At 49.9% G+C, this 283,101-nt stretch overlaps 5 protein-coding genes and 1 long non-coding RNA gene across 32 annotated transcripts; 4 read left to right on the top strand and 2 right to left on the bottom strand.

Moving 5' to 3' along the window:
- Positions 1-44,067: 44,067 nt before the first annotated feature.
- Positions 44,068-174,170, top strand: MYH10 (myosin heavy chain 10). 4 transcript variants are annotated; one of them, XM_078437767.2, is made up of 43 exons: positions 44,068-44,454; positions 50,954-51,329; positions 67,552-67,708; positions 74,331-74,358; positions 89,414-89,516; positions 90,114-90,143; positions 95,902-95,994; positions 106,994-107,057; positions 108,928-109,026; positions 111,471-111,614; positions 111,868-111,963; positions 113,522-113,640; positions 114,265-114,417; positions 117,589-117,762; positions 119,851-120,024; positions 120,264-120,378; positions 124,558-124,620; positions 133,652-133,845; positions 133,938-134,059; positions 136,058-136,127; positions 136,215-136,375; positions 139,678-139,786; positions 139,879-140,010; positions 140,718-140,924; positions 144,316-144,453; positions 145,246-145,369; positions 146,726-146,897; positions 148,178-148,390; positions 151,657-151,801; positions 153,128-153,334; positions 155,991-156,095; positions 157,334-157,486; positions 157,873-158,121; positions 158,379-158,591; positions 160,229-160,441; positions 161,577-161,738; positions 165,656-165,784; positions 168,360-168,448; positions 169,160-169,283; positions 169,367-169,575; positions 170,482-170,590; positions 171,520-171,692; positions 172,493-174,170. In XM_078437767.2, the coding sequence occupies exons 1-43, from the start codon at positions 44,396-44,398 to the stop codon at positions 172,635-172,637; spliced, it is 6,114 nt and encodes a 2,037-aa protein (XP_078293893.1). In that variant the 5' UTR covers positions 44,068-44,395; the 3' UTR covers positions 172,638-174,170. The 4 variants fall into 4 exon arrangements, with proteins under 4 accessions (XP_078293893.1, XP_078293895.1, XP_078293899.1 ...); XM_078437769.2 differs by lacking the exon at positions 90,114-90,143 and having other exon boundaries at positions 44,069-44,454; XM_081791165.1 differs by lacking the exons at positions 44,068-44,454; positions 90,114-90,143 and adding an exon at positions 44,588-44,721.
- NDEL1 (nudE neurodevelopment protein 1 like 1) lies at positions 137,598-227,993 on the bottom strand. 11 transcript variants are annotated; one of them, XM_078437776.2, is made up of 10 exons: positions 227,926-227,993; positions 219,268-219,319; positions 203,860-203,957; positions 201,975-202,128; positions 200,898-201,046; positions 199,017-199,153; positions 197,003-197,176; positions 192,813-192,904; positions 188,823-188,974; positions 137,598-138,154 (listed from the first exon to the last, which is right to left on the bottom strand). In XM_078437776.2, exons 3-10 carry the CDS (start codon positions 203,943-203,945, stop codon positions 137,800-137,802), a joined length of 1,299 nt encoding a protein of 432 aa, XP_078293902.1. In that variant the 5' UTR covers positions 203,946-203,957; positions 219,268-219,319; positions 227,926-227,993; the 3' UTR covers positions 137,598-137,799. The 11 variants fall into 11 exon arrangements, 10 of the variants coding, with proteins under 10 accessions (XP_078293902.1, XP_078293901.1, XP_078293900.1 ...); XM_078437775.2 differs by lacking the exon at positions 227,926-227,993 and adding an exon at positions 224,080-224,654; XR_013552101.2 differs by lacking the exons at positions 137,598-138,154; positions 219,268-219,319; positions 227,926-227,993 and adding exons at positions 146,110-146,729; positions 147,595-149,246; positions 212,436-212,625.
- A 20,942-nt stretch (positions 227,994-248,935) lies between these two features.
- RNF222 (ring finger protein 222) lies at positions 248,936-249,916 on the top strand. Its single transcript, XM_060647324.3, has one exon. The coding sequence runs from the start codon at positions 249,171-249,173 to the stop codon at positions 249,762-249,764; it is 594 nt and encodes a 197-aa protein (XP_060503307.1). The 5' UTR covers positions 248,936-249,170; the 3' UTR covers positions 249,765-249,916.
- An 8,197-nt stretch (positions 249,917-258,113) lies between these two features.
- On the top strand, positions 258,114-264,297 carry RPL26 (ribosomal protein L26). The gene is made up of 4 exons (XM_078437784.1): positions 258,114-258,227; positions 259,172-259,344; positions 260,464-260,604; positions 264,122-264,297. Exons 2-4 carry the CDS (start codon positions 259,177-259,179, stop codon positions 264,248-264,250), a joined length of 438 nt encoding a protein of 145 aa, XP_078293910.1. The 5' UTR covers positions 258,114-258,227; positions 259,172-259,176; the 3' UTR covers positions 264,251-264,297.
- On the bottom strand, positions 262,344-262,982 carry LOC144614380 (uncharacterized). The gene is made up of 2 exons (XR_013552103.2): positions 262,721-262,982; positions 262,344-262,485 (listed from the first exon to the last, which is right to left on the bottom strand). It is a non-coding gene; the product is annotated as an uncharacterized LOC144614380 (long non-coding RNA).
- Positions 264,298-265,431: 1,134 nt separating the features above from the next.
- Positions 265,432-280,284, top strand: KRABD2 (KRAB domain containing 2). Of its 14 annotated transcripts, none has more exons than XM_060647309.3 (4): positions 265,442-265,613; positions 266,247-266,335; positions 267,345-268,155; positions 269,680-280,284. In XM_060647309.3, the coding sequence occupies exons 3-4, from the start codon at positions 268,122-268,124 to the stop codon at positions 270,933-270,935; spliced, it is 1,290 nt and encodes a 429-aa protein (XP_060503292.2). In that variant the 5' UTR covers positions 265,442-265,613; positions 266,247-266,335; positions 267,345-268,121; the 3' UTR covers positions 270,936-280,284. The 14 variants fall into 14 exon arrangements, 13 of the variants coding, with proteins under 13 accessions (XP_060503292.2, XP_060503284.2, XP_060503291.2 ...); XM_060647301.3 differs by having other exon boundaries at positions 266,233-266,335; XM_060647308.3 differs by having other exon boundaries at positions 265,442-265,667.
- The last annotated feature ends 2,817 nt before the right edge of the window (positions 280,285-283,101 follow it).

The following is a 283,101-nucleotide window of genomic DNA, read 5'->3' as shown; positions in this document are numbered from 1 at the left end:
GGCCTCTGTGTTGTAAAATACATCAGTCCTTCACCCTGACATCGTGTTCATACCATTACTGAGTCGTCTCACATCGTATGCTTATCCCACGTTTTGTTTATGTTTCATCAGCTGACGAACATTTGGGTTGTTTACAGTTTGGGGCTATTACAAAAGTCGTTGCCGTGAACTTTTGATACGAGACTTTGTACGAGCACACGCTTTAATTCCTCTGGGGTGTATGACCTCAGAATGGGATTGCCAAGTCATCTGGTGAGTTTGTTAAGACTTTTAGGATCTGGGGTGCCTGAGGTGGCTCAGGCAGTTAAGCGCCCCACTCTTGATTTCGGCTCAGGCCATGAGCCCACGGTTGTGGGATCGAGCCCCACGTCGGCCTCTGTGCTGAGCATGGAGCCTGCTTGAGATTCTCTCTCCCCCTCTCACTGCCTCTCTCCCCCGCTATTACTCTCTCTCTTTCTCAAGATAAATACATAAACATTCAAAGAAGAAAGATGTTTAAGAATCTGCCCAACTGTTTGCACAAGTGACTGTATGGTTGTAATTCTCACAAGCAAGGACTAAGGGTTTCATTTCCTTCACGTCCTTGTCAGCACTTGGTTATCGTCACTCTCTTTCATTACAGCCATTCTGGTGGAATATTTCATTGTTGCTTTAATTTGTATTTTCCTAACGCCTAATAATGTTGAGCACCGTTTCGTATGCGTTATTTGCCATCTACGCATCTTCAGGGAAGCGTCTGTTTAAGTCTTCTGCTCGTTGTTAAAATTGGGTTATCTTCTTATTAAGAATGAGGGGCGCCTGGGTGGCTCAGTCGGTTAAGCGTCTGACTTCGGCTCGGGTCACGATCTCACGGTTTGTGGGTTCAAGCCCCGTGTCGGGCTCTGTGCTGACAGCTCAGAGCCTGGAGCCCGCTTTGGATTCTGTGTCTCCCTCTCTCTCTGCCCCTCCCCTGCTTGCTCTCTGTCTCCCTCTTTCAAAAATAAACAAACATTAAAAAAAAAAAAAAAAAAGAATGACCTGTTGTGGGGCGGAGGAGGGGGGGGGTGCGCCTGGGTGGCTCAGTCGGTTGAACATCAGACTCTTGATTTCGGCTCAGGTCATGATCTTACGGTTTGTGAGATCGAGCCTTGCATCAGGCTCTGCACTGACAGCATGCAGCCTGCTTGGGATTCTCTCTCCCCCCTTCTCTCTGCCCCTCCCCTGTTCATATTCTCTCTCTCTCTCTCTCTCTCTCTCTCTCTCTCTCTCTCAAATGAACATTAAAAAAAAAAGAACGATCTGTTAAAAACATAAATTGTGTCAGGGTGCCTGGGTGACTCAGTTGGTTAAGCATCCACCTTTGGCTCGGGTATGATCTCATGGTTTGTGGGTTCGAGCCCCGCGTCTGGCTCTGTGCTGATAGCTCGGAGCCTAGAACCTGCTTCGGATTCTGTGTCTCCCTGTCTCTCTGCCCCTCCCCCACTCATGCTTGCCTCTCTCTCTCTCTCTCTCTCAAGGATGAATAAACATTAAAAAAAAATTTAAAAAGGTACTTTTAAGGGTGCCTGGGTGGTTCAGTCGGTTAAGCATCTGACTTCAGTTTAGGTCATGATCTCAGTTTGTGGGTTCGAGCCCCGCGTTGGGCTCTGTGCTGACAGCTCAGAGCTTGGAGCCTGCTTCGGATTCTGTGCCTCTCTATCTCTCTCTGCCCCTGCCCCTCCCCTGCTTGCATTCCCTCTCTCTCTCTCTATAAGCATTAAAAAAACATAAATTGGGTCACGTAACCTTCTTTGTGGAAAACCTTTTCAGCGATTCTGTGTTCGCCTCCCTCTCCTACACCCCCCGGCTAACTCCCCATCATCCTTCTTCCCTCCCTTCCGATGTCTCGTCTTCAACCTAAGTCAGGAGACTCTCACATGATACTTTGTCAGGGCACCGGCTACCCTGGTAATGAAATATTGGAATGTGTGGTTTAAATCTTGGCCTCCCGTGCCCTCCAACAGGCCCCATGAAGGGGCCACGGCTACGGGCGCCATCTTGTTGCCCTGCGGCAGCCTCAGCATTTCGCCATCGCCAGGCACACAGAGGGCTTCCCGAACACATTTGCCGAATGAAAAACTGAAACAAAGAGGCCCTGCTTCCCTGAGGAGCGAGGTCCCTGAAAGGCCAAGCTGGTTCCCAGCCAGGGGATGACAGCAGAGTGAACTGGCAGGAGGGTCAGCCATGATGGGAGCCGCAAAGAGGAGCCGTGCAGTGGAAAATCACAGGACGTGTCTGAGAGGAACTCATACACCAGGAAGCGTCTGTACCAAGAGCCTGACCTAGAGACGGGCCTCTGACGGGAGAGAATTTGCACACTAGGCATTCCTTCCTGAGGAATGGTAATTTGGCTCTTGAACTGGGAGTCAATGAGACATCACCACAGATGAGGTACAGAGAAAGCTCTACTGTGGGAGAGGCTGTGGGAAAGGCCTCCGTGACTCAGTCTCAAAAGGAGAAATTCCCTCTGTCCACACCCCAGGTTACGGCACAAGAAGCCAACGGGAAGCCGGTCCTGTCAGGACAGTTGACAGGGCCGCTGGCCTCTGCGGATGTGCCGGAAATTTTCTCTCAACCTTTTTCTCTCTCAGCCCTGTTTCCTTCCTTGTCTCTCTCTTCACTTGGAGTGAAAACTTGTTCGTGGGTGACTCTATCTGTTTCAAGCAACCTAATGTTATTCAACGTTTGGATACGTTGAACTCTTTGAAATATCACACTCAAAAAAAAAAAACACTAAGTGTCCCTCCGTGTCCCCAAATGAGGTTCTTCCATGTTATATGTTTCCCGTGGGCTGGTGGCCTTGAACCGATGAGCTATATTAGCCGGAGTCCCTTTCATTTCTGCAAAGCTGTGTGACTTTGGATGACAGAGGAGAGAAAGAGCGCTAACCAAGAGTGCAGGGTGACTTGGAAAGGGTCAGCTGTGAGCCAGATGTTTCACACGCCACACTGGGAATCCCCAAGGGCCATGGGGATAAGGGACAAGGTACCCAGGACTGGGTCTTGAGCCCTGGCAAAGTTTTAAGACCCTCTAGCAGATTGTGATTCAGAGAACCTGGTAGCAAACAGTGCCTCTTAAACCATGGGCATTGACTTCTTCATTCTTACATGTACAGGAGAGAGAAGATCTCTAGAGAATACACCAGGATATATGGTTACCTACTCTTGGGGAGGGGGAGGGGGTCAGGGATCAGAGGCCACATTTCTACCAGGTAGCTTCAAACAATTGTTTTTATTTTGAAACTATCTCCATTTTATATGAAAGCGGCAGGTATGGTAAAAACGAAAAACAAATGAACAAAAAAACCAAAGCAAGACAAAAAAAATCAAAAAGCAAAAAAACTTTTTTTTTTTTTTCCTGAGCCATTTGAGAATAAGTTGCCGAGGGGCGCCTGGGTGGCTGAGTCGGTTGAGCGTCGACTTCAGCTCAGGTCATGATCTCACGGCTCGCAGGTTTGAGCCCCGCGTCGGGCTCTGCAGTGATAGCTCAGAGCTTGGAGCCTGCTTCGGATTCTGTGTCTCCCTCTCTCTCTGTGTCCCCTTCCTAGCTTGTGCTCTCTCTCTCTCTCTCTCTCAGAAATAAATAAATGAACTTAAAAAGAAAAGAGAATAAGCTGCTGATAGGATGCCTCCATCATTCCTGGTGGATCCCCTACAGCCGGGACCTTCTCTGACATAGCCACAGTACGATCAATAAAAACCAGAAATTAACAATAGACCCGTTTCCGCCATTCACGTTTCGCCAAGGGCCAAACAACGTCCTTCCTAGAAATGAAAGGATCCGGTTCATGATCACGCATGACTGTTTAGTTGTCTTTGGTCTCCTTCGCTCTAGAACAGTCCCCGAGAGCCTAGAACAGTCCTCGAGAGCCTTCTCAGCCCTTGAGGACGTGGAGATTATAGGCCAGTAGCCCTAGAGAAGGTCCTTCAACTTGGGTGCGCCTGACGTTTCCTCACGATCAGATTTGGGTCCTGGAATCTCCGGCAGGGCTGTCACCGAAGTGATCTGTGATCTTCTCACATCTCATCCCGTCAGGTGGCACGTGATTTTGATCTGTCGCATCGCTGATGATGTCATCAACTCTAACGGCTTCATTAAGGTGTTTTCTGCCAACATTCTCCTCCGTAAAATTACTCTTTATCCCTTTGTAATGAACGGGTGTTTTGTGGGGAGGTCCTCTGAGACTGTGTAAAATGTCCTGTGCCATCTCAGATTTTCAACGCATTCGTTTTTTAACGTAGAGACTCGTAGGTCCCTATTTTATTTTCTTTAGCTTCTTAAACTTTACTTTTTTTTCGAACCGTGTGAATGTATTAACTATTTGAAAACTATTTTTTATTTTTATTGTTTTTAAGTAATTTCTTTTTTTTTTTTTTTTTTAATGTTTTTGATTTATTTTTGAGACAGAGAGAGACAGAGTGCAAGTGGGGGAGGGGCAGAGAGAGAGGGAGACACAGAATCCGAAACAGGCTCCAGGCTCTGAGCTGTCAGCACAGAGCCCGACATGGGGCTCGAACCCACGAACCGTGAGATCATGACCTGAGCCGAAGTCGGATGCTTAACCGACTGAGCCACCCAGGCACCCCTCTTTTTTTTTTTTTTTAAATGATGATGTATTTATTTTGAGAGAGAGAGCAAGCAAGGGGGGAGCAGAGAGAGAGAGAGAGAAAGAATCCCAAGCAGGCTCTACACTGGTAGCCCAGAGCCTGACTCAGGGCTCAATCCCACAAACCGAACCACGAGATCATGACCTGAGCTGAAATCAAGAGTCGGATGCTTAACCGACTGAGCCACCCAGGGGCCCCTAAAAGGGAACTTTTTTTTTTTTAATGTTTATTTTTGGGAGAGAGAGGGTGGGTAAGGGAGGGGCAAAGAGAGAGGGAGACGAGGAATCCAAAGCAGGCTCCAGGCTCCCAGCTGTCAGCACAGAGCCCAGTGCGGGCCTCAAATCCATGAACCATAAGATCATGACCTGAGCCAAAGTCAGTTGCTTCACCGACTGAGTCCCCCAGGCGCCCCTAAAAGGGGACATTTAAAAAAAAATTTTTTTTAACGTTTATTTATTTTTGAGACAGAGCATGAATGGGGGAGGGACAGAGAGAGAGGGAGACACAGAATCGGAAGCAGGCTCCAGGCTCTGAGCCATCAGCCCAGAGCCCGACGCGGGGCTCGAACTCACGGACCGCGAGATCGTGACCTGAGCTGAAGTCGGACGCTCAACCGACTGAGCCACCCAGGCAGCCCCCAAAAGGGGACATTTTAAAAGAAAGGACCTGAAGTCTAAAACCGTCACTGATCACACGCCTTCATCGAAGCCATCATTAATCCTTTGACCAGGCTGAGGGTGTGTGCCACCCAAGGTGCCTGGGCATGTGCGTGGGGTTAGGGGCAGGTGTCATCAACCCCAGTGGGACCCAGGGTTGAGAGTGGGAGGGCTGCTTTTCTATATGGAGGTGGGTGGCTGTTACCAAAATCAGGGAGAACAGAAAGTAGTCATGAAAGACAATAGCGGGTGTGGAAACAACAACATACAGACAAGGGGCTGGGACTGGAGGCGGGAAGTAGGGGAAACAGAGGAATAGAACTGAATGCCAGCAAGTCAAGCAACAGGCCCCCAGGGCCGGACGGTGCGGGGGGCCCGGGAGGCCCCTGCTTGCTGGTGTTTCGAGTTGCATGCTGGGTGACTGTCCCTAAAGTAGGGACCCAAGCGGGGCCAGCTGACCCCAGCTGGCTGAGTGGCCTGTTTGGGGGGCCGGGGGATCAGCTCCTGGGAAAGCGAAACACGTCTTCAAAACAAAACAAAACAAAACTGAGCCTCGGTAAAAGACTTCCGCTGACGGGATGACCTGGTGAATCTCCTAGTTGTGCTTCCCAGGGGTGGCCGTGAGCCCAGCGTTTGACCTTGGGACAGATGCCGGTGCGGAGAAAGTCATCGGCCGCTGGGCTCTTTGGGAGACCCCGTTTTGTAAACGCAGGAAGTATCGCCACATTACGCGAATTATGCTTAATGCCGCTTACTGTGTGCCTCTCCCCCACCCCGGCTTTTCTCTCTCCCCACCTCCCAGCCGCAAACCCGTGTAGTCTGCTTATCATTCCTGCGTGCACGGATATTTTAGGAAACTGTTTGCATGTTGGCGGCTGTCCCTAGTCTGACCAGCACACCTCCGCAGACAGACACATTCTGCAGATTTCTAACAAAGCAAATATGTTGGTTTTGGCACAGGTTAGCCCCAACTTATCAGACTATATTGCTTGGTTGACTAGGAGAAAATATCTAGGGAAAACACATTTTATGATTTTAATTGTTATTATAGGTACTCTCAAAAAATAAATCTGTGATCTGCAATATATTTCAGTGAAAGAACTCACATCTGGTTCCAATTAGCTCTGGAGTCTGTTGGCTGACTTAGCACCGGAGTCTTTTCTGGAAGTCAGCTCTGTATCTCAGGGATTTTGTTTTCACCCAGAGAGGCACAGTGGAGACCTTGTTCCAACACAAAGGCATTAACTGTGTGACCCCCTCAAAACATGGCAGTGCTAACCAAAGACCTTACAGCGTCAGAGTCCTGTCCCGGAGGACTGAGACAGGCAAGTCTGAAGGCAAGGGCAGAACGGATGGAGAGTTCCAGAATAGCTCCACAGAGTCTCTGACGTTTGAACCTCCGTTCACAAGGAGGGACCAAGAGCAGCTTTGATCAAGACAGTGGCACCTCTCACCCTTGTTCTGGGTAAGAGGACAGAATCAAAACCCTGTGATATGTTCACTTTTGTCATGAGCAAGATGGCGGGATTAATGGCGGGTTGGAAGAACGAGAGGGATTCAAGTTCCAGTTTCTCCCTCTCAACTCACGTTGGGAGGCTTGCCCATTGGGAGCCATGTGGAAAAAATAGCATCCTGCCCTTCCTCTTGGGACATGAGTGGCTCTTGCTTGGGGTGGCCTCCTTTCTCTCCATCTATGTGGCCTTCAGTCCCCCAGTCACACCCTTCAGAAAGCCTTGGATGAGTTGCCCCATGCAAGTCTCCGGGAGCCACTGAATGACTAGTCACTTTTTGTCACAAGTAGGGAGCTATGTAGATACAGGGATGAATGGGGGCCTCTTGAGATGGAAATGTGTGAATAATAATATTTCAAACAGCCAACAGTTGTGGAGCATTGACTGTGTGCAAGACGCTGCTCCAAGAGCGTCCCAAGGGTTAACTCACTGAATCCTTACCACAGCCCCACGGGGGGGTGGGGGGGGCCACCATGATGATCCCATTTCACAGGCAACAAAACAGTGACAAAGACTTGGCTGAGGTAACTCAGCTGGTTCTACAACAGTCATCGGCGACACTGTAATAATTCGTTTATATTTCACAGGAACATCCCTTGCGATGTTTGCAAATGACACAAAAACACGTAAAAGCATTGAAAATTCCATGAGAGTTCCCGGCTCCTGGTCACAGTTTCGGCTCTGTCCAACCTCAGCGTCCTGATCATTCTAACCGTGCGTCGTCCCTCAACAATGTGCCCTCCTTCCCAAGCCTCAGCCCCCCGCCCTTATTCAGACCTGCCTCTGTCTGCCCCGAAATGTTGTCATGGCCTCTTATCCGGTTCCTGGCTTTCTGTTGCTTCTGTCCTCCAATTCAGGTATCGCTTCAACTTTTCCAGCCTTGTCCGAGTTACGCTCTCTGACGCCCTACAGTCTCTTGAGTGATGACCTTGAGCCCAAGTACTGTGGCAGGTGATGGGAATTCAAAGTGGGAAGGTCACAGTCCTCATCCTCAAATTGTCTTCCATAGTGAGAAGACAGAGTCGTTAACAGATACACAATCGCCATCATAGGAACATAAAAAACACGGCAGTCGGTGAAGGGTCTCCATCTCCCCGTGGGCTTCAGAGAGGGCTTCACAGACAGGGAGCTTTGAGCTGGAAGAATGAGCCGGAGTCCTGAGAGGATCAGGGGAGCAAGTTCCAGGTAGAGGAACAGTGCACAGTGATAGGGAGCCGAGCGAGAGCCTGGGTGCACAAGGGTGAACCGTTATGTCTGGTGAGAGCACAGAGTTTGATGGGAGATGGAGGGAGTTGAGAAAACAGGAGCCAGATAAGGTCACTCTGTGATTGTATGGGCGTAAGTCCAACTGCAAGGGGGCACCTGGTGGCTTAGTCAGTTGAGCATCTGACACTGGCTCAGGTCACGATCTCACGGTTCACGGGTTCGAGCCCCGCGTCAGGCTTGCGCTGACAGCTCAGAGCCTGGAGCCTGCTTCCGAATCTGTGTCTCCCTCTCTCTCTCTCTCTCTCTGCCCTCCCCTGCTCGTGCTCCGTCTCTCTGTCTCTCTTTCAAAAATAAATAAACATTAGGGGCACCTGGGTGGCTCAGTCGGTTGAGCGTCCAACTTTGGCTCAGGTCATGATCTCACAGCTCGTGAGTTCCAGCCCCGTGTTGGGCTCTGTGCTGACAGCTCAGAGCCTGGAGCCTGCTTCCGATTCTGTGTCTCCCTCTCTCTGGGGAGGGAGTCTCTCTGGGTCTCCCTCTCTCCTCCCCCACTCATTCTTTCCCTCTTTCTTTCTCTCTCTCTCTCTCAAACAAAAAAACATTTTAAAAAATTCAGATTACTCATTCTTGGGTCAAATTCCAGGTACCCTTACATCCCCCAAGTTTATTTTACTGGAAAACCCACAAATTAAGATCCCCAATGGCCTGTGTGTGTGTGTGTGTGTGCAGTGAGTTTTTACTTGATGGAATCAATTACTTCCGGATGGTCATTACTTAGGCTCCGTGATGGCCACAGTCTAGCTCCCGTCCCGTCGTACTTGGTGGCATTCCTTGTAGCAAAGGGGAGCCGTGGAAAAGCGAGATGTGTTCCAAGAGCTCAAGGAAATAATCATCGCTGGCGTTTGCTGACATTCAGCAGGGCGCCCAGCACGGGACACACAGCCTCTCGTGTAATACGTCGTGAACCAGATAGCATTATGCCCATTTTCCAGATGGGAACCAGCCCCAGACCGTTGCAGCGCTATCCCCAGGCAGCCCCAAAACCAGGGTTGAAAGCCCGGTCTGTGGCTCCTAGCCATGTCCGTCTACCTGGCAAGGACCCCAGGGCTCCGTGCAGCATTGAGGCCCTTGCGGGGGGGAAGCCCACTCAGGGAAGACCCTGCAGACAGAGCCTGACCCCAGGCTCCCCGGCCCCAATCGGGAGCAGAGCGTCCCCGGCAAAGGCAGGCGGACAGTTCCTAGTTCCACAGCATCGGTGATCTATGGATCTAGATCTCAGCTACGCCGCTCCTGTGACCCGAAATAAAGAGAACTGGTGTAGATGTGCGTGGGGAGGAGCTGGGTTTTAACTCGTTTGAAAAGACTCTAACTTGCTGAGGCTCTCAGAAGAGGAATTTGGGGAACTGAGTGTACTCAGACTTCTCCACCTGCTCTCCGGCGGAGCCCTGCCAAGCGGCCGCGGAATGCAATGCCCTGCGTGTGCCCAGCCTCCCGAGGCTCATCCAGCTCGCTCATCCTGCTGGGGCACAGGTCCTGCAGCCGGGGTGGGTGGGGGTGAGCTCCTCGGGGAGGGAGAGCTCCGGGCTGCCGGCCCCCTCTCGCCGCATAGCTGGAGCCCCAGATAGCCGTGCGCTCAGAAGGAAGTCGGTGGCACAGCTGAGTCAAAGACCGTGTGGCCTCCATCAACACGCAGGAAGCAAGTTGGGTCAGGGCTCCAGGCAGGGTTGGGTCTCCAGCAAGGAAGATGGCGGCCTGGATGTTCCCCGCGGTGGCTGGACCTCCCGAAAGAGCAGGGAAGAGGCAGGGAAGGTAGAGAGAAAGAGGGTCTCCCCCTGGGCCAGGAGGGATGGAACGGGGCCGGTTTGCTGGGAAGGACAGAGGGGAGCGTACAGATGCATTTTTTCTTTAAAGACTAAAAACCCAGGGCGCCTGGGTGGCTTGGTCAGTTAAGCGTCCGACTCCGGCTCGGGTCATGATCTCACAGTTCGGAGGTTCAAGCCCCGCGTCGGGCTCTGTGCCGACAGCTCAGAGCCTGGAGCCTGCTTCCGATTCTGTGTCTCCCTGTCTCTCTGTCCCTCTCCCCTTGCGCTCTGTCCCTCTCTGTCTCTAAAGGAAATAAATACACTTAAAATAAAATCACAAAACCCTAACGAACCCGCATCTTTTTCCTGGAGGAAAGAAGTATTTTGCTTCTGTGTCTGTTTTAAAAGTTAAAAACAGTAGCTGTGTGCATCTGGACGATCATTTCAGCTCTGCTGAGCCTCCTACCTGTGCAATGGGGAACGAAACCAGAGGATATTCTGTTACGATCCCTTTAATGTTTTTAACGTTTATTTATTTGTTTATTTGGGGAGGGAGGGGAGAGGGGCAGAGAGAGAGGGAGAGAGAGCAGCTCTGTTTTGACCCCATTTAGTGTGAAGGTCAGAGATACTCAAACCTTCCCAAGTCCTGCCCCAGACCTACTGAGTCAGAGTCTCCAGGGAATGGGCCTGAGAATCTGTATTGTGTTTTACTAATTAAATATTTTTTTAGAGAGGAGGAGACTGAAGTCTTACTTTTTTTGATTTAACTTTATTTTTTATTTTTTTTTAATTTACATCCAAATTAGTTAGTATATAGTGAAGCAATGATTTCAGTAGATGCCTTAAAGCCTTATTTTTTTAATGTTTATTTTTTATTTATTTTTGAAAGAGAGAGAGAGAGCACACAAGAAGGGGAGGGGCAGAGAGAGAGAGAGGGAGGGAGAGAGAGAATCCCAAGCAGGCTTTGAGCTGTCAGCAGAGCCCGACATGGGGCTCAAACCCATGAACTGCGAGGTCATGACCTGAGCCGAAGTTGGATGCCCAACCGACTGAACCACCCCGGCGCCCCAGCATTTTTTATTTATGTACCCAATTTTATTGAGATATAATTAACGTACAGCACGGTATGAGTTTAAGGGGTACAGCATAATGACTTGATGTGCATATATGTTGCAAAATGATGATTGCAGTGGGTTAATATTAAGCAGTTACCAAAAAATTCTCTTTTCCTTGTGATAAGAAATGTTCGGATCTACTCTCCTAGCGACTTTCTTTCTTTTTTTTTTTACATTTTTAACATTTTTATTTATTTTTGAGAGAGAGAAAGACAGAGCACAGCAGGGGAGGGGCAGAGAGAGAGAGAGAAGAAGACACAGAATCCCAAGCAGGCTCCAAGCTCCGAGCTGTCAGCACAGAGCCCGGTGCGGACCTTGAACTCACAGACTGTGAGATCATGACCTGAGCTGAAGCCGGACACTCACTCGACTGAGCCACCCGGGTGCCCCTCCTGGCAACTTTCAAATATACCATACAGCATGGTTGACCACAGTCACGCAGTATTTATTTACCTTACAGCTGGAAGCTTCTACCTTTCGACACCTTCGCCCGATCCCTCCCACCCCCAACTGTGGCAACCCCAAATCTGATCTCTGTTCCCACGACTTTGCTGAGGTTTCTGGATTCCACTTACGAACGAGATCATGTGCCATTCGTCTTTCCGTGTCTGGCTTAGTTCACCGGCATCTCTGTTTTAGTCGGTACCCTGATGAGTCTTCCCTCAAGAAAATGCAGGAATTGCTGTAGGGGACGGGACCTCCCTAAACTCCCCCTGCCCTATTTTGGAGAAAGGAACAGAGGAGAAGAGCCTGGGAGCACGGGCCTTTCAAGGGCTCTGCATTGTGAGGGACAGGAGCCCGCAATCCTGGGGTCTTTCCGTCACCTGTGGTGTCTTCCACCTGACCTGCCGTTCAGCAGCCCCGGGGTTCAGAGTCTCTTCGGGGGACTTGCTTACACATCCGGGCACCCAGAAGGGGTAGCAGGTGACGAGCAGGGAGCCTGCGGGGCTCTCTCCAGATCCAGGTTTCAGAAACAGGGCTTCTGGCTCGTCTCTGCCGCTGATCTTGAGCCAGGACTTGGCTTCTCTGAGCCCCAGTTTCTTTACTGCTGAAGAAATCAATAGACTGTAATATTTTCGGTAATCGGGGAACATCACCCGGGTCTAACTCTTAGGCTTGCCAACAGCATCCAGCGAGGCATCGATAGAAGGATGTTGAACAGTATAAAACTCTTCACCAGCGGCTCCCGGAGTGTGCACCGTCGTGCGGGCTATTAACAGTCTTCCGTGAAAAGAAAAGCGTCTGTACTCAGTGGAGGAAACGCCTGACTTAAACTGAATTAAACAGCCTTCAATCTAGGACTTCTCTGAGTCCTTTATGAATGCACTGCGCTCCGCCAGGACCAAGGGGGCGTGTGGGGGCTGGAGGGGGTAGGACTCACACGTCCTCAGGCCGGTTTGTTTGGTGACACCCCGAAAATGGTGGAAACGGCTCTTTCTGCGTGTGTGAGGCGAGGCACACGTAAGGCAAAACGCGCTCGCGAGCCTTAAGCGCGCTCACACCCTTGTGTGACGACCATGACCTTCTCTCTCTCCAGGACGGTTTCGCCTTCCTGGCTGGCAACGCTGCTCGTTCAACTCCCGTCCCCCTCCCAGCTGTGTGCATCTGAGTCCTCTAGGGACCTCACGTAAGTGGGATCATACGATATTTGTCCCCTTTCAGTCAGCCTCGTGTCCCTGATGTTCATTGACGTTCGTAACATAGACCCAGAAGCGATGGCTAGAACATCTCTTGGGCTAGGGTTCTGCGGAACATGCTTTGGAAACGATGCTCTTTCTAGATCTGAGGGAGCCCTCTTAAGCGAGAAAATTTGCCAGGGACATTCCTGCCTTAAGTGATTCGGTGGGAAAGCATCCGGGTCAGGAGTCAGTACTCCGGCACCTTCCTGAGGAGGACCCCTGCGGTCCCTACTTTTGGCCATGGTTAATGAAGTGTGATGAACCAGATGAGCTTTTGCCATTTGGGCCTCTCGGACTTAATGTGGCCTCCCTCCCACACGAGGTGATAGCAGCATAGAGAGTGAAGGGAAAAGGAGGGGGCGGGTGGTCTGGGAAAGAGGTCTCAGCAGGCAAGTAGGGGCGATTTAATGCCATTTTCCTTCAATCTCAGTATTTTGATTTTTTAAAGCAGAGATTTCCTTGTATGGGGGGAAATGATATTTAGCTCCTTCCAGACCTTCATGCTTTGGGATCCAAACGCTTCTTGGACAGTTCTCTCTCTCTCAGAATTGTCCCTCAAGTCTCTAGAGCTGGATGGCTCAGTCGGTTGAGCCTCCAACTCTTGACTGCAGCTTGGGTCATGATCCCAGGGTCGTGGGATCGAGCCCTGTGTCAGGCTCTGCACTGAGCGTGGAACCTGCTTAGAATTCTCCCTCTCCCTCTCTCTCTCTCTCTCTGTCTCTCTCTCCCACTGCCCCTTTCCCCTGCTCATGCTCACACTTTCTCTCCCTAAAAATAATTTTAAAAACTCTGTAGACCAGGTATCATAGCTCCAGACTGTCTGCTTTCAGCCTTTCCCACCTCAATCAGCAAACTGCTAACAGGGAAGACAGGGCTGCTGATGTTTCCTCCTCCACGTTCCTACGTTCCTACCGGAGGCGTGGCTTCCCTTCTCTTCCACCATTGCAATTCCACCATCATTCCACCTTTTTTTTTTTCCACAAAGAGAAGAGTAGTCACCTAGTTTATTCTAGGCCACAAAAGATGAGCCTCGGGGACAGCCCTGTTCTATGAGAGAGGAGTGATTTCCTACCTTCTTCTTCAAGAGCCGACTTCTCTCTCCCGTTAGGAATCTCCAGCTGCTGCTTGAATTTTAAATATAATAACCAGGTTTATACACGAGGCAAGCTTTGCCTGGTTCCCTTTGCAACGGCTCTAACTTTTACAGCCTGCTCGGAGCTCGTTCTAAAGGAACTTGTGGATTTCATGAAAATAACATCTCCATGATCCTGAAGGGAAGAAATTTTAACCTTTCAAAAGGATGGAAATCTAAAATTAAGCCACAAGGCAGAAGGAAACCCTTGGAGCCCCTAGAATTACCTTCATAAAGTCTCGCGCTAAAGACCAGAGCTGTATTTGTGAGAAAAGTGTTCAGCCCTGGAAATTCTGTTTACTCTTTTTTAATGCATCCTTCTCAACAAACGGATAACAGGGAGGGGGCTACTAAAGACAGACAGTTAGCAACAGTGCTAAACCATCTGATCGCCTGGGGACAAAGGAGACAGAAAAACTAAAAAAACCATGACGCACTGCGCTGTGACACTTCTGACAGACCCCCAATCAAAACGGCCAGAATAAAGTAAGCGTCCAGTTTTTGTAAAGATGAGCCTCAGTTACCTAGAAAACTTACTGTTTTTGAAGAATCTGATGTCAGCAGAGCTATTTATAATTGAAATGTCAAGCGCCGTTATGTTTTGAATCAAAAAGCCTAGCAAGGCATTCAAAGATAGATTAAAAAATCTATCAGTTGGATGAATCACCACTGGTGTGTTCCCCAAGCAGGGGGAGCAGGGGAAGTCTTGGGTAAGACTAACTCCTAGATTTCCCAAATGTTGGGAAAACCACCATTTCAAATGCAAGGGTGGTCCTCTTGTGTAGGCAGAAGCTGGGATTTTAACCCAACGGCACCTTGCTGCATTCGTTTAAGGAAACCCTCTAAAGGGTTTTTGATTCTGTGAACGTGTCCCCTGCTAGGGAAACGGGGGGCTTTGCTTCTCTGCATGGTAATGTAAACTAGTGTCTTCCCCAAGGGCAGGGCTGTATCAGGGCAGGGCCTCAAATTGTTTCTACTGGGACCACGTGTGACGGATGTGGTCTTGTCCAAGACTGGGGACACTTATCAGAGGGTCCAGGAAAGATGCCTACAGGCTTATCTTCACTGCCAGCTAGCAGAGGTCCCCTAAAGGCAGACAGATAGGTATGACCTGAGTCAATCCTTAAAATTCCCCCAGGCCACATTATTCTAGAACAACCGTGTCATCTAGACTTTTGGAAATGTGCTGATTCCAGAATATTGCTCAGATGCCCTTTGGGGACAAAGAGCAGGACCACATTCTTCTGGGTGTGGGTGGGATTTACCCAAAAAGGAATGGATGTTCCCATAAATGTCACCCTGGGGTCCCCGAAATAGGAACTTGGAAGGCGCCTTAGACTCTCCAAGGGAAAAACCATTTCTCATTCTTGGAGCCTTGTGGTCTGAAAAGCCTAGACTCTAGGGAGGGAGAGTTTCCCCCAGTTACTCCCGCAGTGGGAGATTAAGTTGAAATCTGCACGGGGGGACGTGACAAGGGCCACAGAAAGACACCAGGAGGGGACAGGGTTCCCAGTTCAAATGCCGGACGCTGTGGTACAGTTGCATTCCCGATAAACAACAGATAATATTTTAGCATAAGTACATCCCAAATATTGCATGGTTCCTAATATTGCACAGGAAATACTTACACTGCAAAACCATTTGTTGTTTATTTGAAGTTGAAATTGTGTAGGCTCTTGTGCGCGTCTCTTCTGGAGTTCCGGAAAACTTGCAGAGGAGAACCCAGGAAAAGTCTGTGGTCAGGGAGGCGGTGATGGGGCGGGCGGGGCGGGGGCGCCCTGGGCTATTGGAATTTGGACATCAAAGGGTGAGGTGATCTCCTGACCTGAAGTCTGTCACACTTGGGTTACAATTCCAACATGAGGCATCAGGGTTAAGGACTGAGATACCGTTATGTATAATAAAAATGTATGTTTGGTCTTTGACCCCATTTCTGGCACAGAGCTCTTAAATTTTTTTAATGTTTATTTATTTTTGAGACAGAGACAGGGCTCCAGGGGGGTAGGGGCAGGGGGGGAGGGAGACACACAATCCGAAGCAGGCTGCAGGCTCCGAGCTGTCAGCACCACAGCCCAATGTGGGGCTTGGAACCCATGAACCGTGAGATCATGACCTGAATCAAACTCGGAGGCTTAACGGACTGAGCTACCCAGGTGCCCCTGGCGTGGAGCTTCTTAAACCTCTAGGAATATCCTAAATGAGGAGAGCCATACAAGGTGCCTTTCCTTTTGTTAATGAGGTGACTCTCTCGGGATACACCTGTGGGAGGGGGCCGGTTGCCAGGACAACCAGTCACGTGATTAGGGGGTTGGCACTTTCATCCCACCCCCACCCTCTGGGAAGGGAAAAGGGTTGGAGCTCCAATCCATTGCCAGAGGCCACTAATTTAATCAACCGTGACTCTCATGACTGTGCAAGGAATCCGCTATAAAAACCCAAAAGGACGGCTTCTGAGACCTTCCAGGTTGGTGAACACGCGGAGATGCGGGGGAGGGGCTGGTGCCTGGAGAGGACACAAGCTCTGAGCCCCTTCCCCCGGCATCCTCCCTGTCCCACTTCTTTCCCGCTGGCCCTGAATTACATCCTTTTGTAATAAACCGGTAATCCGGCAAAACAGACGTTTCCCCGAGTTCTGTGAGCCTCTCCAGCAAATTAATGGAGCCCAAGGAGGGGGTCGTTGGAACCTCCCATCTCCAGCAGGTCCGGCAGAAGCCCAGGTGATAACCTGTAGCTGGTGACTGAGTTGAATTGTAGGAAACCCAGCTGGTTGGGGTGGGGGGGTGGGGCCCCCCTCCCCGCTCCCACACACCCGGATGTTGGAATTGGGTGCAGAACCCTCATAGGGGCGTCTCTACACAAGGGCCTCCCTGAGCCTCCGAATTATCACACAGGGTATTGACATGAAACTTACCCTGTTGTCTCTGGTTCAGCCGAGCCGCCCACGCTGAGAACACGGGATGTCAGGTGCCCACGTACCTACTAAAGACAGGCTGGGAACCATCTGTGTGGAACTCCCTAAAGTGATCCAAGAAACTGGTGGGGGACCCTCGGAGCATCAGCCACTGAAGGTTGTGCAAGGGAAACTGAGGCGTGCACAGGAGACTGGATAGGGAAGGCTTTCCCTGAGTCGTCCCGCGATGAGGTGCAAAGGAAGGGAGGGGGTGATCTTCCCTTCCTGGAGCCCCGCGAAAGGGACCTTCAAGTACTTGGAGAGCCTGGCTTCGTCCCAGGGGGTGGCCTCACGCCACAGCCTGCCACACCTGGAAAGTAAAGGGGCTCAGGACAGCGTCAGTTCCACTGAGTGACCGGACACAGGTGCAGGGACCTTCCGGTGGTCCCTGTGCGCCCATGGAAAGTGGCCAGGCTTATGTTATTTAAAAAGGGCCTCCATGAAGAAGCGAAAAAGAATGATGCTGAGCAGACGTGGCCCACTTAGAGCCCACACTGTGTGGTGCCATTTATATGAAATTCTAGAAAGCACCATATTATCTACAGTGCGCTAGAGAGCTGGTCAGGGTTCCCCCGGGGGGTTGGGGAGGGTGGAGAGGAATCGCCAAAGGTCATGAGGAAATTTGGGGGAGTGATGGAATGTTCATTGTCTTGATTTTGGTTTATAGGGCTGCTTCAGAAGTGAAAACTTATTTGGGCGCCTGGGGGGCCGCTCCTTCTGCTCAGCATCTGCCTCTTGATTTCGGCTCAGGTTCTGCCTCTTGATTTCGGCTCAGGTCATGATCTCACGCTGCTTCGGGAGTTCAAGCCTCGCATGGGGCTCTGTGCTGACAGCATAGAGTCTGCTTAGGATTCTCTCTCTCCTTCTCTCTCGGCCCCAACCCCATTCTCTCTCTCTCTCTCAAAAGAAATAAACTTAAAAAATAAAACTTAAAAACTTAAAAAAAAGTCGAAACTTATAATGAACTCTAAATATGTGCAATCTGTTGTATGCCAGCTACACATATCCAGATACAGTTGTTTAACCAAAAAAGGACTCCAGGATGAGAGAACCTTCTGCGGAGAGCCCGTCTACTCCAGCAGAAAGAGGTTGGATACAGAAGCTAGTGGGGAAGAGGGCTGACTTAGCCCTGAGTGGTGAGCCAGGTGGATCATTATCCAGACCACAAAGTAGTGCTGTGGGCTGTCCCCAGTGGGAGGCTCTCTGGGGAAGTCATAAAAGAACCCCTTGTCACAAGGAGCCAGAATCTGACCAGCTGCCACATGCAGAGAGCGTTCAAGCCAAGAAAAACTTGCCCTGCCCCTCATTCCCCATGCTACCCTCAGCCCTAATTCTACAAGAGCCTGAGGCAGTGAAAGTGAGGAGCGAAATCAGGGCCCCCCCCCCCTCACCTCGGTGACCCCTTCGCTGTTGCAAATTTCCAAAGCTGGGGCAGGGGAGATCAGAGAGATCAGATGGCTGAGAGATCAGAGTTCTTTTCTCTCTTTCTTTAAATGTTTATTTAATTTTGAGAGAGAGAAACAGAGCACGAGCAACGGAGGGGCAGAGAGAGAGGCAGACACAGAATCCGAAGCAGGCTCCAGGCTCCCAGCTGTTCGCACAGAGCCTGACGCGGGACTCGAACTCCTGAATCGTGAGCCAAAGTCGGACGCTCAACCCACAGAGCCATCCAGGCACCCTGAGATCGGCGTTCTCATGCAAAATTTGATTTGAGAGTTTCTCAATTCCTGAGAGACTCCGGTGTGGGAAAGACAAAATCATTTCCTGTTTACGTACCAATGAGTCCGGCTCACTCAATAACCAGTTGTGTTTGATCGTGCAGAGTCTGTCTACCTGGTCTATTCTACTCCCGAGGGCCAAACAATCTGCTGATTTTTCTTCATTAACTCCATGGGAGATGAAGAAAAACAGAGCCTACGTGGGGATGTTGTCAGCTAAAGGGGTCTTGCGGGAAAATGACAAGACGTTTTCGGAGGGGACGTGGTGAAGTGGTCCAGAGCATGGACTCTTAAGGCGGGGCCGCCTGGATGGGAATCCTGGTTGTAGGATTTCAGGCGACACCCACCATAAGTGACACCTTAGGCTAAGTTGCATTGTAGTAGAGAACATCTCCGAACACTCAGTGGCTCAGGAAAACAAAGGTTTGTTTCTTGCTCATAGCACATGTGCATTCCGGGGTGACTTTGGGTCTTCCCCCGGGGCCGGGACTGAAGGAATGTTTCTTACCGGGAACATTGCTGGCATCGAGGCAGCCGGGAAAGGGTGGTTAAGGGTGGATCCATTTAATGGCTCTTAAGGCTCGTTCTTGAAAATGGCGTATGTTACTCTCTGCGAACACTTCCTTGGCTAAGCTTGGTGTCAGTGTGGTGGGGGAGACAGAATTCTCCCACAAGGAGTAGAAGGCAGAGACTATTTGAGACGATCCCAGCAATCTGTTGCAATACCTACCTGTGCAAAACGCTTAAAATAGTGCTTGATGGGGCGGTGTAAGTGCTAGGAAAGGACTGTTACCAGCATCTCCTTTTCCTCTTGTCTATCTTGGTGGTTTTCCTAAGGAGGCCGGCTGCTCTCAGACACTCAGTCCGTATGTCAACCGCCCAATTCTGCAAGAACCACCAAAACAGCAGCGCGGAACCCTAACCGAGAGGTTGCTGGAATCCGGGTCCCAGAACCTGATTCGGGGTCCGATGGAAAACAGTCCAGTGAAGAGGCGGAAACCGAGCTGTTCTGCCGGGCCACTGTCTGCAAGTCTTGCCCTGAAAGACAGGCATCAAGGTACCAGGCGATGATTTCTCAGTTATTTCAGGAGGCGTAGGACTCCACAGTGTTATTCTTGTCTCCAGGCAGACACAATGCCTCCAACTGCTGTCAGTGTTTATGCCACGGGGGGGTGGGAGGGAGTGCTGCTGGGGGCCGCACCATCGGGGCTCAGTCACTGGCCCATGGGTTTCCGGAAGCATTGCGGGATCCGCGCCGCTCCATCGGGCAGGCTGGCACAGAAGGCTTCCCGGTGGGCGTCTGATTTGGGGTTTTCAACGGGGTCATCGGAGTCTGGAGCTGGAGGCTGTCACGGAATGGAAGGAAGCGAGGGGATTCTTGCCTGTCTTGGAGCCTCCAGGCTGCTTCGGGTGCGGGACAGGGGCCACTCCTGGGTCTCAAAGACTCTTCTCGGGCCTCAGAGCATTTCAGAACCCTCCCATCTAGAGGGTGCAGGGCAGATACGCTGCCTGTTACAAGTGGGAAACCGAGGCAGGCGAGTTGCCTGCAAAAGAGGGATAGAGGCACTGAACCCACGTCAGTCCTTAGGAGGACGGCTTTACCTTTGTTCCCTTCTGGTGGCTCAAAAACCATCCTGGCATGCTCACGGTACAGCTACCTTCTGTCTCATTTTACCGCGTTTCTGCTTACCGGTTGGCCAAGGGCTTTGGGCCGTACGGACGAGGGTTGAAGTCTTGTCCTGTGGCTTGCGAGCGCCAGGAAGTTCACAATTGCCCATGAGGCAAGGCTGCGAGCTTCTGCAGGTGGATTCCAGCTGGGCTTTGGAGGGTGGCGTCCCCCAAAAAGATTTACGCAAGTCCTAACGCCCGTACCTGCGAATGTGACCTTATGTGAACTTCGGGTCTTTGTAGGTGTGATCGAGTTGGGGGGGGGGGGTGTCATACTGAAGCAGGGTGAGCCCCCATCCAAGGACTGGGAAAAGTCGGACACAGACGCAGGTATGGAGGAAGAACACCATGTGACAACAGAGGCAGAGGTTGGAGTGATGGGTCTACGAGCCAGGGAACTCCCACCATTCCCGGCAGCCACCAGAAGCCAGGAGCGGGCATGCAGGGATCCTCCCGTAGAGCTTTTGGGGCGAGCACAGCCCAGCTGAACCCCTGATTTCAGACGTTGAGCCTCCATAGCCACGAGAGAACAAATCTCTGTCCACGTAAGCCACCCAGCTAGTGGTGGTAATTTATCATCAGCCCCAGGAAACCAGTGTAGATGGGTCGGAGTGGTGCCCTTATGGAATAATTAGTAATTGGATGCGGCTGGAGGCAAGGCGGTAGAACAGAGGGAGCCTGGGATGGTGGGAGATGGGGGAAATACGGGCTGGGGCCTCAAGTGCAAGGTTAAGGAGTTCAGCCTTCATCTTGTATGAGACGGGAAGCCATTAGCATTTTTTATCAGAGTCGAACTGTCCCTAGTGACTTACTTTTGTTAATCAGGGGGTAAGAAATTGCCTTCCCAGTATGGCACTGGATTTTTTTTTTCCCCCGTCCTCCTCACTAGTTTGGGCCGCAGTCATGTCAGACGGTGCTGGGCTTAGTGCCGCAGGAAGGATGACCCAAAGGTAGGGAACAGGGTCTAATCTCCTTTGCATCCTTACCCCACAGAGTAGGTAACACGGATTATTTAGGACGTCGGCAGCAAGTGACGGAAACAGTTTCCTTAGGCAACCCGGCAATGCATTGGTTCGCAAGACAGGGGGAGAAAACGAGGGGGCATGTGATTTTGCTAGCGCTGCTGGGACACTGTGACGTATAATAAGAAATAGACATTTGGTCTTCTTCCCAGTTCCTGGCACAAAGCTCCAAAAACCCTTGGATTTACCTAAGGGATGAGAATCATAAAACGTGTCTTGTTACGGTCAAGAGGCGTCTTCTGGAAAGCTCCTAGGCCACCTCGGGATGGGGACTGGTTGCCAGGACAACCAGTGGTGGGATTAGAGGGTGGGAGCTTTGGGGACGAGGGTGGGGCTGGAGGTTGAATCAATTGCCAGAGACCCGTGATTTCATCAATTGTGACAGCGTAATGTAGCCTCCGTATATACCCCAAAGGAGAGGCTCCGGAGCCCTTGGGCACTTGGGCGGGGGGTGCACTTAGGGCATGGAAGCTTTGAGCCCCTTCTCCATACTCCACCCTCTGGATCCCATCTACCTGCTGTGTTCCTGAGCTAGGTCCTTGTATAACAAACCAGTCATCTAGTAAATAAAAGGTTTCTCCAGTTCCGTGAGCCGCTCTGGCAAATCACTCAAGCCCGAGGGGAGGTCGTCAGAACCTCCGATCTCCAGCAGGCCGTTCGGAAGCACAGGTGACAGCCCGGACTTGGAGTTGGTGCCCGAGGGCACACCTGCGGGACGGAGCCCTTGAGCTTGGGGGGGCTCTGATGTGGACGGTGCCAGAACTGAGCCGAGTCCTACGATGCCCAGTTGGTGCCTGAGAAGTGCTTGGTGGGAGAGAACCCCCCCCCCCCACCGCCGCCCCGCATCTGGAGTCAGAGGTGCGTGAGTGCGGTAGTCGTGAGAGAGTCAAGGAGAAACACAGGAATAGGTTTCCTTCGCAGAGACCCCAACAAATGACCACAAACCAGGTGGCATAGAACCTCAGACACTCCTGTCTCACAGTCCCGAACGTTAGAAGTCTGAAGTCAAGGCGTCAGCAAGGCTAGTTTTTTCCAGAGTCTGTCTCTCTCTCTCTCTCTCTCTCTCTCTCTCTCTCTCTCTCTCTCAAAAACAAATAAACATTTAAAAAACATTTTTTTTTTTAAGGTTCGGGAAATAACAGGTACCTGTACACCTGTAATTAACATGACGTTGGATGTTACCTAGACTTCAATGATCAAAATTTAAAAAAAAAACAAGAAAAAAAGCAGGTGCCCAACATCAGTCTGAAAGAAAATCACTCTTTTTGTGCAAAGCTTGGTATCTCCTTCTAGAACAGGTGGGGTGGAATCTGTTGGTTTCCCTATCCTGCTTTTTTTCTCCTTCCCTTTGGTAACAACACCGTCATATTCCTTTAGGGTAATCCCCCCACTACCTCCGTTCCAGCTCTGGGGGGGCCGGGGTGGTCTCCTGAAAAGCCCGGACTGGCCATCAGCACACTCCGTCATCCCCTTGGCCACGGTGATTGGCACCGAGAAAGGCCTCCGGTGTGTCTGGTGGGTCCTCATTGCTAGACTTTTTCTAGAACTACTGGTACAGAGAAGCGTTCTTTTCCGCGGGGGTTGCTAAACTGGTAGGATGTGAGGCTTCCAGGGACCATCTGTACCCCTGCCTGGGACAGCCTGCCTCCGAAAGGAACCAAGACGGAAGAAAGCAGGGCTGAGACACAGAATCTGCGGCCTGGTGACATATTTGTGGCAAATGGATCTCCCACCAGACTGAGGGAGAGGTTTACAGGGGTGCATCAGAGTGGAGTTGTTTGCTGCTGACCTGTGATAACGGAGGAATGAGACCAGGCCCCGTTCATCCATTTATCCACCTGTCTGTCCAACAAATCCTTATCAAGGATCTACAAAGAGCCAGGCTCTTTGCTAGTTTCAAGAATGAGTTAAAATAAATGCAGTAAGACAGAATCCCCATCTTCAGGGCCTTCCTGGGCAACGAGGAATGCTAAAGGTGTGTTTCCAAATTATAATGTGGAATGGAAGGGCATTCCCAGAGGAGGAACTTCTTGAATAAGGTAAAAACTATAAAGGGACAAGGGGACAGGCCAAAAATTGCACAGTTGTAGAAGATAAGAAGTCTGATGGGGGAATCAGGCAGCCTTGAACGCTGGGTTCACAGGTAGCTGGGTGGTACAGTTGGTTGAGCATCTGACTTTGCCCCTGCGTGTGATCTTGAGGTTCGTGAGTTCGAGCCCCGCGTCAGGCTCCGGGCTGACAGCTCAGAGCCTGGGGCCTGTTTTGGATTCTCTGTCTCCTTTTCTCTCTCTGCCCCTCCCCCACTCATACTCTGTAGATCTCTCAAAAATAAATAAAACCTTAAAAAAATCAAAAAGAAAGAAAGAAAGCTGGGTTCCGAGACAGGTATTGGAAGGCCAATGGAAGCCAGTGGAAGACAATAACTTTTTATTTTATTTATTTATTTATTTATTATTTTAATGTTTACTTATTCTTAGAGAGACAGAGACAAAGCATGAGCAGGGGAGGGACAGAGAGAGAGGGAGACGCAGAATCTGAAGCAGGGTCCAGGCTGTGTGCTGACAGCTCGTGTGGGGCTGGAGCTCACGAACCGTGAGATCTTGACCTGAGCTGAAGTTGGACGCTCAACCGCCTGAGCCACCCAGGTGCCCCATAACTTTTTGATTTTAAAACAGGAGCCCCGCACAGTGTCTCCACGAAAGCAATCACGGTGTAGAACGTGGTTGGAAGGGCAGGAGACAGAATGCGGGAGCGGTTTTCCAGGTAAGACGTGACAAGGTCCCGAGTAGGGGAATGTGCTGGTTATTAATTGCTGCGTTAACAAATGACCCCAAAACTTGATGGCTTAAGAAAAAGAAACAGAACCCGATGGCTAATAACAACAGTTTTATTTATCTTCCAGTTGGAGAGATCAGGAGTTCGGGCTCAGCTACAGGTGCATACGTAGGTCAGCCCAGGGCTCAGCTGGATGGTCCTTCTGTCCCACGTAACACCAGCCCGGGTCACTCGGGGGGATTCAGCTAGTAGGCCTGGAGGGTCCGGAGCATCCGAGATGGCTTCACTCTTGGGTTTGATCTCTTTGGCGGGAAAGGCTGGAAGGCTGATGTCTGTTGGTCCCCTCCCCCTCTTCATGGGGTCCGTCCAGCAGAACACAGCTGTGAGCGTGTGAGTTTTAAGAGACAGGAAGCGAACATGGTCTGCCTCTTAAACCCTGGGTCTGGAGAGTAGCACAGTATCCCTTCTACCCTACTCTGTTGGTTCAAGTGGCACAGAGTGGGGACAGCTCGGAGCCCGGGGCCCGCTTCGGATTCTGTGTCTCCCTCTCTCTCTGCCCCTCCCCTGCTCCCACTCTGTCTCCCTCTGTCTCTCAAAAAATAACAAAAAAAAATGTTTTTAATAAAAAAAAGCGGGGACATGTATTTTGTATCTCAGTGGGAGCGTTGTCTACTCCACTGATACGGAGGCCTCTGATGCACCCACTGACACACTCAGCTTGCACTCAGCTTGCTTCCCGCACGAGTGTTTCCTGGAGAACCTCTCCACTGACCCCTATTTTAAAGAAACAGAGCGGCGCCTGGGCGGCTCAGTCCGTGGAGTGTCCGACTCTTGATTTCAGCTCGAGTCATGATCCCTGGGTCATGGGATTGAGCCTCAAGTCAGGCTCTGCACTGAGTGTGGAGTCTGCTTAGGATCCTCTCTCTCTCTCTCTCTCTCTCTCTCTCTGCGCCCTCTCCCACACTCATGTGCTCCCTCTCTGAAATAAATTTTTGGGGCACCTGGGTGGCTCAGTCGGTTGAGCGTCCAACTTCGGCTCAGGTGGTGATCTCATGGTTCATGGGTTCAAGCCCCCCGTTGGGCTCTCTGCTGATCGTTCAGAGCCTGGAGCCTGCTTCAGATTCTGTCTGCCCCTTCCCTGCTTGCACTCTGTCTCTCTCAAAAATAATTAAACATTAAAAAGTTTTTTAAAATAAAAATAGATAAAGTTTTAAAAGATTTAAAGAAATAGACATTTCTGGCATTAAGAAACCAAGTTTTATTTCAAGGTAGACTCAAATGCTCATGATACATTATTGAGTTAAAAAATAATAATAAAATAAAAGCAGGGGCACCAGGGTGGCTCAGTTGGTTAAGATCTGTCTCTGGAATTCAGCTCAGGTCATGATCTCACGGTTCACGGGACCGAGCCCCGCATCTGGCTCTGTGCTGTAAGTGTGGAGCCTGCTTTGGATTCTCTCTCTCTCTCTCTCTCTCTCTCTCTCTCTCTCTCAAAAAATAAATAAGCATTAAAAACAAAAAACAAACAAAAAGCACATCGAAGAGCAGATTGTATAACATTTGGGGGAAAGTTGTATGTATAAATGCTTTGCAAAAGGTACGGAAGGATACGGTATCCACCAGGACAGGCGAGGCTATGTCTCTGTCTTCACTGTGGGATTCAGCTTTCTGGAACATCACTCCTCTTGTGACAGAAAAGGGAGCCACAAGCCAGTTCTTAAAGAGTCTCCTCAGAAGTGACTCTGGTCACTTCTGCTCACGGTTCATTGGTCAGACAAGTCCATGGCTAAGCCTGACACGTTAGGGTGAGGCATTCCCTGTGGGTAGGAATACAAAATACTCTCACAGAATCTACTGACCCGTAGCGATTACTTCTGAGGTCCTAGTGCAGGGGGGGTGAAAGAGAGGTGAATTTTCACTTTCTATTTCTTTTTTTTTTTTAAAGATTTTTAAAAATGTTTTCTATTTATGTTGAAGGGGGGAGGAAGGGGCAGAGAGAGAGAGGGAGAGAGAGAATCCCAAGCAGGCTCCAGGCTGTCAGCGCAGAGCCCGACTCAGGGCTCGAACTCACAAACCTGGGAGATCACGACCTGAGCTGAAATCAAGAGTCGGACACTTAACCGACTGAGCCATGCACACGCCCCAACTTTCTACACTTGTATATTATTTTAATGTCTTTCAAAAAGCATGTGCTAGTTTTGTAATTAAAAATACCTTTCAGCTACCTTCTTTCTTTTTGACTTTGTATTGTGGAAAAATTCAAACGTAGGCAATAGCAGAGAGGGAATTGTATGATGAACTGCGCCCAGGCCACTATGACCTGTCACCCAGCTTCCAAGGATTCTTAACTCAGAGACAATCTTGCTTCAATAATAACCACCCACTCCTCCCGGGTTATTTTGAATAAGTTGCAACATCGTATTATTGTGTCTTAAATATTTAAGTATGTATCTGTAGGTTGCTTTTACAAATAACCACAGTATGATTATCATGCCTAAAAAATTAGCAATAATTGCTTTCTATCATCAAACATCCAACCAGTGTTCATTTTTTCCCAATTGTTTTATATATATGTGTGTGTGTGTGTGTGTGTGTGTGTGTGTGTGTGTATATATATATATAAAACATAAATATAGGGGCACCTGGGTGGCTCAGTCGGTTAAGCGTCCAACTTCGGCTCAGGTCATGATCTCATGGTTTGTGGGTTCAAGCCCCATGTCAGGCTGTGTGCTGACAGCTCAGAGCCTGGAGCCTGCTTCAGATTCTGTGTCTCCCTCTCTCTCTGTCCCTCCCCTGCTCATGCTCTGTCTCTCTCTGTCAAAAATAAATAAAAATGTTTGAAAAAGTTAAAAAAAGACATATATTTTTAAACATATATATGATATATATACATGTTAACATATGCATATAGTTAACATATATATATATATAACATATGATATACATATGTTATATATATATATTTGCGCAATTTGTTTGACCAAGTTCCAAATAAGGTCCATACGTCAGGTTTGCTGATACATTTCGTCTCTTGATTTTGACCTACAGATCTCTCTTATAACCTCCCTCTCTCCCTTCTTTTTAATATCCTTGCAATTTATTGTTGAAGAAACTGGGTTCCTCGTCCTGTAAAATTTCCTGAACTTTTCAGATTGCTCTCCCCTGGTGATGTTTAACATGTGTGTCTGTTCTCTGGATTTGCCGTCAATCAGCAGTAGGGTCTAGAGGCTTGATTGGATTTAGGTTTGGTTGTGTATGTGTGTATATATTATGTTGGCTTATATACTTCCACCAGGAGACAAAAGTTCATTTGCTTTTCTTCTTGTGACTTAGCAAACGCTTCATGACGATTGCATAGATCCATTATTTTCAGGGGTTATAAAGCTATTCCAATTTCAATTCTATCTTTCCTCTGTCATTTATTCGCTGCAGTAACTTCTGTAGCGAAAGCCCTTCCCTTGTCAATTCTTAGGCTGTCCCCAAGGTGCAGTTCATATAAGGAAAGGCAAGCCTAACACTTAAACTTTTTTTGAAATCTCTATTTGCCTGTTTCCAAAATCATGACATTGCTCTGTTAGTTTCTTCACAGCCAACCCAATAATTCACTTTTTGCTGTTTTTGTTTTAGCCACGGTGAACGCATGTATTTAAACCTATTTACCATGTTTCAATTTATTGTTACTTTTATCAGTGTGCCTGATAAATTAAATGGCACCTTCCTCTTTGGCCAGAGGGAGCTCCTTCCAGCAAGCTTCTGAGAACGTTCCTCACGGCTCAGCCATTGATATTTTGTTTCCAAGTTCATGTCCTATATTCCTGCCGCCCACCTGCGCTGGGCCATTTCTCCAAGGAGCCCTGGTTTGGTTAATGGGAAATAGTATTATTTACCACAATTTGTAGCCCCTAGGGGTACTCATTGTTTCTAGGCCTTTTTAAGTGGGCAGAGCCAGGAAATACAGCTGACCTTTGAAGAATGCCCAGGGTTAGGGGACACCCAACCCCCTCACAGTTGAAAATCCACATGTAACTTTTGACCCCCAAAAAGGTAACTCTGCTGATAGCCTACTGTTGACAGGAAGCCTTACCAATAACAGTCAGCGAACACATACATTGTATGTTCCGTGTATTGTATGCTGTATTCTTGCAATAAAGTAAGCTAGAGAGAAAATGTTAAGATCGTAAAGAAGAGAAAACACATTTAACAGAGCTGTGCTGCATTTATTGAAAAATTCCACCTACAAGCGGATCCGTGCCGTTCAAACGGCATTCATCGTTCAAGGGTCGGCTGTAGTTTTTTTAATGTTTTTATTTTATTTTTAAGACAGAGGGAGCAGGGGCAGGGGGGAGGGTGTTGCAGAAAGAGAGGAGGACCGAGGGTCCGGAGCAGGCTCAGTGCTCACAGCACAGAGCCCGAGGCAGGACTGGAACTCGGGAACCTAACCGTGAGATCATGACCTGAGCCGAAGTGCGATGCTTACCCGACTGAGCCCCCCAGGTGCGCCCCCCGCCCCTGGTCAGCTACGTTTTTTTAATGACAAAATATTATCATCAATTCTTGCCAAAACTTCTGATTCAAAGTCAGTATTACAAAGCTTTTACATAGCCTCATCTGTCTTACACTATGCACCTGCTTTCTCCTACCCAGAAATCCTGGTTCTGGACAATATAACGGAACTGCCCTTTCGCTTCCTCCCACAGCATGCACACAGCAGGATGAATCACCGACACTACCACTGACAGTGGCTCAAGATTCCTTTCCTTTCCTTTCTTTTTTTTTTCTTTCCTTTTTCTCTTTCTTTCTTTTCTTTTCTTTCTCTTCTTTTTTCTCTCTTTCTTTTTTTCTTTCCTTCCTTCCTTCCCTTCCTTCCTTCCTGCTTTGGTTTTTTTTTTCTTTTTCTTTTTTTTTTTTTTTTTTGGCAGTTCTTTCATTTTTAGGCTATCCCGCTAGGAATGTACACTCAAATTTCTATGCTTCCAACTCACTAGGAATAGCTTTTCTCTGTGTGGTTATGTCTCAGTTTGGACAGAGAGTTAGGTTAATTTCTTTTATGTCCTTTAGATTTTTTAGTGATGATCCTTTCTTAAAACTTCAATTTCCGGGGGCACCGGGGTGGCTCAGTCAGTTAAGCGTCAGACTTCAGCTCAGGTCATGATCTCACGGTTCACGAGTTCGAGCCCTGCGTCGGGCTCTGTGCTGACAGCTCGGAGCCTGGAGCCTGCTTCGGATTCTGTGTCTCCCTCTCTCTCTGCCCCTCCCCTGCTCATACTCTGTCTCTCTCTCTCTCTCCCTCTCCCTATCTCAAAAAAATTTTAACTTCTATTTTGCATGGTTATATAAAGTAGTTACCTGGTTCCAAAGTCATATCTACAAAACAAAGTATATTTAGAGAAGTCCAGCTTCTATCCTTTTCTCTCTACCCAAATCCGTCTCTCTCCCTACAGGTATTTAAATATATAGAATGTAACATATATATTATACATATATAAAATATACATACTGTACAAATATATATGTATATAAGGGTATATTTTGCAATTAAAAATTTTTTTAAAGACATACCCTTCTGTTGTGCCTGGGTGGCTCAGTTGGTTGAGCATTTGACTTAGGCTCAGGTCACGATCTTGTGGTTTGTGGGTTCGAGCCCCGTGTTGGGCTCTGTGCTGACAGCTCGGAGCCTGGAGCCTGCTTCAGATTCTGTGTCTCCCTCTCTCTCTGCCCCTCCCCAGCTCATGCCCTGTCTCTCTAAAAAAGGAATAATCATTAAAAAAAAATTTTTTTAAACGACACACCCTTTCTTACAATCTACTTTTTTCTTAAGTTTATTTATTTTGAGAGAGAGAGAGAGTGTGTGAGTGAGGGAGGGGCAGAGAGAGAATCCCAAGCAGGCCCCACCCTGTCAGCGCAGAGCCCCACGCAGGGCTCGAACCCACAAACGGTGAGATCGTGACCTGAACTGAGATCAAGAGTCGGACGCTTAACCAACTGAGCCACCCAGGCGCCCCCACTCTTTGTTCCATTCTAAGCATACTCTCCTCCACCTTGTTCTTTTCATTGGCAGTAACTCCAAGGCAGAATTTTCCTTAGAACCTGGGAAAAGGGGTTCCTACCCTGGGTCCCTGCTGCAGATCCCATGCTTTAGAGGGGACCCTCCCACCTCCATTTCTCAAACACGAGCAACACAGTCACTGAAGAAGCCCGGCCCCCAGTACTCAGCACTGGCACAGTAGAGCGTGATGTGGGGCCCAGAGCACACCGTCTCAAAGCCAACACCGTGCAAGCCCCGGGGAGACGCTTCTCCTGCCTCTCGCTCGGTGGCCTTGAGCAACGGTGACTGTGCCTGACGTCTGGAAGGCCTGTGGGCTGTGCTCCCACCCCAGGTGGGAGGGGGATCGACATAGCTTTGAAGTACGGCAACGGTGTGAGCCAGGCGAATGCTCAGGTTGGAGCAAAGGCAGATAAACGAAGGCCCCAGATCCCCCGAGAACAATCTGACTCCCCCTCGCGCACTGAAATAGACCCGCGCAGCCGTGCCCGGGGGCGCCCGTTTCTCTACGGCTTTGCCGAGACTGTGTTGTCAAACGTTCGGGTTTGGGCCAATCGGATAGGTTGGAAAGAAGATCTGTGTAGTTGGTTATTTTTTATCGTCCTTGTTAGGAACGAGTTTGAGCATTTTTTCACAGCATCGGGGACCATTTCATTTCCTTTTCTGTAACTTACACGTTCATGTCTCTAGCCTGTTTTTCTGTGGTGGGACTGGATATTTCCTTCTCTACTTTCAGAAGCTCCTAGAAGGGATAGTGAACCTTTGTGTCTGCGAGCACCTGCAATCCTTGTCTAGACTGCACTCTGGATTCGATCTGGGGAATTCAACAAAACATAAGGCATCATCCGTGCCCCCAAAGAGCTTAAAAAATTCACTAACAACGCAATACATGAGCAACTCTGTAAAGCAGTAGGGAAAGAGAGATCTCACCAGACGACGGAATTAACTGCCAGATACAATGACCCCAGAAATTCAGAGAGGGGGAGTGATCGGGGTCTGGTGCCCAAAAGGCCTTAAAAGGGGTAGTTGGTTCTCAGTTGGGTCTTCAGGAACAAATTGGAAACATATCAGAGAAAGTTGAAGGTAGAAATCCAGCTCCTAGTGGGGAGGGCGTTGAAAGCTGGGTGGAAAGTGTGGGCTTCTTGTGTAGACCACAGGACCCCAGACCACAGGACCCCAGGAGGAGGAGAAAGACGTGTCCTAAGATAGCAAATGAGAGAATACAGGCCATTGACCCGGAGGCCTGAGACACTTACACCAGCAACCCTCCTCCACATAACCCAGCACCATGGAGGAGGGAGAGAGAGAGAGAGAGAGAGAGAGAGAAAGAGAGAGAGAAGCAGCAGGGCTTGGGGGAGGGCGGTGGTCTGGAAGACGGAACATTACCTAAAAGGACTAATTTTTTTTTAAGATTAAAAAAATTTTTAAGTACAGTCTACCCCTCCACTCCCCCAATGAGGCTCAAACTTACAACTCCAAGATCAAGACTCCCATGGTCTGCTGACTGAGCCAGCCAGGTGCCCTGTGAAAGCACTATCTATCTATCTATTTATTTATTTAAGTGTTTATTTCTTTTTAAGAGAGAGAGAGAGAGAGAGCACGAGCAGAGGAGGGGCAGAGAGAGAGGGAGACACAGAATCCGAAGCAGGCTCCAGGCTCCGAGCTGTCAGCACAGAGCCCAATTCGGGGCTCGAACTCACGAGGCGTGAGATCATGACCTGAGCCGAAGACGGATGCCTAACCGCTTAACTGGCTGAGCCAGCCAGGCGCCTGTGTGAAGGCACTATTTCAATAATCAGATCAGACAGAGGGTTCCCAACGAGGGCTAGCCATCATCATTCGGGGATCATAAGGGCGTGAGCAAAGAACGAATGACCGGCTGGCGACCGTCCTTGGCAGTAATGGTAAAGCTCCAAGGGGCAGGCAAGCCCAGTGCCCTGTGCTCTCCTGCTGAAGGCCATGAGCATCCACTGCCTGGACCCACGCTTTCCCCCAGCAGGAACCGGCCGCCTCTGGTCTGACAAACAGATTCCTTGGCTGTGTTTCTGTGACAGTTATAACTGAGGAATTCGGCTTATTTTGGGTGAAATCCCTGGAAGTCCAAGTTCAGATCTCAGTCTGGGCAATGCAGCCACATTTTCCAATGAGTAACTCCGTCCAATATAACTCCTGGCAGGGCGACCCTATCCGTCGCTGGGAGAATGTGCCGTCATGCGCGGTAAATAGCAAGACCACGGTGTGTGGGGCTTGACTCATCTGTCAGAGAAGGGGTATTTTGAAACCTTGACCTCACTTGCAAACATGTGTTTGCACATACCTTTTGTCAGATGCAGATTTTCTGTTCCCAATTTAGCTCTTCCGAATTTCTCCCACCCCCACCCCCCCGCAATGAAAGATGTGGCTATGAAGAGAGATAGAGAAACTTTTAATAGATCTTGACTCCAGGTATGTTTGGGGGCGGGGGGGGGGGGCTCATCTGTCTCTAGGCCAGCTTCCTGTTGACTCAGGAGCCAGGACTAGGGAGACAAGAGAGCAAAGTACCAGAATGATAACAGCCTGTCATTTACTGAGGGGTTACGTGCATTCCAGACCCCAGGCTCGCGGCTTCGTGTACGGCCGTCCCCGAACCTACGTTGTGACCTGACACGTGGGAAGGAAATGGAGACCCAGAGAGGCTAAGGGACTTGGCTAAGGTGGAGTCACTCCTGACTCCTTCTTTGGGAGAAGAATGGGCATGCCTCTATTTCGGTCTCCCCCAGACTCCCTGTGGTCTTGACGGCCTTTGCCCGCCTGTCCGTACTTCTGTCCAAGCTGAGCACAAGCCCCCCCCCGTTTCCGTGAGTTCTTTCCCACCCCTCCCCGCCCCCCACCCGAACACGTTGGCATCTTTGGAATTCTACGACCCGTCCTGAGATGCTCTGAACTATTTTTCTCCGCACGCAGTAGGAGCTCTGCACACAGTAGGCACGCCACAAGACTGCCGCGGCCAACCGTGCTGATAACACGGACAACCCCGGATGGAGAGTGAGCCGGTGACTTAGGGCAAATCGTGGCTCCGCCTGCCTGCCGTGTGCTCTTGGGCGAGTGTCCGACTCCGTGCGTCATCTGTGAAATGATGACGGGGTGGCTTCTACGGCCCCTTCCGCCTGCACAGGTCGAGATTCTGTGATTTCCCACACGCCTGTCTGAAGGTCAGACGCGGGGTCTGGAGCTCCTTTGTGGAAGCTGGGTTCCTGGGCAGGGCCTCGGCGTTGCCCACCTGCCAGCCAACATTCACATACGTTCTATGGAAAATAGTGCTGTTATCAGTTGGCTCAGAGCCACAGACGTTCTCGATAGAAGGAAATTGGGGAATCTCCTTCTATGAGCGCATCAAAGGGCACCATTTCCTCATATGCCAGAAACTCTGCACAACTGTGAAAACTTGACTTTAAAATAGGGGGGAGCCGGGGCACCTGGGTGGCTCAGTCGGTTGGGCGTCCGACTTCGGCTCGGGTCACGATCTCGCGGTCCGTGAGTTCGAGCCCTGCGTCGGGCTCTGGGCTGATGACTCAGAGCCTGGAGCCTGCTTCCGATTCTGTGTCTCCCTCTCTCTCTCTGCCCCTCCCCCATTCATGCTCTGTCTCTCTCTGTCTCAAAGGTGAATAAACATTAAAAAAGAAAATTAAAAAAAAATAGGGGGGAGTGTAGGCCTTTGCTTGAGCTCCCCCAGTGGTGTTTCTCACACCAGAGAGCTTCCTCAAGGCTCCCTGGGGGACACATTGCACCAGATGGTCCCATCGCTGGCTTCCCAATCCCAACCACTTTTGGCCAGACTTCTTTGAAGACGAAAATGAGCTGGGGAGCCCGGGTGGCTCAGTTGGTTAAGCATCTGACATCGGCTCAGGTCATGATCTCGCGATTTGTGGGTTCGAGCCCCTCGTCGGGCTCTGTGCTGGCAGCTCAGAGCCTGGAGCCCGCTTCGAATTCTGTGTCTGTTCCTCTCGCACTCTCTCTCTCGCTCTCAAAAATAAAATAAATATCAAATTTTTTTTTTTAAAGGAAGAAAATGAGTTAACTTGACTAGAATATTCTTGCTCATCTACCAGTGGGATCCTGGAGAGTTTCTGACAAACGTCTTTCAAACACCAATGATGGATGCCACGTCATATGAGGTGCCATGGGGACCTGAAGTCAGGCAAGATGTAGTTTTCCCCTTAAGATGTTCATAATCTAGAAGAACAAGTCTCGTCTACGGGTCACCTGAGCACCAGAAGAATTATGATCAATGTTATAAGGAAGGGACCCGGGCGGGAATGTAACCTGGTTCCATGAGTGCCCCTCACAAAGTTAACTGGGACATTGTGTGTGTGCACGTGTGCCCTCAGGGCAAGGAGAGAGTGTCCATAGTTTCCATGAGATTGTCAAAGCTTTCGGTGATTTTTTTTTTCCTGTGTAATCCTTCTAGAAATTAAAAGAAAAGAAGAATCACATTTGGTTGGGCTGGAGGAGGGATAGGAAGCAGAGGTGGAGCCTTTTGGAGGAGGGAGGTGCCCGAGACCAGCCTCCAAGCACAGGTAGAATTTCAGTAGGCGCGGATCTGGGGAAGGCCCTGGCAGAGGAAGTGTTGTGACCGAATCGGGGTGGTGGCAAAGCCTGGGGGCGCGTTCAAGGAATTAGGATTAATCCAGTTTGTGGAGTCACCGGGACAGGGACTAGAGGAGAGTGTAAAAGTAGCAGAGGCGGGATTTGGTATCACAAGGTGACCTGATACTTGCCATTGATTACCTATTTGTCAGCGGTCCGGCTCTGTGCCCTGCCTTCAGGGGAGGAGGAACTGTGCCCCGAAGAAGCTCATGTTTTAATTTAGAGGGAGAGGTGTGAACAGGCAGGAAACAAAGTCGGTTTAAGTACAACAGGAACTCAACGTTTTGGCCAGAGTATTGAGTGAAGCTTCAGAAGGAGGTGAGTTGACTCAGCCTGCACATTATGGGGGAACCCGGCCAGGTGGGTGAGTCGAGGAGGGGCCTTCCCATGGGAAACAGCACCAGCAAAGGGGAGAAGATGGCCAGAGAGGCCATTATCGGGAGAAGCCACTGTGTTGAAGGGACAGGAGACAAGCGTTTCCGTGAGTCGGTTGAGACCCCATGAGCATCACGCGAAGGAATTTCTTATTTTCGCTAGGATCTCATTGCCTTTTCCCTAAAATCCAGCCCTCCCGGTAGAAATCCTACCGACAAAAATGATTTTGGGGGGGTGGGGGCACCTGGATGGCTCAGTCGGTGGAGCATACACCCTTGATCTTGGGTTTGTGAGTTCGAGCCCCATGTTGGGTGTAGAGATTACTTAAAAAGATACAATCTTTGGGACACCTGGGTGGCTCAGTCGATCAAACGTCCGACTCTTGATTTTGACTCGGGTCATGATCTCATGGTTTGTTGAGTTTGAGCCCTGCCTCCGGCTCTGTGCTGACATCACGGAGGCTGCTTGGGATTCTCTCTCTCCCTCTGTCTCTCTCTCTCTCTCTCTCTCTCTTTCCCTGCCCCTCCCCCACTCGTCCTTTAAAAAAATCTTAAAAATCTTTAAAAAATGAATGCTCTGTCATGGAATATTTCAAATATTTGCAGAAGTAGAGAGACCAGTTACGCAATGGAATGAATGTTTATGTCCTCCCCCCACCCCCCCCCCCCCACCAAATTTGTATGTTGAAATCATAGCCCCTAATGTGATAGGAAGTGGGCCTTCGGGAGGTGAGTAGGTCATTAGGATGGAGCCCTCATGTGTGGAACTACTGCCCTTATTAAAGAGACATCAGAAAGCTCCCTTGCCTTTCCAATCGTGTGAGCACACAGCCAGAAGATGGGCTTCTACAAACCAGGAAGAAGCCCTCACCAGACACTGACCCTGAAGACACCTTGATCTTGGACTTCTAGCCCCCAGAACTGTGAGAAACGAATTTCTGTTGTTTACCAAGCATCAGTTACTTGGAATTCTTTTATAGCAGCCTGACTGGACTAAGGACAATGATGCCACATCATATGACAACAGTCAGGCTTGATTTTGAACTCGGGCCCTCTGCACCATCACATGATTCTCCAGGCTCCCACCAGGTCCCATCTACCAGGGACCAGCAGACGCTCGGAGACCAACAACCTTGCTTTCGCTTCAGACCATTGACCAGACTCCGGGTTTCTCCATCGGTTTGCCTCCGGGGATCCACCGGAGTCCCCGGAATGATGACAACCTAGGTTCTCCAGTAAACCTTCCGGTGGCTTGTTTCTTGCCCACGTGAACCCCAGCAATGGTTATCCACATTGCTAACATTTTCCTTTCTCCTGTTATCCTTTTCTGCCACCTCTTTCTCTTACTTTTCTGTCCATTTGCTCCTTAAATATTTACTGATTGGCAATTACTCTGGAGGCTTGGGAATCCCCGGATGTATAGGGTATGGCGTTGGCTTTCGACAACCTCCAGGACCACTTCCCACCTTGTTTTCTGCTGCGTGCAGTACATCCTGTAGTCAAATGCTGTTACTTCCCACTGTTTTCTGGTATCACTTTTCCTTGCCTGGGTTTTGGTCTCTTGCACCCAGCCCACCATCCTTTTAAAAAAAAATTTTTTTTTATGTTTATGGGGTGCCTGGTTGGCTCAGTCGGTTAAGCATCCGACTTGAGCTCAGGTCATGATCTCACGGCTTGTGAGTTTGAGCCCTACATCGGGCTCTGTGCTGACAGCTCGGAACCTGGTGCCTGCTTCCCATTCTGTGTCTCCCTCTCTTTGCCCCTCCCCCACTTGTGCTCTGTCTCTCTCTTTTTCAAAATAAAACTTCTAACGTTTATTTATGTTTGAGAAAGAGAGAGACAGAGCACTACCAGGAGAGGGGCAGAGAGAGAGACACACACACACAATCCCAAGCAGGCTCCAGGCTCTGAGCTGTCAGCACAGAGCCTGACGCGGGGCTCGGACTGACAAACCGTGAGATCATGACCTGAGCCAAAGTCGGATGGCCAACCAACTGAGCCACCCAGGCGCCCCTAGCCCACCATCCTTTTCTGCTGCGATCCTGCTCACCTTCTTGGGCTTGGCTAAAATGGCATCTGGAAAGCTAGAAGGGATCTCCTCATCCATCCATCCACCCATCCATCCATCCTTCTACCCAATAGTTCCTGGGCTTCTGTTATGTATGAAGCATGGAGCTAGTTCCTGGGGGTACCAGCTGAACAGACTGGACTTGCCTGCAAGGTGTTGACCGTCTAACTCTGTGCCCTGTGCTCTGTCCTCCATGGTAGCCACCAGCCACGTGTAACTCTTGAGCATTTAAAGCACAACAGGTCTGAAATGAAATGTGCCACAGGTCAAAAACACACTGGATTTTGAACACTTAGCACAAGGACAAGAATGTGTAACATCTTATTAATGATTTTTAACTGATGACGTGTCAACATGTACTATTCTCTCTGCCTTGGGTTAATACGTTGTTAAAATTAATTCCAGGGGCGCCTGGCTGGCTCAGTTGGTTAAGCGTCCGACTCGGTTAAGCGTCCGACTCTTGATCTCGGCTCAGGTCATGACCTCACGGTTTGTGAGATCGAGCCCTGGGTCGGACTCTGCACTGACAGTGCGGAACCTGCTTGGGATTCTCTCTCTCCCTCTCTGCCCCTCCCCTGCTTGCGCTCTTTCACTCTCTCTCTCAAAATAAATAAACATTAAAAAAATTGATTTCGTTGATTTCACTTCACCTTTTCTAAATTTTTTAAAGAAGTTTACTTATTTATTTTGAGAGTGACAGAAAGAGCACAAGTGAGGGAGGGGTAGAGAGAGAGGGAGACAGAATCCCAAGCAGGCTCCACGCTGTCAGCACAGAGCCCGACGCGGGGCTCGAACCCGCAAACCGTGAGATCTTGACCTGAGCGGAAACCAAGAGGCGGATGCTTCACTGGCTGAGCCACCCAAGCTCCCCATCACCATTCACTTCTACGGGATGGCGCTGGTCTTGATCGAGGCAAAAACATGTAAGGAGTTTTAGACAGGCCCTTCTATAAAAATGTGTGCATAGGACTCAATGGGTGATTATTTTTAATTCAGGAGGCCAGGAGACCCAGGAGGAAAGGAATCAGTGTATGTGTTAAGCGTTGTGCTAGGCACTGTAGATATGCTTTTGCGCCATGTAGTATCTTTGTGAGTTGGCTTGCCACAAAATACCTCACTTAATCCTTGCACAAATAATCCCCACATCTCTCCAGCCTGCTGGGACCAGGTGACCAGCATCTCTCAGCTGGACTTTTGCTGCAGCGGTCTCTTAAACAATCTTCCCACACCCCGCTTCAATCCATCCACTACATTATAACCAGTGGGATCCTTCCAAAACGCCACCCCAGGCATGTCAGTCTTCAAATGAAAACTCTCCCGTGGTTCCCTGTTGTCCTCCGGATAAAATCTGAATTCCACCTCGGGGTCTACAGGCACGATCTGGCCCCTGCCTACCTCCTTGGTCCCAGAATTTCGCTGCCCCTCCTTGCTTGTTCTCTCGGCTCTGGCGACTCTGAACTTCTTTCTGTGCTCGGAAAACCCTGCGCCCTCTCTTCTCTGGGCTGTTTTCTCAGAAAGGATTTCCCCCCCTCTCTCTGGTTAACGTCTTACTCTTCAGATTACATTTTCAAAATTACTTTCTCTAAGAAGAGTGTCTGGGACATCCCCCGTCCCCACCCCTGCCACCATTGGAGTTAAGTGTCCCTGTGATGCGTTCCTGACTCTTGCTGTAGTACTGTATTTATCATACTACATTGGATTCCCATAACCTTTTTTGGATCAGGGGACTCTATGAGAATCCGCTAAGACCTGTAGATCTCCTCCCCAGAAAAAAAAAAAAAAAAGAAAGGCACGCAATAAATTTTGCATGCAATTCAAAGGTTTTATAGAATTAAAATTCTTTCTTTTTAAATGTGTATTTATTTAGGGAGAGAGAAATCGAGCAGGGGAGGGGCAGAGAGAGAAGGAAAGAGAGAATCCCAAGCAGGCTCTGTGCTGTCAGCTCAGAGCCCACTGCGGGGCCCGATCTTATGAACTGTGAGATCGTGACCTGAGCCGAAATCGAGCGATGGAAACTTAACCAACGGAGGCACCCAGGTGCCCCTGGCATTAAAATGCTTTAGATTTCCATGGACTCCAGACTCAGATCCCCTGCTCTAAAATTATATAGTTATTTATAATTATAATTATCGGCCTATTTGCTTATATCTCCTGCTAGACGTATGCTTCTATAGGGCCCGATCTGGTCCCTGCCTACCTCCTTGGTCCCAAGGGTAGAGACTATGCCTATGTTGATATAGGCATTTCCTCAGCACCTGGCACAATCTAGACACAAAAAACACTCAATAAGTATTTGCAAAAAAAAAAAGCATTTACAGCAGATGTGACTTGCTCTATATTAGGATGCAGGGACTATCAACTATCATGCCTTAGTGTTTCTAAATCACCTGAAATCTGACTGTAGCCTTATCCTACATAGTTGGCAAGAAGCCTTACATTCGTGCCTTTCAGGAAACTCTTCTCATGGTTCGTTTGTATTTTTTTTTTTTTTTCTTCCCAGAACCCCAGAGCTTAAGAGGCCCAAGAAAATTCTGGAAGGTTTTTTCCTTTCTCAGCTCACTGGAGTCTCTGTTTTTAGCATTACTCCTGCTGATTCAAGATGTCAACAGGTGGGCACTGATCTGTCAGGCTGGTCAAATGTGATTGCCCCTGGCAGGCTGTAAGTTGGTCATTACCGTTGTCTGCGCCCTGGGGTGCCTGGGTGGCTCAGTCACATCTGACTTTTGGCTCAGGTCATGATCTCACAGTCTGTGAGTTCGAGCCCCGTGTTGGGCTCTGTGCTGACGGCTCAGAGCCTGGAGCCTGCTTTGGAAATTTTTAAAAACAATTGTCTGTGCCCCAAGGCCCTCCCAGGAACCATGTTGAAAGGAGGCCCCTCTCTGTACTTGTCACGGACACTCTAAACCTCTGACTCCTTCCCACTGTCAGGGAAACTGTTCTTTTCTTTTCTTTTTCTGTAGTCTCCATGCCCAATGTGGGGCTCGAACTCAAGACCCTGAGATCAAGTCAGTGTTCCATTGACTGAGTCAGCCACGCACCCCAGGGAAGCAGCTCTTCAACTCAAAATTACTACCCTTTTTATCTCTCTTGGATGATCTGGCTTGAAATTCCTCGACAGGCATAACAAGGACAGAAAACTCAAATAAATGGCTAGAAAGACTAGGCAAAGAATGCCAGTGAGGGTGGCTCGGTCAGTTAAGCATCTGACTTGTGATCTCAACCCAGGTCTGGATTTCAGGGTCGTGAGTTCGGTTCTGCGCTGGGCGACAAGCCTACTTAAAAAAAGAAAGAAAGAAAGAGGAAGGAAGGAAGGATGGATGTCAGTGAGTGAAGCAGGTCGGCTCTAAGAGACCACAGGGCTCAGTGGTGACTGAGGCATACTGGGGGACACATGCTTTGTCTAAGAATGAGTGGCAGCTGAAGCATCACCAAATTGCTGTTGAATTTCCAGATCTTCCAATTTTTTTTTTTTTTTTTTTTTTTTTTTTGAGAGAGAGAGAGCACAAGTGAGCAAGGAGCAGAGGGGGAGAGAGAGAGAGGCAAAGAAGGAGGGAGAGAGAGAAGCAGGGCTCGTGCTCACCCAAAGTAGGACTTGAGCTCACCTGACATGGGGCTCGAACTCACGAACCATGACATCATGACCTGAGCCAGAGTCCGATGCTTAACCGACCGAGCCACCCAGGTGCCCCCAGATCATCTAATTTTTCAAGGGAAACCAGAAATCTGGATTTTCATGTGATAGCTCTTTTTAAAAAAAAATTTTTTTTTTAATGTTTTATTTATTTTTGAGACAGAGACAGAGCATGAGCTGGGAAGGGGCAGAGAGAGAAGGAGACACAGAATCCAAAGCCGGCTCCAGGCTCTGAGCTGTCAGCACAGAGCCTGACACAGGGCTCGAACTCACGAACCGCGAGATCATGACCTGAGCCGAAGTTGGACACTTAACCGACTGAGCCACCCAGGCGCCCCTCTCTTTTTTTTAATTATTAAGGTGTATTTTGCAAATCATGTCATTCACAGTATAAAATTCAGTGATTTTTTTTTTTTTTTTTAGTAGATTTATCAAGTTGTGCAACCATCACCATGAATCAGTTTTAGAACATTTCCATCATCCCAATAAGATCTCTCATGTAGGGGCGCCGGGGTGGCTCAGTTGGTTGAGCGTCCAATTTCCGCTCAGGTCATGAGCTCCCGAGTCGGGCTCTGTGCTGACAGCTCGGAACCTGGAGCCTGCTTCAGATTCTGTGTCTCCCTCCCTCTGTGCTCCTTCCCTGTTCATTCATTCTCTCTCTCTCTCTCTCTCTCTCTCAAAAATAAATAAAAACATTTTTAAAGTAAAAAATAAATTAAAAAATAGAAAATAAAATTAAAACAAAAAAGATCCCTCATGTAAATATACCGTTAATCTCTGCGCTGTCCCTCCTCCCCCCACCCTGGCCCTCACCCCAGGCAACCATCATTCTACTTTCTATGTCTGTCGCTCTCCTTTTTATGGATATTTTAGATAAATGGGATCACACAAAATGTGGTCTCTGTGTCTGACTTCTGTCACTGAGTGTAATGTTTTCGAGATTCACCCATGTTGTTGCACATACATACCTATCTGTAGTTTGTTCCTTTTTATTGATGAGTAGTACTCTGTTGTATGGATGTAGACATTTTGTGTATCCATTCGCCAGTTGACGGAATGCCTCTTTTCTTTTCTTTTTTCTTCCCTTTTTTCTCTCTCTTCTCTTTCTTTCTTTGTCCCTTCCTTCCTCCCTTCCTCTTCTCTTTTTCTTGATTCCTTCCTTCCATCCTTCCTTCCTTTGTTCCTTTCTTTCTTTTCTCTCTACTGTTGTGAATATTGTCACTGCTGTGAGCATTTGTGTGCAAGTCTTTGGGTCCATATACGTATTACATTTTTGTTGTTGTCGCTTGGTAGATACCTAAGGGTAGCCTCGTGGATCGCTTTGTGTTGAAGTTTTTAAGCACGTGGCAGATGATTTTTCAGAGTGGGTGCTCCATTTTATATGCCCACTGGAAATGACTGAGCTTTCCTGTTTCTCTACGTCCTCACCAACACTTGCTATTGTCTATCTTTTCGATTCATTCCCGGTGGGTGTGGAGTGGTATCTCATTATGATTTTGATTTCCTTTTCCCTAATGGCTAATGGTGCTGGATAGATTTTTAAATGTTGGAATTCATTCAAGTAAAAAAAAAAAAAATAAAAAATTCTTCGTATCAGCCCTGTGCAGATACAAAACAGGTTCATGGGCCGGAACCACCCTGAGGGAATGAGTTTGGACTTCTGACCTAAACAGTGCAAAACAATGGTCTGTGAACTTTCTCTTCTGGGGGTAAAGCAGCCTGGACTGTCAGCAAAAATTACTATGGAGAAAGAAGGGAAAGATTTCTTTCACTTGTAATGAACTTGTAGACTGAAAAACAATTGTTAATCTACTATATTTCGTGATGCCCCTTTTCCCCCCTGGTACATCATCCTGTTATGTATCCACTGAATGAGTCCTTAAAGTATCTATTTATATCTCCCTTTTATTACTTTTTGAGAGAAAGAGTGCGAGCAGGGGGCTGTGTGCTGACATCGTGGAGCATGCTTGGGATTCTCTCTTTCCCTCTGTCCCTCCCCCACCCCCGCAAAAAAAAATAAATTTAAAAAAAAAACGTGGGGGGCGGGGGCGCCTGGGTGGCTCAGTCAGTTGAGCGTCCGACTTCAGCTCAGGTCATGATCTCACAGTTTGTGGGTTCGAGCCCCGCATCGGGCTCTGGGCTGACAGCTCGGAGCCTGGAGCCTGTTTCAGATTCTGTGTCTCCCTTGCTCGCTGCCCCTCCCCCACTCGTGCTCTGTCTCTGTCTCTGAAAAATAAATAACGTTAAAAAAAATTGTGGGACACTACAGACTTGGTGGCTAACAGGGTTGTCTGTGCATGAATGCTCTAGGCGTGGCACACTGCATTCAGAAATGACCAGTGGACTCTTTGGTCCTCTCTGAACACCCTTAAACACTTCAGAAGAGGAACGTCGTTCGCGCGAATTTTGTACAGTTAACCTGTACTCCCCGTGCAGACTGCATTAAGGGCAGACCTCTTCATGGAGCCAAGTCACAAGTCACCTGGACAAGGAGCTGCTTACCCCAGGGGCCTGGTGGGGGGTGGGGAACCAGATGCACTAGGACAAAGGACACAGGACCTGATTCCGACTTCCCCAGGAAGGACTGCGCTCCGAGGCCTCTTGGAGCCCTCTCTGAATTCCACCAGCCAACCCTTCCTTATCATTTCCTGCCTTGTTTTTTTTTTTTTTTTTTTTGCTTTATTCACTTTTTTTTTTTTAACCAGACTGCAAGTTTCCTAGGCTTACCCACTTCCATCACACGTATTGCAACGCACCATCGCCAAGATTAAATAACTGCATTTTGCTCTAAAAATTTGGGAAAGGGCTTTTGATGATTTGCACTTTTCGGCAGAACAAGCAATTCGTTTCGCTCTTGTGACTTAAACTCTGTTATATGTAATTATGTAAGTCATGTTACAGTTGACTGGATGCTGCAGATATTTCAGATATTAAATATTTATTAGCTTCAATTTTTCCAGTTTCCTTTCCTTATTTTGGAGCCTCCCCCTCCCCCCAACCCGCCCCCTCCAGTTCTCCAAAGTCTTCTGAGGCCTCCGAAGAGCTTACAGGCGCTAGGGGATTGGACGGGGGGCTCCTTGTGATGAATGAATGAAGCAAAGAACGAATGAGTGAGGTGAACGAACGTCCTGTTCCCGAGTCTTCTCTCCTAGGCGGGCTCGCCTCTCGTTCTGGGATCTCAGCCCAGCCAGGAGCCCGGGTAGGGAGCGAGGCCCCTCCCCGCGCAAACACCCCAACTGCGGCAGCGGAGAAGGCCGCCCGGGATCGCGACGGCGGCTGCGGCGCGGCCAGCGGCCCGGGGCCCCCGGCGGCGCCCGCGCGCATGGGCAGAGCCGCCCGGGGCCCCGCCCCCTCCCCCCACTGCAGGTGAGCCGCAGAGCCGCGGCCCCCGCCCCCCGCAGCAGCGCCGGGGGTGACGTAAGGCCTGTGGACCGCGCTCGGGCCCCGCCCCTGCAGGCAGCGCCGGGGGCCCGCGGTTCGGCGGTGGGAGCCGGTGCGGCTGCGGGGCACGCCGGCTGCGGCACGGAGAGGGGGCGGCGAGGCGCCCGAGTGGGCTGCCGCGTCGGCCCGACGCCGGGCGAGGCGCGTCCGGGCGCGGCTCGGGGCTCCCCGCCGCGGCACACCTGCCCCGGCGTCCGCACGGCCCGGGCCCCCGCGGGGTCCGCAGCCGCTGCTCCGCGGGCTCGCGGGCTCCCGGCCGGCCCCGGCTGTCCGTCTCCGCGGGCGCCAGCCAATCGCCCGCGGCTGCCCCGGCCGCACCTCCCGGAATCTGTGACGGGCGTGCGGGACAGCCTATGAGACTGCGGCCCCGGCGGCCTGGGCTGGGAGCGGGAGCCAATGAGCATCATTCCAGGTGGGTGGAGGGAGCGGACCTCGGGAAGGTAGCTTCGTTCGGGTTGCTAACGTCTTCCCTTGGAGATGGGCGCGCAAACGGACCAGTGGGTCTGGGGGCGGCGGTGACGGGCGTGGAGCTGGCCCAATGAGGGTGGGAGTGGGTGGGGCAGCCCCGAGCGGCAGTGCTAAAGGAGCCCGGCGGAGGCAGCGGTGGGTTTGGGACTGAGGGGCCGGATCTGTGGTCTCGGCTGGGGACGTGCGCCGGCGCCACCATCTTCGGCTGAAGGTGAGAGGTGCGGCGGCCCGGGTCCGAACGCGGCGGCCGCGGGCGGGGGCACGGCGGTGGGGGAGGGAAGGGTCCCGGGCCGGGGGGAAGGGTGCGGGGCGCCTGTGGGAGGCAGGAGCACGGAGAAGACCGAGGGGGCGCTGGGTGGAGGGCTGGTGCTGCGGAGCCGGAGATTCGTGCGGGGACCGGCCCTGGCGGGGGGTGCGGAGGGAACCGACCCCGGTGGGTGGAGAGCCCTCTGGAGAGTCGAGGAATAGGGTCCTGGAGCTTCAGACCCCTGCAAGGATCGCGGCCTGGGTGTGCCGGGGGGACGACCCTTTGGGGGGGGGGGCTGGGGATGGCATTCCGGGGGTGGGGATGCAGGGACCTGGTCCTCGGTGTGTGGGATCTGTGGGGCAGGGGGTCGGGAGGCCTAGTGCTCCGGTGGAGGCCCCGGGGGTCCCGCGAGGGGAGGGAGCCGCGGTGCGGGCTGGAAAGCGCGATCCTGGGTGTGGGTGGGGGGCGCCGGACAAGAAGGGCCGGCTCCTGGGTGGGTTCCCGGGCGGATTAGGCCGGCCCGGCAGCCCGGGTGCGGTAGAGGGTTCGCAGGGCTCGGAAGGCCGGCGGCGCTCCCGGCCCCGAGGGGTGGGGGGCCCGGAGGGCAGGGGCCCCTCCGCACGGCCCGGGCAGCGCGCGGCGGGCGAGGGTCCGAGCCGGCCGCCGGCGCGCGGAGGGGGTGGGTGGACTCCGCCGGGGCCGTGGGGCAGGAGCGCGGGCGGGGGGCCGCGGGGGGCCGAGGCCGGACGCGCGGCGAGGCCCGGGGCGGGGTGGGGGGCGAGGCGGGAAATGCGGCGGGGGCGCGCTGCGGCAGGGCGGCCGGGGGGAGGGTCAGCCCTCGCCTCGGGATCCCTTTATTGTGTAAGCGATCCGGGCACGGCTCGCCGCGGACTCTCTGGCTGGCCTTCTGCAGCTGGGGTCACACCCTGAGCCCATGAAATGGGCCTGGAATGGGGTCGGAGGGGAGTGGAAGCCGCCGAGTCGCGGCGTTCGCGGGGGCTTTGTGGGCCTGCGGTGGGCGGGTGCGGCCCGGGGGGACCCGGGAGGCCCCCCGGCCCGGCCGGCGGGCCCGGGAGCCGGGGCCTGGGGAGGGAGGCTGGTCGCTCGGCGGGTCTGGGCTCAGCTGGGTGGCGTGGCCTCTGCCTGTGACCGTTATCTGTTTCTGGGGCCTCTGCGGCTCCGTTCAAGACCACTGCGGTGGATGCAAGGGGGTGGGGTGGCTGGGGTGGGGTGGGGTGGGGTAGGGGAGAGCAGGCGGGGTAGCTCCAGCCTGCGAACGGAACAAAGGCTGCTGTTTTTGCCCAATAATATAATATACTAAATATAATACTTTGGCTTTGCTGAGATTTTTTTTTTTTTTTTTTTTTTTTTTTAACGTTGGGAACTGAAGATTCTCTGAGGCAGGCTTCATTATTCTCGATAGTACCTCACTCTGGAAAACTTTAATCTATTTATTGTTTTATTTCCTTCATCAGTCTCCCCATACCAAGTATTCTCTTAGTCCCATGCTTTTGACGTTGAAGTATGCCCCCGTCTGTCTCGGATTCTGAAAAAGTGGCCATTTTATTTTATGCATCCTTTTACTTCTGTGTCTCAAATTCGGTTCTTCCCTGGCCTTATCTGGAGAAAGCATATGGTGTAATCGGGCGGTGTGCAGCCCGAGCTTTTGCAGCAAAGGGATGTGACCCCAGAGGTTGGCTTTTTATTTGGGCTCCTTGGGGAAATCATCACAATGAAGACAGACAGAATGAAAGGCGAGCTGGAGGAAATTCTGAAGGGCACGTCGTGCGGGGAGGGGGAGACTGTATGCTTCAGCATTTGGTGGACCTTCTCAGCGAACGGGAAGCATTGAAATTCCTGGGGTTGCCTCCACACCCAGCGGGAAGATGTTAGCAGAGAGAAGGTGCGGGCCACAGATAGCGGGTGCCCTTTTGCGTTTGGTTTGGGGGCGTGCTCATTTGGTTCCGCGGCATTTTTGGCGCATTAATAGGTTCCCACGTGCCTGTAAGGTGAAGTCGCCTCAGTGGGGGTGTTAAACCAGGTGGGACAATTCTGTTTTAGTTGATCTGTTCTAGAGGGATGTGCTGTCACGGATAATGTAGCCATCGTTGTTTGGCTTGGCGTGCGTAAGATCTTCACAAAATTGAGTTGTTGTTCCCATCTCTGTGCCTATAGTAGGTGCCCGGAGGCAGCTGAGAAGTTTGCTGGGTGGCATTTCGCTGGAAGTAAAAAATGGCCGTGGGAAGGGGGTGTGTGTGTCTAAATCTAGTCAAGGGGATGGGGCTTTGGCTCAGTAGGGGGTTCCTTCGTCTACAGATCAATGACTTCGCTACAATTAGCCAGTTATTCCCGATGATACCAAACACCTTCCAGTTATCTTTCTGTCTGTTGCAAAGAGCTTCCTCTTTATTCCCTTTTCTCCTAAGTATAAGTGGTTTTTTCTTTTCCTATTAAACGTAAAGCCTTTGCGGGATTGTGCTAGTGTGTTTGCTCATTGCTGAGCCTGCCTTCTTGAAACCGGAATCGATAGGATTTTTATTTAGTGGAGAGGCAGCGTGGAGCATACTTCACGCCCTTCAGAACACCCCCCGGTCACCTGGCTGGGACTCTGAGGTTAACCCCAGCTCTGCTGCTTGTGACATCCGCGACCTCGCACTGGTTATCGGCTTTCTCTCCACCTTAACGTCTTCATCTGTAAAATGGAGATATTGATAGTTGTGAGGATTGAGAGGCGGTAAAGGTAAACCGTGTAGAAAGAATAGTGCCCGGCCGTAATTAACGATAGAGAGCAGTGTTTGCTATTTTTAAACATTGTGCTGTTCTCCCTGCCTGTAGACTAGGCTTTTGGGAGTGGGTTCACCGTTAAATAGCAGGATTCTCAAGATCGGGGACCAAATGTACGAAGGAATGGAGTTAAAGCGAACACAGCCTCCTCGCTGGCCGCGCGAACTCGATCAGACTCAGCAGCCTGAGTCCCTACTACGTGCTCAGCCCTCTGCTAGCGTGCAGGGAGAGCACGGAGAATGCCAGGAGAGCAGTCGAAAATGTGAGGACGAGAAGGATTAAGTTGCCAGGTTGACCTGAGAAAGAACTTCTCAGAGGGCCGCGTTTGGGTCAGGATTGGGAGGAATGGTAGGTTTTGGGTTGTGGAGAAGGTGAAGGTCACGATGAGAGTAGGGACCACGCCTGTGATACTTGGTCAGTGTCCTGTGGCCCCTGGAAGCTGCTAAGTGCTCACCATACAGCCAGGAACAGGAAACGGTCCTGTCCGCTCAGCGTCTAATTACTTGTAGGAAACTCCGGAAAAGTGGAAGTAATTTGTAATCTCACTATCCAGTGAAGATTCAATGTGTATCTGTTCCTATTTATCCACTTATCTGTTTTTAATTCGTTATCTGTTCCCTTTAAAAAAAAAAAAAGAAGTGTGTATGTAAATTTCCCCCACAACCTCAGGAGCATTTTAAAATTAACATTTTTGTGATCTATTGTTTTCCCCCACCTTACATGACAATCATTTCCTCACCTAGAAAAAAATACAGATAAATTTAAAATGTACCAATTTGGGGTGGCACTTGGGTAGCTCAGTCCAATAAGCATCTAACTCTTGATTTTGGCTCAGGTTGTGATCTCACGGTTGATGAGTTTAAGCCCCGAGTTGGTTCTCCCTCTCTGTCTCTGCTCCTGCCCTGCTTGCGCTCTCTCTGTCTCTCTCAAAATAAATAAACCTAAGAAAATAAAATAAAATGTACCAATTCGGCAAACTAATTTTTAAGTATATAATTTACTTTAAAAAAAAAAAAAAAAAAGGTCTGCTGCAGAAATGACCTGTTAAGCTATTCTAATTTATAGCCACCCACTCAACTTAAGCATATAATTACATGCCCAATGTAAAATTACAGAAATTTGTGCATGCACGCGCCTACGAGAAGTGAGACCACTTCCTAGGTGTCATGTGGGATATACAGTTCATACCTCTTAATCATGAGAGTAACTTGTTGCCATATTTTGTTAGGGTGGGATATTTTCTCTTTCAAAAGGCTGCCATTTGTAAAGGTGGGGTGTGTGTCCTCTTGTCCGGGGCCAGATTGACCTTGGATGATTCCCCCCTCAGTGCCATGGCTCCCTTTTTAGCGGTTTGCAAAGTATACGTTGCAAAGACAGAAAGCGTGTTACTGGTCTTACGAAAGCCGGTCCCTGGAGGTGATGATGGGAGTTGGAAACCATTCTTCAGACTGTACATGCTCCCCGCGAAAAGTTTCTGTACTGTATGGCCCGCCTGCACATGAATGCCGAAGAAGGCAAATACAAGTTGAACTCTAAAACATGTTAGCATTTTTGTTTGGAGAAGTCTTAATGCTACATCTTTTGTGATTTTTTTTTTGTTCATTTGTTTCATCTTGTTTTCTGAGTTTTGTTTTACTCAAGTCCATGATTTTCAAAACGGTAGCATATACGTTTTAAATCAGGTTAAGAATTAGTCTAGAACATTGGGTGTCAACCTTTGTTTCTATGCCAGCATACCTGTTAACGCCAGTGGCTCACCATGGCAACCAGAGAACTAAGGAGTGATGGTTCTCAAAGGGGTGGGGGGGGGGGCGGCCAGGACCGGCTGCGTCTGAGAAGTTGTTAGAAATGCAAATTACCAGGCTCCGCCCCGGACCCGCTGAACTGGAGACTCTGGGATGGGGCTCCAGCAAGCCTTTTGCGTGCTGCACCCGCCAAAGTTTGAGAACCAGGCTCTGGGGCGTGCAAGTTTGTGATGCGTGGCCTTAGGACAAATAATTTCTGAAATGTACGTTTTTATACCATTTCAGTGATTTCACGGAGCTTGAAATTTGTGGACCCGAGGTTAAGAGCCTCTTAACAACTTTGGACTGCTTTTCTTTTAAGATTTTATTTTTAAGTGATCTCCATGCGCAGAGTGGGGCTCAGACTCACAACCCTGCGATCAGGAGTCGCACGCTCCACCGACTGAGCCAGCCAGGTGGCCCTGGACTACTCCATGATTGGCCTTGCAGCTTTCTGTCTTTTGCCTACTAAGAACCCCCATCATTTTGTGGGGGAGGCAAAAACTGGGAAGATGTGATAGAGCAAGAGGAGTTACTCAGTTGGCTTCTTGGGTTGATTTGGACAAGGTCACGGAGACCATACTTCTGGGATTTGTAATAACCTGGAATTTGGGGTAATAACAAAAGTGTTTAATGATGGCATCAGATTCCACAAAGATATTGTCAGGCAGGAGTGATGAGTCACATCGGAAAGGTGAGTGATGACTGTAAAATCCCGTCATTTGATCCAGAAAGTCAGGGGCACAAGGATAGGACGAGACGCAGCTGAGAGGGGCACGTATGGAGCCGTGGCCGACGGCTCAGTATGAACCAATGGCAGATGGGTGTTGAGTCAACCAGTTAGGTCTTAAGATACATTAATTGTGAAAATCACGAATGTTCTAGACTAACTCCTAACCTGATTTGAAGAATGTGCTTTTCTCTTTAAAAAAATTTTTTTAACGTTTATTCATTTTTTTTTTTTTTTTTTTTTTTGAGAGACAGAGACAGCACGCGAGCAGGGAAGGGGCAGAGAGAGAGGGGGACACAGAATCCGAAGCAGGCTCTAGGCTCTGAGTGGTCAGTGCACCGCCAGATGCGGGGCTCGAACTCCCCGTGAGATCGTGACCTGAGCCAAAGTCAGACACTTAACCGACTGAGCCGCCCAGGCGCCCCTTGATGGTTTACTGTTTAGCAGCTACTGTGCCTTCTGTAGCTCCGCCCCCGTGGCCACCGTAATTCAGGCACCACCTCCGTGACCTTTCATCAGGAGTCTCTGCTTTCCTTGTCTTCGTTCTCCTTTGCCTTCTTGACTCCCTGTTTAGTTTGTGGCGGGGGCGAGAGAAGAGATGAGGTGGGGCGGGGGGGAGAGTCCCGCAGGAACTCGGCCTCTTCCCCCTGCTTGGTTTTCAGCCCTTGGTAACAGAGGGCATGTCTTGAGGGCTCCTAGTTTGTGGTCACCCCTGACATTTATTTTGGATGCCCGGTTAGCGTGGCCGTGAAGGGGATGACCCCAGCGCCTCTGCTACCGTTGATGCTTCCTGTCGGCCAAAGGTTTTGATTTAAGTTCCTCAGAGGAGTAAAATCTGTGAGTTGTCCAGTATTTGTAAACACCTAACCTTGTCCTCCTCCTCGTCTTCCTCTCCTAGAGGCAATTGCTCTTGGATCCTTCTGTTTACAATGGCCCAGAGAGCCGGACTCGAAGACCCAGAGAGGTACCTCTTTGTGGACAGAGCGGTCATCTACAACCCCGCCACTCAGGCCGACTGGACGGCTAAAAAGCTAGTGTGGATCCCGTCGGAACGCCATGGTTTCGAGGCAGCCAGTATCAAGGAAGAGCGGGGAGACGAGGTCATGGTGGAGTTGGCCGAGAACGGAAAGAAGGCGATGGTCAACAAAGATGACATCCAGAAGATGAACCCACCTAAGTTTTCCAAGGTGGAGGATATGGCGGAATTGACGTGCTTGAACGAAGCTTCTGTGTTACACAACCTGAAGGACCGCTACTATTCAGGACTTATCTACGTGAGTATTTCCGGCCACGTGATCGTGGGAGGTGGTGGCTGGGAATTCAAGTAAATTGCACCTGCCGTCGTGGGAGCCACATGAGAACGTGCAGTACCCGCGCTCTCTGTTTAACGTGACTGTCCGTGTTACAGATAGAAAGGCCGCCTCTTGCTTACCCGAGTCTCCCATTCCTTTGTATCTTAGCGTGTAATTTTACTTTACTATTTTTAATTTATTCTTTAAAATGTTTATTTGTGAAAGAGGGAGCACAACCAGGGGAAGGCTAGAGAGAGAGGGAGACACAGAATCCGAAGCGGGCTCCAGGCTCCGAGCTGTCCGCACAGAGCCCGACACGGGGCTCGAACTCACGGACCGTGAGATCGTGACCTGAGCCGAAGTCGGACGTTTAACTGACTGAGCCACCCAGGCACCCCTTAATGCGTGATTTTAAGTAATCCAACCTGCGATTAAATATACTCACGTGGTAGTTGAAGACTTTCGTAGTGGTTTGCTGGAGTATGATGAGATCAGGAGAGCGTGTGGGAGGAAGACCAGGGCGTTGGATGTGGGGTGAGAATTGCGTTACTAGTAGGATCCAGACCGCAGACCCGCGGGAAGTCCGTGTGTGTCCAGGAGCGTGGAGCACAGAGCCCTGCCAGCGCAGAGGATTCCGTGAGGAGTGAGGGCATCCGAGTTACCAAGGGCAGGCTGGTGGGAAAAATGGAGACTGAGGGGTTTTGTTTTTGTTTTTTGTTTTTTTTTTAATGTTTTATTTATTTTTGAGAGAAAGAGAGAGCACGAGCCGGGGAGGGACAGAGGATCCGAAGCAGGCTCTGTGCTGACAGCAGCAAGCCCGATGCGGGGCTCGAACTCCTGAACCACGAGATCACGACCTGAGCCGGAATCGGACTGAGGTTTTTAAGAGGAAGCCAGGACGAGACTGAGGCCGGGGTTGCCCTGTGGTCAGCAGTTGACCAGTTGACACGTGTGTTGCAGTTACCGACGATGTCACTGACCATGTGGAAAGAGTTACTAAAAATACTAAGGGATAAGGGAAAGCAGCAAAACGGAAGCCAGATACCCGAAAAGCTCTAGAATGACAAAAAAAAAAAGCTTGAGGGGATCGTAGACACAGGGCGGCAGTGGCTTAAAGAAGGCGCTAGAGAGCTTTGATTTAGAATAAAACAAAGCAGAGGGAAAAGTTGATTTCGTAAAGGTCTGAGTTGGGAAGAGAGCGGTTGAGTTTCTTTTCTTTAATGTTTATTTTTAGGGGGGAGAGAGAGCACGGGGGAGGGGCAGAGAGAGAGGGAGACAGGATCTGAAGCAGGCTCTGAGCTGTCAGCACAGAGCCCGATGCGGGGCTCAAACTCACAAACTGCGAGATCACGACCTGAGCCGAAGTCGGATGCTCAACCGACGGAGCCGCCCACGTGCCCCACGAGGGCCGTAGTTTTGTGCGAGGGGTGTGGGTGTGCTCCCGGGGCTCTTGGTCACTCAGAACTAGTTTTCCCAAAGAAATTGGTTTATTTGGTGACTATTTACTGAACACTGTGTTCTAGGTGCTGGGGAGAGGGTGTGGGGACGGGCCGGGTCCCTGCCTTTCTGACACATCCCAGAAGGAAATGAAACCGGACTGGGGATAGAGTAAGTCGGGAGAGTGGCTTTCCGCAGTGGCTCCGTGAAGGGCTCTTCGAGAAGGTCGCGTTAGGGCTGGAACCTTTCTGATAGGAGGGAGCTGCCCAGGGAAGGATCTGAGGAGTGGATGGTTCTCCCACAACCTTTGCCAGAGTAGTACAGTCAAGCCTGACGGCCCCCCATTTCTGTTGTCTCTGTGAGGTAAGGCGCAAAGTGGGGGACGCCCACCACGGTCGGGAAGGCGGCTTGAACTGGAAAAGGTTTGGGGAAGAGAAGTCACCAGTAAGAGCATCACGGGAGAGCAGCATCGAGGATCTGGCCAGGATTGCACAGCAGAATGTGTGAGGCCACCACGTCCTGGCCCGGCTTGTGGTTTTGCCAGGGCGCAGGCCCGTCCCACCCTGGGAAGGCAGGGGACCCGTGGCCATCGTACCCATTGCCCGCACGGTCCCCCTTCCCTTCCTCCCTGGTCCAGTGGGCTGAAGGGGTCTGGGGGGAATAAGGGAGCGAAGGAGGGAGGTGGGTCGCGATGTGAGATGTCAGATGTCACCTGTCAGATCGCCAGCTGACATCTCAGATTTGAGCAGGGGTCAGTGTCGGGTGCTGTCTGGTGCTGGAAACGCGACACCGGGGGTGCGGGGAGCTGCAGTGTGGAAGGGAGCCAGCCGCCTTTCCTGCCAGCCTCTTCACCTTGATTCCCCGCCTCCGACCTCCTCGAGCTTCCTACAAGTGGGAGAGAGGAGGGACATTCAAAGGGGAAGAAGATTCTGGGTAAAAGAGAAGGAATCGAAGAAAGGACACCTGAGTTCCTCTGTAGTCCTTCCTCGCCGTGATTCTAAGAGTTTGCAAGTGTCTTTTATCAAGTAAGTTTGATTTTTTTTTTTTTTTTTTTTTTCCCAGCTAAACTCAGGGACAACCTGAGCGAGGTCTGGATTTCTTTTCCAAGCGTGGCCCCCCCTTGGTCTTTAGAGAAGGACAAGCTGAGTTCATCTCGAAGCAGTGAGGTCCCAGCGGAGCTCAGAATTTGGGACAGTCGTGTCTGCGGTTAGTGGGGTGGAGGAAGGGCCCCCGCCAGTGACAAGCTGGAGCACTTGACCTTCAAGAATCCTAGTAAGAGGGGCGCCTGGGCGGCTCAGCCGGCTAAGCGTCTGGCTTTAGCTCCGGTCATGATCTCCTGGCTCGTGAGTTTGAGCCCCGTGTCGTGGAGCCTGCTTGGGATCCTCTGTCTCCCTCTCTCTCTGCCCCTCCCCGTTCTCTCTCTCTCTCAAAATAAATGCATAAACTTAAAGGATCCAGTAAGAAAGTGGGGCTGCAGGTATCCACAAGGGTGAGGAAGGTGTCCTTGGCGTTGGGATTCACCAGTGGGTGGGGATTGAGCCGCTGAGGTGCAGACACTGTAGGGAGTTGGGAGCGACCTTTTGGACGCATTTCTGGAGACCGGCGGTAACGCACATTCACGTGAGTGAGTTACGTTGCCAACAGGCTTAGTTAAGTCATTTCCTTGTATCTTCGTCGAATGTACCCTCCCCGGCCTCCCGCCTCCTCAGGTCACATATCTTCGTCCTCTCTCCTAGTAAAACCATCTGAAACCTGTAAATGCCTCCTCTGCTGCTGGTTTAGCTCACCTCACACGCACCTTTTGATGCGTGGTATTTTTATTCACCAGCCCTAGATATTTTCTGTTTTCCGTTACGATTTCTTGTCCAACCTGTGAACCACCTAAAAGGAGACTTTAAAAATTTCGCAAGGTGGGGTTTTTAAGTTGTCTTTTTATTACTGATTTTTAAACTGCGTGCATTGGAAAGAATACGGTTCACATAATACCGTTCCTTGTTTTTTGTGGAGACTGGCTGTGTGCCTTGTGTATCATCAGTTTCGATGAGCGTTGTCTGGGCCTGGCGAGAGCGTTAATTCTGTTATTGTTCGGTGGGGGGTTCTGTGTGTGGCCCTTGGACCAAGCTTTTTAATTCTGTCTAAATCTTCCTTACTAGTTTTTGTCTGCTTTGTCTGTTAATTCCTGAGAAGTGTCTTAAGATCCCCCGGTGTGTTTTATCAACCAAGCCTACATCCCCAACCAATATAGTGTAGTTTTTGCTCTTTACGAACTTGTACCTGAACGAATCCCATGGGAGATGGTCTTTGTGTCTGTTTCTTCACTCAGCATCACATTTTTAAGGTTCATCTGTATTGCTTTGTGTTGGTGTAATCCAGAAGTTCTCAAAGCACGGCCTGTGGACCCTCAGGGTCTCCCTAAGACTGTTCCAGTGGATGAGTTACAATGGCTCTCGTGATTATTTGAAGACGTTACTTGCCCCTTTCGCTGTCAGTGTTGGTACTGAAGGTACAGAAGCGATGGTGGGGGAAGGCAGTGACCCCAGACTGTGCTAGCAGTCCTTATAATCCAGTGTCACGTGAGGCTGCCCTTGAGAAAGCAGGAGAAATCATTGATTTTATGAAATGTCAACCCTGGAGTCTTTTGAATATACCACGCGATGGGGTGGTAAAGCGTGCATAAAACACTTCCATACTGAACCACGGGTAAAGGCAGGGGCGTAGTTCTATGGGTTGCAAACTGAACTCGCTATTTTTTTTTTTTTTTAAGAGTGCACAATTTTTATCTGATAGAGTGACTGTGACTCACAGATAAGCCACCGTTACTCAAACTGGGGTGTTCGGCAGACACATTTAGAGAAATGAACAAAGCGGCCCCGTCCCTTCAGACGGAACAATTGATCGTCTTTGTTGCCAATGCCAAAATCTGAGTTTTCACATGAAAATTCGGATTTGGGGAAACTCCCGTTTACCCCTGTGGACGGCCTGTCAGCACTTGCAACCCTTTCCGATGAGACAGAGGGCGATATTAATGACAGATTTTTTTTTCCAATGGCATACGATGAAATGGCATCGTCTGGAAGGCCATCATAACTCACTGAGCCAGCGTTTTCCAAATGATGTGTACATAGTTACAAAATCACGGATGGGTTAAAGATTCTTTCAACAGGCAAGATAAGCTGTTGGATTTTGACGTAAGGAACAGGATGCAAGTTCGTCGATAGGGATACGTGTGCCACGTTGCGTCTGATCTTGAAGAAATTCTCACTTGTCGAGTCTCGGGGTAGCATCCAGGGGGAGTCTCCACGGTAACTGGGAAAGGCAGTTAAACTCCGGCTCTCTTTCCCAAACCAACTATGTGTGTGAGGCTAATTTTCTTCATTTGCTCCAACCGACACAACATAGCACCACAGATTGAATGCGAAAACAGATTTGAAAACCGAGCCACTTTCTCTGGAGCCAGACAATCAGAAGATTGGCAAAAATAGAAAGCAGCACCACCTTCTCACTTTCGTTGTGGAAAACGTAAGGTTATTTTCATAAGAGATGTTGTTGATGTTAACAAGTATCGTTATTTTAAAACGAAGAGATTTATTTTAAAATGGGTATTTTGAAATGAACAGGTATATGTTTATAAAAGCTTGGTTATATAAAATGAAAGGTCTCTGGGGTCTTTAATCATTTCAAAGAGTGTAAAGGGGCCCTGAAATGAAAAAGGTTGGGATATTTCGTTCATCCTGTTGTAGCGTTATAGCATAACGTTCCACGGTAAGATTTCTGGCCCACTTTATCCACTCAGCTACTTTTGGACATGGGTGTTTGCCAGTTTGGGGCCAGTACCTGGGGCCCACAGGCGTGCCTTTCTGTACGGTGTGTGAGGAGTGGGAATCCCGGGTGGTCGCGTACACAGATCTGTAACTCCTACATGCAGTGTTTCTAGATAAAGCCTGATTTCGGCAGATTCCAGCAGGAGACAGAAGGCCCCGGTCTGCGAGGGGAATGTAATGGTGTATTTCACGGGGTTGGCCTCGGCCCCATTTGGAGTCGGATTCTGTGTGTGGTGTGAGATGGCTGTCCAGTTGACCCAGTGCTCCAAAGTGCCACCTTGTCACATATCAGGTGCTCCTAAGTGGGCTCTTAATTGTGTCGGGGGACTGTGTGCCCCTCTTCCGGCTAAGATCACATTGTCTTTAGACTAAGTGTTGGTATTGGGTGTGGTAGGTGCCGTCATTTTTGTTATTCTTTAGGGTGGTTTTGGCTGTGACATCTTTTGCATTTCAGTATAATTTTAGAACCGTATGTCAGTTTTACATACGCACATGCACACACATGCACCCTCGCTGGAATTTTCTTTGGGATTTTGTTGATTCTGTAGATCAGCTGAGGAGAGAAGTACGATCTTGGCAATATGTGATCTTCTAGTTCATGGCTGTATCTGTTTACGTAGTTCTTCAACTTCCATGATCTGTTTTACGGCTGTCTGTGGAGGCCAGGATGGCTCTTCTTACATTTATTTTGGGGTATTTGATTTTTTTTTGGATGCTACTTAAATGGTGGTTTTAGCATTTTCTGATGGATGCCATGATGTAGAAATACAGTTGTCGTGGTTTTTTAAAAATTTTTTTTAATGTTTGTTTATTTTTGAGAGAGAGAGAGACAGAGCATGGGCAGGGGAGGGGCAGAGAGAGAGGGAGACACAGAATCCGAAGCAGGCTCCAGGCTCCAAGCTGTCGGCACAGAACCCGACATGGGACTCGAACTCACGAACCGCGAGATCATGACCTGAGCTGAAGTCGGATGCTTAACCGACTGAGCCACCCAGGTGCCCCTGTCATATTTCTTACAAATAAAATCTTACTAAGATTGTTTATTGGTCATGACAGTTTAGCTGGTGATTCTTTTGGATTTTCTACGTTTTTTTCTACTTTTCTATGGATATTCCTTTTTTGTTTGTTTACCTATTTATTTTAAAAGAGAGAGAGAGTACACAGGTGGGGAAAGGGCAGAGAGCAAGGGAGAGAGAGAGAATCCCAAGCAGGCTCCACACCATCAGCACAGAGCCCAACGTGGGGCTCGAACTCATGAACCGTGAGATCATGACCTGAGCCAAAACCGAGAGTCGGACTCTTAACTGACTGAGCCACCCAGGCGTCCTCTATGGATATTTCTATTGGATTTTCTATATGTCTACAAATAGTGACAGTTTTGTTTTTTCCTTTCTAATTCTTGCACATTTCTTTTATTTGCTTTATTGTGTTTCCTAGGACCCTCAGTAAATATTCGTTAAACAGCAGTGGAGATCATCGGTGTCTGTCATTCCTGATCTCAGAAGTGTCATCATTTCACCATTAAGAATGATGGTTGCTTTGGGGTGCCTGGGCGTCTCCGTCAGTGGAGCACAGGACTCTTGACTTCAGGGTTATGAGTTCAAGCCCCATGTTGGGTGTAGAGATGACTAAAAAAAATAAACTTAAAAAAAATGATGGTTTGCTTCCATTTTGTTTTGTTTTTAATATTCTTTATCAGATTAAGGGAATTCTTCTATTCTTAGTTTTTATCCTCAATAGATGAATTTTTAAAATCCTGTTTGGATGTCACTTGTCAAATGTTTTTTCCAGCATCGAGTGAAATGATAGTGTGATTTTTCTGGCTATTTTGTTATGGTGGTGAATTACACGTATTTTTGAGTGTTAAATTAACCTGGCAAGGACTAAGTATTCTTTTTATATACTGGATTCTGCTTGCTAATATTTTGTGTAGGATGTTTGCATCTATATTCATGAGTGAGATTGGCTTAAATTTTTCCTTGTTTTGTAATATCCTTGTCGTATTCTGCTCTCAAGTGATGCTGGTTTTATGAAATGAATCAGGGAATATCTCACCTTTGTGTGTTCTCAGATATTGCTTGGAGAGGGTTTGTGTTACTGCTTTTTAAAATAACTATAGTTTTCTTTGTAGGCAAGTTTTTCTTTAATAGATGTAGAACTTTTCAGGGGCGCCTGGGTGGCTCAGTTGGTTGAACGTCCGACTTGGGCTCAGGTCATGATCTCATGGTTCGTGGGTTGCAGCCCCGCGTGGGGCTCTGTGCTGACAGCTTGGAGCCTGGAGCCTGGAGCCTGCTTCGGATTCTGTGACTCCCTCTCTCTCTCTGCCCCTCCCCTGCTCGCACTCTTGTCTATCTCTCTCTCTCAAAGATAAACCTAAAAAAAATTTTTAAAAAGCCAGATGTAGAACTTCTCAGATCTCTAGTTTCTTCTGTTCGTTTTGATAATTGTGTTTTTCTAGGAATTTCTCTGTTTCATCTCAATTTTCAAATTTATTGGCATAAAGTTGTGCATCATACACTCTTATTTTCTGTAGAATTTGTAGTGACACTCTCTTTAATTCCTGATCTGCTACCCTTTTTTTAAAAGAAGTCTAGGGGTGCCTGGGTGGCTCAGTCAGTTGAGCATCCAACTCTCGATTTCGACTCAGGTCACGAACAGGGTCGTGGGATCAAGCCCTCAGAGCATTGGGCTCTGTGCTGATCCTGGAGCCTGCTTAACATTTTCTCTCCCTGTGGGGATGAGCACTGGGTGTTGTATATAAGTGATGAATCGCTGGGTTCTACCCCTGAACCTAATACTACGCTGTACGTTAACTAACGTGAACTTAAATAAATCATACACTCTAAATTTTTTTTTTACATTTATTTATTTTTGATAGAGACAGAGCACAAGTGGGGGAGGGGCAGAGAGAGAGAGGGAGACACAGAATCCGAAGCAGGCTCCAGGCTCCGAGCTGTCAGCGCAGAGCCCGACGCGGGGCTCGAACTCACGAACCGTGAGATCATGACCTGAACTAGAGTCGGACGCTTAAACGACTGAGCCACCCCAGCGCCTCATAAATTATACACTCTTAAAAAAAAAAAGATTCTCTTTCCTTCTCCCTCTGTCCCCCTCCCCCGCTTTCACACTCCTTTTCTCTCTCTCTCTCTCTCTCTCTCTCTCTCAAGTAGAAAAATAAAAAATAACTAAATAAGGAGTCTCCGCAGAGGTGTAAGTGATAGGTGTTTAGCTGTATTCTGCAAGTCTCAGTATGTTGTATTCTCATTACTGTTCAGTTCAGAATACTGAGGGTGTCTCCATGGACATTGCAAGTTATTTAGAAGTAGGTTGATTAATTTCTAGACATCAGGGGGTTTTCAGGGGCGCCTGGGTGGCTCAGTGAGTTGAGCGTCCGACTTCGGCTCATGTCATGATCTCGCGGTTCATGAGTTCGAGCCCCGCATCATGGTCTGTGCTGACAGCTCGGAGCCTGGAGCCTGCTTCAGATTCTGTGTCTCTCTTTCACTGTGCCCCTCTCCTGCTCACACTCTCTCTCTCTCTCTCTGCCTCTCAAAAATACATAAACATTAAAAAAAATTTGTTTCAAACATCAGGGGGGTTTCAGGTTGATTTTGTTGTTTCTAATAATCCCTTTGGTCAGAGAACAACATACCCTGAATGATTTCAGTCCTTTGAAGTTTGTTGGACTTGTTTTATGGTCCATCATGTGCTCGAGCTGGGTAAGAGGTCAGCACGCTCTTGAAAAACACACACATCCGCTGTGATTGGATGCAGGGTCCCTCTTGTGCAGTGTATATCCTCATGGTTTTCGAGTTTTATTTGCTGTTCTCTATCGGTCACCATTAATCTGTTCCTCTTTTCAGTCCTGTCATTTTTGCTGTATATGTGTTGGAGCTATGTTGTCACATGTATCCAAAGGTAGGATTTTTAGATCTTTCTGGTGGATCCTCGTGAAATGGTCTCTTTTTTAATAGTAAACACTTCTCGGGGCGCCTGGGTGGCTCAGTTAGTTAAGTGGCTGACTTCTGCTCAGGACATGATCTCATGGTTCGTGAGTTCAAGCCCCGCGTCAGGCTCTGCGCTGACAGCTCAGAGCCTGGAGTCTGCTTCGGATTCTGTGTCTCCCTCTCCCTCTCCCTCTGCCCCTCCCCCACTCGTGCTCTGTCTGTCTCTCTCTCTCTCAAAAAGAAAATTTAACAATAAATAAATAGAAGTAAATACTTCTCTTGGAAAGTATTAGCTTTTTTCCCCTTTTGCTTAGTGTTTGCACGGCTTGTTGTCTTCCAGACTTTTACGTTCAGCCTTCCTGTGGTTTTCTACGGAAGAGGGTAGGTGGACAGCCTGTAGTTGTTATTTTTGGCCCTAATCTGACAGTATTAATATTTTAACCAGAGTATTTAGCTGATGTACGGGTACAGTAGTAACTGAAAAATTTCACTTGAACTCGGCCATCTGACCCCTTGCTCCCTCTTGGTCCCCCCGTTCTGTGCTTTTCCTTTTTTCTCCCTCCTTTTTTGATGAGGTAACGTTTATTGTTACCATTGTACCTTTTCACCTCTCACCCTGTGATGGGTATTTTTGCTCTCGTCTTCGTCATTCCTTTAGCGGTCACCTGCTCTCCAGCGCAGCCTTGACCGACCGAGACGGACCGCCACTGCTGCTCTTTACCCGCAGTGGACGCAGAGCGGCCCCAGAGCACTTGAACTCTGTGCCCGCTGCCTCCCGGCCCGCACGCTGCTGCTCAGTATGTTGACGTGGATTTCTGTGTCTAGATTTAAAAAAAATTTTTTTAATGTTTATTTTTGAGAGAGAGAGAGAGAGAGCAAGCATGAGTGGGGGAGGGACAGAGAGAGGGAGGCACAGAATCCCAAGCAGGCTCCAGGCTCCGAGCTGTCAGCACAGAGCCCGACGCGGGGCTCGAACTCACGGACCGCGAGATCGTGACCTGAGCTGAAGTCGGACGCTCAACCGACTGAGCCACCCAGGCGCTCCTCAATTTTTTTTTAAGTAAGCTCCACGCCCAGCATGGGGCCCGAACTCACAACCCCGAGATCAAGAGTCACATGCTCCATTGGCCTGGCCAGCCAGGTGCCCCTCCTCCTTCATTTCTCAAGTTTCTTCCCCGCCCCCCCCCCCCCCCCCCCCCCCCCCCCCATTTAGAGTCCAGAGCTGGTGGCGATTTTCCCACTGCGGTTTCGCTCTCGTACCTTTGACGCTAATCTGTGCTTCTTTGCACTGGCGGTTCCTAAAATGTTCTCTTTGTCTTTGGTTTCCAGCACACTCACTCCGAGGTGCTTAGGTGAAGTTTGCGTCTCTGTATCAGGCGTTGAGCTTGGAGCATTTTCGTCTGTGCCTTGATGGCTTTGGTTGGTTTTGGAAAATTCTCAGCCATTGCCCCTTCCAAGACCACTTCTGCCCCGCGGTCCCTTTCCTCCTGCTAGCACTCTTGTGCCACTGAGTCCAACCTTGTCACCGCGCCCCATGCAGCCTTCCCATCCTTCTGTATTTTAATCCCCATCCCCCGCCCCGCACTCCCGTGCTTAGCTCAGATATTTGCTTCTGCTAAAGTGTGGAAGAACTAATTCTTTCTTCATCTGTATCTAAATTGCCTTTAAACACACCCGGTGAATTGCTAATTTCCATTACTTTATGTTGCATTTTTCATTTGGGTTTTCTTTTTATGATTTTTTAAAGGCTTTTTATGTTTGTTTTTTTATGGTTTTTTCTTTTTTTATGCCTTTTCTTTTAATGGTTCCCGAATCTCTGGCAGAATTCTCGATCACGTTTTTTAATCACTGGAACATGCCACTGTCCAAGGTAACAATACGAGGCGATGCAAACAGACTCACAGGGGTGCAGATGTTATCCTGGATTGTAGGTGTCTCATGTGCCCGTGATTGTACGGAAAGAAGCGCAGAGGCAATGACATTGAGCTGTGTCTAGAGTCCTGCTCTGGGCAGGCAGGTAGGCGAACGGGTCTAGCACGCGTAGCTCATCATGGATCAGGGGCTCAGGTGAAAGCCTGGGACGCTTCCCCTCCTCCCAGAGGGCAGGCTCCTAGTTCTGTGCTCCTGACCTTGCATGCTGCTCAAGATTTCACTCTGCTCAGCCTTCTGGTCCTCAGCCACCGATTTTGGGATTTGTAACTACCGTCTGCGTGAGCAGGACTTAATAATTCTGTGTCATCATTCGCTCACGTTCACACTGCCCTTAGGTCTCATAAATGTTTATTGCAGCTGGTCTAGTCACTTCAGGGTCCAGAGACGGTCACTATATGCTAAGTAGTTGTTCTGTCTCTCCTGATCTGTCCGTCTCCCCTCTTTTAGTTGAAGAAACAGAGTCCGTTCTGTAGAACCTCCCATAGTCTGGATTTTGTTGATTGCATTTGCGTCCAGAGGCTTGATCAGATGTGGATTCAGGACACGCTTAATGCCCGCTCGTCTCTATCTGTGGTGTTGAGATTGACAAGTGAGTCAGCCCGGGGTCTGGGGTTTTGTTCGGTGGACGTGTGTATGGGGAGTGTCCTTGTCTGCCATTCACCTAAGGGTTTAGCAACCAGTTTGTTTTCGATGATTGTCCTTTTTTACAGAATTTTGGCCTTTCTTCCCCCAAAGAAGCAATAATGATTATTCTAGTGTTTTCACCCTTGTGCCTTCTTTTGTTATTGTACCTCTTGTCCTGTTCTCTAAGAGGGAAGCGCTCTCAGAATAGATGTGCCCACTGGATCGCTTATTTCCTGATATCCGTTCTGCTCTTTATTTTCTCCACTGTGGGGTTTTGGGCTTTCGTGTCAGAGGACTGCTTACAGCCGTTGCTTGCCGGCTGACTTGTCCAGCTCTCCCTGGGCGCTCTCCCGGGCGCGCCTGCCGTAGCACATCCCCATTCAGCATCGCCCAAGCTCCGAACGCTCAGAGGGGATTCATGATCTCCCCCACATATCAGACTGTTCTTCCTGTATGTACATCGGTTGAACACTGGGGCTGTTAGCTCGCATCTTTGGTGGTCTTTATGTGCAGACCTGTTGAGCGCCATGGAGTCTCCCTCCCCCCAGCTCTCTCGTGACCCACCTCTTCCCTCTCATCTGAGCCCCGGCACTGTGCTGGGACTGGGGCAGTAGCAGTCTCCGCTCCCCGCTCCTCATCTCTTGCCTTCCGGTCTCTTTTCCGTGGGGCTACCCGATCGATCCTTTTACAAACACGCTCCTTCCCTTCCGTCGCTCTTCTCCCCTGAACCTCTGGTACCTGATCGCCTGTGCGGGCAGAATCTAAGCGGTTGAGTCCGCCCTTCTGAGCTCCCACCGTGCACGTTCCGTGCTCGGCGAGGCCGAGCTGTTCACTGTGCCTTGCCTGTATCCTGCCACTAAGTTTCATGCACTTTAAGTCTATTTATTTATTTTGAGAGAGGGGAGAGAGAGCAAGTGGGGGAGGGGCAGAGAGAGGAAGAGAGAGAGTCCCAAGCAGGCTCCTCGCCATCAGCACAGAGCCTGACGCAGGGCTCAGTCTCTCCAATCGTGAGATCATGACCTGGCTGAGCCACCTGGGCGCCCGGCTCCCCCTATTTTCATGGCAACTTCTTTATCCCTCCTTTTGCCCTTTAACTAGTTTTTAAAAGGACATCAGAGACCATCTAGTCTGAATTTTGTACCTCGTTTTGCAGTTTCTGACCAGATGACCTTGACTTTCGGGGCCTGGGGTTGGTTGCGTGTGCGGCTGCAGAGTTTCTGTCCCATTTATAATCGCGTTCATCTTTCTCCTCCTCTTTTCTTACCGCTCTCTTTTTAGTGTCTCACGTGTGTGTTTAGTCTGTTGTCTTCCTACCTGGAGGTGTGTGTTTCTTGAAGGCGTAAAATGTCTCGTGTGCCTATTCACACACTGAATGAGGTCTAATTGGAACTTTGGAGTCAGAGAGACAGGATTATAACAGCATATTGCCCTCCTGCCACGTGTCCCGCGGAAGATAAAAGTAACACAGCATCGCTTCCGTTATCATTTCTACAGGAGCCCGGAATTGGAGCTCATTTCCAGAGAGTTCAAAGTCAGCTCTTCAAGCACTTAAATTGAATGATGTTCCCACATAAACATTTTTTTTTACTCCCCCTCTCTGGCAAGCACAGGGTACTGATGATTATTTAACCTTGTTTTTAGATGACGTACTCATACTTGTGAGACTGAGTCATTTTGTGATCCTGAGTCCTCAGAAAAGCACCCACCGCATGGGAGACACATATGTGGGAATTATTTCTGAGTTAAATGTCGCTGTTAGGATCTTGTTACCACGCCATACGTGGTTATGGGATGTTAACCTGAATTTCCGTGTTTTAACTTTCTTGCGTTTATTTGTTTTGTTTTCTTTGTGGTCGGTCTATAATTTACCTCTTATAAAAGTGAAGTGTAGAATCCGTAGCTTCATGATAGACTCCGATCTAATTTTTGAATGGAAAAGTGGGGTGTATATAAAAATTCATCGAGGGGCGCCCGGCTGGCTCAGTCAGAAGAGTGTCCGTGACTTTTGACTTGATCTCGGCGTCATGAGTTCAAGCGCCAGGATGGGTGTAGAGATTACTTAAATAAATAAACATTTTTAAAATAATCATTGAGATGTATAGTTAGGATTTGTTCACCTGTCTGTATACGGGAGCCAGCCAGGCTTGTCTGGGACCTGAGCTGCCCGGACGAGAGAGGCGACAGTCAGAAGGCCCGAGTGGCCAGCGAGGGAGGGGGCAGGCGCCTTCTCTGGCCTCAGGCAGACAGGGGCGATGTCCCTCTGGCCAGCTCAGAAGTAAGGCCAACAGCTCCTAGCCGTGAACTTGGGGCAGAGCCTTTCGCCTCTGCCTCCTCTCTGCCCACACCCGCACCTCCGGTTGTGACTTAGGGAAGCTGTGGGGGGCACAGCCTGAGATGAGGTTCTGACCTGACCACTGCCCTCCTTCCAGCAGGCTCCTGTCCCCGCCTTAGCACTGGTCACTCCAGTGTGCGCCTAGAGCCGTCTCGAGGGTGCCTTCTGGCGGCAGCTGCCAAGGTTTCCGCCTTCACAGACACAGCTGTTGCTGAGACACCCTTTAGGGTCCCTGGGGAGCGGGCCACGCAGCTGAACGCCATCAGCCCCGGCCTTTGTAGTGTCCTCTTGCCTGTGGACTCAGTCCCCCAGATCACCTTCATTAAAAGGCCTGCGGGGCGCTTGGGTGGCTCAGTCGGTTAAACATCTGACTTCCGGCTCAGGTCGTGAACTCGTGGTTTGCAGGTTCGAGCCCCGCGTCGGGCCCTGTGCTGACGGCTCGGAGCCTGGAGCCTGCTTCGGGTTCTGTGTCTCCCTCTCTCTCTGTCCCTCCCCCGCTCCTGCTCTGTCCGTCTTTCTCTCTCTCAAAACTAAATAAACATCAAACATACTAAAAAACAAAAAAGGCCTGCATCACAGTGCCACGGACTGCCACTTCCACATGCCTCGGTCCTCGGAGGACTGGGGCGCCTGGCAGCAGCCTGGCGGTTCTGTTCTTCCCTGACCCCCACGGTCAGTTTTGTACACTCTTCTTAGAAATCATTCTTAGCGAATTAAGAAAACCCCCAAATCAAAAGTGTTCCTAGTATCGGTTCTAATAATGGTGACTGTGCTGCCCAAGAAGGGTTCATGTCTTCTAGACTAATGGCTCTTAAAAATTGTTGAGGACCCACGGGGCGCCTGGCTGGCGCAGGGGGTGAAGCATGTGACTCTTGGTCTTGGGGTCATAAGTTCGAGCCCCATGCTGGGTGTAGATATGATTTAAAAACAAAGCCTTTGAAAAAAAAATTGAGGGGGCGCCCGGGTGGCTCAGTCGGTTAAGCGTTGGACTTCTGCTCAGGTCATGATCTCACGGCTCGTGAGTTTTTGAGCCCTGCGTCGGGCTCTGTGCTGATGGCTTGGAGCCTGGACCCTGCTTCACATCCTCTGTCCCCCTCTGTCTCTGCCCCTCCCCTGCTTGCACACTGTCTCATAAATAAATAAAAACATTAAGAAAAATAAAATAAATTGAGGACCCTTTGTGTCCTTTTGTGTTTGTGTAGTTTATATTTATCGGTACTTACTGTATTTGAAATTAAAATAAATTTTAAAAATATGTATCAATTCACTTAAAAATAGTAAGCCATGTATTTATTTAAATAAATTCATTTAAAATAAGTGTACAACAGGCATGCCTGGGGGGCTCAGTCGGTTGAGTGTCCGACTTCAGCTCAGGTCATGATCTCACGGCTTGTGAGTTCGAGCCCCGCGTCGGGCTCTGTGCTGACAGCTCGGAGCCTGGAGCCTGCTTCGGATTCTGTGTCTCCCTCTCTCTACCCCTCCCCCACTCATGCTCTCGCTCTCAAAAATGGATAAACATTAAAAAAAAAATAAGTGTACAACAAGTTAACATAAATAATCTTTCACAAAACAAACGCTGTTTTCCACAGCAAAATACTTAGAGGAGTTTTATGTTTTTGCAAATCTCTGTAACAACCACGTTTTCAGGTAATTGTGGGTATTCTTCTTTGATTCTACATGCAAACTTAACACATGGCATTTTCTAAAGGATTAGCTGCAGTGTGGAATCTGGAACTAGATTACTGACTTTTCGTACCGTGCACGCTCGGAAAATAGCCCCGAAAACATGAATCACGGGCTGCTTGAGCCTTTCGCTGGTAGCCCTGTGAGGTTGGGAAGCATATGTTGTTATGGCCATTTTACAGATGAAGGAATTGAGTCCAGAAGAGTGCCCCTTAACAAATGATCTGTGGGAGAACTGCCTGTGGCTTGGAATCGTATATCCTCGGCTAGATTTAATTAGGAGAAGAGATTAATTACTCTAGGGATGAAGGCTCCTGTTCAGATTACTGTATGGTCTCTGGCTGTGTGATATATTCAGGGATTGTTTTTTTTTTTTTTTTTTTTTTTTTTGGTTTTTTTTTTAACGCTGTATTTTATTTTTCTTCTAGACTTATTCTGGACTCTTCTGTGTAGTCATAAACCCCTACAAGAATCTTCCAATCTACTCTGAGAATATCATTGAAATGTACAGAGGGAAGAAACGCCACGAGATGCCTCCACACATCTACGCTATCTCTGAATCTGCTTATAGATGCATGCTTCAAGGTAACTGGGAGGGTTAGAGTACTAAATACTCAGTTTCTTACATGTGAGTTAGTGGTTTTGTTTGTGTCTCAAAGGGCTTTAAGCTTAAACAATCTTGAAACGTAGTTAAGTGTTTATTGTGGAGGAATTATGAAGTCTTTTTTTTTTTTTCTAATATGTTTATTTTGAGAGAGAGCACGGGGAGGGGCAGAGAGAGAGGGAGAGACAGAATCCCAAGCGGGCTCCACACTGTCCGCGCAGAGCCTGACGTGGGGCTCGATCCCACAAACTAAGATCACGACCCGAGCTAAAGAGTCAGATGCTCAACCGACTGAGCCACCAAGCACCCGTAAAATTTTTTTTTAATTAATTGATTTATTTTGAGAGAGTGAGAGAGAAAGAGCATGAACGGAGGGGAGGGGCAGAGAGAATCCCAAGCAGGCTCTGCAGTGTCAGCACAGAGCCGGACGTGGGTCTCGATCTCGTGAACTGTGAGATCATGACCTGAGCTGAAATCAAGAGTAGGATGCTTAACCGACTGAGCCACCCAGGCGCCCCTGAATTCGGAATTTTTAAGATGGCAATGGGCAGTGTGGCCCTTTTCTAGAAGAAGTAGGTAAGTATGACCGTTGCTTCATAATTAGTTCACATTAATTTTTTTCGTTAAAAAGCATCTAGTTTTTATATACGTTTGCTGTCCATCACAAACCGGGATAACCAGAACTCTCTTGGACTGGGTTTTAGCACCCACAGGAAGAGCCACAGGAGGGATGATGGAAAAGGTAGAGGCTTCATTGGGGAGCAAAAGGTCATATAATATTTCTGTCGTAAATACGTAGAAGAGGGGACAACAGAAGTTAGAAAGCACTGGGCCGGTTGGTGGATCGCAGTGGCTTCCTTTTGGGCTTAGGATGAAGTATAAATTTGAAGAGTCATCCCTTTGAATCCTGGCTTTAGACACAACGGTGTACGGAGGGACATTTTCCTGAAAACCAGAACGTGGCCATTTTGAACGCATTTCCCTCTTATTGCTCAAAAAGACAGCATTGAACACGGGACCTCCTAGTGCTCTGTGAGCTCTCCTGTAATAACGCTCCCTCTCGTTTCATCTTTCACAAAATAAACTCGGCAAAGTACGATAAACTCTATCGGCTCTTATAAAATAGTTCTGTGGGGCGCCTGGGTGGCTCAGTCAGTTGAGTGTCCAACTTCGGCTCAGGTCACGATCTCACGGTTCGTGGGTTCGAGCCCCGCGTCGGGCTCTGTGCTCACAGCTTGGAGCCTGGAGCCTGCTTCGGCTTCTGGTGTCTCCCTCTCTCTCTACCTCATCCCCATTCATGCTCTGTCTCTCTGTGTCTTAAAAATAAATAAAACATTTAAAAAAAATTGAAAAAAAAAAAAAGTAGTTCCGTGATCTTCAGGAACCGGGGTGTGATCTGTCCACCTGTCACTGCATTGCAGGCCTTGGGGGCTGGGTCTGAAGGGTAGCGGGAAGGCGTTCGTCAAGTATAGCGCCCAGCCCCCGCTTTCACGTTTCGTTGGGACGCTTATGTACCAGGTCCCTGGAGGCAAACAGGAAGGACTTCAGAGCTAGAAGAGTGACTCTCCAGAATCCGTTTAGGCCGAGAAAAGATGAGATTTAATATTAGTTCTTAGTTTCAGAGCCAGAGGATACTAAGAAAATGGCTACCGCTGGGGGGGCTTGCAGACCGCGAAGAGACAATGGCCAGCTTCTTTGGTTTTGGTTCTGTGTCTCTACGAAGAAGAATCTTTATATGCAGAAAAGCGTTTGTATGAGTGAGCACGCTCTGCCTCATATGGGAGAAGCCATTGGAGACAGGACACTCCTTCTCCAGTTGAATCCATATTTCCGCATCCAGACAAGTACGTTCTCACAGTTGACGTGGCTGACCCTCTGGTCTCTGAAGTATCATCTAGAAAAGGGGGGTTTCCGGAGGGCAGTTCCAACTCTGAAAAAGGGGCAGAGGCTTCAGACCTCTGAGCTTCACGTACCTGCCAGGGAGGGTTCTAGAATCTACTGTTGACAGTCTAGGAACAACGTGGCAATACACGCCACATACCTTTCGCTTAGCGGGAAGGAAAAGCACAGCGGACGGTGTTAACGAGCATCAGGACCGCCACACGGCGTTCCAGAGTGTCACAAACGTGACGTCCCCAGGGCTGTTCGTGGCAAAGGTGCCCGTGGGGTGCTGGTGACTAGCTGAGGTTGTCCAGGTTTGTCCGGGTGTGCACTAAAGGCCATTTAAAAATGTTGCAACATTCTTTTTTTTTTTTTTTTTTTTAAATTTTTTTTTTTTTTTTTTAACGTTAATTTATTTTTGAGACAGAGAGAGACAGAGCATGAACGGGGGAGGGGCAGAGAGAGAGGGAGACACAGAATCGGAAGCAGGCTCCAGGCTCTGAGCCATCAGCCCAGAGCCCGACGCGGGGCTCGAACTCACGGACTCACAGACCGTGAGATCGTGACCTGAGCTGAAGTCGGACGCTTAACCGACTGAGCCACCCAGGCGCCCCTAAAATGTTGCAACATTCTTATCAGCATGCAGGACGCATGCCCGTGAAATTTGTAGATGACGTGAAACTTTGCAGGGAAAATAAATACATTTGACGAATGCAAAACCTCCAAATAACCACGGGGGCCCATGAAGAGATTGGTAATCATAATTACCGGTCAGAGTTTGTGTCTTTAATGCAAAGAACCAGAGGAGAGCTTACCTTTCTTCCTAAGTTTGGATTCTAGGGGACACTGTACCAATAAAATGCAGAGTGGGTCTGGCACAGAGTAGTTGCTCAAGAAACACTGGCTGAATGAATGAATGAATGAATGGCAGAGTTCTTGGACATAAACTTGATTTCAAAAATCTCAACTTCCCGTTCTTGTCAGATTTGTATCTAAGTAAAACACAGACCGCAACGTAAGTGCTTCATGCTTTCTAGTGTTAAAGGGAACTGAAAATTTAAACGTTTCCAATCGCACGCTGTTGATGTAAGAGATATTTTTTTAAATACATGTATTGACGTATTTTGCAACATTGTAAAACTCACTTCTTCTGGAAGGTATTTTTGGTAGATTCTTTGGGATTTTTCTGTGTAGACCAGCATGTCTTCTGCAGATAGAGACATTGCTGTGTCCTCCTTCATATCTTAGGCTTTGGGTTTATTTTCTTGCCTTGTAATAATGTTCAGTAGGTGTGGCGACAACAGACATCCTTGCCTTGTTCCTGGTCTCGGGCACACCTTTCACCTTTTCACCATGAAGGATGGTGTTCATGTACACATTTTTTGTTCATGAAATTCTTTTGTATTCCTAGTTTGCTCGGTTTTTTTTTCTTCTTCTTTTAACACGAGTGAATGTTGAGTTTTGTCAAATGCATTTTCTACATCTATTCAGATATTCTGTGGTCTGTAGATAAGGTGAGTTAGATCATCGGCCTTTGGGTGCTGAACTAACCCTGCGTGGCCAGGATGAAGGTCACCTGCTTCTCATGTGTGTACCCCCTTTGTCTGTGTCGTCGGATTTGATCTGCTCACGTGTTGTTGACAATTTCTGTGCCCTTGCTGATGACAGAGATTTGTGTGTCATTTTCTTGTATTGTAATGTCTCTGTAGCTGTAGCGTCAGAGTCGGGCTTGTCTCTGAGAATGGATTGGGAGGGAGAGGTTTCTTCCTCTTGAATTTTCTGAAAAGTTTGGTATGGTTATTTTTCCCCTTAAATGTTGTGTAGAATTCACTAGTGAAATACGTTTTCTTTGCAGGAAGGCTTTTAATTACACATTCAATTTATTTTTACCTGAGGTGTAATTGACATGTAACGTTAATATTAGTTCCACAAGATCAAGTTCTTTAACAGATATGGGGCCAATCAGGTTATTCGTTCTTCTGAAATGAGCTTTAGTGGTTTACGTCTTTTTAAAAAGTTGCCTTTTTTATCTTAGTTCTCAGACTGTGTCTGTGGGATCCTAGGTGGCTGTTCTCTGTCTTATTCTAGACTTTGGCAATTTGTGTCTTTTTCCTGATCAGTTTGGCTGGAAGTTTATCAACTGTATGATTTTTTTCAAATAACCAGAATTTGGTTACATTTTTTTTCTTCTTTTTCCTGTTCCCCATTTCATTGATTTCTGTTCTTTCTCATTTCCGTTCTTCTTTCTAATTTGAATTTGATTTGCTCTCGTCTAGTTTTTTAAGGTAGGAGCTGAGGTCATTGATCGGAAACCACTTCTGCTGTTGTATTGTGATTTAACTCAGTATGGATTCACCGAGTACCTCCATGTGTGATTCTTGGGAGGTGCTTTGGGAAACACTGAGCTAGGAAAGGACTCCATAGTCTTTAGGAGGCTGGATGCATTTTTGAAAGCGAAATGGTTTCCCTCAAATATCAGTTCAGGCTCTGGTTACATTTACAGGTTCTTAGAGATCGAGGTCGTCATACGTTGTTACAGTTCTTTAGTCGGCAGGGTGAGGAGGATTCAGTGAGGCAGAAGGGAGGCGTGGTCAGATCACGGCTGGCGAGCATCTTAGAGGCGATCAAGCCCAACCCCTTACTGCACGGATGGGGAAACTGAGGCGCAGAGCCAGCACAAGACCAGACAGACGAACATCGAGGACAGAGAAGTCTGGCGAGCAGAGCTGGCTCGGGCTGCGGCGGTGAGAAGCACAGGAAATGAAGTACGGGGCAGATTGGAACAGTAGGTGGTGGTTGTGAGGGTCTCCGGTTTCGAACAACGATAGCAAGTGTGTACAGATGCCCGAAGGGAGCCGTCCTGAATTAATTCGGAGGCAGTTGAGTTTTGGTTAGTTTTTGTATGTGTGCACTGCTTCAGAAAAGCCGTAAGAAACTTGGTGTGGTGGGGTTCTCTGGAAGTTGCTCAGACCTGGAGAATTTAGGGCTCTGAGGGTTCCTATTTACAGTGAATAAATTCGGATTTGTTAAAAACCTAGCCGCATGGGTGAAGAACGCGGGAAGAGCAGGGCATCAGTGGCGCATTTATAGATGCGGAGTCAGTTCGCGGCAGAGTGGGAACCAGGGCACAAGCTTGCAGAGCCCAGGGCGGCACTGGGCACTGACTTTGAGCCACCGAAGGTGCTGGCGTAGGGAAGCGAGCCGGATCTCACGCAGCACCGCCTCGTGGGCAGGCACTGGCGGTATCGTGTGTCGAACTCCAGAATATGGCCGGTGGAAAGGAGGACGCATCGAGGAACCAGAGGGGCCCCAACTGAGCTGAGCACGGAAGGACACGTGGGGACACACGGTGGCCGTGGGCCTGGGGCAGCGCGTGGAAGGAAGGTCATGTCATGACCCCTGCGAGAGCAGACCAGTAAAGGAGGCAGGGGTCAGCCTCGTCCTGTGAACGTGGCCTGCGCAGCCGGAGGGAGGGATAGGGCGGTGGTCAGGGGCCGTTCCCAGTTCAGTGAGACTTGAGGCACTGGGCAGTAACACGCTCTTTGTAGAACTCAGTTTATACACAGAGTGTACGAATGGGTTAGTTTATTTTAATAATACCGTGACATTTCTCTTTGACAAAAGCTACTTATGCCGGCGGGGGGGTGCCTGGGGGGGCTTGTGGGTTAAGCAGCTGACTCTTGATGTTAGCTCAGGTCTTGGTCTCAGGGTCGTGAGTTCAAGCCCCACGCTGGGCGTGAAGACTACCTTAAAAAAAAAAAAAAATGCTGTCTGTGCCTGACCTACTGTGAGACCCTTATTGGGTCCTGATGTAGCCACCCAAGGGCAAGCAGCCTCTGCATAGGAGTGACGAAAGATCTACCTGGGCCGGTCCCTGCAAGCACAGGCCCGGGTCGTCACCCCTCAGCGGCTGCGGGACCTGGGTGGATTACCTGACCCCCTCCAGGAGCATTTTCTCACCTGCAAAAATGGATATCCACGCACATAAATGATTAGAAATCATACATCCCACGCTGGGGGGCCGGGAGGGGGCCTGTCCGTGGGCTCGCTGTGGGTTTGAATGTCACCTTCTCATTCGAAAAGATTTAGGTCGTTCGTCACTTTAATGTCATGTGCGATTCTGCTTCTGCTGTACGTTGTTTTGTTATTTTTGGTGCCTCTACCATCGCGACCTGAGACGCTGGTTACGCTTCATTTAGATGTCTGTCCACCTTCAGCCTTCCCCACTCAGGGTTTGATTTTTTTCTCTCTCTTTTTCTAATAACGATTTCTCCCTAGTTGTGAGTGTTCTCGAAGCCTTTCTGAAACCTCACCCTGCCATCGGAGTCACCTGGGCAACTTACTGAAACAGGGAATTTCAATCCCAACCCCCTGAAAATGATCCCGTGAGGGAGGGGCCCTGGGGGACACGTTTTTTATAAGGTTCCCCAGGTGAAGCCGTTATGCACACGGCTTGAGCGTCAAGGTTGATTAGGCACATAAAGCCTCCGAAGCCAGGCTGTTATTCCCACCCTCCCCACTCCTCCCCCCAAAGATCTGGCCTTGTAAGGCAAAACAAGGGTGACTGGATTTAGGGCCCTGTAAGGGTTGGGGAAGCAGCAGGGCAGGAGCGGAGTTACTAATACTCTGTGGGCCGTTACTGCAACGTTATTGTATCAAGTGTTTAAAACACCAGGCAAATGGTCACTTTCTTTTTTTTGTTTGTTTTGTTTTGTTTTCTAGATCGTGAGGACCAGTCAATTCTTTGCACGTAAGTAAATTTCAAACGTTCGGACTTGTTTTCGATTCTGTTGGAAACTAAAGCAATTGGGGGAGGGGGTGGGGGGTGCAGAGTAGTAATTTTAAGAATTTGACGTAAACCTTGGCAGTTACCATTTTAAGACTAAGATGATGTGAGTTGTGTAAATTGGGGGTTCACTGTTTGGCCGTCAAACCAGGCCTTTCCCACGTTTCTCAGCGTTGATCTGTGACACTTCGGGCTTGAGTTTATATGTGCGCCTGTTGGGCTACTGGACATTTTACCCGGTGAACATTACCGACGGTCGTGGGCCTTGTGTGCTGAGTGCTAGAGAGTCGGAATTGGACGAAGCCGTATCCACAGCAGGACACCATTAGATCTGCTTAGAAAAGGATTGTTAGGAAGACCGGACTGGCTGCGGTGTGGATGGCAGATGGACTGGAAGACCGGTGGGGAGGCTGTTGGGAGTTGCAGGCGAGAGGCAGTGACCTCAGGCAGAGGTGTGACCGCATCCGGAGCCGAGCAAGGAGCTGAGCAAGGAGACCCGCTCAGTGAGGAGGGGGAGTTAGTGAAAGGGTCCTCACAGCCTCAGTGGGGTCATTTGCTGTGCTGCGCGCCTGAATGTGGAGCTCAGGAGAGGGCTGCTCCAGGCGCCGAGACCTGACCCATCCGCGCAGCCCTGTAAAAGGAGGGGAGCGAAGGCCAGGTGTGGAGCCTTGAGGAAAAAGTACATTCAGGGGTCGGGCGGAGGTCAGCGAGGCTGAGGGGGCAGAGTGAGCCCCACGGAGACAGGTGCATCGGGTGTGACCAGGGCCAAGAGAGAGGCCGGGCCAGGTGCACTTGAATGATGGGGAAGTGGAAAAGTTAAAACCGAAAGCCTCCGGTGTAGGCCTGCTCTCCGAAACAGAGTGAAGGCTGGTGGGCAGGTCAGCGGTGGAGAGTTCTCTGTGCGAGAGAGTAAATGCTGATGAGAGACCCGGGGGGCTGGAAATCCAGGAGGTTCTCCTCGGACGGCTTCTCTTCTATGAAGCGGCAAGTCCGGGATCTAATGCGGGGACAGCGGTCGGAGCAGCTGACACGGGTCTGTGGGTCGCATACGTTTTCTCCCGGCGGGGCTTAGCCTTTGGGTTCTACAAGTTAGCTTTTCCTGAACAGCAAACCACCCTGAAACTTGACGGCTTAAAATACCCTTCCCAGCAACTGGGTCGGGCTCCTCCGGGTGGATCTGGGTCAAGCCGAGCAGCCCAGCTGGGCTGGCCCTGCACCTGTGCAGATGGGGGGGGGGGGGAGGGGGGCGCTTGTGGCCGAGTGCTCTGCTCTCACCTCTGCATCCCCTCTCATTCTCCAGCGGGCCGACCCGGGCTTTTCACGGGGCGGCAAGGTTCCGGGAGTAGCAGATGGGCGCATTGTTCAAGTGCCTGCTTGCGTCCTGTGTGCTGCCTTCCCACTCCCATGTGAGACATGCGGCCCAGGCCAGAGTCAGGGTGGGAGACGACAGGGAGCAGAGAGAACGAGGCGCGAGACAGTCGGGGCCCTTGTTGTGGACCATCTACCAGCAGAGCGCCGGACTCGAACCAGGTCCAGTCCGTCAAAAGGGGAGCGATGGCCGGTTCGGCCAGTGGGGACCAGTGGAGCCAGAGAATCGAGAATATTGGCAGGAGAAGCTACCGCCGTGGACAGTGGGACGGCGGCACAGGGGAGGGGGTGGCTGGGAGGAAGCAGAGCGGTCGGGCGCGAGTGCTGGGGTCCGGAGGGATCGAAGATTAACGTTCGGGATACTGGTGTGTGCACAGGAAGGGCGGATGGTGTGGCCACAGGTGTGAGTAGCTGGGGAGGGAGGAGGGGTCCCAGGGGCCGGGACGTGGGATGTCACACGCACACATCACGGAGCGTGTAGCGCCAGCCGTTCATAACGCGGCATGATTTCACCTAGAGGTGTCCTTCGTCCCGAGATCGTCTCCCTCCCAGTTTTTTGGGAATAAAAAGTGCTTTCTTTTTTGAAACAAGACTGGAGGTTTTTGTTTTTAATGACCTTCCTGGGGGAGATAAATCCGATGCTGCGACCTCAGAGAGGAGGGGTGGGGCAGGGCGGGGGCTTTGTCTGGAAACAGCATCATGGTAAGTGAGGAGGATGCCACTGACTTTCTTCCAGACGTGGGTCTGGGGCAGGGTTGGGGGGGGCGGGGAGACCAGGGTGGTCCTCCCCTGAGAGTGCTGCCTGGGAGTGGTTGGGGACGGCGGGGGGGAACTAGGGCATTCAGCAAACCAGCCAGAGGAGGGAGCAGAGCACTCGAGGAAGAGGTGGGCAGTGTGGGTGACTTGCTTCCTCTGGAGTGGGGGTCCCAGAGTGTGCAGAGGAAAGGGGGGAGCAGAAAATAAGGGGGTTTGGGAGCAGGAGAAAGCGCGAGCAGACCTAAGTGACCAGAGGAGCCAACGTCTTGGGCGTGAACGCAGACGAGGATGGCAGGGCTGTGAGCCTGAGGGACCCCTAGACTCCGTCTCTCGGGGGCGGGCGGCGGGGTGGCGGAAGGGGGAGGGGACTTGGGTCTCTGCAGGCGGCGCCCGCGGCTGGTACGTACTGGCTTCCGGTGGATTCTTAGCTCAGGTGGGCAGGTGCCCACCGGGTTAGTTTCTAGACCCTGTTCCTTCTCACGATCCCTGGCGGCTTCTTGAAGAAGCCCGGTGCCGGCTGCACCAGGGTGGTCCAGCGCAGCCTCCAGGTGTGGAGGAAGGCAGGTGAGAAATGCACCAGGCAGTTTCCAAGGATTTGGTGTTACCGGAGCGTATGGTGTGAAGCAGAGAACCAACCGATGGCAGCTTGAACTCAACATACTGCAAAACTGACCTTCGTGCCTGTGTGGACGGGATGCGTCGCCCAGCGTCCTTACTTGTCTCATCAGCTTTTAGGACTCTAGGCCCCAAGAGCTTACAGTGTCCCCCCCTTCTCTCAGGCCCCCGTTTCTAGTCACGTTGTTGGACATTTCTGTCTTGTCCTAGCCGGTCCCACACCTACTATCTGGCCCATTTTAGTGGATCCTGGCTGACTTCTGTGCCTTCCCTCCAGAGAGCAAATATGCCCAAATTGGGGCACTTGAGTGGCTCAGACGGTTATTTCAGCTCTGGTCATGATCTTACGGTTCATGGGTTCGAGCCCCTGAGTCTGGCTCTGCACTGACAGCACAGATTCTCTCTCTCTCTTTCTCTCTCTCTTTCTCTCTCTCTTTCTGCCCCTCCCCTGCTCTCGCTTTCTGTCTCTCAAATAAATAAAAAAAGAACTTAAAAAAAAAAAGAAGGAACATGCCAAAATTGGAACCCCCCTACACAGTAAGGTCCAACCCACATTGATTTTTCTCTCATCGGGCCCTTTTTTTTGTATATACTGCAGTTCTTGTCTACTTATTTCTGTCCTGTGTATCTTGTTTTGCAATTTATTAAGGTAGGAACCCTGACTTACCGTGACTGCTTTTTAATAATCCCTGAGAACCTGGCATGGTGTTCTGAACATAGTATCTACTTAGGAAATAGATAAAATTTCAAACAAAAGAATGAAATCTCTTAATGAAGGAGGAACCAAGACAACGGACTAAAGAACAGATTAAGAACTTTGAGGAACTGGTGATCCTATGTGTTTTCAAAGGAAAAAACCTTTCTGGCATCATTTTTAAGAGGCATTTTACTTTGAAACTTAAAACTCATATGGATGCAGAATGGTGTATTGCCCCCGTGAACCCATCACCCAGCTTCAGTGATCTTAATTTTTTTTTTTTTTAATGTTTATTTTTGAGAGACAGAGCGTAAGTGAGGAGGGGCAGACAGAGAGGGAGACACAGAATCGGAAGCAGGCTCCAGGCTCCGAGCTGTCAGCACAGGGCCCGATGCGGGGCTCGAACCCACAGACCGTGAGATCATGACCTGAGCTGAGGTCGGAAGCTTAGCTGACTGAGCCACCCAGGCGCCCCTCAATGATTTTAAAATGTTTACCACATTTCCTTCATTTTTTCCCTTTTTTAAACTTTTGCTGATGCATTTCTGCCAGTTTTTGTGTTTAAAAAATTCAAACCTATAAAGTGGAAAGAACGATGCCTTAAATGGCTATATACCTTTCACTCTGAATTCTCTGCGCCCACAAACAACTTTTATGAGTAACCATTTTATGAGTCAGTTGCAGACCTCCTGACACCTTGAGATACCTCAGCAGGTGTCTCCCAAGGACGAGGGTGTTCCCACGGGACCGCAGACCGCTAGCTCGCTTAGACCAACGTCGGTTCCATCCTGTCTACTGCAGAGTCTGTGTTTGATTTTCTGTGCTATTTCTCAACCTGTTTTTTGTAACTTTTAAAATCGATGATCCTGTCGAGGCTCACTCCTTGCGTTAGTTAGGTCTCTTCAATTCGGTATTTTGGAATAGTCTCACTTTTCTTGCTTTTTTTTTTTCCTCCATTGGCTTGTATTCTCCAAAAAAAACAGTTACTTAGAACCTGATCTGCAAGCGTCTTTTAAAGATTATCCATTGCAGGGGCCCCTGGGTGCCTCAGTCGATTAAGCAGCCAACTCTGTGATTCTCACAGTGAGACTGAGCCCCACGTCAGGCTCTGCGCTGACCGCACAGAGCCTGCTTGGGATTCTCTCTCTGCCTCTTTCTCTCTCTCTCTCTCTCTCAAAATAAATAAATACACTTAAAAAAAAATCTTTAGGGGCACCTGGGTGAGTGTCCGACTCTTAATTTCAGCTCAGAAATTCCGCACGGTTTGTGAGTTTGAGCCCCACATCAGGTTCCATGCTGACAGCTCAGAGTCTGCATGGGATTCTCTCTCTCTGCCCCTCCCCTGCTCGTGTGCGCGCGCGCGCTCTCTCTCTCTCTCTCTCTCTCTCAAAATAAATAAACTTAAAACTTTAAAAAAAGAACACGGTTATCCATCGCAATGCAATTTTGACACGGATTACCCAGGGTGCACTCCCCCACACAGGGCCCTCACTGCAGACCCCAGCCTTAGGGGGTCCCAGGCTACCTGTACCTCTGACCAGCTGGCTATACATTTGGGGGTTGCTACCCCCTTGGATTTGACACTTCACTAGGATGACAAATCAGAGCCAACCAAGAGAAGAGACCGCGAGGGTGAAGTCTTGGAAGGTCCCCAATGTAAAGCTTCGTCTCCTCTGGCTCTTCCCCTCCCCCCCCAGGATGTTGGGCTGGTTTCACATGGCTCACATGCCCAAAGTTATAACCATTTGCTTGGTCTTCCAATTATGGCCAGTGCCCGTCCTGGAACACCGTGAGTCGCCTCATTAGCACAAGCTCTCTGGGCCCACCGTGAATGACAGAGACTTTCCAAGGACTCACCAGGAGACAGAGACCAGGCTGATTGTCGATTGTGCAGCGTCTGTTAATAGTCACACAGGAATCTAGGCATCGGAACCCCACCAGATGTGTAGGAGAGGTGAGCTACAGCCTGCTTGTGGGCCAGCGAAGAAGAGAATCCGTGTGTCGTCTGTCCGCAGTGCCGGGACGGCAACCCCACGAACAGTAAGCAGGGAGCCAGGTGCGAGACCTCTCCTCCTTGACTGGGTGGTTTGGGAGCTTGGATGACCATGCTCGACGAGGCTCTGTGTAGTGTCTGGAAGCAGGAGACACTCGGGATGACCGCTGTGGACTTAATGAAAGCTTAGCGAACGCTAATTGACTTTTGTCACCCAGAGTGCCCTCTGTGGGCACTTGTAATTAGTATCATTTTAGACTCGTTTGTCATCAATTAATAGGTTTGGATTTAGGAGCTGAGGCTCCTAGTCTGGTTTTCTCTTCTCGAGCACAGAGTAGCCATCAGCAAGTACCTTCTCTTTTCTTCTAACTTTTCCAAGCATCTTACTGTGGATATTTCCAAACCTAAAGCAAAATGGGAAGAATTTTGAATCCAGGATCCTAGACCTACCACCTAGATTCTACCAGTAATATTTTACTGTATTCTGTGATACACTGACCTGCTCAGCCTTCTGTCCATGCATCAATCCATTTTCTTGTTTGTGTTGAGAGGAGATTTTTCCTTTCCCACCTCGCGTCCAGCACCCGGGGATTGCAACTTAATTGGCCGTAGAGTAACAGGAGAAAAGACTTCTATATTCTGTACTAAACTTGACGGAAAAGGAGGACAAGGGCTTCAAGGAGAGAGCATGAAGGATTCTGTCGGGCTTCATGATGCTAACGGCTGAATTTGCACTTCCTGGTCTGTCTGAATTTGCACTTCTTGGTCTGTCTTTTTCCAATCCAGAGACTCCCTGGGATGATGGTCAGTGGCAGGTGTATTTTCAGGAGGCTCTGCTTAAGGTTAGATCCTGTTTCCTTCTGTGGCTGCTGATTAGAAATAAAGCAATTTTTATGCCACTTTGATGGGCTATCAGTCCCTTCCTTTGATTTATCTCAAGTTCAAGTGTAGATATCCGCACACTTCCCCTGAAACACTGCAGTGTAGGTAACGCTAACTAAAGCCCAATATTTATATCTTTATCTCTGGAGACATGATTTGCACGTGATGAAATACACGAGGCTTAAATCTGCTTCTGCTGAGTTACTCGTATCGTCTGAACCTCTGTCAAGATGGAGAACGTTACCGTCGCCCTGGAAGAAAGTTCCCTGGCAAATCCCCACCCCCACCTCTTTCAGCCTCTTTCAGGCTTTCTTTGTTCTTGGATACCACTGGTTGTGATATTTAATAACCCGTTTCTTGTTCATATCTACTATAAGCTACATTGTGACTTGAGAAATATAAAAATGGGAAACAATGTATCTCAGATCTGAGAGGCTAGGAGATGTTCCGTAGCATGTTCTGTGGTGCCTTTGAGTGTCCACCACGTAAAGAAGTCCAAGGGCGTGTAACTGGCATCCTTTCAAATTTAGCACCCAGCCAAGCTGGTTAAGTTTCCTACGTGAGATTAACTAGTCAATTTTACGTAATAGTTATTCTATGTTGAGTCCTTCTGTGTACGTAGTAGCCCAGAGAAAAACACAGGTGGAAGCAACATTTTTTTTTTTTTATCTACTACCTAGGTGGTTTGATAGCCACTCTTTAGCCTTTACTGCTTTAATCATTTACTCTGAACTTACTTTTCCACCAAAAGGATGAACATCTTAACTTCCCCTCTGGCCTCATCTGCCTACAACCACCTGGCCAGCCTTTTTCTGTGCGGACTCAGGCCGGGCATTGTGGGCTCCCAGTTAAGCGTCTACCCCCCGTGTGCTCATTGTTCTCACGTCCTGCCATGTTCCGTAGTAAAGACACTCAGGGTCTCCTTTATCCTGAGAAAGCCATGCACTTGGATCCCACGTAATTGGAGGTGAGATCCTATCAAGAGTGTTTCGTCAACGTGACTCTCTTCTCATTAGAATTAAAATTCACACTGCAGCCACGTGGGTGAGGAAATGATTCTGCCCTCTAAGCTCCGTTTTTAGAGAGTAATTTGTTTACATTTATGACTTCCTAACTGCTGGTTAACTCAAGTTTTTCTCCTTTTACGTGTATTTGGCAACGTAACCATTATAAAACCGTGGTTGCCCCACACTAGCCTTCCATCAGGATGTGATGAGACTTTTTTCTTTTTTTTTTTTCCTAAAGACTTTTTTTTTTTATAACTTTTTTTAACATTTATTTCTTTTAGAGAGAGAGACACACACACACCCACTGAGAGCAGGGGAGGGGCAGAGAGAGAGGGAGACACAGAATCCGAAGCAGGCTCCAGGCTCTGAGTTGTCAGCACAGAGCCCGACGTGGGGCTCGAACCCACAGACTGTGAGATCATGACCTGAGCCGAAGTCGAACGCTTAACCGACTGAGCCACCCGGGCGCCCTGACTTTTTTCTTACTGTTAAGGAATTTCATGTGTCCTATACAAATACACTAGGTGGTGCTGACCGAGCCCGCCTAGATTTAAAACAATTAGTTCTTGCCTAGGAGTAACCTGTGTTAAGAATTTAAGATCAGCAAATTGGTAGAATTGATTAAATAGCTAAAACCCCAAAATTCAGTCAACTGATCTTTGACAGAGGCTCGCAGGTAACATCATGGGGCAGAGAGAGGCCCTTTAATAAACGGTGCTGGACAACTGGACAGCCACATGTGAAAAAAAAAATGTAGACACAGGCTTTACACCCTTCGCAGAATGAACTAGAAAACGGATCATAGACCTAAACGTAAAACCCAAACTATAAAACTCGTATACGACCGGAGGAAATGTGGAGGCCCCTGGCTCTGGTGATGCTTTTTCTGATATTTAAAGACGTGACCCATGTCTAGTCCTTCAGACTAAAGACATGACCCGTGAAAGAAACAATAAGCTGGACTTCATTAATATTAAAGAAGCTTCTGCTCTCGAAAGGACAACGTCAAGAGAATGAAAACGTGAGCTAAAGACTGGGAGAAAATATTTTCAAAAGGCACGTCGGGTAAAGGACTGTTACCCAAGATGTACCAGAAATATGTAAAATAAGAAAACAAACAACCTCATTAAAAAATGGTGCAGAGACCTCAGCACATGACGTGGATGGCGAAGGAGTGCACGAAAAGATGCCCCACGTCACGTACTAGCCGCACACACCCGCTAGAACGGCCAGAGTCTGCGGCGGCGACAACGCCAAATGCTGGCGAGGGCGTGGAGTGACAGGAACGGTCATTCGTCTCTGGTGGGAAAGCGAAACGGCGCAGCTTTGGAAGGCAGTGTGGTGGTTTCTTGCAAGGCCAGGCGATCCACCGGGCACACGCCTTAGCGTTTCCCCATCGGAATAAAACTTAGGTCTGCACGAAAACCTGCTTCGTACACAATCACCCGAACTAGGACACGACCAGGATGCCCTCCAGCAGGTGAATGGATAAAGTGGTCCATCCAGACACTGGAATGTGATCCAGCACTAAAAAAGAAATGAGCTCTCAAGCCACAAAAAGACACCGAGGAACCCCAGATGCGTATTAGTAAGTGAAAGCAGCCACTCCGAGAAGTTCCAACTATATGACATTCTGGAAAAGGCAAAAGCATGGAGACAGTGAGTAGATGAGCGGGTGCCGGGGGTGTGGGAAGGGAGGGGCGATGACTACAGGCAGAGCACAGAGGAACTTGATCGTCCTTTGCATGATATTCTAGTAGTAGGTACGAGTCATCACGTGTTTGTCCAAACCCATAGAATGTACCACAAACACCTGGAGTGGAGTGAACCTTCACGTAAACTATGAACTTTGGGTGATTACGATGTCCCGTTTCAGTGATGTTGATAACAGAGGGGACTATGCGTGTGTGGGCACAGGGGTATATGGGAAATTTCTGCCTTTCTCGATTTTGTTGTAAGTCTAAAACTGATTTAAAAACAAAAATTAAAAAACCCCCACACATCTAAGGCGACAGTGCGGTATACACTTGAAAAGCCATTGTGTTGTCAGTGGAAGTCTGGTATTCTTTCTTGTCTCCCGTGAACTAGCTCCACGACCCCACAGCCAGCTTCTCTGGACCACAGTGTGCTCTTTGTGCCCTCTTTAGAAGATCCTTTGTCTTAGAAATGCTCAAGTCTTAAAACTGTGGGAAGTTTTGGATTATTGTAGGTGCATCTCAATGGGAGCTAAATTATGGGGAAAAGAAGTATGCAAATCAGCTTGTGAATGGAAGTTTAAAATGTTCTTGGCAAATACGCCAGGAAAGGGCACTAGCCTCTTTGCAAGTGTTAGCGCCATTAATCTTTGCAGTAGCCCCGTTAGCCCCAATTACGTGTCCCGTTATCCTCGGCTGACCCTGCCTGGTGTTAGCGCGATGGAGGACCTGAACTCAAGCCCTTCTTTTTTTTCTTTAAAGTATATTTATTTTGAGAAAGAGAGAGAGAATCCCATGCAGACTCTGAGCTGTCAGCACGGAGCCTGATGTGGGGCTCGAACTCATGAACCATGAGATCATGACCTGAGCCGAAAGCAAGAGTCAGATGGTTAACCAACTGAGCCACCCAGGGACCCCGAACCCAAGCCCTTCTTGACCATAAAACCTCTGCTCTTGCTAATAAGCTGCTTTCTAACAGAACAGAGCTTTGGAACTACAGGAAAACATCAGCTAGTGTGTGGGCGGCGGGGGGGTGGGGGGGAGGTACATGTGTTGTTGGTTTTCAGACGGAGGTCATCTGAAGCAAGAATTTCAGGCAGAGGGTGTTTTTGAAACTAGATTGGATTTGATGTCACAAACATCCAGAGAGAATAAACACAGAAGCAGTTAAGATCTGGGGGAGGAGTCTCTCGCTGGAGAAATGTACCCGTGGTCCAGAAGGAACTCCAAGAAAGAGCCCACAATGGATCACGTGTTCGTGGTCCATCCCCCTGCTTCTCAGTACTGTTGGTTTTGACATTTTGTTTTGGATGGCACGCCTCTTTGAGAAGCCAGTGAAAGCCACAGACCTCTCTAGAACACTCGAACACCTCCAGCCTAGAGGCACCCCGGGTCTTATGTGTCCCGATGTCCTGCGCAGGACACAGGGCCCCCCCCACCCCCAGCAGGCTCCTGGCTGTGCCGCGTGTGTCGTTGGCCTCGTACTTGCACCCCGTGGGCCGGCAGCGAAGCCTGTGGCATCTCCAGGGTAGGGCTGCTTCGTCGGTACATACCGTTCGTGGGCGGAAATGAGGTCAGATCCTCGTGTCTGTCCTCCTCGCTCTTCGAGGTCGTGTTCTGTGCTCTCCTCCCTGAGGACTCTCCTGACCCCTCTGAGTTCCGTCACATCTTCACATGTGTTCAAGCCGCTTTTATTCCTCCGCTTCTGGCCGGGACAAAGGTGCTGCTCGTTCCCCTTTATAAAAAGTTGTTTCCAAGAATTCTGTGCCGTGGATCCTGCCTCCTCTTTCACACACACATTCGGGTTGCTTTTTTTCTCTTTTTCATACTTCTGTGGATACCCTTGTCTTCATCGTTGCTGTTAGCACTCTTGCCACTGAGGGAGACCCCTTTCGGCCGGGGCAGCGCTAGGCTCCTTCCGTGCACTTAACCGGAGCTAGAAAGGGGTAGACAGGATTTGAACGTAGGGTAGGTCATTTTCATACCGTAAGCCACATTCTTAACCATTACGCTAGCGTTATAGAGTCATAAAATAATTCGGAGTCCAGAAACTCAAGGTACTTCGTGAACGGTGGGTGAAGGGTGCACAGTAATGGGTGATGTTCACGGGATACAAGTTATGTGCCTTAGATGAACTGTATTTTTTCTTCACAGCAAGTCTTCCATGTGAGAAGCTACCGTCCACATTTGAAAATTTTTTAATTCTATTTATTTTGAGAGAGAGAGACAGCAGGGGAGGGGCAGAGAGAGGGAGAGAAAGAATGAGGAAGAATCCCAAGCAGGCTCCGCACTGTCAGCGTGGAGCCCGACGCGGGGCTTGAACTCGTGAACCGCAAGATCGTGACCTGAGCTGAAAGCAAGAGTCCAGTGCTTACCCGAGTGAGCCTCCCAGGCGCCCCGCTACTGTCCACATTTTAAGACAGGGAATAGAAGGTTCCCCACCTCCCCTCTTGGGACCTCAGTAGTGAGGTATTGGAATACATTCGTCTTTGCAGTGATAGTTTCTATGTCAGAGTTACCTTAGACCCGAAGTAGAAAAAATGTGGCAGAGTTTATATAAGCAGTTGAGAGGCACAGCCCGGGGAGTGTGACCGGGAAGGAACAAAATGCTTTAAGGACACACCGAAGCCTGTCCAATAGAGAGGAGTTTGTGGAGAAACCACAGAGGCAAGACTTAGCTGAAAAGGAACAATCATAAGTATTTTCGAGACAAGTAATGATCACTCTAAACGAGAGGCTCATTTCTGGGCGTAAGGGAAAAGTTATTTGTTTGAAAACAGCCGCCAGCATCATGATTAGCCTTGAAGCACTAAGTATTTTAAACAAAGTTAACCAAACAGAGAAAACCACTATCCTAGCTATTGAGCAATTATGCTTGAATAAAATCCAGATTCTTTGCCGTGACTTGGGGCACCCCCCCGACCCCCGTCCCTGCTGCATCCGGAGCCCCCGCGGTTCTCTGCCTCGCTGGTTGCCTCAGCTCCTACACCAGCCCCGTTCCTGGCAAAGATACTCCTTTGTGTTTGGGTCTCCATCCCCCCGCCCCAAACATGGCGCCCCCGGATTTCACTGGTCTGTTCTCCCCCATTTTGGAGGCTCCCCCAACCATCGAGTCTCCAGGAAAGTGTCCTCTGCTCCTCTCTGCCTCCTCCCCAACCCCAGCTGCCTCCTTGTTGCCCTCATGGCGTCCCTCATGTCTTATGCTTCCCTTATTTGTTTTTTGTGGTTTATTTTATGTCTTTGCCCCTGAACTTGAGCTCCCCGAGGACGCAGACTTTGTTCACCGCTCTAGCTCTTGCCCTTAGAAGAATGCCTAGCCTGGGTGGCTCAGTCGGTTAAGCGTCCGACTTCGGCTCAGGTCATGATCTTGAGGTTTGTGAGTTCGAGCCCCGTGTCGGGCTCTGTGCTGACAGCTTGGAGCCTGGAGCCTGTTTCAGATTCTGTGTCTCCCTCTCTCTCTCCTCCTCCCCCACTTGTGCTCTGTCTCTCCATCAAAATTAAATTAAAAATGTAAAAAAAAAAAAACAACAATTAAAAAAAAAAGAAGAAGAATGCCCAGTACACAGGGGTTGATTTGTATTTATTGAATGAGTGAATTAAAATGTATTACCTTATCCAGGTGCCAGCGGTAGCCAGGTAGAAGGTAAAGGATGTTAATAGCAGGAATAAAAAATATAAAAGGGAGCCTAGGAATAAACTTAAAACATGTGCAGGACCTGTATTCATTTATTCATTGGTATTTACGGAGGCCCTACTGTGCTGGGCACCAGGATTTCAAAGATGTAGAAGACCAACACAGTCCTTGATAGTTGCGAGCATAGAAAACACAAAATTTACCCGAGAGACAGAACACCTTTTCCCATTAAAAAAAAAAAAGTATGTTAATGTTACTTAATTCAAAATTCTGTCTCTTGTTTTTTTATTTATTGGGCAAGAAATGAGTGAGGCGTGACAAAACAATTATCTGAAGTTTATCTGAAAGAATAAACTTCAGAGACAACTTGATTTTTTTTTTTAAGTGTATTTATTTTGAGAGAGATAAGTGAGAGCAGGGGAAGGACAGAGAGAGAGAATCCCAAGCAGACTCCACACTATCAGCACAGAGCCCGACGTGGGGCTCGAACCTACAAACTGTGAGATTGTGACCCAAGCCTAAGTTGGGGCGTTTAACCAACCGAGACCCCCCGGTGCTCCCAGTTCCTCCACTTTACAAATGGTGGCATGGAGGCCCGGAGGAGACCGTTTCCTTCCTCAAAGCCATACAACTAGTTGGTCAGTGGGGCTCCCTTTACCCATTGCCTCTTCAGTTGAGATTGTAGGTGTCTGGGTGCAGAGAAAATAATGCAGCCAGTAAACCCACTGACATACTTAAGTTGTGGACAAAAATAGTGCAATTCAGAGCACACTTTCCAGAAAGGGTCGGAGCTTGTTAGAAAAATTAGACTTCCAAGGCTTGGGTTGGGTACAACGGGTTTAGAGGATTATTAGTCGGCCATGTGTGTATTAACATTTTGGGGTTTCAGGAGGGTTTTTTTTAAGTTTGTTTATTTTGAGAGAGAGCAGGGAAGGGCAGAGAGAGGGAGAGAGAAGAGAGAGAAAGGATCCCAAGCAGGTTCCACGCTGTCAGCTCAAAGCCCAGTGTGGGGCTCAAATTCATCAACCGTGAGATCATGACCTGAGCTGAAACCACAAGTCAGATACTTAACCGACTGAGCCCCCCAGGCGCCCTGGTTTTTTCTTTTTTTGTTTTTTTCCCCCCTGAGGCTTTTTTTTTTTTACATCTAATTAGATAATGAAATTTTTTATTTATCTTTTTATACAGTTTACCAGTGATTTAAGAATCACTGGGGCTTTTTGGGGTGTGTGTGTGTGTTTAGAGTTTAATTTTTTTATTTTGAGAGAGAGAGAGAAAGAACATGAGCAGGGGAAGGCCAGAGAGAGGGAGTGAGAAAATCCCAAGCAGGCTCCACACTGTCAGTGGAGAACCCAACATGGGTCTCGAACTCACAAACCGTGAAATCATGACCTGAGCTGATATCAAGAGTAGGGATGCTTAACCAACCTAGCCACCAGGCGCCCCCAAAATTTCTACTTCAATCCAAATTGAGATTTTTATCGATTGTGAAGATAGGTTTACTTTGATCCGATCTTAGGGACCCTTTGATATTTGAACAGAAAGTCCAGAACTCAGGTAGCACTGTGTGTCCAGAAGCTTCCCTGAATTTCAAGATCGGTACTTGAGTAGAAATCAAAAGCAGCCTTTGAAACGTGCCAGCCTTGTTTTAAAATGTAAAGCATACAAAGTGGTGGCATCTGTCCCGGTTCATCACAAAATTAATTCACGGTGTTCGTTCACTGTCTCTACACCTTGCATAGTGGCTGTGGGTCAGCACTGCACGAGGTCCCGTGGATTAAAAAAAACTAACACGAATAAACACAAATGCACAGTAAACAGACGCACATGCACGGGGTCCTGCCCTTTGCCCCAGGAGCCCAGGATGCGAGGCCGGCAGGTGGCTGAGGAGATGTGACAAAATATGTACAAGGTGCTGTGGCTGTAGGAACACTCGTGCGCTCCTTTGGGGGAAGAGCGAGAAAACCTTGCCTGGACCTGAGCAGCAAGGGGCAGCCCAGAGGTCTTCAGCTCCTTCAGATTAAATCCCCAGCGGTGGATGGGTTTCTGGTGCTGAGGAATGTTTTCATGACCTCTTACGATAAATGCTGCTTCTCTGGTGGAACCCCCAAACTCCTTGAAAAAAAAACACACAGCACTCTGAACATTTCCCTGTGTCTCAATGGCATCTCCAGGGGGTGGAAAAAGTGTGTGGTAATTTAATACCATTTAAAAATAATAACAATTTTCTGACTTCTGCCGATCGGTTTTATCCTACATCCCCTTTATTTCCTACCAATTCTTGTTCCAACTCCGTTTAATTTTGTTAATTACAACTTTGGAAGGTGGACGCCCTGCTTTCTTTAAGACAGCCCGTGTTACTGTTTCTTTCAGGGGTGAATCAGGTGCTGGGAAGACAGAAAATACTAAGAAAGTCATTCAGTACCTTGCTCATGTCGCTTCTTCGCACAAAGGACGGAAGGACCATAATATTCCTGTAAGTTTTCGTTCCGTTGTTCATTTAATGCCTCGGTTTATTCTTTTACGATTGCAGAAACCAGAATAAGGAAGCACAGCTACTCAGTGTCCTGCTGGAACTGACCGCCCCCTTGTCTCCACGGCTCCCACCCAGAAACTTCCTCCGCTCAGGAGGGAATTGTAGTACCTAGGTTTTCTAACAGGCCAACCAGAATTACGATTCCGGCTTGAAGCCTGATTTCTTGCAAAGCTTTGGGAGGAATGGTTAACGATCGAAGAGCAGTGTTTTGAAGATTGCCTATTTCCACCAAAAGATGGTCCTCAAGGGTCTTTAGCTGTCTTTTCTGAGCATGGACACAGGCTGTTGCCACTGGCCATAGAAGCTTGAGACGAGGATGGAAATTTGGGGGCAGTCGATGATAGAAAAGGGGTACAAATAAAAGGGGGTCAGTGATCCTGAATCTGCCCAAGTGGCAGCTGATCCCTGAGGAACGCCAGCCAGATCCGCTGTCACAGCTCTGAGATGGACGGTCATGTGGTGCTTTAGATGTGGCTCACCGCTTAGGGAAAGGCCCAGACTCGCTAACGTTTGCGTTTATCTGTTTGTAACAAACAGCAGGAATCGCCAAAGCCAGTGAAGCATCAGGCAAGTGCTTTTGTTTATGCTTCTTAGTCTTGAATGTTTGCGCTAATTTCTGTCTCTAGATCGAGTCTCTATTAGAAACAAATACCGGGAGTTGTGAGTGAAATTTACCGCAAAAAAGAAAATTTGATTTTGAAAATGTGTTGCTTAGAGACATCATCTTTTGCGAGCAGCAGCATGCCCTTTGGCTTTAAATGTGTTTTCGAGACGAGTTTGAATATTTCTCTACCCTTTTTATCATGACATTGAATCACCTGCTGATGAAGCCTTGAACCCTCAGGGTTTCGTGTGTCAAATGCCAGATGGAACGATTTCAATTTTTCTTTAAATACACAGAAGCCTCGCTTTGGGCCGTACGTTAAATTTTTGAGTTTGGGGCTGCAACTCTAAAGTTGTACCTTTTTGGATTTACACATTTCTAATAAAGTTTTTTATGGCCCGTATGTATTTTAAGCTGAGGGCCTTGTTGATATAATATGTAAAGTTATCCTTTGTTTATCCAGGGCAAGTGGTGGAGGAGTGTTATTCTTACTGTTATCGAATGCTCCCCCCTTCAGGCTCCACAGAGCACAGCCATAGACAGAGCCTTTCCTGCTACCCTGGAGGAGAGGGACATCTGTCCTGGACTTGACCCTTTCCCTGGCACTGGATGGCTTCAGTCTGGCTGTCTGCCACAAGACAATGAAACAGAGCTAATACGAAGCAGGAAAGGATAATGTTCTAGAAATGACTTACTAATATAAAGAAATTCTTAAGTGTCTATAGGAATAGTCCTATAGACAAGATTTTCAGAAACCCTCCTTAAAATTCTCAAGATGTTCTCAGACAGCAAAGCTGTGCTGACTAAGGCCCTATGACGTTCTGTCTTCTCCTTCAGCTGTAGAGAGCAGATCATTCATACAAATAGGAAGGGTTCACGGAATCACTGTTGTCCTAGAGGACATTTAAAGGCTCTTTTGCCGACTGCAGAAGGAACCTCTAGACCAGAAATTAGCTTTTCTCTGTGTCTTTGAGGTACTCGCTAAAATGACCTGTTAATGTGCACTTGGGTCACTAGTGAATTAGCATTAAATAACTACTGTACAGATCGGGGTTTTCCAAATTCCACCACGGAATCCGTACACCATTACTGTTAACGTTTTGTTTCGATGTCATTTTAAACCACAGAATGGATCGCTGTTGTGTGAGTAGCATGCCTACCCCTGGACTGTACTTTGGGTCGGCTCCGTCGACAGGGGGCACGTTTTCCCAAAGACGGGCAGCGACAGCTTCTCTGGCCATGCCTCCCTCCCTCCGTCATTGATTTGCATGTCCTGCTGCATGAACTCACTCTGCACAGATCTCTGGGGCTGCTTTTCCCATGTTTATTGTAATAGTAGTCTAGTCCGGTGGGGGCTGTGCTTGTGTTTCTAGAAGACTGAGAAGAACACTGGTCCTCGGTTTTTCCTCCCAGCCCACTTGAGGACTAGGAGATGCTTGTGGGCGGCAGTGACCCTGCAGAGGGTCCCGTCGAGAAATGACTTCTTTGCCCACAGTCGCTCCCCCTTCCCGGGCACCCCCTCACCCCATTTTGAGAATGACTGCCAGCAAGCAGTCTGTACTTTGCAAGGTGTTTCATTTGGTTTGACATCCCTGGTTTGTGAATTTACATTGAACGTTACAGGCAAAACTTAGGCACCCAGGAACCATTTGTATACATTTCTAGCCTTTTGTCACTAGACACAGTATGTGTTGTAAGAACAAGGGAGGGGAAGGCGTTTCGAGGCTCCTGATTTGGGGAGTCCTTTATTTGTCTCTCTCTCTGCTCATTCCTTGTTTTTTTTAACAGCTTCATCAAAATTTAATTCACACGCCATAAACTTCACACATTCATACAGTTCGGCGTTGTTGTTTTCACTGCACTGAGTTACACAGTTATCCCTGCAGTCAACTTGAGCGCGTTTTCATCCCCCCAAAAAGAAAGCCATTTGGAATCACCTTCCATTTCCTCCCAGTCCCCAGAAATCATCAACATACTTTCTGTCTCTGCGAATCTGTCTGTCGTGCATAGGATACATGAACGGAATCCTGGCATTCTTTCCCTTTGCGTGATGTTTGCACGGTTTATCCGTGTCGTACTCCATCCCTCTCCTTGGCCGAACAGTATTCCCTTACGGTAGGTAGGTCCCACTGTGTTTATCCATCCATCTGTTGGCAGACATTTTGGATTGTTTCCACTTGGGGGCCATCTTGGACAATGCCCCAGGAACATTTGTGCGTAGTGTTTGTGTGGACCTGTGTTTCCCATTCTCTTGGCCAGGCACCTGGGTGTGGGCCAGCTGGGTTACCGTAGTATTCGGTTTAACGCTTGAAGGAACCGCCCTCCATTCCCACCAGCAGTGCATGAGGGTGCCCCCATCTCCTTGCCAGCACACGTCCATGTCTCTTTTAGCCATCCGGGCAGGCTTTTGTGCTTACCTTTAAAACTTAATCATTATTGTGGAAATAGGAATAGAAACCACTTTTTAGAATTCGGGCCACAGTGGTTAAGCAGTAAACGTGAAGTGTTTACCTGCAAACTTTGGATACACTTTTTATGACCAAGTTCAAATCCTACTTGGCTTTGTGCCCAGCCAGCTGGAGGCAGTCTGTGTGCTGGGCTCCCTCACCATAGGTCGCTGTTACAGACCCTCAAGAGTCTGGCACAGCGTTCAGTGCTACGCCAGAGCCTGTATCTAGGGCAGAGTTAAACACCAGTCAGTGATTTCTAAAACCTAACCGTCCCCGAAGAAGGACTCCTCCAGGCCAGCCCGCCTGCCCCTCCAACTAGCGAGTCCCCCACCTCTGGATGGCAGCTTCCAGATGACTTCCTGTCTGCTGCTCTGAACGGCCTCAAACTGAGAGGATGGTGACAGCAGGCCCAAGTGCAGAAAGTCAAGCCTGCCAGTTGAGACAAAGTCTGGTTCTCAGCGTGACGTCGAGCTGTTGCCACCCACGTTCAGCCCTCTTGTGGGCCCTGGGACACCTACATCTGTACCCAGTCATGCCCGCAAAGCCCAGCACAACCCCAGCCTTGCTGGCTCAACTAGAGTTTTCAAAGGGCTCTCTATTTTTTTTTTTTTTTTTTTTTTTTACCAACTTCAAACTCCTCCTCTATCATATCATAGGTAGGTATTAATATACCATATAATAAACGGAAGGGTATAGTTTTCATCATGATTGGTAGACCTTTAAAGCATCATAGAATTAATTCTAAATACTTAAAACTGTAAAAACAATTTCAGTAGCTAATGCTGATTAGTTTCCCCTACATTCCCAAAGACCTTTCTCGTTATCATATAGAATAATCGAAACCAGGGCCACTGCTCCTCCAATTCTGGTGGAAGGGTTAGCACTTAGTCACTGTCCCCTGATGGTTTATAACCGGCTTCATAATTTGGTTGAGAGAGGTTAGCGCCATTTAATCAAAATGTGAAATTGCACAGCACAGAAATGATCAAATTCAGCGGTAATTTCTTAATTTAAGACCCTTTTTGTGTGCTTTACGATGACAGTTTTGTGTTCAAGCTTTTTGTGATTCATTGAGGAGTTACTGAGAGCTTTGCTTGGTCCCATTGATGTCACCAGCCCATTAGGAGAAAACCCTGCTAATAACATAGTGACCCCAACAGCAGAGACACAGAAGCAGCCCAGTCGGCAGGTTCTATGGAGACAGTGCGGACCCTTCACCCGATTCTTCCTGCCAACTTTGGCTCAGCACCATCCCCTCCCGAATGCTGCTAGAATATTTCAGGACCTCTGCTGCCACAATCATTCAGCAAACACTCCCGGAGCATCCTTTTGACCTGACACTGAGCTAGGTTCAGGGGATACAGCCAGTTTATTAAAAGCCAGCAGGAGAAAGGATGGAATCCGTAAATCACACACATGAGCACACCCACATGCACTCACACACAGAGAAAAGACTCCTTGTAGCCACATCTAGGGAGTATTAAAATGGGATATGCAATACTTTACCTCCAAGTTAGGAAAACATTTGAAAGGTGAAATGTCACTGAAATTATTTTTATTAGGATTTGGCGGGATGATAGTGTGTAATTCTAAGGAATCTATATTCTGTCTAGTTCCTAGATCTAAGTAGCAATAGATCTTCAGTGCAAAGGTAGTGCCCCACTTAGGAAAATTCAGTGTTTTTCTGACGGTTTCTACATTCTGATCACAGGCTGAGTGAGGCAAGAAGCATTCTAGAGCCTGATTTTTGCAGAGCTCGTACACCCAGGGCTTTGCAAGATGCCAGCCGTGGGCACAGTGATGTGGGCGACTGCTGACCAGGGGAAGGGCACTTGTTAGATTACAGAACGATGCCCCTTAATGATGCCTCTCAGTTGTTAAAAATGGTTGCCGGGATACCACGTTTAAGAACCCTGGGAAGCCTATAATGTTTAGGAAGCTTTACAGCAGAAATGTGAAGTCCATAACCTGGGAGACTAACGCTACAGGGAGCATATTATCAAATGCCAGGAAAGGAAGTTCATCCCGCAGGTCTTAACGGGACTGGTTCCTGCCTGGTTTCAGTTGAACACCATTGCAGACTGCACTCAACACCTGTGAAGATCTGGGCAGTTCAGATCAGTGCTGGAGGGCAGACCTGTGGGGGGAGCGTATCTCACTGGGTCCTGTGCCTCCGGAGTACTTTCCCACCCTCGTAACGGAGCGAAGGAGTCCAATTCCAGAGTTAAACGCCAACTCCATGTATGGTGTTATATTTGTTCTTTTTGGATCTCATCATGCAACGCTCACATAGCAACTGGCCGGTAGTTAAGATCCTTGCAGGAGGATCCTTTTCTCCCTCTGCTCAGAGAATCACATTTGCTAGTGGTTTGACATCCCGTCTTTAGGTCTAGAATACTGACTGTGGTATTTTAAAATACAGGGGTAAGCTTTGTGTTTGGAAAAAGCAGATGTATCGAAGTTCCTATGATACACTCTAAAATTACGTTCCAGGAACACACCACCACTTTGTAGTGCTTTCCGTGGCCAGAAATAGCATCTTGCTTTCTCATGCAGCTTCTTACTGTGTGTCATGATTAAAGCACATATTAATATACTTACATCTTTTGTTTGTGGAACCTGTTTCCTAGCCGAATTTGCACATAAGTAAAGACACTGCATAAAGCCTATATTCTATCACATACTCTATAGTAAGCGTTGTTAAATTTGAGCAAAAGTCAGCAGCATCCCCATCTCCATCCTCCCTGAAAGTGTCAGTGAGGACATCATCCTGTCGGCATCATTAGGGTATCATGTGCAACCCTTGGAAAAATGACACATCCACCACTAGGATAGTGGTTATTAGAATTGTCTGCCTTCAGTCATTGGAGCAAGGCAGTATAAAAATAAACAGAAGTGTAAGTATTAATATGTCCTTAATTGAAGTGTCAAGCTGAATTTCATTTCATGAAAACCAGTTTGTTTTCTTTTCAAAATTCTCTGCCTAATTTACATGCCCTGCCCTCAAATTGATCTGCTGTTTAATGTGACTTTTTCTTCCCCTTCCGATCACTTTATACATGCTGTTTTTCCCTTTAGCAGAGCCTAATATGACTGAGAATAAAGCCACAAAGGTTACGAGATGGCAAACAGAATGAAAACACTGAGGAAGAGAGGAAGTTTATTGTTTTGTCCACTCCACCCCCACCCCAGGATTGGAGTCAAGATGTTAGATTAACCTAATCTGCTTTTATTTGTGTGTGTGTGTGTGCATACGTGTAATGTCTTTTAGGGGGAACTCGAACGGCAGCTCTTACAAGCGAATCCAATCCTGGAATCATTCGGAAACGCGAAGACCGTGAAAAATGATAACTCATCTCGTTTTGTAAGTATAAAAGCACCCGAAACTTATAATTTCTCAGATTTTTAGTGAAATGTCTACTGTGATCCAACAAAGAGAGTACTTGTCTTCCTAGATTTTAGGGAGAGGCTAATAAAGGATGTGGTACAGAATGATACAGTCCTGTAGAAATGTGATTAGTCACATGTAATTTGCAATCTTCTAGTAGTTTTGCATTTTAAAAAGGAAAAAACGTGAAAGTAACTGTAATCCTGTATTTGCATATGTAATTGTGTATTGTACGGGTAGATGATCAGGTAGCCTCTCGGAACTTCTTCGTCTTTGGGGATGGTCTACAATACGAGCTGCCGAGTGGGCACAGAGCTTACATGAGGATGCATGTGGAGTACTTAGCACAGTACCGGGAACGTAAACGCTCCACAAACCAAGTTGGCATTCAGTGTAGTCAGCTGTCCTTTTCATACTTGTTGTTTCTCCGGGGATATGGATGTCAGAAGAATGCGACAATACGATTACTTCTCTCTCAAAATTACTTCTCTATAAAAATACTCCTCTATGAAAATAGGGCTTTCTTAATTCCTGGAAAGCTCTCCCCTCTTCCTCCGTTTGACCAGCTGTGACCGTTTGCATGAGGCTGTTCTCCTAAGCGGTATGTCCCCTGTCCAGCTACGCCCTATTGACGTGTCAGTGCCAAATCTTCTCTAAAATCATATCCAGCAAAATGGGCGTGCCTGCTGTAAACTCCTTGCCTTGAATTATAGTCCTCAAGATTCAGTTAACCATTTTCCACAGATTGGAGAGGGTCTTCAATTACAGTTATTTCTACTTAAATCATTAGAGTTAATTCTATGTTTTTCCTCCCTCCTCCCATCCTAGAAGTATTTGTACAATTCAAGGCCGCATCAAAAGAGACTTTACTAATGACTCCTTCATGGATAATCTGGGGGAATCTAGTATCACGGTGACATACTGTTTTACTCTGAGTATAATGTGAAGTCCTGGCGTTCATGTTGATTTTCTGATGGCCTGGGTTGTGTGATTAGTGGAAGCAGCCAGATATGGAATCACAGAGGACCCATTGAGCCCGAAGGTAGCTAGCTAACCCTCTGTATGAGTTGGTAGGACTGCCTTGATTTTCTTTGAGAGGCTGGAGGTCCAGGGTTAAGGTGTGGCAAGGTTGGTTTCTTCTGGGGTCCCTCTCTGTGGCTTATAGATGGCTATCTCCCGGTGTCCACGTGGTCCGTCTTCTGTGTGCATCTGTGTCCTGTTCTTTTCTTGTGAGGACACCAGTCGTGTGGGACTAGGGCCCCAGTGACCTCATTTTAACTTAATTATCTTTGTAAAAACCCTCTCTCCAAATATAGTCCTGTTCTGAGGCAGTGGGGGGCACCTGGGTGGCTCATTCAGTTAAGCATCCAACTTTGGCTCAGGTCACGATCTCGCAGTTCTTGGGTTTGAACCCCACGTCGGGCTCTGTACTTACAGCTCAGAGCCTGGAACCTGCTTCAAATTCTGTCTTTCCCTTTCTCTCTGCCCCTCCCCCGTTCATCCTCTGTCTCTCTCAAAAATAAATAAACATTAAAAAAAAATTTTTTTTTAAAGAATCTGAGATGGGACACGACTCAGCCCATGGCACCCAAAGAGGTAGTTCGAGTGCGAGAGGCTTTCCACATTATGGAGGAAACAGGAACCTATTTGTTTGGAGTATTGTTTATTCCTAGTAAGATAATCGCTTCATCCAAGTTCATTAGGTCATTATTTTAGCTTTTTATGGACAGAGTGGAGTAACAAATACGCCTGTGTCAGGAGAAAGCATAGCTGTGACTTTGGGGTTTGTAAAAGATCTGGGGAAGCTGAGGTTCACTTATAGGGTTTTATCATCCCCTGGGCCATCAGCACTGAGCCTGAGCCACATTTAAATCTTCAATTCTTCCTCCCGAAAGCCCTGCGTTTAGTGGCTGTATCACGGGATAGAAGACACAGTGAGCTACCAGCTTTGGTATGTGGATCTCCATGCAGATTTACAAGGATTTCTTAGTGGAAAATGCTTTATTTTACTACATAAATCAAGTTACCAGTCTTTTCTGATTTCCCCTGCCCCAAGCCACACTTTAAATTCAGGAGAAACTGTTTTGTGCCTGTTTGTCTCATCTTTGCCTGGAAAAGAAATTATTGGGGCACCAGGGTGACTCACTTGGTTGAGCATCTGACGTGATCTCGGCTCAGGCCATGATCTTGTGGTTCATGAGTTCAAGCACCACGTCGGGCTCTGCACTGATGGCATGGAGCCTGCTTGGGATTCTCTCTCTCCCTCCCCCCCCCCCCCCGCCCCTTCCCTGCTTTGTCTCGCACTCTCTCTCTCTCTCTCTCTCAAATCCATAAAAACCTAAAAAAAAAAAAAAGATAAATTGCTGCCATCCGGTCCTTTGGTAAAGACTATAGTGAGTGCGTTACTAAGCAGTAAGGACCCATGTGCCTGCCAGCGTTTGTACGTTTGGGACATGTGGAAATATGATTCCGTATTAGTTACCTGTTGCTGCGTAACAACTTACCCTAACCCTGGTGACTTGAAACCTGGATCATCTCCGCTTCCATGTGATGGGTGGTTCTGACTCGGCATCTCTCGTGAAGGTGCCACGAAGGTGCTGTTGTTGAGGGCTGCGGTCACGTGAAGCTTGATGAGGCCGGAGGCTCTTCTTCCAGACTTACCCGGGTAGCTTTTGGCAAGAGGCCTTAGTTCCTCCAAGGCATTCCTCACCTCAAAGACCTCTCTATAGGGATGTGTGCTCATGACATGGCAGCTGGTGGTCCCCAAGAGCAGATGATCCAAGAGAGCAAGACAGAAGCCACACAGTGTTCTTTCCCATCTTAGAAGTCATGGGCCAACGCTCTGATGTAGTTTGCTGGCCACAGAGACCAACCCTGATACAGCATGGGAGGGGACTGCGCAATGACAGCGGTACTGGAGGTTGGGGGTTACTGAGGCCATCTCAGAGGTTGGCTGCCGCACATACATCATTAGAGAGATTTCCGTATTGACAAAGGCAGGTTATAATCTGTAATTTGCAATACTCTGGATTAGTGGTTCTCAATTGGAGACCCTCAGGGGACATTTGGTAGTGCCTGGAGGCATTTTTGGTTGTTTGGTTTCGGTGATGGGTAGAGGCCAGGGATGCTGCTAAGCATCCAACAGTGTACAGGATGGACCCCACGACAAAGAATTATCCAGCCCCAAATGTCCATTATGTCGAGGTTGAAAAATCCTGCTCCAGCTTGTTTCTTGAAATTAGAGTCTGAATCAGGGCGCTTGGGTGGCTCAGTCGGTTAAGCATCCAACTTCGGCTCAGGTCATGATCTCACGGTTCATGAGTTCGAGCCCTGAATCAAGCTCTGTGACAGCTTGGAGCCTGGACCCTGGTTTTGGATTCTGTATCTCCCACTCTCTCTCTGCCCCTCCCCTGCTTGTCCTCTGTCTCTCTCTCAGAAATAAATATACCTTAAAAATGTTTTTTTAATTAGAGTCTGAATCAAAGTAATTGCTTGTCAAAATTTATTTGCAAAGTAATTACTATACACAAGTCTCCTTAAAGCTTATTATTTATGCATCCTGTTCCGAAAGTGCATGTAAATAATTCTGGTAGGAACTTGTTTTACATCCTACTGGCAGGAAGAACTTCTTAGGTTGTTTTCTAGCAAGATCCTGCCAGCAAGAATACCTACCCAGTCTAAATCCTCAATAAACCCTGTTTGAGCTAGAGTTCCACCTCCCAAAGGTCTTATTCTGCCTATTCTATTAAAAGTTAATCTCTTGGGGCACCTGGGTGGCTCAGTTAAGTATCCAGTTCTCGGTTTCAGGTCATGATCTCATGGTTTGTGAGTTCGAGCCCTGTATGGGGCCCTGTGCTGCGGGTGCAGAGCCTGCTTCAGATTCTCTGTGTCAAAAATAAACTTAAAAAAAATTTTTTTTAAAGCTTATCTTTTAAAATATTTTTCATTAAGGCAGTGTTCCTACACATAGCTAGTTCAGCTGAGAAACAAAAATGTCTTTAAATTGTTGACTTGGTTGAGTGTCTGATTTCGGCTCAGGTCATGATCTCCCGATTTGTCGGTTGGAGCCCCACTTTGGGCTCTGCTGACGGCACAGGGTGCGCTTCAGATCCTCTGTCTCCCTCTTTCTGCACCTCCCCACTCATGCGCTATTTCAGTAAACATTTAAAAAAATAAAAATAAAATAGTTGACTTTGGGCTGTAATTCTTAGGAAGTCAACTTCATATTGATATTTATAGGATTTTTCAGAGAAATAGCATAGCTAGCTACTAAACTATCCAAAGGCGTTAACCGCACCAAGCTACAAAAGTAGTTGATTTTAGTGGTTCCATAAAAAAATAGCGGAGTGAGTGGCCGCACGGGCTGTCGGGAGCTCAGCTAAGTCGAAGCCTCCCTGTGAAGGTTTCTGTGGGTGCTGCCGCCACCAATGCTTTGCTTCTCGCGGCGTCAGCGGACGGCCCCGTGTAGGCCCGTTTTTTAATCACATGTTCCGGAATTTCCATCTCGTGCACTTCGGCTCATTACTGAGCTCCTGCCCTTTGCCAGGCCCTGTGGTGCCGCCTCGTTCTTGCCGTTTGGCGGTCTTCGTGGTTTTCGCAGCTTTAACGTGTTCCAAATGGAACCTTTTCTATTCAGAATGTGCTCCTTCCGTCTTCTGTCACTCTACGGTGCCATCAAACCTCCCGGCTGCGGGGGCGTGAAACGCAACGACGAAAATCCTCCCGGACTCCGCCTTGACTCGTAGCCGGTGTCCAGACTGGAGTGAGCCCTGTGGGTCGCTCTTCCAGAACGTACTCCCGGTCTGTCCACAGTTGCCCATCGGTGTGTCTCCTGAGCACCTCGGGTTGTTCGGCCATCGCTGCCACACAGCGTCCTCGCCACCTGCCTCACCTCGCTCCTCGGCGTCTGTGGGCGGCCGCTGTGTGTCGTGCGGGAGCGCGCGGAGTCTCGCGGGAGCGCGCGGAGTCTCGCGGGAGCGCGCGGAGTCTCGCGGGAGCGCGCGGAGTCTCGCGGAAGGACGTCGGCCTGTTCTCGCGATCCTTCGTTCCTGGCACGGCGCCTCGCACGTGCGCGTACGTAGTGGGCGTCTCGTAGTTACGGAATGGGCTCGGTTAGGCTGCGGCGGCCTACTAGGTGCCGCCCGCTCTTCCAGGCCCCGGGGGCGTATCCGAGCCCCTGGCTTCCTCAGGCTCCGCTGCATCCGGGCCTTCAACCTCCGGGCACTGGTGACCACGTGCGCCGGGCCCTCTGGGAACACGCGGGCCCCGAGGCTGGACGCGTGGGCCGTCTGAGATCCATGAAGGGACGGCTGTGTGGCCAGGACAGGCGGGGGCGGCGCCACGCGTCCCGCCGGAGGAGCGACAAGTCGCGGAAACGGCGGGTGGACAGGGGAATTGCGCCGAGTCGTTATTTGCGGTGAAAATGCTTGAAACTACAAACTCCCATCAGCTTTTAGAGTCCATTTGTTTCCATCTCTTTGATCTGATAGAGACGAATCATTTCCGGAAGATGATCTTTTTCTTTCCAAGTTGCGAGCACATGGTCCGTATTAAAGGGGATTCTTTGAGGAGAGCATTACCCTTAGGAAAATAATCGTTCACGGTTAGCCCCGGTCTGTTTGTGGAGAAGTCAGATGCATTCCAGATGGAGGCGGTTTGTGTGAGATGAGTCTCTCGTAACGGAACTTTTAAAACGGGGACTTCACTTTCTGCCTTGTATCCACAGATACATCTTGCATCTAGCAGGAAGCCCTCTGTATTTGTGCAAAAATCTTTTTTTCTCCCCCAAACGGAATTAAGCCATTTTGGCAGTCCCCAGTTTCATGTGCCTTTTTGGTAGATAATGAGCCTCAGTAGCGAGAGCCCGGTAAAGGCCCCGGTGCCCTGCCTACCGCTGGGTTACCAGATGACCGTGAAAGCCAGCCAGGGTTCTGCACCCCCACGTGTGCTTCTAAGCAAGCAGACACTAAAAACAGTTTGTAAGTAAATTGAATGCACTCACTGCTGTCTCTTTAGTACTCCCAGTCCTTCCCTAAAGATTCCCCGGGGGCAGATGTGACCATGTCAGCGACAGAGGACAGTTTGCAGTGGGAAACCAATCTGGCATCGAGCCCAAGGCAGCCTTCTCGACAGACACGGCAGCTTCCGGGCCTTTCTGGAGTCTTAGCACCTTGTTCGCACCAGACCGGGGGGTGTCTATTTCCAGTCAGTCCACGTTACCCCCGGAATCTTTATATCCGTTACATACTATGCAACAAGACCCCTTAGTTCACGTGAAGACCCATCTTGTTAATTAACGAGCTTCTGGCATAGTTCGGGGGTCACCGTAGCTGAAGCCGTGGACACCGCCATCTGGCCTCTGGATTAAATCTCGCTCGTTACTCTAGATCAGGCACTAAGGGAACCTGTCGTCAGGGGAGCATAAAGGGGCCTGCAGGTGCCACTTTGAATAGCTGCTAGCCCAGAATGCCGTGTCTCTGGAAAACAGTGGAACCGTTTCCCTTGTAGCCAGGAGGTCAGGATCCAGTTGTGGTGTGTCAAGGACCAGTGTTGTTCGTGGTAGTTTTACTCCAGAGAGCTTGCAGATAAACCAGCACGGAGCCTCCCTTTAATTACCCTGTGGCTTCAAGCAAACTAACATACTTAGAAACTGTAAGATTACTCGGCTCCAGTGGTACTCCTGCGAAGCTTTCTCTGTCCTAATCGTGTGACGCTGTTCTCTGTGTCCCCATAGCCCCTCTCTGTCCTTTGGAGGGGCCCTGCCACCGTGTCCCTCAGGTGTCGAAAGAGCACAGCCTCATGATTCTGCTTCTACTCAGGGCCATTAGGTCAGCATCTCTCAGTGCCATGGTCGTACGATGTGTGCAAAATGGTCATTTGTATAAAAGTAGTACTCGTGTAACCTTACAAGAGCCTGTCTCAAAAGAAGACAAGTTTTCTCCTGTTAAAAAAAAAAAATCTACGCAAAACTTCCTGTCCCCACTCCCCCCCCACCCATAACAGAACCCACCACCCAAGTGAGCAACTTGTCATTTTTGTTTTGTGACTCTGAGTAGCAGAAAAATGCTAAGTGTTCTCTAGCAAGCCCTAAAAGATGGATTTGCGTTGTGGTTTTATTTATTTATTTATTTACTTACTTACTTATTTATTTATTTTAAATGTTTATTTTTGAGAGAGGGAGAGAGAGAGACAGAATGCAAGCAGGGGAGGGGCAGAGAGAGAGAGAGGGAGACATAGAATCGGAAGCCGGTCCAGGCTCTGAGGTGGCAGCACAGGGCCCGACGCAGAGCTTTGAACTCACCAACGGTGAGATCATGACCTGAGCCAAAGTTGGACGCTTAACCGGCTGAGCCACCTGGGTGCCCCTGCGTTGCGGTTTTAGATGGAACGGAAAGTGTTGTTAACCTCACAAAGTTCGGTGATTTAACATCAGCTTTTAGGCCAGTGGGCGTTGTGGGTGCCAGTGACAGACGCCATCTTGATTTCCTAGAAACCTGTTTTCACGTGTTCTGTTCTGTTGCCCACATACGCCCAGTCATAACTGTCAGACTTGTGGTTTAGCCTGTGTTGGAACGGTTTCTCGTGTAGTCAGAGGCATTTTCTACATGGCCCTGCTCTTGGTCACAAAAGGCCTTTGCATCCTACAGGAATCGTGCTTCTCCCCTCCCTCCTAAACACTCTGGGCGTTAAGAGCATCTGAAGCAGACCCTTCATGGAATGTCCATTGTGGTGGGTGACATGGCACCCCTGGTGTTACTGAACCAGCCGTGCATTCCCAGGCAGAACAGGGCTTTCAGATAACGTGAGGCAGGATACTTCCATGGTGGTGGGAGTGGAAGACCCAGGAGGAGGGCGCAGGGGCTCGAGGTAGAATTTACTTGCCTCCCCCATCATTTGTTGGTCCTCCAGCAGGAAATAGCATTAGATTTCCCCACGTGCATTCTCTTTTTCACCTTGTTTTCCTCACTTGGTTTGCAATTTTTTTAATTGGAAAATTGGGTGAGTTCTCTGTGAATACGCATGATATTGAACAAAAAAAAATAATGGGGACACTTGGGTGGCTCAGCAGTTAAGCATCCAACTCTTGATCTTGGCTCAGGTCATGGTCTTGCAGTTCTTGGGATCGAGCCCTGCGTTGAGCTCTATGCTGACAGCTCGGAGCCTGCTTGGGATTCTCTCTCTTCCTCTGTTTGCCCGTCCCCTGCTCTCTTGTTCTTTCTCTTGAAATAAAGAAATAGACATTTAAAAATGAAGTATGATTTTAGTGAATTATCCTCTTGTTTTCAATTGCAAAAGTCAATATTACTGAGGTATAATTTGCACATAATATAGTTCAAATTTTTCTGCGGTAGCATCCCAATACTTAAGTACTCGTTTTTTGTACATAGAGCAAATATTTATGTGATAAATGTAGGCCTAACATGGGAAAGGTGAGAAGGGTCCTGGTGGGTAGGAGCATGGGTGGGTGGACTGGACACCCGGCAGAAGGGTGTGGGCCAACGTGTAATCTATTTGTAGTAAATAGAAGGAACTAATTATGTTTTTTAAATTTTAAATTTTAAAATTATCTACAGGATCCTAAGATATCTTCCTTGGTGATTTATAAAAATTAAGCTGAGTTTTGCATCAAATAAAATTCAGCCTTTTTAGGTGTACAGTTGGACAGGGTTAGACAAATGTGTATTGTAGGGAGCCCAACACTGTAGCCCAGAGAGAGTATTTCCTTCCCTTGGGAAAGCTTCCGTTTGCCTTTGTGTAGTCTGTGTAGCCCGGCCCTGGGAACCACTGATCTCTTTTGTTTCCATGGTCTGTTTTCTTCAGAATGTCCGGTGAATGGGCTCCTACAGTATGTAGTGTGTTACGTCTTGCTTCTTTTGTACAACGTCCGTCCACGTTGTTGGGTATTTCACTGGTTTGTTTCTTTTTATCACCCAGTAATATTCCACTGTGTGAATGGACCACGATGTCCTTGACCATTCTCCACTTGGTGGGCATTTGGGTTGTTTCCATTTGAGGGCTGTTGAGAGTCAAGTGGCTTTGGACATTCATGCGCAAGTCTTACATTTCTCCCGGGTCACTGGGATTGGGATCGCTGGCACATACGGTGACTTAGGTTTCACTTTATACGAAACTGGCAGACTTTTCCAAAGTGGCTGTACCATTTTGTATTCTTGCCAGGGTGATAGGAGCGTTCTGGTTCTGTCTCCTTGCTGGTCTTGCTTCAAAATGTCATCCATTTTAGTAGGTGTGTGCTGGTATCTCTTTGTGCTCATTTTATTTTGCTTTTCTCGAATAACCGACAACGTTGAGCATCTTCTCATAGACTACTGACCATTTACGTATCTTCTTTGACGAAATAACTGTATAAATATTTTCCCCAGTGTTTTCCTTGGGCTATTTGTCTTGTTAACTGAGTTGTAAGAGCTTTTTAGTTATCGTGTGAACAAGTCTTTTATCAGGTAGGTGTTTTGCAAATATTCTCTGCCAGTGTGTGGTATCACTCTTCATTTTCTTTACAGTGACTTTTGAAGAAGTTTTAGATTCTGATGAAACCCAGTTTATCTGTTTTTAATTGATAAGCCCTAAAGGTTCATGCTCTTTGCATTCTTTCTAGGACGTCTTTTTCTGCTAAGGTCATAAATGATGGTCTCTTATTTTTGTTTTGGAAGCTTTACAGTTTTAGTCCGTCCTTTTAGGTTTGTGATCTCTTTTGTGTTAACTTTTTTACATGGTATGAAGTGTCTAGGTTCTTTTGGTTTCATTTTACACATTTCTCAAGCACTGTTTGTTGAATGGATTGGCTTTCTCTATTAAATTATCTCGGCGCCTTTTGTTGAAGGTGAGTTGACCGTTCCCATGTGGTCTATTTGTGGACTCTCTTCTGATCCCTTGATCTGTATCTCTAGCCTCCCACCAATACCAATCTATCCTAATAAACACAGCTTTCTGAATTCTAGTAATGTGAGTCCCTGAGCTCTGGTCCTCTTTCTCAACATGGTTGTGATTTTTTTTGTCCTTTCCGTTTCCCTGTAAATCTTGGAATCAGCTTGTCCATTTCCCCCCAAGGAAAGCCCTCCAGTCCCTTGACCATTTATTTGGGTGATGAGCGAGTGTATAGTGTTTACATCATTGTCATTGTTAAGTTTCTTTGTTTTGCAAAGGGTTTAATTTGGCCTTTATATCTGTATTTATAGGGGAGATACTTGCTTTTATTTTTGCTTTCTTGTTTTTATGACAGCTTTACCGTTTGGGGTATTCCATATTACAGGAACTTTATGAAATGAGTTACAAAACAATCCGTTTTCCATTTCCGTAAAACAGTTCTGTGTGTCGTGGGGAGACCAAGTATTCCTTAGGGATTTGCAAAACTGTTACACCAGACCAATCCATCATTTTTTCAAGAAGTAATTCTATTAGGGCCGAATGCAGTGTTCCTTTAATGCTGTCAAATGTCTTTTATCTCAGATTATGTGGAAGAGCTTCTTAAAAGTTCTAAATGATTAGGGTCTCGGGGCGCCTGGGTGGCTCGGTCGGTTAAGCGTCCGACTTCGGCTCAGGTCATGATCTCATAGTCCGTGAGTTCGAGCCCCGCGTCGGGCTCTGTGCTGACCGCTCAGAGCCTGGAGCCTGTTTCGGATTCTGTGTCTCCCTCTCTCTCTGCCCCTCCCCTGTTCATGCTGTGTCTCTCTCTGTCTCAAAAATAAATAAACGTTAAAAACAAAAAAGGAAATTTTTAAATGATTAGGGTCTCATTTTTACTATGTCACAGTCCAGGAAGGTAGCCTATCTGATTGCTGCTTTTTTGGGAACTTATCCAGGCTTTTTCCTTGTCTTTCTATTCGAGGCAGTAATTAAGACCCATGTTTGCAACCAACTGATGGATACTTACCGGGAGGCACTGGCTTGTTACTTTCCTACGGTGTTCACACCCTCTGTGTCCTTACTTACTTTCAGTTTTCTCCTGATTTACTTTCAGGGCAAGTTCATCCGCATCAACTTTGATGTAACCGGCTACATCGTTGGGGCCAACATTGAAACATGTATCCTTTTCCATAACTGCATAATCCAAACCGGAGAGGCGGTTGATCTTCCTCCGGCCCAGGGCAGCCCCGTGTGGCATCACCCCCACTCCCCAGGTGATCAGACTGAAGCCCAGAGGGAGCACGACGTGGTCAGACACTTCCAGCTACTGAATGTTAATGCCAGAGTGTGGTGGTGGTCGTGGTGGTGGTGGTTTTTCATGCCAGTCCGCACCGTGTTCACACAGCCGGGGTAGAGGAGAGTCCCACTGAGGGGAGAATCACCTGCACTTGAACCCAGGAAACGTTGGCGCGGTAGGAGACCCTTGAGGTGAGCACCTCCTATTGAACTGCTCCTGAGTCCATGTTGGGTTAGCCCTTGTTTACCGTCTGCTCACGGTATTAGTGGGATGGGCATATACCCTCCCCCCCAACAAGCCTTCTGCAAGGGCACAGTTCCAGTAGTTTCAGTTAGCGTTACGCAGAATGTAAGTAGAGGAGAAACAAATGTCAAATACAAAGAGTAGTCCTAGAAGTTGTCATCTGCGTAGAAGGGCCTTAAGAAAAGAGAAGTCTGTGTAGAATTACTTCGATTAAAGAGGTAAGGGGCACCTGGGTGGCTCAGTCGGTTAAGTATCTGACTTCAGCTCAGGTCATGATCTCCTGGTTCGGGAGTTCGAGCCCCGCGTCGGGTTCTGTCTCTCAAAAATAAATAAACGTTTAAAAAAATTAAAACGGAGGTAATAAAATGGAAAGGATTCCAAATGATAGTGTCCCAATTAGGAAGGATACAGGTGACAGTTCTCTGCTACCTCTGACAAGTATCAGGGACCCTGTGATAGAAGTACAACCTTTCGATCCCTCGGGTAAGGGATAATTCAGAATTGTATTTTACATCTCCAGATACACTCAGAGCCAGAAAGTACAAGAAACACTTGGAAATGACCGGGGAATAAATCTCGAGTTTCTTCACCTTGGTCCTGCCATGGCAGCTTTCCTGTAAACGTATTTTCCACCAAACGTGGACGATGTGTTTGGGATAATCTAATTTACAGAACGGATTCACTTTGGTGAAGTGAAGGGAGAGCTGACTTCAGAAGAGGTGGTCATCTTCCAGAGCAGAGAAACGGAGATTGTGTGACAGCCCAGGGTGACTGTCGACCGGAGACCCCACACGGGTCCCAGAGATGCACCCCAAACGCACAGGCGGGTGTGCTGTGGTCTGAAGTGCAGAAGCAGGTTGGGGGCGAGCCGCTGGCGTGTGGGAAGCCTGGGCAGAGGGGTTGTGGCCGGCTCTGGACAACCAGCATAGGGGGCCGGTGGTCAGTCTGGTCAGGGCCATCTCGGGGTATTTGGAAAGTGGATGTAGAGGGACCGGAGCCACTTGTACGAGGCTGTGTGTGCCAAGCTCTTGGGGACCACGGTGGCCAAGCACACGTCCTGAGGTCCACCTGAGCCCTGAATTCTGTCCCTGCACTCATGAGCTATGTTATTTTGAGCAATTTCCTTTGTGCCTTGGCTTCTTTGTTCATAAAGTTGTGATAAACTCCCAGAAGGCTTTTTCAGCCTTCAAAGGCTTGAGCTCATTTTCTATAGCTTCTTAGAGTTCCTTGTTTAGTGCTGTGTTCTTTGACTATAACCCAGATGAGGGGTGGGGGGGGGGGGGGGTTGACATGAACACCCTCTCGGTCCATGATTCCCGAAGATTAGTGAGGAACGTGAGTGCATATATTTTCTTTCCTTTTTCACTTATAGGTTTTAATCATTCAGAACGGTTCATCGCAGGAGTGTTAGTATATATCAGAGAAAGAAAACGTTTTACAGATTAAATTCGTACAGTCACGGAGAGAGGGCCACCTTTTCAATTCGATCCTTAACCATCTTCGCTCAGACCTTCTGGAAAAATCTCGTGCTGTCCGTCAAGCAAAAGATGAGCGTACTTTTCATATCTTTTACCAGTTGTTATCCGGAGCAGGAGAACACCTGAAGTGTAAGTTCACAAAGTTTCCTACTATTTTGTATTTATTTGACTGTCTTTTCAGTATTATGTTTTTTGTTGTGTTTTTTTTGAAAGAGAACATTTTGGGGAAACAGTACAGTTGACCCTTGAACAAAATGGGGGTTGGAGGCCTAACCCACCCCCCAACTTGTGAGTCCCCAGAACTGAACGACTGATCGTTGGCTGCTGCCTGGGAGCCTCACCGATAACCAGTTTGTTACACGTACTTTGTAGGTTGTATACACCATATACTGCGTTCTTACAACAAAGTAAACTATAGGAAGACACACTAAGAAAATCACAAGGAAGAGAGAATACATTTATAGAACTGAACTGTCCCCCCAAAAAAAAAACCTGTGTGTAAGTGGACCCGTGTGGCTCCTCCCTGCGATGTCCGGGGTCGACCGTAGTTTCGTACACACCAAAATGAAAATGAAATAGAACTTCCGTGCCACGGGTAAATACTTTTTAAGTGGCGGTTCTATAGATGGTGTTACGTCATCTTCTGTACGTTTGTTTCTTTTCTTTAAAACACTTTTAAATTAGGGGTGCCTGGGGGGCTCAGCTGGTGGAGCATCCCAGCTCCTGATTTCAGCTCAGGTCGTGATCTTGCAGTACACGGTGGCAAGCCCTGTGTCTGGCTCTCGGCGACAGCACCGAGTCTGCTTGGGATTCTTTGTCCGTCTCTCTCTCTGTTTCTTTCTTTCTGTGCTCCTCCCTGGCTCTTGTGCGCACACTCTCTCTCTCTCGAGATGAATGAAATAAGCTTTATAAAGAAAATAACATAAAAAACGAAGAAGTTTTAAATTAGAAGATACGCATTTTTATACAAGTTCGGTTTCAACATTTATGAATATAAAAAGTAAAAAAGAATAAATTGATAAAATCGAGTAAATATTCTTATTCCCGGGTTTATAACCAACATATACGTTTATGCTTCCACTCATACTAGGTGGAGCTTATGGTGGACTTTTATGCATTTATTTTGTCGTGAATCCTAAGGGCTGGAAGCATAGGACTGGCTGGGGTAAAGTTCCGAGTCAGAGGTATCTGAGGGAGAAGGAAGGACGTCCGGCTTCCTGGTCTCCTCTGAAATCGGCACTGAAAATTCGGCGCTCCTCCTGTGCGAGAGCAGACACCTGCGTCGTATCCCCTTTGTCGCCTGGGCTGTAGGCTTTTGCTCACGCAGACATCTGTGGAAGCGTTGAGCCCAGAAGTGAGAGAAAGGACCCGTAAGGGGAAAAAAACATCAGCAACAAATAAAGAGAGTAATTGCACTGAGAAATTAAACATCCGAGACGATACGGTCCGTAATGCCGAAGAAGAGAACTCTCGGGCTTTCAGACCGGCAGTAACTTCAGTCGCAATGAACCAAAAAAGTAAGATCAAAGTGTTAAGAGAAGGAGAGAGGAAAAGAGAGCAAGCGGTACCCAGTAGAGGTTAAATGTGAGGTAGGTGAGAATTCAGTGACAGGACAGAAACTCTCGGCAGAAACTCCTGGCAGGAGAGCACATAACATCGAGTGTGAAGATAAACAGCTGTATCTATTCTGACCCCTCCTGAGAAACCTCCTTCTGGTCTCCACACCTTTGGCAAAAGGATGCGTTAAGTTTAACTCAGGGCCCCTAAAGTACAGGTAGTCGATGGGGGCGGCTGCTTTGATACTCTGTCATAAATATGGGTTGCACATCACTCTGAGAAGCAGATTTACCACCAGACAAACGGGCTCAGAGGGTTTCGGGGCACTGGCCTGGCTCAGGACCTGCCTATTCCACATTCTGTACCTTCTACATCTGGATCTTTACGTTCGTGTCGTCTTCCTATTGACCCCGTAACATCTGCTGTAAACTACTTCGCTAAGATAAAATTACAGATTATAGGGCTTAAAAACTTTCCCTCAAAAGATGGCTACGCTATTTAAATGTGAAAACGGTAAGGCCTAGTTATCTGGAAAATGTGCATCATTTCCCGGCTACCGATTTCATTTCTTTTTTTTTTTTTTAATGTTTATTTTTGAGAGAGCAGGAGGGGCAGAGAGAGGGAGACAAAGGGTCCAAAGCAGGCTCCACGCTGACAACACAGAGCCTCATGTGGGGCTCGAACTCACAAATCGCGACATCGTGACCTGATCTGAAGTCGGGCGCTCAACCAACTGAGCCACCCAAGTGCCCCGGGCTATTGATTTCAAATATCCTATAAGCCACTGTCCCAGAAACTGCAGTTGGAATGTTTGCCGTTTCCACCCTCGTTTTCCCTCCTTGATAGGATGGAAAACTGTATGCTTTTGAAATGAGCCTATGAAGAAAAAGTGTGACAGGAAGAAGTGGAGGGTGTGGGCCATGTCTCCCGTGATCGGCCCAGCCCAGCGTGAAGGTGGGGGTGCTTCGTCTGTTGATGGTTATTTATTAAACCGTATCCGTTATGTTTTCTCCTAGCTGACCTGCTCCTTGAAGGATTTAATAACTACAGATTTCTCTCCAATGGCTACATTCCCATTCCGGGACAGCAAGACAAAGATAACTTTCAGGAGACCATGGAAGCAATGCACATAATGGGCTTCTCTCACGAGGAAATTCTCTGTACGTGGGTTTTCCCCCAATTCTGCTACTCGCTTAAATAAGACTTTAGCACAGCCAGCGGGGCGGGGGGAAGAGCGTAAACTAGGAAATGACAGAGAATCATGAGAATCACCCATAATTGTACAAATTCCTGAGACCTGTGTTACTGAAGAGCTCTTTACAGCTAATTTTTAGCATAAAATAAATGAGAATACGTCTCTGCTGCAATTTGATGCAATAATTTTATTTTATTTTTCTCTGTATCCATGTAAAGCAATGCTTAAAGTGGTATCTTCAGTGCTGCAGTTTGGAAACATTTCTTTCAAAAAGGAGCGAAATACTGACCAAGCGTCCATGCCAGAAAATACAGGTAAGCTGACCAATATGGTTTTATTTGTTTACGCGGTTCGTTGTTGTGCCACGGCCACAGTTGTGTCGTGCGGTTTGTCGTCATGTTCCCAAGCACAAGTTGCCAACTCTCCGTAACGTAAAGAAGTTCTCTGTTGTGTCTGTTTAAACATCCGGCCGCATTTCTTCACAACAACATCATAAAGCTCAAGTTGTACTTCTCACGCGCCAGGTGACCAGTAGATTTTCTCTTTCCTAGGCTGTGTTTCATTTTACTTCTGGAACTTTTTGATTGAGCCTGGCCCTTTGAAGTAGATAGAGTCTCAGAAAAGGGAGTAAGACAGACAAAACACACATCATGCAAAAAGATGTGTTTGTCAGCATTTTAATGGGGAGTGGGGAACCCAGGAACTACTTTGAAATATCCAATCAAATGAAGTAAACCAAGATCTAACCCCACCATCAGGTATATTCTTTTAGGCTCTGAAATGTCATGTATCATTTTAGCAAAGGGGTGTGGTCCGTTGGCTTTTTGTGCTGCTTTGTGTTTTTCAACTTCCCGTCCAGTACATACACGCGTGCATTCGTACACACGTTAACTAAAAGGGGCCAGGACCTAGAGGTCGAACCAAAGCAGTTGGTAAGAGCCAGTGGCAAGAGCCACAGACCGAAGGAAGAAATGCCCTCTGCGGCACGGCCTGTCCTGCCCACACAGGACTACTGTCCAGTTGCTGACAACACGTGTGGATTGGTGGGGAGGGGGGGTTCAGGTCTTTGCCAGTAAGAACTTGGGTAAGTTCTATTCCCGGTGTAACTTAAAATGTGCTTTATCCTTATAGAATTTTCTTATTTTAACACTTCATCAAAAATTAGAGGGGTGCCTGTGTGGCTCAGTCAGTTAACCGTCTGACTTCGGCTCAGGTCATGACCTCGAGGTTTGTGAGCTCAAGCCCCACGCCAGGCTCTGTGCCGACACAGTGGAGCTCGCTTGGGATTCTCTCTCTCCCTCTCTCTCTCTCTCTCTCTCTCTCTCTCTCTCTCTCTCTCTCTCTGCCCTTCCCCCACTTGCACTCTCTCAAAATAAATAAACCTAAAAAAATGAGAATAATTTTCACACTTGTTAGAACTTGGCGGTGTCCCCAGTGAGCGCGTGAGGAGGTACGTGCCCGGCTGCCGAGAACAGTAGTAACTGAATGAGCTGTTTATTGAGTGCTCGCTGTTGGCCATGCAAATTTTTAAAAACCTTTAGGTTTCTTGCCTACTAAATATTATTGGGATCATTATGCACGACCAGTTATCCTGGTAACATGATTTAAATTAGCATAAATGCTATTTTTCTCATTCTGTGCATCATCCATGGGTTCTAAGACTCCGTAACTTACGCTGAATTACCCAGAGTAAGTAACTGCTGCCTGTTCCTTCTTACCTAAGGATGAGTGGTATTCATTAGAAAGGATGAAGACCTGAAACCTGTCCTTTTTTAAGACTTATTCAGTTTATTTCTGGAGGTTTCTTATCGAACGTGTTGTGACTAGCTCGTAGGTAGAAGCCTAGTACTTAGGAAACGTTTTATGCTCTAGTTGCACAGAAACTCTGCCATCTTCTGGGGATGAATGTGATGGAGTTCACTCGGGCTATCCTCACCCCCCGGATCAAGGTCGGCCGAGACTACGTGCAGAAAGCCCAGACCAAAGAACAAGTGAGTTTCATATTGTTACTGCACATTTGTTTGAATGACAAGCTATCATCAGAAGACCTTCCTATTGGCAGGTAACAGACCTTAACAGAAACTCTGTAACAGGTGTTTCTTGGTACTGTGTGTTGTTTTTTCTCTTGTATGGTTTTCTCCAGAAAAAATTTTGAAGTGTTTTTTTTTTCTAAAGTAAATTTGAAATATCACCTCAGGTTTTCCGCAGGTAGGTAGATCATCCAGCAGGACAAAGCTATATAACTTCGGAAGCCCGCTCAGCCGTAGGGCGCGCTGCTCCCGGGTCCCTGTGTGGGTGGCCCAGCACCAAGAATGTGGGCGTCGGATCCACCCGTTTCGTGGCAGACTCCTTTAAGGCTGGGCAGACGGGCTGCACAGAGCCCCAAGGGCCCAGGAAAGAGTCTATTTTTCCTAGGCATCTTCTCCCTTCTCGTCAGTAGATCATCTCCAGTTTGTTTACCTGTACCTTTAACTGCCGCTGTGTCAAATGGAGACAACGTTAAGTAGCAAAAGCTATTTGAGTTCTGGGAACATTATAGAGCATTAAACTCCAGATAACCGCTAGTCATGCTTTGTAGGCGGTTTCCAGAATAAAAGGTTGTCGTCTAATTACAGGCAGATTTTGCAGTGGAAGCACTGGCGAAAGCTACCTATGAGCGGCTCTTTCGCTGGCTCGTCCACCGCATCAACAAAGCTCTGGACAGGACCAAGCGTCAGGGCGCGTCTTTCATCGGAATCCTGGATATTGCTGGATTCGAAATATTTGAGGTAGGTCTTTCTCTCTCCTGCTCTTCTGTTTATTCTTTTAATAAACACGAAGGCTCGCTCTGTACCGGGTGCACTGCAGGCACCGGGGCTATAATGGCAGATGAGCAGATGCGGCCAAATTAGGGTGCCGTGAGGAGGAAGTGGGGGGCCCAGTCACAGAAGGTGTCTCGGGAGCTACAGGTAAGCATACCTGAGGAGGAGAAGCCCCCGGCCTCTGCGAGTTTTCCTACGTGATGGGAGTAAGTCAGTGATCTTGTATGGGAGAGAATTTGTCAAGTGTTAGAAAGTGCTAGAAAGCCGGCATGGCTACACCTAGCTGACCGGAGAGTGAGGGCTAGCAGACACAGACGGAGATGGTGCTCTGTGTCCCGAAGATGCATCACGGGGTCTGATGATAGATTTTGGCGTATTTTGCTGTTGCTGCGACTGGCTTTCTCCACGCCCTCTGCATCCATCCCGTCTCTGGTTTGTGGTCACAAGTCTGCTGTGGTTGTGCCAAAACATTGATACAATTTCAGTCTCCTAAAAATTTACATCTTTATGTCTCCTTTGATGGACTGACTCCACGGTGAGGCACAAATACTAAATTAAATACTCGTGGGACCAGTGTGATATCCTGGCCACCACGGGGTATGGAATTGCCTTAGCTTTAAAATGGACAACTCAGACGATCAGTCTGGCCTGAGCAGATCTGAGATATGTCACTGGGGGGCGCAGTCTTAGCCACTGAGCTGCCGCTGTCGCTGTAGGAGATTGCTTGAATATGTACTGATCTGTGGAAAACTTGAGAAATCATGAGAGGTGGCTGGGCATGTGTCGCATTAAAAAAAAAAAAATTTGTCGCCTTCTTCTACGTAATCAGAAGGTACAATGAAAGAAAAGATCCCTGATTCCAGCCGCAACAAAAACGGATGAGAGACTGAAGAATAAATTTAAGAAGAAACAGCATAGTTTACCGAAGGCAACCTCCCAGTGCTACTGTGAGAAACAGAACCACCTAGAAAACGTACCATGTTCTCAGGGAATTTCCACCTCATAAAGCAGCAGCTCTTCCCCAAGTTACTTCTCAAGCAAACATGTCCGTTCAAAACCTACCGATGGGAATTTTAAGGGTGGGGGGAGACTAGGCAACCTTCTTCTAAAACTAATTTGAAAGTTGAATTAATGGAAAATAAAGAACAGATCGTAAAATTCTGAAAAAGGAATGAAAAGGATATTAAAAGAAGTGAAACATTATGTAAAGTTAAACTGTACTTCAAGAAGTATGGTCTTGACCTATGAATATATGGACCATAGAAAAATGGAGAAGGTAAAAATGCAGGGTTGTGGTAGCAAGTGTTATTTGTGCTGGGGAAAGAATGGAAAAAACCTAAATGTCCACCATTAGGAAATTGGTTCAGGGAATTACAGTATATCCATACACTGGATATATTGGGTCCTGTACACCCAGTATGAAGAAGGAGCTGGCTTTATATCCTCCTGTGGAAAGACTCCAGGACAGATCAAGTTAAAAAAAAAAAAAATCAAGGTAACACACACATGTGAGCGCACAGAACATCTCTGGAAGGATCACGAGAAGCAGGGGACAGTGGCTAACCATAGAACAAGTAGGTGACGTGAGTGAGACTTCTCATGTGGCTCTTTGCCCATTTTTTTAATTTATTTACCTTGAGAGAGAGAGAGAGAGAGCAGGGGAGGGGCAGAGAGAGGGAGTCCCAAGCAGGCTCCACACCATCAGTGCGGAGCCCAACACGGGGCTTGAACCCAGGAACTGTGAAATCGTGACCTGAGCTGAAATGAAGAGTCAGAGGCTTACCCAACTGAGCCCCCCAGGCTCCCCTCTTCGTCCACTTTTAATTGTACACCACGCATTACCATTTTAAGTACTGATTATATGAAAACGTAGTTGTAGTTTAAATGTGGAAGACAAGTTAGGAACTCAATTTTTAAAAAAAAAAAATGCCATCCCACATAGTTGCCCAAGCTGCATAAAGCAGTAGGGTCTCCTCATCCCACGGTAGAACAAAATCCGTTTACCTAAACGCGAATACGCACAACCGGGCAGTCTGCAAACATTCCTGGGAAATAACGGTGCTGAGCAGGACGAACACCGCGTCCCTGCCCTCCAAGTGTGACCGCATTCTCAAGCAGTAGAACACCCCCACGGGGAGAGGATTGGAACAGCTTTTTCAGACTATAAATCTCCTTGGAGATGGAGTACACGTTCCCTAATTGAAGATCACTTTTCATAATGAGAGCAGTTATTTATGGACACGTGCTTCTCGCGAACAGCATGGAGGCTCAGGGGAAAAAGGTTGAGAACTTCTAGCACCTAAGGTGATTGTGCTTAAAAATTCTTCCTATCCACCCATCCATCCGTCCTTCCCCTCGGCAGCATCATAGACAAACCGGCGAGTTCCCGAAGAAGGAAACAGCGGTGTCTGGAACGTGTGAGAAGACGACCCAGTTCCCGTCCTGACATCTAATGAACACGCGAGGTGGCGTCCCCGTCGGCTGTGCGGCTGTTGATTCGACGGTTCTGTGCGCTCCGTGCTCGCCACGAGGAGCGTGGTCCCCCTCCGTCACCACTGTGTTGACACTGGCAGAGGGCAGACCCTTGTTTAAGAGGAGGGAACGCGCCACCAGGCGGCTGGAGCCTCCCGCTCCCCGAGCACCCTCATCGGGCCTGGCCAGGGTCTCGTCCACCACCCCCCGAAGCCAAGAGGACCTAAGTTGCTCCAGAGCCTATGGCTGAAGAGAAGAGCGGGAACAGGAGTCCGTCCACAAGGCTTCCGGACACTCGGCCCCGTGGCCTCTGACCTTCCCACGCCTCTTTGATTTTCTGCCTTTTCTCTTTCTCCCTGTCTCGCTTATCCCTTCGCTTCTGTTTGGTAACCATTCAGAATGGCACGGAGGTGTTTCCCACGTAGATGACGCGCTGAGCGCACAGAGTTTAGTGTTTCCCTGCTCTGCGCATTCCGGGAAGGTCCCCCGCGGCTGGTGCGGTGAGAGGCCGAGGCCCCTCCACTCAGGGCCCCTCCTCACACACAGCCCATGCTGCAGCTGGTCCCTGAGAACTTCCCGTGGCGGGTGTCGGTAGCGGCTGATCGGTGATTCCCGTTCTCTCTCTCCCCCCCTCCCTCCCCACGTCCCACATCCCGCCCCGTGCAGCTGAACTCCTTCGAGCAGCTCTGCATCAACTACACCAACGAGAAGCTGCAGCAGCTCTTTAACCACACGATGTTCGTGCTGGAGCAGGAAGAGTACCAGCGGGAGGGCATCGAGTGGAGCTTCATCGACTTTGGCCTTGACCTGCAGCCCTGCATCGACCTCATCGAGAGACCCGTAAGGGCGCGCTCCGGCAGCGCGGCGGTCGTTCCCACAGCGTCGTCCCCGAGGGCACCTAGCCCACCTAAGGGGTCTTTTCTTAAGTAGGCTCCACGCCCAGTGTGGAGCTCGAATTTGCGACCCTGACATCAAGAGTCGCGTGCTCCACCGGCTGAGCTGGCCGGGCGCCCTCAGCCTAATTAGCTTTAAGATAATTTTCTCACATAAACGTCGTAGAAAAGAGATGCTTTGATGAAATACCTGTTTGAAAAGTAAGTAAGCAGCCAGGGAAGGCCCTTCCTCCGCCCTCTCGTGTGTGAGCCTGCCGCTTGCAGACCCCCCTCCACCGTGCCCTCACCCCCTGCCCGGGCCACAGAGGGCTGCCCAGGTCATCCGGGAGCAAGTCACAGCATTTAGACCCCTTGTTCCCATAACTAAAGCTCATCCTTGTGAGCACAAGGATGTTCTTATTTGGGCAGGGTTTTTCCTGATTTGACTCTTCCAGGGGTTTGGGGGTAGATGTACTTTTAATAGCAGTCCTAGCACATAGCAGAGGTCCTTTTCTTCTGGTTTAGTGTTCCCGCAGAAATACACAAGACCACACGTAACTCGTGCGCTTATGATCTCCAACAGATGTCCGTGACTCGGCTGTGTGTTCTGTGTTTTCCCTGGCAGTCCGAAAGCTGTCTCCCAGACTTCCGGCTCTTTAGAAACCCCCGACCTAAAGGAGCAGTGATAACACAGAACTTGACATTGAGGGATGAAGTAGCAGAAGTAAAAAGGAGCCATAATCGTGGATATTCATAGTCGTGCTGTCACTGAGCCATTTAGAAAAGGTTAAATTACATTGGGGATCCTGTTTCAGAATTTAGCAGTGTTTTCACTGAAAGGGATTGAAACGTAAGAACTAGAGTACAAAGATGGATGTGTCCTCATTAGTATTAATGCGGAACCTCAGAGTCGCCTGGTGAGTGGGGTACGTTCAGTCACCTACGGCTCTGAACCTTTGCTTCTGGAAGATTACCTGATCCTGCTTGCCTTCGATTCCAGTGTTCCTTTAGCTGCTCCAAACCCTCCGAGAGCCGCAAACTAGTGAGCCCTTGGTCGGGGCCCATTACAGGGTTCTCCCAGCTTCTACCTGCTGGCACTTTGTCCGGCCACCTTCCTCTGACCATGTGGTTACATGTTTCCCGTATGCTTTAATCTCTGTCACTTTTTAAGCAGTATTTGTACAGAGCCAGCTTTCCCGATAAACGTAGGAAAGCTGCTCCTGGATATGGATTCCCAAGGCTGATCACGTAGGCTCGCCCTAGACTTGCCGCATTCAGTCTCATGTCACTGACGTGTACTTGCGGTGTGGTGTGGCAGTGCGGGATGACCCAGCAGCGGCGACCTAGACCAGCACGTTTGGAGTGTCTCATGTCCCTTTCCTGGGCCCTCCGCCTTCCTCCAGAAGGGAAGTCCGTGCACCGACTCTGGGCACTTTTTCTTGATTGAGACCTTCTCACGTGCCCTGAAATCCACCGTTTTGTGGGATACGGCTCAGTGGGTTTCGATGCTCACAGCATCGTACATCATCTCCACTGCCTGACTCCAACGCTGTCATCGTCCCAGAGACCCCAGGCCTCCCACAGTCCACTATCTGCCTTTGTTTCTGGGCCTTTCTTCAGTGAACCAGTTGAGTGAAATAAAGTAGCGACTCTTGCGTTGGTCAAATACATAAAGTAACTGATAAATTATTTGTCCCCCTTTGATATTTTCCGCTTAATGCTTACTAGTCTTGCCGTTTGACCGGGTGCTAAGTGATACGTTTTATTTAACCGTCCCTTAAAGAGGAACTTAAATCAGTTAGGATGTGAGATGTCGGAAGCATTCCATCCAGTTGAGGTTCACTTTCGTTCTGTTTCTCTTCAGTTTTTTGTTTTTTTTTTTTTTTTTTTTTTTTTTTGAGACGGAGAGAATCCCTCCGCTACCTTCTGTCCTAGCAGTTTGGTTTCCATAGCTTCAGAAAAGTCTTCCTCATCCTGGAAACTAACCTGCCAAGTGCAGAGGGGCATCCTGGTGTTGAAAGTGAGTGACGGTGAACTTGTCTGTTCTCATTATCAGGCCAACCCCCCCGGCGTGCTGGCCCTTCTGGACGAAGAGTGCTGGTTCCCGAAGGCCACGGATAAGACCTTTGTCGAAAAACTAGTTCAAGAGCAAGGCTCCCACTCCAAGTTTCAGAAACCCCGGCAACTGAAAGACAAAGCAGACTTCTGCATCATCCATTACGCGGGGAAGGTACGGGCTGTGTAACGGTTAACGGTAGCTTGAGATTTCGCTGCATCTGATGGCGCTGGTGACAAACGTGCGGGTAGACGTTCGCAGACCCTAAACACCGTGTGCGTCACCACTGCGTGGCCCTCGAGACAACCTACCTTTCAGATTGTCCCCGAGAACGTTCTGGGTTAAGGCTGAAAGCGTTTCTTGTTTTGTGTGTGTGTCCGCGTTTCCCCCCTCGTGTGGCCCGCCACGGCCAGGTGGACTACAAGGCAGACGAGTGGCTGATGAAGAACATGGACCCGCTGAACGACAACGTGGCCACCCTCCTGCATCAGTCGTCGGACAGATTCGTGGCAGAGCTTTGGAAGGACGGTAAGAACACGCTTCCGCCTGGAGTTCAGCTTGTCCCGAAACTTTTCCAGGGAAGGCTCCTATATGGTCCTTTTACATTAGATCCGTGTACGTATGTTTTACTTTAAAACTTGCTTTCCCTAGAGCAGGGCTGCCGCTACATCGGAATTTACCCTGGGAAACAGAACGTCTGCCTTCCTGGTCAGATGCTGTGGGAAGTGTGGAACATTCTAGGCACAGGGCCGGAAAGAACTGCACACGTGCCTCAGGCCACCCAGGGCCCAGTGTGGTTCCTATCCAGGGGTACTGGGGACGCAAAACCAGAAAGGCCCTGTACACTCGCTCTGGGTCGCATACAGGTCCGTGAGCTGCGCCCCCCCCCCCCCCCCAACACACACGCAGTAGCTGGTGAACAGTTCAAATGCCCTGCATAGAGAGTAGTTGTTTTTATTTCCGTCAGCCCTCCGAGATCTTGTATTTACATGAGCCTCGGGTGTCTCGTCATAGACTAGAAGGTGCTACGAGTACCAGGGAAACGAAACGTCCGCGTGTCCGTGCGCAGGGGGGGCCGGTGCTTTCCAGAGCTTTGCTCTCGCTGCTGCCTACATCCTGATTGTACCCCACGTCTTCACTCGGCCCCAGGCCCCGCGGGCCCTTCACCCTGGAACTGGCCCGAGGCCAGCCTCCTCAGGAGCCTGGCTCACCCCCACCTTCTCTGGAGTATCTCCAGACCTTGTCATCCAGCCCCCTCCTCGGAGATAGAAAGAAACCCAGGAAGCAAAAAAGAAGGGGCGAGGAGTATTGAGGCAGAAGGAACAGGAGAACGTGAGGAGGGAAGGGTAGGAGCTCCGGTCCCGAGCGATCACGTCCGGCAGCTGCAGTGAGCGTGAGGGCCCCGCCGGCGTGGGCTGCTGCTCGGCACACGTGGGTCCCGGGAGAGATCGTGCACCCGAGACCGGGCGAAAGGAGGGGCTTGGGGGGAGGTTAGGTGGTCTTGGTGCCTGTGGGGGAGAGTCTTGCACCAGATGCTGAGTGCTCCCGGTTAGCGCAGCGGCCTGGGCGGTCGAGGCCGCACCGAACAGACGAGGGGGGCCCGGGCCTGTCGCGAGGAGACGGTAGCACAGGACACGAGACTCCAGAGCCGGAGTGGACGGACCCCCTCCGAGCTCTGGTTGTCACGAGGCCCGCGAAGGCCCGCACTCGCAGGGGGTGATGTGCGAGGGACGCATCCCAGAGAGACGAGAGGAGTCGGGCCACCCGTCCCCTCGGCGGAGACTGACCCGGGCACCGCGGCTGGGGGAGCAGAGCCACTGTGCCCTCCTGGCGCCCCCGTAAGAGCTCTGAGCACAGGAAACAGAGACAGATGCACCCAGACCACAGCTGTGACGGATGCCACGCGAATGGTAGGGAAGGAGCCTCTGGGCACGTTCGGTACAGGGAAGGGGTCCCTTTGGCATGTGCTGAGGCAGATTGTCACGGAGGAGTTGTCCTCGTCCTTGGAAGGGAACAGCGTGTTGAGTCACAAAAGCTGACACGAAGGGAGGCTCATGGCTGCAACCGGGCCACAGAGAAGCCTGACCTCCAGTCTCAGGAGGACTTGACTCCATTGGAGAAGTGGCTTCCATAGGTTTGTGAGCCAGGGGTGACAGCGTGGGGGTGAAAGCACGGAGGTGAAGAGGCAAATTGGCAGTGGTCTGTGGGTTGGGATGAAGGACCCTGGGGGCAGGGAGCTGAGTGTGAGGAGAAGAGCACAGAGGAAACCAGCATTTCTACCATTGAAGCCTCAAAAACTGATTTTCTCCATTTTGAATGAAGAGAGAAGGTGTTTAGGGAATAATGACCGTATAACAAAAGAAATTAGGTCCTGGGCGAACGTACTGGTCCTGATGTTGCAAACCACTTTTGACTCTTTATTTACTTCTTTATTGTAAACAATTTTAAAATTTATTTTAACATCTATTTATTTTTGGGAGAGAGAGAGGGAGACACAGAATCTGAAGCAGCTCCAGGCTCTGAGCCGTCAGCACAGAGCCCAGCGTGGGGCTCGAACCCACGAACTGCGAGAGCATGACCCGAGTTGAGTTGGATGCTTAACCAACTGAGCCACCCAGGCGCCCCCTTGACTCTCTTATTTTTTTAAATTTCTTCTTTTCATTATTATTTTTTGAGACACTGAGAATGAGTGGGGAAGGGCGGAGAGAGAATATCCCAAGCAGGCTCCACTGTCAGTGCAGAGCCCAGTGCAGAGCTCGATCCCACAACCCTAGGATCGTGACCTGAGCCAAAGCCCAGAGTTGAATGTTCAACATACTGAACCACCCAGGCGCCCCATTATTTAATTTCTTAACCAGAAATGATATCGTGGGAAACACCTGGCCCATTCATACAGGACTCCCTCCCACCACATGCTTACCGTGGTTGTCCGTGAGGTCCGTGTGGAGACGATGAGGGACATGTCCCTGCCTCCAGAGCTTGTGACCTCATGGGAGAGTCAGGATACGCACAGATGCGGTAACAGGATGCGCGAGCCTCTGTCTTGGCTCCAGCTTCCTCCTGGGCTTCCTCCATCCATCTTTCTCCTTTAGCTCTGCGCCTCGCCGTCCCCAGGTGGGGGAGCGTCAGGCAGTTGTGGGTCAGCGGTGTTAGGAGGGTAAGATCTGGCAGGGCCTGGACTGCAGGCGTCCACGCGTGTTCCGTAGCCCAGGTGGTGTGTCCGACAGGTAGGACCGTGTCTGGAGGGTCCTTACCTGCCTCTGTGTTCTCTGTCCATGGAGAAGTTAGGGTATTTAATTCCAGAAACGCCAGCAGCCTTGCAGACTCTTCTGGCCCCGGCCCGAACCCTGTCCATCCGCACTCGGTCCGTGGCTCGGAACCCCCGGGAAGGTCAGGTGTGCCCCAAGCTTGATCTGGCCATGCTAGCATCTGCTCTGGAATAATCCCACGTGTTTGGTGTCCTGATGATGCTGCTGTTAGCATAAGTCGTGTTGTCCATCAGCTTAGATGGACGGCGATGTACTTTAATCTGAGCGACGGGATCGCAGAAGTCTCTCGCTGTCGGTGGTGAAGGGGAGCCGATCTTCCGGGTGAAGGTCAGGCAGGACGGCGGAACCGTGTTTGTCCGGTTCCGAGGTTTGCGTGTTTCGTACAAAAAGTCAGCACCAGGCACAGCGTTTGACGGGGGTTCTAGGGCAGAAAATTCACCAGTGCTCACTGTGGGTGTAGGGATCTCGGGAGAGGGGAGCTTTTCTGTAGGAAAAGAAAATAGCCCTGGAAAAAAACAAGTCCTTGTTTTTTCTCTTTTCGTAGCCACGTTAATGCAAAAGCAGACAATGAGCAGCCGACCATGAAAGCAAGATGTATGAGTCGAGCTTGCCTGTGAAGGCACAGTCCCTAGAGTATAGAATATTTTGGTTAAAATAGGCTTTTAGGCTTTTATGGAGTTCACTCAAGGCCAAACCAGGAGCAGTGTAAGATTTCTGACGGCAGCCCTGCCCTAGAGATTCCTAGCGCCCTCCTTTTTGCTAAAAGATGTTTCGGGATTTCTGTACCAGCTGCACGCGACTTCTTGCCACTCCTTGGGGCTTGTATCCAGAAATTTAAAAAGCTAATGATTGCATTTTCATGTAAATGTGCCTCCTGGGGTATTTTCCGTGAGTAATGGGTATGATCCAGAAGTATCACCTTATGATTTGAAGTTCTTTTAACGTTTTGCTACAACAGAACTTGAATTTTGTTTTCCTTAGTAACTATTGCTAATTTGTATTTGAAGCCAATATGTTTCCAAAATCTGCATTGGAAGTCAAATTACGCGGCGGTGTGCATCTTTGACTGTAAAAGCCGCTTAACGTGTACACTTAGCACAGTGCTCGAACTTCCGCAGTCTCGTCCCTATTTGCTAATTGCAAGATAATTTTATGAACAATTCCAGTACTGCCTTGTTTCTTTTAAATTTCATCCCGCGTTTACATAATCCCGTAATGCTGATACGATCTGTTGCTGACCCTCGGGCGTGGGGACGTTTGGAAGATTACTTAGTAGAGAACTTTGTCCAGAAGTGCAAATTCTCTGGGCAGTAATGTCACAGGGGCCGTGTTGTAGCCCGATTTCAAAGTTGACTTGTGATGTCAAATGTCTCTCACACTAACTGAAGTATTTGTGTATCTGCTCTTCTGTTCTGTTTTTGCTGTTTCTCTGCTTTAGAGATTCAGAATATTCAGAGAGCTTCTTTCTATGACAGTGTTTCTGGTCTTCATGAGCCACCAGGTGAATGTATAAAGCCTGTAGGTCTTCTCAACAGAAGGGTTTTAAGTCCACAGGAAGAACTCTCGGGGGTGGGGGGGGCCTGGTGGGGGGGAGCGGGGAGGGCAGGGTAGACGTGGGCGTGGGGCTGGTTTCTGGGTTTCTGTTTCTGTTTTGCTCATAGACCTGCATGAACCTTTCATTTCATGCTCATTTTTATTATACTTCAAGGCAGCTGTTTGAGTGCACAAACGATACAATTGCTACCGCATACACATTGCTTCTGACTTTACGCATAGCACTTCCAGCCCTGCACAGTAAAAGGTACGTCCCTACCTTTTCCAGTAGTGCCGTTTTGATACACAGTCCTCCAAGGGAATGCTGGGAGCCAGCAGTGTCTCCCCCGTCTCTGAGCCACCTCTGCACCTGGGATTCCAGAAAGGGATTGTTTCTCTTCCTAAGCCACCAACTTCCGGAGAACAGATAATTACACCTTCCTCCCACGTGCTGGTCTCAGCATTATACCTTCTGTTTGGAATTTATGTACATGTATAGTTGCCTGGCTTTTCTGTTGGAACTGGAGACCGTGGAACCATCCACGAGGCCCGACGGCGCAACTGAGACCAAGATGGAGTGCGGTGTTGGGTCGAATTTGCACCTGGAACCCAAAATTGAGCTCCAGACAGCTGAGCCTTGTGGTCTGAACCCTCGGCCCTGGTTTCAAATACAGCCTAGCCACGGCTGGAGGCCCTCCAAAAGCCCTGCCCGGAAGGAGTATCCCCAGCCTGGTGATCACACAGTGAAATTGTCAAGTAGTGAAATCCCAAGATAGTCAGGTTCATCTCGCACAGTTTCCGTTAGTGATTCTTGAAGCGTGTTAATGCTGAGACCTGCATGCATGTCGAAAGTTTTTTAAAACTCAGTTCAAGGAGCATGCCCATCTTTACCCAGGTCACGATCCGCACCATCAGCTCTGGGTCGCATCCGGTGAAGGAAGTGTGTGGGGAGCGCTGGGTGCCGGGGTGGGGGCCGGACTGTACCCGAGCCGGAATGCGCCCTCCACCGGAGAGTCCAGAGGAAGACACCGTCTGATGCAGTCCCCCTTGGCCTCGGGGAGTCCTGCCCGAGTCCAGGACATGGGGCGAGGGAGACAGAAGTGGGAGGTAGTTTTGAGCTAACGGGCTGAAAGGTTAGTGCTTGATCTTTCGGACTTTGCCCCAGCATCGAGGGCCCTCTTGAAATTCCTCCCCACCAACTCTTCTGGATTCTTGATCGCTTTAGAGAGTTCCAGACTGAGCTCTTTGAGAGCAGGGACCGTGCTGGTCCGCACATGGTCAGTAAGTTGTGGGGTGAGCGACTGAAAGGGGACGGGGCGGGTCTCCCCTCGCTGGCAGCACAGATGATCTTCTTGTAGGACCCTGGTCTTCATGATGTGCGGACCAGGTGCGTTTCCGTGCCAGCAGCGCCCCGTACAGAGCCACCCCTAGGTGACCTCACACTGGCAGGGAGCGAGCTCGTTCACCTCCCCGTGGTTGGGTTAGTCGGCAGAACCAAGGGTCAGGGTTCTCCATCTCTCCCTGTCCTTACAGGGCCTTCCGTCCGTGCACCGTGGCTAACTCTGGTCTCGGCAGCTGTGCGTGGTGTTTCTGCAGCAAAATGTCTTTCTCCCCGATAAGTGTTACGGGTTCCAACCCCAAGGAGGTTTTGAGTGAAAACGTGGGGCTTTAGTGTTTCCAGTGACTTCTCAGAAGAACGGATGCAGCAGTTTCTAGGCTTCCAGGTGTCTCTGGCGTGCTAACACACAGCGCGTACCCTCATGGTGAGAGAACACAGAGCTAGGGAGGACGTGCGCATCCAAGGGCCCCGGAGTGTTAGGGAAGCAGCACGGAGAATCCATGCAGGTTCTGGGGTTCAAGGGGAGAGGCTGGGGTAGAGAAGGGCTTCCAGAAGCATCAGAGGAGGAGCAGAGTTCCCAGAGGCTGAATAGAGAGGTCATACAAGTTTCTACTGTAATCCAGAGGACAGTTTTCTTCCAAATCTGCTTTGACAGTCTTGACCTTGTGAGATACACCAGCAGCGAGCCAGCTACGGGGGACTGTAACCTCAAGTTCTAGGCAGCGTGTCTGGACTCCCAGGGGGTGGACGGCAGGCTGTGTGTCTGCCGAAGGGCGGTGCGTGGCCCCCCCCCGCCCATGACCCCGGCTCTGTGCCTTCCGTGTCCTTCTGACCACCATGAGCACCAGGTGGCCACTGACAGCTCTGGAAGGCAGGGCTCCACCAGAGAAGTGCAAGGAGCAAGTTCTAACTGTTGCTAGAGGACCCTCCCTCTACGCGCCCCCCCCCCCCCCCCCCCCCCCCGCCCAGTCCTGTCTTCATAGAAGCCCGCTTGAACTCGGTGGCCACCGTTGGCTTGGACAGATTCACCCAGGGGAGGCTGGCCAGTGCTGCGGGAGGGCTTCGGGTCCGTCACAGGCCCGTGGGGGTCTCCCTCCATCTTCTCAGAGCCACCGAAATCTTCCTTCCTTCTTGTTGTAACTGAGGGGGAAACTTTTCCCTTAGCCAGGCCTCCAACGGAGATGACGATGTTCTGGCTTCAGAAACGCTGAATGGGTTTTGCTTTGGTCCCGGAAATTCCATGTGGACGCGAGCATCGTGTCTGGTAGATGGTAGTTGTTTAATCTTCTTGTAACTTTTATCCACCAGTCATAATCTCTGTGTTTAGTGCTGTTTTAGGACCTGTGGGTTGGGGCCTGTGGGTCGTGGAGGGAGGTGTTTTGTTGTGCAAAATAGTCTTGTCCTGTTTTGTTTTGTTTTTATCTTGAGTCTTTTTTTTTTTTTTTTTTTTAAGTTTATTTATTTGGAGAGAAAGAGAAAGTGCAAGCAGGGGAGGGGCAGGGAGAGAGGGAAAGAGAATTCCTAGCAGGCTCCAAACTGTCAGCACAGAGCCCAATGCGGGGCTCAAACCCACCAACCATGAGATCATGACCTGAGGGCGCCCCTTGTCTTGAGTCCTCACAAGAGCTGGGAGCTCCAGGAGAAGCCGCTTGTGACCCTTGGCTCTACCAGGGTTATCGCGAGTGTCACGCGTGAGGGTCTGTGAGCCTGCATCTGTGCCGCACCCGTGTTGCTGCCGCTGTAATTACGAAACCCGGAAGATCAGTATATGTCTAGGTCCTCGGCAGTTACCTAACGCACGTCCCCTTTCTTCACCGAGCACCAGGGCCCAGCCGAGGGCAGGGGGACCGTGCGCCCAGCGAGCCCGTCAAGGTGAGAGGGGAGCAGGCGTGCGGGAGAGGCTGTAGACAGGAGGGGGTCCCCATCTGCCCAGACCACTCCAGGCCCTGCCGGGGCAGTGAGCCGCAGTCCCCTGGAGGAGGAAGACCCAAGGATCGCATGCTCCCTGTCCACCTGTGGACTTCCTGGAATTTTTCTAAAAATCTCCAGACGCTCTAGAACAATGAGCAGATTGGTTCCACCACCCAGTAGCGGAACCAGCACTAATGTGTCGTTACCACGTGATGGAGGTACGTGGAGACACCTTTCGATGTTAAAGATTGTTTCTGGGAATTCACGGCTGTTGAATATTTGTTTCCGAGCCTGCTCTTAACTGTCGGCAACGTTTTAGTGCGCGTTAGAGTAGGATTGTCTTGATTTGTTCCGATGAGTGTTGGGACCGTGCCGCATGCCTAATACGGGGCTGGGTCTCCGACACCTTTCGTAGGTACACTGGATACAGTTCTCATTCATCGTCTGGCTACCGATGTGAACGTTAAAACAAGTTCCTCCCCCCGTTTTGGTTCCTGCAAGTGCGTTTCCAAAGAACTGACTCAAATACAGAAGTTAAATTTAGTAGCACCCGTATTTTGCCCCACGCAGATGCGAGGGATGTGAGAATCTCTTAGACTTCTCGTGTCCTGAGATCATCCCCTGGAAGAGCGGGTCAAGCATTCTGGCACCAAATGGTACAGTTGTTACTTTTCAAAAAAAACTGCCGATGGCAGTTTTAAGAGATCGATGATTATAAATTCCATTTTTGTGCTTTCAGATTCTAAGTGTGCCCTCACGGACGGTGGGGCTGCAGGCACCCCCTGACTTCTCACCGTCCACATACGTTTGTATGGACGAACAAATTAAACATTAGGGTAAAATAGTTCGAGGTCCTTTCAGGGTCGTGGGCGACCAGATACTGTGAGACGCCCACCAGCGAGCGGCCCCACGCTCTGCCGACACCGCGGACCGAGGCCGGTGGCAGGGATCAGCAGCCATAACGGGCCTCGTCTCAAGTTGCTGAGAAGCTCATGTGTGCATTTTCTGCCTTTCTCTGGTGCCTGCCTTTACCGTTTTAGACGAGAACATAGTCTTTTTATTTTTATTTTTTTACTTTTTTTTTTTTAACGTTTATTTATTTTTTTTGAGACAGAGAGAGACAGAGCATGAACGGGGGAGGGTCAGAGAGAGAGGGAGACACAGAATGTGAAACAGGCTCCAGGCTCTGAGCAGTCAGCACAGAGCCCGACGCGGGGCTCGAACCCACAGACCGTGAGATCGTGACCTGAGCCAAAGTCGGACGCCCAACCGACTGAGCCACGCAGGCGCCCCCAACATAGTCTTTTTAAATAGAGGTCTTTCTAGGCCTTGATTTGGAAGTGAAACCCTGTGTTACTAGTGTGGCCCTGACCATTGAATGAAGTTCCCCAAGTGTCTCTTGTCCCCTCGAGATCATTTTGCTCACTTAAAACCTGACTCTCAGTTTAAGTTTTTGAATTAAAAGACAGGTAAACTGAAAGTCCAAAGCATCAACGTTTTAAAAATTCTGAACGTTTAGCTTTGGGTTACCTTTACTAATACCAAATTTGAAAACTCAGGTTCATGAAAATGATGTTGTTTGTTTTTAGTTTAAAAAGCAGCCCCCACCCAGAACTGCGCGCTTAGACACCAGCATGACATCGTGTTGAACAGCTGCCCTTACAGGTCAGAGAACTGGCGGGACCGGTGTGGCCGAATCCCCGCAAAGTATTGCTCACACTTGGCTCGCCGCCTCTTTCGTTGTGGGCTTGTGGGCGTGACCCGTCCTTGCGGGTAACTGTATCACTCACTGAGGGGGTGTTTGCTACATAGTTTATTACACAGTTGCCAAGCACCGTTTTCAGGCCAACACGGTTCGGAGCGATGGGGGGGGGGGAGGGGGAGCAGAGGAAATCGTCTGAGCTGGTGGTCACAGGGTCCAGAGACACCAGGCAGTGGCTCTGAGGGTCCTGCACGTGTGCCAGATGCTGGGGAGATGTGCCCAGGGGCGCTCTGCACTCTGGGAAGAGACCCAGAATAGAGGTAACATTGTCCCAGGATCTGGCCTAGACGATCTGAAGCCTAGAGGAGGGGCTGGCCCACCGAGTGTGGAGGCAGGGTGGACACCGGGACCTAAGAAGAGGTAGTTAGGTGAAGAAGTGAGGACTTATTTTTTTAACGTTTTATTTGCTTCTGAGAGACAGCCAGAGTACGAGCAGGTGGGACAGAGAGAGGGGAACAGGGGATCTGAAGCAGGCCCCAGGTTCCGAGCTGACAGCACAGAGCCCGATATGAGGCTTGTGAGGCTTGAACTCACAAGATCATGACCTGAGCCCAAGTCGGATGCTTAACCGAATGAGCCACCCAGACGCCCCAGGAGTGAGGATTTTAAACGCCAAGAGGTGTTTGCCAGGATGGCTGGAAGAGGGCCGGCTTTCCGGGCGGACAGGAAAGGGCAGGGACCTGAGGGCCTTGTGTCTTTGACGAGGTGCACCTGTTCTGTAGTTGGAGCTTCAGTGGGAGGGAGGGCCAGAGGCCCCTTCATTGGCGCTGGAATGTTCTCCAGGCACCTCCTGCTTCTCTGAGGTCGGTCACGTCTACAGGGGAGGCAGCCGAGACTTGCAGCAGTCAGGGGAGTGGACTCCGTCCGGGTCACACAGCTCGCGAGTGGCAGGAGTTTCCGACTCGGGCCTGAGTTCTGCGTCACCAGCTATACTCCTGGGCTGAGGGATCTGGACCACGGCCTATAAGCTGCAGGAGAAATGGAACAGTCTGAAGTATAGGAACAAGGAACTTGTTGAGTAGGGTCTTTCAGAAACACCCATTAACCCCCACCCCGGGACCACGGGCCAGTGTGGGAGGAACACTGGGGGTGGGGGGTGGGTGGCAGAGGGAGGCCGCAACCGGCAGGAGGTTACTGCAGAATCCAGGTGAGGGCGCCCTGGGTGCCCAAACTGAGCCACGGAGCGGGGGGCCACGCGGAAGACGTGTCCACATTTGGCTTGACCGGTTTCGGTGAGCGGCTGGTGTGAGGACAGTCGAGGTGACTCCTGGTCTCTGGCCTCGGTAGCTGGCGGTCCCTTCTGCACGGGAGGCACAGGAGGAGGGATGGGGGTAGATGGAGGGCGTGGCCAAGAACCTGCTCCACTGTGGGATTTTGATTCCTCCCACTTCTGGCTTCTTCTCATCTTCCTGTCTGGTTCTTCCTGTCTCCCCATCTTGGCCCCAGGCCCTCGTCCTGGGCATTCGCCCTGGGGTGGCCCATCCGGTCCCGTAACCGCTCCCATTTCCCTCTGTCTAGCACAGACCGCCATGGCCGGGTGTCCGCTGGCGTCTCGTCTCGGGTGCCCCAGGGTTACGGAGTTCGGAGCCTGTGCCCCCACTCACAAAAACCCCTTCTCCCCATCCTCCAGGGGCACCATCAGCCCCTCGGCTGCTCAAGCCAAAGTCCCAGGACTTGTTCTTCCGGTCTCTCTGCCATACTTTCCACATCGGCTTGATGGTTAGAGCAAGTCAGTTCTGCCACCAGAACGTCTCGAGTCTCCCTTCTCGCTCCCTCCCCTCTGTAATCGCTGGTTCAGCTGCCATCATCCTGCTCGGGACCTGGACGGGCACCGTGTCACCTCTGGTGACCCCTCCCCAGCCCCTTCTGTGTGTGGCCACCGGCAGGGGGCGCCCCAAATCTCTCTGCCCGTAACGCTTCCTTGGCACGAGCTTCTTTCACACCTGCTGCCCCTGGGCCCTCACACATGCTGTTCCCACTGCCTGGAACCGTCTGCTCTCCACTGGCTCATTCTTACCCTCCGGGCACGAACTAGAACTGCTTCTGAGAGATCTCTAACCACCCGTCTCCCTTATAGCACCTTGCTCTTTCTTTTCAATGCTTTTCTCACTGGTGGTAACTGTAAATGTACTTAACCTTTGCTTCATCTAGTCGCTAACCTATGCGTCAAGCCTGCGACAGGCCAGACTTCTGCTAGGTATGAGGGATGCGGTGTTAACGAGAGCGTGTGGGAGGCAGAGGCACCTCTGTGACTTTCGAGTGGAGAGGAGTGACACATGTTTGGTGACTGGTGCCGGGTAGTCAGGTAAAGCTAGTTCAAGTCGCAAGGGAGGTCACCCAGGACGAGAGCGTGCCTTGAGAAAAGCAGGTGGAGCAGTGTGTGCCTCTGTTTGTAGACCGCCTTGTTCTGAAAGGGTGTCCGAGGTGAGTGGAGTTTGGGCCCCAGTGGGTGCCGTGGCACTCAGGACGAGAAAAGAAGTCAGCGGGACCGGAGTAGCCGTAGAGGTAGGTGGAGGCCCGGAGGAGGTGGTGTGCAGAGAAGCCGGGGTGGAGAGGGCCGTCACAGGCCGCCGTGATGGCCCCCGGCAGATGGACCAAGGTCAAGGGCAGGTAGACGCTGCTGGCGGTTGGCCCGTTGTTGCCCGAGCAGCGTCGGGCAGGGGAGGCGGGTGGGCCGGAAGCCAGCCCGGTGCCCAGGGAGCGGGCGGTTGGTGGAGAGCACGACGTGAGGTGTGGCCGGCGTGAACTACTCTAGAAAGAAGCGTGGCTCTGAGGAGACAGGTGGGTGGACACGACGGGGTCAGAGGAAGTTCACGGTTCCGTGGCGCGTGCCGGGCTGGGGCTGGGCACCGTTTTCCGCTGGAACAAGTGAGGAGGGACAGGTTGGAGGCACAGGAAAGAGAGGGGGAGGTGGACAGACTTTGGGGCACAGGCGGGCGTGGCTTTGATCCCAGCCTCCGAGTGTGGTGGCTCTGCTTTGAAGACATCGTAGGGCAGTGCGCACGTAGGCTGCAGGTGAATCGGGTTTTGTCCGGCCTTTACCAGCTGCGGTTGAAGGCCTGCATGGTAGGAACCTTACCTCCCGGGTCACGGTGTCCTGGCCGTAAAAGCCTCACTGGACGCGGGGCCTCGAGTGGGGTCTTGCTCACAAAGCCCCCTCCCTGAGCACCAGGTCTGGGGAGCAACCAGCAGGAGCGGAGGGGCCGTCAGGAATGAAAGGGCATTCCTGGGGGGCTCGGTGGGTGTTGTCCATGCTCTTAAGACATTCCAGAAACACGTCTGACTTACTTAACAGTTGCTTTAAACGAGAGCACTTCACGTGCCGGAAGTTCTGGCAGCCGCCAGAGCAAACCTTCTGGAAGTTTCACCATCGCTGCCCTCAGCTGAGGCTCTGCTTCCTGTCCGGCTCCTTCCCGCCCAGCCTTCTCCTCCCTTTTCAAAAGCACGCTTGTGCCTGGAGGACAGAGCTGGAGCTCACTCACTCCTGACCCCCCGGGTTGACGTAACCCGGCCAACCACTTCAGTGATTTTGACTGAGAAGCGGGACTCTGGTCCCCGACCCTGGGCGCCACCGTCACCGATGTGCTCTGAGCCCGGGTACATCTTCGTAAGCCGCTTCCCAGTAGACACGTCACAGCATCGGCTTGTGTATCAATAATGCCAGCAGCGATCTCGCATTTCCCAAGCGATGGTGGGTGTGACAGGCAAGATGTCCCACAGACCGCGCATTCCTGACGCCAGCGCAGCGGGAGGCATCTGCTGGGATGTGGTACGGGGCTGTCCGAGCACTGAGTTCCCTGCCATGGGAGTGTGTGGCTGTTAGTTCCACGGCTTGTGCGGTGTCTAAATACGCTGACTGCCTTACCTCTCCGGCATCTCCTCATCTGTCCCCACAAAGCTTGTGCTGCTGCACTATCACTGTGTCTTTTCTCGCCCCGCGAAAGAGGTCGCCGGGCTCATTTTCCTCTTCTCTTTTCTCTTCACCAGTGGACCGCATTGTGGGTCTGGATCAAGTTACTGGCATGACGGAGACCGCTTTTGGCTCTGCCTACAAAACCAAGAAGGGCATGTTCCGTACCGTGGGGCAGCTCTACAAGGAGTCCCTCACCAAGCTGATGGCGACGCTCCGAAACACCAACCCCAACTTTGTCCGCTGCATCATCCCGAATCACGAGAAGCGGGTGCGTGTTACGCGGAAGACGGGCCGGGGTTCAGAATCGCCCTGGGTCAGGTTACGGAGATGGAAGGGTGAACGTCTCGTTTGCTTGATTAGGCTGGAAAACTGGATCCGCATCTGGTGCTGGACCAGCTTCGCTGCAACGGAGTCCTGGAGGGAATCCGGATCTGTCGCCAGGGCTTCCCCAACCGGATAGTTTTCCAGGAGTTCAGACAGAGGTACGGCAATACCTTTTTCCCAGGACGTATCACGGTGCATCTTGATGTGCTTTGGAACACTGATAGCACAAAAAACATTTCCCGGTCTCTCGTGTAGTTTCAGTTTGATTTTCATACAGGAAAGGGATAATCCATTATTACCTTTATTATTGCCCGAGAACGTTGAGTGCCTTCTCTGTAGCGCTGACATGCCGGCAGGTGCCACGGGTGCTCGGAAGGCTAGTTCCTGGCCGTGCGAGAGAAATATCCGAGGCTGGGGATTGACCTTGCACTTGTACACATAGCTCTGCCCAAGACGTACACATAATTCCTTTTTAACTGGGTTTTTAAAATACGTGAGTGAGGAGCGCCTGGGTGGCTCAGTCATTTGAGCGTCTGACATTAACTCAGGCCATGATCTCATGGTTCATGGGTTCAAGCCCTGCATCGGGCTCCATGCTGACAGCTCAGAGCCTGGAGCCTGCTTCGGAGTCTGTGTCTCCCTCTCTCTCTGCCCCTCCCCTGCTCACACTCTGTCTCTCTCTCAGAAATAAACATTTAAAAAAAATATATAGAATAAAAAAATAAATAAACGAGTAACGTATATTCCTTTTAGGAAAACTTGAAAATACAAGAGAACTAAAAAGGTAAATAAAAATCACCCAGGAGTGACTCTTGAAAACATTTTGGGATATTTCTTTCCATCTTCTCTCGGTGACTATATCCGCACAGGCGTGTTTATGTGTAAACGTATGTGTATTTTTTCCACCAGGTACTCACATGTAGACTTAGTCTTTTTATCGGTAATGTGGAGTAGGGAATAGGATAGATTAGAAAAGGATTACAAACAACAAAAGGCAGGAGATAACAGAAGTGGATGCAGTCGAAACGAATGAAAACGTGAGAAATAGTTAAATTGTGGACTTAGGTCATTGGCTTTTTCCAGGAGAAAACCTGGAAGTCGGAGTTTCGATTATGGCAGCCTTGGCCGTTCCATAACCGACGAGTCTGCAGGTCAAAGAAGGGCGCTTTCTGCTGCCATTGCAGATGGAATCCAGCTGAGAAACTATTCTAACCTTTATGGGTTTGGGGGAGACCTTTCTGTGGCCCCAGCTGTATGATAAACACTGGGTAGAATTTTACTTCTTGTTGACAGAAGAAAGTGCCACACTGGCATCCAGAATACAAAGCTGATGGAGATAGCCAGGATTCGTCCTTTGATACGAGCAACGTCTTTTTGGTAAAATTCACTTTTATTGAGGTATATAGTCTGCATAAAGTGCACAGATCTTAAAAGTACAGCCCAGTGAACATATGTCCCCCCAGACCAGTGCTATGTTGAATGTCACCCTGGTCCTTGCTAAGCAGAGCCCTCTGGGTAGTGCTCTTGCAGCCTTTTCTGTTACATAATAAATGCCTACAAGTCACCCGCAGGGAGCCAGAGTCGTCTTGTGTTTTAGGCCTGAAAACACGTTGTGGGGGGGGGGGGGGGGGGCGCGCATGAAAAAAGACTTTTTCAAACACTATGCTTTTACTTTTCTCTGGCACAGCTGCTTAAACCTAGTGTTTGTCCTTGGAGGATTAACCTCGTGTTCAGTTTGCCTCCTGTTTCAAGAAACAGGGTAGATGTGCAGAAAATCTCAGATTACCCCCTGGTTGTTTCTTTATTGTTACTTTGACACGATTCTTGCCTCTTAGAGAAACGGAACTCGAAGTTTCTTTTTCTTTTTTTTAGTATTTGTTTATCTTAGAGAGAGAGAGAGAGAGAAAGAGTGCGAGTGGGGTGGGATGGGTGGGCAGAGAAAGAAGGAGACACAGAATCCGAAGCAGGCTCCAGGCTCTGAGCTGTCAGCACAGAGCCTGACATGGGGGCTTGAACCCACGAACCGCAAGATCATGACCTGAGCGGAAGGTGGAAGCTCAACCGACTGAGCCACCCAGGCGCCCCGGAACTCACAGTTAGTAGGCAGACATGTCCACTGATGTTAACAGGAGATCTTTGGGCTGCTTTTCTTACAGATACGAGATCCTGACTCCAAATGCTATTCCCAAGGGTTTCATGGATGGCAAACAGGCTTGTGAGCGAATGGTAAGCTTCCCTCGACCTCTCTGGTTTGCAGACTATCGATACGGTGTGTCCCATAACAAGCTGTGAACGGACTCTTCCCTCTTTCAGATCAGGGCTTTAGAATTGGACCCAAACTTGTACAGAATCGGACAGAGCAAGATATTTTTCAGAGCTGGCGTTTTGGCGCACTTAGAGGAAGAAAGAGATTTAAAAATTACCGACATCATCATCTTCTTCCAGGCCGTTTGCAGAGGTTACCTGGCCAGAAAGTAAGTGGATAATCGCGAATCCGACACTCGTGGAGCGTGGGCGGGTGCCGAGCGCTGTTCTATGCTGTAGGTGCAAGGGCACCTTGGCCGTGAGGAAACGGGCCAAGACAGAAAATAAAGGGCTTGGGGGTCTTGCTTCGGCGTGGGTTTCTCCGAGGCTCTGAGATCCGCAGGATGGGGAAGGTGCCGGCCCTGGGCAGGGGGGCTGGGAGGAGAGCAGCTTTCCAGTAGGAGCAGCACAGAAGCAGTTCTAGAAGGCGTGCCCGGAGCCTGGCGGGTGAGGGAAGCAGGGAAAGAGAAGCAGGAAGGACGCTGAGGGGTGAGCTGAAGACCGTGGGTCTTGAGAGTCACCCGGCTACCGCGACAGGACAGGCTGGGGCCAGAGAGCAATCGGGAGCGCCGTGGTGGGAGACCCTGGAATGGAAGACGGCCGTCCCCGGCCCGCGGTGGTGACAGAGACAGACCGGTTGCCGGATCCGGATCCGGTTGCTTAGGACCGGAGTGGAGCCAGACGCAGTGATGGTGTTTCCTTCACCTCCTCCCGCAGGAGCCCAGGGCCTCGGAGGGGAGGGTGGGCCTGCTCCGGAGGCTTCGGTCCGCAGCCCGACGCTCCCCGTCGGCCTGGCAGGAGGGCAGCTCCGGGCGACGGGCAGTGTGCCGCCCGATGCTGTCCTGAGGGATTTCAGCCCAGTGAGGTGGAGGCGGGATCTGTGAGTCTTGGCCCACACGTGACAGAGTCTCGAGTAGAAGAGGCGGCTCGGGAAAGTCCAAGAACGCGTGACGTCCTCAACGATTCACACCCAGGCAACGATGCGCAAGGACAGAAGGCTTGGTTTTTCCGTGCCCTCGCCTGCCGCGTGTCACCGTATCTGCCGCAGCACAAGACGCCTGACAGAACAGGAGTAGACACAGGCGGGTGCCTTCCTCATGGCTGCCAGAAGCCTACAGCTGTCAGGAACGCGGGACGTTAACTATATAAATTGTGCAAGCACGTGCCGCTTCCTCCCTGAACTCTGAACCCTGCAAAATTATCACCAAGATCCATAATCAGAAAGATTTCTTTTTTTTAATTTTTTATAATGTTTATTCAGTTTTTGAAAGAGACCGAGCACAAGTGGGGGAGTGGCAGAGAGAGAGAGGGAGAGAGAAATAGAATCCGAAGCAAATTCCAGGCTCCGAGCTGTCAGCACAGACCCCGACGCGGGTCTGGAACCCACGAATCGTGAGATCATGACCTGGGCCAAAGTCAGACGCTTAAACCAGCTGAGCCACCCAGGCGCCCAAGATCTCCTCTTAAAGACTAACAGCTAACACAAGCGTGTGACCGCTACATAACGCACTGTGCCTGTCATTTGCAGCTCCAAAATTAGGCCTTCGAAAGAGCCAGACTAGAATTCGGAAAGAGGCAGAGCAGTGCGTACAGGTCAGACACACAGACATGGACAGAAGCCCGTGAGCTGGCAGCCGGAGCACCCTAGAGGCCACTGGCACCGGTGGACAAAGAGGGAAGAAACAGGGCTGTGGCACGTCGGCCTCCTGACACCGGGACACCAGATGACGTACTTCAGAGGCGGGTCCCGGAGCCCCCGGCAGAGAGCGCGGTGCGCCCGGCAGACAGGTTCAGCTGAAGGCAGTGGCGGGTGGGGGGAGCCAGCTGCCTCGTTCAGACAGAGTAGCCGGCATGTTCTTGACTCATCTTCTCCCAGAGGCCACGGGGACATCAGGGCGACGGTCCTCAGTAAGGAGGTTGAGGGATTTTTATGGCAGCCTTGAAGGAGCCTGCAAGAATGGGAAGGCAGATGCTGTTTTACGGTGCTAAAAACTGCATTTGAAACTGTTGTTTTTGCAGCAGAAACTATTAAAATTAAGGCTTGGCCAAACTGGCTCAGCTGGTAGGAATAAGAAGGAAGAAGATTTGGTAGGAGCGACACTCAGGGCAGGTACACGGCCACAGCCGGAGGACATTTAAGCGGCGAGTTGGCGACACAGAAGTTCCGGGGTCCTGCGAGGGAATGGGACCCGCAGGGCAGCAGAAGGGGCAAGAGGAGCCGTCCGTGCTCCTGAACCGCGACCGTCTAGTCTTGAGGCCGTCCCGCGTGAATCCAGTGGATACTGGTCGTTGCTGGAGTGAACGCATAATTCTAGACTTTTCTTACTGTCTTTTCCGTTTCCTTCAAGTGCGTCTCTTGCCCCGGAGAACCCTGTAACCGGTCTTACAAAGAGTTATGGAAAGGCTGCCGGAGGAATGATCACAGATCTAGGGGCGCCCGATGGTTCTTTTGTTCACCCGGCACATATTTTGAGGGGCCCTGAGTACGTGTCTCCCTGGGTCGGATGCTGGAGCACAGGAGTGACTGGGCCGTGCTCTCTGCTCCCGAGGAGCCGAGCCTGGTTGGGAAGGGGGCCGCGTTTGTGGACAGGGTGCAGCCAGCCTGGGGCTGCGACAAGGTGAAGGAGGCCACGAGGTCACCTTCGTGACCTAGTTTTCCGTAGTAGGTGGTCCGTAGGGGCGTGCAGCAGACAAGGCCATACAGACCTGCCTGAGGGAGAGGCTCAGAGCGCAGGAAGCCCTTCGACAGTTCAGGAGGTGATGGGGGCGGAGCCAGAGTGCTGGGCCACAGGGGGCGCAGGGTAGGGCCTGGGGAGCCTGTGGGTCCTGAAAGTGTCATCGTCAGTAGAAAGGTAAGTCACCTACTAGGAGGAGGGGCAGCACAGTGACCTGGGTTGGGGGTTGGGGTTTGTTTAGGCCAGAGAGGGGGGTTGGGGCTTCAGAAAGGGGGCTCCGATCCTGAAGGCGAGGGAGAAACTGAACATACTGCGAAGGATGACCAGTAAGTGGGTCTGGGATCATCGGCCACTGAAGGCAGCACAGGGGAGTGGGAAAGCCCAGACTTGGTGACGAGGAGACTGGGGCTCGAGAGGTGTCTGCGTGTCCCGGAGGGACGTGGCCTGGCCGATGAACGTCTGTCTGTCTGTGAACAAGAGGCATCAGCTCGACCGTCCGCGGGTCCTTCCGGCTCCGGGATGCTGCAGGGCGGAGGAAGGGCGGGCAAGATGAGGCTGGAAGGGGACGATGCCGTGTCCGTGCCAGGTTGGAAGAGGAAGTAGTTAGCGATCAGGGGCACCAGCCAGGGGAGCGTGAGGAACCTGGGGAGCAGGGGGTCTCTTCGTGCCCGGGAACGTGCGGACACGGGCACACGGCAGGGGACGAGGGACGCTCGGGGCAGCGTCTGCGAAGAAAGCGGCCGGCCGCCATCAGGACGCGTTTTCTCTGCGCACTAACCGTCCTCCCGGTTGTCCAGGGCCTTCGCCAAGAAGCAGCAGCAGCTGAGCGCCCTGAAGGTCCTGCAGCGGAACTGCGCCGCCTACCTGAAGCTCCGTCACTGGCAGTGGTGGCGCGTCTTCACCAAGGTGGGCTTCGCGGCGTGGGGGGAGGGGGAGCCTGGACGAGGCCGCGGTCCCCGCCCGGGCACTGGGTGACCTGCGATTTGATCCCGTCGCAGGTGAAGCCGCTCCTCCAAGTGACCCGCCAGGAGGAGGAGCTTCAGGCCAAGGACGAGGAGCTGCTGAAGGTGAAGGAGAAGCAGACGAAGGTGGAGGGCGAGCTGGAGGAGATGGAACGCAAGCACCAGCAGGTGCGCCCGGGTGCCGCTCACGGGGACCCACCTGCCGGCGGCCGCACCCGCCACAGTTGGGTTCACGTAAACCACAGTCCGCCTCCCCTCACGCGGTTCCGCCTCGGCCCTTCGTGGACACGTAGGTGTCCCATTTGCCGCCAGGCACGCGTTCCTGACACCTGCTGCCCGTGGGACTCCCACCGTGTCCCCTGCCTGGGATGGCTCCCGAGGGCCTCGAAAGTAAAGACGAGACCACGCCGGGCCACCCGAGTCCTGGGTCAGCGTCCTTCGCCGGTGGGGATGCTTCACAGACCAGGCAGGGGCTCGGGAAGCGTGTGTAGACGACCGGGTTCAGGGTTCAGGGCCTGAGAGACTAACGATGAAGGCCAGGGGTATCCCTTGATCCCAGACGGCCGTAGCTGGCCCCCTGAACACACTCGAATAAGGTTTTCCCTCTGCCTCTGTCAGTTACCTTAATGGAAGAGCAGGAGCTCCTAAAGTCGCGGGAACTTAGTGTTGTTCAGGATGACCTGAGACAGAAACCAGCGGAAACGTTCTCTAGCTCGCTTTGCCGTAAAGAATATCGGAAAGTTTTGCCAGTGACGTTACCGATACGTAAGCCTCCATTTCTCCGGTGATGAGCACGGCCGCTGAAATCCGAGTGACCGTCTGCGGCGGGGGGAGGCGGGGGCAGCGACCGCACTGACGCTCGGTTGTGGTTGCAGCTTCTGGAGGAGAAGAACATCCTGGCGGAGCAGCTGCAGGCAGAGACGGAGCTCTTTGCCGAAGCGGAAGAGATGAGGGCGAGGCTCGCCGCCAAGAAGCAGGAGCTGGAGGAGATCCTCCACGACCTGGAATCCAGGGTTGAGGAGGAAGAAGAAAGAAACCAAATCCTCCAGAACGAAAAGAAGAAGATGCAAGCGCACATTCAGGTACGTAGGACGGTCTCCGTCCAGAGCCGGGTTGGGTTTTCCGAGCGGCCCTGCCGAAGAAACGAATGGAAGCTGTGGGTTCGCGTTGTGTCCCCTGAGGGGCGACAGGAGTCCACGTTCCAGGTCCTGCCCTTCAAAGATGGCCGGCGATGGGAGCGCCCGGTGGCTCCGTCGGTTAAGCGTCCGACTCTTGGTCTCAGCTCGGGTTGTGACCTCACAGGTCGTGAGTCCGAGCCCTCCATCGGGCTCTGCACTGACAGTATGGAGCCCGCTTGGGATTCTCTCTCTGCTCCTCCCCTGCTCGCTCGCACGTAGCGCGTTCCCTCTCTCTCTCTCTCTCTCTCAAAATAAATAAACTTAAAAAAATTAAGACGTCCAGCACTAAAAGCACACACATAACAGACTGTCTTCGAGCGTCTTCCAGAGTGCAGAGTGATTCAGAGTAGGAGCATCGCAGGGTCCGGAACACTTTGTAGGGGACCCCGTTTGTCCTTTGTGTTGTCACTAATGATGGCACTGCTCGCTCCGTTCACTAGATAGATAGGCCTCTGTTCGGGAGTTTGGTTCATAAGAAGGGCTCAGCTCCAACACAGGAGGCGGCCAGGAATCAGAATAAAACACTTAGCCCTTCCCAGGAGTTACCATGTTACGGAGACACAGGCTGCCCTCCCGCGTCGTGCAGATACACGGTTCAGACGGTGCTAACTCTGCCCACGGCCTAGGACACTCCCTTCTCTTTTTCTCCTTGTCTCCCACACCCAGCCTCCCGAATATGTCCTTGAGTGTCACGGTGTCTGTGTCTCAGCCACCGTTGCTTCGTGGGTCCAGCACCAGACTTTCGTCCAGGTCTCTTCTTGAATTTTCTCTCCCCTGATAACTTACCTTGGCAAAGCTCAGACAATTCGGACGATTCTCAAAACCGCAGAAGATCTCACGTTATTTCCTTGGTAAAGACCGCGTGCAGTAACTCATCTGGACACTTTCCATCCTTCAAGGCACTCAGCTTCCCGGTGCCTCCTGATAGGTTAGCAGAAGATCACGAGACCTGTAAAAAGTGCGCTTTCATTCAGCAATTCCAGTTCTGGGACTTTATTCTAAGCGTAAATCGATCAAGCCATCTGATGATGTGCCAGTCGGGAGTGTTAAGCCACGGCAGTTCCGTGCAGTTACAGGTAAAAAGAGGTTTATCGTCACGGGGATCCCTAGTGCATTACTAAGGAGTGTGCGGGAAGATCGACGTCAAAATACGTTGCTGCAACTTATGAGTGTAAACGTGTGCTTTTATGTGGGACCATACAGGGACCTAGAGTTTCTGCCGGCAATAGTGGGCTCTCCTTGGTGGTGGTGTTACCCATAGTAGGGACTTTCTTTTTAAGAGCACGTGCTCGTTTGGGAAATAACGTGTATTCGTGTGGGGGAAGGGTGCCCAGAGTCCCTCCCCTCCAGTGTCCCCAGGCCTGGTTTTGTACTCTCCAGCTGTTAACACCCTCGTGTGAAATGCCTGTGTTTCTTTAGCGTGTGCAGAAAAACAGCCCTGTGCTGGGGGAGCAGAGTTAGTGTTGTATTTTGCTTGTTCTGTACTTCCTATCCTCCCCTTCCCTACTAGATTCCTTTGGGGCTTCTCGGGTTTTGGCACTGTTCTCTGAATTTATTATCTCATTGTGTGACATCTAAGTTCATTCAAACACATTCTAAAAATATTGATGGTAATAGGTTTTGTTTTCTGTTTTTTGTTTTCTTTTTTTTCCCCATTTTCCTCCATCTGAGGAAATCCTATCCAGAAGTCAGAATATCAGAGGTCCTACGGTCCCCACATGGCCCCTGGGAAAACTCAACCTCGTCGGTCCCTCCTCTGTTCCTTTCTGACCTGTGAGCCTTTGAGGGATTTCTTATGTGTACCTTTTTCAACCAAACAACTGGAGCTGTTTTTGGTTTGATTTTAAGATGAATTTCCTAATTACGGTATCAAATAAACGCTTATTGTAGAAAACCTAGGGAACACCGCACCTCTGGTCTCCTCCCTCCCATCACCCCCGTTACCGACATTATTTCTGCTTGCCTGTATTTCTAACCAGATATACAGATATAGTTGAAATTATACTGAACGTACTGCTCTGTTCACTGCTTTTGTGAATTTAGGACTGTGCGGTACAGGGATGCACCTGACCAAAACCAGACTGTGGGAAAGAAACCTTATGACAAATGACCTGTTTTATTCTGTTTCAAAAACAAATAAGTGGCAAGGAAGGGAGGCAGAGATCCACGGGAGCCTAGAGAACAAGGAGTCTCTAGAGGCTTTGGAGTCACAGTGTGTGAACCCTACTTGGATTCCAGTTCAAACAAACAAATGTATTTTTTTTTAAGTTTATTTATTTTGAGAGAGAGGATCCCAAGCAGGGTCCATGCTGTCAGTGCAGAGTCCAACGTGGGGCCGGAACCCACGAACTGCGAGATCGTGACCTGACCCGAGATCAAGAGTCAGACGCTTAACAGATTGAGCCACCCAGGCGCCCCAAAAATGTCTTTTTAAGCAGTCTTTATCTTTTAGAGGTACAGCCTGAAGGTTTTACAGTAACACGTGAGGTTTGGCATTTGCCGCAAAATAACCCAAGAGGCGAAGGGGGACCGCGGAGGTAGAGAGGGGAGGACACTGGCCGTGAGTCCGACGCTTGTCAAAGCTGGGCTGACGGGTGCGCCCTTCCGGCTCGTTCTGCTGCTGTGTTTGAAGTTTTCCACGAGAAAATGACCATCTCTTGCATGGGTTTCATTCCCGAGTCAACCACGACAGGTTTTGTAAACAGACCGTTCGTGGATGTGTCCGTACAGCCCTGGTCCATAACGTACATGTGTACTGCGTATGATGAGGCAGGGCAGGACACGGAAGTGTGTCTTACCTTAGAAACCTGCACACGCCAGAATCCCACCCACTTGGGGATGGGCTCACGCGGTGAGCTTGGCTTGAGCCGAGACCACCCCTCTCTCAAATACGAATTTTAATTCCTATGTTATTCCCCTTCACAAATACACCCTCTACTCAGCAAGAGATCTTGTGGCACGCTCACCGTCCTTCGATACTATAAATGACCTTTTTACGTACATCGCACCTGTGGCTATGTCCCGAAATTGCCGGCGTGAAAGGAATGCTGGTTTTCGGAGCTTGCTGTCCTCTGCCACATCGGCTTCCAGAAGGATAGACCCGGGCTGGGCTGCAGCCTGCAGTGGCTGCAAACGTCTGCTTCTCTTCCCTGTGCTTCACGTCTGTAAAAACACCCCTGCCGTTCGGCGTTTCCCCACGCCTCAGCGTTTCACTTCCCTGCGCCGTCATGGAGGGGCGCGTGGTGGCGTCCTGTGGAGGGCGGGGGGCGGCTGACTGTGTGCTCTGCTTCCCCAGGACTTGGAGGAGCAGCTGGACGAGGAGGAAGGGGCTCGCCAGAAACTCCAGCTGGAGAAGGTGACGGCAGAGGCGAAGACCAAGAAGATGGAGGAGGAGATCCTGCTTCTCGAGGACCAAAACTCCAAATTTATCAAAGTAAGAGACTGCTTCTGAGCTGGTTGGGGGTGCCTGGCTGGACCGGTGGGTAGAGCCTGAGATCGTGAGTTCAAGCCCCATGTTGGGCGTGGAGCCTCCTTAAAAAGTGGATTTTTAAGGGGCGCCCGGGTGGCTCAGTCGGTTGAGCGTCCGGCTTCGGCTCGGGTCACGATCTCACGGTCAGTGGGTTCGAGCCCCACGTCGGGCTCTGGGCTGACGGCTCGGAGCCTGGAGCCTGCTTCGGATTCTGCGTCTCCCTCTTTCTCTGCACCTCCCCTGCTCGTGCTCTATCTCACTCTCTCTCTCAAAAATACATAAACATTAAAAAAATTTTTAAAAAGTGGATTTTAGAATGTGGGAAATCCGTATGTTGACAGACTCGCTGAAAGGGGCTTCCTTCAAGAAATTCTCAAGAGTTCAGGTTCATTTACTTACTTTTTCTAACACTCAACTTCTATAGATTTGTAAAGGTAGAAAGTCTTCAGTTGTTTAGATCTTGGGACCAAATAGCCTCCTGATCCTTCAGATGTGTAACATGCACGTTCTGTGTGCATCGGTCCCCCCTCGATGACCAGGTCCTGCCCGTGCACACGCAGCTTCGCTCCATGCGGGCTGCGGGACCCGGGGGGCGGGGGGGGCGGCGCAGGGGGGGCCTACGCGAGTGACCCTCCCACCTCTCGGGAGCGATCGGAGCCACGGGGGGACGTGGTGCCACAAGCCCGTTTCCTGAGTGACACCACACCCCACGCGTGGTTGTGCGTGCCTTCGCTGAAACGGTGGCTTTCTACTCAGGAAAAGAAACTCTTGGAGGATCGCATCGCGGAGTGCTCCTCTCAGCTGGCTGAAGAGGAAGAAAAGGCCAAAAATTTGGCCAAAATCCGAAATAAGCAAGAAGTGATGATCTCCGATTTAGAAGGTTAGTATTTGGGGTCAGAGAAACGTGGGACTGGGCTTGTGAGTGTTTAGATTTTACTTAAATCAGAACATGTGGTAATGGAAAATGGGCGTGCCGATTACTAATCAGTTTGCATTCAATTACATGGGCGTATTTTGAGTTGTTATCTGCTGCCTAGTCTCCAAGTGTTTATGATGGGGTAGCGCTAACCTAAACTTTGATTTTATGAAGTTAGATCCCATGGTGAAACGCCTTGCCCCCTTGATGGACGCAGCGGGGCTCTAAGTTTGAGTCGTAGAAGCCAGTGGACTTTGTGTTTAATCTGACAGCTGCGTGAGGGCGTGTAGGATTCACTTCACAAAGAGACTGATGGCTACTGCCACGGAAAGTGTTGGGGACAGAGAACCCGCTGAGGGGAATCGCGTCGCACGGAGACGGCAGAAGCTGTGTTGGGAAATCCCAGGGTGTCTACAGAGCGGACCCTGGCTTTCTACACAAGAACCCGGGAAAGAGGGTGGAAGCTGGGGAGGCATCCACGCATCTGCCGTGTCAGCGGCTCGACCCTGTGTCTGTATCAGAGCAGCACACGGCGCTCAACGCCCGGCTGTCACGTGTCCCTACAGCACCTGCGTGGCCGTGACTGCACTCTCCCAGCGCACTGCTTTCGCAGTAGGGAGAAAACGAGAGGGTTTGTCAAAACCTATCTCAGGTTTTGTTGTCTCGCGGTTGCTTAGCACAGACGAGAGAGGATGGCAGCGGGAGAGATTTTCATAAACCATTTTTGCCAGCGCGTGGCTCTTCCGCTCAGGGGAGCACAGAGCGCACACGTGCCTGCTCTGTCTCGGCCGTGTGATCAGCCCGCGGTGCCCAGTCTCCACCTTCCCACACGCTGGCTCTGCTGGAGGACAGTCCTGGGAAGGGAAGGAGCGCCGGCGTAGTTGAAGGATCATCGCGGGACTGTGACACCTGCCCCCACTCTGTCCTCTGCCTCAGTGCCAGGAGGCACTGTAGTCCTGTAGTCCTGGGTCCTGCCAGGAACTCCCAGGGAAGGGGGATGGGGCTCCGGGCACACTGCCCTCGCCTCTGCTGAGCCCCTCTGCAAACCTGGGCCCAGCGATGGCTGTGGGCTCCCTTCCCACGAAGTGACAGAATCCACCCAGTTTCTTCCTGAAAATACCATCCTCCCACCGACCGCTCTTGCCTGCAGCTTGATCTCCGCGGGTTTCTGACGGCTGAGCTGTAGGCACGGTGGGGTCAAGGCGGTGGCCGCTTTTCAGTGAAATGGCGTATTTTCAGCTCGGGTCGGTTTCTCTCTCGAATTCGTTCATGTGGCCTGTCACTTGTCGGCTAAAGAGCTTCTTGGCCCTTGCCTTTCAGAACGCTTAAAGAAGGAAGAAAAGACCCGTCAGGAGCTGGAAAAGGCCAAGAGAAAACTCGACGGAGAGACCACCGACCTGCAGGACCAGATCGCGGAGCTGCAGGCGCAGATCGACGAGCTCAAGGTCCAGCTGGCCAAGAAGGAGGAGGAGCTGCAGGGCGCGCTGGCCAGGTCCGCCCCCCGCGCGGGGCCGTTGCCGCGGGCTGTGCGTCTGCCGCGGGCAGAGCGTCTGGGGCTGGGCGCCGACGAAAACCCCGAGACGGGGACACGTAGTCTCCTTGCGGGTGTGGCACAGGAGGCTGAAAGAGCCGGGAGTCCACGGCTCGTGTCAGGGCAGCAAGAAGCACTCGTGAACCACCACCGGTGTCCGCGCCTAGCGATTGCTGGTCACCGAGGTCCCTGGAAACTCCCCCCAGAAGTCCTGTTACCGCACCCAGCGTTTGGTTTCCGTGTGTTAGAGAGTAATTCCACAGCGTGTTTTAGAAGTTGAGGGGAAACCCCTTTTCAGAAATGATCCCCTGCCAGGGGCACCCGGGCCGCTCTCGATTGCGGCTCAGGTCATGATCTCACGGTTCGTGAGTTCAAGCCCCACATCGGGCTCTGTGCTGACAGCGTGGACCCTGCTTGGGGTTCTCTGTCTCCTTCCCTCCTCTCTCACCCTCTCTCTCAGTAAATAAACATAAAGAAAAAAATGAATCCCCCTCGCTCATGGCATGATTTCCTATTGAGTTTTAAATCATTTTAGAACGGAAATCGTGCCTAGTAAATATATTTATATCTGATGTTTCTAAAGAAGAATTACTTGGTTACACGGTCATAGAACTTAAACTTTACCATTTATCATAAGCGAGTAAATCTCGTAACAGACCTCTTTTTCTGCCCTCTATCACCGTTGGTCTCATTTTGGCCAGACGTTCTGCTTTTCCTCTTAGAGGCGAGAGCTGGAATTCTGGATTCCTGTCTCTCACCCCAAGTATCCCAGCTCCTCCAGTCAGAAACTCTGCCAGCACTGAGCTAACATGCACAGCAGGTGTGAAGGCAGCAGGCCTCCTACTGACTTGCAAGAACTTCGGGTTTGCTGCTTCACCGTAGGCTGGACTGGACTGCCGCCCTGAGCAGTGTTCTCTTAACCTTTTACTCTGGAGCGATTTTTTTAATATTCTGATCATTAAAATGAGCTTGTCTGTCCTTTTAATGGAAAACCCGCAGCTCTCTGGCAAGGGGGCGGGGTTCCATTCCGGTTCTGACGCTGCCAATTCTGGTTCTGGCTCTGGGGCCTTCAGGTCGTCGACCCCCGTGCCTCCTCCCCCTGCCCAGCAGGCCCAGCCCCGGCCACGGGCAGAGGGACGTGTGACTGGGGTCCGCTCGCAGAGGGGCACGGCGGGGGTGGGATCCCCCCGGGATGCCGGCGGCCGCCGGCTGAGCCCTTCTCGTGCTGGGCGATTTCGCAGGGGCGACGACGAGACGCTCCACAAGAACAACGCGCTCAAGGTGGTGCGCGAGCTGCAAGCCCAGATCGCCGAGCTGCAGGAGGACTTCGAATCGGAGAAGGCTTCGCGGAACAAGGCGGAGAAGCAGAAGCGGGACTTGAGTGAGGAGCTGGAGGCCCTGAAAACGGAGCTGGAGGACACCCTGGACACCACCGCGGCTCAGCAGGAACTTCGGTGAGTGGCGCGTAGGTGGGCACCCCCTGGCGTCTGGCAGAAATGCTTCGGGCGCGGTGGCCTCCTTGGGGACACGGGGCTTTTCCTTTCGTTGCTGTTCTGAGTATTTCTTTCCCTCCGGGAAGTAATGACCAAGGGAACAGGGACGGGAAATAATGGCCAAGGAACGGGGACGAGATAGCTGTGGTTAGAAACAAACCCGTGTCCGGTGGGGGAGGGGCGGCTGGTGGGGAAGGACCGGCAGACTGAGGTGTGCGGGCTGGGATGGGATCGGGAAAAGCCACACTCCGCGACGGACGTCTCCAGGCAGGCCCCGGGGCAGGTGCACAGAGAGTTGGGCGGAGGCTCGTACCAGACCCGGAAGCCCGGAGGGGCAGGTGGGTCAGACGGGATGGGCGGGGCTGTGGGCGTGGTTAGCAGAGAAGGGAGGTTCACGTTTACCAAACGGAAAAGAAGGCAGGGCAGAGGCACGTGCCGGGTGACAGGCAAGGCCACAGCCCAGCGGGAAGAGTCAGGGGCGTGTGGAAGCCTCGGCTGCCGCCCCCAGAGGGTCGCGGAGAGCTGGAGCAGCGAGCGGGAGGCGGCCCAGTGGAGGGGCCGACTGGGGCTCCTGCCGGCACTCGGTCGTGTCCTCACGTCAGCCGCTGGGTTGTGACCTCCCAGACTGCTGCCCCGGCCTCTTCCCGGCCGTCTGTTCGCTCCTCAAGACTCCAGCTTCCCCGGGCGTGAGGGGCTGGTAGCTGCGGCCGGCTGCGTGCAAACAGAGGCATGCACACACGCACCCACGTGCGCACACACGGCCCTCTGCTCGCTGCTCCGGGGTGTCCTCGCTCTCACGTGGCAGCTGAGCTAAGGCCTGGAATGAAACACAAAGGGCGGGAGGGGAGTCACCTGTGAAGACAGGTGTGGTCAGGGAGGTAGGGAAGGACCAGCGTGTGTTCACCCGGCGGGGTCGGGGGGTGGGGGGAATCTGGAGCGGGGGGCGTCACCGGGTCTGCGGAGAAGGCCGCTCTGAGGGCGAGGTGGCCGTCAGATGGTGTCGGCGAGGGAGTGGTCAGTGACGGAGGAGCCTCGCGATGTGTCTGTGGGGCTTTGCCCATGAACACGTAAGACCGCGGCAGGGACGACAGGTCACGTCCCCGGAGAGAGCCGGAGCCCACGTGAGCCAGGCCGGCCCAGGCCTCCTCCCCCTCTTCAGAACAGCCCTGCTGTCAGCCGGGTTAAGTCCCGGCCTTCCCAGTAGGAGGTCTGCTTTTAAAAATCTGGCAATGGGGGTGCCTGGGTGGCTCCGCCAGTTAAGCGTCCAACTTTGGCTAAAGTCGTGGTTTCACGGTCCGGAGTTCAAGCCCCAAGTCAGGCTCTGTGCTGTCACAAAAGCTCAGAGCCTGGAGCCTGCTTCTGATTCTGTGTCTCCCTCTCTCTGCCCCTTCCCCGCTTGCACGGTCTCTCTCTCAAAAACCAACGTCAAAGAAAAGTTCTTTTTTAATCTGGAAGCCACTGAACTAGACCTTACTGAATTGTCAATTCTCAATTCTCAGCTGGTTTTTTGACCACGATAGAAAAAAAGGCTCCGGTCCTTTTCTCCCACTCCCCTCTTGAAAATAAGTCCATACACGCGCACATTTATTAAAACCACGGACAGGCTCAAACGTAGTGCTCGTGGGTGCCGTTTTGTGAAGACTTCCGGTTGCCCGCAGCTCCGGGGTCTTGGTGCTGGCCTGAGCCGCTGCGGCCAAGGACCCCCCCCTGCCTCCCCACCGGCTCCTCCCCGTGCGTGTTTCCCCGGGTCGGTGTGAAAGTAACCAAACTTGGCACAAACTCTCCGGAGGACTTCCCGTGAAAGACGAAAAACAGTTGGGCGGCTCAGCCTGGAGGGGGGGCCGTGCAAGACTCCTGGTTTCATGTAGGAATTCGTACCCGGAGGGCTGTGCCCCGCTAGCGGGAGAAAGGCCGTTGCCGTGTGACGGCCGACAGCACGGATCATTCACGGGGCCAGAGTGGCCGGATGCGGTGTCCGGCCTGGCCGGGCTGACGCTTACGTCCGGCGACCTCCCCCTCCCCCCCCCCCCCCCCACCAAGTCCTTCCCCTCGAGGAGACTCAGGGACAGGCCCCCACCCCCCGGGTCGAGCCCAGTGAGACCACATTGAATCTTCTGATCCCTTCTGTCCGGCTGCCTGTGAGCACCGGTCAAGGGAGGAGAACGTGCCCCGAGTCGGCACCCGAGTCCCCGTCCTGACTGCTGACGCGCTCGAACCTCGGCGCGAGTTTGCCGGAGTTCTTCAGGCCGGTCGTAAAGCCCCAGCCACTTTGACCCCTGATGTCTGCAGCTTGCGCGGGGCTGGGATCTGCCGTGCTTCAGCAAGGGTTTCGGGCTTCGTCAAGCTCTACGCTTCTGGTAAAGGTGGCGCTGGGACGGACGGCCCTGTGAAGGCTTCCTCCAGGTAGCGAGGTCACCACCCTACACCTGTCACAGCAAATGGCAAAAACGCTGGAAAACCACGTAAACATATTTAATATTAACATGATCTTCGTTCCCTAAACGCAGGTTAGAGCAGACCTCGATTTATCTCAGGATCCTGAGTACAGCTATGTCACAGGGACGGGTAGAGTCCTGCCTCCGTCGGGACGGGCCGTCCTGTGATGCGGCCTGCCCCACCCTTAGCTCTGGAAAGCCACTTGGGGACCCACCTTTTCCGGATGCAGTGAGACGTCCGCTGGGGTTGTGGCAGGCAGCTGGCCATCTGGCCTTAACCAGCTCCTGCCCCCCCCCGCCACCGTCTGGTGACCGTGGGGACGAGCACTGTGTCTGACCGTACGTCAGACGGAGGAGTTGAGGGGAGCTGAACTCTCTCTGGAGGGATCCCCGGGGTCACAGCGGACACACGGCTTTCCGGGACCTACCCGACCAGATAGTTATCAAAGGAACCGAGGGGATATCTTTCACGTGACGATGGCAACACCCCAGATATAGTGAGGGCTGTTCTAGGCCAGGGCCTATGCCCGGTACTTCCCCCGTGTGACCCTCACAGCCTCGTGAGGCCAGGGTTCGGTCGTGACCCTCGTGCTGGGGGTGCAGAAGCCGAGGTTGAGGGTTAATGTCGTGCGGGGTCGCGGAGTTGGGAAGCATCACACCGTGTCCGTCGCCTCGGGGGGAAACTGATGTCCTGCGTGAAACAAAACCACAGCTTCGCCGTGTGCTTGATCGTGTTCTAAGTCGGTCCGTCGGTTAATTCTGAGCCGCTTTCTCTACGATGTGTCCGTCTAGCACCAAACGTGAACAAGAGGTGGCAGAGTTGAAGAAGGCTCTGGAGGAAGAGACGAGGAACCACGAAGCCCAAATCCAGGACATGCGACAGAGACACGCCACAGCCCTGGAGGAGCTCTCGGAGCAGCTGGAACAGGCCAAGAGGGTGAGAGGGGCAGGCACGTGGGCCCGTGTCCTGCAGGAGATCGGCCATCGGGCGCACATCCGTCCAGTCGGTGCCGAGCCCGGCCTCGGCACGGCCGTGGGGGCTGACACGGCCAGCAGCTCGCAGGGCGCTGCATACCCGAGGGGTCACGGGCCCTTGACTTTTTGTTGTTTTTTTCAATAACCGGGGGGGCCCGGTGGCCGTCTCCAATCCTGTTCCTCCCAGGGCCGCCCTCCACCAGCGCCCCCCCCCGCCCCCCGAAGGCCACGCTCAAAACCCTTGAGCGCCCTGTGCCTGTCCCCATCTGCGGCCAGCCAGTCCCCAGGCCCCGCGGCCATTTCACGTGGCCCTCACGCTCTCCTCCTTCCTCCCGCCTCTGGCAGTCTGAAGCCACCACACGCGGTGTCGCCCTCCTTTCGCTGCCATCCCCGCCCCGAGTCTCACACAGGCTTCCGTCCTGACAACACAGTAGCTCGTCCCCCCGCTGACCCCGGGGCAGACGGGCGTCCTTCCCCATTACGCCCCGTCGCCCTTCCTTCGTGCCTTCTGCTCCCGCTCCGGGGCCCCCTTCTGTCCTCCGCGGGTCCACACGTGCGCTCTCGGTATTAACGTTGACTGGACGTGGACATTTGCACGTGTCTGTCACCATGCTCAGTACGCCGCGTGCATTGCCTTTAACCGTCACCACAACCTTGTGCGGTAGACTCTCGACTGTCATTTCCGTTCAGAGGATGAGGAGACTGAGGCCGGCAGGGTCAGGAAACTAATCGAGGGTCACACAGCCAGAACGTGGAATGGCAGAGTGAAGCCGGGCACTCAGGCCCCAGAAGCCCCCACGTGACCCCCAGCTGCACCACCTCAAAAGCCCATCCCCAGGCCCAGGTCCCCCACGAGGCGATCCCTGCAGCCGTGCGACCTGTTGTGGTCACCCCTGCGCTGACACCCCTGTGTTAGTCTTACCCCAGCAACAGGGGTCTCAGCTCCTCACTGAGAATAATTTTCTCGACGGAACACGTTTTCTAGAAAGGATAACCCGAGTGGATGATTACATGACGGGACGTACCCCGAATCGCCCCCACGCTGACCAGGATGAATTCCGTGGTGTACTGAGCCCCCACACGTCTGGCTCTCCTACCCCGGGCAGGGAGTACAGGGCGTTTCCTCCACAGAGATCTCCGTGCTCAGGGGAGAACGGAGGTTTTCATTCGCTCACTCCGATGCCGAGTGCAGCCCGGGTATCGGGCACCATCCTGCTGATACAAAAAGCAGTGCCTTGTATGGAGTGTTCTAAAAATACTGGCAAATTTCTCTTCCCTCCCCTCCTAGTTCAAGGCAAATTTGGAGAAGAACAAGCAGGGCCTGGAGACTGACAACAAAGAGCTGGCGTGTGAGGTCAAGGTGCTGCAGCAGGTCAAGGCCGAGTCTGAGCACAAGAGGAAGAAACTGGACGCGCAGGTGCAGGAGCTCCACGCCAAGGTCTCGGAAGGAGACAGACTCCGGGTGGAGCTGGCCGAGAAAGCAAACAAGTTACAGGTGAGCCCGGAAAACCCAACTCGGGACGCACCCGCGGCGGCTCGTCCGCGACCGTCGAGCCCCTTGGGGACCGCTGCCGTCAGGGGTGCGTGGTGTGTTTAGGTTCAGTCCTACTAGGTATCTCAAGGACGGGCAGCACGAGTTGGCCTTAATTGTAGTAGATCCCACACTGAACAGTGGGTATAGCTTTGGGCTTTAAACACAACTTCAGCTGCTCCATTAGACCAGTCAGTAAGACAAGTGGGGCAGTGGGCACAGAAACGGGTGCCTAGTGTCGGTGCTAACTTGCGAAAACTGGATTTTTTATACGCTGCTGGTCCAAGTATAAATTGAGACGACGTTTTCTAAAGAACAGGTCAGCAGTTTTGCTGTCACAGGCCTTAAAAATATGAATACCCTGGGGTGCCTGGCTGGCTCAGTGGGTAGAGTGTGCGACTCTTGATGTCAGGGTTGTGAGTTCAAGCCCCACACTGGGTGTAGATATTACTTCAAAGTAAAATCTTAGGAGTGCCTGGCTGGCTCAGTCAGTTAGGCATCTGGCTGTTGGTTTCGGCTCAGGTCGTGATCTCATGGTTTGTGAGTTTGAGCCCCTCTTTAGCCCTACGCTGATGGTGCAGAGCCTCTCCCTCCCTCCCTCTCTGCCCCTCCCCCACTCGGTCTCTCTCTCCCTCTCCCCCACCCCCACGCTCTCTCTCAAATATTTACAAAATTAAAATCCTGAAAAAGAGAAGACAGTACGTATACATACAAAAGACAAAGACACACGTATGTATAGGATACCCTACAGTCCAATAAAGGGACGTCTAGTAACGTAACCCAGGGAGATAAGGATCACACACAGACTCTGCTGCTGAGAATGCTCATTGCAGAAATACGTACGAAAGAGCGTAACTGGAATAACTTTCATGTCCAAGTATGGACTCCTACGCCACCAATAAAAACGAGACGATAGATGAATGTCTGTGGGCGAGAGAAGACGCACGTCCCGTGGTGCTGCACTAGAAACGGCTTCCAGAGCCGAGCTATGCCAGACGCCCAAGACCACCGGGCGGACTCCCAGGACTCCGCACGCGGGCCTGCTCACGGCCATGTTTATTACAGTGAAAGGATACAGAGCAATCAGTAAAGGGCAAAGGTGGGAGGCCCTGAGGAAACCAGGTGCGAGCTCCCAGCAGGCCCCTTGGGGGCAGGGAGCTGGGCCAGCACGTGGGCCGTCCTTTCCACGGCCCGCTTGGAAAGGCTGGTCCCTTTGGGGGCTGGTCCCGACGGCCCCACTGCCTGACTCCCAGAAGGAAGGCACGCGTTCGGCATACAGCACGGTGTTTACACAAACCGCTTTGTGTAAACGGCACGGGGAGCCATTCTGTTTTAGGGAATGGCAGGCGCTCTCGCGAAATCCAGCCGAGGGCCGGGCGGCCTTGCCAACAGGCCTTTCTAAGGGGAGCGGTCTCGGGCCTCCCCTGTTAACTCTTGCCCGTCCGGGGAGGTGTTCTCCAGAGAGAGGCCGTTAAACAGTGTTACTAACGTCATCATACCATTACCATCCGGGTGGCAAGGAGGCGAGGCAAGTGACCCTCGTGGGCGCCTGTGGCCGCTCTCTCCTTCCGTCCTTACGTCACCCCCTGGGCGCGTCGGGCTGATGAGGAACGTGAAGCTAAAGTGAGGAGCTGGCGGCCCTCTGGCCGCTCCCCTGCGGGTGACGGAGCCCGAGCTGAAGGCCGGAGGTCTGTCTCTGTTGAGTCCAGAGCCTTCCGCTACCACACTGTCACCAAGACTGTTGGCACGTGCCCTCTCCAGAGGATGTTGCTAAAACGAGCAAAAACAGGAATGTCGTTGGCTCGCCTTACGTGTACGGAGACGCCCTCTGCGCACCTTCCCTTCGCTAACGCGACCGAGGGTCAAACCGGAGTGAAGGGCCACCTGTCGTCCCCACCCTTCTCCCCACTACCTGCTCCGCTCACAAAGAATTACAAAAGGTCTCCTACCGTGGGGATTTGGTGGGGGAGGAGCAGGTTAGAGCCGTCAGGAAGGAGGAAAAGGCAACAATGTTTTTACCACGTCGTTCATGAAATCTGGCCTTAAGACTATAGCTAAACATTCCTGATAAATCTGTACCACCAGATTTTTAAGCTTAAAAAGAACTTTCGATGGGGTACGAGAACTTTCGCTCCTTTAAATCTCTGTAACTCTAGAAGACTAGGAATTTACTTGCACCCCTAACACAGGGTTAATGCATCTCAGTGTGAAAAAGGATTAAATAACAGTGCCTGCTGATCCGGGAGCCTCCTCACATAGCGGAGGAGCCACAGAGAGAATTTAGTGCAATCTTTGTTTCTTCATGATAAAAAACAAGACGGTGAGCAGGAATGCGGAGAACCGCGCTCCGTGCACGGGCTCTGCCGTTACGTTCCTCCCTGTCCTTCCAGCAGGGACTCTGACGTGGTCTGCGGCGGCTGGCACGGTGCCTGCCTCTGTGGGCACTGTTGGGAGGCAGCGCCTGTGATGGAAGTGCTCCTTGGGTTTGGGGGTTTCAGGATCCCTCCTCCTCCCCCGGAAACACTGCTGTATTTGTGTGCGTTGAAGAGTGGTGAGGCCGGACCTTTCTGTCTGCTTCCTGTCGCATCACGCTGAATCTTGTATTCCTTCCTCCTCGCAGAATGAATTGGATAACGTCTCCACGCTTCTGGAAGAAGCCGAGAAGAAGGGTATTAAATTTGCCAAGGACGCAGCCAGTCTGGAATCTCAACTACAGGACACACAGGTATTCTGGGGGGTGAAGGCCCTGGGTCATAGCTCCGCCGGTTCTGTAACCTACAAGTCCGTGAAACAGGCCAGCCCCACAACTGCTTTCTTACCATCTCTGATTTTGTGCTCAACTTTTATTTGGAACCATCTTGCATCGTAACGGGCCTTGACGCTCAGGAAGTCTCTGAGGCTCAGTTATCTGGACGCAGAGCCCTCAGCGTCTGGCAGGCTTGTGGGCACCAGCGGGCACCGCCTGGAACATGGTTCACTGAGCAGCGGTCCTACTGCGCACACAAGTATTGCCGGCTGTTTTAAATGAGATTGTTTTTTTGTGGTTGAAATTATATTACACTGACCTACTAGTCCATTTCGTAAAAAGGTAGGTTGAGGCCTTCTTGTCAAAACATGTTAGGGATGTCTTCACGCCAGACAGAAGTTAGGATGACAACTTTGACATGAAAATAACACAGCACTTTCTTCTTGGAGTTTTACATCTTCTTTTTATTAAATTTGCTAACTTTATAAGAATGTTGATTTGCTAGGTGCTGGGGATACAGGGGTAAACATCTCTTGGAGCTTCCACTATGACAGGACATGTCCTGGTCAGTGAGACTATGGGAGACTAGGGGCGGGTCACGGGAATCAGTCTGGCAGGAAGTTTGTAAAGGACAGACAGCTGACGGGTTGCCCGATACTGGAGGTAAGCATAGTGAGAAATGCCAAGTGCCTCAACTAAGGGACAGAGGAGCGGGGAGACAGGTCTGCCAGAAGTACGGAGATGCTGGAGACGGAGGCGTCTCGGGCCACTGAGCTCCTGGCCTGGGTGCCTGCGGTGAACGACACTGCCGTTCCTCAAGGACACGTTGAAAGCGGTATTTTGGGGGCGCCTGGGGGGTTCAGTTAAGTGCCTGACTCTTGCTTTGGGCTCAGGTCGTGATCTTGCAGTTCATGAATTTGAGCCCCACGTAGGCGCCTGCCTGGGATGCTCTCTCCCTCTGCCCTCCCCGGTCGCTCACCGTCTCTCTCAAAACAAATAAACATTTAAAACAAGATTTTTAAAAAGCAATATTTCTGTTAAGATCGTCTGTAAAATTATCAGGCGTGTTTTTAAATCATTTCTGTTTCTTAAGATCACGGGGTAGTTGTGACCCACTGAGGCGCTGTGTTTTTTGTGCCGTGACTTTGTTTTTAAGAAAGGTGTTTCTGCTCAGTGATCGATGTAACTCCGGTATCGACCTCTTGTGAAATAAACAGGAGCTTCTTCAGGAGGAGACGCGGCAAAAGCTGAACCTGAGCAGTCGCATCCGGCAGCTGGAGGAGGAGAAGAACGGCCTCCAGGAGCAGCAGGAGGAGGAAGAGGAGGCCAGGAAGAACCTGGAGAAACAAGTGCTGGCCCTGCAGTCTCAGGTGCGCGTGTGCCCGCGGAGGCCGCGGAGCCCTGGATGTGTGCGCTTAGCGACTGACGTCCTCTCCACTTGGCACAGTTAACTAGGTTGTACGAAACTAAGCCCCGTGAGCGTGTGCTCTGACCCAGCCAAGCGCCGGTACTCCGGTGAGGGTGTGGGGAGCCTCAACAGTGACCTCGGACTGGGTCCGCCGTGTAAGGACTCAGACCAGCCGTCCTCATGACGATGATTAGCTAAGACGTCGTTACAGTCTGAGCCTCGTTTGCTCGCAGTCACGTATTGATTTATACGTCTTTTCTCCAAATATGGAAAACGAGCTTTCTCTGTTCCTCACCTGTAAAAGTCACTGGGGTTGTTTAACGTGGGTCTCTCTTCCCGTACAACCAGCTGACGGATACCAAGAAGAAAGTAGACGATGACTTAGGAACAATTGAAAGTTTGGAAGAAGCCAGAAAGAAGCTCCTGAAGGACGCGGAGGCGCTGGGCCAGCGCCTGGAGGAGAAGGCTTCGGCCTACGACAAGCTGGAGAAGACCAAAAACCGCCTGCAGCAGGAGCTCGACGACCTGACGGTGGACCTGGACCAACAGCGCCAGATCGCCTCCAACCTGGAGAAGAAGCAGAAGAAGTTCGACCAGGTGGGCCCTGCGTCCCTGCGTCCCAGGGCCCGTGCCACACGCTGCCGTCTCCTGGCAGACGCTCTTGTTGTCGTGGTCTAAAATAATCTTCGTGTTTATACGTATTTGTAGAAAATTGGAAAGGGAGAAAAGCAGAAAGAAATAGCACCCATGAACCACAGTAGGGGGCTCAGCAGGAAGTCAGACACACAGCGAATGAGAAGCGTGTTTGTCGCTTTCGCGTTGTCTCTAACGTGTCCCGACACCGTTCCGTGCAGCTCTTAGCAGAAGAGAAGAACATCTCTGCTCGCTATGCAGAGGAGCGAGACCGCGCGGAGGCAGAGGCCAGGGAGAAGGAAACCAAAGCCCTGTCCCTGGCGCGGGCCCTCGAGGAGGCCCTGGAGGCCAAGGAGGAGTACGAGAGGCAGAACAAGCAGCTTCGAGCGGACATGGAAGACCTGATGAGCTCCAAGGACGACGTGGGGAAGAACGTGAGTATCCCAGGGACCCGGCCCCCTGCGGGGGAGGATCTGGGAAGGTGTCTCCCGACAGCGCAGGAGCATGGCGGCGTCCTGGCCTGTGCACGGATGGGGACTGAGGTCTCCCGGGACAAGCTGTCGGACCCTGCGGTCTGTGCTCGGTTCTCGGTGCCTGAGCCATGAGTTCTCCTAGTGGCCCTGACCGATGGTGACGCTTGGTTTATTCCTGTCACCTTCACGCGCCCCCCCCCCCCCCCCCCCCACGTCCTGGCAGGAATGTCACTGTTCCCGAGTCACAGGGAGTTCCCAAGCACAGGTACCACGAGGTCCCCTCCGGGCCAAGGACAGCGGCCCCTGTCCTTCCTGGCCCGGGCCTTCCCAGCTGAGACTCTTGGTTTTCCCTGAAGGCTTCAAGTGCTTTGGGGACTCGTTGACAGTCTGGAAGTTTCTGTGATGCTGTCCTTTACTGCATACACGCTCTACAAGAGCCGGGGTGATGTTAATTTGTCCCACACCCCTCAGGTGTATGAGGTGTGGAGGATTGTGAGGCCGGGCTGGGGCCGGAAGCAGTCCGTTCTCCCCAGGAGGAGCCACTTAACCTCCTGATCTGTATCGTCTGCCAGACAATGTTGCACTTGCCCTGTCTCGGGAAGCTGTGACATAGGGGCTCTCTGGCCACATCATAAAGGAGGGAAGACTCTCCCTTCCTGTTGGGTCTCCTAACAGGAGGTGCCTGGAGGGTCAGCCCCATGGACAAGAGGCTGCCTAGACTAGAAGTGGCCATGATCGCATAGTCGTACGCAGACAACTCCACAATGACTTTGTTTTTTTTCTTTTCTTTATTAAGTAACCTTCTATGCCCAATGTGGGGCTCAAACTCACAACTCCACAATCAAGAGGTTCACGCTCCACCGACTAAGCCAGCCAGGCACCCAGTTTTCTCGTTCCTTTTAGTTTTCACTAGAATAATGGACATGTTCATTCTACAGACCTCACTTTTGTGCCCTAAGCAGCAGCAGGGGCTGCGGGGCCTCCCCTGCCACGTCTCCTGCTGCCCCTGGGAGAGGTGGCGTGGCCGCCTGAGAGGTGTCTCGGGGACGGATCAGAGGGGACGCGGGGCAGACGCGCTCGGCGCCGAGAACTAGGTGGGGGTGTGGGGTGGCGAAGGTCAGGCCGCTTCTCACGCGTCCCCCGCTCCACAGGCCTGACGCACCTAAGTAGCTACAAGTTCCCACATGCATCTGCAGCACAGGTGAGGTTTTCACGGCAAGACGGGATCTCCCACAGCACCTTTCACACGCAGACAGCAGGCAGATGGCCGGTCCACAGATGGGCTCCTCGGACACCGTGCTCTGTTCATCGTTCTTGGGCTTTTAAAGACGTCTCCACTTCAAGGTCACCGGAGAAGACCTTACTGATGATAGAGCACGAGTGATCCATCAGGAGCTCCGTGCTGCCGTCTGAATAGCGTGCTCCAAAACGGGGGACGGCAGGGCCGTAGCAGGAGCGGGGCCGGGAAGCTGGCCCAGGAGGGACCGGAGCGGCCTTCGTGCCCTGCGGGGGCCTGTAACCGATGAGGACACAGACCACTGTCCTCGTCCGTGCCTCTGCCAAGGCTCAGGCCTGTGCCGCTGCTTCCTGTGGTTTAGGTGCACGAACTTGAGAAGTCCAAACGGGCGCTAGAGCAGCAGGTGGAGGAGATGAGGACCCAGCTGGAGGAGCTGGAAGATGAACTTCAGGCCACGGAGGACGCCAAGCTGCGCCTAGAGGTCAACATGCAGGCCATGAAGGCCCAGTTTGAGAGGGACCTGCAGACCAGAGATGAGCAGAACGAGGAGAAGAAGCGGCTGCTGGTTAAACAGGTAAGCGGAAGGACGCAGGGCCCCCGGGGACGAGCCTGTCTGGTCTCCAAGTCCGGTTGTGGGTCCATATGCTGCTGGTTCGTGTCGGCCCACGTCAGCTGGAGCTAAATCCATCTATGTCCTCGTTTGATTAGCTTATTCTCTGAAATCTAATGTAATTATTTTTGGTTTCCTGTTTCTCAGACAACAGCACTGCTGTTGACAAACCAGGAGACTTACCGATGACTCAATAGGCCTCGTGTGGTGGGATGTCCAAGAACGTGTGGTTGGGTGCAAATTCCGTGACTGTCAAAACGTGCGGGCGAAGGAAAGAACCCGGACGCCCCTTGCAAGGGGAAGTTTGCCTCACATCCCTTGTTGGGAAAAGGAAAACCGGATGCTTACGTTTTTTGGTTTTAAAAAGTTGCTGGGCATTTAGAATTTTGTATAGTTTTCCGAACATATGTCAAACTTCTAATTTTAAAAGTTTAGTTTAAAATCTAATTGTGGATATTTTGACAGTCCCTTGGAGTTCGTGGTATCGGGTCTTGGATCTGGAATACATTGGTCTTACTTTGTTATTTTCACTGCACCGGCATTGAGCACACTAGTCACTTCTTGCCAGATAATTAGTCACCTCCCGCTCGGTGACTTCAAAGAGCACGTATTTTGCTCCCAGTTTCTGTGGGTCAGGAATTCTGAACCGACGGGGCCGGGTGCATCATCCGAAGGCCAGGCCTGGGCTCGGGGACCCACGTCCGAGCTGGCTCCCCTCGGGTATTGGGGCCAGAGACCTCGGCACCTGGCCGCCTGGGCGTCCCCGGATGAAACCACCCCAAGAAAGTGTCTCCTGGCTTTCCACTGTGTGGAAAGCTCCGTGCCACCTCAGCCGGGAGCTGGAGATTGGAGGGGAAGGGCTCTGCCTCCTGTGTGCCATCACGTGGCGGGGGGGGGGGGGGGGGGGGGGGGGGGCGGGGGGGCAGGGTGCGTACAGGGTTTTCGGCTTAAAGCCCTCTTTGAACAAACTGCAGCTCCTGGGCTTTGCTCTTATTGACGACGGCTGCTCCGGAGCAGAGAGCACCTACGATGACAGGCTGCCGATCCCCGTGCGGGGACACCTGGGTCTGGCCAGACATAACCCCGGTGCCTCCGTTAGGTGCGGGAGCTGGAGGCGGAGCTGGAGGACGAGCGGAAGCAGCGGGCGCTGGCGGTCGCGTCCAAGAAGAAACTGGAAATAGACCTGAAGGACCTGGAAGCTCAGATGGAGGCCGCGAACAAAGCCAGGGACGAGGTGGTCAAGCAGCTCCGCAAGCTTCAGGTGCGTGCGGCCGGCGGGCTCTGACGGAGCACGCGGTGGCCGGGTTGCGGCCCACAGAGGCGGCACGCGTGCGTCTCGTGTCTGCGGGCCGCGCGTGGCCCCTCAGCAAGTCCGGGACACGGCCCCTGGAGACGCTGAGCTATGCGCAAGCCACCCAACAGGAAGGTGGTGCTTCCCCCCCCCCCCACTGCCGCGGGCTCTCGTCCTCTTTCCAGTCGTGGCTTAGCACTTCGGCCGCTCGAGTGATGTGCCAGTTTTCACTGTCGCGGTGACCGATTTCCAGAATATCTCCCGCTATTGTGGGCTATAACGGACCCTCTCTCGTAATAGGCCCTTTTCCGAGGGGCTCAACGGTTATGACAAGCTTGAGAAAATTTCCATTTCTCTGACCGTGGTGATTCCACATCTTAAGAATGTCTTCTAGGGGCGCCAGATGGCTCAGGTCACGATCTCCGCAGTTCGTGGGATCGCGTGCCCCATGTCGGGCTCTGTGCGGGTAACGTGGAATCTGCTTGGAATTCTGTCTCCCCCTCCCCCGCTCGCGTGCACTCCTTCTCTCGCTCTCCAAATAAACTTAAGATGAATGTGTTCTAACAAAATCTGAGAAGAAACATCTGTGAACAAAGATCACAGCTGAAGTGGTATTTGTGACAGCAACAAAGGGAAACCACCTAAATGTAAGTGGACTGCCAGCCATTTACATGGTGGGGCTATGGATGCAAGGAAGGGGCTCAAGTCCATAAAGGAAGACAGAGCGCAGGCGGCTTCTTTCACAGCCACACACGCAGAAAGGTGTTCGTGGACAGACATAAACATAGAACATTTAAAAGGAAAAGCCAACTCTGGGTAATAAGTTTAAAAGCAACTTAACTGCTTCCTTATATTTTTTTTAAAAAGCCAAGCACAAAGCTCTCATTCTGACGAGCTTATTACAAAGATTATTGAGCATATTACAGAGACTATACGTAACCGTGATTTTGTTTACACAACAGCTGTAGGGAGTTTTAATTCACAGACCATACAACTTACCTGCTTATTTTCAGTATATTTCAGTACATTCACAGGGCTCTGCGAACATTACCACTATGCAATTCTGGCCATTCAGATCCCTCGAAAAGAAACCCCGCAGCCGGCAGCCGTCCCTGCACACCATCTGCCACGTGTGGCGCTGATCGACCATTCGTCTGCTTTCTGTGTGTCGAGATTTGCGTACGCTGGACATTTCCTATAAACGGAATCGTAAAATAGGTGGCTTCTGTGCCTGGCTTCTTTCCCTTAGCGTGTTTTCAGGGTTCATCCGTGGCGTGGCATCCATTAGGACTTCATCCTTTTTGTTACCGTATGACGTTCCGTTGTATGCATTGCCCACAGGGCATTAGTCCAACAGTTGATGAATATTTGGGTGGACTTTCCGGCCGCTCTGAATACTGCTGCTATGAACATCCGTGAACGTTTGTGTAGACGTGTGCTTTCAAGTTCTCTTCGGTAGATACATACCTAGGAGTGGAATTGTTAGGTTATGTGGGAGTTCTGTTTAACTGCCTGCCCCGCCTCTCCACAGCGATGGTCCCATTTTACATTTCCTACCAGCTGTGTGTGGGGATTCGAGCTTTACTACGTCCTCACCAATATCTGCTATTCGTTTTTTATAGTCATCCCAGTGGGTATGAAGTGGTATTTCATTGTGGTTTTTGATGTGCATTTCCCTAATGACTAATGAACATCTTTTCACTTGCTTATTGGCCATTATCTTATTTGCGAAAAATCTCTCTTAATCCTCTGCTCATCTTCCTAATTGAGTTGTCTTTAATAACTGAGTTTTGTAACATTTCTGTATATATTCTAGATGCTTCTTGTGAGATCTATGATTTCCATATGTTTTCTTCCATTCCCTAGACTGGTCTGTTCACTCAGTGGTGCTGTGTACAGTACAAATTGTTTCTTGTGCTTTTGTTATCCCATCTGTGAAACTACTGCATATGCCCAGATCATAAAGACTTATTCCTATGTTTTCTCCTAAGAGTTTTACACTTTCAGATTTTTTTTTAACCCGTTGAATTAGTTTTTTTTGTTTTTTTTTTTAAGTTTTTTTCACATGAGCAGAGAAGAGGGAGAGGGAGGGAGAGAATCCCAAGCAGGTTCCATACTTGGGTGGGGGCTCAAACCCACAAACCATGAGATCATGATCTGAGCCAAGGTCAAGAGTCAGATGCTTAACTGACTGAGCCACCCAGGCGCCCCAGAAGACTCTTCCTTCCCCCATTGAATTATCTTGGCTCTTGACACTCCTGTCAAAAATCTGGCCATTGATTTACATGTTTATTTCCGGACTCAGCTCTCTTCCGTTGATCTATATATCTTTTCTTATGCCAGTGTGACAGAGTCTTGATTGCTGCGGCTTCGTAAGTTTTCCAATTGGGAAGCGTAACATCTCTCGCTTTGCTGTTCTTTGTTTAGCTTTTCTGGTTTCTTACAATTCCCTACAGATTTTATGATCAACTTACCAATTTCTGCAAGCGGCAGGTGGGCCAGCTTGAGTTTCGATAATTTGTTGACTGGGTAGATTGATCTGGAGAGGACTTACCATCCTAATGATACTGTCTTCCAGTGTTTGTTCCAGTGTATGAACATGATTATCTTTCCATTTATTTAGCATTTCTTTTTTCAGTGATGATCTTATTTTATAGTTTTGGTGTACGAGTCATATATTTTAGCTAAATTGATACCTAAGTACTTTTGAGAAAGAGCGCGCGCACACAATTGAGCAAGGGGCAGAGAGAGAGGGAGGGAAGCAGGACTCACCCAGGGCTCAAGCTCACCAGATGCGGAACTTGAACTCACAGACCGTGATCTCGTGACGTGAGCCAAACAAAGTCAGATGCTTAACCAACTGAGCTACCCAGGCACCCATATTTTTTTCATTTTTGAGGCTTAGACGTGTGATTGCTTTCCTGATTTTTGGAATGTTTATAGTATATGGAAATACAGTTGATTTTTGTATATTGATCTTGTAACCTTGCTGAACTGGCTTCTTCTAATGGTTTTTTGGTGGATTCCTTAAGATATTCAGTATGCAAGATCACATCAGCAAATCAAGCTAGGTTTTTTGCTTCCTTTCTAATCTGGATATCTTTTCTGGTTTTTGTCGTGGCCTAACTGCTTTGACTAGAACTGTTACAGGGTTAAACAGAAGTGGCAAAGTCAGACATCCCTGCTTCGATGCTAATCGTAGGGGAAAGGCACTCAGTCTTTTCACCATTCAGTATGTTAGCTGTTAGTTGTTCACTGCTACCCTTTATCAGAGTTGAGGGACGTCTCCTTCTATTCATTTTACTGAGTTGTTTTTATAATGAAAGGGTGTTAGATTTTGTCACAGGCTTCTTCTGCATTTATTGAGATGATCCTACGGCTGTATTAATTGATTTGGGGTGTCAAATTAATCCTCAGATAAATCCCACTTGGATGCTGGGATATAATGGTGTATAATTCTTTTGGATTATACAAACTGATGGATTCGGTCCGCCACTATTTTGTTGATTTTTCCGTCTATTTTCATAAGGGATATTGTTCTAAATGTTTTCTTGCGATACCTTTGTCACTGGCATGTACTTTATTTTTTGAGCTTGCACGTGCACACACCAGCGGGGGAGGGGCAAAGGGAGAAAGAAAAGAACCTCAAGCAGGCTCCGTGCTGCTTGAGGAACCCAGCTTGGGGCTCGATCCCCCAAGGATCCCCGTAGGATCATGACCTGAGCTGAAATCAAGAGTCGGACGCTTAGCCGAATGAGCCCCCCCAGGCGCCCCGCCATATACTTTCATATTTACAGTGACTGTACTTGGACTTTTATGATCCAGAAACAATATGTTTAAAAACAGAGCAGAAAGTCCTCTAACACCTTCTTCCTACTTAATCTTAGGCTCAGATGAAGGATTACCAACGTGAATTAGAAGAAGCTCGTGCATCCCGGGACGAGATTTTTGCTCAATCCAAAGAGAGTGAAAAGAAACTCAAGAGTCTAGAAGCCGAAATCCTTCAATTGCAAGAGGTTTGTTTACTTACTTCCTCATCCATTTGTTCAAAAAATGTTCACCCTGTATATTCCTCTACCTGGCTCACGGCCAAGGGACTGGTTAGTCACCTTTCGAGCGACTTACCAGGCCGTGCTCCGTGTGTTATAAAAGGCAGTGGTGTTGATTTAGTGTTGGGAAGCATCGGGATGGTTGAACTCTAAGTGTTCTAAGACCGCCCTGGTTTACACAGAAGCACTATTCCTGTGATACTTAAAAGGGAAGCTGCAGGTTTCATTGACTCCCCGAGCGATTCATCTTCTGATCATTTCTTTCATTTATCTGTTTTGGAAGTTCTCCTGAAGAGGGACTGACGGGGGCTTACGTGTGCTATGGGGTCACGTCCGTGGTAGACACACCTGACTGTGCAGGTTTATTTTAACAGCTTTATGGAGATGTGAGTGACGTACAAAGAACTGCACACACGCGATGTGTGTGTCCACACATCGCTGTGTGAACGGTGAGCACAAGTATTCCAACCTAGGAAAGGGAAGAGCAACTTGAGTTGAAATGTTCTTATCCGTTAATACGAAAACACGCCCACACAAACACCTAGCAATGATGGATCCGTTGTCACCAAAGACCCTGAATGTAGAGCAGACTTTGCAAGAAAGAAGGGTGTCGGGGATGGAGGAGGGACTAAAAACCAAGTGAGTCGACACTGAGCGGACCCCAAGGTCGCTGGGAGAGGCAGCTTTTGGTTTGGATCCCTCTTTGTTTTGTTTCCTTGATTTTTGCTCTGATCCTTACTTCCTTTGGGTTTTTCTTTTTCTGCTTTCTTGAATCGCACACGTTAATTTTCCATTTTTTCTCTTGTCCGGTTCTGCTCCTAGAACACTGCACATTCCCCTCCAAGTCCTGTCTTCACTGTGTCCTAAAAAATCTATGCTCTCGTCACCATTTAATTCCAGTTTTTTCTCATTTCAGTAATGGTTTCCTTTTTTCCACGAACAACTTAAAAGTGTGGTTTAAATTTCCGAATGTGTGGATTTTTGTTCTTGTTGATTTCTGTTTTCTTGCACTGTGGCTAGAGAATAGAGACCAGAGCAGCTGTAGGGTCTAGAACGTGACCAGTCTTTAAAAATGCTCCACGTCTGCTTAAAAGAACACCTGCTCCTCCGTGAAGCAAATGTTCAAGATCTGTGTGGTTCATCGTGGAGCTGACGGGGACACGCTCAGGGGAGGGGGCTCTGGGAGCCTGCCTCCCGGAGGCCCCCAGGGCGCGAGCTGCGTACCCAAGCACACTCCCAGCCTTTTCAGAAAGTGTTTGTTTCAGACTTTGGATAAGGGAGAAGAGACCCCCTGGAAAGCTAGCCCTGCCCTTCTGTTTCTTTTTCCTTCCCTCAGGCTCCTCCCCTTTCTCCCACGGGTTCCCCGGTGGGTGTCCACGGCACGCCCGGCCAGTGGGCAAGGGACGGAGCGCCAGAGGCCAGGTGGTAGAGCTGATGCCCAGTGTTTGTTGATCAGAGGCCCTGGGGTCGGGCCCAGAGCATCGTGGCTGCTGCCTCCCAGCTGGGCTCGCTCCACCCCACGGGTCAGGACGGCATGTGCCGGAACCCGGGCCTTTGGCCTACGTCCCGTGCGCTAACGTAAGAGGTGAACGCGCGTGCCAAGCACACGGGCGAACTCTTTATGCGGCCCTGCCCCACAGGCATCTTTAAAGCTGTGCTTTTGCCAAATCCGGCATTTTCAGGAAGCGCCAGCCGGTGGCAAGAGGCCCAGACGGGGAGAGTCAGAACCCCGAGTTTCTGCCGCCCACCAGTCTTGGCACTTGGCGGATCGCGTCATCCGTTAGGCCTCCGTTTCCTCACCCGTGCAGTAAGGGAAACGGTGCGGCTCTCAAATCCCGAGAACAGGATTTCAGTCTTGACCCACGTGGGCTAAGAAACGCACCCTGGCTGCCTCCGGTGGCGAACCCTCTTCCGAAGAAATTTGTGGAAAAGCCCCACCAGGCAGTTCTTCCTCCAGAGGACGGGCCCGGCCCGCGGTTCACAGAGAGCCCCGCACCGCCTCAGAGCCTGCCTCCCACCTCCTTCGGGAGCCAGGCCCTGCTTACTGCACAAGCCTGAGGGCTCACCCTCGCCCACACTCCCCACGGGAGCTGTGGTCCTCACTTCCCCGCACAACTACCGTGTTTCCTGGGACCTTGATGTTCACTGGTCAGTCCCGTGGACCTGACCTCCAAACTGCACTACTGTGTATGTGACAGGTCCTTCAAGACCGTGAGCCGGTATAGGTGCGGGCTTGCAGGAGGTCTATGCCGAGTTTAGGATTAAGAAACACCCGCTTTCTAGGGAGGGTGGGAACAGAGCTGCCTCTTCCGTTGGAAACGGCAGCAGAGCCCTCCCGTGGACCAGGAGTCCCTCTGGGGACAGTTGTGCGGAAGGACGTGGACAGTAGCACGTCACCCGGCTTGTCTTCAGCCAGGCTGTGGCTTAATCTCTCAGGCCCGGCAGCAGCAAGGGGGCCGGAGCCAGGGTGGCCGCGGCCGGCACGCTTCACATCCGAGGAACCCGTTACCCGGGGCTTAAATCCCGCTCCGACCTTCCTTAGGAACTCGCCTCCTCTGAGCGAGCCCGCCGCCACGCCGAGCAGGAGAGGGACGAGCTGGCCGACGAGATCGCCAACAGCGCCTCTGGCAAGTGAGTCTCCTGGCAGCGGGCGGGAAGAATGGGCTAGAAACCGGCGACGGTGCGACCCTCCCCGCTCAGGCGCCTGCAGCCCATCCCCCGGGGGCACACCTGTCACACCGGGAAGGCCGGGTCGTCTGGCATCTAGAAGTCCGTAGTTGCCGAGCGTCCAGACTGCCTTGGCGCCGGTCGGCCGCACAACCCAGGCAGGCCCCACCCCCTCACCAGCCATTCCCACCGCAGGACTGAAGGAGGCACAGTCGGAGCTATAGCCCGACTGGCGCAGGCCGTGCGGCCCGGCCGCGCAGGTCTTCACGCCCAGACTCGCGAGGTTTGGCAAGCAGATGCCTTAAGACTTTGAACGCGATTCTCGCGAAGTCCTAGTTTTTTCCAGTGAAGACTCTTTCTCCATTTAATTACTGCCCTGAGGATTCATCACGGTCCTCTTCTAGCACAGTCCAGGGTAGAGGGTGCCAGGATCACGCTGGAGGTGGACCCGGGCCGTGGAGGACAGAGGGAGGTGCGGCAGGGAGAAGGGACGGGGCCCGGGCTGGGGTGGCGGGTTCGGAGGCGTCCTGGCCGGGGCTTGTGGACAGACTGGGGGGCGGGGAGGGGTGCGGGGGAGAGACGAAAGCCCAGAAAGCTCCAGCGGCGGGGAGGTGAGCTCCCCGGGGTCGTGCCGCGGCCCCCGCTCTGACCGCTGTCCCCTCCCCGCCCGGCCAGGTCTGCGCTGCTGGATGAGAAGCGGCGTCTGGAGGCGCGCATCGCGCAGCTGGAGGAGGAGCTGGAGGAGGAGCAGAGCAACACGGAGCTGCTCAACGACCGCTTCCGCAAGACCACGCTGCAGGTGGCCCGCGCCGCGGCCCGGCGCCCGGGAAGGGCTGCGCCGCCCCCGTGGCGCGAGCGACTGAACCCGGCTCTCCTCTCCAGGTGGACACGCTGAACGCAGAGCTGGCGGCCGAGCGCAGCGCCGCCCAGAAGAGTGACAACGCGCGCCAGCAGCTGGAGCGGCAGAACAAGGAGCTCAAGGCCAAGCTGCAGGAACTGGAGGGCACCGTCAAGTCCAAGTTCAAGGCCACCATCTCGGCCCTGGAAGCCAAGATCGGGCAGCTGGAGGAGCAGCTGGAGCAGGAAGCCAAGTAAGAGGGTGCGGCCGCCCTCACCCCCAGACCTCCCTGCGTCTCCACTGCGGGCCGGGTCCGGGCCGAGCCCGGGACTCGCAGCCCAGACCGCCACGCGCCCCTGGCCCTCTGGTGGCGCGGGGACACCTGTCACCCGAGTGGGAGACAGAAGGTGGTGTCAGCCCGTGCCGGGGACTTCCTGGTGCCAGACGGACCCCGGGCTTCCCGCTGTCCAGACTCCACTGCATCTGGATAAAAGGGCTTGTTGGCGGCCGCCGTAATGAACGTGACTTGCCCTTTCCAGCTAACTCCCTGGCTGTCCATTTTTGCATCACGTCTGCGAAGGAACAAAAGAACATTCCCTGTTCTCGGTGCAGTTCTCCATGTGGCCTATCAGGGCCTGTGTGGGCCCGTCTAGAAGCCTGCTGATTAGCTTGGCTCCAACAAGAGTCACTGTTAGAGCCGCACTAGCCCCTAGCGTCTCGGTAGGCAGTCCGTCAATTTTAAATTGAAACCGTCAGTTAATAGAGTGGGTCTTGGTTTGCTTGGTTTTTAGGCTAAGAAGTTAGGTAATTAGAGTAACCAAAGTTTTGTCCTCAAAAAGTCTGAATTCAGTTTATGGGACAGGTAGCTTTGCCCTTGAGAAGATCACTGAATAAAGCGACCGACAGCTGTGTGTCAAGCCCCGACACATGCACGTTTTCCGCCCGGCGCCGTTAGGATACGTGAGAGGGAACCCGTACGTTAAGCAGAGGGGAAACCAAGGTTTCCGGGCCACAGTAATTACACCATCATTCTGGTCAGAGGTCCTGGAAAAAGTCAAGCTTGTGTCCTCTCCCGGACAAAAAGGACCTTAAAAACACTGTCCTCGTTCAGCTATCGTTTCTAGAGCTGCAAACACTAACGCGTTGGTCACTTGAACAGGGAACGGGCAGCCGCCAACAAGCTAGTCCGCCGCACGGAGAAGAAGCTGAAGGAGATCTTCATGCAGGTGGAAGACGAGCGTCGCCATGCGGATCAGTACAAAGAACAGGTAAGGGAAGAAGGCGGGCCCGGCGTTCCCGACTGACTGGCGAGGATAAGAAAGTGTCACAAACGTGTGCCGTCCTCCCCCTGAAGGCCCAGAGCAGCTCCTGGGCACTGGCTGGACTCAGGCTGGACACGGACAAAAGAAACGTGCCGTGTGCGGGACCTGCGGGGTCTTCTCGCCTGCACCCAGGCACCTCTGTCTCCGCATCGAGGGGAAGCGCTAACGGGACCGGTTGCCGCGGCCACGCCCGCTCGGTCTGCTGCCTGGGGAGCCCTGCTCTCCCTCTGGCTCTCCTCTGCCGTGATGAGACTCGTCACCGCAGACACGGGGAGGGAAGGCGGGCTCCGCTCGGGCTCTCCCTCCATCCCCCGCCTTCAGGACCTAGCGACACCCAGGGCAGTTCCGGGAGGGTGAGACCCGCGAGGCACTGGCGCGTGTCTGCGTCACAGAGTTCCGGTGTCCGCTCTCCGGACGGCTCTGCACTTGAATCCAAACGTACCCTCCAAGACACCCGCATTGAACGGACTGTAGAAACTGCCACCTGCTAGGGCTGGAGACCGTCCACATCGTTGGCTGTCATACTCTGCAGGAAGAGGGATCCCTCCTCATGATCCCACGGGGCACTCCCGTGAAGACCCTAAACTGTCGTTTCTGCGGAAAACTCAAGGGGGGGGGGGGTAGGATCTTACGTGTTTTAAGACTCCTTTAGTATATGGTTTGCTTGGTAGACACTGGCTTTGCTGAGAGTGGCAGGCTGACCGAGAGGCTCAGCCCATCCCCCGTGTGTGTGTGTGTGTGTGTGTGTACACGGACGTACATGTGTGCGCTCACGTGGCTCTCGGGGTGGTGAGCTGTGCTAAATGCTCGGGATGTGGCCGTGCTGACTCTGATCTCCCCGCTGTGGTCCGACTTGGTCCCGCGACCTCCCCAAGATGGAGAAGGCCAACGCCAGGATGAAGCAGCTGAAACGGCAGCTGGAGGAAGCAGAAGAGGAAGCCACGCGTGCCAACGCGTCTCGGCGTAAACTCCAGCGGGAACTGGATGATGCCACGGAGGCCAACGAGGGCCTGAGCCGCGAGGTCAGCACTCTGAAGAACCGGCTGAGGTGAGCGACCCCGGGGGCTTCCGGGACAGGCGCCGGGTGTCGGGAGTCCGCGGCGGGAGCGTGGCCAGCAGCCGCGTCTGTGGGCCTAGCGCCCGGGGCCGGAGGCCCCCTTAGGTTCGCGTGCGGTTACTCGTTCTCGCCCCCGAATCACTTTGCGTTCACCCCCTCGGGATTCCCGACCTTCAGCGGTCCCGCGCCCCTGACTAGCGGACGACACGAATCCCCGGCACGAAGCCGGAGGGCCAGGCCGGGTGTCCGTCCTTGTCCGGCCGTCCGCAGCAAGGGGGCCCCGGTGCCGTCGCCCTCCTCCCCACACGGACCCTGACCTGCGCCAGAGCCTAACGCTCCCCCTCAGAACGTGCCAGCACGGGCGTCAGCGAACAGGCCGTGCGCTGCTTTGTGCACAGCAAGCTAAGGACGTTTTTACATACGAAGGGTTCTAAAAAAAAAGCCAAAACGAGAACGTGCCCCGGAGACCTTCCTGGCCCCCAAAGCCTCAATAAAACACGGCCTGTCCGGCCGCTGTAGAAATGCTGCTGCTGCTTGGTCGGCAGGTAGGACCCTGCCTCTGTCCGTCTTCCTTCCCGTCTCTGTCACAACAGCTGGCTCGGGCGTCGCAGACCGGGGCCCTCCCGCTGGGTGCACCCCGTGCTGGCGGGGGTGCAGGAGAGGCAGCCGCGGAGCCTTTCCTGACCCCGCCCGCCCACCCCACGCGGCGTCCTGAGGAAGGGCGCCCGGCTCGAGCCCGGAGATGGCGGAACCACCGCCCAGCCCCGTCGTCTGCTCTGTGTCCTCTCCAGGCGGGGCGGCCCCATCAGCTTCTCCTCCAGCCGGTCTGGCCGGCGTCAGCTGCACATCGAAGGGGCCTCGCTGGAGCTGTCGGACGACGACACGGAGAGTAAGACCAGTGACGTCAACGAGACGCAGCCGCCCCAGTCCGAGTAGAGCCCCGGGAAGCCAGCGGAGGCGGTACGGAGGGACAGTGGGGACTCGGCCGGCGCCAGCCTGCCTCGGGGCCTCCCACACGTTGAGGAAACTGGCGAGCTCTGGGATTCCTTCCCGAAAGATCAACTGTGTCTTAAGGCTTTCCGGCCTCCACATACTGTATCCTGCTTCAGATTTAAGTACAGTTGCTCCCCGTTTTATCTATATACGTCCACAAAACCTACACCTATTAAACAGACTGTCTAATCCTTGCATCTATTTTCCATATATCCACCAAGAGACCATTTTATAATCCATGTTAAGAAGAGAAATCGTTTTCCAGACAAACTCCAGACCCTCGTTGCCAGTCGCTGGGTTATCGGCGGGGGGGCAGCCCTCCCCTTCTTCCCCACACACACACACACCCCCCCCCCCCCCCGTGGCTGCCCAGTCGCTCTGCATGCTCTCTGTCGACAGACAGGTAACTTAGTTCTGTGTTCATGTGGCCCCTGACTCCTCAGCCACATCCAGTCTCTTAGAACATTGTGGAACGTAAGCTGCACTCGTATCTCCTTGTATTTCCTCCGAATAACGATCGACACTATTTCAGTGAGCAAACTGTGAAGGGGGCTTCGGAAAGACCAGGAGGGTGGGTCGCGTTGGGGGGGAAAGCGGCATCCGTTCGGGGTCACCACGAGTTGGCGACGTTGCCACATCTCTCCCTGTGATCGGTCCCCGGCCAGGGCCGGTCCGTGCGGCCGCGGGGGGCGGTCCCACGCGGACCCTGAGCCCCGCAGGCCCTGCCCGTGCGCTCGCTAGTCCTGGTCCAGGCGCAGGCGCAGCCCCGGGCAGAGGGTGGCCCAAAGCCCCCCCCCTCCCCCCGCCCCCCCCCTCCCCAGCCAGGCTCGCATGCCGACCTTTGCAAATTCAGCCGCTGCTTTGAGCCCAAAATGGAAACAGTAGTTTTGTGTCCCAGACTCACTCCAAGTTTGTCGAGGAGGTTTTACCGAACCTCGGGAACCGATGCCATCTGCCTGAATGTTGACATGCCCGTGGACGCGAATCTTTCTTCATTTCTCCTCCTCCCTGCCCCCCCGGACAGTGTTACAGTGAACATTTAGCATTCTGTTTTTGGTTGATAGTTAAGCAAACTGACATTACAGAAAGTGCCTTAGACACTACAGTACTAAGACAACGTTAAATACATTATTTGCCTCTGTAACAACTTACTGTATAAGTTCTGACTTTGCTTCATATCATGTACCTCTCTAGTCAAAGTGGTATTATAAACATTCAGTGACAATGAATCAGTGTTAATTATAAATCCTTGATCCTCTGCAACGTGCTTGAAAACACCAACCTTTTGGGTTAAAAGCTTTAACATCTGTTAGGAAGAATTTGTCATGTGGGTTTGGAACCTTTGGTTTCCCCCCCTTTACGAATTGTACTGGCTGTTGACCACCAGACACCCGACTGCAAAGAATCTTTTTTCTTGTATTCCCATATTTCTAGACAATGATTTTTGTAAGACAATAAATTTATTCATTATAGATATTTACGCCTGCTCTGTTTACTTGGAGGAAAAAGCACCCGTTGAGAATAAACAGACCTCAATAAACGACAATAATCGTGTAAACGTGGAATCTGTTTTCATCTTCTGTTCTCAACGTCCCACCCGGGCTCTGACTGGAGGCTGGGAACTCCAGACTCTAAACGCGGCCGGCCAGGCCGCCGTTTCCGAGGGCGCTGTGCTCCCAGAAGCTGAGGGGTGACGGACTAGCTCTCTGGGCAGGCTTGGCTAGGAGTCCTGCTCACACAGTGGCCCCGGCGAGTGGACACGTGGTGGGGGGGGAAGGGCCGCTGGGGCTGGAGACCCAACGGTTAGTGGAAAAGGGCGCACTTCAGGGCTGCGAGATGAAGCCTTCAGGAGGGTTTCGGGCACCAACCAGTGCTCGTTACCGGATTCCGCGTTTCTAGCGGTTTCAGACCATGGCTTCGGGCGGGACGTCCGCACATGCTTCGGGTAGAGGCGCCCGGGTGGCTCGGCGAAGTGTCCAACTTCGGCTCGGGTCACGATCTCCCAGCTTGTGGGTTCAAGCCCCACTTCGGGCTCTGTGTTGACAGCTCGGAGCCCGCTTTAGATTCTGCACCTCCTGCTCGCTCTGCCCTCCCCAAATCCTGCTCACGCTCTCAAAAATAAAAAAACAAAAAAGGGGGGGGGGGCGCCTGGGTAGCTCAAGTCGGTTAAGCGTCCAACTTCAGCTTAGGTCGTGATCTTGCAGTTTGCAGGTTTGAGCCCCGCGTGGGCTCTGTGCTGACAGCTCAGAGCCTGGAGCCTGATTCGGATTCTGTGCCTCCCCTCTCTCTGCCGCTCCCCTGCTCACGCGCTTTCTCTCTCTCTCTCAAAAATAAACGTTAAAAAAATTTTTCTTAAAATGCTTTGGGGAGGATTCAGGGGTGAGATCCAAGGGCAGCCTCCCTAGTGTGGGCCAATGAGGAGAGGCTGAAATGAAACACAAGGGAACACACAACCCCCTAGAGAATGTGGATTTTTTTTTTTTTTTCTATTCCGTGACAGTCTCCGGTCAGGCCGGTTCTGGTTGGCCAGGCTGCCTGGCTGTGGTGGGGATGTAATAAAAAAAAAAAAGGCAAAAGCGCTCCCTCTGTCCTGTGTCACTACCACACAAGAGGAGGAGTGCAGTACATGTTTCACGCGTGTCCTCACCCTCACGTTCAACATCCTACCCAGGCGTCTGTGGACTTGGAGCTTTTCGCAAAAAGCAGGAACCCTTGCCTGGCGGCCGGCTTAACTGGTGTCACGTCGACAGTGGTAACGGTGTCTCCCACACCGCTCGGCCGTCCCGCGCCAGCACAATCAGGAGACACGTCACCTGCGTGGACCGGTCCCATTCCAGATTCCACAAAGACGTTCGCCAGAAGGAACCTCTCCTAACAAGCCACCGCTTTGTAGTCCAAGGAGAGGCAGCCCAAGGAAGAGGGTGTGCGGGAGCGGGGCTCCGAGCGGGTCAGAGACTCAAGCCAGCCAGCTGCCACCCAGCAGGGGCCTGGCACGTCGTGCGGAAGATTTCAGGCCGGACCGGGGAGAAGCCCTGTCCTTTGCCGAGATGAGGTTGAGACGCAGTCGGGCTCTGCTGGGGTTTTACCTCCGAGCTGTCATGCAGAACACTTCCTTTTTTAATGCAGATGGCCCAGAGATTATTTTAATTTGCTTTAGTGGGGATAACAGACCTGTCCCTAGCCTGGCTGGCTTGAGAGTATACTTTCTTTTTTTAATGTTTTTATTTTATTTTTGAGACCGAGAAAGACAGAGCATGAGCAGGGGAGGGGCAGAGAGAGAGAGAGGGAGACACAGAATCCGAAGCAGGTTCCATGCTCTGAGCTGTCAGCACGGAGGCGGACGCGGGGATCGAACTCACAGACCGTGAGCCCATGACCGGAGCTGAAATCGGGCGCGTAACCGACTGAGCCGCCCAGGAGCCCCGAGAGTATACTCCCGAAACCCCGCCATCAGAGAGACCAGCCCTGTCACATTTCCGTACTGCCACCGATCTTCCCCATCCCTGGAAACCCCAACATCGGTGAAGTATGGGCCAGAGCACCAAACTTGCTCCCAGCCAGCCCTCCCTATGGCTCTGGGTCCGACCGACCTGTGGCCCCTTCCTCCTGAAGCCAGTGTGGTCGGGACACAGAGGTGGCTGTTGTCAAGGCTGGGGAAGAAAAGTGCCCACAGTTGTCACACTCCAGGAAACACCACACCCTGTCAGGTGGAACGTGACCACCTCAAAAAAAGAAGAAAAAAAAAAAGAAAGAACCCATAGTGGAACAGGCCGTGGGCTGGAAAGTTTAGGAAGTGAGACGGTGGCTTCTCTCCCCTGGTTCCAGGACAGGGCGTGAAGCTGCAGCTGAGACCAGAGCCAAGTCCCAATCCGCAGAGGCTTCCAGTCACTCTGGGAGGGATACGTCTGTACCGACAGCTTTCCCGCATCCCAGACGTTGGCTAAGACGCCGTGTCCTGTGCCAGCTGGGAGGACCAGCCGAGGACCCTGCACGCCCGGCTGCCATTGGGGAATCTAGCAAATCGCGTGAAGGGGTCTCGTGCAATTCTTGCCAGAAATCAAACGCGAAACTCTCTAACAAGGATGCGGAACCAGAAATTCACATCTGAGTAAGTCAGCGAGGTCTGTTTATTTTTTGAGTAGCCTAATGGCTCCCTCCCTGCTGCCCGGATGTCATGAAACCTTATTTAATGATGTCACGTGACACAATCAAGACCGTGAAACACTGGCTCTGACAGAGCCCTCCCTCGAAGTGCTGTGCTGCACAGATTCTGAGGTGCCCATGTTCTCACATATGGGCATCATCTCCCACGATCGCCATCAACAAGGGGCAACTGTGAACTTGTCATCGCCAGGCTCCTCCTGGTCAGGTCGGGAAAGCCCGACATCAGACCTTGCAGAGTAAGTATCAGCAACTTAGAAGAAACTTCTGGAGCCAAGAGCAAAATAAAGCTCTTCGGTAGTGCTGAGCGTCACCAACGCCCACCATGGCCCAGAGGACGACGTCGTTTGGGGAAACACAACAGAACTCTGGGCGGTGACAGTTCAGAGCGCCGGAACCACAGTGCAAAATTTCAAGAACACCTCTTCTGTTTTACTTTTTATTTACGAACCGTGATATGGAAACGTGCCTAACGTGGTCAGAAAGAGCTCTTTCAATAAATATAAAAAGTCTAAACGAGCATTTCCCTTGGCGCAGTTTTCTTAATGGGTCACAAAATAAAGGTGTATCTTACGGGTGCTGGGTTTGAGATTCTAGGAGATTCTGGGGAGCCTGAGGGGTATGTGTATTTTTAACTTGCCCGACAGGGACGGCCAGTCGGCCGGCAGAGGTCAGGGAGCCCCTGCTTTGTGCTCCCGGCCCGAATTCTCAGCACAGAGGTCTCCGGGCCAACTTGGCCCAGGAAAGAAAATCTGTTTGGTCGCTTCCATTTTGAAAAATGAATTTGGGCAACTTCACAGGAAACTGTAGAACAAACTATTTGCATCTTTTTCTTTTCTTTTTTTTTTTTAAATAAAGCTGCAGACAACACGCTCATCCGTGTCCATTTCCCAGTGGCTACTCCCATCCCCGTGTGTTAGCACGTCCGCACGCCCACATCTCAACGGCTCCGTGGTATCCCGTTCGGCTACGGAGTCCTCCTGACCACTCCCCGGCCATCAGACATTCACGTTAATGCCGCTGAGACTGTTTTATTCGTCCTTACTGCTATGGGCGATTTTCCCAAAAGGAGAAAAAGAGTTTTCCTAGCAGATCCCACTGCTACACTGATCAAAAACTTAGAGAGTAACTTAGTGACACCAGTAATGCAAAAGTGTACCTATTCTCCTAAATCCTAGGTGACAACGGAACTTGATTTCTTTTCCTCCCTGGCTAAAGCAATCACTATCTTTGGAGACAAAAAAAAACCGTGTCTCTTGACTCCACCGACTACCTACAGGGAGCAACGGGGCTCTGAGCTCATTCAGGCCTCCCTCTCCTGACCGTGAATCCAAGCGCGTGCCAGAGAACCTACTGCCCAGGCCTGCCAGCCGAGCGCCCTCCTCCCTCGCCTCCCACCGACGGATCGTGACAGATCGTGACGGGGGTATCAGAAAACACCCCACAGACGGACAGATCTGGGTTCCGCGTGCCTCGTTTCCCTCGGGGAGGCTTCAGAGCGGACAGGAAACCCTAGCAGAAGACCTGTGGGGGCAAGCGTGACTCTGAATGGCCAACCCCACGTGGTCGCCCGGCCCCAGCACCTGCAAGCTGTGTTCTCGTTTCAAATTTGCCTCTTGACGCGCGCTAGCTAATAAAGGAAGTCCGCCACGTTAATCCTTACAAAAGGGATACCGCGCTCCCCCGTGTATCATGTTTTTAACTGCCACGGGACCAGTTTTCAGGTAAGACGCGTGAAGTCACAGGGAAGTGACTCACAAACACGCCTCCTCACCCGGCCCCCATTTTTAGGACTCAAGCAACAAGCCTCCGTTTTTAAGGTCCAGCTCATGTTCTCAATTTGCTTCAAACTTTGGGGCAAATATAGACAGGAACACAGTCGATGAAGTGAAGCTGGAATGATGAAAAGGCTCATCTTAGCGTCCTCTAACCTCACTGCTGGGACCCATCCCCGGGCTGGCCTCGTTCCCACCAGCAGCCAGCAGCCAGGCAGGATGGCTCTCTGGCCCCGGACACCTCCCCTTTCCCAGAGGTGCCAGTGTCCACGTTGGCCCTCGGAAGGGCCGGCTGGGAGCAGCAGAGTCGGTACCCGACCGGCACAGGCCTGGGAGACCAAGCTTGTGTGAGCCCCCACGGCTCGTCGTTTCCAAGCAGCCAAAACCGGCTCATCTCCTGAGACATGAAACAGAGTCGAGGCCAGCCAGCGAGGCCCCAAGCCTGGAAAAGTGGAGCATACAGCAGAAAAGACCCAAGCTGGTTTCCAGTCCCGGCTTTTCTGTGACCTTGCTGTGTGAGCTCAGGCCCGGAACGGAAACTCTGCGCCCCCTTCCCATCTGAAAGCTGGGCTGAGCCAGCTCTTCCTGCTCTCAGGCCACCTGTATCTCGTTCTCCCGTCCTCTCCTGAGCTCAGCATTACACCTCCAGCTTCTGCCCTTAACTGAGTTGATGGGGTGCAGTTTCTGGCTATTCTGGGCTGGAAGGAAGCAGAACACTGACCCCTGCTCGCCTGTGGGAAGGCGTCTGGGGGGCAAGGGGTGGGCACGGGCAGTGAAGCTGCGTGTCACTACCTGGGGGGACCGGCGCAGGGAGGGCTCGCTCCTCAAGGGTTCGTGAGAGCCGGGCTAAGCAGGGCATCAGGAGTCCTGGCGAGAGAGCACACTGAGACGGGCGGCTGACGGCTGGATGGGCAAACAGTCCGGGGTCGGGGCGCCTGGGGGGCTCAGTCGGTTAAGAGTCCGACTTCAGCTCAGGTCACGATCGCATGGGTACGTGGGTTCGAGCCACGCGTCGGGCTCTGTGCAGACAACTCAGAGCCTGGAGCCTGCTTCGGATTCTGTGTCTCCCTCTCTCTCTGCTCCTCCCCTGCTCACACACTCTCTCAAGAATAAATATTTTTTAAAAAGTCCGTGGTAACTTTCATGCCTGGTGACATAACGTACTATCTGGGCAAGTACAAAGTAGCCTCTTCAGCCAAATGATCCAAACGGAAGGCGGAGGACAAGACCAAGAAGTCGGCCGGCTTCCTCAGGGGCTCCTGTGCCAGGGGCCGCTGCAGCTACAAAAACACCCAGAAATACAGGAGGGTCTCCTCCTGAAGCCTGCAGCTTACACGGCCCTTTCACGGACCTGGCCCGTGCTCTCCTGGACCCAGAGGTGGCAACACGTGGTAAATGACAGACACATGGGTTCCTGCAGCCAGCGCCCCCCCACCCCCCAGTCATCACTGACCAACAGTCTGCAGGGGATGATCCCAGGGGCGTCTAGCTGGAAGGGAAATCATCTGGGAGCCAGGGGCCAGGATTCAGGGCTCAGGGACTCATCCGTGCCTTAACTGCATTAGTTCTACTTCTGTTTTCCATCTGAGGCTCCTGCATGAACACAGAGACCTGCTAGGTCCTTCAACCTCTGATCGGATCCAATCCTTGCACAGATGGTTGGGAAAGAAGCTGGGAGCAGAGACGAGTTCTCTCCGCAACTGCTCGGCCAGCGCACCCAGGCCCGGCACACCCAGCACCCCGAGGGTCTCTCGGTGAGTCCGCTTACAACACAATCTCCGAACCGACTAACAGGGTATTTCTGCCCCGTACTAACAGAAGAAATTTTTACAAAGGTATCGGACTTATTCGTGTTTCTTACTTGCTTACAAATTGGATTCGCTTTTCATTCACTTACAGTTTTAAGACTACAGACCATCTGGTTTATTTTCACTCATCATTACAAGCGTTAGGGTTCAGAACCGGACCCACTCGTACAGCCGCCCCAGTCTCCCCGTCCCTCAAATCCAGTCACTTTGCGTCTTTGCTCCCAAACACCCGGCATCTTCCCTCACTTGCCAACATCAACCTGAGGGATGAGGACAGAAGCCCAGAGCCAAGTGACATCCAGCCCCAGAACACGGACACATGTCCTAAAAGCAACACATCCAGAGGGCCGGCTCCTGGATCCACCACCCTGTCCCTCCCTCCTCCCTCTTCCCAGACCACCACGTGCAGCCCCAGGCCTTCCTGGAAACTCCTGGAAATCACAGCTACGAGCAGAGACCGGCACCAAGAACCAGCATGAGAACACCTGCATCAGACACCTCCTCGGGAGACCGCCCAGCTCTTCTTTGCACCGCCCCCCCCCCCCCCCCCAACACACACACAGCTGCCATCTGTCTGCACACCTCGAGTCAGAACCCAAGGGACATTTCTGAACCGGGCTTTGCAACTCTGGTCTTCTCTCCCAGGCTGGCAGAAACCCAATAAAGCAACCTCAATCCGTTTCGTTTTGGTTTTTTCTGTGAAATTTATTGTTTCCACATTAAAAGATTTTTTTGAGGGGAAATATTTTCTTTTAACCACATGATGATCCTATGCCGCTGCCCAGAGTAGGACACCATCGTAAGTCATTAACATGCCGTGTGAGTTCCGAATAAATAAAAGCTACAAAGCCCAAGTTATATACAAATATCTTAGGCGATAATGTTTACAAACCTATGTACAATAAAACAAATGTAAACAGTAAATGCAGCATGAGAGTAATCAAGATGATCGGGAGCAACCACCTACGGCCAGTCTGCCCACCAGAAGCCCCCTGGATGGGGCCGCTCGACGCTTCCTAACACAAGTGGACAGGCCCTCAGAGGACAAAACAAAACGCCCTGAAAGATGTCGCTTAACTGAAGGACCAGAGAGCTGGCAAGGAGGCTGCTGCCCCCGCCCCTCACCCCGAGTCTGAGGCACACGGATGAGGAGCAGATGGTGCCCCGGCCCCAGAGGCTCCCGCTAGCTGGGGTCCAGACGGGCATTTCGCTGCTCTGGGAGGCAAGTCTATGGAATGATAACCGCTAAAGTAAAATCAGAAGGTGCAGAAAATGTTCCCTAATTCAGTGACCTTCCCGACCCCCGACCAGCAGCAGGTCACACGGTGGGGAGTGGAGCTGGCGAACACGCGATCATGAGCGCTGAAGAAGCGTGGGCGGGAGCGGGCGGGAGCCGGCGGGAGCTGGGGGGGAGGGGCGGGGGCACGCGTTGACCTGATCTGGGGGAGACCTTCTAGAAGGTCGGCAATGTCTTAAACACAACTAAACCCTATCCGTACAGCTGGGTGGGAGCTATGGGGCAGGCGTGATGATGATGGGTACTTCTGCATCCAGTGACCAAGGAGTACACGGACGTGCCACCTTGTGACCCACAAAAGTGCAATCATGTGAGACCAACGGCACCACGGCGAGAAGAGGAAATAGCCAGTATTGATATCGCGCAGAGTCCTGGGGCCAGGCAGGGCCCAGCAGCCGCCGCCGCATGCAGCCTGCCCTCTGCCAGCCGTGGGGAGGCAGACGCAGGGGCCCAGGCCGGGCCCAGGCACCGAGGGACGAGGCGTGGGTGTCCTGGGCTGTTGGAGGAGGACAGGCGCCCCCACCCGGAGGCCGGGCACTCACACACTGAGAGGCAGCATACCCGGTGCTGACGACGGGCGCGAGGAGCCCAGACCAGGAGGAGGAGGCGCTGGGTCAAAGCCGTTTACTGCCCTGTGGGGGTGACCAGAGCACAGAGGGGAAGGGAAGGGAGGGGAGGGGGGAGAGAGAGACACTGTCATTTAAAATCACTCGACACCCGACAAGAAATGCACGTGCCCTCTACGGGCGCTCCCCTTCCGGCCCACAGCAGGATCGCGGGGCCCAGGGAGAGAGGCTGCCGGGAAGGCGCCAGCCGGTCAGAGCCTCGAGAACTCGGCGGTGCCGGAGCGAGATTACATGCTCCCCGCTCGGCAACTCCGTCCTGCCAGCCACAGCCCTGACCTCTCCCGTGCGGAGCTGGGCTGAGTGTCTGCCAACGGGGAAGTCGCTAAATAAATGATGGTGCAACTCAACAATGAATTCTATACGGCCATTAAAAACACATGCCACAGCCTTCTTTAATAGCACGGGGAAGTACTCAGAACGTAATTAACACTAGGTAGAATGAGCAGTTACCGACCTGTATGTGTTCAACGACGTGAAGGAAAAAAGTAGTTAGGTGCTAGATTCTAAACTGCAACCTCTTATATAAATGGATGTTACTTCTAGGCAGCTACATCTAGAATGTGCTAGAATGTGCGGGGAGGGGGACGCTACACATATATGTATATAAAATCATATATGTTACGGAAAGAAAATTTAACGAGTTACTTTTCCTCCATCTGGGTAGCGGGTAAATTTTAATACTTTATACTTTTTCTTTGTTTTCCCAATCTCCTACACTACACGTGAATATCTTCACAAGACGGAGGAAGAAGTAACTGTTAAACTGTTTCCCAAGCAGAGCCAGACAGGGGAGGCTTCTCTGCAGAGGCCTGAGTGCCGTGCCATGCCCAGCCCAGCCCAGCCCAGCCCCCAGAGCCTGCAGCCAGCACCCGGCACCCAGGCCCAGAAGGCACAGAGTGCCCCAGCCCCGCCCAGCGGCCCCCACAGCCACAGGAAGCAGCCGGCGAAGGAGCACAGGGCTGGGACCTCTCTCAGGAAGCCACGCAGCCCTTCCATACTGAACACACTCCCGGGGAATCCGCCCCACTCGCGACCTGAAAGGCACAGCCAAGCGCGGGGCCTGCACCGTGCCGCGTGTGCCATCGCTGTCCCCCCGCCACCACCTGCTCATCACAGGGGTCCGGGGAGTTGAACACGGGCTCAAGGAGAGAGGTTCTCTTCAAAGGAACGAGAACAGACACACACACCCTACAGGTTCATCATTTCACACACTGAAGAAGCAACTCGGAGAAACGGGCATGCACAGAGATGACAAATGACCCTGACCACTCTGAAGAAAGAGTTAACATCTGAACTCTGAAGTAACCAAGCTCAGAGCAGAGATGCTGCCTTTGGAATCAAGCCGGGTACACTCAGACCAAGAGCAAGAGGAGGGGCTCTGGGAGGCGTGACCCCCCCCCCAACTCCCTCCCCCAGCGAGCACACCCAGGAGCTCCCCTTTCCTTTCTGGGCTCGGGGAGGGCGGACATCCAGGCTTCATCACCTGTGAAAACTTCAGATCACCCTCTCCATTCTGCCTGTGACTCTCCTCAGGGCAGGGCCGCACCCCGCCTGCCACTGCAGCCTCCACGGGACAAGCCCCGGCTGTCATTCAACCAGCCAGTCCCAGGGCCCCAGGACCCACTTCCTACTCCTAGACGCTCAGCAACAACAAGGCGGGCCTCCGCTTTAAACATGTGACCACCAGACTCCAGTCCCAGAGCATGGCACAGGCCCGCTGGGCACCAAGCAGCGGCCGGCACCTGTTCCCCCAGGGACGTGCAAAAACCCCGGGAGAATGGCCCCACATGCAGGTTTAGGGCTGGGGTTCCTGCATTTTCAAGCTAGATAGACCTTAAAAAACGCCAAGTTCATCCCTATCGTTCTATTACTAAAGAGACCAAAGCAAGCCCAAGCCCAGCCTAGGCTCACCCCGTGAGCTTGTCAACGGGGGCGCAGGCCACATTATCTCTTCCCTGTCTGCGCCTGGTCAGAGGGCACCTGACAGCCCTCGGCAACAACTCCGGTGCTCCCGATGCCGCCCAGCTCTAACGGGGAAAGCAGCAGTGCAATCCGGAATATAAGAGGAAAACAAGTAGGTGGGCGATTCCTCTGTGTGGGCAGAAATGCGAATTCTTGATTTGAAGGCAGGATGATGCACAGAGAGAGTAACAATCTGCCAGGGCCTCTCTGGGCACCTGAGTCAAGGTGTGGGAAGTAAAAGGCCGGGTGGGGGTGGGTGGGGGGTGAGGGGGGAGAGAAGAAGAAAGAGGAAGGAAGGGAGGGAAGGAACGAAGGGGAAGAGAGAGAGAGAAAGAGAAACAAACCAAAGGAAGGGAAAAAGGAAGGGGGAGGAGGAGGGGAGGAGGAAGGGAGGAGGAGCAGAAGGAGGAGGCTGTCTGCCGAGGTCCTCTGGGGAACAGAAAGCTGTGCAGTGGGGAAAAGGCTCCAAGAGAAGCAACACCCCCCTGCCCCCCACATCTGATTTCAGGAGCAGCAAAAGAGCCAAAGGGACATGTCCCAGTGGAGAGGGAATGGGCAGGGATGGAGAACCAGATCTGGGAATCACCTACACCAAAAAGGTTCCAGAAGCTATGAAATGTCATGGTCTTACCACCATAGTCTGGTTTGAGAGTCTGAAAAACGGAGAATCTAGCTAAGGGCAGATACCAAGGTCAGCTGTAAAATGGCAACAGAAGAAGTAAGAAGGCGGACAGAGCTAGTCGGGAGGGCAAGAAATCTCTCGTGACAGAGACAAAGCACGGAGACGGAACCCTTCCGAGCAGCAAGGACAGGACGAGAGAAGGCCGGAGGTGCCGCGTGAGTGCCAGCTCCCGGATGAACGGATGCTCACACAAGCCCCAGCAGCTCTGCGAACTGAAAGGTGCATTCCTAACAGGACAGATCGTACACACACAAGTCCGTCTAGAACATTCCGGCATACTTGGGGATACACGAGTGAGTGTGGAGGAGAGAGCCCCCACCAGCACTGGCGCCTGCCTTGAGAAAACAGAGGGCTCCAGGTAGCAGGAAGAACCCTAGTCCCATCAAGTCGAATCAGATGTGATCCCCGGGCCTGACAGGGACACTCCACCCCCTCGCCCAGACTTCCAGCGTCATCACCGCAGCCCCTGACCCTACGTCACAGGGGTCACAGGCCTGCTGGCCACAAGGGCCCCAGGACCGCCACCACCAACTGTCTTGTCCTGCGCGGCCGAACCAGTATGAAGGGGGACAGTCGGCCCAACGGGAACCTGACAGGCCACTCGCGGGCTGTAAGTTGGTTAAAGCAGAGTCAGCCCCATGCAGTTAGTAACACCACTCTGTTAATGCGTCTTCCACCATATACCATGACTGCGAAAGAAGGAAAGGAGCACAGCAAACAAATTCAGTTACCCATGAACAACGTGGGAAATATGACTTTTTCTTGCCTAATAAAAAAAAAAAAAAGGAAAAAACATTACACAGTAATACAAGTACGATCTTCACAGCGTGTCCTCGAAGTGGTCTAGTCTACACCCACCTACACACACCCCAAACGACACGAGCCGGCTTACAGACCAGGGTACATGCTACCACAGAGACGAAGTGAAAGCGGATGAAGAAAACACAACGTTTTCGAGAGAAGTCCGGTGGCTGTGCTACACGTGAGGTTTCGACACAGAGGGCCACCAGTGGCTGAGGACACGGAGCCATGCCGGGGAAGGAGGTCCAGCGAGCCACAGTCTAGAAACCGGCAGAAGCGACCAGACTAGATAAAACCCTGTTTCTGGGAAGCCCTCAGATCGCCAGAACTTACAGGATATTTTCAAATCACATGCACTACTATCTGGGGAGAGGGCGGTATCGTGTGGTTCCATGTGGTCAGGCCTCACTGCATCTCAGGATTCTGAGGGAAGGGGAGGGGCGGGGCGGGCACACGCTCGCACCTCCTCTACTGAAGCCCCTCCCTCACCGTGGGGCACTGGTAAGCTCAGTGACAGAGCCACAGGCACACTCCTCCGGAGCGGGACGCAGGACAGGCAGGTTCCAGAGCCAAAGGCTTTTTAAAATGAAGTTTTTCCTGCTGCTAAAAGTCCAACTACACACTTCTACGCTTCTGTAAGAAATGGTGTTTTTTCTTTTAACCCGCCAGACTGAAAAGTGGAACTGGGAGGTGGGCTATTCCCCCCCCTTCCTTCTGCATCGTTAGATTTTATCTAGTCACTGCGGCAGCAGGAAGAAAAGCAGAGTTTAGAGCCAGGCAGGCCAGAAGGAAGCCAGAATCCAAGCAAAGGGGCAAGGAAGGACAAACACAGCAAAAGCACCAGAGTGAGCCTCGGGGATATGGCAACTAGACAAACCTAATTCCAGAAAGAGGTTAATATCGGGGTGTGTATGTACAATCCACATAAACTAAGCACTTGGGAAAAGGCAGGCCCACAATAAGCACATTTAATTCTTACCATAAATAGTTCTATTAAAAATGTGTACTATTTAAGCCAAAACTAAATATCATCTGTAACTGTTTCTCTCGGGAGGCACGCCTCCAGGTTCGGTTCCGAAAATAAAGCCTACACGTGCATCCAGGATGTTCCTCAGGGGACAGGGGCTCCGCGACAGTGCCCAAAGCCCACGCCTGGTTCCAGGTTACTCCAAATCCTCCACAACTACCTTAGACTGGGTCCATCTCTGGGCATCCCTGCCCCGGGGCTCTGCACCGGCGCTCAGGAAGAAGCCAGGAGCAGTGACCCTGAACTGACCATGTTACCCCTCCTTCGTCGTGACTGTTCTAAGGACCCTCTACATACAAAGGCATCCCTCCAACCAGTCCATTTCTGGTTCACACCTGTTCTCACGTCACAGGGCATCCGAGGCAAGAAGTATGATGCCAGATAAAGACTAATAACTACTCTATTGCAGGTTAATTACAAGTTGCAAAAATCACAAGTTGGAAAAAAAAATTAGGTACTGTTTTCATCGCTCAGGAAAACTACCCCTAAACTCCCCCTGTGAACGGCAACTTTCATGTAAAGTATCTATTTATTCCGCTTGCCATTACGGTATGAAAACAGGCACTCCTCAAGATTGCCTGAAACCCCTAAACCTGAGGAAAATTAATTTTATACTTACGCTCCCTGAGGAATCCCAACGGTCAGAATGGAGCTCTGATTCATATACTGCTATTCTAGAATGTGCTCCTTACTGAAATGTGTATACTTGAAGGAAGAACTCCCGTAAGGGAGAGAGAGAACCCAGAACACTCCGCAAGGGTGGACAAAAGGCGCTGTTCAGAGCAGACTGTGTGCCACATCCAGTCCTCCCTAAATGCGCCATAGTGAGGAGAGCTCCTTTAAGAAACTGAAGTTTCTAGAGGCGCCTGGGCGGCTCAATTAGTTGAGCATCTGACTCTTGATTTCAGCTCGGGTCATGATCCCAAGGTCATGGGATCAAGTCCAGCGTTGGGCCCTGTGCTGAACATGGAGCCTGCTTGGGATTCTCCCTCTCACTCACTCTCTCTCTCTCTCTCTCTGCCCCTCCCCCAGTTCTTGTTCTGTCTCTCTTAAAAAAAAAAAAAAAAAAAAAAAAAAGGCTGAAAATCTCTAGACTTGCATCTGTATCGCTTTCATAGAACAAGAACAGCCTCTACGACTCAAAAAACAAGCAAGGGCTCACGGTGCCTCAGCCGCTGTTCCGGGAACAGCTACGTGAGGTGACGCGGTCAGGCTACCCAGACCACGGTCCTAACCGGTTGTAGCCAAATCAAGGCACATCCAAAGGATAACCGTGCAGCGTCGGTCTCTTTCACTCGAGGTACGACAATATGTGCTGACACGGAAAGATCTCAAAAGCCTAAGTCGTGTAGGGGGCAGCAGAGCAATATTTAAGGTACAGCCCCACAGACTCTCAAAAGCATGCGGCAGACGCAGAAAAACAGGACCCTATGTGCCTAGGAATAGGCGTAAGGATGTTTACTCTTTACGCACCTGTACCAGCTGTAACCTGCTGCACTGAGGGCGCGCCACTGCTTCCAACTTACGCCAGTTTTTTTTTTTAACTCTCAACTCCCCAAAACCACCTTCTCATCATACTGAACCGGTGCCTCCTGAACTGTATTTGATCCAGAGGGTTCATATTTTTCTAAAACGCAGAGTCCGCACGGTCACGACCACAGTGCCCTCGTCCACCCTTACCACAAACTGGCCGAGAACGTCTCCCAGCACCCTGACCACAAGGACAGTACCACGGCCATCCTGAATACCCAGAGCCTACCACTGCTGCCTGGCAAGAGTCTGCCTCCCGAGACGGAAGCCTCAGAGCTCCCAGGGCAACAGACTCCATGGGGACCTGAAGACAACAGATTTCGGGTCCCCTGAGATCTGGGTGACACCATCTCAGGTAGGCTTACCGGACAGAGTTTACCTTTCCGAAGTTCAATAAGCTCGCTTAATAACGTGCTACGTCACTGCTCCAAACTATCATTTAAAAGGTCCAAGACTTACCCTTTGTCAAAGAAAGACGTGTGTCCTGATCGAGGGAACTTTGTGCTGTCGCTGTTCATCAGCCCACAGTTAACATTCCCTGAAAGATAGGATTTTCGTGATGCCTGGTCCTTTGCAAAATTCCTGCAAGCCGCTAATTTGGATTCTAAAGCCTACGGAAAGAAGGAGGAATGATCTGGTTGTCAAAACAGTAGCTGTACATAAAAATCTGCATTTTAAGACACTTCTATTTCAAGACTAAAATTGTACTTTCTCAGTGGATAATGGTAGCCATTTAAGCCACAATCACCTCACTAATAGAAAGAGGGGATATTTATGCTGACTCCAACATCATGAGCTCAGAACAAGTTATTCCCCTCAGTGTTACCAAGGATTACAGCTATAATCCTGACCTTCACTAAGAAAAATGTGGCACAAGTAGACAGAGACAGATGCCAGGTTCCTTTCTGAGTTGTGGACTATTAGAGAGCCATTCATTTCCTACATGCAAGACACTCATTCATTCAAATACTTGCTGAGTGAACACCGTCCTACAGCACGACCTGTGTCTGAGGGATCAGTAGTACAGACCTGCAGTCTGACACTCGGGAGAAGAGGGGTCTAGAAATGAAGATTGAGAAGATATTCACGCCAGGGAGTAGACAAGGTCATGGCTGTGAATGAGATCAGGAATTCAAGGACAGAACTCTGAGTAAAATCAACACTGAAAGGGCACGCATATGAAGACCCACCAAGATGACAAAGAGAACGAGCAGGAAGGCAGGAAGCAGACCTGACACAGGATCAGAGAAGCAAAGAAGGCATCACGTGCACATGCTCGCTCTCTCTCAAAGAAAGAAAAAAGGGGGGAAGTGCCTGGGTGTCCGGTTGAGCTGAGTCTTAATTTCGGCTCAGGTCACGATCCCACTAGTGAGATCGAGCCCCCATGTCAAGCTCCCGCAGAGCACGGAGCCTGCTTGAGATTCATTCTCTCTCCTTCTCACCTGCTCGCACTCTCGCTCTCTAAAATAAAACTTAAAAAAAAAAAAAAAAAAAAAAAAGGGCATTTAAAAAAAAGTCAGTGTTGAGTGTTTCAAGAAGAAGTAGGACAGAACAAAGAGCATCCATTGGGTTTGGCGGTGCTAAGATCATCAATGAGCAGGGGACAGAGCCCAGACTGGGCTGTCTGGGGAGCATGAACGCGGTAAAAAATGCTAACAATAAATGAAGACACACTTTCAAAAAGCCTTGCTGTGAAGGGAAGGGAGAAAGAGGGTAACCGTTAAAGAGAGATATAGGGTAAAAGGAAAGAACGGATGCTTTTACTTGGATTAAACACTGTAGGATTTGTAATACACAAACATCACATACAAAGTATGTACATGACACATAACGTGTAACCCGTAAAGATGACATACAAATATTACAACACAGTAAAACGCTAAAAATATAGGAGACACCGACAAGAGGGCTAGAAGACCTGGGATCCAAGGCACAGAGGGACAAAATCAGCCATGGGAAGAACATGATACTTTGACCACGGAGATAAAAAGGGAGAATGGCTACAAACACAGGCGATGAGAGGAGAGTAACAAAAGAAGGTAAGAGGGGAAACGAAGAAGTTGAAATCAGATGGCCTTGATTTCTCAGTGGAAGAGGATGCAGGAGTGGGGATGGAGCTTCCAGTTCAAGTCAGCGGACAAAGGAGGACAAAGAAGTGGAAAATGAAACATCCCTAAGAGCACGCAGGGCTGGCAAATAACCGCAGACCAAAAGCTCTGGTGACGTCTGGGAGGTAGGCTGTCAACTCCATGGATAAACCACACAGGGACTCCCAAGGTCACCATTCGGGCACCATTTCTGAATAAATCACTTAACGTAATAAGCAAAGCAAACAAGGAACAAAGAAAGTTGCGGACAGGAAGTCCAGGAACACGCAGAGCCAACCCAGGGGCGAAGGGCAGAGAACCGCAGCAGAGAAGCCACGAGCCTATCCAAGCGCAGGCGGGAAGGGACCGTGAGAAGCTGAGAGACACGAGACCTGGCAAAGAAAGGCCTGGCTTCTTCCACCCACCAGAAGAAGGTGGTAATTGAGAGCGCCAGGAAAAGGAAAAGGAAAAAGGAAAAAGGAAAAAGGAAAAAGGTAATTGAGAGCGCCAGGAAAAGGAAAAAGGATACAAATAGGAAAAAACTGGGCATATTTTGAGTAAACCATAAAAAAACAAATGCTTGACACACGGTTGAGTCAAGAGCCCAGCTCCTGCTCTACGATGGACAGTACACGGGGTGGGGCAGAACACTGTAGACGCTATAAGTTTTCAGTTTTTACAACCAACCAGTGGAGAGTGCAAGATGGGACAGAGAACTCACAAACACAACAAGGAGCTGAGAGTGTAATAAATTGAGAAACAGAGGTTTAAGCATGTCATTTAAAGTTATAAAAATAACCAAGAGACCAAAAAATAAAAAAACTGGGGGGATGTGAGTTAACTTCATCTTTTTGCTTAAAGCTGAGAAGTCAAGACACCAAAAAATAAGCACATTATTTGAGTTATGGAGCTAAATACCATAATTCTTGTAACAAATGGGATTTTAAAAATGGTTAGGAGAAAACATTATGTACTGTATGAAATAATTTTTATTGTTTTTTATACTAGGCTAAAATGCAGATTTAGAATTACTCTGATGGTCAGAAAATCACTGTATCGGCCAGAAAAGGCAGACACGGGACCCTGTACCGTGGCCTCCCATTTCTTCATTATGTGACGCATAATGCAATTTCTGCTTTTTTCAGAAAATATCTCTCACAAAAAAGTATGTGAAGGGGCAGTGGATAGCAGGCAGTTTCAGGGGCAGATCACTGAGAAGGGAGGTAGAAGTCGCCGAGGGAAACAGGAAAGGGAACCAAAGCAGGAGACGCTAACTTCACAGTGGCATAAATCCACACAGCTACGTAACTGCTTCCTGAGATCCAGGTTCAGGGAAGGAGAGGTCCAACTGCTTGACTGATCCAGACGGCAGGTCTCGTCCATGGCCAAAAAGATGACGAGTCAGCAGTGACAGAGTAAGCCATCTGTGGGATCACGGATGAGCACAAGAAATGAAAGCAAGAGATGGCTAAAAGGCCAAGAGGCTCCCACCACTGTAAGGTCAGAGAGTAGGTATTCTAGAAGGAAAAAACTGAATAAGCAGTAAAACGAGTTTAATATTTCAAAAGCCCAACTGTTCTGGAATACCGGGTTAGAGCCAAGGAGACAGCACAGAAGCTCAAGTGGCCAAGGAGCAGTAAGACAGACGTGACTAAGACGAGGAAGGCCCGTCATGAGCCAGTGCTGAGTCCTGCAGAGACAGCTGAGGGGGTGGTCGGGGCGGGGGCGGGGGGGGGGGGAGACTACAGCAGGAACAGGATTCAGGAGCGGCACAGAACACATAGCAGGCCACAGAGCAATCAGTGTAGAAAAAGATGGAGGGACCACGATGGGGAAACAGCCATGGGGACACACAGAACGCCCCCGGGGGTTGGGGGGCCAAGAGCTCAGCGCGCAGGGCCGTCTGCAGAAGTACTAGCAGGCCCGAGCCCCAACACTGTTCCCCGGAGCAGTCTCGGCTCATCACCAGATGCTTCCGTCTCTCTGCTTAATCAAGGCCTTCAGCACAAGAAGGTCCCCTTTTTTTCTTCCCTCCCTCCGAATTAAGAATTCAACACCTTGGGGGGCGCCTGGGTGGCGCAGTCGGTTGGGCGTCCGACTTCAGCCAGGTCACGATCTCGCGGTCCATGAGTTCGAGCCCCGCGTCAGGCTCTGGGCTGATGGCTCAGAGCCTGGAGCCTGTTTCCGATTCTGTGTCTCCCTCTCTCTCTGCCCCTCCCCCGTTCATGCTCTGTCTCTCTCTGTCCCAAAAATAAATAAATGTTGAAAAAAAAAAAAATTAAAAAAAAAAAAAATAAATAAAAAAAAAGAATTCAACACCTTGGCAGCTGAAATACGCGGGGGTAAATAATTGAATGCTTACCCCTACTTTCCGTAAGAGATCCCCCACGATGTTTAGTGCTGATATCCTAGCAGAAGGAGTTAGTGGACTGGTACCAAAACCGTTTGGTATAGCTAGAGAAAAAGAAGAGAGGAGTGGTTACACTTGTTGTTCCCTCTACATCTTGTTGCCGGTTTTGTTGTTGCCGTTACAAAGCAGAACACGCGCAATGGAAAAGAATTCCAAAGTGTGGACAGGAAGTACAAAGTGGGACACCCTCAATATGTTGAACTGTCTCCTTCAACTGACTGATATTTAGACTACACCTAATTTTACATTACAAATAATGCTAAAAGGACATATATCCTTCAAACATCTAGACAAGGATTTCTGGAGAAGCGATTCCTAAAAATAGAACTGCTGGGTCACAGGATATGCCCATGTCGTCCACCTTAGGAGATACTGCCAAAATGCTCTCTGAGAAGGTTGTGCCAAGGTCAGCAATCTGTATGGTAACGCCATCAACGATATGAGACATTATCTTTTTTTCTTTTTTTTTTTTTTTTTTTTTTTGCCAATTTGATAGCCATTCTGTTGTGTTTTTGTTTCCTTGCTAACTAGATATGTGAATCTCTTCTTCTGGAAATCATCTGTTTATCCTCCACACTTCATCTACTGGGTGGTCTTTCCTTTAATCAACGTGCAAGGGCCCTATCGACTGTAGACGTTCACCCTCTCTCTTCTAGGTCTTACACTTCTCAGTGTGACATTCATCTTCCAAGCTTTTTGTTTTGGTGGGGAAGCCTGGGCTTCCTCACCTTGGTATCATAAATATGTTCCTCCTTAGGTTTTCCTAATTTTTTTTTTAACATTTACATCAGTTGATCCATCAAATATCGAAGCTTTTTTCAAACGGATAGCCAAATGTCCTAATACCGTAACATGAAGACGACTCGTCTCATCTGAAATGGCACTTTTCATACACTGAATTCCCTATGTATTTTAGTTCCATTGACTTATTAGTCTATTGCACCAGAAATAGGCTGCTTTCATTAAAACATGCTCTGCTGTCTTGAAGGGAAAAGCCTGTTGTTATTAGCCTATTTCAAGTTTTTCTTGGCACACTTACTCTTCTAGAGTAACTTTAAAATCAACTTGCCAATTTAAAAGACCCTCTTGGGATTTTCATTAGCAATTTAAATTACTCGTTGATTTGGGGAGAACGGATGCTCCCGCAGTCTCCCCACTCGGAATGGGGTCATTTCGTGTGACATTTACTCACACCTTCTTGCACGCCCTCAGCAGCCGTTTTCAGTCATGCACGTTTCTTCCGTTTACTTTTGAGATGGTGTCTACCAGTTACGAGCTCTTGGGCTAAACTGCTACATACGAATCCACCTCTGCCACTGAGTAACTGTGTGAGCTTTAGTAAGCCGCCCACATGTAGAAGAGGGCTAATAAGAACACTTCAAAGTCGTTGTGAAGTTTAAGTTAGCTAATACACTCTCGAAACACCTGCCCATAGGAAGCACTCAACACTACGGAGCACTGATCAGTACGTAAACGCTTTGTTGCTGCCGTTCACTGTCCTTGTCCTCCAGAATACAATCTAACTGAAGGTGGGGACGCGGTCCCATTCACCACTAGACTCCCAGCATCTAGAATAATGCACGGCACAGGACAGGGGCTCACCAGGGTATAAACAAACTGCTGTACTTTTCTCGGCAGGTATTTCCAGACCTCGTTTTTCCCTATTATCCTCAAACTATTAAATCTGTGCTTTTATGGAAAGCTGTCTTAGATGCTTTTTGGAAACCGGCAGTGTTACTTCTAAAATACAATTAAAGACAGACCACTTCATAGAGGACGGCCCTTCAGGCTTGTACTGATTTCACTAATCTCCGGCTTCTCGTCAGGTCTGTGCTGACTCATCTGTCACACAAGTGCGGTGATCTGGCACGCAGCAGCTTTCAGGTTGGTTAAAGTGCACACTCTCAGTCCCAGTCTGCAAACGTCCCAGCCTACTTGGACAAACAGCACTGCCTCAGGGTTGACAATCTTAATCCTGTGCCAGAGCAAGCAAGCTCTGTGTCCCACTGACCTTGCCCTGCTCACCGCAGCCAAGTCCCTGAATTAAAACTCTAATGAGCTATGACAGGACGCGCACCTGTCTGGGTCTTACCTCAACTGAGCTCCCGATTCTTCTGATTAGGGCTCAACTGAAGAATTTTCAGAACTTAGCCACACAGTTCTATCGGTACCAGAAAGCAAACCTTTGTTCATTTTCAAATGTTAGGAATTCTGAGATCCTCAAATACACAAGCAGCCATTCTCCAAAATGGACAGTGAGAGTTTTTGACGCCTGCGACCATGTGCACCCCGCCTGCTCTATGTCCTCGGCAGCAACCCCAGCACAAGCGCAAATAACACCACCCTAACGACTCTATGGCATTTTCCCGTTCCTGAGCCAATTTCACTTTATAACTAAGTGAAGGTAGGAGAAGTTCTCTACGGAAGGGCTACTGAGCACTTGAAATGTGGCTACTGCAACTGGGAAACTGAATTTTAAATGTTAATTCACTGTAATAAAAACTTAAATGTGAACGGTCACACGTGGGCTAGCGGCTACTGTACTGGGCAGGACAGATAGAGCGAGCTTACTTCGCTAACTGTCTGAAGAGAAAATCTTCTCCTATCACTCTGAAAGAGAAGATCCTTTATTTAAAAAAGGGATGGGAAGAAAGAGCTCCAGTCTGGGAAGAAAAAAGAATGGAGGAGTGGGAGTGGCCAAGTATCTGCAAGCTGCAAAAATGAAACAAATCTGAATGAAGCCCTGTGGGGGCTCCATTCTAAGGTTCTACGTAGTGGCCACTAAGTGGTGTTTCTGCTTAGCTGGATATAAAAAACCATACTGGCTGACAGCAAAAGGAACATTCTCACGTACTGCTCGTGGATTACTCCGAATGTCACCTCTGAAAACGGCAGCCACCGAGGCACGTAACAGAAAGCCCACGCCCACCTGAGCCGAATGGTAACTCAGGGAGTCTCTCTGTACACGCCGTGTGTAAAAGCCTCTAGTCTTCGGTGATATGTGAAGCGGCCCAAGAAATAAAACTGTATTTAAATACAATCCCCAAGCTTATGTGTAACAAGGTGTGGCACAAGCAAACACAAACACACAGCGGAAAAAATTCCGCATTAACAATAGCTGCCCTCGGGAATGCAAGCTGGTGCAGCCACTCTGGAAAACAGCATGGAGGTTCCTCAAAAAACTAAAAGCAGAACTACCCTACGACCCGGCAATTGCACCACTAGGCATTTATCCATGGGATACAGGTGTGCTGTTTCGAAGGGACACATGCACCCCCATGTTTACAGCAGAACTATCGACAATAGCCAAAGTGTGGAAAGAGCCCAAATGTCCACGGATGGATGAATGGATAAAGAAGATGTGGTGTGTGCGTGTGTGTGTGTGTATATATATACACACACACACACATGCACACACGCACACACACACATACACAATGGAGTATTATTCGGCAATCAAAAAGAATGAAATCTTGCCATTTGCAACTACGTGGATGGAACTGGAGGGTATTATGCCAGGTGAAATTAGAGAAAGACAAAAATCATAGGACTTCACTCATATGGGGACTTTAAGACACAGAACAGATGAACACAGGGAAGGGAAGCAAAAATAATATAAAAACAGGGAGGGGACAAAACAGAAGAGACTCATAAATATGGAGAACAAACTGAGGGTTACTGGAGGGTGTGGGAAGGGGGATGGGCTAAATGGGGGAGGGGCATCAAGCAATCTACTCCTGAAATCATTGTTGCACCATATGCTAACTTGGATGTAAATTAAAAAAAATAAAATTATGTTGAAAAAAAAAAAAAAACCAATAGCTGCCTTGCAGCGGTTAGACTGCAGTGGGTCTTTTTTTTTCAACTTTTCAACATGAAGCTGTACTCCTGCTACCATCAAAAAATCAACGTTGCTTTGAAAAACCTGCAACTTCTTAAAGACTCGATGCATTAAGCTGCTCTTACTGTACACGCAGGCACCACTGCCCTGTGCAGGAGCCGCCTGGGAAACCAACCTCTTCCTCTGCTCCACAGAGTGCTTGATTTCACCAACTTCTAAAGTGAAATCACTGCTCACCCCACGGCAGACCCCCTTCCGTCGCTAATCCACCACAGGTGCAGAAAGAGAAGACAGCACAAACCTTTGGGTGAAGGAAAACTGTTCTCCGTCCCTTTGCCAACGGGAGTAGCTGGCAAAGAAAGCGATGCCTGCACGGCGGAGTCCATCTTTTCACAGTCCAGGGTCGGAGAGCTGGGCGCCGACTTTCTGGTGACTTCCTGCTGTCTCTCCCGGACTGCCAGTTCTTGTCTTAAATCTGCAGAATGTTGCACAGGGAATAACACTCACTCGAGGAAGCAGACACACCCAGCAAAGTCACATCTGAAAAGCCGTAAAGACGTTCCCCCTAAATGACTATTTCCCAAAAACGAGTTTCCTATTTAATGCTTTTTATTTCTTGGGGTATAAAAATGACAACCCTACCGTCTAAATGATCTTTTAGAACTAAAACACTTGGGAGGGCGCTTGGGAGGGCTCAGTCGGTTGAGAGTCCGACTGTGGCTCAGGTCGTGATCTCGAGCCGATCAGTTCATGAGTTCGAGCCCCACGTCGGGCTCTGTGCTGACAGCTCGGAGCCTGGCGCCTGCTTCGGATTCTGTGTCTCCCTCTCTGCTCCTCTCCCACTCATACTGTCTCTCTCTCTCTCTCTCAAAAATAAACATTTTTTCTTAATTTTTCTTAATGTTTATTTATTTTTGAGAGGGAAAGAGAGAGACTGAGTGCAAGCAAAGGAGGGGCAGAGAGAGACGGAGATACAGAATCCGAAGCGGGCTCCAGGCTCTGAGGTGTCAGCACAGAGCCCGATGCAGGGCTCGAACTCACGAACCGTGAGATCATGACCTGAGCCGAAGTCGGATGCTCAACTGACTGAGCCACCCAAGTGCCACTCAAAAATAAACATTTAAAAAAAAGAAAAAGGAAAAAAAAAGCCAATACAAATGCTATAATCTAAGAGGACAGCGAACTATGCTCACGTGCAAAAAGAAACAGGATGGAGGCCAAACCAAAACTCACACTGAACCTACAGGACACAAAAATAAATGCTCTTTTCAACTCATTTGCTTTTATTCTGTTCTTTTGGGATTACTGCAAAATCAATGAAGTACACTTTTAGAATTTTAAGTGGGTTGGTATGGTTTATTAATTATCAAAATGCAGTATTTTGTTATAGAAAGGAAGCATTCAAAACAGTCGCAATTTTTTTCTTGCTTTCAAATCTAGAATTTTTAAGCCCAAATTAACATTTCCTTTTCCAGTTATTCAACTGACCTACAGAACACTGACGTTAAAAAAAAAAAAAAAAAAAAAAAGTATACAAAGTTATCCCATTCCTGGGTATATACCCAAATGTCTATCCGTGGATAAATGGATAGACAAAATGTGATCTGTGCATGTAACAGGGTCTTATGCAGACTTAAAACGGAAGGAAATTCTGACACGTGCCACTACAGGGATGAGCCTTGAGGACGATATGCGGAATGGAAACAAGCCAGTCACAAAAGGACAAATACCGTACGGCCCCACCTCTGTGAGGTTCCTAGAAGAGTCAGATTCACAGACACAGAAGGAAGAACGGCGTTGCCAGGGCCTGGGGGCAGGGGGCCGGGGAGTTACACTGCTGTACAAGCATATAGTGAATACATACTTTCCTTTTAAAATTCTCCCTCCCTCCGTCTTTTGTTTAATACTTGGTAGAATGCAGACTACAAAGAAAGCAGTCTCTTCTTTACCATATGTGCACACACGCAGTGTCATTATGTGCGTAACACAGGAGAAGACCCAAAGAAACCAAGCAGGACGCGCACAGTGGTAGCAGTTAAGGTTCTGGAAAACAGACCAGGGTTTGCATCCCCACTGAAAAGCTCTAAGACTTTGGACACAACTCCACCTCTCTCTGCTCAGTTTTCTGACCTGTAAAAGGGGGATAACACTACCTACTTCTTCGAGTTGATGATGTAGGTGCTGAGAGACTAAAAGCAGCACAGTGCCTGACAAAAGGATCGTGCACACGGCCTTCAACCTTGCTCCTGGAGCTGGCTTAGAACCAGGGCTTAGGGACAGTGGGGTAGAGGGTGTTCTTCAAGTTTTAGGTTTACCTCTGGCTTCATCCTTTAACCGCTGTACAGAGACTAACAAAGATTCCTTTTCATCAAGTTCACTTTCTAAAAATGCATTTCGTTCAATGGCCTGATTTAGCCTTTGTTCAAAGTCTTCCAGTGACACTATTGTTGCTCTAAAAAGAAGAAAAAAAAAAATTGGGAGTCCATGAATTAAATAAATAGCGTGCAAACAGCTAATACAAAAGGAAACTGTCCGTTTAGCTCATGCCATTTCCTGACCTAGAAAGCCTGGCGCAGTTGAAAGAGAATGGTCTCCACCCCCTTGTGACCTCTGGTGGCACTTAGTGTCTCTGTGGCTAGTTTGGGCCATTCAATGTATTCTCTTAAATGCCCACCGAAAATCCTTACGGTTCCTTAAAGGCAGGCCACCTATTACACACTTTGTCTCCCCCCCCCGGATTGTAAACACAACAACCAAGTTGACACATTTCCAAGAAGACTTTCCAACAATTTTAGAGCACATTAAGAATTAAAAATGCGTTTAAAACACCAAGTCCCAGGTCCCGCTCCATTTACTCCATCTCTTCTTCCTGCATTTCTCGTCGTGCTCATTTATTCAACAGACATTAACACGCACCTACTACGTGCCCCCTGCCCACTGCGTGCAGCCTGCTACAGAAATAAAATTCCCTAACCTCAAGTTCGAACTCTTAATGCCTGTGGCCAATTTTACCAAGTCCTATCGGCTGTCAAAATGTCTCTCAACTCCACTCGCTCTCCCCCAACTTTCTGCCCCTGGCTCAATTCCTCATCCATCACCTGGATTACTCCTCAAGGGTCTTCCTCCCTACTGCCAGTTCCTCAGTCCTATCCCATCAAAGTCTGGTGTCCCTCCTCTGTTTAAAAAATTCTTCACGAGGCCCTCATTGCCTCTAGAACGGCTTTCAAACAGCACACAAGGTTCTTCCCAATCTGGCCCCAACCACTTTCAATCTCATGTTGTGCAGCCACACGGTCTCCACACGTCAATCGAAGTGAGATATTCCCACCTCCTGAGCCTTCCTGCCTCTCTGCCTTTACAGCTCTCTCTTCCCCTGGCTGGCCTCTTCCCTCCTCGAAGACTGCAGCTTCAGTGCCAGCGAAGGCTTCCCCAGCTCCCCCACGGTACGCCAGCAGCCGCCGCCTCTGTGCCCTGGAGCCGCTTGGACACTCTCTTCGCTCGAGTACTGACCGTGTCAAAGGTCCACGTTGGTCCCACCCGAGGGCAGCGGCTAGCTCACCTCTGTCATCCTCAGCTCTAGCATCAAGCCAGGCATGTAGGAGTCACTCAGACATTAAGGAAAGAACTACCAGACGGTAATTGTAAAGTAACAGGAATCAAGTTTGGAATGGTTCAGAAACAACTCATTACAGACTGCAGAAAAGCTCAGCAACAGTAACAACAGCAAGCCACTCTAGGCCGTGCGACAGAATCGTGACGAAAGCAGTATTCTGAGAAAATCCATAGGTTAGCATTTAAACTGAAGAGAAGGAGAAGGAGTAAAGATGTAGAGACAGATCAGTGAGGAAGTCACTACACAATCCAAGCAGAAGATGCGGGGCCTGCCACAAGTGTGGCAGCACTAAGAACACAGAGGGAAAGACAGAGGAGAAAAGGAGAGGTGTTTAAAAAACAAAACAAAACACCAACAGGACCAACAATGGTAATGAAGGACAGAAGAAGGACAAACAGGGAGAAAACCCTGGAAGGGCATTATCTGGAGAGAGAAGGATCGATTTAGCACCAATGCGATGAAATACCAGAAGGCAACGTTCTGGGACCAAGATCTAGGTGACAGGCTGAGCTGAGAGCTGACAGATCTTCAACCCTGATCGCCAAGTCTGCTTGTTGCAACCGAGTGCACAGCATCCATTTACCTCTTTGCTCGCTCCAGATCATCGTTGGCCTGCTCCAGCTCTCTCACATACTTATGCAACTGCTCCTTGATGGCCCGGGTCTGACTTAAGTCGTCTTCTAATACCGACACCTGCTTGTAGCTCTGTGCATACTGATGTTCTAGTTTCTCCTGAAGGCAATGGGTATAGGAAGGAAAGTGTGTGTGATTAATACAGAGTTGTCCTTAATGAAGGAAGCCACTCAAACCATGAGGGCAGGGATCCAAGGAAATTACCCGCAATCTGAGGTGATGGTACTCCTCTCCTCCTTACATTAAAAAAAAAAAAGACATGCATTCCAAGCACCTTAACTCATAAATTTAGAGAGTCAACCATTCTCCCCTCAGAAAGAAATCTAATAATGACCTCTCTGAAAAGAGGTTATTTCCCTATTTTGTGAAACTAGTGCCTCAACCCCACACTCGGGGAGGGGGGTGAACTCTGGGTTCTCAGGCTAAACGCGGCCCGGGTGAGCACAGAGAGGGAGACCACCACCCAGAGCCCCACTGCCCTAGCTCTCACCTGTGTCCCCCCCCCCTTCTCCAAACCATAACCCCACCCCACGCCCAGGGGCACAGAAACCCTCAAGCCCTTGGCTAAGGCAGGCAATGGACAGCAACAAAGGGGGTTAATCCTTTAACTCCTAGAAATCCCTTTTTAAAAAGGGATTTTTTTTTTTTAACCCCAAATGAACTTCAAAAGTAAAGAGGCTATGAATAATGGAATAAATGTGTATTTCATACAAAATAATTTTAAAGTGCCACCAAATGAGGCAATCTTGAGCAAATCAGGCAGCTTTGGAAAATGACAGAATGGCCACGTGTCATGAGAACATGATCGCTAAAAACCGGACGGCTACAGGGTTTCTAAGCGAACTCCTAAACCCCAAACCACCTTCCCCTTGGTTCCATGAAAGAAAAGTTTATTCCGAAAACTCACTTTAAGGCTTTTTTTTTTTTTTTCTGCCTGCTGCTCTTAAGCTCCACCCAAAAACCGTTATGTCTCATGTGAACACAGCCCAGCGCATTCGACAGCAGCTTGTAAAGCTGCCACAGTTACCTTTAGTGCTTCGACTTCATACTTCAGTCTCTGGTTATCGGCCTGCAAGTCTCTGTTCCTCTGTTCAGCCTGTACTAACTGTGCCTCCAGCTCTGCTTCTAATTCTCGGCTTCCCTCCTGGAATTCAACTAGCTCATCCCGAGCTTCCTGGAAGCTGATCACAGACAGAGTGGGAAAGAGGAGTCACAGGAGGAGTCCCAGGGTCCGCGGGAAGACGACTGCAGGTCAGGTCAATGACTGTGCCCGAACGCTGGTGCTACCACAAAATATACTACACAATAAAGACAGTCTGTCTTACATCACTTATTCTAGGCTCAGGGTTCAGTGAAAGTGACTTAAAAGGTCCAAAAGGACTCACATTTTACACACTCACCCCTAAATCTTTTTTTTTTTTAAATGTTTATTTATTTTTGAGAGAGAAAAAGAGAGCATGAGCAGGGGAGGGACAGAGAGACTGGGGAACAGGGGATCCACAGTGGGCTCTACATTGACAGCAGACGGCCTGATGCGGGGCTCGAAGTCATGAACCCTGAGATCATGACCTCAGCCGAAGTCAGATGTTTAACCTGAATGAGCCACCCAGGTGCCCCACCCCTAGATCTTTCTTATTTAAGGTATTAATAAAGAAACACACATTACTATGCCACAAAGTACTGTTAAGTGTTTTTCGATACAACTGGTTTCCTTTGTAATTTTATTATTTAATTGTATGCACTGAAAAACATTATTTTGGGGCGCCTGGGTGACTCTGTCAGTTAAGCATCTGACTTTTAATTTCAGCTCAGGTCATGATCTCGTGGTTCGTGGGATTGAGCCCCGCATCAGATCTGTGCTGAAGCAGGGAGCCTGCTTGTGATTCACTCCCTCTCTCTCAAAATAAATAAATATTTAAAACAAAACAAACAAAAACACGTTATTCTGAGAAGGGGTCCACAGGTTTCCCCAGCCAATTAAGGCATCTATGACACAAAAAAAGATTCAGAGCCCCTGCCATGAACAGACGCCTCCTATATCCATCAGCATAATTTACTTGGCTTCGCTGAAATAGCAATGAAAGGTTTGATAAGGCTTAACAAGCTTTATGTACCAAAGTAGGAAAGAGTGTGTGTGTGTGTGTGTGTGTGTGTGTGTGTGTTAAGTTGCATTTTAAAAAGAAATCTAAGGGGCACTTGGGTGGCTCCATCAGTTGAGTATCCGACTCTTATTTTTCAGCTCAGGTCACGATCCCAAGGTCATGGGATCAAGTCCTGCATCGACCTCCTCACTAAGCATGGAGCCTGCTTAAGAGTCTCTCCCTCTCCCTCTCTGCCCCTCTCCCCCACCTGCACTCACTGCTCTCTCTCTCTAAAAATAAAAGGTAAAGAACCAGAAAGAAATCTAAAGACAAATTTGGTGCTTAAAAGGTTATTAATATAAAAGGCTTCCTCAACTAATTAGACTAATTGAGATTTCCATTAAAACACTCCATTTCTATTAAAGCTCTCCTCCCCTCTCCAAAGCTTCGCTAGCTCCAAACACTGATAGCACTTGCCTGAAGAGAACTAGCGTCTGCTGGATGAAGCCCTAGACAGCTTATCAGAATCTCCCAAAGACCAAAGGATGAGACAGAATCAGCACACACACACAGCAGGCCAAATGTAAAAGGAGGTCAGCTACCAGAAGAAATCACAAACGTGAAGTTTTCTTACTGTTTTAATAATTTGAATAAAATTTTATGGCATTTTTATACTATTTAAATACAAGCCATGCTCTATTTCCAGAATCCCAAACCCAACCCCGAAACTCTAAATTTAGCTTTATGTTAAAGATACACATATCTGCACACGCTGGCACTGGTATTCCAAACGCCTTCCCCTAGTTTCAGGATGCTTTTCAATATTATTACCTTTGTTTATACTTCAAGGAAAGTTCCTTCCAATAAGCAGTTTCCTCCTTTAAACTTGAAAAATTTGGTATATCTTCACCATCCATGATCAAGAAAGCCTGTGAAATATTAAAGACAAACTTTTAATGTTTATTTTTTTTGAGAGCAGGGGAGGGGCAGAGAGAGAGGAAGACACAGAATCCGAAACAAGCTCCAGGCTCCAAGCTGTCAGCACAGAGCCCAATGTGGGGCTTGAGCTCACGAACCGTGAGATCATGACCTGAGCCATAGTCTGAAGCTTAACACACTGAGCCACCCAGGCGCCCCTAAAGACAAACTTTTAAACAGAGAACGGGGCACCTGGCTGGCTCAGTGGGTGGAGCGTGCAACTCGATCTCGGGTCATGAGTTCGAGCCCCACACTAGGCAGAGAGCATACAATAAATTGATAGATAACTGACAGCTATTTTTTTTTTAATTTTTTAAAACAATAGAGAACATAGGAATCTAAATAAAAGTAAAAAATCTGGGACAACATGAAATCTACAGCATTTTGGAGGGAGTTAAACATGACAGACCCTGAGGGTGATTAACTATTAGAACTCAGACACACAAATCACCTTACTGCCCAACCTCAGGGACCCCCAATGTTCTGGATAAAGTCAGGAGAGGATATCAACAACGTGCTCTGGTATAGAGGCACACGAGGCACTTTGGGTCAAAGCCCTAGGCTACACAGGAACTGGCCCCGCGGAATCGTCCAGCACACCGGGCTCCGGCAGCTGCATTCCAGCCAGCTGATCTTCTGGGAATCGAGCGACAGAACCACGTTTACTGCCCGAGCTGAGGCTACTATATAGCATGTCCCCCTCTGGGGTACAATTGCTTCAAAAGACCTATCTGGGACATGTCATGCCAGGTGACCATACTAGGAAATCGGGTACCACATTCTCAATAATTTACTATTATTACACTTCTTTTAAGTCCAAAGCTTCCTCCATAAGCTCACTAATCCCCCAACTTGAATGTTCTCTCATCTTGGTTGCTCACCCAAAGCATGGGGGGGAGGGGGGGAGGAGGAGATCTATTCAGTTAACTTTGCATGTGGACTATCTAAAAACTCCAACTGGCCAGAAAATGAAATACCAAGGTCATTGGGCTCACTCTACATTCATAACTAGAGTGTCTTACCTCCTACAACCCCCTCCCAAGTATCCCATTTTATATTCCAGCAATACTGTTCAAAACTGTCTTAACATGACACTCTGTTTCAGATCTGGATGCTTCCTCTACCTGGAATGGCTCTCCCATCCTTGTGCATTTGGAAAGGGTCTACTTGTCCTTTCAAACCTCACTGCCATCCCTTCCGGAAAGCCTTTCCTATCCTCACCCAGACAGCACTAAAATCCCCTACACTCCTGTCTACCATTATACCCCACACTTGCTTTCCTGAATATACTTACCACCCAGTAATGCATTTGCTTAAACCATCAGGCTGCGCACTGTTCTTATTTCTACCCCAACACAATGCCTGCACAATAGCAAGATACTCCATAATGTTAACTAAATTAAACCAAAACTGGATCAACCTAATCCATTACTGGGCAGCAAGAACTAAAGACCAGCTTTAGAAGTAAACGAACAGAAACTTGGGGTTGCAGAGAACTTGGGAGTTCACGGAGCACGATCCACTCATAAAGGCTGAGCAAGAAGTCACCAACAGGAAACTCCAACTTCAGGGTGGGTATACCAGACAGGTAGGTACAAGAGTGATTTCTCATGGAATAATAGTAACACATAACTTCACACACTTGGTTGGAGGCCAACTGCAGTGTTCTGTTTCAGTCCAACCTCTCCTAACCACACCAGCCAGTATTACTTTCGACATGTTAGTCAATCTCCCGATTACCTGAAATCACCAATCAGCCTAAGAGTTCTTTGAAAACAGATGGATTCCTGACACACTCCGCCTCTCTCATGGCACCAAGCACAACACTTTGCTCAGAGAAAGTACTTAGGGCTTTCTAGCGTTTCCTGAGCAACTGCTACGTGTCAGACATTGTTGAGCACTGGAGAAGCATTGAGTGCACCAAGTGCCCCCTCCTCTAATGCGATCACTCCTCCACGGCACACTTCTGCCTGCGTTACCCTGCTCTTGGAGATGCCCTTATGGCCCAACAGCACATTAAAATGTAGGCTGCACGGAGTGGGGAGTCCTGCTGAGACCGGCTTCCAGGGCTCCAATTCTGCCATTAAACTCCTTAAGCGATATGCTTACCCTCTTAACCGTTTTTTTTCATCTAATTAGAGTTTGGACTAGCTGACTTAAGGTTTCTTCAAGTAGGTGTACCGACTAGTAAACATTACTGATTAATTTTACAATCCTATCCCTTCATCAAAGCTCCCCATCCCCACTCCATTTTCCCAGTTGTAGGGGCAATCTTATTTGTAGCTACAATATGCAGTGAGGTGTGAATGATGAGGCCAGTCCAGACGTATCTGTATCCCAAAAGAGTATCTGAAGCCCCTGAAGGCATCACCATGTGCTATCAATAACTCTCGAGAGTTCCTGCCTAAGTCACTGAGGGAAGGGACCTATTTCATATTAACAAGCCAGATGAAGCTATAACTTCAGCACACGAGAGCGAGCATCCAAACAAGAGGCAACAATCGCTGTGTCCTCTGAATGCTCTACGTAAGGTCTTTCCCCAAAACGCCCCAAAAAATGTGGATTACATTTGAAATCTATGAATTCAGCCCTACAGAAGCTCACAGGCACGGGGCTTCAATTTTGGATAGATGCACTGGTCACTACTTAAACAATGGCAACCACATACCAATGTGCAATTCAAATATTCAGTTTTTTAATACACAATCCAATAAATTGAGGTTTTGCAAAACGTTATGAAGATCAGAGGAACACAAGAAGCAAAGTTTGCTGCTACCTGCTCTAGCTCAGATAAACATCTGTAGAAAAAGGAAAGGTTCCCAGCTAGTTCCTTGAGGGCAGGACCAGTGTCTCATTTATAAATCCCTCCTCCACACCAGAAACATGCGACACAGTAGAAATTCAACAAATATTCACACTGATTTATAACCTTTCTTTCGTTATTCCCTCTTTACTTTCCAAAGTACTGCTTTCCTTTATTACTATCTAAATTCCTATTCCAGGAATGGCATAAGTAAAAAGATTTGTGAGGAGTTTATTTCTACCATGTATTAAATGGGGATCATAAAACCTATCGTTCTTGGCTAGACAGAATAATCCGTCCGATGCATGCCAAGCCATGTTCGTAGTCACTTAAAAGCCTCCAAACAGGCTCCACATCGAAGAATATGGAGCTTATGGGATGTACAGGGGACAGCTTTGGAGACACCACCACAAGCTTGCCATCTAAAATGATCACTATCCAGGGGCGCCCGGGTGGCCCAGTCAGTTGAGCGTCCGGCTTCGGCTCGGGTCATGATCTCACCGCTTGTGAGTTCAAGCCCCGCGTCGGGCTCTGTGCTGACAGCTGGGAGCCTGGAGCCTGCTTGGGATTCTGTGTCTCCCTCTCTCTCGGCCCCACTCCTGCTTGTGCTCTCTGTCTTTCAAAAATGAATAAACATTTAAAAAAAAATTTTTTTAATAAAAAAATAAAAAATAAATAAAATGATCACCATCCAGCCCTTTGGTCTTAAATATAAATGGACAACCAAGAACCACCAGACAAATGAGAAAACCCAGCGGTGTGAATAAGAAAACCCCAGGACCTACTGAACACAGAGGAAACAGGTAAATTCAGACAATGAGAGAATTTTTTTCTCACATAAGAACTCAGGGGGGTCACTTCCCACACACTTCCTGAGACAGTTCCAGGGGAGAGAGAACCAAGACCTAGGCTGGACAGCAAAGGATACAAGAAACGGTGGCTCCAACGTGGGACTGCAAAGAGAGGTCCCCAGATGAAGCCTAGTCCATCAGGCCAAAGGAGTAACTCAGCCAGATGGACGGCTCCAGAAAAAATGAGGAATCCCAGGTAACAGACCATCTGAGTGGGAAGCTGGAAAAACGTAAGGTTGTGATGAACACACATCACTCCTATGTCTATAAGAAAAAAAGTAGGAGCACTGGCTGGCTCAGCCAAGGGAGCACGTGACTCTCAGATCTCAGGGTTGTGAGTTCAAGCCCCATGTTGGGGATAGATATTACTTAACATCTTTTTTAAAAAAGAAAAAAAGTAAAAACTTCCGAGAAGGGAAACACACAGTTAGAAAGTCCTAAGCTTTATATACGTTTTAAAAGATTTCAAGTCTACAATGTTTAATTTGTTGATTTACATTATTTTATGCAAATGAGACAAGTTCCATATTTTATAGCCATCAGTGAAATTCCTATTTTTGCCCTTAAATTTGCCATAACTTTAGGGGCGCCTGGGTGGCTCAGTCGGTTGAGTGTTCAACTTCAGCTCAAGTCATGACCTCACAGTTTGTGGATTTGAGCCCCACATAGGGCTCTGTGCTTGACACAGCTCAGAGCCTGGAGTCTGCATCAGACTGTGTCTCCCTCTCTCTCTCTCCCTCAAAAATAAACAAACATTAAAAAAATTTTTTTTGTTTTAATTGCCATAACTTCTGTGTGTTGCTCCCTTGTAAGGTTCTAGGATTTGGTGAACAAGTTCGTATTATTTTTTAAGCCTTAATTTTGTAGACTTTGAGGATAATACTTCTTCTCAAAGTATTTCTTGTCTTTGTAGCTAATATTCACTTGGCAGCCATCTTGGTCCCTTCAAAATTCACTGTCATGCTTTGGACCTTCTCTAGATTACATATATGCCTTTCTGAAATTGAGTGATGGGTGCCCCCTCAGAATTTCAACATGTTTTTAACATTTCAGTACTCTCTCTGCTACGGGACAGCAATTGCTATGGGTCGACTGTGTGGTCCACGGGCCGGAGTCCTTACAGAAGTTCATATGACCATCAGATGCTGTCCTGGGCAACTGACATTTCTTTGAATGTGTTTTAATGTGGAGTCAATCCTTCTACAGTTGTTTTTAATCTAAAACTGTTACCATTCACATGCCAAATCTGAAACTTCTCTGGGGGAGGCTGTTCTGTTGTTCCCAGCCCATTTACACGGGTCTTAAGACCCAAATGCGGTTATGACCTTGCAGGGCACTTAGTAGTGTTCCCTGAGGAATCTCACTATTTACACTTGGGAGTGTGCTATAAAGTACCCATTTGTCCCTGATTTTTGGTTCTTAAATAGGGCCATATTCTTCACAAAACTACCAACGTTTCCATCAGTATTCTCTGGTGACTCAGGTTTTAAATAGACTTTCCTGAGAAACTTCTTGAACGTCTAGCTCTATTTCTTGTGTCCTCCTTGTCCAACTACTTAGTTCAGTGTCAAATAACACTAGCAAAATTAATATGCGTTTTTACTTCACACATACGTCTCTTATTCTCTTGATTCTTATTTGAACTGAATGTTGACTACGATTTTTGCAATTAAAGCTGCTTTTACAACGTGCTTATTGGCCCCTGAAACAGTATCATCTACACCTGAAACCTTTTACTAAAGTGACCATCATCTCTTTCGGAACAAACCAATTAAAAACATTTAACCCAGGAACATGGGGTAGAAACAACACAGCATAGTAGCTGAAAGCCCAGATCCTGGAGCCAAACTGCCTGGGTTTGAATCAGACTCCTCTATTCACTCACTGGGTGACTTTGAGCAAGTTACTCAACCACAGTCCCCCAGTTCCTCACCCGTACGATGGGGATCATAACTAAAATAAGGTTGTTATGAAAATTAAGTGAATTAATATGTGTAAAGTACTTAATACTGGGCCTGGCACATAGTAAATGTAGCATAAATTTTGTTAAATTGTAAAAAAAAAAAAAAAAAAAAAAAATTGTTCAGTAGTGGACCTTTGAAATACGACCACAAAATAAATGTGCTTCAGAATTTATAACATACAAATGATTCCTTAAAAGCTAATCTCTTCCAGAAGGTATACACACAGTCTGGGGATACCACCATTACTGAAAACATTTTTAAAACTTCTTTTGGAACAGCCTTGAAGACCCAGATTAGAAACTAAAAAAACAAAACAGTTACTTCTTTGTGGTCACACCTCATTCTTACTGCTTCCTGATTGGTATTATCCAGTTTTATCATTCTGGTTTTATTCATGAGAAATAATCTTTTCCAGAAATCAGAATTTTTACAAATGACAAACACTTGCTACCACTGCCGATATTCAAAAGATCTTCTCAGGGGCTGTAAAGAGGAAGTCTGTTCAGTTTGCCTCAGGTTACAGTGGGAGGATGTGTTTACTGTGTTACTTGAAACTATGTAACTGGAGATACTAAGGCTATACAGAGTTAGCCAATATGGAAAACTACACTGCTAAAAAAAAAAAAACAAAACAATTTAAAGCTATTAATGACACGTCAATAATCTCAGGAAGCTGCAATCAAAGCTGAAAAATTTGTCCTCTCCCCTGCTACCCAAATCTTCCCTCAATGCCGTGTCTCACACAGATGGGGTCCAGATCTCAAAAGTATGACAACTTTTACATGGGGGCAACATCATACTGTATGTGACCTTTGGATATCTAGTAACTGACAAATCAGCTCATCTGGGTATGAAACAGCCTGTCCAAAATGCTGCACTTACAGAGAACCTACTTTTTGTGCAATGGAATAAGAAAATTCATTTCATGTGATGTTGTCATCTTAATAGTTGTATTAGGGACTTAATGAGATTGAGAGAGTTCTTTTGGAATTCACTATAGGTAATGTGCATGCATTTTAACCAAAATCTTGTACTTCTCCCAAAGGTGACATTTACAGTTTTTGGTTTTTGTTTGTTTGTTTTTTACTTTTCAAAGCTTATCATAAACATGCTCTCCCTTTCAGTCCTGTCAAATTTCTTCTCCTACCTCACGAAGTGGTCAGGAACTTCTGCCAGAAGTAATTTTAAGCGTCAGGAACTGCATTTATGTCAGCGCGATTTAAAATGAGAATAAAAATAAGTTTTGCAGATGTCGTGAAAGCAAGATCTAAGTTTTTACCGAGGTTCCTACTTACTCTGAATGTCCCTTATCCAACTTCCATTTATTTAACCAAAACAGAACCAAAAAAGAACAGCTTCGGAAGAGTCAGCCACTGCCACCTGGACCGGGCCAACCTCTAACCAAGGCCAACCCAACTTTCCTCTTGTTACTTATAATCTCTCAGTCGTAGATGTGAATTTTAGTAAAAGTTCGGAAGAGAGATCTTGCTCAGCTCCCCATTGGTTCTCTTCAACCCACGAACTTAAGGCTGCATTTTACCACACTTCGTGATTGAGCGAAGCCACTAATTACTCTGGTTCACAGGTGGAGGATACAAAACGATTAGCCAGCACAACCCATGAACGTTCCAGACAGAGTTAGAATCTTCTCTATGACTGTGCAGCAAGCAGGTAAACGTGCTCAAAAAAAAAAACAAAAAACAAAGAACAAGTGAATGCACCTTCTCCTAGCTGTCGGCACAGTTTAGACAAGCCAGATTTTCTGCTCTGCTTTCTAGTTGAGAAGGGTATAAAAATCACACACACAAATGTGATTCCGAGCCCAGAGACGTGTCTACGGCCATACCACCCTGAACACGCTGTGTGATCTGGGAAGCTAAGCAGGGTCGGGCCTGGTTAGTACTTGGAAGGGAGACCGAGCCCAGAGACGTAAATTCTGATCCACACGAAGCCTTTCACCACTTGTAGACTCCAAAGCCCAGGAGAAATCACTTACCACCTACCGCCCTCCACCCCACCTGGGCTCAATGACCCCCCTCGGTCGGCGGGGGTGCTCTCTGTTATCCGGCAAGAACAGAATCAGGCACAACAACGACTGGGCGATGAGGTTCCAAACAGGCAGCAACGAGGGTTCTGAAATGCGTCAGGGCGCTACAGAACTGGGATTTAATCACCAGCGCTCAAAGAACCCTCACTTCCTTGGCAAAACTTAAAAGGTTACTTTGTTGCTAACCACCAAAAAAAAAAGGGGGGGGGGGGGAGAGCGAGCACAAGCAACCCAGACACTTTTCCCAACTCCGGGAGGGGCGAGGAGTCACGGCAGTGTCACCCGAGCCCGACGTGGGCTGCTTCTGCTGTCGCCCCCAGCGGGGAGAGGCCACGCGAGCTGGGAATCCGAGCGCACAGCCCTCCAGGACGAAGGGACCTGGGGGGGCGGGAGGGGGGGCGCGGTGAGGGGAGACTGGGCGCGCCGCTGCCACCTCCGACCCGACCACTCCTAGCGCCACCAGCGCCCCGGCCCCGGTGCCACGTCCCGGCCTGCGTCCGCGCACCCCTCACCCCAGCCCCACAGGCCGCCCTCGGGGGGCCGCACCTCGGACCAGGGCGGGCAGGGGGCAGTTGGAGCGGTTGGAACAGTTGCCCCGGACTGGCCGCCCCCAGAGCCCGGGCCCGGCCCGGCGGGGCCTCACAGCCGGCCCGTGGGCCGGGCAGGCTTCCCCCCCCACACCCCCACCCCAGGGGACAGGCCTCGGCGCCGCCGCCGCCACCCGGCCCGGCCCCCTCGGGAGCGGCCCCGCACCGCCGGCTCACCTCCAATGTGTCAAAAGCGCATGTTCGCCGCCGCTCGACCGACGTCTCCGCTCCGCTGGCCTGGCCAGGCCCGCCCAGCCGCTCAGCTCCGCTCCCCTCCGCAGCCCAGAGCTCCACTCCGCGCACCTCGGCGCCCGGCTCCTCCCCGACACGTCAGGGGCCGCCCGGCGGGCCGAGGCCATTCTGTGACGCACGGGGCGGGGCCCGGAGCATGCGCGCCAGGGCGCGGACGACCGGGGCGGGGCTGCGGCGGGGACGGCGTCACGAGGAGGGGGCGGGCCGGGCCGCGCGCGCTGACGTCAGGCTGGTGGGGGCGGGGGAAAGAGGGCCTCCGCGCAGGTGACCCCGCGGCGCCGCGGTTCCCCCGAGAACACGGTGAGGTTCGGGGAAGTGACGCCCGCAGGGGTGAGACCTTCCTGCCTCCCGGCCTTTCAGCTACCAAGGTCCTTCAAGTGTCTTGTAGAGCGCTCATTTGTAAGATGCCTCTCGGCTCAGATTTCACCACCGACCCCACCCGCCGACCGCCGACCACCTAGCAGATTAACAGGGGTATTCCCGTCCCCCTCGTCCTTCCCACTAAGACCTGTGTAGCTTTTACGGCACTCCCCCCCCCCCCACCCACACCGAAATTGTACACCCGTGCTTGTCTTCCTCCGGCAGATTGTGAAGTTCCAGGAGAGCTAGACCCTCCTGTCTTTCTCATCCCAACAGGTGGCTTGGTCCCAGACAGAGTGGGCACTCAAATATACTTGCTGAATAAATGAATGGATTCTTTGAGGGGAATACAAATACATCCACATATATTTTACGTATCTAAGCGTCGTTTTGTTTGTGTGTTTATGCCTCTGGAGCCCCCGAAGAATGGAATCCTAGGGGACTCGCGAGGGAAGAAGGTTGAGGGGGGCACTCGGCTCAGAAAGGGGAGAAATGAGGATGAGCAACCGCTTGGGGAGTGGAAACTTGAACAGAGCTGTTTCGAAAACAACTCTAGGAACCTTTACTGTATAATGTGCAGTGTAATTATCTCTCTGATGTCAGTACTGCTGGGATAGGATCCTTGGGCTTTTTGGGACACAATAATGATGTGAAAGGCCTCGAGGCAAAGGCAAGGTGAGTCTGGGAAGTCCAGCTGTGTTTGGGGGGGGGGGGGGGGAAATGGACATAAACTGGAACAATGCAAAATGGATTGTAAGAGGTGTCCAAATAATAAATATTGGAGAAGAGATTAATGGGCTAAGGATAGTACCTTGAGCTAGGCTCGGAAAGCTTCAGGGTTGAAAGATCATGATATTGGCTGTAAGAGTCATTCACCTTCATTGTGCCATGTGTGTATACTGATAATTATGCAAAATGTTGATTTGCATACTCCTCCCAATGACCCTGCGACATAGGTACTGTTAGTATTCCCACTTTACAAATGAGGAAACAGAGACTCAGCAAAAGCAAAGTTGCCCAAGGTCAGTCAACTAGGAAAAAAAAAAAAAAAAGAGGACTCGAGATCCAAACCCAACTGATCTGGATTGTTTAATTCCAGAAACCACACTGTTACCCCCGATTACACTGCCACTCAACTAGGGGGTCTATTAATAATAACTGCTGTTTATTGGGCTGAAGCACTGTGCTAAGTGCTTTACATCAATTCCCTCCCTCCGTCCACCCAAGCAGCTTGTGAGGCTGGAATTATTACCTTGAGTGTATATGCTGCAAAACTGAGGGTTTAAAGTAGAGTTTAAACCCACGCAGGTCTTTGTCCAAGCCCAGTGACCTGGGACACTGCGGAAGCTCTCTCAGGGTCTGGGGCTCTGCTTCCCTGGCTGAAGCTGTGCTCTGACCGATGAGGTCACAGGCAAAGAGCTAATTAAGCAGGCAGACCTTCCTGTGGACCTAGTGCCAAGACAGAGCAGTCCCAGCCCAAGAGGAAAAAATAAAGTCTGCAACTCTTGGCCCCGCCTCCTGGCTGAAGTCCTAGGAAATACACTGAGTCACCTAATGGCAGGCCAGGCCCTACCGAAAATGTTGGCGTCATCTTGCAGGCCACCATCCCATCCTACCCGGTCTGGATCCTGCACTGGTGTTTGTCAGGACTCGTGCATGGGCCCCATCTTAATGAATGGGCTTTGCCTGGCCGGGCTCTGGGTAATATCAAAGCCCTTTACTGATCTCCTTCCTCTGTGCTGTTCAGCTTTCTCTCAGGTAGCAGTCAACGACTTTTGCCCCACTCCCTGCTTCCAGTATGCCCATCCAGAGAAAATAAAGAAGTGACCACCGAAAGCAGCCTCTAAAAGCAAACGAAGTTACAAAATCAGCTTTGTGAAGGTAAAAAAGATGAGCGAAGTTGTTCCGGTCTCTACCTTCATAAACTATCAAGTAGGGGGATGCTGAAGCATGGGTCCCCGTACAAGGTCCCTCTGGGATCGAGCTAAAGGGGTCAATATCACAGTCCTTGAGAGGATGCACAAACACCCCCACCTTCCCTGCCACCCACACACTCAGAGACTCGGGAAACAGAGGCTGATTTCCACTGTGGGGTAGTGGGGGTTGACCAGTTGCCTCAGGAGAGCTTTGGACACAAATGTCAACTCTAGCTAATGAGAGTGCTGGACTCCAGCCACATCACACACAAAGGTGACGCGGTGCACACAGGCCTGCCTTGAAAACTCTGGGAAGATGGGGTATATGCAGCCCTTTGTTGAGTCAGGTGAGCGGACACCTCAAAATCAAAGGTTTGATTCAGGTGAATCCCTCCATATTTTTGTGGCCGGTATTTTCCGTACCCAGGCTGGGCAAGGGACTCCCGATGGCTAGCTGGTTACTAATGGCCTGCTGGACACATCCACCAGATGTCCCACCACCTCCTCTACCTCCTGCCTACACCCCCAAAACACATCCTCCTTTGGCCCTAGCTGAAATTTTCAAAATGAGTTTCAGGTTTCTGCCAATGACATCCTCACTTTCCTGGTTACTAAGATACAAAGGCCTCCTCAAATCACCCTTAATTATCCCCTTCCCCGGCTTCCATTTTACTCTCGAGGGCACCAAACCCAAAAGACTCCCTCAAATCCATTTTCCCAGTATTTTCTCCCTGGATCTCCCCAGTGCAGAGTCTCCTGTGTCTCTGCCCCCTCCCTTCCCAGACTTCTCTCCCTTGAATTTCGTCTTGTTCCAGCCCATCAGAATCATCTTTCTAAAATCCCTCCGTGTACAGAGCACCACTGCCTCCAAAGCTTGTTTCAGCATCCTGTTGCCTTTGTGGTCAAGTACAAAGCCTAGCATTCAAGGCCTTCCCAAAGCAACTCCAACCCACTTCTACTGTCTACTTCCTACAGTTCACCTAGACCCTCCACTACGTCCCCCAAACAGCCCCCTGCCTCTCTGAGCCTTTTTTTTTTTTTAATGTTTATTTATTTTGAGAGAGAGAGAGAGAGAGAAAGAGAAGCAGAGGGAGGAGAGAGAATCCCAAACAGGCTCCACACCATCAGCACAGAGTGTGACACGGGGCTTGATCCCACAAACCGCGACTCCATGACCCGAGCCGAAATCAAGAGTCAGATGCTCGGGCGCCTGGGTGGCGCAGTCGGTTAAGCGTCCGACTTCAGCCAGGTCACGATCTCACGGTCCGTGAGTTCGAGCCCCGCGTCAGGCTCTGGGCTGATGGCTCAGAGCCTGGAGCCTGTTTCCGATTCTGTGTCTCCCTCTCTCTCTGTCCCTCCCCCGTTCATGCTCTGTCTCTCTCTGTCCCAAAAATAAAAATAAAATAAATAAATAAAAAAAAAAAAAAAAAAAAAAAAGAGTCAGATGCTCAACTGACTGAGCCACCCGGGCACCCCTCTCTGGGCTTTTACTGACTTCCACTGCCCTGCATGTGACTGATGCTCTCTAGACTTGGCCAGCCCACCTTCCTCTCTGCCTTTTGAAGTCTCATTCATATGCCACCTCCTCCAAGAAGCCTTCCCTGAATACCTAAAGCCCCAAAATGAATGCTCCTTCCTCTGAGTTCAAGTAAAACCTCACATAGTTCACAGGGGACTTACTGAACACAGCTTTTTGGTCATAGAGGTGTCTGAGCTCCCCACAAAGAACCAAAGCTCACCGACCACAGCGACAACATTGATTGTCCTACTATCCCCCAGCAACAGGCATTTAGCAAACACTCAATTCAATGTGCTTTAATTAAAAGTGAAAGAATGAATCAATAGTTTGGTGGCTATAACTCCAAATGCAAGACCGACAGCACATTCTGGAAAATGCCCCAAATTCTGAGAAGAAAATACATTATACAAAGCTTCACTAATGTATAAAAGGCTCAACTTAGGTGATGTCAGGTTACAAAGGAATTGGACTCCAAGTTGTGGGCAATTATGGCTTTTCTGTAGCCCAAATCTTCTTTTTAACTTTTTAATGTTTATTTATATTTGAGAGAGAGAGACACACACACACACACACAGAGCATGAGCAGGGGAGGGGCAGAGAGAGAGAGGGAGACACAGAATCGGAAGCAGGCTCCAGGCTCTGAGCTGTCAGCACAGAGCCCGACACGGGGCTCAAACTCAGAAATGGCGAGATCATGACCTGAGCCAAAGTTGGAGGCTTAACCGACTGAGCCCCCCACATGCCCCTGTAGCCCAAATCTTAAACCCAGCCTATAGTACCTACAATCCCCTTAATATGGTTATTAAGAATAACCATAATAATAATAGGGGATTTTATTTAAAAATTATACTCTTGGATGTACTCCTCACCTTGAGGTGAGGAGTAGCTTTCTAGAAGGTGGCAAGTCTTTCATTCATCAGCTCTGAGTGTAGTGCTTGCTCTATTCTAGGCCTTGGGGATTCAACCACATCACTCTAAAAAGCACCCCCACCCCCACCCCCACGGAGTTTCTATTCTAATGGGGAAGACAGACAATAAGCAAGCAGACAAATTTATTTCTGTCAGATCACGACAGGTGCTGTGAAGAAACATACCCAGGGTGGGAGGACGCGGTGTGGCAGGGGCTGGTCCCTGAGTGAATATAGGGTTTGATGTCACAGCATTGATTGCCTTCCTCCATAAAATTGTCAAGGCCCTTAAGATAAAGGGCTGCTATATAAAATGCAACAGAGATATGAAAATAAAAACATCATAATATATGCAAATGCCTTGAATAGAGAAGTTTATCTTACTTTCTGGCCTAAAGTGGGGCATTCAATAAATATTGGTTGGAGGGGCGCCTGGGTGGTTCAGTTGGTTGGTCCAACTCTTCATTTCGGCTCAGGTCATGATCTCACGGTTGGTGAGTTTGAGCCCCGCCTCTGTGCTTGGGATTTTTGCGCCCCTCCCCCCTTCAAAATAAACTTAATTTTTTTTTTTTTTTTTGAGACAGAGAGAGACAGAGCATGAACGGGGGAGGGGCAGAGACAGAGGGAGACACAGAATCGGAAGCAGGCTCCAGGCTCTGAGCCGTCAGCCCAGAGCCTGACGCGGGGCTCGAACTCACGGACCGCGAGATCGTGACCTGAGCTGAAGTCGGACGCTCAACCAACTGAGCCACCCAGGAGCCCCCTAAACTTAATTTTTAAAAATGTTTTACATAAATAAAAATTGGTTGGATGCATGACTGCTAAGGGGTCTGCAGAATGCCCAGCCTTCAACTAGATAAGTTCCCCCAAGATAAGGGATGGTAACCAATTCACGTTTGATTCAAAAATGCTCCCTTCTGGTTGGTCCTTGACCCTGGAGCCCGAACAGCCGAGCCCGAGGTAATCCTGTACCACCTTGAAGACAAGAGGAAATTCCTTTGTTGCCTTTCTTGCATCCTCAGTAGCTTCTAGAACACACAGTGCTCGCCAACCACACAAAGCCACTGGGCCTTCCAAACCTCAGCTCTGCTGTCTGAATCTCTGTCCCCTAAATTCCAAACTCCAGGCGTCTGTGAGTCCACGGAAAGACAGGGATTGGGTATGATGACTTTGCTATGGTTTAGGTTCCAAACTCCCTTGCTGCTCCTTCCCTTTCCACTGTGTCTAAGAATGCCGCCTGCTTCCGGCCGGAGGACCACATGTCTCCAGGGCCCCCCACCCTCCGCAGGCCTCCGGGCTGGCTTGCTAAGAAGTGGCCCCGTGCAGGTGAGAAAGAGGACAATTCAGGTTGAGGTTGAAACAGGCCTTCCTGTCAGAGTCCAGCTCTGGTGCCTGGAGGGAAAGGGCCCTCGTCCTTATCCGGGGTGGGGTAAACTGAGGCTTGAAGAGTCTTTGCTTAGCCTCCCTCACCCTCCCCCCCCCCCCATTAATAGAACCTGATATCCTGCCACACTCCCATGAATCTCTTGGAACTGCCCCAATTTCTTCCCCAGCAACCTACCTGAATGGCGGACTTCCTCCCATTCTGGAACCATCTAGAGCCTCCTGGTTTTCCTGGCTTCAGAGCCTCCCCCCGCCATCCAAGCCTCTGTCTTCACTGTCAGCCCCGGCTCCCACCCAGCCCTTTGTGTCACTACCCACACCCCAGAGCGCCAGCTGCCTACACAGAGAAGGATAGTACCACACTCTTAATTGCTAGCTTGGGTAACACCTGGCAACCCCAAGGGCTGTTGACATCACACCTACATAAACAGTGTGACTGTCCCCAGACAGAAGCAATAGCTGCTCACATACCTTTACAGAGGCAAAGTGGCGCTGGTTTTGCTCACTCCCAAACCATTCTAATGAAACGACAGGACTTTAAGGAAATGGGAGTGTTTCTTACCAACCTGTGCTGATTGTACCAGGCAATTTCAGCCAAAACCCATTCCCAGGGAAGCCAGTGAGTCAAAGTTACCCAGACGGGATGGAATGGCCGTTCAATAAATACTTACCGAGTGCCTGTCCTGTTCTGGGCTCCAGGAATAGAGCAGGTCATGAAACAAGCTTACAGAAAAGAAAGGAAACAGAAAAGAGACATTAGCATGTCGGGGTAGTGAGAGATACTGAGAAGAAACGAATAGGCTAGAACTTTTCAGTGTTTTCATATTTAGGGTGGCATTTAGGGCGACACCTGGCACGGAGCAGGCACTCAACATTTGCTGAATGGAGAAATAACCTTGCAACGAATGTTCTTAAGTTCTAACATATTTTCATTGCTCTCTGCTGCTGAGCACTTCCCCTTTTTTCTTCCTTTTTGTCGAAGCAGTTTTGCCATTTAGAACTCCGATAAAGAACTCTACCATAAAAAAAAAAAAGAGAGTAACAAGCAGCAGTTGACAAAATTTTAAAATTCAGGCAGCTAACACACATATCGTATTTCCACCTTGCTCCTAATCAAACACATTCCAAGTAGAACAGCGTGTGTACAAGCAGGGGAGGGGCAGAGAGAGCAGGGGACAGAGGATCCACAGAGGGCTCTGTGCTGACAGCCCCACGCGGGGCTCAAACTCACCAACTGTGAGATCATGACCTGAGCTGAAGTCGGACACTTAACGGACTGAACCACCCAGACACTTTTCGGTACTTTTGAACCAAAAGTAATTAAATGTATATTTTTTATTAAAAAAAAAAAAAAGAATGCATCCAAACTCAAAGCAAGATAATTTCCTCGAAATTCCTTGCAAATGATTTTCTTAAGTCTGTGGCTTTTAGGACCTTTTTAAACTCCAGCCTTGAAGCCAAGCCACTCTCTCAGATACAAGAGTCAACGTGGAGTAAGTTTCAACAGGAAGGCTCCCACTTGCGTGGCACAGATCACAAGAATTAATTTCTTCTGCTAGGGCTCCCTAATTAGCCCCATCTGATGGGGTTCCCTCCCGTAAACATAAGTTCTGCAGAAGTCTAGTTTCCACCCTACAATCTTTTCTTGAACAAAAATTTTTAATATTTATTTATTTTTGAGAAAGAAAGAGACAGAGCATGAGCAGGGGAGGGGCGGAGAGAGAGGGAGGCACAGAATCCAAAGCAGGCTCCAGGCTCTGAGATGTCAGCTTAGAGCCTGACGCAGGGCTTGAACCCACCAACCACGAGATCATGACCTGAGCCAAAGTCAGATGCTTAACCCACTGAGCTCCCCAGGCGCCCCTCAACCCTACAATCTTTTCAGCTTCATGTCTTCGAAACACCTGTTAACTGACAACGTAATAATATTTGGGATTTTGAATGGTAGAACTATCTTGGAGGTCAACTATCGCTAACTTGGAATATCAGGGTTGCTTTTCTGCAGCTCACGTATCTGGAGGCCACTGTCTCAATAAAGGGGAACAATACCCTGACCGTTGACGGTTATACCCTAACCTGAGTCCATGGGATCTCGGAGGACATTTCACACTAGCCTTTGTCGATTCCTACTCAGTATAATACGGGAACAGGTCCCCATGTCCACTTTGAAAATTACAAAAGGGGGGTTTGGGGGGTTTTGTGGGTTTTGAGGCGCTGTGACAGCAAGAGGCCCAGACAAATGCAAAAGGTGGTCAAAGGGTGGCAGGACCCACCCCCCACCCCCAGCCAGAGGGGAGGCCCCGCCCCTCCTCAGGGCTCCCCACCCTGGTGTGAGAGCCCAGTCAGCCTCTGCCTGGAGCCCTTCCCAACCACCGCCTTAGGAATTCAGGAACGTATTCCTCTTGGCCAAATCAGCCCCATCACATTTGATTTTGCTCATTACTTCCCTTCTCGGAGCCTCAGTTTCTTCCTCTGTAAAACGAGCAGGTTGAACCCGATGATACTTGCTGTCAGTGCCTGAGAGTCAGGATGGAGGTCCCAACCACCCTCTCTGGGGGACCTGAGGTCTCTGCCTCTCCTTGGCCAGTCTGCTCTACAGTCATTCCTAGGTCAGTGGGGGCAGGTCGTATTCTTGTCACGCTCCTTTGCGATGCCCTGGGGAGTCCCTGAACTTGCCGAAAGAACTATCTAAAGTCTGGTGTTTTCGTCTCCTGTGGCCGCTGCCACTAATTACCACAAGCCTTCTGTGGCTTAAAACAACACAAGTGCGTGTGCTCTCCTACAGTTCTTGCCCAAAATGGGACCTACAGGAGGCAATCAACGTGTCAACGTGTCGGCAGGGGCTGGTTCCTGCTGGAGGCTCCAGGGGAGCATGGGTTCTGGCCACTCCCAGCTTCTAGAGACCTCAGGGCTTCTGAGCTCTTGACCGTCTCCTCCAGCAGCTGTTTCTGGTGTCACATTGTCTGATTTTGCCACACACACACACACACACACACACACACACACACGGCTTGCTCTCCTGAGGACTCTTTCCATTCCGTGTGACCCACCCAGATATCCCAGAATAATCTCCCTTTTCAAAAGCCTTACCCACATCTGCAAGGCCCTTTTCGCCCTAGAAGGTAACACAGTCACGGGCTCTGGAGGTTAAGGATGTGGACAGCTTTGGGGCACTGTTTTTCTAGCTGCCACAAACCATGTTCTCTGACTTCGGCTCGGGTCATGATCTCACGGTTCATGAGTTCGAGCCCCGCGGCGGGCTCTGTGCTGACAGCTCAGAGCCTGGAGCCTGCTTCCAATTCTGTGTCTCCCTCTCCCTCTCTGCCCCTCCCCTGCTTGTGCTCTCTCTCTCTTTCTCTCTCTCCCTCAAAAATAAACATTAAAAAAATTAAAAATAAAAAAATAAGATAAAATACCAAGTGTCTGTGTCTGTACCATATAACATCACTTTGCAGGCCACCAGTCGTACAAAGCCCACCCGTCAGGGGACAAAAATAGAATCCGGCCTGCTGGCTTTACAGAAGAGGGTGATTTGTCCAAGAGCGCACAGCAGCAAAGAGCAAAATTTCAGCAACACCCACAACCTCTCTCCCCCGTCTCCGTGCTCATTAATCGCAACTTGAAAGCATGTCAACGTTTTCTGAATAGCACTCCCACATTGGTGATTCATATCGTCTAATACTCAGGTCCCCTTCGGTTACACTCCTGGGTATTTTATATTTAGAAAGTGGAGCGTCCTATGGCTTCCCCTGTCGACCAACATTCCTGGCATCCTATTCATCTGTGTTAAACAGCTGCGTGTTAACTTGGTGCACATTTGGACAGCACCCAAGCGCCGAGGAAGAATGAGCTGAAAACGGAGGTCAGTGGCCAGTGGTGACCTTGGACTGCGCTCCCTGGAGTCTGTCCCAGCTGCAGGCTGGACCTCAAAAACCACTTTAGAGAAGACAGCATTGCTTTCCATACGCACAGCGTGGGATGATATAATTACTCTCCTCTTACATAACAATCGGCGTGCAAGAAACAATAAAAATAGCTTTCATTTATTGGATACTCAGTATGGGACAGGCCCTGTGATAAGTACCCGCCAAACATCCATTCACAGCAACTCTGTGAAGTAGCTCTTCGTGTCCCCACTTTACAGATGAGAAAACCAAGTCTCAGAGAAGTTAAGCAACTTGTCCGGATCACAGGGCAGGCATGACAAAGTCTGTATTCATAGAGCCTCTGAAGACACGAGAGAACGAAGAAATCCACCTGAGATGAGGAGGAAGAGTGGAGAACCAAAAAGGCTGGGCAACCTGCCCGAGGACACACAGCTAACAGGGAACCTGCTTAGGATTCCCTCTCTCTCTCCCCCACTCAATGCGCACTCTGTCTCTAAAATAAAATGAAATGAAATGAAATGAAATGAAATGAAATGAAATGAAATGAAATGAAATAAAATAAAATAAAATAAAATAAAATAAAATAAAATTCCTCCCAAAATAAAATAAAAATATATCCACACAATGGAATATCATGTTACCACTAACGATGACGTCATGGAACAACTATCATAATATGAGGACAAATTAGGATTAGTAAGTCAAAAGCATGACTACAAATTAAGATGACTCTGCTTTTATTTTTGTAAGTACATGGCTATAGAAAAATTGATTTATATTTTCTTTTTTGTGCATACCTGTAATTTCCAAATTTTCTACAGCAAATACAGATTACTTTCTTAATCCAAGGAAGGGGAAAATACCATTAAAAATTAGAATAACAATGAGATATAACTTTCTGCTAATCAGATTAGAAAACTGTAAAAGAAATGATAATGTGGGAGCCCGGGTGGCTCAGTCTGTGAAGCATCCAACTTCGGCTCAGGTCATGATCTCACAGTTTGTGGGTTCGAGCCCCGTGTCAGGTTCTGTGCTGACAGCTCGGAGCCCGGAGCCTGCTTCGGATTCTGTGTCTCCCTCTCTCTCTGCCCCTCCCCAACTTGTACTCGCTCACTCTCTCAAAAATAAAATAAACTTTAAAAAAATGTTTAAAAAAATAATAATAAGATAAAATAAATGATAATACTCAGTGCTGCTAACAGTATGAGAAAGCCAGGGTGCCTGAGTGGGCTCAGTCAGTTGAGTGTCTAGCTCTTGATTTCAGCTCAGGTCATGATCCCAGTGTCGTGGGATCAAGCCCCACATGGGGCTAAGATTCTTTCTCTCTGTCTCCCTCTTCCCCTCACCCCCACTCATGTGTGCTGTCTCTCAAATAAAAAAAAAAAAAAAAGTATGAGAAAGCCAATGCTCTTGCACAACACTGGTCAGAGTGCAAATATAACTATCACAGTTACCAGGATGGATTGAATACTTGTATCTTTACTTCCTCTTGAAACACCACAACAAAGACAGGACAAGAATCCTAAAAGGCAGAAATCCACCAGGACAGCAGGACAGTGCACAGAAGAGAAGACAACGGTGGACACAAGATGTTACCAGAATCTGGGGAGATGGAAGGTAGATTGGTGAGTGGTAGCCGTTGGAGTGGATCAGAGAAGTCTGGAAACTGAATGCCAACCAGAAGCAAGCAGTGTTGTGCCTCTGTCCTACCGACAGGCTCAAGAATTGGAGGTGACAGCTTATGTCAGAAGGTGGTGTGGGGTGGGGCTAAAAACAGGAAGATCTGTTGAAAGTACAGCGTGTTTACAAAACACTCAGAGGCTGATTTCACAGCCCAGGCAATTGATAAGCCAAGGTGTTTATCTTTCCCACCCTAGCAGGAGGAGGACATTTATTCTCTGGAGAAACTAAACCAGAGAAGCTCCAGACCAGAGGGCAAGGCTTAGTCACCATACCACAAAGAGAAGGGAGATAGAGGGAGGGCAGATCCTTCAAAGGCTGCATATTGAATGATGAGATCCCAGCTTCCTTCCCCTGACAGCCCCCCAAGAATGCCTACAGCCTAGCTTGTATCCTCCAGGCAGGAGATCAGAGACTCTCTCTCAACAGAACCCAACTGGCTCCAGAGAGGTCTCCCAACCACAGCACCTGGTCTGCCCACCAGATTGCCTCAGGGAGAGGCCCAACAGCCAACGGGATCCTCCACCCAATCCCTCCCCCCACACCCACACGGAGCCTCCAATCAGCTTCTAGTTCCTTGATCATAAAAATGAACATTTAGCAAGGAGCCCGCAAACATTTGAAAAAGCCTCCAATATAAAAGATAGAACAAAATCACACAAAGGAAACAGGAGTAGTAGATACAATGGAGGGAGCAGAGCTAAAACAGAAAAAGAAAATTTATCCTTACCTTTAATGTTTACTTATTTTTGAGAGAGAGAGAGAGAGAGAGGCAGAGAGAGAGAGAGGGAGAGACAGAATTCAAAGCAGGTTCCAGGCTCTGAGCTGTCAGCACAGAGCCCAATGTGGGGCTTGAACCCACCAACTGTGAGATCATGACCTGAGCCAAAGTTGGATGCTTAACTGACGGAGACACCCCAGAACCCCAAAAAAGAAAGACTTTAATATCTTCAGAGAAATAAAGATATCATCACATCCATAAAACAAGAACATGGTGCTACAAAAAAGGAGCAAGACAAGAACCTTTTTTTTTAAATGAGGGTTGAAACTAAAATATGCAGTTTAAAAAAAGATGGCAACAGAGATGATCTGATGTGTCTGTTCCTAATGAGAAAATGTAAAAGCCCTGTTGGAGGGGAATCAGTGATACATACGTAAAAACTAAGAAAACAAAAAACTGAAGCAACCGTCAACTCCAGGGGAGAGAAATTAAACAAAAGGAAGGAAATAGTAACAATAAACTAGATAGCTCTGAGAACAATACTTACAGAGTTATAGCATAACATACTTCTATAATGTAAACTGAACACTGACTTAACCAAAATTTGTGATATAACCATACCAGGAAGATGTGGGAGCAATGATATAGATAGGGTGATGTATCCTTACCTTTCGTAATAAATAAATAATGACTACAGTAGAAAAAAAGAACAGCCATACAAGCACTTTAGAAACAACAAAAATAATTGCTAGTGTTTATGTCTGGTAGGGAGAACTTGGGAGTGGGAAGATGAGACAGGGAAATGCTATTTTTTTTTTTTATTGTGCGGCTTTAATAAAAAAAATTTAAATAAATAAAAAGTATGACATTTATTAGAGGAATTTGGATGAATGAATTAAGACTAAATATATGCATAACCTTTCATCCAGCAGTCAATTTGTAAGAATTTATACTAAGGAAATAATAGGGCTAATATGCAAAGATGTATGCTCAATGGTGGTTACTGGAGAATTATTTCTTATTATACCAATAAAGAGGAAATAGCCTAAACATCCATTGGTAGAGACTGAGTTAATAAATTATGGTATGTCCACACACTGGAATACTACACGGCTGTTAAGAAAGACAAGCTAGAGGGGCGCCCGGGTGGCTCAGGTGGTTAAGTGTCTGACTCCTGATTTCGGCTCAGGTCATGGGTTCCTGGGATAGAGCCATGCATCAGTCTCTGTGCTGACAGCACAGAACCTACTTGGGATTCTCTCTCTCCCTCATTATCTCTCCCTCCCCACATACACACTCTGTCTTCCTCGTTCAAAATAATTAAATAAACATTAAAAAAAGACAGACAAGATAGATATTTATAAACTAACATGAGGGGTACCTGGGTGGCTCAGTCGGTTGAGCATCCGAATTTGGCTCAAGTCATGATCTCGTGGCTTGTGGGTTCGAGCCCAGAATCAGGCTCTGTGCTGACAGCTCAGAGCCTGGAGCCTGTTTCAGATTCTGTGTCTCCCAGTCCCTCTCTGCCCCTCCCTGACTCTAGTGCTCTGTCTTTCAAAACTAAATAAATGTTAAAAAAAATTTTTTTTTAAACTAACATGAGATGATACTCAAGTGATATTATTAAAGGAGAAAAGGTTAAAGGATAGTAAGTAGAGTTGGACATAAGAAATATTTATTGTAGAAGTCTAGTTAATTTCCAGAATATAGAATATAAGAACTCCTATAACTGAACAACAACAACAACAACAACAAAAACAAAAACTCAATTGAGAACTGTGTGAAAGGGGTGCCTGGGTGGCTCAGTTGGTTGAGTGTCCAACTTCAGCTCAGGTCATGGGTTTGTGGGTTTGAGCCCTTGCATCAGGCTCTGTACTGACAGCTCACAGCCTGAAGCCAGCTTTGGATTCTTTGTCTCCCTCTCTCTCTGCCCCTCCCCTGCTTGCATTCTCTTCTCTCAAGAATAAACATTAAAATTGTTTTTTAATTTTTTTTAGTCTAGAAATCTATACGCCAAAAATGTCCATAGTCATCTTTGGGGATGGAATCATGCAAAAACTTTCACTTTCTCTGTATTATTGGGGTTTATAGCAACTATCATACCAGTTTAAAAAAAAAAAAAAGGTCTAGCTCCATTTAGAAAATGAAATAAAAGTAGGGGCATCTCGGTGGCTCAGTCAGTAAAGTGTCTGCCTTGTGATTTCTGCTCAGGTCATGATCCCATGATTTGTGGGTTTGAGCCCCAAGTCGGGCTCTGTGCTGTGCTGACAACATGTAGCCTGCTTGGGATTCCCTCTCTCTCTCTCTCTCTCTCTCTCTCTCTCTCTCTCCCTCTCTCTCTCTCTCTCACTTTCCCCTGCTTGCACTCTCTTTCATAATAAATAAACTTTAAAATTAAAAAAAAAAAAAAAAAAAAACGACCTAAAAGTAACCTCATGTCCTGAAAGATATCATCTTACAGTTTACAAAACACTTTCGTCATCATCGTCCTGCTTCAGCATCACAGAAATCCCACAAAATAGAGACACCGTGTCATTCCGTAGACGAGAAAACAGGCTCATGGGCTCGGAGAAATCTACCCATGAGTGAGACAAGGAGCCAGGATTCGTGGCAATCTCCTAACTTGGTCAGCTCAGTGTGATTTTTAAGCATCACAGGGACCGTGTCTCAGTCAGTCCCAGATAAACCTGTCTGAACCCCGGAAACTCTCTCTGCACCCCAGGAAGAAGCTACCCGGGCAGCCCAGGAAATAGAAAAACAAATCAAGGGATCTTGGGGAGACATGGACAGGCAGTGTGGTTTCAGGAAGCCACCCAAGCAAAACTCTCGCGTCACGGCCAGAGAAATAACCAGCTTCACATACTGACCTCAGCCTTTGACAGCTCCCCGCCCCCCAAACATGGACAAAGAGGGTCCTCAGACCATCAGGACCCCTTGGCCCCGGTGTCTCTCGGGTCCACCCTCGCCTGGCCCAGAACTTCTCCCATCACACTCTCCCACCCCGCCTCGCGCGCCCTACCCTCCCAGTAGCAGGATGGTACCTGGTCCTGTGTCCCAGGGCTCACCGATCAGACCAAGAGCAGCACGCTGCGGGGGGGGGGGGGGGGGGGGGGGGCGGCTGGACCCGCTGAAACAAAGCGGAAGTCAACAGGAAGCGTGAGAATCACCTTTTGACAGAGGCACACGGGCACAGGAAGTGGGTTGTGGCCTGAAGGCTGGGGCCTGGCGTCTGGAAGTGAGGCGACCCTTCCACCTTCCCTGGCCTCTGAGGAAGGGGAGAGAGAGATCAAGCCTCACTTACCTCCCCGGCCACACTTTTTCACGGCTCCCCATTTTCACTACACACGCATGCACGCCCCCGTCCCCGTGTTTGGACGGGACCGGAAGGGCAGGGGAAAGGCTGGCACTCACGAAGGACGGGAGACGTACAGAACACGGGAGAGGGTGAAGTCAGACTTGGGGGTCCGAGTCTCACTTTCCCCATCTACGAAATGCGGGTGATTCCAGGGCTGGCCTCACAGGTCATGTGTGCAGCGGGCTTCACGTATGTCCCCCTGGAGTCCCTTCAGTGGGTGCTGGTGTCCTTCCTCCTCTCTGCCTCTCCAGACCTGCCCCCACTCCTCAATCAGGACCAGATCAGACCACCCCTGGTCTGGGGACTCACCCTGAATGCTGCCTGCAGGCCTCACGTATCATTTAGTCGCACCATATGGGAGAAGCACTTTTTTTTTTTAATTGTTTATGTATTTGTTTTGAGACAGAGAGAGAGAGAGAGCAGGGGAGGGGCAGAGAGACAGAGCATCCCAAGCGGGCTCTGTGCTGTCAGCGCAGAGCCCAACACGGGGCTCAGTCTCGCAAACCGTGGTATCATGACCTGAGCCAAAATCAAGAATCGGATGCTCAACCGAATGAGCCACCCAGATGCCCCTCTGCATCATTTTTAAGAATCGCTACTGAGGCCCTACACTGACCATTCCTTTCCCGGGGTGATGTGTGACCTCCCCGGGGTCACCCAGTGAGCGTAGAGGCTGCACAGATCTGTCTCTGTATCCCCAGGAACATTCAGCAGAACGCTAGAAGTTAATCCATAAATGTCGCGAATCTTCCAGATGCTATGGAAACAACACCGTGTTTAAAGTGCGCAGGCAAACTCAGGAGCCTGGGCTGAGGACCCCACACCAGTGGGCAGGAGGCTGTGGCAAAGCCCTACATGAGGGCAGGACCAGGGTAAGCCTTGGCTCCTCTTAGCGCCTCTCTCACAACCCCCGAAAGCCCTAAAGATGTGAAATGGGGCAATAAACCAAAGCTTGATGTGCCAGGAAGTCTAGCTCCTACCCACCCTATCCATTTCCAGAAGGATCCCTGCTGAGCCCGAAGTAATGCTCAAATCCCCCTCAAAAGCAATTCTTAGGCTTGTCACCAGATCAGGAGACCAGCCCTCCTCCCAGCTCTCTGTCCCCACCTCCCAAAACTCCTTCTTTTCAGATGATGACACCTTCTTCAAGATTACCCCCTCCCATGTACCACTCCCCAGGGTGCCCACCTAGCTTATTCTTTTTTTTAAATTTATTTATCTTTGAGAGGGAAAGAGAGACAAAGCAGGAGCAGGGGAGGGGCAGAGAGATAAGGAGACACAGAATCTAAAGAAGGCTCCAGGCTCAGAGCAAGTGTTCAGCACAGAGCCCGACGTGGGGCTCGAACCCACGAACCGTGAGATCATGACCTGAGCCAAAGTCGGTCACTTAACCAACTGAGCCACCCAGGTGCCCCTCTTCCCATTTTTTTAAGTTGCTATTTTTAAATAATCTCTCCGCCCAACATGGGACTTGAACTTCCAACCTTGAGATCAAGAGTTGCATGCTCTTCCGGCTGAGCCAGCCAAGCACCCCTCTTCCCATTGTACAGACGAGGAAACTGAGACCCAAAGAGGCCACACAGCTTGCCTAAGGTCACACAGTAAGTGGACTCACACTCAAACTTGCGTTGCAGACATTTCAATGACATTTCATTCTAGGAGGCTGTAAACTCTGAGGACAGAGCCAAGGTTTGCTCCTCTCCCACCTCCCACGTGGCACAGAAATGGGACCTTGCAGGCAGTGTGTTCAAAACGTTAAAACTACTGAACATGAGTCATCGCCAGGGAGCTGGTTAGAAATGCAGGACCTCGGGTCCCGGGCCAGCCCTACTGAATCAAAACTCATGGGGTGCCTGGCTGACTCAGTTACTAGAGCATGAAACTCTCTTCAGGGTGTAAGTTTGAGCCCCACTTTGGGTGTAGAGATTACTTAAAAATAAAATCTTAGGGGGCGCCTGGGTGGCTCCGTTGGTTGGGCATCCGACTTCGGCTCAGGTCACGATCTCGTGGTTCGTGAGTTCGAGGCCCCCATCAGGCACTGTGCTGACAGCTCAGAGCCTGGAGCCTGCTTCAGAGTCTGTGTCTCTCTCTCTCTCTCTCTCTCTCTCTCTCTCAAAAATAAACATTTAAAAAAATAAAAATATTTTGGGATGAGCACTGGGTGCTGTATGGAAACCAATTTGATGATAAATTTGATATTTAAAAGATAATAAAATAAAATAAATTTTTTTAAGAAAAAATAAATAAAAATAAAACAAATAAAATCTTAAATTAAAAAAAAAAAAAACTTGTATTTTCACAAGGGAACCAGTTAGTTGGTTTATCAAAGTTTTCAACCCACAGCACTCTAAATTGAATTGAACAGGTGGCACTATACAGCCACAGAGAAAGCAAACATATGGGGAGGGGGGGGGGAAACAACACCCTTACGGGGCTCTTGATCTTGGGGGATTCACCGCTGGAGGAAGCACAGAGCCAAAACGTTAGGGCTCAAGGCTCCCCCTGCCTCAGTTTCCACTTCCTAGGTGCTCAAGCAAGATCTTGGCCCTCCAAGTCTGGATGGCAACAACACATCTTTAGAGTGCCACCTGCTGGTTGTGTTTAGCTTTTCATGATACGTTTCATCCCCCTCCAGAGAGCCGCAGCTCAGGGTCTGCTGCGGGTTGAGCTGTCTCTGGGATTCTCATCGTCCTTGCCAGCCTGGTTTATTCCTGCTCCTTCTCTGGCCTTCAGCATCCACCATTCACTATTTCTGTTACTGGTCCAGATAACCTGTTCTTCTATAAACGATAATGTGGTACCCCACGCTTGAGTAGTTCCTTGACCTCAATTCAGTTCAGCTCAATAGGCATTTCTTGAGCTCCTATTGGGAGAAAAGTGTATGACTTCAACCAAACATTCCTTATCTCATTAACATTAAAGCAAAGGGTCAAACCAGGCACTTAGTGTTCCAACCAAGGCATAAAGATTTAAAATGGATCCCTACCAGGGGTGCCTGGGTGGCTCAGTCGGTTGGGTGTCCAACTTCAGCTCAGGTCATGATGTCACGGTTCGTGGGTTCAAGCCCCACGTGAGGCTCTGTGCTGACAGCTCAGAGCCTGGAGCCTGCTTTGGATTCTGTGTCTCCATCTCTCTGCTCATGCTCTGTGTATGTGCGTATGTGTGTATGTGTGTATGTGTGTATGTGTATGTGTGTATGTGTATGTGTGTGTCTCAAAAATAAGTAAACATTAAAAATTTAAAAAAAAAACTGATCCCTATCAGAAAGTATTTGCAACATCCACATGGACATATGTCTATTTACGTATACTTACATCCATCTAAAACAAATAAGAAAAGGAAAGCATCCAACTAGAAACCAGCAAAAGGTATAGATAAGTTCATAGCAGAAGAAATACAAATAGGCAAGGGCATTTTTAAGAAACATCTCTACTTCTATTCTTTTAAATTTGATTTTAAAAATTATTCTATTTTCCCCATTAGCTTCATAATTACACATTCTTTTACCATTCCTTTAATGGTTATCAAGAGATTATGTGGGGGAGCCTGGATGGCTCAGTTGGTTGAGCATCCAACTTCCGTTCAGGTCATGATCTCGCGGTCCGTGAGTTCGAGCCCCGCGTCGGGCTCTGTGCTGACAGCTCAGAGCCTGGAGCCTGCTTCGGATTCTGTGTCTCCCTCTCTCTCTGCCCCTCCCCCAGTCACACTCTGCCTCTCTCTCTCTCTCTCCTTCAAAAAATAAAATAAAATAAAATAAAATAAAATAAACATTAAAAAAAATGACTGTTGTTTAAAAAATTATGTGCCTCTTTGAAATATTAATCTACCATAACTTCTATGTTTACCACTCCCCAGATAGTGCAAGAATCTTACAATTGAGCTCCACCTACCCCCCTCCTGCCTTCTGGTTATTATTGTCAAGTATTTTAATGCTTCACATATTTTTAAACTCTTAAGATATTATTTTTCTATACAGCCAATATTCACGTATATATCCAATGCAGTTACCTTTTGTCATTCATTCATTCCTTCATTCTTTGTTCCCATTGGGAACATTTTCTCTCCCTGGTTTCATTTGTAAACCTCTCTGTTCCACCTTCATTTTTGAAGAATATTTTTCTCTATATAAAATCCTAGATTGGCAGCTATTTCTTTCAGTCATTTAAAGATTATACCATGTAGCCTTTTGCTCACTCCTGAGGCACACAGACCATGTGTGGCCTTGACTTCCACTGTCTCCTGGATCCCACCATTTATCTTGAAAATGAGCTCTCAGTATTGTTATCACTCCTCTACACGTAATGTGGCTTCTTTCTGTCAGCCAATTTTTTAAAATTCTCTTTTCTTCTGTTTTCAGAAGTTTGACTACACTGTGCCTATGGGGGGATTTTTTGGTATTTATTTTGCTTGAGGGTTGTTGTTTCCTGAATCTGTGGTTTAATGTCTTTCATTAATATTATAAAATTTGTAATCGGTAACTCTTGAACTACTGCTTCTGAACCAGTCACTCGCTATCCTTTACTTGAATGACTCCAGGGAAATGTATTTAGACCTCTATACCATATTTCATATTTCCTTATTTTCCAACCTTTTCCCCTACTCCATACTTCAGACGATATATTTTCTACTGACCTATCTTTCCATATCCTAATCCTCTCTTCTGTTGTATCTAATCTGCTGTGAAACCCATCTATAGAGTTTTTTATTTCAGTAATAGTATTTTGCAGTTTCAGAATTTCCACTTGGCTCTTTTTAAAAACTATTTGTAGGGGGATGGGCAAAGTGGATGAAGGGGAGTGGGAGGTTCAGGCTTCCAGTTATGAGGTGAATAAGTCACGGGAATAAAAGGCATAGCATAGGGAATATAGACAATGATATTGTACTAGCATCATATGGTAAGAGGCAGTAGCTATACTTGTGCTGAGCATAGCATAACATAACATATAGAAAAGTTGAGTCACTGGGGCGCCTGGGTGGCTTGGTCGGTTAAGCGTCCGACTTCAGCTCAGGTCATGATCTCATGGTCCGTGAGTTCGAGCCCCGCGTCGGGCTCTGTGCTGACAGCTCAGAGCCTGGAGCCTGCTTCCGATTCTGTGTCTCCCTCTCTCTCTGCCCCTCCCCTGTTCATGCTCTGTCTCACTCTGTCTCAAAAATAAATAAACGTTAAAAAAAAAAAAAGTTGAGTCACTATGCTGTACACCTGAAGTTAATGTAGCATTGAGTGCCAATTATACTCAAATTAAAAACTTTTTCAGTGTCTCTAGTTATTCTTCTATGTTCTTGAATACATTAGAGTCCATTACAATAATAGTAATATCTTTTTCTCCTTTGGATCTGGTTCTATCCTCTGCTTTTCTCTTGGCTTTTGTTTCTATAAGTCTTGTCTCCTAGCTTATCTGTTAATTTTTTTTTAAGTAGGTTTTACACCCAGCACAGAGCCCAACATGGGGCTTGAACTCACAACCCTGAAGTTGAGACCAGAGCTGAGATCAAGAGTTGGGTGCTTAACCAACTGAGTCCAGCCAGGTGCACACACATACTCCTCCCCCTGCTCCTCATTAATTTTTGTTATATGCTGAATGCTGGGTAGAATGAAAAATTGTAGAGGCTCCACAGGATGTTATTTTTCCAGAAGATATATAAATTCTGGTTGACGTTCTTCCAGGCAGTTAGAGTAGGGTCAAATCATATGATCCAATCAGGACTGAGACTACCAGGCTTTGTATGGGCTGGCCCATGTCTGGATTGTCCTTACTCCTAGGTCATAGCCCCGCAGGAGTCTCAACTGAAACCCTAGAGGATTGACCAGATTCTTCTTTCTTGCCAGATCCTGAATTCCAATTTGAGGCCACCATTTTCTGCTCAGCCTCAAGGCCTCCCAAGCAAATCAGCAAATTCCTTAAGGAATTTCTTTAAGGAAAGCAGTGAAGATGCCCCTTACCTCAAAGTGGTTTCTTTCTCTACAGGATCCTGGTTACTTAAGTTCTGCCCATGTTAGCTACTCTCTGAAGCCTTAAAACAGCTGTGCATGCGAATGTGAGTGGGTGTGGGCACTTATGTGTGTGACCTAATTTTTACATTGTTCTCTAAAGGAATCCTAGTCTGATACAAGCCACCGTGTCTTGACCAGAGGCAAAACTCAACGAGGACACATTTTTTTTCAAGGATAACTCGGACTCTTCTGTGGAAAACAGACCATAGGGGGCCAGGTGAGGGAGGAGAGGGGAAGGAAGAAGGAAAGTTAAAAGGCTATCTTGAATTCCAAACAAGTTGCTGATAGTGTCTTGAGCTAGGATATTGACAGTGATCACAGAAGTGGAAGATTTCAAGACTTTTTTTTTTTTTTTTTTTTTTGGTAAAGATAAAGTTATAATTATACCAAGGTGAGGTGAGTTTAGTGTGACAAGAGGCAATTCCACATGCTGCTGGAGGGAGTCTAAACTGGTATAACATTTTAAAAAAATATTTACTTACTTTGAGACAGAAAAGTATGGGGGGGGGGGCAGAGAGAGAGAGGGAGAGAGAGAATCCCAAGCAGGCTCTGAGCCATCAGCACAGAGCCCAATGCAGGGCTTGGTCCCACTAACCAAGAGATCACAAACTGAGTTAAGCCACCCAGGCGGCCCTAAACTGGTATAACATTTATGAAAGGACATATGACAATATTTATCACAAGTATTTAAAATTACATTATACTCTGACTCATCAGTTCCATTTCAAATAATTATTTTAAGGAAGTAACACCAAGATTTTGCAAATTAAAATGGTGCAGAGATTTTTTATACTAGGAGAGAATTGGAAACAACTTAAATGTCAATTAATACATTAAATAAATGACTACATCTATTAAAAACAAGGGCATAGGGGTGCCTGGGTGGCTCAGTCAGCTGAGCATCCAACTCTTGATTTCAGCTCAGGTCATGATCTCAGGGTCATGGGATGGAGACCCACCTTGGTCATCATGCTGGGTGTGGAGCCTGCTTAAGATTCTCTCTCTTGGGGCGCCTGGGTGGCTCAGTCGGTTGAGCGCCAACTTCAGCTCAGGTCACGATCTCGGGGTTCGTGAGTTCGAGCCCCGCCTCGGGCGCCTGTGCTGACAGCTCAGAGCCCGGAGCCTGTTTCAGATTCTGTGTCTCCCTCTCTCTGACCCTCCCCCATTCATGCTCTGTCTCTCTCTGTCTCAAAAATAAATAAACGTTAAAAAAAGATTCTCTCTCTTTCCCTTTGCCTCTGCCCTTCCCTTCCCCTGCTCCATCTCTTCTAATAAATAAATAAATAAATAAATAAATAAATAAATAAATACGGGTATAAAAGAATGTTTACTGGGGACCACAAGCTAACACTAAAAAAAAAAAAAAAAAAAAATCAGGCCCTAAAAGTATTTATACAATGCAATCTCACTTATTATCTTACTATAATTATACATTATATAATACATCATTACCTTAACATAACCATATATGGTATATATATATATATATATATATATATATATATATATATATATTTTATTATTATTATACATAAATAGGCTGGAAGAATAAACACCAAAATATTTATGGTGGCTATCCGGACAGGTGTTGTAGAGCTTATGTTTTTCTTCTTCATGTGCCTTTTATGAATTTTCTACATTTTTCCCCCCAACAGTAGTTCTATTTTTATAATCAGAAAAAATATATACTTTTTTTTTTTTCACTCCCGACTCTGTCCCTGACTCTAGCCTTACCTGTCTCAAGCGCTGAGGGCTCTCAAATGTCAGGGAGGCTTTCAGTTCTGGGATGAAAGGCTCATTTCCAGCTCTCTTTCCCCTGAAGCTGCCAGAGCCCCCAGAAGGTGGGAAGAAGTGTCCCTTCCACTCAGGGCCCTGAGATCAAACTTCTGTCCCCGCTTCTTTAGCCTCCCTGCCGGCACCTGTCCCAGAGCGCGCCTGCGCACCGGGGGCTGGCGACAGGCAAGGGAGTTCTGTGAGTTTCACCATCGCGAGAGGCAGTGGGGCGGGAGCGCAGGCAGGTCAGGGGCGCTGCAGGTGCGCAGCTCTGCGCTGGGGCGTTCCTGCTCGCCTCGCCCGCTGCCCCACCCCTGCTTCTCTCCCTCCGCCCCGGAGTCCGCACCCACCACCCCGATTCTTGCCAGTTTCATCCTCACGTACGTCCAAGCTCTGTGCCTCCTTCTCTTAGGATTCTTTTAGTTGATCCTACTCTGGCTTCAGGACCAAAGGGCTCTCAAGCATTTAAACCCAGCCTTGAGCTCAGCCTGAGGTGGCTTCTTTCCTGCTGTGAGATCCCAGGCCTCTGTCCCCCACCTCCCAGGTCACCATCCCTTATTCTCACGTCCCAAGTCAGCGCGTCAAGGTCTGTGTGCACCATTTCAGGCGGTCTGCAAAGCGAGCCTTTCTTCCGCCCCCCCCTCCCCCCCAATTCCCAGTATGTATTAAACGTGCTGTTTATTAGAAGTATAATTAGGGGCGCCTGGCTGGCTCAGTGGGTAGAGCATGGGACTCTTGATCTTGGTGTCGCCAGTTTGAGGCTGACTTTGGGAGTAGAGATTACTTTATTTAAAGAAAATGTTTTTAATATAATTTATTGTCAAATTGGCTAACATACAGTGTGAACAGTGTGCTCTTGGTTTTGGGGGTAGTTTCCCGTGGTTCCTTGCTTACGTACAACACCCAGTTCTCATCCCGACGAGTGCCCTCCTCAATGTCCATCACCCATTTTCCCCTGGTAGATTACTTAAAAAAAATAAAATATGTATTTAAAAATATACTTTTTAATATTTTGTATATATTAAATATATATTTATATGTATATTTTATATATTAAAATGTGATTCCATTTATTTTTTCAAGACAAATCAAGTAAACAGTTGTACGTGTGTGGCACTCTGACATGGCAAAAAATACCAGGACAAATGGGCTAGATAATGGCACATTCCTCCACAAGTCCCTCCCCCTTGCCCAGACCATCTTCCCTCCTTCCCTTCCCAGACTCAGCTCCTGCAGAATCTGCCTAAGATCATCCTTTTTCAAAGACAACACTGGTGAACAAAGTATGGCTCTGACTGGCAACAAAAGTATGGCTCTGACCCCCACGGTGGCCTCGTTGAGCTTCTCGCTCCATTAGGACTCTGAGGAGGGAACTCTGGTGTGGCTCCCAAAGGAGTTTCGAATAGAAAGATGAACGACCGTGTTTCCCGAGCTTCCCTTGCCCCAGCCCCCAGCCCCACACACTTGAGCTAGGGGCTTGTGAAGGTAGATTTGTTCATTTAACAAACATTGATTTGCTGGGCTCTGATGATACCGGACCCCGTGCTACAGAGGTGAGTCATCACCTCCTCCTTCAAGGTCTTAAAAGATGGAGATGGGGGGGGGGGGGGGGGGCGCCTGAGTGGCTCAGTCAGTTGAGCATCCGACTTCGACTCAGGTCATGATCTCGTGGTTCGTGAGTTCGAGCCCCGCGTCGGGCTCTGGGCTGACAGCTCAGATCCTGGAGCCCGCCTCAGATTCTGTGTCTCCCTCTGTCTGCCCCTCCGCTGCTTGCACTCTGTCTCTCACATTGTCTCAAAAATAAATAAACATTAAAAAAATTAAAAAAAAAAAAGATGGAGATGGGGGCCCCGCTGGGGAGCCAGCAGTGATGAAGTAGAAAGGCATTCGAGCCAGAAAGAAAAAGAGCATGAAAAAAAATCACAGATCTCCAATAGCCCAAGGCCTTCAAGGCATCTGAACTGAAAGCCACCTCTGTGGCCACGCTTCATGACGTGAGACGGCGAGGGCAGGGCAGTGAGCGCCTTGTGTGGAGGCTGAGTGTGTGGGCTTTGTACTGAGGGCAGCAGGGAGCCACAGAGGTCCTCGGAGGGAGGGAGGGACAGGGAGAGACCTGTGGAAACACTCTGTGGCTTCTGCAGACCCTGGTGCCATCGGGCTAAGGGGGCTGAGGGCCGAGGTGGGAGCTGGGAGTGCAAAGTGGCCCTTATTCCGCCTACCAAGCCGTGTGCCCTGGTGGGGCTGCCCTTAACCCGGACAAGGAGCATCTTTGTTTTCTGTTCACAGGCCCCAGGTTTCGCCTGTGCTACCAGCAGCCCCAGGCTGTGTCATAAATGCGGGAGAGCCCCAGGGGGTGGCACAAAGGGAACAGGTAAGACAGAGATTTCAGAGGCCCCAGGGAAGCCTTGTGGGGAGGAGGTGAGCCCAGGAAATTTACAGGCGCACGAATAAACTGAAACCCCAAAGCAGGACTCAGAGGCAGCTGTGAAGGAAGCAAGGTCAGGGCCTCATAACTGCACAGGGGTGGAGAGACCCTCAGGGCTGTGCCCAATTCTGGGTCCTCCCCAGGCCTCCCTGTGGGGAGTGTGGCCTCACTGGGGAGGCCTGAGGGGCCGGGCTATGCTGGCTGGAGCAGCGCATCTTCAGGGGTCACTAAAGCCTTGGCCTCTGCCCTGGCTTCCCTGGGGACCAGGGGATCTTCCGCTCCTTACCTGGGGATGGCTAGGCTTTCCCAACCGCCCATAATCCTCAGGCCGATCAAGAGGCTCATGAGCGAAGGCGGGGCAGGAGGAAGGTCAAGGATCACGTACACACACACACACACACACACACACACACACACTCAAGAATCAAGGAGATGCCCACCTCCTATCTCACAGGCGTCATTTAATTGCAACTGCCATGAGCATACACAGGGGCACAGCCAGCTTGCCCCCCCCCCCCCGGCCTTTGCCCTGCACCCCTGCTATGACTCCACCCTCATCGAGAGCCAGGACTGAGCCAGCCTCCACTGGCCCAAAATGAACAGTCAATGCGATGGCTTCCCTTCTCCTGACCCAACACAGCCCTCGGCATCGCTGATCAGGCCCTGGTCAATGATCCAGGTGTGCCCACAGGAGCATGTTCAGCTGAGGAAGATCATTGTCAGGTGTCTCTTCACGGAGGGCAGTGATATAAAGCCCAAGAGCCTCTGCCCTAGCAAAGGTTTGCCTTACCCCTTGATCCCATTCTTCCTCTTTTCCGTCCCCTTCCCCACCTCCCCCAACCGTCCACCACTGCCTCAGGGCGCAGCCTGCCGTTTCTGGCTCCAAATTCACGTCCCCCGCACCTCCCCCCCCTCCTCCCCCCCCCCCCCCCCGCCCAGCCTTTTTGACCTTTGATATTTGGAGTGACTTTTACTTTTATTAAAGTGTTGGCCCCGGTTCAGAATGGCAGGAGTGACCATCTTCTTAGGGTGGCTCCGGCTCACCACCCCCACCCCGTCCCCACAGCAGGTGGAGAAAGGGTAGAAACAGAGAGTGTTGAGTTTTGAGTGTCCCTGCTGCTGGCCACCCAGAGTCTCTCCGGGGAGCAAGAGACCCAGGACCCGCAGGAAAAACTCACTCCCCTGGGGGTGCTGCAGACGGACACCGTAGATGGTGGGGACAGAGGAGCACTGTCTAAAAGAGCCACCTCAGCTTCTGGTCCTCCGCCATCCAGCCTGGAGGCAGAAGCAAATCTCTAAGCCGCCCTCGACCCCAGCCATCTCCCAGGCCAGAGGTTCCCAAACAGGCTGCCCCTTGACATTCCCTGGGGAAACTGCGAAAAACTTCGATTCCAGGGGCACCGGGGTCGCTCAGTCGGTTAAGCGTCCGACTCTTGGTTTCGGCTCAGGTCATGTTCTCATAGTTTCGTGGGTTCGAGCCCCGCATCAGGCTCTGCACTGATCGTGTGGAGCCTGCTTGGGATTCTCTGTCTCCCTCTCTCTCTCTGGCCATCCCCCATTCGTGCTCTCTCTGTCTCTCTCTCAAAAAAAAAAAACCCACAACAACTTGGAGTCCAAAAACTCGTTTTCCATGTATGATCATGGAGAAAGCTCCAGGATGGAGGTTCAAGTAAGACAAGCAAGATGCGGACGTGTGCACGTAGTGTGCTATCTTTTGATTTAAAAAAAAAAAAGCGGGGAAGGAATACACGTCAGTGTCTATATTTGCTCGTGCAGATATAAAGTTAAACGCACAGGAATAACCACTAAGGACAGTGGTGACCTCTTCTAAGAATTGTAGTAGAACATACACAACATAAAATTTACCATCTTAACCATTTCTTTAAGTTTTCTTTTTTTAACGTTTATCTTTGAGAGAGAAAGAGCGCCACCTGGGGAGGCACAGAGAGAGAGGGAGACGGACAGGCTCCGCACTGTCAGCACAGAGCCCGACGCAGGGCTCAACCTCACCAATCACGAGATGGTGACCTGAGCTGAAGTGAAAAGTCTGACGCTTAATCGACTCAGCCACCCAGGTGCCCCAACACTTTCACTTTTAAGTTTTGTTTTAATGTTTATTTCGTTTTGAGAGAGAGAGATACAGAGTGTGAGCAGTGGCGGGGCAGAAAAAGAGAGGAAGACACAGAATCCAAAGCAGGCTCCGAGCTGTCAGCACAGAGCCCAACGTGGGGCTCGAACCCATGAACCATGGCATGGTGACTTGAGCCGAAGTCAGACGCTCAACCTACTGAGTCACCCAGCACCCCATCACTTTTTCATTTTCAAATTATCTGAATGCATTACTTATTCAAGAAATTAGTTTTTCTAGCATTTTTTTTCTGACGATTTCCAAACATACAGCAAAGTTCAAGGAAGTTCACAGGGAGATCCCATATATGCAATACCCAGATTCCACCATTACCATTCACTATTCTTATATTATCATGTATCTATCTGCTCATTTATCCATCCAATTAAAAAATTAACATAGATGGGAATGCAAGCTGGTACAGCCGCTCTGGAAAACAGTATGGAGGTTCCTCAAAAAACTAAAAACAGAACTACCCTACGACCCGGCAATTGCACCACTAGGCATTTATCCATGGGATACAGGTGTGCTGTTTCGAAGGGACACATGCACCCCCATGTTTATAGCAGCACTATCGACAACAGCCAAAGTCTGGAAAGAGCCCAAATGTCCATCGATGGATGAATGGATAAAGAAGTTGTGGTATATATATACAATGGAGTATTACTCGGCAATCAAAAAGAAGGAGATCTTGCCATTTGCAACTACGTGCATGGAACTGGAGGGTATTATGCTAAGTGAAATTAGAGAAAGACAAAAGTCACATGACTTCACTCATGAGAACTTTAAGAGACAAAACAAATGAACTTAAGGGAAGGGAAACAAAAATACTATAAAAACAGGGAGGGGGACAAAACAGAAGAGACTCTTAAATATGGAGAACAAACAGAAGGTTACTGGAGGGGGGAGGGGGGGATGGGCTAAATGGGGGAGGGGCACTAAGGAATCTACTCCTGAAATCATTGTTTCACTATATGCTAATTTGGGTGTAAATTTAAAAAAATAAAATTAAAATTAAAAAAATTAATATAGAATATAGATTCCTAGGCCCCTCCCAACACCTGCCCATTCAGCAGTCAGCCAGCCTCAGCCAGGATTCTCTCCTTGTCTGGAAGCTCCCTACCCTCAGAGAGATCTCTCCAAGGGAGGTCTTATGAGGCCACAGTGGTCTCCAGACCCATCCCCAACCCAGCTGGCCTCTTTCCCAGAACGTGCTTCAGTCCCCCAGCGATACCTCCCCTGCTGAACTGGACACAACTCTCCAATGAGACCTGACCAGAGGAGAGGCCACTGCGCCCTCCTGCCCTGAGCTGACAGGTGTGGTTCCAGGCACATTACTTGCACCCATTCCTGTAATCACCATAATCCTACAGAGTAGGTAACCTTATACCCATTTTTCAGATGAAGCCACTGAGGCACAAAAGGATTAGGTCATTTACCCAAAGGTGCACGGCACCTTCTCTTTATATAAACACAGCCAAGTGCGAACGCTTAGACGGTGGTCTTCATTTCCCAGAGCTCCCTACTATCAAATCCTATAGTGTAGATGCTCACACTCTGTCTCTCTCTCTTAAAAATAAATAATAAACATTTAAAAAATAAAATAAAATAAAATTGAATTCTTATTTTGGAATACAAAACCATGACAGGGGTGCCTGGGTGGCTCAGTGGGTTGAACCTCCGACTCTTGATTTTGGCTCTGGTCATGATCTCACTATCATGGGGAATTGGCTTTGCATTGGGTTCCGCACTGGGCAGGGAGGCTGCTTGGGATTCTCTCTCTCTCTCTCTCTCTCTCTCTCTCTCTCTCTCTCTCTCTCCCAAAAAAATAAGCATTCAAAAAGAAGAAAAAAAAAGGCCAGCCTGGCTCATCCCCTCCCCTGGAGACACACGGGGCATTGATGATAAGTATTTGAGTCTCCTTTTCCGGAACCCCCAGAAGCCCTAGGCAGAGTCATGAGTCAACCTACCTAACAGACCCCCGGAAATGCTCATGAAGGAGAGACATTTGGGGAGACCTCTGGGACTGGAGTTGCAAAATGAAATATAGAATGCCCAATGAAATTTGAGTTTTAGAGAAACAACAGATACCTTTTCTCCACTTGCTAGATCTGGAACTGCCTGGAACACCTCACCTTCAGCTCCTTGGGGAAGAACACACAAGACTGTCATGGCAGTCATCCCTGTGTCCCTGGGTGAGGTGGCCGGGAGCACTCCCTTGACCATCCTCCCCAACCAGCTTCAAGGTGCCCATAGAGCCAGGCCACGATTAGACAGGTCAAGGAGGGGCCACCCTGGGGCGCCCTATAGAATCAAACTCATGCTTGACTGAGCCTTAGATTCAGGAAGCTCCTTTTTTTTTTTTTTTTTTTTTCCCCAGGAGAAAACCACCTTCTTTTTTTTTTTTTTTTAAATGTTTATTTGTTTTTGAGAGAGAGAGAGAGAGATGGAGAGACAGAGTGTGAGTGGGGGAGGGGGCAGAGAGCTGTGAGCTGAGAGCTGTCAGCACAGAGCCCGAGACAGGGCTCGGGGCTCAAACTCACGAACTTTGAGCTCATGACCTGAACCAAAGTCGGATACTCAACCGACTGAGCCACCCAGGAGCCCCAGAAGAAAACCACCTTCTTGAGGACTTGGCCTCCAGTCCTGAGCAAACTATGAGGGAATCCCTCAAAAGGTTTCCAGCACCCCCACCCCCTCGCTTTATTCCTGCCTTGTTTTTGATTATTTTTTCCTGATCACAGAAGAAACACACCTTCCAGGGGAACATTCAAGTACCACAGAAATGTAGAAGTTAGAGAGTCCCTCCAGAGATAACTACGATCAAGTTTGATGTGTCTTATTCCAGATCTTTCTCTATAAGAAATTACCCAATTTCCATAAATAGAATCACGTTTTACCGACGGTCCTGAAACTTACCTCCATTTCCCATGATGTCAGGGATTTCTTTTCAGGCAGGTTTGCATTTGTAATTCATTGGTTTTCACTCTGCCTCGTTCTTCATCTCCATGGTGTTTGGTCTTTGGGAGCTCTGAGCCCCTTTGAGTGTTTGATGAATGGCAAAGGCACGTGGGCACATCACTCAAATATTTGTATATTACTTAGGGTGTTGTAGCCTTGCTGAGTCTGATCTGACCCCTTCATTCTGTGCATGGCAGGGGAACAGGGGTCTGGGGGAGGACAACTGAAATGGGCCCAGGACGGTGAAGGACCATGAAGATAAATTTCTTTTAAAGTTTTTTTTAATGTTTTTTTATTTTTGAGGCGGCGGGAGAGGGGCAGAGAGGGAGACACAGAATCCGACGCAGGCTCCAGGCTCTGAGCTGACAGCACAGAGCCCGATGCAGGGCTCGAACCCACGAACCGCGAGATCATGACCTGAGCTGAAGTCTGACACCTAACCGACGGAGCCACCCAGGTGCCCTGAAGACACATTTCTTATTGTTGGGATGGGGAGACCCACCTCTGAGAGCCTCAGTCAAAGGGGTCCTGGATCCCGGCTTCCATTGCCAGACCTCCTGACCGTCTTGGGAACCCATCCCCGGGCTCCTCTGCAGACCCAGGGGCTCCTCTCCTAGCATCCCCATCAAGATCACCTGACTCCAGAAGCTGCCAATCCCCTGGCCAACGCCAAGAGCCTCCTGGCCTCAAACGGGTTGGGCGACATTCACTTCCCTTCACTGTCCTCCCGACCTGCTCAGTCATTAGGAAATGCCTCAGCGGCGGCTGTCACAGTGACAGCAGCAGGAAGACGTGCCGTCTGCCCAACACCTGTGGGTGGCTCAGATCTGCTCCGCGGAGGACGCAGTAGAGAGGCGGACGCTGCTCTCCCTGGTTCCAGCCAAAGTGAGTCTGGGGGACTGGCTGGGGGCGGGGAAGGAGGGAGATCCAATCAGAGCTTGGCGAGGTTCTGGACCAAAACTGGAGTGGCACAGGGGTGTGGGAGTGTGTGTGTGTGTGAGTGCATAGTGTCTAGGGGTGGGGAAGTGGTCACAGCCAAAGCCACAGGGTCTCGCTTTGGGACACCAGGAGGGACGCCCAGCTGCCTAGATGTGTCTCTGCCTAACAGGCTCCTCGTCCCAAGGTGGGGGAGGCGGGAATCCCCTGGGCTGACAGTACCCCCCATCAGTCCTCACCACGGGCTGCTGCTGTGGGTGCTGGGGTTTCATGAGGTCAGCTCCCCTTGGGCCGGAGTGACAGCCGTGTTTAGAGTCACTCTGAGGAAGGTCTCTACCAAGGTGATGCGAGTTTCATCTCCTTTCTAAACCACTTTACGAGGTAGGCTAGACATAAGAAGGCTGTACGCGTTTAACACATACAACTGGATTCTGGAGCTCTCAGAAGGGATTTCCATCCATGGGTGTTTGTTAAATCAGGGTTTCTGCGGGGGTATGAGGGCTGGGACCTCCTTTTCCACCATCCTGCTCTCCGTTGACCAAGGTCTGGACTGTCCTCCGTGGAGGCATATCCAAACCCTCGCTAGAGGCGGCCTGGGTCCACCCTGTACTGGCAGTGTGGCTTTGAACAAGTTCCTGCAGCCCTGAGCCTCAGTCCCTTCATCTGTAAAGTGGAAATAATACCTACCTCCCTCGGTTGTTGTCAGGATTACACGAGGAAGAGATATAATATACCAAGCACGTAATTAGTGTTCAATAAATGGTCGCTGTTATAATTATTTATTATTGGGTCGACACTGGTCCTACCTCACCTAGGAAGACTTTCCAACCCTACTCTCCCCACAGTTTCCTAAAGCACCAGCGGGGATGCCTTTGGACATATAACGTCTTACGTTGTTATCGAGCTAGTCTGTGCCCAAATCAGAGCACATTCCTTGAATTTCTTTGACTGCCCTCACCCCGGCCCCAGCACCCCAGTACAGGGTCAGGCCCATGAGAAGAACTCAAGGAATAATGAAATGGAATTAAGAGAAAGGGAGGGACGCAAGGAGGGAGAGGGCAGGGAAAGACCGAGAAAGGGAGGGGAGAAGGAGGTGGGGGAGGAGGGTGGTGCTGTCCAGGCACGGGTGGTGTGGCTCTCCTGAAGCACGGGAAGAAGAAAAGGTTGCCCAGGGAGGCCACCAGTGGGGACCAGGATGTCCTTCTGCACCCCTGGATCCCTTTTACTTTTCCTCAAACTCCAGTGAAAATTAGAGTTTTCCTCCTCCCTCTCCTGCTCACCTCAGGGAGGATAGTGCTTCCCAACTCAGCTAAAGAGCTACTCACCCAACTCGTCTACTGATTCTAACAACCTTCTCTATATCATCTATGGAATCTCCTCTCTCCGTGTCTGTCTCTCCGTCATCTCCTTCTCTGTCATCTTCCTGGGTGGCCTCAGTCAAGTCACTTCCCCTTCTCTGGACCTGGTCTCCTCCCTTATAAAACTAGATTTAACTAAATGACCTCAACAGTCCTTCCTTCCCCTAACATTCTCTTAACCATCTGCTTGAATTCTCTTGCATACCTTGATACCTACTTCTCAGTGACCCAAACAACTTCAGCTATTAATCACCATTCCTCCTTTTTTTTTTTTAATCTCTTTTTCAAGAACATTTATACATGTGCCCTGGGCTCTAAAGTTTCATGAAGGACCTTCTTGATCCTGCTTATCTTCAATGCCAAAGCTTAGTTCATGGCACACAGCAGGAGCTCAAGAACTATTTGTTGAATAATTGGATGGCTGGCTGGCTGGCTGGCTGGCTGGCTGGATGGATGGATGGATAGGTGGATGGGAGGATGGGTGTGTGGGTAGGTGGAAGGAAGGAAGGAAGGAAGGAAGAAAGGAAGGAAGGAAGGAAGAAAGGATAGATAGTTGGGTGGATGGGTGGATGGGTAGATGGATAGATGGACGGATGGATGGATTGATGGATGGACTGATGGATGGACAGAAGGAAGGAAGGATAGGTGGAAGGGTGGATGGGTGTGTGGGTAGATGGATGGATGGATGGATGGACGAATTGATTGACAGAAGGAAGGAAGGATAGGTGGATGGGTGGATGGGTGGGTGGGTGGATGGATGGATGGATGGATGGATGGATGGAAGGAAGGATAGGTGGATGGATTGATGGGTGGGTGGATGGATGGATGGAATTGCCACCATACGCCTGTGGAGGTTGTGAAATGCAGGGAGATTTGTGAGTAGTTGGTTGGCTTAAGAGGATCATGGTCATCCTTGAGAATAATGCACAGTTTAGACATTTGCGAGTGTGTTAAGAAACAAAAATGACAGAGAAACATTGGAATCATCACCTTAATTGTTATCTATTGCCCATCACTTCCCTAATCTCCCCTTGAACCTGTTGCCCAGTCCATCCCATCATCTCTTCATCATCTTGTACAGTTATTCTAATCTGAGGGGAGCTGGCCTCTGTTAGGGGTGTGTGCTATTTTTTTAGTCATCTACATAATAAGGAACAACTGGGGTGCCTGGGTGGCTCAGTGGGGTAAGCATCTGACTTCAGCTCAGGTCACGATCCCACACTCCGTGAGTTCGAGCCCCGTGTCATGCTCTGGGCTTGACAGCTCAGAGGCTGGAGCCCGCTTCAAATTCTGTGTCTCCCTCTCTCTCTGCCCCTCTCCCACTCACGCTCTGTCTCTCTCAAAAATAAATAAGCATTAAAAATTTTTTCAAAAAATAATAAGGAACAACTCGTGAGGCGTGGCGGAGGGGGAGGCAGATGCTAGGCGCCTGTCCTAGCAATGACATCTCCCACTTGTTGAGCACGTAGTGTGTACCAGACTCTTCGGTCACATTGGCTCACTTAACGCTCTGAACAACTCTGAGAGGAAAGCAGTGCTGTGAACCCCAAGCTCCAGGTTAAACAATTTGCCTGAGGCTATACAGACGGTAATGGGCGTATCAAGGATTTGAACTCAGGTGCAGAGTCTGAGCACTTGAAATCCTCACCCAGCCTGGGGGCCATATTGATCACCCAGAGACCAAAGCTTGAAAACCTCTGAAAAGATTTTGGTGCTGCCTCCAGGGTCCCAGGTCCCCTGTCCCCACCTTTACATGGTTTTTTGCTCCTTCTTCCTTCCGGGACATTTTCAACTTGGCAAAATGTATTGGGAACCAAGCCAAGAGAGGGGAGCTATTCCAAAAGATTTATGATTTGAGAAACTATAGTCTTTTCTAATAACTGACCTTGTTCCCATTATGTCATCTCTTGGTTGTGGGGGTGCCACAGAGTTCCATTTGTCAGCGTGTCCAGGTGTCTTTGTCTATGTCACTCGTGGAAGAAAATATCAATGACAGGTCATCACAGTTCCTTCCAAAGAGGCTGATCTAGATGAGTTGAGGCTACCCAGCTAGGATACCGGGAACTTGTAAGTGAGGAACCTTGGGCCTCACCACGTACCCAAGTAGGTGTTTCCGTACTTCAAAGTCAACATTTGGGAAGCTGTGTCCTTAATCCAACAATTCTGCCATTGCTGAAAACATCTTTGGGGGCTCTCGTTTGCTCTCAGATAATGTTTAAAACCTACCTTGTTCCTTTACGGTGACTCCGTATCTTCAGTTTATTTTTTTTTATTTTTTTAAATTATTTTTTAAGTTTATTTATTTTGAGAGAGCGAGCGAGCAGGGGAGAGGCAGAAAGAGGCAGAGAGAAAGAGAATCCCGAACAGGCTTTGCACCACCAGCACAGAGCCCGACGGGGGGTGCTCAACCTCACGAACCGTGAGATCGTGACCTGAACTGAAACCAAGAGTCAGATGCTTAGCCGACTGAGCCACCCGGGCACCCCTCTGTATCTTCAATTCAAAACAGCATCACAGCACTTGATCATTCATGTACTTTCTCACCAGGCCTGTCTCCCAGTGACTTGTGGCCATTTCCAAAATACCAGACATATCCTCGAAGCATGAAAATCTGCCTTTACCAGGGTTAATCAGAAGGTTCTCTAGCTGCCTTAGGCAGCCCAGGAAGAATTTGAAGAATGAGTGGGCTGTGGCAGGTGGACGTAGGAGCCCACAGCTCCCTGCCGTGACGACACAGAGGGCCAGCGGGCACTTGGATGTGTAAGTTCTGAGCTTTATTTTCAAAACAGTCATTGCTTTATAGCCACGCTCGGCACAGAGAGGAATGCAGTCCGATGGCTGGATACAATCCAGTGGCCCTGCCGAGTCCCCGAGCAGGGAGAGAGAGAGGAACAGCAGAGGATCTTCTGGAAAATGGCCACTCTGGGTACAGACCCATACTGGAGACTGGGCTGAGTCTGGAGGGGGGAGCATCTGTTTAGCTGCCCGCTTCCCCCAGGAAGCGGGTTCCCCCCTTGCCTTCGCTTCTGCCATCAAAGCAGGAAGAGGAGAGGTGATGACCTCACCACGCATGCATGTCACGGTTGGGGTGAGGGATCAGGGAGGCCACGCCTTCATCACAATCCACGCCCCTGGTTGCAGAGTCTCTGGGGGCTGGGGTTCCTCCTCATCTGTCTCCCCATCCTTCCAGAAATGCTCCCTCCTCTCCTCCTAAGGGGCTTGGCTCCAGTTCTCAGACTCTGGGGCAGGGGCCAGGAGGTGTGGGAGGGACTTGGGAAGGAGGGAAAGGCACGGGGGTGCTCACAGCCCTTCTCCCCCTTGCCCCCCACAGCTAAGGCCCTGCCTCGGCAGAGTGGCCATGTCAGAAGGGGAGAGCAAGGACAGCTCGGGCAGCGAGTGTCCCGTGTGCTACGAGAAGTTCCGCGACCTGGACGGCGCCAGCCGCACCCTGAGCTGTGGCCACGTGTTCTGCCACGACTGCCTGGTCAAGTACCTGCTCTCCACCCGCGTGGACGGCCAGGTACAGAGGACCATCGTCTGCCCCATCTGCCGCTACGTCACCTTCCTCAGTAAGAAGAGCTCCCGCTGGGCTTCCATGCTGGACAGGAGCTCCCAGACCTTGGCCGTGCCCGTGGGCCCCCTGGCCGCCTCCCCGACGGCCTGGAGGCCGCCCCCCAGCCAGGGCGCCCAGCTCCCCTCGGACCCGCCGCCCGGCCTGGCCCGGGAGCCCCAGGTCTTCGTCATCAGCCGCCACGGGATGCCCCTGGGCGAGCAGGACAGCGTGCTGCCCCAACGCAGCCTGGCCGAGCTGTCGGAGGCCTCGCCGGTCCCCAGCTCCCGCCGGGCCTTCTGCTGCCGCTCGCGGGCCCTGCTACTCATCACCCTCATCGCCGTGGTGGCCGTGGTGGCCGCCATACTGCCCTGGGTGCTGCTGGTGAGGAAGCAGGCCTGACAGCTGCCCTGGGCCGACCGGGGGCCTGGACGGGCGTCCTCACTTCTCACCTCTGGCTCCTCCCACCCGGCGGGGGCCCAGGGAGGCTGGGGCTGAGCTCTGGGCCCAAACAGGAACACCAGGTTCCGGGCCAGGGTGCAGAAGGCAGTGGAGGCCCCTCAGGAACCACGGCTGCGGCCCCCACCCCCCGGGTGGGGGTTGGTGGTAGCCTCAGCAGATCCTCCCCGCCTCCTCCAGGCTGGTACGGAGCAAAATGGAGAGCTGGTGGCTTCCCCCTTCCTGTGGGGTCACCAGCCCTGAGGCATCCTCCTTCTCTGCCAGGTGACCCACCCGAAGCCAGGCAGGGCTCACTGGTGGCTGGCTGGGGGCCCAATGGCAGGACCCTTCCGGGTCAGAATTCCCACCCGGGGTTCTCTAGTCCGCTGTCGGGAACAAACAGAAGCAGTGACTCAGGGCCCGAAAGCGCCCTTCCCAGAATCTCAGCAAACGTCCTCACGGCTGCCCTCCCGCCCCCAAGTCCTCCTGAACCCCAAGTCCCCGGCCTGGAAGGCCTTCCCTTGTGGGGAGGAGCTGATCTCAGGGGCTGTGGCCCCTGGGACCTCTGGGGGAAGTAACAGAAAAGGGGCGCTGAGGCCGAGGCTGGCAAAATGGCCCACAAACAGAGCCAGAGGCCTCCGCAAGCCTCGCGGGCCCGTGAATGGTCCAAAGTTTGAGTCTTGGGGTTGTCAAGGGTGGACTGGAGGGCGGGGAGTGCAGGGGAAGCTCCACCGAGACTTGAGTCAGCCGAGAAGTATGCAACTATGGGGGCAAATTAACCCCTGGGGGCTCCCGCCTCCCAGCCGGCCCAGGTCCTCATGACCCAACCACTCATTAGAGGTCACACCAGCCGGGCCAGTTTCCCAGGCCCATTCCCAGCTGGGCTGGGCCGGGCAAGGACGGGTGGGGAAGCAAACAGCTGAATTCATCAGGGACTCTACTGTCTCAATGAGACAGTCCCCACCCTGGACTGTGGCCCGGCTCCGTGAGGAGGGCCACTCCGAAAGCCTCGGACGGGGTCTTGCCCATACGTCAACGGGCCATCATCTTAACTGTAGGATGAACAACGACAAAAACTCTCAGCTGCTCTCTGGGATAGGAGGTTGTTCACACCCCGGCTGTGCCAAGAGCTAACGCTCCCCCCCGCCCCCAGCCTATGCCTCTTGGCAAAGTTCGCTATCTACGGGGAAAGAAATAACGCCCTGCCTCTTATCTAGTTCCCAAATCCCTGTGGTGGCTGGTGTCCATTAGGGGACCGCCAGGGGAAGGGCTCCACTGTATACGGGATATTTGGGAAGCAGGGAGGGCTGATTGAAAACACTTACGGATTTCTTTTTGCTCTTTTCCAGACCCAAAAAGAGCATAGGTGCTATTTGTGGGGCCGGGGGGTGGGGGTAGGGAACAAGTGGATTCATGGGGAACATATTTATTACAAGACTAAAAAATGTTAAAAATGTTAGTTAAAAACTAATGAGTCTGTTTTATTTAAGCTCGGTCAGACTGCTTTAAACAGTGTCATTGAATTTCTGGGGACTTGACTCTAGCGTTTTCAGATTCTGTTGTGTTTGCCAAAGGCTAATTTCAAAAAACCTGTGGTGTTTTCATGTCATTCATTCAGTGGTGACTCATAGCTGGCACTTTTTTATTTTCAAAGAACGCCGAAAGTTATTTTTTAAATAAAGGTATATATTTTCCCAAAGATTCCAAAGACATTGCCAACACACACGGGGAGCTCTGAGCTTGGACTTTCTGGGAAAATTCACTTCAGACGAAAGAGTTTGAAAATACAAAGGCAAATGGGTCTTAAAAACAGCCACACTTGTGATAGAAATGCAAATTAAAATTCTGCTGGTATATATACCATTTTTCACCTATTAGCCCATCAAACCCTGATTAAAAAAAAATTATGTTTATTTACTTTTTGAGAGAGAGACAAACAGACAGGGTGCGAGTGGGGGAGGGACAGAGAGAGTGGGAGACACAGAATAGCTCAGAGCCTGAAGTGGGACTTGAACCCACAGACTACGAGATCATGACCTGAGCCAAAGTTGGACGCTCAACCGACTGAGCCACCCAGGTGCCCCTCAAACCCTGATTTAAAACCCACTCTGCTGCCCAAGCTGAGGGAAAGCAGGTGAGGTGGTTGGGGATGTATATTGGTAACAAACCCTAGGAAGGGAAATTTGACATCACCTATCAAAATTTCCACTTTGACCCAGCAAGTCCTATTCTAGAAACATATCCTGTAGATAGACTTGCAGAGATGGGCAGTGACTCCGCAGTGTTCTATAATTGCAACTTTGTCATCACAAAGGATTGGAAAAACCCTACGTGACAATCAATAGGGGCCTGGGGAGATTTCCCCCTTCCCCCTTGATACTTTTTGAACCAAGCAAACATACTACTTATTCAAGAATTAGATTGAAAAATGTTAGTAGAGGGGTGCCTGGCTGGCTCAGTTGATTGAGCATCTGACTTTGGCTCGGGTCATGATCTCATGGTTCGTGAGTTCGAGCCCCGCATCGGGCTCTGTGCTGATGGCTCGGAGCCCGGAGCCTGCTTTGGATTCTGTGTCTCCCTCCCTCTCTGTCCTTCCCCCACTCATGCTCTCTCTCTCTCTCTCTCTCTCTCTCTCCCTCAAAAATAAGTAATAAAACACTTAAAAATTTTTTTAATCTTTTTTAAAAAATGATATTAGATGCCAAAGATATCTTCAGGGTACATACCTGTTGCCCCGTGAGGAGCTGGCCCCCAAAACGTTTGAGAGCTGCGGGACTACCTGTCCTGTGGCTCAAGGGTGTCAGCTACGGCTCAGTGGGGCTGGTTTGTCTGCTTAGAGGTGTGACATCTTATGCTGAACAAGCACACCAGGAAGGAAGGTAAGAAGCTTAATATTTGACTCAGTGTTTCTTAGCTCCTATGGACTTCTTTGGGCCGGATCATTTACTATGCTTGTTTTGATTTTTCTCTACCCTTCCTTTCCTTTGTCAAGTGAAAAGCTTTGGCTTTGAGTAAACCACCCTGAGGTCAGGGCACTACAGAGAGATACCATTAGATAAATAAAGAGATGGACAGACAGACCGATGGATGCCTGGGATTAAACATGAGCTGTTCCTCCTCCCTACCTTCCCTTGTCCAGGGGCGTGCCCCTTACACACACACACACACACACACACGCACACGCACGCACACACAACTTGGCCACCTAAATCTAAATGCCCTAATCTAATAGCACGTATTCATCAATCAATGCCAATACATGGAAATTATATTACATTTGGCTATCTTCCAAATGAAACAGCAAAGCAGTCTATACAACCTAGCCACCTGTGTAATCCTAGTCACGTGCCTTGACAAAAAAAAATGTGTCACATCATCTGGCTCATGCTAACTCTCTCCCATCTCAACCTTTTGATTCATGCTATCTGATTTCATCTACTCGACCTATACCAGAGGCCCACAGGAGCCCTTCTCCGCAGTCCCACACAATTTTTTTTTTTTTTTATGAGACAGATGGCATTGTATCGGGGTAGGGGATTTGTGGGAGGCATCGGCACTGGGCGCTGGGCCAGGGTGGCACGGGCCATGCGCAAGGCACCCTCTCGGGTGTGGTGCCCACCATTGAAGCCACTGGTGTGGACCAAGATGCAGCCAGGGATCCCACTGATCTGGGCTAGGGCCTCATCCCGAAGTCCCCGCCATGGCTCTGGCAGGGGCAGCCGGCTCTGGAATGCGTGGGGCTCCTTGGGCACACACCGTACCCCCCGCTGTCCAGCCTGGTCCGTGTAGATAACAAAGGCGACGGTCACCGGAGGGGACAGCCCAGATTCCAGGTCCACCTGGAATCGCCGGGCCAGGGCCTCTGCCACCAAGGCCCAGGCTGGCAGCCAGCTGTGCTGGTAGGAGTCCACTCTCTGCAGAAACTCCTCTCGAACTAGATCCTAGTGCAAACCTTTCTTGGTCTTCTTTACCAACACCGATGTCTTTTAATTTCATCAGCATTTCCTATTGGAAACCACGGTTCTTCCAGGAAAACATTTGGCATTCCTGAATAATACTTTCCAAATGTCTTTTGCTTTTAATGTTTATTCATTTTTGAGAGAGAGAGAGAGAGAGAGAGAGAGAGAGAGAGAGAGAGAGAACACGAGCAGGGGAGGGGCAGAGAGAGAGAGAGAGAGAGACACAGAATCCGAAGCAGGCTTCAGGCTCTGAGCTGTCAGCACAGAGCCCGACGTGGGGCTTGAGCTCACGGACTGCGAGATCGTGACCTGAGCCAAAGCTGGACATATAAGAATGGTCTTTAGGGGCACCTGGGTGGCTCAGTCAGTTAAGCTTCCAACTCTTGATCTCAGCTCAGGTCATGATCTCATGGTTCATGGGATCGAGCTCATCATGGGTTCATGAGCTGGCAGTGCAGAGCCTGGTTGGGATTCTCTCTCTCCCTCTCTCTCTCAAAATAAATAAACTTTAAAAAAGGATGCTTTTTAAAGCACATATCTTGTTTTAAATGACACACAAACTGGAAGCATTAATAAAATGTAAGACTCGTGCAAAAAAAAAAAAAAACCCAAAGCCCCTTTAATTTTAACATATACCTGCAGAGTCTAGCCCTACCAAGCAAGCTTAAGGATTCGTCTATTTGTAGTGAAAACCCAGGCCACGGATGCCAGGAGCCTGGGCACATAGCACCTCTGCACTCCTGAGACACCCTCCCATGACCTCTACCTTCGGCAAAGCCTGCAATGACTCAGACAGCCCTGTGGCTCACCTCTCTTCTCTCTCTGACTTCCTTATCAGCCCAGACGTCCTCTTTTGGCCCCAAATAACCTTGCCCCATCCCCACACTCTCCCTCATCCTCCTTTTACCTGGTGCAAATGAACGCGACAACTAATTCTCAACACAAACTATTGGCAGTTCCAACAAATGGTGTTGGGCGCAAGGCTCGGGGCTTTGCTTGGGTGGTTCCCTCTCCCTGGAAGATACTTCCCCACCCTTGTCTCCCGGGAGAACTCCTACCTAGCTTTCCAGAAATAATCCAAGGGTTACCTGTGAAGACTTCCCTGAGCCCAACCTCAGTTAGAATCGACTGCACCCCATTACCTTTCCAGGCACACTTTATTATGCCTGTTTGTTGACATGGCCATTTCACCATTTCTTCCTTCTAGACGGTATGCTCCTTGAGGGGAGGCTAGATCTTACTGATCTTTTTTTCTTTTTGAGAGAGAGAGAGCTCACAATTGAGCAGGGGGCAGTTGGGGGGGGGGGGGAGAGAGAGAGAGAGAGAGAGAGAGAGAGGGAGAGAGAGAGAGAGAGAGAGAGAAAGAATTGAGGCTCACCCGATGTGGGACTTGAACTCACAAACTGTGAGATCATGACTTGAGCCTAAATCAGATGCTTAACGACTGAGCCACCCAGGTGCCCAGTCTTACTGATCTTTGTATCTCAGTGCCTGGCATAGGAGTTGGTAAAGAGTAAGAGTTAGGGAAATATTTGAAGAATGTATAAGTGAAGGCAGGCAATCAAGAAGGAAGGAAGGAAGGAAGGAAGGAAGGAAGGAAGGAAGGAAGGAAGGGATAAATGGGATGGTTACGTGTCTAAGGACTAAAAAAGTTTTAGTCCAAGGGACTTAGGTGTGGAGTCTGGATACCTGGTTTGACTTAGGACTTCACAAAGACTGGTTTCAAAAGGACCCAAAAGAGTCAGTTTAAAAGGAACTTTTTCAGGGTGTCTGGGTGGCTCAGTCAGTTGAGCGTCCAACTTCAGCTCAGGGCACGGTCTCGCGGTGTGTGAGTTCGAGCCCCGCATCAGGCTCTGTGCTGACAGCTCAGAACCTGGAACCCGCTTTGGATTCTGCGTCTCTCTTGCTCTATGCCCCTCCCCCGCTCATTCTCCCTCTCTCTCTCTCTCTCTCTCTCTCTCTCTCTCTCTCTCTCTCAAAAATAAATATTAAACACTATATGCTAACTAATTTGGATGTGAATTTTAAAAAATAAAATTAAAAAATAAAAATAAATAAAAACAAAATCTTAAAAAAAATTTAAAAAACTTTTTTAAAGGAACTTTTTCAAATCAAGTAAGAGGTACGTAAGGAAGGCGGGGGGGGGGGGGGGGGCGGGCAGCCAGGGGAGGTGCCCGGACTCTCGCGTAGGGAGGAGCCAAGACATTTATGCGGATAAACAGACTCTCAACCAGGCTACCAGTAATTTGCATCTGTGCACACAATTTGTACCCTGGCATTCTTCACGCCGTATAAAGTGGTTATGCTGTCCAAATGGTGGCCTGAAGGTTTAATCTCCATGAGTCAGTGTTGTGCACGGCGGCGGAGGGAGGGTGGTGGTAAGGAAGCCTTGGAGGGAAGGGTGTCAGCAGTGAGTGATGGGGAGGAAGAGGAAACAGAAGAGGCCTTTGTGGGAAGAGAGGAAGAGGTTAGGCGAGACCTTAAGAAGAGGGGGTTAAGGAAACTCCTAAGAACAAGGAGAGAGAGTTAAGGTGAGTCCGCGAAGATCAGAAAGGAAGGCAAAGTAGGAAGGCTTCGGCTGTAACTTTCAGCCACCAAGTCAAATTCAGCCCAGCCCCGGAGCCCCATGGGCTTTTCTCTGAAGGTGTCTTCACTACAGCCACCAGGACCTGGCTCCTGGAGACGGTGCATCATGCTGCCTCACACCTCCAAGCCTCCCCTCTAGCTATTCCCACTGCTTCGTGGAGCTAATTTTAACATTCTCCAAAACTCAGCCAGGGGTGATCTCACCCCAGAAGTCTTCCCTGACCCCAGAGCTCTGTCCTATTCCCGGAGCACAGAAACGGTGGCTGGCTCAACCAGCACTTTTCCTGGGGTCCCGTGATTGCGGGTTTCGCTGTTTCTCTCTCCTCTAAGACAGTGAGCTTCCTGCAGGCAGAAGGTTTGACTAATTTCATTCTGTAGCTCCAGTGTCCCTTTTAGGGATGGCTTGCAAAAGATGCTCCATAAACATTTGTTGAAAAGAATTGTGGGGGCTCCTGGATGGCTTAGTTGGTAGGGCATGTGCCCCTTGATCTGTGGTCATGAGTTCAAGCTCCAGGTTGGATGCAGAGTTTACTTAAAAAAAAAAAAAAAAAAAAAAAGAATTGTAGTAGAGATACTCTATCCGAATCTTTCAGTTAGAAAAATCTGGGGCTGTTTACCTTACAGCATATTTAAAGCACAACTTTTCTTAAATCACGAAAACACAGGTTCTTTACTGATTCTACCCTGGCCCCTCAAAGACACGGTTTCTTGCTCTTTGACTCGACCAAATGGAGTCCTAGAAATTGGGACCATATAGGGAAGGGACTGGGGAGCACCTACACGGGTCCCTCCATAACCTATGGGTTCTACAAAACGCGTACAAGCTCCTCCCACTTCTCTGTGGCTCAATGGCCCCATCTGTACAATGGGAACAATAATACTGTACCAGCCTCACAAGGCTATTTGGTGGATGAAAGGAGTTAACGTGAAAAGGAGAAGAGCATTTCCAGTGCTCCGCAAGCTCACTATGTCTCAGGAATTATTATGAAATGCATGTCTTCTGGACGTTGCATCATTCATTCAATGACAATGCATTACTCATTCAACAGAAACCGATCCCTTATTGAGTACGCGACGGCAGGGCACCCTGCGGGATCTCACACACACACACACACACACACACACACACACACACACCCCAACTGCAGCCTGCCCCAGAATCCGTTTGCTGGGGAGGGCACCCTCTCGCCCTGCCTCCATCAGACCCTGAACCGAAAGACAGCAGGCAGTACAATTCAGAAAGGGCCACAGCGCTCCGCTTGCAAAGGCCTCCTTGCAAGTGTGGACCGGCACCCCGTGGCATCACCTTCGAGCTCGTTAGAAACTCAGGTTCAATCTCGTTGCGCTGGGCGGGGACGGATCGCGGGTCCCAGCCCTTGCAAGGTCCGTGGCGGGTCGGAGCGCCCCACGGCGCCGGCAGCACACGCCGGATGGAACCCGTTAAAGGACCGGCGCGCTCGGCACGCCGGCGCCACGGGCCCGGAAAGGCTTGGCGGTGTCCACGGAACCGAGGTCGCCAGTGGCCACCTGGCTAATGTGCCTCCCGCTCCCTCACCACTCACGGGGACAGTCACACCCTGAGCAATCCCCGCCCCCCGCCCAGGAACTAGCCTTCCCAGAGAACGCCGCTGCAGACCCCAAACCTACCCCGGGAGACACCAGGCCCTGGAGAGGGCAGTTTTGCAGGTCCTAGCAGTTCCCCTCCTAGCCGTTGGGGGACACTAGTCACCAATCTCTTTCCCAGTTTCCTCTTCTCGTTCAAACCCAGCGCCTCTCTCGCGCCAAGAGACGATCGGTCTCGCGAGATCTCTCGTAAACTTACAGAACCGGAAGTAGCGTGTAGCTCTCTTCCCTTTTGCGGCCATCGCTGGAGCTGCAGCGGGTGAGTTTTCGCCGGCCGAGCGCGAGTAATCCGTAGCCATCCGTTGGCGGGTGTGCTGTCTTTTGGCGCTAGGGGCCCGATACTCTCCCGGCGAACGAGTAGCGCCGAGGGAGAGGGGCTAGGATGGTCCCCAGCCTGTCTTCCTCTTAATTCCAGGGGCGGCCGATTCGGGAAGGGAGGAGAGGGGTTTGGGAACTCGGAATCGGAGCCCGGAGAGGAGGGGTTCTGCGCAGATGGTTCAAGTCTATTCAGTGTCGTTTCTTAAAGAAGAGCCTCGCAATAACTTTGGCAAAGCCAGGGAACTTGCAGGCCGCGCTCATTAGAAGGTTTTCTTGGACCCGAGATGTGCAGCGTTTCCCAGGTTTGGGGAGAACGGAGCTAAATGTGTTCACGTCCGAGTCCGTAGGGTATTGGCTTTGGTTGGTCTTTGTAAAGCATAGTGTTGTAATTGAGTTATCGGACCGCTTTGTCTTCATCAGAGATACAAGTCCTGTCTTAAGTTCCTTACCCGGTATTTCAGGTGCTTGGAGGCTGTGAACTAAAATAAAAGCTTAAGAACTAAAACAAGTCTGTTACTAATGGAAAATCGTTTGTCGGGGGCGCCTGGGTGACTCAGTAGGCTAAGCGACTTGGGCTCAGGTCATGATCTCACTGCTAGTGGGTTTGATCCCCGCGTGGGGCTCTGTGCTGACAGCTCAAAGCCTGGAGCCTGCTTGGGATCCTGTGTCTCCCTCTCCCCGGCTTGCGCTCTGTCTTGCAAAAATGAGTAAACGTTTAAAAAACAAAACAAAACTCTTTGTCCCATAAACGAACATAGAAAGTACAACAGTTTCTGTGGGCTTCCTGAGACTTCAAGATGAAATTGTTGGGAATGTCACTTGTTGGGACGCTGAATGAGATTTTGAGCATTTAAGGGTTTACGCCTCTTTTCACTCTCTCTTTAGCCAACATGAAGTTCAATCCGTTTGTGACCTCCGATCGGAGCAAGAACCGTAAAAGGCATTTCAATGCACCTTCGCACATTCGCAGGAAGATTATGTCCTCCCCTCTTTCCAAAGAGCTACGACAGAAGTACAACGTTCGATCCATGCCCATCCGGAAGGACGACGAAGTACAGGTATGTGCTGTGCCCGGGTGTCTTGGCAGATACCCCCACACCTGGCATAGAAGAGGGATCATCTACTGAGAAAGATGCACTTGAGACCGTGCTCCCCAGAGCAGGATTGCACAAGGGCACTAAGAACCCAAACAGGAAAAAAAGAGCAATTGTCCCAAGTATCAGAAAGCGGAAAGGTGGTTCGGAACCGGAGCGTTACCCCGCGGTTCTCTTTTTCTTGGTGCGTTTGGTCATTGAAGAGGCTGTCAAGGGTCCAGATACAGAAGCTATAACTGAACCGTAGTCTTCTCTGGTGATTTCACATTTACAGGTGAATATCTTGCCAAATCTATTTAAGCGAACGTTTCTGTGAACGTTATTTAGCTGGAACGTGCCGCTGTCGATTGCAAGATTTTAGGCCGTCTCTAAAGCAACTCGCCTGTCCCCGGTACTATTTGATGAGGTTAATACCCACTTAAAGATGAAGCCAGTTCCCAAGTAGTGGTGCAGGTTGCGAACAGCCCCTGGTTGCTACTGGGCTGGTGCTAGAATTGCCCCTAGATTTGGGAGGTGGTCTTCTCTGTTTTTGAGATCGTCTTCATGCGAGAAGATGTGCTTCTGGAAAGAAATCTCTGGTTTCGTTCAGAAGCACTTTGGGTTGCTTCCTGGCGAACAGGATCTTAGGACTACCGGGTAGGACGCTGTTAAACTTTGGGAAAGAATTGAGTTTTTTCCCATGTATTTGCTGCTGCCTACTCTGTTACCGGGTGGGACACTTTATTGGGTTGTGAATTAAATCTTGTGGCCTCTCGCTTCCTCTGAGACTGAGTAAAGTTCCTTGTGGTCACCCAGCTACAAAAAGCCTAAGTGGACTTGTTTTTAACCTACCAAGCCCACCACTGCAGACCCATCAGTTGATGGGCGTACTGTCCATCACAAGGCGTATATGGGGGCAGGGTTTATTTGCAGGCTAATTAAAGCCAGAGAGAATTACTCCCGTGTTTCCAGTAACCATTACATCTTTCAAAACTGAAGGGTCTTACAGATCTGAGAGAGTGAATGACATTTACATGATTTAGTTTTCCTGATTTGCAAGGTTGACTTTCTTAATATTTCTGTCATTCGTGAATTTGTGTTTAGGTTGTGCGAGGACACTACAAAGGTCAGCAGATTGGCAAAGTGGTCCAGGTTTACAGGAAGAAATACGTCATCTACATTGAACGAGTACAGCGAGAGAAGGCCAATGGCACAACTGTCCACGTGGGCATCCACCCCAGCAAGGTGGGTGTTTCTGAGAATGCTTGAGAGAAGGAAATTACGGCAAGTGTTGGCAGGTGGGACTGCTTGTTTGCAGAGCAATCCCATAGAAATAGACTCCTGATTTTAGAGGTTCTAGAAACCAGTCTTAGGGCAAATACCATATTTGAATGGAGTCCTGGAAACCAGTCTAAAAATTTTTATGAGATCAAGTTGTTTTTAACAGTCATTTTGTATATTTAATGTACCTTTTGGTCAGTAGCAATTAGTAAACTGATCAGTCTGACAACAAAATTTAAAATCAAGAAATGGGTTATTTTTATTTTATTTTTTAATGTTTATTTTGAGACAGAGAGTGAGCAGGGGAGGGGCAGAGAGAGGGAGACAGAGAATCCCAAGCAGTCTCCGCACTGTCCCCGCAGAGCCCAGTGTGGGGCTCGAACTCACAAACGGTAAGATGGTGACCTGAGCAGAAATCAAGAGTCAGGTGCTTAACTGATTGAGCCATCCAGGCGCTGCTAGGAAATAGGGTAATTTTTAGATTAAATGGAGCTGATCCCCTATTTGTTTTCACATATTAAAGTGGAGTCAGTATGGCAAGTTTACAGCCTTGCAGAGATTTCATACATTTACAAACGGGGAAGAAAACTGGAGCATAGAAGCGAAGATCTCCTGCATGGTGATAGTGTCTGAGCCAGGATAGAAAATTCAGTCTGTTAATAACCCATAACAGGTGCCTGTCTGGAACTTGGATGTGAATTCTCTGATCCAGCAGTCTCTGATTGATCTCTATTTTAAGAGAGAGCAAGCCAGGGAGGGGCAGAGAGAGGGAAAAAGAATTCCAAGCAGGCTCTGCACTGGCAGCAAAGAGCCTGACGTGGGGCTCGAACTCACAGAGATAGGACCTGAGCCGAAATCAAGAGTCGGCCACTTAACTGACTGAGCTACTGATGGCTCCCCAGTTTTGTGTTTTTTGTTTTGAAACATTTTATGTTGCCACCATAAATCTCTTTTTCAAACTACAGGAAAGTTGAAAGACTGGTGTGGTAAAATTCCTGCATATCTTTCACGTGGAATTCACTATAAATGTCTTCCCGCATTTTCTTTACCCCTCTTCAACACCCCCAGTGGATTACAAGCGTCTTGACACATCCTCGCATGTTCTCTTAAGAGCAAGGACTTTCTCGTTTTCTAACCTTCGCCAGTCATATGTGCATCTGGAAAGAAACCTCTGGGTTTCTTTCGGAAACACTCTGGGTTGCCTCCTGGTGAACAGGATCGCTAGGACTACCCGGACTGTTAAACTCTGGGAAAGAGTTGGGTTCTTTGCCACGTGTATTTGCTGCTGCCTACTCTGGCAGGCAGGCAGACCTGGATTCCAGGTGAGGAAATCTTGGTCTTTTCAAGGTAGCACAGCTGAGGACATACCCACTTCCTCGCTGTGGCGCGGTGATCACCTTCATGTCTTTAGTTCCGCCTGGGGACGTCACACATACAAAGGCAGGTGATTCCAACCCAGACCTCAGCATCCAGTGGCCTAGTTTGCATTTCAGCTTGGATTTCTGATTGATGACCTCAGACCTAATGTGTTCAAACTTCTGACTTGGTTCACAGTTTGCCGCTATCGCCGTGTAGGGCAGCTCTGTCCTCCCAACTGCTCAGGACGAAAATGTCATTTATTATTTTACACCCCCCTGTCTGTTCTATCCAGAATCCTGTCTGTTCCCATCAGAGTGGCCTTTTTGTTTCTATTTTTTATAGAAGTTTATTTTGAGGGAGAGAGAATCCCCAGCAGGCTCCCCACCATCCGTGCAGAATCCGGTGTGGGGCTAGAACTCACAAACCATGAGATCATGACCCAAGCCTAAATCAAGAGTCGGACGCACTCAGGTGCCCCAGAGTGGCCTTTTTTTTTTTTTTTTTTTTTTTTAATGTTTATTTATTTTTGAGACAGAGAGAGACAGAGCATGAATGGGGTAGGGTCAGAGAGAGGGAGACACAGAATCTGAAACAGGCTCCAGGTTCTGAGCTGTCGGCACAGAGCCTGACGCGGGACTTGAACTCACGGACCGCGAGATCATGACCTGAGCCGAAGTCGGCCGCTTAACCGACTGAGCCACCCAGGTGCCCCTAGAGTGGCCTTTTAAGACCTTACTCGATCCCCTCAGCAGCCGCTTGTAGACGTCCACTCTTCGTGATCTGGTCTGCTGGCCTCCTTGCTCGTACGGCCGAACTGCTCACAGCGTGTCTGCTGTGAGCAGCATCACCTGGCCGCCTGATCAGAGTTCCAGATTCTGTTCCAGGTCTACTGGGGCAGCACCATTAATCTGTTTTCACAAGCTCTCCAGTTGATTCTTAGACACACTTAAGATTGAGAAACACGTACGTATAAACCTTTTAAGTTCTGCCTTTGGACCTTTGGACTTGCTGTACTGTTACCAGAATCGCTCTTCACTTTACCCCCTTTTTTTCCAGGTGTTTATCTTTTCTGTTTGTTTTTTATTGGAATCTATTGGGTGTCTGGATGGCACAGTTGGTTAAGCATCCAGTTGTTGATTTCAACTCGGGTCATGATCTCATGGTTCGGGAGTTTGAGCTGGCAGCTCACAGCCCATTTGGTCTTCTCTCGCTCCCTCTCTCTGCCTTTCCACTGCTCGCACGTGCCCTCAAAAATAAGTAAGCGTTAAAAAAATAAAATATATTTGGCAGAATATGTAAATTCAAGGTGTATGAGCTATTAGTTTGATAGCTTTATGTATAATATGATTACCATTGTAGCAATAACGAGCACCTCTGTGTGGTGCATAGCTATCCTTTTTAGTAATTGGAGTAACTAAGTTCTAGTGTCTTAGCAAGTTTGGTGATTATGATGCAGTATTGTGTAGAGATCACTGTGCTGTACATTGTATCTCTAGGGGGTTACTGTTGTAACTTTGTACCCTTAACATCTATCCTGTCTCCTATCCCTTGGTGACCACCATTTTATTCTGATTTTACAATTCCACATGCTCGTGAGCCATACAGTACAGGTCTCTGACTTCTCTCACCGTAATGTGTTCAAGTTTTCAAGTGTCTGTTTGAATGGAGCCTTACCAGTAGGGCCTTGTTTGACCACCCTGTGACTTAGCCTGTTTGCCAGCATTCCTTAGCCTCCCCCACGTTGCCCGGTTTTTCTCTATGTCAGAGTCTGAATACATTCACTTAATTTGTTTTCTCTCTCCCCATACTAAAATACAAGCTCTCTGATGGCAGAGATTCTCTTTTCGGTCATTGTGCTGTGTTTGCAAACCTGGTTCAGTGCCCTTTACCCCTTTCCCTCACCTTCCTTCATAAAACTAAAATTTATCGTAACCTGGAGGTCTTTAACAATTAGATCTGTTGAAACAAGGTCCGTACTATGATTTTGTGGGTTGAAGCGTGAGTAGGGGCTACGTTTCCAACTTTATGATTCTGAGGTTATAATAGAAACAAAAATAACATATGGTTAGCTTGTGAAACTAGTAACTATTTAAAGCTTAGAAATGTTTCTGTTTTTCTGCAGGTGGTTATCACTAGACTAAAACTGGACAAAGACCGCAAAAAGATCCTTGAACGCAAAGCCAAATCTCGCCAAGTAGGAAAGGAAAAGGGCAAATATAAGGAAGAAACGATTGAGAAGATGCAGGAATAAAGTAATCTTATATTCAACTTTAAATAAAAACTGTTAAAATGATAAAATGATGAGCCTTTAATTTCTGTGTGGTGCCTGGAGATACTACCTACTTCACAGGGGACCCATTTTCAGGGAAGTTAGGTGGCATTTGCCATCTGGAGGCAGGCCGCCCCTATCTTGGGGCTTGATTTACTGTTTGGGTTTTTTCATGTGAGCATCAGTTCTTTTAACAACTGGGATTTAACAATATTCTAAATCAGGACTGCTAAGGTAGTGATTTTTTCTTTTCTTTCTTTTTTTTTTTTTTTTCTGGAGTTGGCTCCATGCCCAGCATGTGGCTGGAACTCAGCCCTGAGATAGTCACTCTGCATGGACTGAGCCAGCCCGGGGCCCCTCTTCATTTTTACAGCAAGCAGTGTTTGGGGGACATCATGGCTCATTGAGAAGAAGGCCTAGATAGGAAGCTATGTGAGATCCTGCCTCTTGAACCTGTCTCCTGTTATGTGCACGTCTATGTTGTAGTAGCCTACTTTTAAATTTTTTTCCTAAAAGTTAGATTGCCATTGGATTGAAAGTCTTGTCAGGAGGACAGGACGCTGCTAGGCTTTCCCAGCAGCGTCCAGCCCCCTGCCCCAGGCTGTTCCCCTACAGTGAGAAGCTACAGGATCCCTGGCATGCCCGCGGGCCCCTTTTACCAACCTGTTTTAATGCACTGGTGCCGCACGGAAGGGGGCCGTTACATCAGAGTCTAACGAAACAAATCTTCAGGTTGCAGTTAGAAGTAAGCGCTGTCCATCTGAATGAAACGCAGGTTCTCGCGACCACGTAAATAGGTGGAGGCACTGCAGACACGGACGCCTCTGCCCTCATTTTAGATTAAGCTGCCGGACTCAGAATGCTGACGGCAAGTTGACTTCGCGAGTTGCAGGCTTTGCAACAACGTGGGAAAATAACCGGTTTTGCCGCGGGGGATCGGGCTCCGTGGCTTGTTCTGCCAAGGTCACGCGCATGCCGGCTTCGCGTATCCCTAGTCCCCGCCACTTCCCAACGACAGGCGGGGCAGGACGCTCGCGAGCCCCCGTCCCGAGCGTGGAAAGGGTGCCGGCCGGCCCGCGGCGTCAAGGGCGGGGCTTCCGGCCGGCGCGGAGCAGCTTCCGGGGCGAGCGGCTTGAGGGACCGACTGGGCACGCGCGGGCGGGAGGAGAGACCGCGGCTGGACGCGGGGTGGGCGGTCCCCGACGCCGCGGCCCCAGGCATATACCCCTCACCGCCCGGGCGTCCCGTCCTCCCGTCTGGCCTCGCGGGATTGGCGGGGCGGGTCCGCGGCCGGGCCCGGGAGGGGCGGAGCCCGCGGGAGTGCGGGGAGGAAGGCCGCGCAGGGGTAGGTGGTGCCCGAACCAGGTCCCAGGAGGAGGTGGAGTGTCCGTGTTGGAAGGTGCGGGGACACTGGGCTTAGCGCTTTATCCGGCGTTACCGCCGAGTCTTCATCCGGAAACTGGCACCTCCGCTGTGACGGTGGAGGACACCGAAACCTCAGTAACTGCCGGAGGCAGACACACAGCGAGTGGTAGAGTCCTAAATTGAATTCCCACGCCGCCACCCTTGGCCCTCCCTCTGCACGGCCTCGCCGCTGCACCCGGACGGGAAGTGTTTGCAAACGTCCTTTGAGTATGTTTTGTCTCGGCTTTGTATTCCTTGGCCCTCCGAGCGAAAATACCTAGGTGGATGGCCCAGCTCCTACCTGCTAGGTTGCGTATACCTGAACCAGTCGCTACAAATACAAAGCGAAGGGCTCCGCTGAGTGCCCCGCCCCCAGGGAGGGGGGCGTGGCCATTAGCTGGAGTTGCCGAATGCATCGGGAAGCAGGCCGTTTTGAGCTGGGGGTGACCCGGAAGATCAGTGAAGGGACGTTCCAGATCTGGGGCGCCAAAGCAAAGACTCACAGGTGGGTGAGGAAGGGAGGTGTTTCCAGTTTTCTCTAACCAAAGGTCATTTATCAGTTTCCCCCCAACAGGCACAGATCGCACCGGGAAGCTGAACACAGTCCTTTCATGCTGCCGTGGAACGGGTGTTGAAAACCCAGATGGCCGCAGGGATGGGCAGGTAAGCTGAACAAGGTAGCAGGTGGCTTAGGGACCCTGAGAAACAGGAGCGTGCAGACTGTTTAACGGGAGCTGCTGTCTCCACTCCAGCCAGTTGTTGCCAAGCAGCAAAGTTCCCAGCGTATCCAGATCTTCCCATTTTCCAAGCACATCAGTCAAGATGCTTTTGTGAAATCCCCCAATCTCTAAGTATAGGTAAATCGTTCTAATTAAAAAAAAAAAAGTACACTGGGTAGACTAACCAAAGTAAGTCTGTTAGCCAAATGTGGTTTTTGGGCTGTGCCTCAGAATTTCCTGCTATAGTGTAAGGACCGTATCTCATATGAAAGACTGAGATTTTGCATCTTTTGATTATAAATTGTTTCCAGCCTGTCTTCTTTCTTTTACAAGTTGGAAATGAGGCCCTTCCTTCCTTTGCAGTCCCCTGAAGGGCCTCCTACAGCTGCCAGTGCAGCCACTCAATTTCGGAGAGACGCTGGTTTCAGTGAGGAGTCTGGAAGGCACTTTACTGGATCCCGTTGAATATCTTGCGGTTTTCAGGTCTGTTCTAAGGACCACTAAGGCTGTGAGACGACAACAGATACTCCTTCAGAAACAAAGCGCCATATCCGGGATTAAATGAGACTGGTAGATGAAGCAAACTTTGTTTTACTGCAGAACTTCTCAGAGCCTTTAGAACATCATCGTATACTGAGGATCTTGAGTTCAGACTCAAACAGCACTCGCAAACGTTCTATTTTTTCACTACTAAAATGTGTGTCTTCCACATGTTTTAATTTGGATGTGTTCATTTAATAAAGGTTCTCTGTTTTTCCGCTCAAAGGAAGGCCATCAGTAAGGCAGTGGTTTTGTCGTCAGTAATGTCTTAGAATCAGGAGTGTTCCGTGGTCAACCAGTGATGCTGAGCGAGGGAGTCTGAAGCCTTTTTAGTGGAGAACCTTCAGGACCTCGGCTCAGCTAAGACCCTTGCTCAGAGCTCTGAACCCTTTTCATCTTTCTCTGCTTTTCAGGATTCTGCCCTATCCCTCAGCTCTGCATTTGATGGCTGGGATCCTGGGGATCTTGTTTTCCTCTGACTGTTGGGATTCCTGTTACCATCATATGAATTCTTCCCCCGGCCACATCACCATCCCACCATCTGGAGTTGTGCTAAGGAATCTGGGTTTAGACACCTGAGTATCAAGTTCTGTCCCTGAGGAATTCTCCGACCTTGGTGGACTGTGGACTCTGTTTGGGGTATCTCTTTTTGGCATGATACTCTCCTGACAAATCTGTACATAACGTATAGTATTTCCATTTCTGGAAACACTCTGCTGCCTCAATTCAGAGCCATCAAGCCTGTACCCGAAAGTGTCTCCCAGCCTTGGGAACACCCAGGTTCATTTGGACTCACTGTTTTTGTTTTTGTTTTTTTTTTCCGGAAATATGTGGCTCTCAGCTCAGGCAATGTCAAAACAGCCCAGGCCTACAGACCTCCCAGGAGGGCAGAACTTTTTTTTCTTACCCACGAAGCAGGACTCACGTGGTTGGATAGGAGACCTTGTCTTTATTTCTGGGATCTTCCATATAATATTCACATGAGTCACGTGCCAAGTCATTTATGCTGGCGTGGCTTCATTCCAGGTACCCTCCGCTCTCCCTTCCCCAGTCCCGATGTGGCTGCCAGGAATGGTCCCTGTGGCTGCAGCTGGCGTTGTCTCAAGAGGTAGCGACCTTTGGCGGGCATGACCGAGGACTAAAGGTGTTTGGAAGCCTCTGGAAGGACTGCTGAAGGGTGCAGGGACACAATGCTGGACAATTATGAGAATGTGGTCACTCGGGGTAAGGACTCAGACTCTTCATTCGCTAATCCTGTGTATGGTCAACGGGAAAACCATCGTAAAATTTCTTACCACCTTCTCCTCGATTCTCCTAAAGTGAGGACAGGCTCTTGGGCCACAAGAAACTGATTATGTTGATTGTGGAAAGGCTGAAGAGCCCTCTCTGCCGTGAACTTCAAGTTCAAAGTTTGCTGTTATCGTGTGATAACCTTCTAGCAATGTTCTCCTGTTTATATTATTTAAAAAAAATTTTTTTAAACATTTATTTATTTTTGAGAGACAGAGAGGGACAGAATGCAAGCCGTGGAGGGTCAGAGAGAGACGGAGACACAGGGTCTGGAGCAGGCTCCGGGCTCTGAGCTGTCAGCACAGAGCCTGATGCGGGGCTTGAACTCACGGACTGTGAGATCGTGACCTGAGCCGAAGTCAGATGCTCAACTGACTGAGCCACCCAGGCGCCCCTCCTGTTTATATTATTTTAAAAGTCACTGAGGGAGGGGCGCCTGGGTGGCTTAGTTGGTTAAGTGTCCAACTTCGGGTCAGGTCATGATCTCATGATTCATGGGTTCGAGCCCCGCGTCGGGCTCTGTGCTGACAGCTCAGGGCCTGGGGCCTGCTTTGAGTTCTGTGTCTCCCTCTTTCTCTGCTGATCCCCTGCTTGCACTCTGTCTCTCTCTCAAAAATAAATAAGCATAGGGGCGCCTGGGTGGCGCAGTCGGTTAAGCCTCCGACTTCAGCCAGGTCACGATCTCGCGGTCCGTGAGTTCGAGCCCCGCGTCAGGCTCTGGGCCGATGGCTCGGAGCCTGGAGCCTGTTTCCGATTCTGTGTCTCCCTCTCTCTCTGCCCCTCCCCCGTTCATGCTCTGTCTCTCTCTGTCCCAAAAATAAATAAAAAAACGTTGAAAAAAAAAAAAATTTAAAATAAAAAAAAAATAAATAAGCATAAAAAGTTTTTTAAAAACAAACAAAAAAAGCTACCGAAGGAAGGTATTAGTCCACTGCCCTTAAGCATTTCCATTTATCCTGTCTCCTGTTCAATTAATGAAGACCAGTTAATCAGGTTTCCCCGTATGAGCTAACAGTTTCATTTGTTCTGTTTGCCTGAAGTCTAAAATTACTACGTATTTGTGTATATATCTTACTGATTTAAAATTCTTTTGACATGCCCTGGTTTTGGATGGTCTTCGTTGGCTTTTTAATTTTTTTTTTAATTTTGAGAGACAGAGAATCTCAGGCAGTCTCCATGGACAGCACAGAGCCCAGTGTGGAGCTCTATCCCACTACTGTGAGTTCATGGCCTGAGCCGAAATCAAGAGTCAGACGCTTAACCGACTGAGCCACCCAGGCGCCCCTTGCTTGGCTTTTTAGTTGCCTTTTTCTGTTACTGCTTTGTATTATTATCGTGTTATCTTTCTTCTATGTAGTCGTCTTCAAATATCAGATGGAAGAATGCAGAACTCTGGAGGGAGAGTCTTCCAGATGGAATATCAGTGAATTGAACTCTGTTTCTTTCTCCCTTTCCTAGGATCCTTCTTACAGCTCTCCATGATGCCCCAGAAAGCTGGAAATGACTCCCCTGGTGTTTCCAGCACAAGTGAAACGGAAATGGAGATAAGTGACATGAGAGAAAAGTTTCTTACAAGTGTGACAAAGTTAGTAGAAAGCAAAAGTTACAACAGCAAGGTGTTTTCCAAAGAAAAGTACTTTCAAACAATAAAGGAAGTCAAAGAAGCCAAGGAAAAGGGGAAGAAGTCATCACGTGACTACCGCCGCGCAGCAAAATATGACGTGATCTCTGTGCAAGGCACGGAGAAGCTAATAGAGGCCGCTCACAGGGAACGTGATCGAATACGGTATTACGTACATAAGGAAGAGTTGTTTGACATTCTTCACGACACACATCTCAATATTGGACACGGTGGGCGGACACGGATGCTCAAGGAGCTACAAGGAAAATACGGGAATGTCACCAAAGAAGTCATTGTCCTGTATCTGACACTCTGTAAACAGTGCCACCAGAAGAACCCAGTGCCCAAGAGAGGTCTTGCGCCCAAGCCCATGCCTTTTAAGGACATCGACTCCAGATGCCAAGTTGAAGTATTTGACATGCAGTCAAATGCCGATGGTGAGTTCAAGTTTATTTTGTATTACCAGGACCACTCGACCAAGTTTATCATCTTACGACCGTTAAGAGCTAAACAGGCCCACGAGGTGGTCAGTGTCCTGTTGGATATTTTCACAATTCTCGGTACCCCTGGCGTGTTAGAATCTGACAGTGGCGTAGAGTTCACAAACCAGGTTGTTAATGAGCTCAATGAGGTATGGCCGGAGCTGAAGATCGTCTGTGGTCAGCACCGCCCTGGCCAAGGCCAGGGCTCCCTGGAGGGAGCGAGCCGTGACGTCAAGAACATGATACGTGCCTGGATGCGGAGTCACCGCTCACGCCGCTGGGCCGAAGGCCTGCGGTTTGTGCAGCTGGCGAGGAATCAGGTGTTCGACGTTTCCTTGCAGCAAAGTCCGTACGAAGCGATGTTTGGCTGTAAGGCCAAACTCGGCCTGTACTCCTCACACTTACCCCGCGAAACCGTGGCCGTCTTACAGACAGAGGAAGAGCTGGAAATTGCGGAAAAACAGCTAGAAAGCAGCCTTTGGATCAGGCAGGAAGAAAGGACTGAGATGGGAGCAGACAGATCTGACATGGATGAGGACATCGATCCCACGCCTCCGGAACCTACAGAGCCCGGCACCTCACAGGGGGCCCCAGGCCTCTTCTGCTGGTGAACGGGCGCCTGCTGGGTGCCGTCCAGCCATCTGAGAACTGGCGCCAGATTCCCCGGGGAAAGGAACATGAAGGCTGCGCTCTCCACAGTCACTCACGTTGTCCACGGCAGTGCTTGCAACGAGGGGAAAAGCGGGCCGGGTCCGTAACAAATGACCACAAACTTGGCGGCTTAACAGGAATATACCCTTCGGCAGCTCTGGAGGCCAGAAGTTCAAGATCAAGGTGTCGGCAGGGCTTGTTGCTTCTGGAAGCTCGGAGAGAATCCGTCCCGTGCCTCTCTCCTCTCCCTGGTGGCCACTGGCAGTCCTCTGCGTTCCTTGGCTTCCTCGAGTCTCTGCCTCGTCTTCACGTGGAGCTTCACCTGGCCTTTCCCCCTCTGTCTCTCTGCGATCTCCTTTTCTGTCTCTTAAAAGGACACCACGGCATACCAACCCCATGCCATTGGATTTAAGGTCCTCCCCAATCAGGGATGATCTCCTCTCGACATCCTCACCTTAATTGTATCTGCAAAGACCCTTTGTCCAAGTGAGCTCCAATTCACGGGTGTTGGGGGTTTGGACTTGGACATACCTTTCTTGGGACACAGTTCTACCAACTACAGCCAGTAGAAGAGTATTTCTGCCTGCAGAACCTGAACCGATGGGGTCTTAAGTGTGGTGCCCTACGTACATCTAGTACGTATTCCTTCTGCCAAGCCCCCCTCCTCAGACAACATCCCGAAAGGTGGGGGCATCGGAGGAAGAGGTGTAGTGAGAAAAGAGGAGAGCGGCCACCTCGGCATCTGAGCTCTATTTCCTGCTTCAAGAAGAACTGTATGTGCCACCCCTGCTGTCACAATGGCATGCGCCATTAAGAACTTGTGACGGGGCACCTGGGTGGCTCCATTGGTTGAGCCTCTGACTTTGGCTCAGGTCGTGATCTCACGGTTCAACGCGGTTCGTGGGTTCAAGCCAGCGTCATTTATTTTTGGCTCTCAAAAATAAATGAACGTTGAAAAAAAATTTAACGTGCAAAAAAAAAAAAAAGAAGAAAAATAATTTGTGATAAAAGCGACATTCCACATCTGTGGGGAGGAGTTATATTATTCAGTTAATGGTGCTGGATCAGTTAGCTATCCATCAGGGAAATGTGAAGCCTGATTCTTCAGCAAAACACAAAACTATAAAAATATGGGGGAGGGGGAAACGGAGGGTTTTTGTGATCTCGGGATGGAGAAAGCCTTTGCGAGCAACGCATGAACTTCAAACGCCATAAAAGAAAGTTAACCTACTTGCCCTAATGAACAGTTCAAATGGCTATGGAAAATAATGCCATTTGAAACATGAAAAGATAAATGATATCGGGAGAAAAAATTTGCAACACTTAAAACACGTAAGGCATTGATTTTTAAAAGCGTACTTAGAAATTATTAGTGAAAAGAGCAGCCAATAGAAAGCGAGCAAAGGCTAACCACGGAAGACAAATCAGCGGGTAGTTCTGCTTGATGCCGTGCCTATGTGTGGCTGTGGTGTGATGGGAGACCCCGTGGCTTGGAATCAGATCCGGGCTGTCAGCTTAATGTTTATTTTGAGAGAGAAAGTGCCACGGGGGCAGAGAGAATCTCAGGCAGGGGCATTCGATCCGGGGTGCGATGCCACAACCGTGAGATCACGACCTGAGCCGAAATCAAGAGTCAAGACACTCAATCGACTGAGCCACCCAGGCGCCCCTGGGCTGTCTGTTTAAATGAAACAGACTCCAGTTATTTGAAGGTTTTTACTTTTTCCATTGTGCGCATGGGAGAAGGGAGAAGTGCCTGGTGCTTCTATATTTAACAAACCTGACTGGTAAGGAGATATAGTAATTGCTACATTATTTTCAAGGCAGCTGTATTCGTTTCCTGGGGCTGCCCTAACAAACGGGGGCAGGGGGGTGCTTCAACAACAGAAATGTATCGTGTCACGGTTCTGGAAGCCAGAAGTCCCAAGATCGAGGTGCCAGCAGGTTTGGTTCCTTCCCAGGGCCGTGAGGGAGACTTCGCGTCTCTCCTAGCTTCTGGTAGACTCAGGTGTTCCTTGACTTGCAGATGACATTCTCTCTGTGCCTTCACATTTGTGTGTGTCTGTCTCCCTCCGTGTCCAAGAGCCCCCGTCTTACGAGGACCCTGTTGTGTAGGATGAGGGCCCACCCTAGTGATGTCCTTTTAACTCCATCTTCTGCCTCCTTATTTGGAAATAAGGTCACATTCAAAAGTACTGGGAGGTATGACTGCAACCTTTTTGGGAGGGGTGAGGGGGACAGAGTTCAGCCTGTAGCAGCAACCAATCAGAAGGACTATCGATTTCAGAGGTAGTTTTTAGGAGATGTAGCAACAATTTCTTAAGTCTCGGAAGGCTTACAAAGTCCCTGTGTTCAAATAACACTTGCAAGAGCAGATTATTTTAGCAGAAAACAGAAAAAAGTTGATAACCAGTTACCAACGTTCACACAAGTCTTGGTTTTGCACAGGAGAAGCTGATGGAGATTCCTAGGGAAGATACCTTGTCCAACTGGATTATTTGGCTCAGTTTTATGATGCAACATGGCACCTACCTCCGCACCTAGTGGAGGGAGGGAATGTTGCCGTATCTTTCGGAAACTCTTCGTTACTTACGAAGACTTGCATTTTTCATGCTCATCTCTAGAATTCTGTTAAGAGGCCTGTGAAATTCCATTTTACTAGAAAATACAATGGAGAGTGGGCTAAAAACAATTTCACTTAACAGCCTCTTGAACTCCAAGCTTAACTGTGAAACGGAGCAGGTAATAATCCCACCCTCAGGTGCTCACTGCCCCTGGTACTACCATGGCGAGCCCTGAGTCCCATACAGAATTGCTGAATCAGTATGTCATACACCTGAAACGAGTGTCACATTGTAGGTTGATGATGCTTCAATTAAAAAAGTATTTGTGAGGGTGCCTGGGTGGCTTAGTCAGTTAGCGTCCGACTTCAGCTCAGGTCATGATCTCACAGTCCGTGAGTTCGAGCCCCACATCGAGCTCTGTGCTGAGAGCTCAGAGCCCGGACCCTACCATCTCCCTCTCTCTCTGCCCCTCCCCCGCTCACTTTCTGTGTCTCAAAAATAAACATTGGAAAAAAAATTTTTAAGTATTTGTTGAACGATTATCCGCACCTCACAGAGCTGTGATGAGGTTTATAAGAGGGCATTATGGGTATTTGTCGGCACAGGGCTCAGTGCCCAGCCCTTGGCCACTGTCCCTCTGCCTGTTAGCATGCGTGGCCACATTCTCAAGCCACAGTTGGCCCTGGAGCACTGGCTCGGGATCTCCTTCACCCTTCGAGGTCGAGCGCACCCCTGCAGCTCTCCTACCCTCGAGTTCAGAAGTGCGGTGGCAAAAGCTATTCTGCTCAAGTACACTTTTGCCTTTCTGTGGGTTTTTAGGGTTGTTTTTTTTTTTTTTTGGCAAGCTTTTTTGGTTTGTTTTTGGCAGCAAGAACATTTAACATGAGATCTACCCTCTTGACAAAATTTGTAAGTGCGCAATATGCTATTGTTAACTAGAGGCAAGATATACAGATCTCTAGAATGTAATCATCTTGCATAACTGAAACTTTATCTCCCCACTGAATAGCAGCCCCCACTCCCCCTCCCCCCAATCCCTGGCGACCACCGTTCTGCCCTCTGCTTCTCTGTGTGTGACCATTTCGGGTACCTCGTATAAGCAGAATCATGCAGTATTTGCCTTTGTGTGACTGGCGTATTTAAACTTAATGCCCTCAAGGTTCATCCACATTGTCAACTATGGCAGGATGCTTCTTTTTGAGGCAGAATAAACCACTGCGGGTATATAGTACGTTTCTCTTTATCATTCATCCATCGGTGGACATTTGAGTTGTCTCCACATCTTGGCTGTCTTGAATAATACTGCAGTGAACTTGGGCGTGCAGATCTCTTTTTTCCAGATCGTGATTTCAACTCTTGGATAAATTTGTAGGAGTGGGGGCGCCTGGGTGGGCCAGTCTGTGCTGACAGCTCACAGCCTGGAGCCTGCTTCAGATCCTGTGTCCTCTCTCTCTGCCCCTCCCCTGCTTCTCTCTCTCTCTCTCTCTGAAAAATAAGCATTTAAAAGAAAATCTGTAGAAGTGGGATTGCTGGGCATATGCTATATCTGTATTTAATTTTTTTAGGAACCTGCGTGCTGTCTTCCACGGTGGCTACACAATCCAGTTTCTCTGCATGGTCACCAACACTTGTTACCTTTTGGGCTTTATCGATAATAACATTCCTAACAGGGGTGGGGTGATACCTGCTTGTGGCCTTCACTTGCGTTTCCCTGGTGACCAGTGATGTTGGGCATCGTCTCATATACCTGTTGACCATTTGAATGCCTTTCTGGAGAAATGCCTGTTCGAGTCCTTGGCCTGTTTTTTTAATTGGGCTATTAGGGAGGTTTTTTTGCTTCGAGTTGAAGGCGCTGCTTACATCGTTTGGATATTAACCCTTTATCAGATATTTTCTTCCATTCCACAGTTTGCCTTTTTTCTCAGGCCTCTGCTCTGCAGACACTTACGAGTTTGATGTAGTCTCCCTTGTCTATTTTTTGCTTTCGTTATCTGTGCTTTTGGTGTCCTACCCAAGAAATCACTGCCAAGTCCAATGTCATGAAGCGCTCCTTCTGTGTGTTCTTCTAGGAGCTTTCTAGTCCCGGGTCCGAACATTTACGTATTTAATCCATTCGTTTCTGCTATATATGTATTTTTTTGAGAGAGAGAGTAAGCAGGAGAGAGGGGCAGAGGGAGAGAAAGAATTATTAAGCAGGCTCCACACTCAGCACAGAGCCCAACCCTGGGATCATGACTTGGACCCAAATCAAGAGTCAGACACTCAAATGACTGAGCCACCAAGGGGCCCCGCTCACTTCTGCTCTTAACAGAGAAAAAAAACCACAAAAGCTTATTTTCCAGCAAGGCATTCCTCCCATGTGTGGAAATGCTATAAACATTAGAAAGGGTTTCTAGAAAGCATCACAGCTGCTAAATGGTACGTGCTGTATTTTACCCTCCCAAAGGTCACCAGGGTACCCCCATTTCCTAGCCCGTGTCTCCTTCGCAGTCCAACCCATCTTGACTTCTTTGGGATGTTAAATCCACTTCAGCTCTCATCTCACCTTCTTTTTGGTTTCCATGAAGTGGAACTCTAGTGGGTTTTGTCCTACTTGGGGTCACTCATTCATTCCTCCCTCGCTGCTACGCTCCTATCCCCACTGAGATCCTGTGCTCCAAAATGCTGTAAAAGATACACTGGGAAGAGCTTGTTGGCACAAACGTGGATTTCAGTGGAGCAGTGCCAACCCCAAAATGCTCACCTGACAGGAACAGGGCAAGGTTTTTACAGGGAAGTCACCAAAGCAAAGGGAAACAGTTATCTCAGTGGTTAGGGCTTAAGCAGTTGCCTTATCTGGGCTCCGTGGGATGGGTTGCTCTTAAGTTTCACTTTCCTGGATTTGAGCGCTTTGGCTCTGGCTTAAGTTTGGTTTGCTTATGTGGGCTACCAAGGTGTTAGAGCCATCCCCAGTCTAATGGCCTCCTTGTTTGGACACTTTTAGCAATACCCTCTGCGTTCCTGAATTCTATTAATGGCGCCATGGGGTCACCTAAGGTAGAAACTTCAGTCTCCCCAGGAACTCATTCTTCCTCACTGCCCATCGTCAATCGTTGGCAGGTCATGTTTTCCAGACATGGATGCAACCTATGTCTATAATGCTTGCCCTTCTAGACCCCCGTCAAGAGATAGATTTTGTCGGGGCGCCTGGGTGGCCCAGTTGGTTGAGTCTTCGGCTCAGGTCATGATCTCACGGTTCGTGAACTCAAGCCCCACGTCGGGTCCTGTGCTGACAGCTTGGAGCCCGGAGCCTGCTTGGGATTCTGTGTCTCCCTCTCTCTCTGCCGCTCCCCTGCTTGCTCTCTCTCTCTCTCTCTCTCTCTCAAAACTGTATAAACATTTAAAAGAGAGAGAGCCTAGATAGACCTGCCTTCCTGCCTTGACCGAGAAAATAGAGAAGGAGTAGTGATATTTGTCTTCTGAGATGAGGTCACAAAAATACCACCTCATTGTTTTGGAATGCTCATTCTTGGAACCCAATCGCTATGCCGTAAGGAAGCCCAAGCTCTTCCTGTGGAAAGCCTCACTTGGAAAGGAACCAACGTCCCCAGCCTCCAGCCCCGGCTAAGCTTAGTCAATAGCCAGAACGAACTCTCCAACCGTGTGAGTAAGCCATCTTGGGAAGAGGACCCTCCAGCCCCTCACTGATCTCCCTCCAGATGACGCCGTATGGAACAGAGACAAGCCCTGGCCAAATTGCGGATTCATACGAAAAATACGCGATTGTGGTTTTAAGCTACTAAATTTGCAGGTGGCTTTGTTACGTAGAAGTGGATGGCTGATGTACTAACCCTGAAGTGTCTCTTCATTCCGTTACCGCCTCTCCATTCCCACAGGTCAGGCCCCCATCACCTCCTTCATTAAGAGACAGTCTGCCTAACGAATCTGTGGAAGTAAAGGCCTGCTCACAATAATAGTAAGCACGACTGAATGCCAATTTAGCTACAACGCTAAGCGCTTTGAATATATTATGTTATTTAATCCTTACAATTCTACCAAGTGCTTTGAAGCTGAAGGAATAAGTTTAAGCAGCAAAGTAACTTAAGGACCTAATTCCTTTCTTTTACAGAGGAGGAAGTGATGCTCAGAAAGGTTAAGAACTAGCCCCAAGTTCAAACCCAAGTCTTTCCAAGTCCAAGGTCAGGTCTTAAATCCACCTTCCTTGCTCACAACTGGCTAGCGGCACCCGTTGCTTCTGGGAAAATGACTTAAACCTAACTCTAAACTTGGTGTGCAAGGTGGGAAAGGGTGTGGTCCTAACTCGTACACAATGTGTAGCTTTGGTGCTGTGGCATGTGAATTTTCCCGTTGCACTTGTCTTATGCGGGGTGGTGGGAAGAAAGGCTGGCAGCCAGTCTAGGCACTGGCCCTGGTCACTTACACTTGCCAGGACTTGGCTTCCTCAACCAGAGAGAGACCAGGGGCACCTGGGTGGCTCAGTTGGTTAAGTGTCCGACTCTTGATTTCACCTCGGGTTACGATCTGACGGTTCATGAGTTCGAGCCGCGTGTCTGTCTCTGTGCTGACAGCGTGGAGCCTACTTGGGATTCTCTCTCTCTTCCCCTCCCCTGCGCACACACACACACACACACACACACACACACTCGCGCTCGCTCTCTCAAATAAATAAACATTAAAAAAACATAAAACAGACAATTGAACCAGCTCATATTAGAGTTCTCTTCCAGCTCTGACTCTGTGTAATGTGGAAACTGGCCTCTTGTACGTTCGTGCTTCCTGCCTCTCCGAGAACCCCAACCCCTGAGCTCCCCGTCGGGGCTCATGTCCCCACTTCTGGGAAATGGCAGACTCAGAGACAGATGCTTTAGCGAATGTTCTCCATGTACCACTTTACCGGAACTAGCTTTAGGCCGGGGAATAAAATCTTTTCTGCAGCTCTCAGAGAAGACACTGTTCCCAGTGGTTTTGTGAAGCTAAGCTTTGGAGGAGGAAGGGAAGGAGCCCGAGAACCTGACTCACACACTTGCTTCCCAGCTCTTCTGCATGGTTTTTGGACATTAGTGCAACAGACCCTGAAAGCAGGGTTTGCCAAAGCCAAGTTCGGTCACTGTGTAGGCTATTACCTCTGCACAGTTACCTTAACCTTTTCCTGTTCCGTGGCTTCGGGTTGTAGAATTTTAAGGGGGAGGTTTCGAAGGGTTTGTTTTTAAATGTTATTTACACACCTTTCCGCTCGATTTGTGAACATTTTACAGAAGTCCGTTTAAAACCTGAGATGCTTTTACATATGAAGGAGCAAGAATCCTGGGAAGAGTCTTGTTCAGAACGTTAACCGATGGCAGAATCCCGGGAATCGTCTTCTGAATTTCGTCCAGAATTCTACCCCTTTGAATTTATTGAAATGTGGTTTCTCTTTTAGTTCCTGGTTCCTTTTATTGTTTTGATCTTGGCGCTAATCTTTGTTTACCCAGGTTCTGACATTTTTACTCCAGAATTAATTACCCCAGATGGTCTACTCTCCTGTGTTTTCCAAGCAAACAAAGTGGGCAGGAAGTAGGAGTTTCCTGAGCAAACTGGCTTTCTGTTTTAGTCGGAGGCTTGGTCTTTTAGAAACTTGTTTATTTTGTGTCTACTTTTGTTATTTCTAATTGATAAAAAAAATTTTTTTAATATGGATCTAGTTAGATTTTACCTTTTTCCATTTAAAATTTAGTCTTAATATTTTGCCCTTTGCTTCCCTGAGTCTCCTTCGTAGTATCCACCGTTGTGTTGAATTTGAACCGCGACACCGGCTCTGTTGACGAGCTCCTCGTTCAAAATAGCTTCTCCACACCTAGAACTTTGGCCTCAGATTTCTGGTCACTTTGAGCCACTTCCCTTGACGTGACAACATAAGCGATCAGCAGGTGAGCTCTTGTGAGCCTTGCCTCTTGGGGTTTCGCACAGATGGGTCACCCCTAGCTTTGGTGAGTCATTCAGTGGCCCCCTCTCCCCTCCCCTCCCCTCCCCTCCCCTCCCCTCCCCTCCCTTCCACCTCAGCACTGAGTACAGCAGTACACCGTTCTCTGAAGGACATCACCTCTCTTTCCGCCTTCCTCCTGATGCGACGGCAGGAACCCCGGAAATGTCTGCCTTAAATGTAGGGACCCTAGGATCTGGCCTCCACGCACAACCCAGATCACCAGGAATAACCCAGTCCTGAAACACTGCCCCTCTGCCCGAACCGGGATTGGGCCGGGCCGGGCGCCAGGAAGCTTCTCCAGATGCAGCCACTTTCTGTGGCAGGAAGAGGGCCTCCCCGAGATCTGTCATCAGGCTCGGCTTGTCCTCTTCCATCCCTCCTCACACCCTCTACTCCCCTGGCCTGTCGCTTTCATCCAGCCCTCCAGTGTCTAGAGACACAACTGTGTGCCAGGCTCACGCTCGTCTTCGGAGGCACCGTCCCGTAAGCGGTCATGGTAATGCGCCCGGTGCCGAAATGGAGACCCGGCAAAGACGTCTGGGTCTGTGAAGGGCTGCTCAGTGCACGCCCCGCACAGAGGCCATGTAAGCGGAGTGTGGAAAAGATGGTTTGCAGCTCGCTCACCAATGTTCTCCGTTCCGCCCACTTTGGATCAGAGGACTTCTTACAGGAGAAATACGATTGGCCGGAGGCCACCTTCACCCAGTGATCAAGTTAACACCCCCGCCCCCGCCCCCGTATTCGTACAGCACCACAACATTTCCATGCTGTTTCTACCCAAAATACAGTACCTGAATCTCATTATGAAGAAACAAGAGAGAAGCCCAGATTGAGGGCTTACAAAACAGCTGGTCTGTACTCTTCAAAAATTCAAAAAGGCCAAAGTCACAAAAGACAAAGACTAAAGGGGGGAAAAGAAAGAAAGGGAGGGAGGGAGGGAGGGAGGAAGGAAGGAAGGAAGACCAAGGAACTGTCCCAGTTCCAGGACTTTCTTTTGTTATCATGGACATCACTGGGACAACTGGCCAGATCTGACTATTGTCTGAAGGCTATAGTGTTTTATCAGGGTTAATCTCCTGACCTTGAGAATTGTACTATGGTTATGTAAGAGTCTCTAGGAAATACACACTAGAGTATCTGGGGCATCATGTCTGTAATTTATTCTCAAATGGTAGAGAAAAAGTGTGTGTGTGTGTGTGTGTGTGTGTGTGTGTGTGTGTGGAGAGGAGGCTGGGGGAGATAAAGACAATGTAATAATGTTAATGTGCAGGGAAATCTGGTTGAAGAGTATATAGGAATTCCTTGTACTGTTCTTGCAACTTTCCTGTAAGTCTGAAATGATGTCTAAAAAAGAATTTCCGGGGTGGTGCCTGGGGGGCTCACTTGGTGAAGCATCCAGCTCTTGGTTTTGGCTCAGGTCATAATCTCACGGTTTCGTGAGTTCGAGCCCCGTGTCGGGCCCTTGTGCTGACAGCTCAGAGCCTGGAGCCTGCTTCGGATTCTGTGTGTGTGTCTCTCTCTGCCCCTCTCTTGCTCCCACTCTGTCTGTCTGTCTGTCTGTCTCTCTCTCAAAAATAAACACTAAAAAAATTTTTAAGGAAATAAAATTGTGAAAATAAAGTTTCTCTAGTGATTCTGACATCGGACATTTATTGTTATCTCTTGTGCAAAACCAGCAGCTTCTCCAAGCCTTGCCATCTGGTCGTCATTGGAGCCAAGGTCCGCAAATCCCAGCTCTATGGGAAATGCAGTTGTCTTTGTGGGATGGAGTGACTTTAACTTCCCCGCAGCTCTCTCTCTTTCCCTTTTAGCCAAGAGGGTTGTGTCAGCCAGAAGAGCCTCAGTTATGCTGAGGGAATAAAGAACCCTAAAATCTTTTTTTTTTTTTTTACTTTTTAAATATTTATTTTTGAGAGAGAGCACGAGCTGAGAGGGGCAGAGAGAGAGGGAGACACAGAATCGGAAGCGGGCTCCAGGCTCCGAGCTGTCAGCACAGAGCCCGACGCGGGGCTCGAACCCACAAACCGTGAGATGGTGACCTGAGCCGAAGCCGGACGCTTCACTGACGGAGCCCCGCAGGTGCCCCAGAGAACCCCAAAATCTTCAAGTCGCACAATCTCGTAGCAACCAAGCTGCACCCCCATTCACTCTGCATATCTTTGTCCTCACGGGCCGCCATAAGGAATTTCCACGGACCGGGCGGCTTAAACAACAGAAACTCATTTTCTCACAGTGCTGGAGGCCGGAAGTCTAAGACCAAGGGGCCGGCCAGTCGGGTCTGTGGCGAGAGCTGTCTTCCTGGCCTGCGGGCAGCTGCCATCTGGCCATGTCCTCGCGTGGCCCTTCCTTACTGCACGTGCACGGACATGAAGAGAGCCAGTGGCCCTCTGGCATCTCTTCTTGTAAAATCACTCACCCTATCCGATCAGGGCCCCCACTCTTATGACCGCATGTAAACTGATTGCCTCCCCAAAGCCCATCTCTAGATACAGCCACACTGGGGTCAGGGCTTCAACATGAATTGGGGGGAGGGTGGCAGGGGGACACAATTCAGTCGGATGAGGTTTTTGGGGTGATAGTGGGGCTCAGGGGGTCCAGAGACGACGGCCAAGAACGAATTCTTAAAGATGTCCCTGGTGCAAAAAGGTGATTTTATTAAAGCACGGGGACACGACCCGTGGGCAGAAAGAGCTGCCCGGACCACGAGGAGAGACTAGTTATATACTATGGGGTTGGGGAAGTTTCCAGTGAGATCTTCATATGCTAAAGAACACTCCCAAGATGGTGGAGGCCTAGCTATTGCCGAGCTAAGGGTTTTTTTTCCCCCGCCCTAGCAAAATATTAACATTAAGACATAGGGAGTTCCTAGAGAAGTGTTTGGCTCTTGCCGGCCTCAAGTATTCGTCAATGGGCTGCAGGTTATACAGAAATTGAGTTCTATCTGCCATTTCCTTCTGCCTCTGTTTCCCACATCACTATGGAGGGGAGGGTGATGTTGGGGCTCCAGGAAACTGAGTCTACAAATTTCTGGAGACGAGGCGATTGAGAAGACTGCCTTTTTCTTGTGATTGGCTAAGATCTTTGTAAATAGATGGAGACTCGGGTCCTGCACGACTGTGAGCTCTATCGGTTAACCCTTTGTTTTCCCCCTTTCCTTTGTTCTTGAGCAGCCGGGAGTGCCCGAGGAATAGCACACACATCCCACCTGGGGCCTGTCAGCTTGCCTTCTCCTCCCTCAAGGGAGGGAGAAGCCCTTGGTGAAGTCCCTCGAGGGCTGGCTATGGACTCTCCGCCAGGTGTCCTCATTCTAGCACTCAGGGTGACAGATCAGCCACCATCTTGAATGCGCAGAGGCAATGAGATCTCCAGGGGGTTTCACGCTGGTAAGTAAATGCTCTGGTCCAGAGGTAGGAGCGTGTTGCACAATTTGTTGGCCAGAACTAGTCACGTGACTCCGTCCGGAGCCAGAAGGGGCAATCTTAGCATATCCCCAGAAGGCAAAACCTAGAAATACTTGGTGAACGGCACGAATGACCACCACAGGAAGATCAATGGCTCCTACTGAATCCAGCAGACTCTTTGGCTTAAAATTACATCTAC

This window comes from Panthera onca, chromosome E1, assembly GCF_046562875.1.
Source record: "Panthera onca isolate mPanOnc1 chromosome E1, mPanOnc1 haplotype 2, whole genome shotgun sequence".
In the NCBI taxonomy this organism is placed as follows: Eukaryota; Metazoa; Chordata; class Mammalia; order Carnivora; family Felidae; genus Panthera; species Panthera onca.
This window is presented reverse-complemented; position numbering and strand designations above follow the sequence as displayed.

Excerpts from the sequence above, each read along its gene's own strand:
- RPL26 (XM_078437784.1), top strand. The coding sequence starts at position 259,177 with ATGAAGTTCAATCCGTTTGTGACCTCCGATCGGAGCAAGAACCGTAAA. Across the intron at positions 259,345-260,463 it reads GGAAGGACGACGAAGTACAG|GTTGTGCGAGGACACTACAA; the intron begins GTATGTGCTGTG and ends ATTTGTGTTTAG. Across the intron at positions 260,605-264,121 it reads TGGGCATCCACCCCAGCAAG|GTGGTTATCACTAGACTAAA; the intron begins GTGGGTGTTTCT and ends GTTTTTCTGCAG.
- MYH10 (XM_078437767.2), top strand. The coding sequence starts at position 44,396 with ATGAGACTGCGGCCCCGGCGGCCTGGGCTGGGAGCGGGAGCCAATGAG. Across the intron at positions 158,122-158,378 it reads AGCAGAAGAAGTTCGACCAG|CTCTTAGCAGAAGAGAAGAA; the intron begins GTGGGCCCTGCG and ends CGTTCCGTGCAG. Across the intron at positions 168,449-169,159 it reads GCCAACAGCGCCTCTGGCAA|GTCTGCGCTGCTGGATGAGA; the intron begins GTGAGTCTCCTG and ends CCGCCCGGCCAG.
- NDEL1 (XM_078437776.2), bottom strand. The coding sequence starts at position 203,945 with ATGGATGGTGAAGATATACCAAATTTTTCAAGTTTAAAGGAGGAAACT. Across the intron at positions 201,047-201,974 it reads ATGAAGTCGAAGCACTAAAG|GAGAAACTAGAACATCAGTA; the intron begins GTAACTGTGGCA and ends CATTGCCTTCAG. Across the intron at positions 199,154-200,897 it reads GATCTGGAGCGAGCAAAGAG|AGCAACAATAGTGTCACTGG; the intron begins GTAAATGGATGC and ends TCTTCTTTTTAG.
- KRABD2 (XM_060647309.3), top strand. The coding sequence starts at position 268,122 with ATGCTGGACAATTATGAGAATGTGGTCACTCGGG. Across the intron at positions 268,156-269,679 it reads TGAGAATGTGGTCACTCGGG|GATCCTTCTTACAGCTCTCC; the intron begins GTAAGGACTCAG and ends TCCCTTTCCTAG.
- RNF222 (XM_060647324.3), top strand. The coding sequence starts at position 249,171 with ATGTCAGAAGGGGAGAGCAAGGACAGCTCGGGCAGCGAGTGTCCCGTG.